Source organism: Monodelphis domestica, chromosome 6, assembly GCF_027887165.1.
Source record: "Monodelphis domestica isolate mMonDom1 chromosome 6, mMonDom1.pri, whole genome shotgun sequence".
In the NCBI taxonomy this organism is placed as follows: Eukaryota; Metazoa; Chordata; class Mammalia; order Didelphimorphia; family Didelphidae; genus Monodelphis; species Monodelphis domestica.
The window spans coordinates 300,113,877-300,387,980 of NC_077232.1; the positions used below are offsets into that span (position 1 = coordinate 300,113,877).

The 274,104-nt window shown below is 42.5% G+C and overlaps 2 protein-coding genes and 1 long non-coding RNA gene across 7 annotated transcripts in view; 2 read left to right on the forward strand and 1 right to left on the reverse strand.

Annotated features, from left to right (window-relative positions):
- Positions 1–21,549: 21,549 nt before the first annotated feature.
- SYNPO2 (synaptopodin 2) lies at positions 21,550–227,856 on the forward strand. The gene is given in 6 exon segments (XM_001371714.4): positions 21,550–21,799; positions 168,955–169,106; positions 180,999–181,367; positions 181,370–181,740; positions 187,735–189,914; positions 221,375–227,856. Coding segments are annotated over 6 exon segments (3,732 nt in total). The 5' UTR covers positions 21,550–21,694; the 3' UTR covers positions 221,930–227,856.
- On the reverse strand, positions 195,865–204,984 carry LOC103103231 (uncharacterized). The gene is made up of 3 exons (XR_468324.3): positions 204,736–204,984; positions 202,104–202,319; positions 195,865–198,430 (listed from the first exon to the last, which is right to left on the reverse strand). It is a non-coding gene; the product is annotated as an uncharacterized LOC103103231 (long non-coding RNA).
- Positions 227,857–271,572: 43,716 nt separating the features above from the next.
- The window catches only part of MYOZ2 (myozenin 2), a 50,142-nt gene continuing 47,610 nt past the window's right edge, over positions 271,573–274,104 (forward strand). The window contains exons 1-2 of one of the 5 annotated variants that reach the window (XM_007495551.3): positions 271,574–271,709; positions 272,468–272,561. In XM_007495551.3, coding sequence (XP_007495613.1) covers positions 272,540–272,561 — 22 coding nt within the window. In that variant the 5' untranslated portion in view covers positions 271,574–271,709; positions 272,468–272,539. Of the gene's footprint in view, positions 271,710–271,901; positions 272,041–272,467; positions 272,562–274,104 lie in introns of those variants that run through there. The other 4 variants (XM_007495552.3, XM_056803496.1, XM_016422919.2 and 1 more) reach the window with 4 other exon arrangements.

Here is a 274,104-nt window from a genome sequence, read left to right on the forward strand (position 1 = left end):
AACCAAGAAGCTGCCTCCTCTGACCAGTCATCATAGGTAGAGGCCAATAGGTAGAGGAAGCAGGCCCTCCATCATACTTGTCAATTCCAAATAGCTAAAAGGTATATATATATGGATTAGTGGAATTTCTGTGTCCCCTTTGGTTTCACTCCTCAAAACTTCACCTTGGGTCCCCATAGTAGTGACTGCTAATAATTTCAAAGTTCTATAAAAGGGAATTCTTTGTTCTCTTTGAGTTTACACTTGCGAAAGGGAATCTATTATTCCCTTTGTCCATTTTGAGTTAACACTTTAGTTAACAATAACTTACATACCCCTACTTAGTACCTCACCAGACTGTGAAGACAGGATTAATTGTACTTTGTCTATTTTTTAATTGAATCAACAAAAGCTTGAACACCCTACTTAACACTATGTCGAGGAGCTCTCCATCCTTTCAACTCAATCTGTGATTTTAAAATCTCCATCTTGCTTGGTCTGACCCCCAAAATTGTGCATACCCACACTACACGAGTATGTGCTAGTCGATGACAAATCAGAAATAACTGACTGCCCACCTGGGCTGTCCTAAGCCAAGCTTGAGCCACCATTGACACTTGTGAGGCACGGAAGTCAGGTAGAGAACAGCCTCTGGAGTTCACTCACTTCCTGTGGACAGAGCTAGGCGCCGGTTGGTGCTCGGCGCTCAAGCAGGGAGGAGGCCCACAGACAGCTTTCCTTCATATGGGTCATGTGAGTAAAGGACCGATTCTCTTCTCTACTTTGGCCTTCCAGGCCTGAACTCCCTCTGGCTCTGCCAGAAGGTTGAGTTAACCTTTTTCCTTTTCCCCTTCTTTCCTTCTCTCCCTCTCCTTCTTTCTTACTCCCATTGTAATTAAACCACAATAAAACTCCATACTGACTTTAGTGTTTATTTAGGAATTTCATAAGTGAATTCCTTGGTGATCTTAAATTAATGTAAACCAGTCTTAAAAGGTGATTTTACTATCACAGTTTGGCCGACCACAAAGGTTTATTGAGTTCCCTCAATAAATTTCCTGAATTTTCTTGCCTTTCACCCTACTTTCTCTTCACTCAGTTAGTCCTTTTTACCAGCTAACTCGGCTTAAAGACACAGCTGCCAGAAGAGGTGAGTCTAAAACACTTTTTCTCTCTTCTCTTTTCTCCTTAAGTTAAATTGAGGTCAGCAGGTTTTTTTTCTCCTCCTTTCAATCTTAAGGGGGCAGCTGGGTGGCTCAGTGGGATTGAGAGCCAGTTCTAGAGATGGAAGATCCTAGGTTAAGATCTGACCTCAGATACTTAGCTAGATAAATAGCTAAATCTAATTAGCTGACCCTTGTTGATTAGCAGCAAGGAAACTCTGGAGAATGGAGCCCTTGGTGACCTTAAATTAATGTAAACTAGTCTTAAAAGGTGATTTTACTATCACAAATCAGCCAGGAAATGAAAATTCACACCTCTCCAGAAGGTGAGAAATGGTTCCCACAAACACTGCCCCTTGGACAGTGCTGGGCAATTTGAAAGTTGTGATTAACACTTATGAAAAGGGGAAAGGACAAGAAGCCACTATTATAAAAGGCCCTGAATTTCTGGGGCAAGTGAAGTTGACACTAAGAAAGAAGTTGGCTTCAAGAAGGAAGTCCAGAAGTCCAGAAGAAGAAGGTTGACTCAAGGAAGAAAGAGGGCCTCAGGAATCACCTTCAGCTCAAGTCATTGTCTTCACCTGCCTTTTGGAGGAAACTTGGGTGAGTAGATAGATGGCTTTCCCTTCCTGTCTTTTGGAGAGTGTTAAATTCTGATTGAAGGTCAACAAGTCCTGGCTGAGTCAGCACTAGAGCAATATTTAGTTAGATAAGCTATTATCTTCTCTACCCTTTTGTATTTCTCTGCTTTCACTCTTTCTACCTCTTTTGTAAATAAAAGCTATTAAAGTCATTTAGACTATGAAGCAATAATACTTTGAATTGGTGACTACCTATTTATTTATTTTTATTTTATTTAGTCAATTTAGAACATTATTCCTTGGTTACAGGAATCATATTTTTTCCCTTCCCCCTTCCCATAGTGCAGTTCCACTTGCTATTACATGTGTCCTTGATCAGAACCTATTTCCATGTTTTTGATGGCACTAGGATGTTCATTTAGTCTGTATCCCCAACCATATCCCCTGGACCCATGTATTCAAGCAATTGTTTTTCTTCTGTGTTTCTCCTCCCACAGTTTTTCCTCTGAATGTTGATAGTGTACTTTCTCATAGATCCCTCCGGGTTGTTCAGGATCACTGCATTGCCACTAATGGAGAAGTCCATTACATTCTATTGTACCACAGTGTATCAGTCTCTGTGTACAATGTTCTCCTGGTTCTGCTCCTCTCACTCTGCATCACTTCCTGGAGGTTGTTCCAGTCCCCATGGAATTCCTCCACTTTATTATTTCTTTGAGCACAATAGTATTCCATAACCAACATATACCACAATTTGTTCAGCCATTCCCCAATTGAAGGGCATCCCCTCATTTTCCAAGTTTTTTGCCACCACAAAGAGCACAGCTATGAATATTCTTGTGCATGTCTTTTTCCTTATTATCTCTTTGGGGTACAAACCCAGTAGTGCTATGGCTGGATCAAAGGGCAGACAGTCTTTTAGCACCCTTTGGGCATTACCATATTATTTATAAATTTCATATATTTTAGTCAAACCATCAAAATTTAATTCTTATAGTTCTAGGGGTATCCATATGATTGTCTAGCCCCCCTAACAATAGTATGTGAAACCCCTATCAGTGTACTTCTCCTTTGTAATCAGCCAGTGAATTAATTCTTTAGCAAAGGCAATTACTCAAATAGAATAGCAAGAACAGCCTTATAAAGCATTCTACACCCCCCAGGATAAAAAGCAAATACTCACATGGGTATATCTAAAGTCCAGAAATGGGAAGAGCAGGCATGAACTTCAAGTAAAATGGTCGTAATACTTGTAGTGAACACATGTGGCCAAGAGAAGTCATAACTTGAATATCCTCATGACATTTTCTGCAAGATGCAATATTGACTATGGAAGAGTTGCTCTACTGCCTTGACTGGGCAGCCTCCTCTTAGGGCATGATATCTTGCTCAGCTGTACATGACACCTTTATATAAGTTGACCAGTTGCTAGGACATGAAAACCTCATAGAGAAAAGTAAAGATACTAAATACATCCTTGAGTGGATCATGGTCCAGGAAAATTATGATCAATAAGGGTAAATTGAAGAAAGGATTCAAACATAAATGGAGACTAAATAATAATAAAAACAATCTTATTAAAGAAAAGTATAACAATAAGATCACATGCCAAAACTTATAAAGCATAGCCAAATTAGTCCCAAGGGAATAATTTATTTCAATAAACACATTTACCAATAAAGGAGAGGAAGACTCAATCAACAAATGGATATCCAATTCAAAAATAAGGAAAGCAAAAACAATCTAAACTCTGCAATCAAACACAAAAATAGAACTTTTAAAAATTAAAGCAAAGGAATAAAGTTGAAAACAAAAACAAAATCTAATTAATATATAAAAATTAGGAGCTGGTTTTAAACAACATATACAAATCATCAATTAATTTGATTTTAAAATAGAAGGAAGTAAAACTTCCAGTATAAAAAAGGATAAAAAGAAAAATGCATAACAAAAGCAATTAGTTGCTACAAGAAAGAATTCTATTTCAGAGTGGAGGGAGTCAATGGGAAGTGACAGTGGTGTGCAACCACCCGATGTTGCAATCTGGCCCTACATCAATATAACTAGAGATACAGATGCTTTCCCAGGATTCAATTGGCCCCTAAGGTTATAAACCATGTAAAAGGCTCTTTGGATTATTTGTGGAAAGTTCTAGGAGAGAGACTTCTGAAGAAGACAGAGGAAATCAAAACCCGGGGGTGGAAAATCAGATCATCTCCATTTTGAGGCCATATGAACCTCTGGAAAAAAATTGCATCATACTCATTCTTCTCTGTCCTCCTTTCATCACACAGCATAGCTTCTCATTCACATATGACAGGAATAAGACTCTCCAAGCTTCCAGGTGTTGGTTTAAAACAAGCAGAGACTATTGCACATGCTCTGTATAACCCACCATGGAAGACATATTGTGTATGCTGTAAGATCCAGGAATCAATGCAGCATTCAAAAGGGAAGAGGCTAATCTATGTGATCACAGGGCATGATTCACATTTCTAAAAATGCCTAATTTTTTCCAATTATCTTGTCATATTTTCTTCCAGTTACTGAAGTGAATTCTAGACTATTTCAATCACTTAAATGAACAAATACATAATATAATCTAAAGACCGGGGGGGGGGGGGGAGGGGGGAGGTTAATCAATATCCTTGAACAACTTACTACAGAAATGGTAGAGAATTGAACCAATCCATTCACTCACTTGAATGAAAATAAATTGACTTTTTTTTGAAGATGACCAAACACAGAAGTGTTTTGCAGGTTTAATGTATTAGCTTTGGGAGTTTTGTCTATACTTGGGAAATACAGAAACCCTGAAGAGTACAGCTTGAAGAATAACAAATACCCTCTTCGGAGGACAGGTATATGTGTCAAACTCTTCTTACTCACTACTCTCCTGAACAAAGAATGTACATGTATCTAGAGAAGTAACAAAGGACTGGCATGAGGATGAAGACTAGTGGTTTGAGTTCCAGTAAGACCTCTGACACTTGCAATTTCTGTGACTCTGAATTAGTTACTTTGCCCTCCTCAGTTTCCTCCTCTGTGAAGTGGAGAGGAAAACAATACCTGAAGAATGCAGGTCCTCATAAAGTGACTTGCCAGTTTTAAGGTGCTATTATTATTATTGTGGTCAGAGAGCTGATTTTTGGAATTTGCCTTCTGAAAGATAGAGTAATTCCAGAGGATGATGATGATTATGTATTGCAGTGGAGAGAAGGCTGGATTTGGAATCAGAATGATTCATATCAACATTCATTTTTAGATACTTAGTCATGGAGACCCTGGTCAAGTCATTGAGTCTCTCTCAAGCTCAGTTTCCTCATCAGTAAAATAGGAATAATAAAAGCATCAAACTTGTAAAGGGTGAAATTATGGTTGAGACTGATAAAAATCTAAATTTAGGTGGTCGCCAAGGGAAATCCCAAATAATAAAATACCCAAGTCAGCTGCTAAATTTTATGGTGATTTAATTGATATAGTAGAGAAGATTTTTAAGAAGAAGGAGGAAGGAAGGGGCTAGTACTGGGCAGGAAGATAGGAGCTCTAGGAAGTAAGGTTTTGAGTGTGAAGGAGGAAAGAATCAGCCTGACCTCCAAAGAGGCTTAGCTAAGATGCCCAAACCTGAAATCAGCTCCAGGGCAAAACTCACCGCCCAACACTCCAAGATGTCAGAATGCTTATTATGTTGCCAGCCAGAGTCCAGGGAAAGAGGCAGAAACTGACGTGCCTTATATGGACGTTTTTACATCACTTTTCTGCATCTCATCTGTACCAATGAGGACTTAGCTTGACTTAGGACAGCCCAAAGGTCTCTCCTTTTTTTGCACATGTCTGTTGAAGGCCATCTTCTCAGATAATTAAATCTTGAGTTTGATGCAGACCTTTCAAAATCTTGTTAAATTGAGTAGGGTGGAGAATGTGGAGTTTCCAAGACCTGATTCTGTTATTCTAAGTATCTCCATTGTTATTGATCAGGAAATAGCTAAATCAGATCTTCTAAAGAATGGTCTGATTAGGGTGGAATAGTCTTAAAATTCACAAACTCTAAGGATTGTGGGGATCAAATGTATTGTGGAGTTGATATTCAAGAGGCATAAGTAAGGGAACACTAGATGATCTTGACAAATTAAAGTCATCTGGCCCAGATGAACTACACCCTTGGATGTCCCAAGAACTGTGCATATAATTATTGAGGTTTTCGGAGAGGGAGTGAGGGATACTGTGTCACTAGAGAAGGATAAATGTCTAGATATTCAAAAAAAGAGAATAAAATGTAGTTCACAAAGTACAGGTCAATGAACTTGACTGATTTCTCAGAAAAAAGGGAAGGGAAAAAACAAATAAGACAGATTTTTACACATAGCTAATGTGGGAACTTGTTTCTCTTGAATAAACATATTTATTATAATGTATTACATACTGATAACAAATCAAATGTATTATATGATTGTTATGTTACATATTAGATTGTTATACATTTAAAAAATAAATGTACTTTCAAAAAATGAAAAGAAAATTTGAAAAAAGAGGACAATTTTTAAACATCTATAAAAGAATGAGAGCTTACAAAGATCCAGCACAATTTCAACAAGTAGAAATCATTGCAGGTCAACCTGTATTTTTTTTTGACCAGGTTACTAGACAGGTAGGTCAAGAGAATGCTATATAGTTAGAGTTTACTGAGGTGGGTTTCTTTTGTTTGTTACCAAAGCAATTGATGGATTTGATCTTAATCTATTCATGAGCAAAAGTTGGGGAGATGTGGACTAGATGACAATGTAGTTAGATGGATCTAGACCTGTTTACATATCTGGGATCAAAGAATAGAAATTGATTCAATCTCCACTTGGAAGGAGGTGTCCAGTGGAGAGCCTTAGAGATCTGTGCTTGGCTCTGTGCCATTTAGCATTTTATATCACTAAATTCAATTAAAAACTAGTTGGCATCTTTAGTAAATTTGTGGATGATAGAAGACTAGGAGGAAATAACTAACATTGGGTGACAGAGTAGTAAACTAAGAGAAGTTTGACAGGCTAAAGCACTGGGCTAAATCTAGTTGATAAACTTCAATGGAGATGCATGTAGTCTTACCCTTTGGTTTTGAAAAAATTGAGTTTCATAAATAGTTAGATAACAATTGGGTAAAAAAAATCTAAAACTTTTAGGGGACTGCAAGCCTCCAAATCAGTCAATGGTATGATACTGTGGCCAAAAAATATTTAATGGGAACTTGGACTACATTAATTGTGAGTGGCATCATTTCTAGGAATAAGGAAATGATAGTCCTCCTCTGATCTGTTCAGACTTCCCTTGGAATATTGTGTTCATTTCTGGGCACTACATTTTGACATTGATCATTTGAAGAGCAGGCACAGGATCACAACTAGAATGATGTAGAGCTTTGAATCCAAGTCCGATGAGGAGTGATCAAAGGAACTGAAAGTGTTTGGCTTGGATAAGAAAAGACTCAGAGAACAGTTCTGTTGTTTTCTAGTATTTGAAACTCAGTCATGTGGATGAAAGATTGGCTTGTTCTGTTTGGTTCTTACAAGGTAAACCAGGAAAAATTGGGAGAAAATTGCATGGAGGTCAATTTTGTCTTGATGTTAGGAAAGACTTCCAAACAAAAATTACTGTTTAGTCACTTCAGTTGGATCTTATGCTTCATGACCCATATGGGATTTTCTTGGCAAATACCAGAGTGGTTTGCTATTTCCTTCTTCAACTCATTTTACAGATGAGGAAACTGAGACAAACAGGATTAAGCAACTTGCCAAGGGTTGCATAGCTAGGACATATCTGAGGCCAAATTTGAACTTAGGGAGAGGAGTCTTCCTGATTCTAAGCTCACTGCACCACCTAATTGCCCATCTTAACAATTAAAACTGTCCAAAACTGGAATGGGCTGCCTCAAGACCCAATAGCTTTCCAATCCTGGAAGATTACTCTGCCTTTGGGCCCCCTTGGTTAATTCCTTCTGGAACCTCCATTTTAATAAAAAGGTTCTGGCCATTCATGTTGACTTCTTTAGTCCTCTCTGCGTTCATATCTTGCTCTCCAGATTTCTTTCTTTAGCACGTTCTCCTCCCTGTTCTCCGTTTCCTTTTCAGCTTCCTTCGGTGTGTTGTCTTCCCCCTTTAAAATGTATACTTCTTTTTTTCTTGGTGGGGGGAATTAGTAATATTTTAGGGATGAGAGAAGAAATGCAAGCAAAAAGAAAAGCCATCACTGCCCTCAAGAAGCGTACATTCTATGCTTATCGATTGAATAATGGATTGTTGAATTGATTTGAATTGACTGACTGAATGAATGATAGCTAATTGTAGGTGCTTAATACTTGTGTGTTATCTTTCTTCTTACAATATTTTTCTTCATTGACTATTGTTGATAAGCAGAAAGTTCTTTTGGTGAGATCCTAGTGGGAGTTCCTAATAAACTATCTATCTTTAGCCTATTTCCTAACCACAGATGGCAGCTCCAAACTCCACCAGCAGTGGCACAGGGTCAGGTGTAGTCATTCTTCTTGAGGGATAGCAGATAATTTTTGCCAATGCGACATCTCTATGGTTGTTAACATTTCCTAGACCTTATGTAGAAGAAAAACAGATGGAACTCTAACTGGTTCTGCGATGATGTCGAGGCCTTTGAACCTTGGTAGTCCCTATGGGGTTAACTGTCAGGTCCTCAAGGATTTAAAAATGATAAAGATCAGGTTGAAGAAGGTAAGAAAATGACAACAGGCCCAGGTTATCCCACTGGCTTATGGGAATCAATGATGTAGATCAGAACTTGACCTTCCATCTTATTAGCCACTGGTTTTCTAGAGAGTTGATGCTTCCCTATTAGAATCAAAGGATTCCTAAGCTTAACTGGTCTTCATTGCCACCTTTTAACTGAATCAGGCAGGATTTTCTTAGTCCTGTTGAATTAATAATGTTCTCCCATATAAATGATGTAGTGGATAGAATGTTAGACTTAGAATCAGGAAGACCTGGATTCAAATCCTAGCTCAATTGTTTACAGTTCTATAACTAATGGCAAGTCACCTGGGCTCTCTGTGTCTCAATTTATTCATTTGTAAAATGAGGGAGATGATGACCTTCTCACATTTCATCCAGCTTTAGATTTATATCTATGTGCTAGTTAGTTTTTGGAATAGATGAGGATTTTTTTAAGCTTATCCCAATGCACTTTTATACTAAAGAATCCTTACCTCAACCTACTCCAACCCCAGCCCTTTCATACAAATTCTGAGCAAAGAAACTCATGAAATGTTTGTTTCTTTGATAATTGTTATTGAATCTCAGGGCATAGACTGGATTTTAATCTCTGTATGACTGACTTAATGCTTTTTCATTGTTTAGATCTCATTTTTTATCCCCCCCCCATGAAAACCAACTACAGCAACAACAAAAGCACCATCTTCTCTCTCTCCCTTTCCCAGGTCTAGAAGGACTATCCCCAAGATCAAGTATCCTACCCAGAATCCTTTTTGGCAAGTGATCTTAAGCTTAAACCAGAGTCCTGCTCATCATTCCCACATCTGGATTCCATTGATTTCTGGGGCAGGATCAAATAGATTCCAAAAGCAGTCAAGGAAAGTCAGGCTGGTAGGAGTGTTGTGTGGGGAATTGCCCTCCATGTTTTTGGGCAGCTCCTGCCTTGTTTGACTTGACTTTGGAAAAGGGCTAAATCTTCATCTGTTCTCCTTAGCACTATTTACATATTGGAAAAAATGCTAGTATGTTTCTTTGTTACACACACACACACACACACACACACACACACACACACACACACACACATATATATATATACACACACACACACATACCTTACTATAGGAGAAGTTGTTAGTGCCTATTGCAGAATATGACTCAGTGGAAAGATCTGGGTTCAAATCCCATCAGGAATAGTATTTGTGTGATCTCATGGAAGTCACTTAATGTTTCTGAGTCTTAGCTTTCTCATCTATAAATGCAGGGATTGGACTAGATGGCCACTAAAGTCCCTTTTCTAGCTTTAAATCTGTGATTGCTGTCTTTCCATTCAGATTTAGTGAGCAAAGGAGTAGAGTTAGTGCTATCAAAGGGCAAAAAGAGGTTGCTTTGTTCAGTTGTGTCCAACTTCATGACTCAATTTGGTTGGTTTTTATTTTTTTGGCATTTCCTTTTCTAATTCATTTTATAAATGTAGAAACGGAGGCAAACAGGGTTAAGTGACTTGCCCAGGGCCACATAGCTAGGAGGCTGGATTTGAACTCAGTTCTTCCTGACTCTAGGACTGGTGTTCTATCCACTGTACCACCTAGCTGCCCTTAAAATGAGGCTTGGCTAGGATTAAATATTTCCCCATCTGTTGCTTGCATTTGTAAAAACAAACACACAAACTAGAAAATGACCCTCCAGGGACTTGCAGGATCAGCTAATTTCCATAATTTTTAGATTTAGTACCTAAATGAATCACAATATTTCACAGTGAGTATTCACATACTATGTCACTTTCACTTTCACAACTGAGATGATTCCATTCTTTGACATCCTATCCTCAGGACCTAGGACAGTACCTGGCACATAGTAGGGTCTTAGTGATGTTGGATGATTGATAGAGAACTTAAAAGTTTCTGAAGGTCTTTACTCACGTGCTGCTCTTGAGATTCTATTCCCAAGTTTTATGTCTCCCATTTTATAGAAAAGGAAACTGAGATTCAGGTGAGAACTTGTCCAGCATCAAACCAAGGTCTCTTCACTTCAACTCTAGCATTCTTTACACGATACCAGGTTGCTTTTATTAACATTTTAAGAAATAAAATTTTATTAATGAGTTTAGTTTTATAAAACAACCATTTCTAGGAGTAAGTCCCTACTTCCCCATTGAAGCCTCCCTTGCAACAAAGAAAAACAGCTGAGCAAAAACAATTGCTTCTATAAGCACGTCTGCCCTTCTTCCCCTCTAGCAGCTCAGGTTTGGGCTTGTTTTTAGTGAATTTTTCACGTCATTTGCATTGATGTGGTCATAGTGTCCACTGTTCTGTTAATTGCCACTCTGAGTCACTTCGTACCAATCTTCCCAAAGTTCTTGGAATTGCTCTTATTTGTCTGGGCCATTTAAAAATGTTTCCAGAAGCAAACTGTTCCATGAAGAAAAACATGGAGCTTACAATTATGTGCACGGTTAATGAATGAAGATGGGATCTGAAAATACCTTATCCTGGCAGCTGCTCTGTCTCACATATAAAACTTTCCTTATGTTCCTATAAAAATTAGTGGAACTTGGCCAAGCAGCTGTATCTGCTGAATAAAATCACTTCCGGATCTTCTCACAAAAAAAATCCACTTATCAGTTTGAGAAGGAAAGCAAGATGGCTTTTTGAATGATTGCCCAGGGACTTGCCAGAGAGAGAGAAGAATCCCTCAGGCTCAGTGGTCTTTCTCATTTTCATCTTTCATCCAAAGGAGAGAAGAAGTAATGGAACCCCTGAGAAAGGGAGGGAGTAGGAAGAAAAAATCGGGAGAGATTTAGGAGCTATGTGCTATTAGAAAAACGTTTTTGGTGGTGAAATCAATGAACCATTGGCAGAATTACTTATGATAGAAAAAAGAAAGATGACAGGAAATTCCTCCCCTTGGGACATTTAAAACCAGATTAGGCAAGGTGAGAAGAAATGGAATGCATGGGAAAGGCCAAATGTGCTTCCAGAAAAATCATCTGGGTAAGCTCCATGTAACTTTTCCTGTATGCATAGCTAAGGTTAAGCGGACTCTGGAGTTCTTTCTGATGTCAAGCTCAGTGAGTTACCTGCCTATTTGCTTCCTCTTTAACTAGAATCTGACACTGTCATGAGGTTTAATGTTTGGGAAGCATGCCCATCAATTGTCACAGCTGCTGAACAGGGTATACACAAATCTGATCTACATGCTCCTGCCTGAGTTAGACAGAGGGGACTTAACATATTGAGATGAGAACCACTCCTTACTGGTTGTTAAACAGGAAATGCTGATGAGTTAGTGGATATTTAAAAAGATAATGTCCCCACCCATAGAGTTCTCTTTCCTTTTGGTATCAGTTCATGTCAAGACTATTTAATCACTTTCCCTAAGGTGGGGACAGGTGGCTTGCCTTATCTCCCACCTCAGCCACCATGTGGCCATGAGCAAATGGCCTCAAAAACGCATGTCTTGCCTTGGCAAAGCTAACCCTGGGTTTGGGCTGACTCTTTTGTATTTATTCTTTTCTGCTCTTAAGCTAACAAGAATTTTTGTTTGTTTGTTTGTTAGAATTGACTGGTAGAAAACGGAAGAATTTCTGTAAAGTATTTCAGATTTCTTAGAGAGGCAAGAAAAGGAATAGTTCTTAGTGGCAATGCAGTGATCCTGAACAACTTGGAGGAATCTACGAGAAAAAAACATTACCCACATTCAGAGGAAACACTGTGGGAGTAGAAACACAGAAGAAAAACAACTGCTTGAATACATGGGTCCAGGGGATATGGCTGGGGAAGTAGACTCTAAATGAACATCCTAATGCAAACACCAACACCATGGAAATAGGTTCTGATCAAAGATACATTTAATACCCAGTGGAATTGCGCATCAGCTATGGGAAGGGGGAAGGGAGGGGTGGGAGGGAAATAAAGTGATTCTTGTAACCAAGGAATAATGTTCTAAATTGATTAAATAAATTAATTCAAAAAAGAAAAAGAAAAGGAATAGTTCAAGGCCACTCTGTATCTCTAGAACACATACACTACAAGTTTTTTGGATAGTCTAGCGCCAAAGTGTAATGGGAAATACCTATTTGTTCTACAAAATACTTTATATACTCTGACAAGGTTTAAGTATCATCCTCCTGAGAGGGTCTTAACTATAGTTATAAGCAAAAGAAATGGAATCCTGTTGTAGGCATTTCTGTCAATATGTGTTCTGGATATTTAGAAGTGATTTTGAAATTGGAGATAAATACTTATCTCATTCATGATTCGTATTATACATTATTATATATTATACCCCATCAAAGTGAACTGCTACTTAAAGTAAAAATGAAATTTCCACAGGCACCTGGGTAGGAAACACAGTGAGCAAAGAATTGGACAGAAGGAAACCTCACCTATTGCTTTAGAAGTCAGATTCCCCAAGAACTAAACCTGATTCAGACAGAGTGGCTGGTCTAGAGCTGAGAGGCCTCTTACAGAGAAGGGAATGGATGTGGTGTCCCAGCCCCTTAGGGCCCAGCCACAGTTCCATAATGCTAGACAATAAATATTCATTAAGCACCCACTCTGTGGCAGGTACTTCTGACACAAAGACAAAAATGAGACAATCTGGCCCCAGAGAAGAGATGACCTGGTAGAAAAGGGAGCAGAGAAGAAGGGAGAGAAAGCTTCATGTGGAAGGTGTATTTGAGATGAACATTGAAGGAAATTAGGGATTTTAGAAGGTAGAGAAGAAGAGGGAAGTGATTCCAGCCTGTGCAAAGAAAAGAAAGTGAAAAAAATGACAGTAGCCAGCTGATGCTATAGGCAGACCTCTGGACTCTGGGCCTTCCTTGGACTGGAATTACCGAAATCATAGAAAAGGAAACCTTGGATAAGGGGGCCCTATTGTAGTGCCACTAGGTACTGATGCAATTTTTTTTGAGAAGTGTGCCTGGAAAAGGGTTATGAGATAAAGAAATAGTACCTAGTGGGGATGACAAGATCTAATGAATGGTTTTGAAGATTGATAGGGACAAGTGGGTTTGTAGACAGGAAGGAGTATCTTCAATCTATTATTCCCTTTCAGGCACTTTCCAAAACCAAACTGATCTATTTGCTATTCTCATTCAGAATGTATGCCTTGAAGGAAAGAAGAAAACCAAATTAATGGTATCAAAGATGAAGAGGAAATTAAGGTAATTATTAAAAACTATTTTGCCCAACTATATGGCAATAAACATGGCAATCTAGGTGATATGGATGAATATTTACAAAAATACAAATTACCTAGAATAACAGAAGAAGAAATAGAATTCTTAAATAATCCCATATCAGAAAAAGAAATTGAACAAGCGATCAAAGAACTCCCTAAGAAAAAATCCTCAGGGCCTGATGGATTCACAAGTGAATTCTATCAAACATTCAAAGAACAACTAATCCCAATACTATACAAATTATTTGACATAATAATCAAAGAAGGGGTTCTACCAAATTCCTTTTATGACACAAATATGGTACTGATTTCAAAGTCATAGAAGTCAAAAACAAAGAAAGAAAACTATAGAGCAACTTTCTTAATGAACAGATGCAAAAATCTTAAATAGAATACTAGCAAAAAGAATCCAGCAAGAGGTCACAAGAGTTATTCATTATGACCAGGTGGAATTTATACCAGGAATGCAAGGACGGTTCAAAATCAGAATGTGTGCCTTGGTATAGACATGCATATTCCCCAAGCTTGAAATATTCTTGCACTTCTCCCCACCACTAAAACCCCCCCAAAATCCCAACATATCCTTAGTTCCCTTCTAGGCTCAATCTAGAAGTCTCTTCCTCCATGAAGCTTTCTTCATCCCATTAGTGCTATCACTACATTCTCCAAATTATTCTGGATTTTCTTTGCATATATTGTCCATTTACTTGTGTCCACATTGTTTCCCACAATTAGAATATGCTTTTTGGTCTTTGAACCCCCAGAGCCTATCACAGCATCAGATACATTTTAGGTATTTGATATCATAGGTATTTAATAAATGATTGTCGAATTGAATAGCCAATTTATTCTGCTTGACTCTAGAGGATAGAACAAGAGTCTCAATGATAGAAGCAGTAGAGAGGACTTTTTCAGCTCAAAATAATGAAGCTTTTTTAGAAGTTGCTTACTGGCCATGCTGGCACATACCTGGAATCCCTGCTTCTAGGGAAGGTTGAGGCTAATGGATCTTTTGAATTCATTCTAAGCTGTAGTAGGACTAAACCCTACCACATGTGTCTAAGTACCAATATGGTAAGCCCCGGGAGTGAGCCTCACCTAAGCAGGGGTAAACAGTCCCAGCCTAGAAAGGGGACAATGCTTCTATGGCATCAGGCTCATGAGTGGCCACCAATAACACTTCCAGCCTGGGAGAGCTGGGGAGATCTAATTTTAAAAAATTAGAATTGTCCTCATATTTAAGGGATTCCCCATCACTAGAGTTATTTAGAGGCTGGATGATACTTGTTAGAAATGTTGTAAAGTAAGTATCTAGGGAAAGGCAGCAGCAGCAGCAGCCTGAGGGGCCCTACTTGGGAATCCATGGACTTGCCTTTTCTCTTCTTATCCTTCTCCCTCCCTATTATAGTCCAGGTCTCTAAAACTAAGGGTACAAAAGAGTGAGTGACTATGTAAGGAAGTGGGTGAGTACATGTATGTATGTATGTATGTGGAACCATAGATGCTCTATTTCCTCTTCTCCCAGAAATGGACCTAGTGACTGTTCACAGGTCTGGGATTTGTGGCCTGTGGGCTGCTAAGGAGACCTTCACTAAACTACTCTTAGTCACCTGCATTTCAACCCTTGGTTGGCCCTGGAAAATATGCCAAAGACTACGGGCTACCTCTAGGGACTATTGGACTGTCTCTGAGAAGGGAGTCAGAACCTGGAGGTTTTCCCTTGCCTTTTGCTTTAGAGGCCTTTAGGTTACTGAAGGAAGTAGAAGATAGCCTCTCTGGAATGCAATTAAGTTTTTCGGATGGACCCTGGGGGAAGGCGAGTCCACTTACTTCTACACTTTTGTGGTGCCCTCCAGGAAAAGCTCCAGGAGGCTAGGAGACATTGCCCCTGGCCCGACCCACTCTGTTTTCCAGAAATAGCTAGATTCCTGAAAGTATTTTTTTCTAGAGTTAATCAGGCCTGGATATAGAAATATACTGATGTCTGCTCAGCTGGTAAGAAAAGAGCTTTGACCCTGTGGATCCTCTCTTAAACATATATGCAATTAGTGCCTAAACACGAGCCCATTACAGGTATCAATTATCAATGGGTGTGATGGGTTGCTTCGCTGACTCATGGTTTTGGTGAGAAGGACACATATAGAGATAGTTTTGAAAGGCTGAGTATTCGATACCTGCCCAGGATTCTGGTTGCTTGGCTAGTGCCAGAGTTGCTCACTCTATCATCAGGAAGATGTCTTCTCCCAGGGAAGATGTTATGTCCATAGGTATTCCTACAACTCATAGCTGCCACCGTAATCTCATATTGTCCACAGGGGTTGATCACAGGACCAGAGTGGTGATGACAATGACAAAGATGAATCTTGGGTTTAGCTAAGATATGACATTCTCCTTGATTAAAGTTGTCATCTCAGTCATGGGTTATAGTCTTGTTCTCTTTTCCCCCTGCCCATTATCCAACTTTCTGATGGTCATGCTCCCTGGTGTTGGGTATGGTCTACTCTCTCATGACTCTAGTTTATTACTTCAGCCAATACCCACCTTTCACGGAGATTCTTGTAAAGGAATAAGTTCATTTATACTATTCCTTTTCTTTCCCTTAAATCTCTTAGACTCCTAATTTTATACTAACAGTTTCATTTTCCTTACGTTGCCTGATCTTTTGTTCTTCCCACCTGAACATCCCTTTGGAAGGGGTTAGTCCTGACGGGGAATGAATTTGTTGAAGCCATGGTGGTGGGAATGAGATTCTTAAATTGAGGGCATACTTGCCTGGCTTGTGGGGAAAGAGTTTCCCTCTGAGGGGCTGCTAGGGCCAGTCCAACTGTCCCCAAAATGGTAGCATCAGGAATGAAAAAAGAAAAGTAATTATTGGCACTATACCTGTGAGAAGAGTTCCCTCTCTCTTTCATTCTGGGAGTCACTCCTCAGAAATGTCTGCATAGGTGTACTATCATCATTGGAGAGTCATCAATGGGTTACCTGCCATTTTGGCTCTATGAGATTGTCAGCTGATTTGTAGAGTAGAGGAATACGTAGGCAAAATTGGTTTTTAAGGGGGAGAAAGAACAACTGATTTTTCCATTCCAAGAAGGCAAAGTCAAAATGATAGAATGTGAGGAAGCAGTATAGACAAGCTTACTCCACAAACTTCTCCAAACAAATCTAGGAAATGTACTAGATTGATTCCTGAAGCAGAGACACAGAAAAAGTCACAATGGGTAGTTTGGCCAACACAGGTTGGCATAGGTCAACATAAAGGAAAGTCTGGGGACACTGAGGACAAGTTGGGTGAAGAGCCCAGGATGCAGAAAACTCCAACTCCCAGGAAAAGGCTGTATATTAGAGCAAGAAGTGGTCCCAGATCTGAAAAGGGCTGCCTCCAAATACTACTGGGTCATTGGAATAGGGATAGATGTGGACTGGCAGTTTTGTTTGCCCCTATTCAGTTCCAGGTCATAGATCCAGTGGGAAATAAGAAGGAGACTTGGGAAGGGGGGTGGCATTCCTTGGAAGGAAGGCCCATGGGCCAAAGGAGGAGTTTCAGAATCCAGCAGCAGCAGCAGCAGCAGCAGAAAAAACAGGCATGATGGGACTTAAAATGAATAAGGGAGGGTCCTCAAGCCCCTAGCACAAAAGCGGTACCCTGCCCAAGGGGAGCTTTCTGAGTACCTCACTCATGGGAAGAAAGGATTTCCAGAAGTTAGAAATTCTGAATTACCCTTTACTCCCTGTGTTCTTTAAGCTTGAGCCTATTTTCACTGGAACTCATATATTTCTGGTAAAAAAAGTGTCACAGACTTTTAGGGGGAGTGGCTTTTAGCAACTGTTCTTACTGCACCACCTTAGGAATTCCTCCTTTCTAATAGCCAAGTATGTCCAACTGACTGATAAACTAATAAACTGATCATCAGAGCAGAAAGCCCACTGTGGGTGGTCCCCAACTCCTCAGGGCCATCCCTTGAACCTTAAGGGCAAACGCAGCAGCTTCCCTCTGGGGTCCAACCTGCCAGGGCCTGGGCCAGGGGAGGACAGAACAGCTCTTGGGCATGGGTTGCACTTTGATGGACCAATGGCAAAATTCCCCGAAGTGTGTTGCGATTTGGGGGTTAGCCTCAAACTGGCAGGTGTTCTGGGCCGCTCTTTCATTTGGCCTGTCATGGAATGCAGCTCAGCTATTCCCAGCTCTCCTTTATGAAGTTGGATTTTATGTGGATGAAGGATATGAAAAATCAAAGAGTTACTGGGGTATAAAACGTTCCATTTGCCCAGTCCATGGTCCATTATGTGTACACAGAGTGGAAACCCCACAGACCTTGGGCCATGTTTCAAATCTGCCCTCTGATGTTTGCCTATTCAGGAGTGTGCCTGATGATGCCTTTTATAAGGAATAAGGTGACTATAGGCAGTCTTCCAAAGATCAAAAGCAAGGAAGGAAAATGAAACACTTCTTTGAATTTCAAAAATCTGAAACCACATAGTGGTCATGGCTGCAAGATGATGTACAACCCCCTTCCAGACACATTTTCTCCACCTCCTCATAAATATATTTTAAGCTGGGGGTGAAGGGTGGGGTCTTTCCTTTCTGCCTGTGGGATTCTGCAGGCTCCACAGTAGTTGTAAATACAGACAAATGCTTCTTTCTCTACCTCTTCATATTATTTCATAATGTGTCACCTTGGTGTAGTAAGAAGAGGGACAAACTTGGAGACGATGCAATCTGACTCGTAACCCCTGCTCTAACCCTTAGCAGATGCTTGACCCTGGAAAAGTCACTTTTACCTCTCTGGGGCTCAGTTTATTCCTCCACAAAATAAGGAAAATACAGTTTTTACTAACTTCCTCATAGCTTGGAATATAAGTTGTTATTACTCTTAGTATTCTATCTGAGAGCCCTGTTCATAGGATTATAGACCTTGGAGGTCATGAGGAAGGTCTTAGCTAAAGCAGTGAGAGAGAGAGACAGAGACAGACAGACAGAGAGAGAGAGAGAGAGAGAGAGAGAGAGAGAGAGAGAGAGAGAGAGAGGAGAAGGAAATTAAATTAAATTAAATTAAAGGAAAGGGAGGGAAGAGAGGGGAGAGGAGACAGGGAGGGGGAAAGAGAAAGAGGAAGGGAGAGATGAGAAAGAATGACACAGAAGGAGGGAGGGAGGGAAGAAAAGAAAGAGAAAGAAGGGGGGAAATGGAGAGAGGGCAAAGGGCGAGAGGAAGAGGAGAGAGACAGAGAGAGGGTGGAGGAGGAGGAGGAGGAGAAGGAAATTAAATTAAAGGAAAGGGAGGGGAAGAGTGGGGAGAGGAGACAGGGGGAAGGAGAAAGAGGAAGGGAGAGATGAGGAAGAAAGACACAGAGAAGGAGGGAGGGAGGAAGGGAGGGAAGGAAAGAAAGAGAAAGAAAAGGGGGAGATGGAGATAGGGCAAAGGGAGAGAGGAAGAGGAGAGAGAGAGAGAGACAGAGAGACAGAGAGGGGGGAGGCAGCATATGTGCATGCAAGTCAACAACTCCCATCACACTTAGATGGAGAAAACCCAAAACCCTGAACCCAACAGTCTTGGGAAAAATCTGTGTCCTCCAAACCATCACACCTGCTTCCAACCCAGTGTCTTCAGCCACCAGTAAAGGGAGAAATTATTGTGGAGAAGAGGCCCACCTTCCTCATCAGTAGCAATGACTGCTGACCAACTTCTGGGAGTATCATCACCATCCAGACTACCTGTCCTTTTTCCAAAACAGTCCTAACTCCCATAGAGAAGGGGCCAGCCATCTCCATCAATTGACAATCAACTGCCACTTGCAGAGCAGCCAAGACAGCCTGGCTGAAGCAGCAAGGCACCCTTAAGGTCAGACAACAGGCTATTTCTTGAGATAAATCGAATCACTGCCACCTTGACCACTCTCTCCTCTCAGGCCTTGATGGACAGAGCCCAGGACCCTGAAGCCTAGAGATGTGGGAATAGCCAGGCTTCCAGTCCCATTCCCTGAGCCATCATCCTGGGAAGCAGCCCCCAAGGGACATTGCTCCTGCAAGAACTGTAGTCACAGCTACTGGAGATGCAGAAAAGAAGGTTCTTGTTGCCAAAGACCTTGGTACTGTCCAATGGTTCTACATCAGAAACTGCTCTGACTTTATCAGTGCAAATGACCTGAAAGAAGAGGCTTCAGCATCATCTTAGTCCTGCCCCTAAGGACCTGGGGACTCTCTGATTCACCTATTTGGAATGTGACCTCCTAAAGAGCAGGGACTTCCTAGGTTCAAGCTAAGCTCTGTCTTTTAATCGATGGCATTGCTGTGAGGAAGCAGGATTTTATTGTTTTCATTTTCCTGTTATTTCACTCCAAAAATGAGTCTTGTTCTATCTTTACCACTTACTGCACCAGGTAGACTCAAAGGATGTAAAGAATCCAAAGTCCTTTGGAAGTATAAAACCCAACGGCAAATGGCTTTGTTTGCTATTTGTATAGGACAGCTACTCCAAAAACAGGTTGCTGTCTTTCAAAAAAAAGTGTGGCCATCAGTTGGTATCTCATAGAAGTTGAAAAAAGTGGAAAAGAAAAGAGCAGGGACTGTCTGACTTTTCTGTTTGTAGCTCCAGCTTATAGTACAGTGCTTCCCACCTAGAAAACACTTAATGTTTTGCATTCACTCATTCCTCTCACCCTTCTTCCTTGTACAGAGGCAGTTTGGGAACTGCAGATGGGGAGTGACATGCCCAAGGTCACACTCAGAGTAACTAGTTAGAACCAAGATTTAAATCTAGGTCTCCTGACTCCCAACCTAATTCTTTTTGCCATGAACCAACTACATGTTTACAAGAAAGGTGCTTTGGGAATCCTGAAGTTGCTGGAGACATGAGCTATTCCTAGGACTAGTTGTTACCTCTTTAGGACCCTCCATCTAGAACTGGAAGTCACCTTAAAGCCTATCCCTTCATTCTACAGTTGAAGAAACTGAGGCCTAGTATTGAGGGAAGATTTGAACCGAGGACTTCTGAATCTAGAGTTAGAGTTCTTTCCATGGTCCCATGCTGTCTTCCTCTCCCAATACTCAGTGCTGTAGTTGAAGTACAAGTACAAACTCTTCCCGACTTGCCCAGCTTGTGCTCAGCATGTTTTAAGTAATAGAGAGTGGGGATTGGAATGTGCTGGTCCTTTCTATGCATGCATGTGCAATGAAAGCCTGAGATCTGGGCATTAGATGGACCACATGTCTCAGGGTTACAAAGTCTTTTCCCTTCCCCATCAAGTCAAGAGAGCCTAGGGACTCTGTTTCTGTCTGCCTCTTTCTCTATCTCCTCTCCCCTCCTCCCCAAGTTTCTCTCTCTCTCTCTCTCTCTCTCTCTCTCTCTCTCTCTCTCTCTCTCTCTCTCTCTCTCTCTCTCTCTCTGTCTCTGTCTCTCTGTCTCTGTCTCTCTCTCTCTGTCTCTCTCTCTCTCTGTCTCTCTCTGTCTCGCTCTGTCTCTCTCTGTCTCTCTCTGTCTCTGTCTCTGTCTCTGTCTCTCTCTCTCTCTCTGTCTCTGTCTCTCTCTCTCTCTCTCTCTCTCTCTGTTGGTATTTCGGTCTTCCCTCCTTCTAGGTTCCCCTCCTTTCTATGTCTCTGTCTTTCCTTACCTCTCTGTCTCTCTCATTGTTTCTCTGTGTCTCTAGCCACTTCTCCCTTCCTCTGTCTCTCTCACTCTCCTCTGTCTCTGTTTTTCTCTGCCTCAATCTCTGCCTTTCTCTGTCTCTGTCTCTGTCTCTCTGACTCTGATTCTGTCTCTCTGCTTCTCTTAGATTCTGCTTCTCTCTGTCTTTGTCTGTCTGTCTGTCTGTCTCTCTCATTAACATATTCATGAGCTTCAGCAGAGAGGGAGGCAGTCAAGGAGGGACTGAGAAAAAGAGGGAGGGAGAGAGAGGGAGGGAGGGAGGGAAAGGAGGGAGGGCGCTTTATGCCTGCCTGCGCAGCTGAGCCCTCTTTGGCAGCCGCCCCAAAGCCAAAGCCAGCGCACATCCAGCGGCACCCACCAGGACTGGTGGCTCTTGTTCCCTGCTCTTTGTGCCGGTCGGCCCCCCTGAGTGGAGCACCATGGGCACGGGGGACTTTTTCTGCATCTCCATGACCGGAGGGGCGCCCTGGGGCTTCCGCCTGCAAGGTGGCAAGGGGCACAACCAGCCTCTACAAGTGGCTAAGGTAGGCAGCACCCTGCCCTGTGATAGAGCAGGGGAGTGGGCAGGGGAGCTCTGGCCTGGGGCAGAGAAGGAGATGCTCGATGCTCGCTAGCCCAGCCGCTAGTCTTTCCAGGGTAGATTCCGAACTGGTGGTGCTGCTGGGCTGGGCTGGGCTGGGCTGCTCCAGTCCGGAATACCTATGATTGATTGAGGCAGCGGCAGCACGGGAGACAGATACAAGCCCTATGTCAAAAGATGCAACCATACATGGACGTTTGTTGAGGTTACAAGCCACATTGGGGGGGGGGGGCAGTGCTTTCCCCCAGCCTGAACTGGGAAAAGGCTGACTGGGGTCTTCCCCACCGAGCCCCTTGGGAGGGCTTGGAAGCCTGCGGTTAAGAAGCTCATTTCATCTGAGTCTTGGATCAGGACTACGACCATCTTGGTCCCGGAAGGGGGAAATACATTGCTGTTGGACTTTGGCGGGGTGACCTGGGCTCCCTGCGGGGATGCCTGTAGGGGCACCCATCCGTCAGCAGTCAGCCACAGACCAGTTTGGGGCAGGGGTATAAGGGCACTGAGGACGGGGTGTCCCAACGCTTATATCACGGTGGCCTTTTAAGGCGTATAGGCATTGAATGCACCAGCAAATAGCCTGCTTGTTCCATTAAACGGGGCAGAACTGCTCGGGTACTTTGGGATCGCTTTCTATATAGGCGAAGTCAAAGTGGTATTTGAAAGAACCTTTTGCAAGATGTCTTAAAGAGCCCAAAGTTTATTTGTTTAAGAGTCTCGTTTCCAGCCTTTCAAATTTGCAGGGCTTACTCCTTGGAATTAGGTAGCTCCCGAGAGTTTCTTCAGCCCAAGGGGATGTGACTTTGTCGTCGGATAAGCGCGCTTCAGCTCTAATGGCACGATTAAGCCGGAATTTCGGTTTACAGGATTTCCCGAGGGCTTACAGTGTAGGTGCTCCTTTGACTTTGGGGGAGAATAGCTTTCATTTTTCTCTCCTGGCCAGTTTTTTTGGGCCACCATCAGTATCGGATTCTAGAGCTTTATCAAGTGGAGAATCCATTCTGCTTGGTAGTCCTTTTCCCCACTTCCCTTCGCTTTCCCTTCTAAAAACTGGCCACTGAAGAAAGTAGAACTTTGGACAAAATACTTGCAACTTGAGAAAGATTCTTAAGAAACGATGGGGGATTCCTGCCACCTAGTGGACATTTTTGACCAATGTCTAACGTCAGCAAGTCTTCCGGGAAATGTATTGATCGATGTTTTACATTTTTTTTTTCTAAAATACCCTCATCGGTAGAAAGAAAGAAAGAAAGAAAGAAAGAAAGAAAGAAAGAAAGAAAGAAAGAAAGAAAGAAAGAAAGAAAGAAAGAAAGAAAGAAAGAAAGAAAGAAAGAAAGAAAGAAAGAAAGAAAGAAAGAAAGAAAGAAAGAAAGAAAGAAAGAAAGAAAGAAAGAAAGAAAAGTTTGATCCTGTACCTTTAATATATGTGTATTTGCTCATTTATAAACTATGCTAATAATTATGTTCATTATAGAATTATGTCTATACCATACATGCAAAACCAGATATTTTGTAAGGATAAGATAATGGAGAGCCAATGGAGTTTGTAGAGTTGGGAAGTAACTCCATTAGACATGTCCTTTTGTAGGATATGGATTCTCAAAAAGGAAGACTGGAAACAGGGAGAACAAGGAGGAGGGAATAATATATTGGCCAAGAGAAAGGCGATAACGCACTGTACTAAGATGGTGGCTGTGGGAGTGGAGAGAAGGGAGCCAATATGAGAAATCCCAAGGTCATAGAATGACAAGACTTGGCAAGATATTGGATTGTGGGGGCAGCAAAGTGGAGAATGACTTCAAGTTTGCCAGTTTGGGTGGTAAGAAGGATGGTGATGCCCTTGAACAGAAATTTGGAGGAGGTAAAGGCTTGGTGTGTGTGTGACAATGTAATGAGATCTGTGATGCAAAGTACCCACCCATGCCTGTTCATCCTATGTGACTTACTCTGTTCCACCAAAAATGAAAAATTTGGAGTGGGGGGATGGTCTTAATCTCTAGCAACTGCCTGTCAAGGACCTCCTGCCAGAGCCCTGGGGTGAGCTGGGAAGGAAGGTTATGGGTGATAGTAGAGAGATTTGAGATACTTGGCTGCTTGTACATCTCTTTTTGTTGTTATTATTCAGCCTCAACAGTGCCCTATGCCACCTAAAAGTTCTTTGAAGTCTGAGGCATTGATGACTAGAGCAGAGGCAGAGAAGCCAAGTTCTAGTGAAGGACAAGAGAGCTGCTTGGAGGGTGGGGGTGGGGGCAGCATTATTAGGGAAAGTTGGAAGATAATGTTCAGTAGCTGGGGCTGTGAAAGTGAGGTTGTACTGGAGATGAACCTCACTCCCCTCCACAAGTTCTTGTGGCAGGGTTGGAGTGTTACCCATTTTCCCACCTTCCATCTGATTACCCATTAGGTTATGTTGTAGTCCCTTGGACCATGCCATAGATGCTCAACTCTGTGTGTGTGTGTGTGTGTGTGTGTGTGTGTGTGTGTGTGTGTGAGGGATCCACTTTGGAGATCTAGACTTAAAATCTAGAGCTGGAAGGTCCCTTACAGACCAATGAGTCCAACTGTTTCATTTTACGAAAGGGGAACCCCAAGATATAAAGGGAATGAACCATAGTCACACAGGGTACTAGAAAGTCGTGAGCCAAGATTCAAATCCAAGAATTCTGACTAGGAATACAATATTTTATTCCCTTGATCATTCCAACTCTATCATTTATTTTCCTTTTTGAGTGACTAACTGGCACACAGTGATAAAAGATACATAGCAAAAGATTGTTAATACAGAATTGTTCTTTCAAGGCTCATAATAAAACCAAAGGTGGGGGTTTGGGTGCTCTACCTTGTCTCTGCCATTTGGGGTCACTAGTCACCCGAAGCTGCCAATATCCAGTGATTGATGGGGACATCAATGCATAGTTGTCCAAACATGGCATGATGGTTACTAGTTAAATGGAACAGAAATAGTAGATGGGGCTGTGGAGATGGGATCCTGATCAGTGTCTGTATGCTGTTGTAGTTATGGCTAGGTACTAGAAGGAAATAAAAAATCTATAATTATTCACATCATCCAAGCAAGACAGCTTTCCTTTTGCTCCAAGTATCCAAAACAAGTGACTGCTTGTTGGGATGATTTTGATGCTTGTCACCAACTTCCAATTATCCTATGTTATCAATATAGCCTATTCTTAATCAATAGATTGCAAGTTGAAGAAACTCAGGCCTTCAAATTATTGGGGAAGACCAATGTACATCTCTGCTTACCATCTCTTCTTATATTTCTAATTCATCATTCCATTAAACTTTTTAAACTCAACCATTACATTGTTTTCCCAAGTTTTATAAAATGTATCTTAGAAACTTGAACACTAAAAACAAAATAAAAAGAAAATGAGCTTTTTATATACAGAGCAGGAGAAAAAATAGATTGTGTATTAAATGATGAACCTTTCTTACATATGCTTGCTTTTTATTTTTAAAAGTAAATAATAAATTCACCATGTTATTTTCAAAAATGCTGTACTTATTTTTGCTTTTCCCCCTTGAACTTTTGTGTTTTCTCTATGGATTCCTTCTTCTTCTTCTTCTTCTTCTTCTTCTTCTTCTTCTTCTTCTTCTTCTTCTTCTTCTTCTTCTTCTTCTTCTTCTTCTTCTTCTTCTTCTTCTTCTTCTTCTTCTTCTTCTTCTTCTTCTTCTTCTTCTTCTTCTTCTTCTTCTTCTTCTTCTTCTTCTTCTTCTTCTTCTTCTTCTTCTTCTCCTTCTTCTTCTTCTTCTTCTTCTTCTTCTTCTTCTCCTTCTTCTTCTTCTTCTTCTTCTTCTTCTTCTTCTTCTTCTTCTTCTTCTTCTTCTTCTTCTTCTTCTTCTTCTTCTTCTTCTTCTTCTCCTTCTCCTTCTCCCTCTCCCTCTCCCTCTCCTTCTCCTTCTCCTTCTCCTTCTCCTTCTCCTTCTCCTTCTCCTTCTCCTTCTCCTTCTCCTTCTCCTTCTCCTTCTCCTTCTCCTTCTCCTTCTCCTTCTCCTTCTCCTCCTCCTCCCCCCTCCTCCTCCTCCTTCTCCTTCTTCTCCTTCCCCATGTTCTCCTTGTTCTTCTTCTCCTCCTTCTTTGCCATGTTCTCCTTGTTCTCCATGTTCTCCTTGTTCTCCATGTTCTCCTCCTTCTTCTCCTTGTTCTCCTTATTCTCTGTGTTCTCCTTGTTCTTCTCCTTCTCCATATTCTCTGTGTTCTCCTTATTATTCTTCTCCATGTTCTCCATGATCTCCATGTTCTCCTTGTTCTTCTTCTCCTTCTTCTTTTCCATGTTTTCCTTGTTCTCCTTCTCCTTCTTCTTCTCTATATTCGAAGAAGAAGAAGAAGAAGAAGAAGAAGAAGAAGAAGAAGAAGAAGAAGAAGAAGAAGAAGAAGAAGAAGAAGAAGAAGAAGAAGAAGAAGAAGAAGAAGAAGAAGAAGAAGAAGAAGAAGAAGAATGAGAACAAGAAGGAGAAGGAGAAGGAGAAGGAGAAGGAGAAGAAGGAGAATACGAACAAGGAGAAGAAGAAAAACAAGGAGGAGAAGAAGGAGGAGAACAAGAAGAAGAACAAGAACAAGAAGAAAAAGAACAAGAACAAGAAAAACAAGAAGAACAAGAACAGGAAGGAGAATGAGAATAACAACAAGAAGAAGAATGAGAATGAGAACAAGAAGAAGAAGGAGAAGAAGGAGAAGAAGAACAAGGAGAAGAAGAAAAACAAGGAGGAGAAGGAGAAGAACAAGGAGAACATGGAGAACAAGGAGAACATTTCTCCTTGTTCTTCTTGTTGTTGTTCTTCTCCTCCTCCTTCTCCTTCTTCTCCTTCTCCTTCTTCATCTCCTTCTCCTACTCCATGTTATCCTTGTTCTTCTTGTTCTCCATGTTCTCCTTCTTCTTGTTCTTGTTCTTGTTCTTGTTCTTCTCCTTTTTCTCCTTCTCCTCCTTCTTCTCCATGTTCTCCTTGTTCTCCATGTTCTCTTCATCCTCCTTGTTCTCCTCCTCCTCCTTTTCCTTCTTCTTCTCCTTCTTGTTCTTGTTGTTGTTCTTGTTATTCTTGTTCTTTCTTCTCCTTCTCCTCCTCTTCTTCATTTTTCTTTCCTTACATCTGCTCTCTGGCCTCAAATGTCCATTTTAGCCCCTAGGGTAAAGATTCTGATTTTAACTATGTTTTCCTTAGAAGGATGCAGACTGAGAATATTAGGAAGCCCCTTTCCCCCAGGCACCAAACTATTTCACCATCTTGTCCAAGGGTCCACCCTGTTCTTTGTCCTACTCTGCTTTAGCTATCTGGCAAAGCCTATGGAGCCTTTCTAAGATTCATGTTTTTAAATACCTAAAACTAAACAAAGAAGATTAGAAGGGAAGCCAATTACATTAAAATACAGTTATCAAAATATTATTTAAAGTTTATTTATTTGTTACATTAAAGTTCCCAGGTGTCTCCCTCCCTGCCCTCCTTACACTAGAGAAGGCATCATTTGAAAACAAAGTACGTATATATGCAAAATGTATGTTTCTATTTATTATCTATTTATTTTTCAATGAACATGTACCTAATATTTATTAATAAATCAGTATACTTGAAGGCATATTATTTTCCATATCAGTGTCTTACCACAACCACCACCGCTACCACTACTGCACTACTCTTTCCACATAAAAGTTCCTTCTATGGGTTTGAACGTAGATAAGTCATTCTTCAAACAATGTTTCCATTGCTGTATAGAATGTTCTCTTGCTTTTCTTAATTCCTTTTTTCATGATTTAATGTAGGCATTTCCATGTTTTTGAAAAAAATTTTTCTTATCATTGCTCATCATTTTTTACCTTACAATAGTAGTCCATCACAATAGTATGCCTTCACTTGTATAGCCATTCTCCAATTGAAAGGCAATCCTTCAGTTTTTAGTTCTTTGTTACCAGAAAAAGAGCTGCTGTAAATATTTTAGAATGTGGAGGCTTTTTCTTTTACCCTGATCACCTTGGGAAACAGACCTAAGAAAGATATTTCGGGGCCACAGGGTATACTCAGTTTTATAACTCTTTGGGCCTTGCTCGCCAAAATGGTTGGATTAGTTCACAGTTCTACCAACAGTACATTATTGTCTCCTATTTCCTAATATCCCTTCCAATATTTGTCATTTTTCCCTTTTACCATTTTAAGGTAATCTGATAGGTGTGAGATGATATCTCAGAGTTGTTTTGATTTGCATTTTTTAGTAATGATTTAGAGCATTTCTTCATATGGCTATATATAGCTTTAATTTCTTCACCTACAAGCCATCTGTTCATAACTTTTGACCATTTATCAATTGGGGAATGGCTCATTCTTATAAATTTGACAAAGTTCTCTATATATTTTAAATATGAGGCCTCTATCCAAGAAACTCTCTATAAAGCCCACCCCCTTCCCAGTGTTCTGCTTTCTTTCTTATTTTGGTTACCTTAGTTTTATTTGTACAATCCCTTTTTTAACTTAGTGTAATAAAAATTATCCATTTTACATCTCACAATGCTTTCTCTTGTTTATTCATAAATTCTTCTATCCAAAAATCTGATATATAACATGTTCCTTGTTTTTCTAACTTGCTTATGATGTCTCCCTTCATTTCTAGGTCATGTATCCATTTTGATCTTATCTTGGTAAATGGTGTTAAGAAATTGGGCTATAACTAGTTTCTCCCAATTGCTTTCCAGTTTTCCCAAGAATTTTTACCAAATAGTGAATTCTTATCCCCAAAGCTTAGATCTTTGCTTTTGTCAAACATGAGATTATTGTAATTTTTTAACAACTGTTTGTGATGTCTGTTCTGTTCCACTGATTGACCTTTCTATTTCATAGCTGGCACAAATTGATTTTGATAATTACTGCTTTATAATACAATTAAGAATCTGATGCTGCTGAGACCTCCTTTCTTTATATTATTTATTAATTTCTTTGATATTCTTCACTTTCTGCGCTTCCAAATGAATTTTGTTATTTTTCTAGCTCAAAAATGATTTTTGATCGTTTAATTGTGATCACATTGGATAAATAGATTAATTTAGATAGGAATATCATTTTATTATATTGTCTCTACCCATGAACAATTCATATTTCTCCAATAATTTAAATGACTTGCATTTTTTTAAAACAACAAGTCACTAGGCCCCATAAATAACTGGTTGTAGGATCACCCCTCTCTCCTGAATCCTGAGAATGACAGTTTTCAGAAAGTGAAACAGCAGATTAAGACTTGTCTTCTGCTCTTTAGTCTGGATTCCACCCACCCACAAGGCCCTGAAACCTCTCCATGAATTCTCTCCTGGCCCCATCTTGGAGCCCAGGCTTGTGGAGATGTCCCTAGGCAAACATCCCACTCATCTGGCAGCGTCTAGGAGCTGTTGTCAAATCCCCTCTTTTGAGGATCACCCGTCTCTGGTGTTAATATCCACAGAACTTCATGTCAGCCAGGAAGCTCAAGGTCTGTTTATGAAACCTTTTAGTTTTGTTTTTAAGAGTAAACTGAAAGAGGCCCAGCCCCACATCCAACAGGCTGTGTGTGGTTTCCAGGAATCCTGGTGCCTTTTAGGGTCTTTTCAGGCAGCTAATCTGATGGAAAACAGGATGAAGCATCATTGAGGCACAGAAGGACAGACCCAGGGTCATAAGATTGACAGGGTCATAGGATTACAGATGTAGGACCTTGGACCTTGAACCAAGGACAGGACCTTGGAAGCCATCAAGTGGAGTCAGTCTATGGGCCCTAGCAGCTTGAGCTTGAACTCCTGCAAGCTTGCTAAATAAGAGAAAGGCTGTTTTGCATCAAAGGCTACTTTCAGTCATTAGGTGGATTTCACCAGAATTTCACACTCACTAATCTAAGAATTCATCTTGTGGGTCCAAACATCTGTGTCAAGATCGGTCAGCATTTTTATTGGAAAACTCTTTTTAAGGCCTTACTAGAGGGGCTTTCTCTCAACAGAATCTTGATTTTATTTTAAATGCCTGGGAACATTCTGAATCTGAAGGGTTTGGGGGTCATTAGCAGCAGTGGGGTGGTATAGGCATTTTAGGAGCTCAAAAAAAGCATTTTCCCCTCCTCTCCCAATACCACATGTGGAGTTGGGATTTTTGAAAAGGTGAAAATGGAAAGTTTGCAGCCAGTTTGCCCATTTATATAGTGAATAAAATTCAAGCAGTCCCTCCCCACCCAACCCTCCAAACTACACAGGCATTTATTCTTAAACATAAAGGAGTTGGATCAGATAATCTCTGAAGTCTGTCTCAACTCAAGAGCTATGATCCAATCAATTATCCATTCCCTCCCCCTTTAAATATTTTGTTGGTGATGCCTCTGTTCACATAACAGTTGTTTCTTGTCATATGACCACAATTAAACTCTCCCTCAAAACAAACAAAAATCCTTAAGACTGATCAATGGGAAGACACTGGTCAGCAGCACATTTGATTAATTAAAATTGAATTGAAAAAATATTTTCAACCAATGTGTTGATACATCGACAATTCCATGACATAATTTCAATTTTATTTTTATGTCCAAGATACTATGTTGGTATAGCGACCGGCCTGCGGTCCCTATATATTTTTACCTGTGGGTGATAACCTGAGAAGGAGAAGGGAGACCGAAGGAAATAGGTGAATAATAAAGACTCAGAGACACCAAGTTAAAACACATGGGGAGTGGCACGAACTCCGTGAATATTTCCCACTAACAAGGGTGCCAGAGAATTAATGGGAAATATGAGGAATAAGAAAACACGTGGGGAGTAACAACTCCTGAATACCTCCTATGGACAAGAGTGTCCGAAGATTAATAGGAAGCATGGGGGTGACAGCATTGCGAGGAAAGAGAGATCAGGAGGAAAAGATAGGATAGAGCACTCCGAAGATCCAGGGAAGTAAGAGAGAGATTCACGCTAGTCCCACAGTATTTATTGGAGGTTTTAGGAATGTGGATTGGGAGGTGATCAATGAATATTTAACATGGCGTAGGTTATAACATTGGTTGAATTGACAATGATGAGATCAAAGAGGTGGAGATTAACCTGACATGCACCTTGTAATGTGGTCTGACAAGGTGTGATCTAGGACCTGTGGTCGCTCAGGAATTCTCTTGCCCTTTGGACTCTAACTTCTATACAATGATCAATAATTGATTTGAACGTGTGTCTGCTAAATGAATATATATGATTCAATATCAATACATCAGCCATACTTCTAAGATGCTAACATGCCTGGTATGCGACAGTTGGGTATAAATATAACAACAAAAACCTTTTCTCATTTATAGAGTGAGAGCATAGGACATGACACCACTAAGGACTCTTCCAAACGAGAATCTCAGTCTGATCCTGAGATGCTACCTTCCAGGCACTTAACTTCTCCTGGACTCAGGCAGCCATTAAATAATCACACACAAGTGTGTACAAAGTGATCTCAAGAGGGAGGGGGTGCTAAAAATAGCTGGAAGGATCAGGCAAACCTTGTTGAAGAAGGTGGCACTTGAGCTAGCTTTGAAGGTGGCCAGGAATTCTAAGAAGCAGATTGCATCCATTCCTCTCCAGTGGCTCAAAGAAGTCTAACTCATCACAGGATATGTCCTTAACATTCTGAATAAACCTATTACTTCCCCAAAGGGCCCAAGAGTTATTTGTCCCAAAGGATCTCAATTACTAGACTGAGTCAGACTTGGCATCACCCACCAGCAGCTAGATAAGGGATGTAGTGATTCCTCAGGGGAGAAAGAAAAACGAGACGGGCGATGCAGTTGGAAGTATTTTTAGGGAATGAGCCACCTTTTCTACCATCCCAAGGATGACATAAATTTCAGGGTAGAAGTGCTTTTGGGACAGAAATGCCTGATTGATTTTTTTTTTTGTGGCATTCATGTGAAACTATGAACTAGGTTTCTAGTTTAGAACTCTGACCACACTGGATATATGTATATATTCATGTATATATGCATGTCTTTTCAAATGTACTCTAAGGATGAGTGTGATATGCTGGAAAGAGAACACCAGTTCTAGGATTAGAGTATTTGGATTCAAATCTTGCCTCTGTCAGTTAGTCCTCAGGCCTCAATTTTCTCATCTGAATTAAGGAAGGTGGACCAACTGACCTCTGAGGTCCATTCTAGCTCTCCATAATCTACTAATTGAAACCTTTCACCCTTTAAAAAAATTCTTACCTTCTGTCTTAGAATCCATATTAAGTATTGGTTCCAAGGTAGGAGAGTAGTAAAGGCTAGGCAACTAAAGTTAAGTGACTTGTCTGAGGTCACACAGCTAGGAAGTAACTTTGGGGCCCTTTGGGAAAGTAATATATTTGTGCAGAATGTTAAGGACATATCCTGTGATGATTTCTTAGAATGATGTGAAAGGAATGTAATTAATTGTAATTAACCTCCTTTTTGCCTCTTAGAATTCTTGGTTGCCCATGGGTTCAAATCAAGAAAGCATGTAATGCCCAGTGGATTTACACGTCGGCTATGGGGGGTGGGGGGGAGGAAAAGAAAATGATCTATGTCTTTAACGAATAATGCTTGGAAATGATCAAATAAAATATATTAAAAAAAAAGAATTCTTGGTTGCCCTCAGAAATAGTTCAGGTGCCACCTCTACAGCATGGCTTGCCTGAGCCCTCCATGTCATGAACCCAGAACCTTCCATCTCCAGGTCTGGCTCTCTATCCACTGTCTATCTACTAGCTGACCCCAAATTCTCCACCTTTGGAAGAGATTCAGAGATGTCTTTGTTTACACAACAGTCATCTTCTAACCTCTGAGTACAATTTAACCCTTCCTCATAATGAAGCCAGTTCATCAAAACTGAACTAGCAGAATGTCCTACATCCCTATATCCTGAGCCACCCCATCATGCTTTCTCTGGGAATGAGCTTGAGATTCATCTGAGTTGGGGGACTTTGGAATGCTGTTTCCATTCACATTATTGTAGTCATTGGATGTGCCTGGTCATGCATCCTTCACTCTGCTTCAGTTCATATGAACCATCTCAAGTTTCTTGGAATTCTTTCTATTTCTTACTTCTTAAGAAGTGCTACTACCCCATCAAGTCATACACCAGGATTTCTTGCAGATAAATGTATTTGGAAATTTCGATACAGAGGTGGGGTGGAGGATGAGGAGGAAGGAGGAGAGTCAGAGAGAAGCACAGGCAGAGATACAGAGAGAGAAAGTGGGAAAGAGAGACACAGAGACAAGGATAGACACAGAGCTATGGGGAGAGAGGAAGGAGAGACACAGAGAGCATTAATGAAGTTCTTAGCATATATCAACTGCAGAGGCCCTTAGGGAAAACAGGCAAGGCAGAGCCTCTTTTTTGCTGTTCTGGGACCCAGTTGCCAGAAGTCCAGATGTCATTGGCTCCTTTTCTTTCCTTTGCTCGCTTTTTTAGGGAAGGACCAAGTTATGGGGAGTCAGAGCCTTGTCCTCCAATGCTGGGTTCATGTTCTCTGTGCTCATTTTTGCCCTCTTCCTCCTTTTTGGGGATGTTTCAGGCCCTGCTGCTGTAGACCTGAGCTGTTCCAAAAGCCATTGTTTCCTCTGATGGGAACCTTTCGTGAAGGGTCAGGGCTGTCTTTTTAGGAGAGGCACAGACCAGCTAGAGTACCTGAGAGGTTAATAACCAGCACAGTGGAGGGCCCCAGTCCCTGCCACCTGAGGATTGGTTGAAGGAACTGGGGATGTTTAGCTTGGTGAAAAGCAGCCTTGAAGGTGGGGATTGGTGTTGTGATCATTGTCTTCCATTATTTGACAGGCCTTCACATGGATGAGAAAGATTCATTCTACTTGTGACAAGATTACAGAAGTTGTAGGAAAGGGGGAAAGCTACAAAGACACTGGCTAAAAATTCATGCAAGCAAAGGTTTCCCACCAATTTGAGCTGTCTCAAAGGAGAATAAACTTCTTCAGGGGATGTGGGAGTGCCCCCTCCCTTGAAATCTTTCTTCTGGGGACTTCTGGGTTAAGATGGCCATAGTGTAGAATCAAGGATCTTCCTCTCCTCACTAGCCATTGATATAAAGTGCCTCAAAAGGACAAAAAACCAAAATCATATGAGTGTAGGATGCAACCTTGAAGGTAAGTGGGATTTGGGCATTTCCACACCATAAGGAAGTTAAATAACTGCCACCAAAGCAAGCTGATCACCCCTCCCCCACTCCACCTACAGCACCAGAGTCAGAGCCAGCGTGACAGAATCAGTGTGAGCATGGGGCAATCTCTAGGCTCTCAGGAACTGCCTGAGAATACTAGAGACCTACTCCTACCAGGTCCCTACTTGGGACCCCAGGAGGCTGAGGAATAGGAACCTTGGGCTCAGAGATAGAACAAAGAGGGGCAGCACACAGCAGACACCACAGAGACTCAAAAATAGCCTCAGGGCAAAAAACCACTCCATAGTGCTATACACAAAAAGTCTGCCCTCATCACTCAGACTTCTGACTGGGAAGGAAAGGGGAAAAAAACAGCATAGCAATGGCCAGCAACACCCAAGAAATATAATCTTCAACTACTGAAAAGAACAAGAGAAAGGCATTGACCCTGGATAATTTTTATGGAGGAAAAAAGTCAAGGCTACAGAGGAGACAGCAGAGGATGACAAACAAGTAAACACATCCAAACCTTCTTTAAAAAATGGAAATTGGTCACGAGCTCTTAAGAAGCTTAAATTTGAGATGATGAATCAAATGAGGAAGATAGAAGAAATTTGACAAGAAAAGTGGGAAATAGTTCAAAAAGAAAATAACAGTTTAAAATACAGAAACTCCCACTTGGAAAAAGAAGTCCAGAAATCAAATGAAATTATAAGTAATTGGGAGACCAGAATTAAATATTTGGAAGCCATTGAAAAGCAGGATAGACCAAACCAAAAAGGGAAAATCAAAAGATCATAGCTGAAAACAAGTCTTTAAAGACCAGAATTGGGCAAGTAGAAGCTAATGATCTCACAATTCAGCAAGAATTAATAAAGCAAAGTCAAAAGAATGACAAAATAGGATACATGAAATATCTCACTGAGAAAATGACTGACCAGGAAAACTGGTCTAGAAGAGACAATTTGAGAATCATTGTCTACCTGAAAACTCAGGACTGCACAGAAATCTTGACATCATACTACAAGAAATTATCCAAGAAAATTGCCCTGATGTTCTTCAACAAGAAAAGAAAATAGACATTGAAAGAATCCATAGATCACCCTCTACATTAAATCCTCAAAAGACAACACCCAGGAATGTAATTGCCAAATTCAAGAGCTTCCAAGATAAGGAAAAAAAATATTACAAGAAGCCAGAAAGAGACAATTCAGATATCAAGGAGCACCAATCAGGATTACACAAGATCTGGCAACATACATACTAAAGGACCACAAGGCTTGGAATATGAAGTCTTTCTTCTGGATCACTGGCCAGGTAGATTGCTCCTGGGCTAGGGATTTGACATTAAGTGACTTACCCAGAGTCACATAGCTAGGAAGTGTCTGAGGTCAAAGTTGAACCCAGGACCTCCCATCTCCAGGCCTGGCTCTTGAGCCATTGAGCTGTTTAACTGCCACTGGATCTTGTGTTATTTGAATCTGTTGCCATAAAAACTATAATCCCCAACAAAACTAGGATTCCCAGCACCCTACCCTCTTGTCATTATGTTCTGACATAGACAGGAGATAAATTCGGTGGAGTTCTGTCTTTTAGTTTCTTTTTCCTTCCTGTGGCGGCTTTGGTGGAGCAGGAATTTTTTTAGGAGGTAGAAAACTTAGTCAAGTGGTTCTAATTTTCAGATAATAAACTTTATGTATATAATACTTGAAGTATTGGATATTAATTTAAATACTACTGTCTTTTAATACTTAGTGAATGTCAGGCAAATAGTCTGATTGGCTGTTATCCTCATCGATTCTTTCAGCCCATGAATTTTCTGTTGATATTTGCCCCTACAGAAGATAAAAATGTATTATATGTATTTAGTATATACTTATATGAGAGACAGTATGATATAGAGAGCTCACATGGAAAACCAGACATACCTCCAAGTCTTCCCTTTGGTTGGGTGATCCTGTTACCTCTTAGTATCAGGAAACTCTTAAAGACAATAGCTGAAAGATTCTGGCCTGTCTTGGTAGAGGAAATGTACCAGGTACTGTGTTAAGTGCTGGGGATACAAAAACCAAGATAAAAGAGGCCTTGCCTTCAGGGAGCTCGTGTTCTACTGGACGGCCATGATATACTAAGAGAGAAGAAGAATACAAGGGAGGTTGTTGTTGTTGTTGTTAAGCTATTACAGTCACATCCAACCCTTTGTGACTCCATTTGAGGTTTTCTTGGCAAAGATACTGGAGTGGTTTGCCATTTCCTTCTCCAGCTTATTTTATAGATGAGGAAAACTGAGGCAAACATGGTGAAATAACTTACTTGCCCAGGGTTATACAACTAGTAAATGTCTGAGGTCAGATTTGAACTCACTTGAACTGATTTCAAGCCTGGAGCTCTATACATTCCACTCCCCAGGTACTCCTATAAAACTAGATACTTAATCCATAATTTCACTGGCAAAGGAAACTCCCAGATGAGGAAATACTCTCTATCCATGAACTGTTGCCATCTATGAATTTTCTTTCTTAAGTGACCTACCCAGAGGCATCTAGTCAGTATATGTCCGGGATGGGAAAGGAAGCTAGATCTGAGCTCCAAGATCAACTCTCTCTCCCCTCTGCCATATCCAGGATATGCAAGGTGTTTGATAAGTGCTCGTGGAGTTGACTTTTTAGCAGAATCGTGATTAGATGATTTCCAGGGATCTTAGCACTGCCCTCTTCAGTGACATCCTTGGTTCTTCCAAAAGAAAAGTGGTTTTTGTTATATGCTCTGGACTCTCTTTGTGTCTCTCTTTGTCTCCATCTGTCTGTCTGTCTCTCATTTGTTTATTACAATAAAATTCCCAGATATCTCCCTCCTTCCTGTGTCTACACTAGAGAGGTAAACACTGTATACAGAAACAGAAATATCATTGGAAGAATGTCTTGTGTATATTTACTTCCAGAGAAAGAACTGGTAAATAGAAACAAGCAAAACTCTCTCTCAAGGCAGGTGTCCTGAAATTAAAAATTTAAATTAAAAATTAATTAAAAAGAACTGAGTTTAAATCTGACCTCAGACATTTGCTAGCTCTATGACCCTCGACAAGTCACTTAGTCTCTGCATGTCTCAGTTTCACCAGCTAGAAATGGGAATAAGTATAGCCCCTACTTTCCAGAATTATTGTGAGGGGAGAAAATGAGATAATATTTGCAAAGTACAGTGCTTGGTGCATAGTAGGTGATTAATACATGTTGATTTCCTTCTTTGAGGGTTTAAATCCAGTATATTGCTAACCTGAGGAGAGCATATCCTCTTTACATTCCCTTCAGTGCTGGGTCTTAATTAATAGTTATCATAAGAATCATTTAATCATCTATTAGTCATATAGATATGGAAGTGGTCAGTCCAGTCTTGAAAATTAGGATGTTTTAGGATATGTTCTAGGCTCATAGATTTAGAAATGAAGGGAACTTAGAGTTTATTTAGCCTAAGTTCTTATTTGACAGAAAAGGAAACTGAGGCCCAAAGGAGAAAAATGATTACCTAAGTGATTACCTGGACCTAAATGATTGCATGAATAATTAATGACAGTGCCAAGACTCCAGGATCCTTTCCACTGTCCCACACTCCCTCCCCTTGCCTCATTGACAACATCAGGAGGAATCTGTCACAATGATATCCACTATGGCAGAGTTGGGGAGTCTTGGAATTGACTAGAACCTGGGTTTGAGCCATAGCTTAGATCCACTCATCCCTTCTTCTCACTGAGCTTTAGTTTTTTAATCTGTGGAAAATGGGGGTAAGCAAGCTTTGAGCAGTACCTGCAGGAGCAGAGCCACTGCAGTTTGTCTGAGGCATGATTATTACTATTAAAAATAAAGAAGAAAAGATGGGATGAGGGAAGATAATGGGCACAATAGATGAAGTGCTGGGCCAAAAGCCAGGAAGAACCATCTTCATGAATTCAAATCTAGCCACAGATACTTATTAGCTGTGTGTCCCTTGGTAAGGCACTTCATCCTGTTTGCCTCAGTTTTCTCATCTGTTAAACAAACCAGAGAAGAAAATGACAAAGCATTCCAATATTTTTGCCAAGAAAACCTCAAGTAGGGCCAAGAAGAGATGGACATGACTAACACACTGAACAACAAAATGGGGGTAATGATGCCAGTACTATCCACCACCCACATTGTGATGAAGATGAAATAAGACCATGTTTATAGTGACTATCAGTCTATCAGACTATCAAACAGATGTTTACCATGTGCCAGGCACATGGGAGATATAAGGAAAGGCAAAAAAAAAAGCCATGGTTCTCTCCTCAAGGAGTCCACATCCAAATGGGGAAGATGAAAAGGAAATAATTAGCCATAGACAAGATGCATAGAGTATAAGTGGAAGGTAGTTTCAGAGGGAAGGCTCTGGGGCAGCACTGGTGAACCTTTTAGAGATGTGTGCCTAAACTATACCTTCAAGCTGCCTGTGAGCCCCGCCTGCATTGCCCCAGACAGCAGAGGGAGGAAGTGCTCCCATTAAGTGGCTGGGCAGAGGGGCGGAGCATGTGAAAATTGTCCCAGGCACAGTGGAGAGGGGGAAGGGGACAGCCCCCTCCTGCATGCTTGCCACACCTTTGCCAGCATGGCTCTAGGGGATGGGGCAGGACTAATGGGGAATGATAGTGGGTCTGGCCAGGAAAGGCTTCCTGCAAAGGGTGAGATTGGATAATAACGGGGAAAGATTGGACTAGATGACCGAGAAGCAGCATGGGACAGTGGAGAGAACACTGGAGGCCAGGTCACACAGGTTCAAGTCCTGCCCTTTTCACTGACTGGCCAAGTGAATTGGGCAAGTTCCTGTAGGATGAGGGCATCGACTTAGGTGGCCCTTTAGGTCCTTTCCAGCAAGATCTATGATCCTCTGATTCCTACATCCTCCATAAAGGATGACTTCATGTGGGTCTCTTTTCTCCATGCCATCAGCTTCAATGGAATGCTCTGTCTTTAAAATCTCTACATATTGGAGCTGCAGAGAGAACTTACATGGTCTTCATGGTTTTTCTTCCAGCCCTAAAATTCTAGAATTGGAATTACTCTTTAAATGTTGCAAAACTTGTTCTTATTCATTATCTCATTGCAATTTTATCACAACCTTGGGAAATGGATAGGGCAAAAATCCTATCCCCACTTTACAGATGGGAAAACTGAGCAAACTCTAGTTAAGGAAATGAAATCTATTTTAAAATGGGACCTTTTCTTTGGAGCCTCCATGTCCTCACTCCCCTTTGTTACCTTGGATCCTTGGACTAAAACTCATGTATGCATCTTATCTCAGTACATCCTCCACAAAAGTTCTATCTGTTCCCTCCAGATGGCATGGAGATGTCCCTGGGTTCTCCCTTGGAGGCTATGGAGGCCAGAATCTGGTTACGTGGATGCCCATGGAACCATAACTGGAATGGCTCAGCCTCAGTCTTAGCTACTACCAGTTTAACCAGCTAAAGTATGGAAGGGTAGCTCAGAGGATAGAGGGCTGGGCCTGGAGTCAAGAAGACCTGAGTTCAAATCTACCTTAGACACCTACTAGCTATGTGACCGTGGACAAGTCACATAACCCAATTTGCCTCAGTTCCTCCTATAAAATGAGCTAGGGAAGGAAATTGCAAACCATTCCAGTATCTTTGCCAAATGGGGTCATGAAGACTCGGACACGATTGAAAAATGAGTGAACAACACACACAAAGTGTGGAAGGGGCAATGATCTGTGCCTGGTGGGCGGAGCTCCCAGAATATAAAATCTGGGACGCTGGATGGTCAAGAGGACCAGGTTTGCATCTTGCTCTGCTGCCAATCACCTGTGTGACCCTGCAGAAATTGTTTAACCTCTCAGTGTTCTGGGGAATTTTAAGTTGTGGAGAAGGTGCCGAGCAGAGTACGTAGAAGGAGTTAACTCAGCCGATGTGTTCATTAGAGCAGTGAAATCAAAGCTTTCATCTCCTTAGGACTTCGAATGTAAGACCGATTTTTGTTAATGTTGACGATTGCTAGGAAACAGCATCAGAGATGATTGTAAAGGACTGCGTGAAGTTAAAAACTGGTCTGAGAAACTCAAGGACGTGCTCTCTTTTGAGCACATTTCAATTAGACGTTCCCAGTGGAACATTTTTCAGAAGATTCTGTTTGTTACCTTCGGGCATTTTCTCATTCTGTATTATCTCTCGTTCTTTTCTTCTTAGGAAAATGCAGTTCTGGCCAAAGCCACAGCTAAAGAGGCTGCCTGGAAACTCCTTCTGCCATTCATCAGGGACTGTCAGATGGGGAGGGAGATAGGACCTTCTTCCTGTTGGGGTCCTTTTGGGTTAGACTTTGGCTTGCTGGGCTGAGATGGAAATCAGACGTTGTTTTAGATGGGCGTCCTCCAAGCCAAGTGGTGAGAGGGAAGATGCAGAAAGCTTCTCCCCGAAGAGTTTTCCAAGTGAGATAGTAGGTCTAGGTTATGTAGCAAAGCCTTGCTCTTCCTCTCTCTCTAGATCTCTCTGGTGGGTTCTCCTCCTCTATCTCCCATGATCCATTCCTACACTAGGATCCAGAACCAAGCAGGAATCTTCTTGGACCTGGAGGCATCAGGAGAATGGAGGTGGAACCTTAGCTCAGTCTAATAAACCAAGTCACTGGGGGGAGGTCAGAATTCCCTAACCTTGAGTCATCCTTATTTCTTCTTCTTCTCATATTATTAACTCCCAGAAATGAGCACACACACAATCACTGAGTTTCAGAGGTGGAAGGGACCTCGGGGGGCATCTAGGTCCAACCCATAACAGAAAACCTGCTATGGCCCAACATGTTGTGGCAAATAGACTGCTGGATTTGGAATCAAGAACCATCCCAATAATAACAGCAACAATACCTTGAATTTACATAGCTCTTTCTTTGCAAAATGCTTTAATAATAATAACTAGCATTTATATAAGGCCTACTATGTGCTAAACCCTTTAAACATATTATCTCATTTATTCCTTACAAAACTTTGGGAAGTAGGGGCTAGAATTATGAGGAACCTGAGGCAGATGCCTGGGGTCACCCAGCTAGCAGGTGTCTAAGGTGGATTTGAACTCGGGTCTTCTTGACTCCTGGCCCAGCATTCTGTGCCCTGCTGAGTCTCCCGGTTGCCAGAGTCCATATCTCCCTACTGGCTTGGCTTTGTGACGCTGGTTCACTTCGTCTGTCTTTGTTTTGGGTGCTACATTGGTGAGACTAGACTATTGGTCACAATGACCTCGAAAGGCCCTTTTGACCAATGCCCATACGATTGTCCAGTTGTTGGGATACTTCCTTTGGCAGCCTGGCTCAATTGTCTCCACTGACCTGAACCTCATCTTCTCTGTCTGTAGAATGAGGATCAAAATCCCTGTATTCCACCTATCTCCCAAGGTGTGTAAAGAGAGCGCCACATACCCCTTCATGCACTGTGGGAATAGTCATTATTAGAATTGTCAGATATTCTTCAAGCATTTATTAAATGCCCACTACATGCCAGCCAGGCAGTGAAGATACAGAGACAAGTGAAATAATTTCTAACCTCAAGGAGCTTACATTTCGCAGGAAATAGGGTAGGTGAGCCACTTAGAAGGGTAGGGCAGAGAGGCTGGAGTCAGGAGTTCATTGGTATAGGGCATTTCTGGGAAAGAAAAAAAAATCATCTACCAGTGCAGGGTCTTTGAAAGTTGTCTAGACTACTAAGAAAGCAAAGTGACTTGCCCAAGGTCATGCAGTCAAGATCTGCCCTAGGTGGGATTTGAACTTGCCTCTGCTCTCTCTTTATACATATAAGCAAATAGAGAATATTTGCAATGTTAATTCCTTTCCAGCTTAGAAATACAAATGCCATCCCATATAATAAAAATGCATTTTAAGAAAACTTCAATGAAAAAGCTTTATAAGAAGATTTTTTTTTTCTTTTTGAACTGGGATTTCATTGGCATAAGAACTCCCCCTACAGATACTGAATTGGACCTGCTATGCCTTATTCCTTAGAGACTTAGAGACTTGCTTAGGGTCACACATCCAGTATGTGTTACAAGGCAACTCTTAAGCCCACATTTTCCTGAAGCCACAATATCTCTCAAATACAAAATATAAAATGTTGGAGTTAGGTACTTCCCTTCAAGCAAGTGATGCTGTCAACTTCTTGCCCAGGGAGCTTCTAGGGAGTTATATATTTCTTATTCATTCCTTCCAACGTGACCCACTTAGGGAGTTATCAAGGGGAACTTGTGTCTAGAACGCCCACCCATCCTAACCTATACCAATACCAGCCATTGACCAACTGCCAGCATTTTATTTTTTATTTTTGTTTTTAAGTATTTTACCATGGTTACAAGATTCATGTTCTTTCCCTCCCCTTTTTCCTCCCTGCCAACAAGCAATTCCACTGGGTTACACATGTATTGTCACTCAATACCTACTTCCATTTTATTCATTTTTGCAATAGAGCAATCTTTTAAAAACGAAAATCCCAAATTCTATACTTACATAAATAAGTGATAAATATTTTCTTCTGGATTTCTGCTCCCACAGTTCTTCCTCTGGATGTAGATAGTGTTCTTTCTCATAAATCTCTCGGGATTGTCCTGGATCATTGCGTTGCTATTAGTAGTAAAGTAGATTACATTTGACTGTTACACAATGTTTCACCTTCTGTGTACAATGTTCTCTTGGTTCTGCTCATTTCACTCTGCATCAGTTCATGGAGGTCTTTCCAGTTCACATAGAAATCAAGCAGTTCATCATTCCTTATAGCACAATTGTATTCCATCGCTACCACATACCACAATTTGTTTAGTCATTCCCCAATTGAGGAATACCCATTTTTTTTTCAATTTTTTTGCCACCACAAAGAGCGCAGCAATGAATATTCTTGTACAAGTCTTTTTCCTTCTTATCTCTTTGGGGTACAAACCCAGCAGTGCTAAGAATGGATCAAAGGGCAGACAGTCTTTTAGTGCCCTTTGGGCATAGTTCCAAATTACCCTCCAGAATGGTTGGATCAATTCACAACACCACCAGCAAAGCATTAATGCCCCAGTTTTGCCACATCCCCTCCAGCATTCATTACTTTCCTTTGCTGTCATGTGAGCCAATCTGCTAGGTGTGAGGTGATACCTCAGAATTGTTTTGATATGAATTTCTCTAATCAGGAGCAGCCATCATTTTCAAATTGACTTTTTGGCCTCTTTGATGAAAGGGCTCACATCTGGATCCCAGATCCATCTATTTCAGGGTCAAGTTACCTCAAACTGCCCCAGATCTGCTCCAAAACATCTTCACTCACAGTAGCCTCAACTGGAGAAACTCAAATTTCCACAGGTCCACTGTGACCCCTGTAGAGAAGGAGCCTGCCATGCCCACCAACTACTACACTCGGGGCAGAAAGGCCAGCCAGCCTAACAGAAGGCACCGTGAAGAGAAAACCAGGGGTGGCATACTTCTACTAACAACTGCTTCCCCCTGGGTCCCAATATTGTTAGCCTGGGAGCCTGAACCACAGACCCTTGGTTATAACTTTCCTCCAACCCTCCTCACCCTTCAACTCACTGGACATTCAAAATTCTTGGGACTGCCAATGACTCATCATCAGAAACAGAGATGGTTTTATCAGTGGAAATAACATTAAAGAAGCTACATTACTATCCACTTTGCTGTGGTACCCGAAAGACCTGAGACGTTCCATTTTACTTGCCACTGGAGCCTTCTGTGTACATGGTTCCTTCTGCCAGAGTGTGAACAAAGCTAGAGCTCAAGAGCAAAGACCCCCTGGCCTTTCTGTCCCCAGCACTTGGCACAGTTCTTTGCCCATGGTAAATATATGGATCGTTTCATGCGTTCATTGTACCTCTCTATGTGTTGTGTTCCCCAGCCCACTCCCATGGGATTCCTTGAGGAGAGGGTTTATTTAGTAGTTCTATCCCTAGCCTAGTCTAGCACCGTGGATGCAGTACACACGTTATCACATTGGATTTTTCTTTGTCCCAGCTTCTTAAGATACTTATTATTTTGAATGTGTGTAGAGAATCACAAGGTCATATCAGAGACTTTAGAGTTAGAAGGGCCCTTGGAAATAATCTCATCTAACCCCTTCATTTTATAGGTGAGGAGCCTGAGTCCTAGCGATGAGAAGTGAGTGGTTCCCAGTCACTCACCTGGGGAGAGTCAGAACTGGGGGTTCTATGGCCACTCCTCCACACTGCTTTTTGTTGGCAAAGAACAAAATGACCCCCTTTTCTTGGAATAATTGTCAGAGTTCTGCACAAGAAGCAAGGGCTAAGACTCCATGCAATTCACATTTTCCCTCACTTTCCCTAGACGAAGGAGAGACTTCTATTCAAGTTTCAAGTCAATCTACCATGTAAAACATCTCAGGATTTTGCCTTTCCAAATAGTGGTAATTACCTTTTGTTAGGGATGACTGAACTACTTACTATGCAGCCTGACATCTGCACAGTGCTTAGGCCTGAGGCCCACACAGGGTTTCAGTAATCAAGTCCAAATGTCCACCTCAAAAATCAAAGGAAAGCCTAACATGGTCCATTGGATCATACTTCATATGAGTGAGAGGGCTTTGATTACGTTAGTAAACAGAGAGCAATGCTGGCTCGCTCCGTCGTTCTAGAGTGCTATTTGTCCTTCCTAACTTTATGGGTTCCTTTCACAGGGGATGTTGGTGACCAAGAACTCTTCAAGATGCCACTCTAAATAGGGTCGGGTAGACCAGGGAGGCAGAGGAAAACATGGTGGGTGGGCATGGTCTCAGAACCTGAAAGTCTTCCCAGAAGTGACCCTGCTGGTAGAGACTCTTAAAACTAGAAGATGAGGGGGTCAGAGGTGACCTCAGCAAGAAGGCTAGGACTGAGTGGAGGTAGATACCTAATTAAGAAACAAGGCCAGTCTTTCCTCTCCTGACTTCTAGTCAATGACTTCCCTCTTCTTTGGATTTTGCTCTTTGTCATCCATCCTGTTTTAATGACTCTGTTTTCTAATTTATGTTCCTCTTCCCTATTCTTAACTTCAGAGTATCATAGCTCTGGAGTGAGGGGGACCTCCAAAGCCATCTAGTCCAACTCATTCATTTTACAAATGAAGAAATTGAGACCCAAGGAGAAGTGATGGTCCCAGGGCCCAATAGTATGTTAGCTAGAAGAGATGCTGGAGGCTATTAGTCTACTCATTGCATCAAAGAAGAAATTGAGGCCCAGGATGGTTTAAAGACTTGCCTAAGGTCTCGGGCATCAGGGCCAGGATTTAACTCCAGGTGCTCTGGCTAGAATTAGAACTCTTTTCTACAAAACTTTTTCCATACTTCCCTTTTATGATAACCCTCTGACATTTTCAAAGCTCTTTCCTTACAGTGGCTGTGAGAGGCATGAAGCAGCATTGTGGTTGTTCCTCCTTCATTTTTGAAGAGGATCACTGACATCATAGGCTGATATTTTGACTCTTGGGTGAGTTAGATTGAAGTGAGGTGGAGCTGCACAAAGCTGTCAGCCTGACTCTCTCTTCCAGAGGCATCCAATCCCAGTGGTCAGACAAAAGTCAGACCGATTGGTGGCGGCCTGGATGCTGTGGGTGACCTTGGTGTCTTCCATATCTGACCAAGCTCTAAATACTTCCCAGTGCCTACTTCAGCTTCCTTCATGGCCATCGGAATAAATTATTTTCATCAGCCCGTCCCACCAGAAGATGTCTTTACATGCCATGGGGAATTAAACCACTGATGGGTTTGAGATCTGTCTGTCATCCTTTAGCCCATCCACTAAAATGTTTTACCAGGCCACTGTGCATAAGACACCTTCTTGGAGCCACAGGTGAGATCTGGAGGGCAGGTGGACACCAAGGATGGATGAGCAGCCTTCATACCAGAGGTACTAGGTCTCCTGGAACATCCAAAATTCAATTCAATTCAACAAAGGGCCTTTAACTGGTGGCAGTTAGGTGGCTTAGTGAATAGAGAGCTAGGCCTGAAGATGGGAGGCCCTGGGTTCAAATTTGGATTCAGACACTTCCTAGCTGCATGGCCCTGGGTAAGTCACATAACCCTTATTACTTAGCCCTTACTGCTGTCTGCCTTGGGCTTAATTCTAAGACAGAAGGTAAGGGTTTAAAAACAAGATGCATTTCATTATTCTAAACCGTCGGGATACTGTGGTACACAAGGAAATATTTCTGGCCTCAAGAAATTCAAATACTCCTGGGGGGAGAGTACCATATGCACACATAAAAGCAAATACACTTAAGTATATGTAAAGCAATTTCAGGGATGAGAAAATGGGAGTAATGTTTGGGAGAGGGTAAAAAAGAAGGGCTTCTCATAAGAGCTGGGACCTGAGTCATTCTTTGGGGGAATCCTGGGATTCTAGGTTGTGGTGGTGGTAGCAATGAGGAGAGAGCTCATTCTAGACATAGGAATGGGGAGGGAGAGGGCAACATATAGAAAAGTCTGGAGGTGGGAAATGATCAACTTGCACCATTTTGGCCGGAACAGAGGGCGTAAAGGGCAATGATATGGAATTAGGATCCAGTTAATTGTGTAGCAAACTCATAGAGCTAGTTCATCCATGTTATGGACAGAGCCTACTCATGAGTAATGAGTTGATTCCATGGCGAGGAGGGAGAACATAGGAAGGATTGCCTTTGAGAAATTCCACAAGACTTGGAAGATTCCTGCCCTTCTCTCTAGTAACCCCATTCACACCGGTATTATTCTACTGGTGCTCCATGCCTGACAAAACACATCCATGAAGAAGTCAAGTCAAGCAGCTTCAACACGTTGAGGGAATGAATAGGGTATGCCAGATTCCCAGGGAAGAAGGATCAGGCAGCAGAAATACCATCAAACCCACAAGACATTGCCTCTCTTTGGCTCTTATTTTCTTCCACTGGAAGAGAAAGGGGCTAGACCAAGTGAACTCTGACATTCTCTTCTGGCTTGATTTAAATCTAAATCCAGTGTCCTTGGCTGGAATCTGGGCTCTTCCTCTAGCTGGACGACCTTGAGGAAGGAAGGTCAACTCTGTAGACATTCATAAAAGAAGGAGGTGGTCCAGCTGATGCCTCAAGTCTCTTCCAAATGTTTTCCCCAATTTCTTAAAAATGTATTTCTATCAATCATGAACTTAACTAACATCAACAAATAGGGCTGTTTTTCAAAAATACAAAAAAGAGGGTCAGATAAGAAACTGAACTTTATCATATACAGTTTGTCTCTCCCCCTCCTCTGCCTAAATAGTTTTTTTGGGGGGAGGGAAAGCAGTATAATTCAAATTTTACATGATAATTCAACCATCCCCTCCTTATATGTATTCCCTATAACCTCCTTCTACTCTCTTCTATTTATTTTTAAATGATTCATTCACTCTTCTCTCTTTTCCTCCTTTTTTTTTACAAAAGTCACTATCCTTCCCTCTTCTCCCTCCCCCTCCTCCCATCCCAAAGTAAAAGATTCCTCCCTTGAAATAACTCCATATTGACTCTGTCTGAACATGTTTGGGACTGTCATTCATTTCTTCCTTGGCAAGAGCTGGGAAACATACTTGGCCGTCATTCTTCTGGAGGTCCCTTCCAAATCTGTCTAGGACCCAAGGATCTGTAAAGCCTGGGTCTGCCCCTTACTAACGTGGCCAACTCATTCACCTGTCTAATTCTCCATTGCTATGGTGGTGGTGATAGTGGTGATGGTAGTCTGTGTTTGTATAATATGGTGTAAGAGGAGAAGATGCTGGATTTGTAGTCAATATATATCTGAGTTAAAATTCTCCCTCAAATGCGTCATAGCTGTATTGGCTTGGTCAAGTTTTTAATTCTCTCTCTATGCCTCAGTTTCTTCATTTGGACGATCAGAAGGTAATGAACCCATCAAGCTCAGTGGTCCTCATTTAACGGAGAAATAAGACTGATCTCAAATGAGGGGATTGGACTCCTTTGGTTTAAAGTCTTTCTGTCTCTAAATCTATGATCATGTGGCCCTGCTGTACCTTCCTTGAGGTGAGGCTCAGACAGGCCAGTGTGTAGAAGACCCCTGAAAACCAACTGTAAGGTACTGTGAAAACAGAGGGACTTTTATAGAATCCCAGAGAAAGGCTGGGAAATTACAGAAGACAGGAGATGGCAGAGAAGCCAAGATGCCCAAAAAAGGCCTTGATTTAGGCTACTGCCAGATGGAGAATGGAGTACTTCCTGCTGAGGAGAATGAGGATCTGGCCTTGCTCTGGGGAGCTGCTGCTGCCTCTGCTCCTGTTATCATCTGTGAACTGGGTTCCAAAGAAAGTATTCAGTCAGATGAATAGACCCTTCCTTGCCTGGATGGACATCCCATTAGACTTTGAGCTTCCTGGGGGCAGTCAGTTTTTTGCCTTCACAGCCCAAGTCCTTAGCAGAGTGCCTGGCATGTAATAGGGCTCGATAAATATCTATTGGCTGACTGGCATCCTAAATGAAGATGTCAGGTCCAAACGGAGAACTTTCCCATTTCAGATCCAACAGTGTTTACCCCCATTTGGGATTTTGTTCTGAAATGTTGTATTTTGGCATGAGAAACCACAGGGAAGTAAGAGTTACAAGATCTAGACCTGGAAGAACATTAGAGATCATGAGACCTACTGTTTCTTTTCCAGATGAGGAAACTGAGTCAAACAGAAGGGAGGTGACTTGCCCAAGGTCACAACTAGTAAGTACCTGAGGCAGAATTCAAACCCAAATTTTCCTGTCTCTAAGTCCCTGATTCAATCTGTAATTGTACACTGCCTCTCAGTATTTTTTTAAACCCTTACGTTCCATTTTGGAGTCAATACTGTATATTGGCTCCAAGGCAGAAGAGTGGTAAGGGCTAGGCAATGGGGTCAAGTGATATGCCCAGGGTCACACAGCTGGGAAGTGTCTGAGACCAGATTTGAAACCAGGACCTCACATCTCTAGGCCTGACTCTAAATCCACTGAGCTACCCAGCTGCCCCCACTGCCTCCGAGTATTGCAGGATAGGGTTGTGAATACCTCTGGTTTCACTTCTTGCAATCCATCTGGCACGAGCAAAGGAGAAGGGGCCCTAAACTGACTTCTAAAGACAGATTTAGTAAAAATCCCTTCTAGCTCCAGATCTCTGATCATTCGCTAAACTAAAATATTTGGTGAGTTTGCTCTAGCCAGGTGTAGTTTTTCTGTGCCTATACACTGGGAATCTTTGGCTCTCCCCCCGCCCCCAAGGGGCATGTTGTTCTCTTTCTTCCTTTATGGTAGGCTGCTCCAGGCATAAAGCTTGATAGGAATCCCTCTCCCTTATTCCTTCCAAACCATGACCTTCCTAGCTGTTGGGCTATCTTTGTAATGATCCCTTCCTTCAGATTACATTTTCCTTCCCTAGAGGGAGGATGTGTGGGAGAAAGCAAAGAAGTTCAGCTTGTCCATTCTTTCTGTTCTGTCCTTTTTTCTCCTCCTTGAATTCACCTCTAACCTTGGCTTTGCACTATTTGCATCTCAAATCCAAAAGGCAAGCCTTGTTTGAGGGATTGCCATTGTTGTAATTTCCAGATCTGAAAGCATTGCTGGCCCAAGGACTTGCAGGTTAACTTGTGAATTCTCCCATATTAATACCCTTCCATCTTTCACCCTTTTAAAGACGGACACTTCTGAATGCTGGCCAGCTCAAGCACCAAGCTTGAGTCACTTTAGAGGCTCATCATGGGTGGTTGGAGCAGAGGACATCTGTGAATATTTCCAGGATTGTTTTAAAGTGGAGCAGACTTCACATAAAATAATCCTTTATGAACAGGGAGAAGGGTCGCTGCCCATGAGCAAAACAATTTATTTCCTGTAATACGCAGCCAACTCTTAATGATTCACAGATTGATCATATTCCTTTCCTGGCCCTTCCTTCAGGGCCCAGTTCAAACCCTCTTTCCTCCATGATCCATTCCTCAACTGCATTAGCCCACAATGACCTCCACTCTGGCCTCTGGACCTCTCCATGGCTCACTGGCACTTAATGATGTGTTATTCTGGATTATCAACTTTCCATATGACATCTTTAATTTTGATTTCATATGAAATTATGTGACAGCCCTGGAAGAAATTAAAAAAAATTTTTTATTTAGAATATTTTCCATGGTTATATGATGCATGATTTCTCCTACCTTTTCCCTCCCCCCTCCCAGAGCTGACAAGCAGTTCCTCTGGGTTATGCACGTATCATTGTTCAGAACCCATTTCCATGTTATTCATATTTGTAGTAGAGTGATCTTTTAAAGTCAAAATCCTAATCATATCCCCATCGAACCATGTGATCAAGCAGTTGTTTCCTTCTGTGTTTCTGCTCCCACAGTTCTTCCTCTGAACATGAATAATGTTCTTTCTCATACGTCCCTCCAAGTTGTTCATGATCACTGCATTGCCACTAATGGAGAAGTCCATTACGTTTGATTGTACCACAATGTATCAGTCTCAGTCTACAATGTTCTCCTGGTTCTGCTCCTCTCGCTCTGCATCACTTCCTGGAGGTCGTTCCAGTCTCCATGGAATTCCTCCACTTTATTATTCCTTTGAGTACAATAGTATTCCATCACCAACATATCCTACAATTTGTTCAGCCATTCCCCCATCAATGGAACCTGGAAGGAATCTTAAAGATTATCTATTCCAACTAGTTCATTTAATGGAAGGCAAAGCTATTTACTCCCATTGCTTAGTCCTTACTACTCTTCTGTCTTGGAATCAATACACAGAATTGATTCCAAAATGGAAGGGAAGTGTTTTTTTAAAAGGGTCCACATGTGCTAGATACCAGGTTTAGTAACTTTTAGAAGCCAGGCCTAAAGGAACTTGAGACTAACAGTGAATGAGAAAAGAAATATTTTCCAATAGTTCCAAACCTTGCCCAGATTTGACCTTCTTTGGCAGATTTTCACTAATAGGTCAGCAGAGGGTGGTCTCAGAGAGAAAAGTGACCTGCTCCAGTTTGCAATGATCTTGGCCCCTCCATTAGAAAGTTGGCAGAAGAAAGGTATAAACTTAGTCAGCTAGTGGCTCCAATAGGTCTGATAGGGCACGTTGGAGAGTGGAGCAAATGGAATAGCAAACATGGTCTGCAAACTCATCAAGCTTATCTTATCTCTAATGAGAACAGAACCCTAAAATTCTAGTATTTTAGAATTCGAGGGAACAAAATGATCTTCAGAACTAACTTCATTATACTGTAAGCTTTATTCTCTAAACCAAGTTTATTTTTTCCATAGGATGATCACATCTCTTCTTAACCTTCTCTGGGGCAAAGATAAGATTGTCTACTCTTTTACATTTCCTAGAATTAGGATATTCCATTCCTATATGGTAAATCAATTTCTTACCCATCTTTCCATCTTTTAGTCATTTTAATATTTCTTTGTTATTGTTATCAAGTTATTTCAGTCATGTCTGACTCTTCATGCCCCCATTTGTGGTTTTCTTGGAAGAGGTCCTCGAGTGTTTTGCCATTTCCTTCTCCAGCTCATTTTACAGATGAGGAGCCTGAAGGAAATGGGGTTAAACAATTTGCCCAGAGTCATACTGCTAGAAAATGTCTGAGACCAGATTTGAATTCATGAAGGTCAGTTTGCCTGGCTCCAGACCCAGCATTCTATCTACTTTCCCACTTAGCTGCCCCTTCAATACTTCTTCAAAGCATTCAATCATGAATCTAGAGATGGAAGAAACTTCAGAAACCATCTATTCCTGCCCCTTTGCCAGTGAAGAAACCGAGGCTGGGAGAGGTTAGGTGACTTGCCTAATGCCACAAAATCTTGCCACCATCATTAGAAAGTTATCAATTTGTCATTCAGTAAACATTTAGGCTTTGAGTATTCAAAGTAGTCCTTGACCTCAAGCAGTAGAAGACATGTGGAAGCTATATATTGAGAAAAAAGACAATTTCAGATGTTAGTTTTGTTCACTGTAGTGGCCCTAATAGAAAGTGGATCGGGGTAAGAGGTTTAAACTTTGAGTAAATTTAAGTCCTTGAAAAATAATCCAAGGACTTTGGGATTGCATTTATCTCTTCTATACTTATTATATACAAATATATTTCTATACTTCTATACAGCTGAGCAGTGGCTCAGCAGATAGAGCACTAGATCTGGATCCAGGAAGATGCATCTTTCTGAGTTCAAATTTGGCCTCTGACATTGACTCGCTGTGACCCAGAGCAAGTCACTTCACCCTGTTTGCCTCAGTTGCCACATCTGTAAAATTAACTGGAGAGGGAAATGGCAAACCACTGGAGTATCTTTGCCAAGAAAAGCCTCAAATGGGGTCAAGACTTTAAAGTGACTGAACAGCATTAATAAGTTTTATTCTATGATCTGAATGCAGTGGTTGGGGCTGGTAGTACAAAGAGAGAGAAATGCAAGCACTCCCAGTCCTCTAGGAGATCTATGACTCTCAATAATAAATTCCATCAGTCCATGTTTAAAAAACAGAGAGAGAGAGAGAGAGAGAGAGAGAGAGAGAGAGAGAGAGAGAGAGAGAGAGAGAGAGAGAGAGAGGGAGGGAGAGAGAGAGAGAGTCAGATACAACTGAAAAATGACTCAACTGAACTGAGACTTGTTTCATTTGCTGTGTATAATCCATTTAATTTACTAATTGGGCACCTACTTTGTTCAAGACACCACGGACCATACAAAGATGAGGAAGACCATACATAAGACAAGGAGATCAATAACTTGGATCCAAGATAGACTGTACTAATGGCCAGAAGAGAGGTTCACAGAAAGGGCTTGAGGGGGAAGAAGGGATCAGAGCAAGGAGACATCCCTTCCAATTGAGGGTATCCCAGAGGGTTTTGTAGAGAAGGTGGCACTGTAGGTTTTGAAGGAAGGTGGAATTTGAACATTTGAGGACTTGAGATGTTCACTGGTTTCCCCAGAGCTGCTAAAGAGCTGAGAGCAAAGCAATCTCTTATAATGGTGCAAACACAGTCTATGCGGAGAAGTATGAATGAACGAACCTCCCTGGTTGTTCTCAGAGTCCGACCAGGAACATGATGCTTCTCAGCCATTCTCCTAAAGGTCAGATGTAGGTCAGAGATAATGCTCTTTGCAGCATTTTTGCTTCTTCTTTTGTACCTCTGTTTAGGCTCATCACTGCTCAAGCAGCTACTGTATAAACATCGGGAGTCCCTGGGATTTTCCACTGGGGCGTCATCATTGCCAAGATTTTCTCCAGTTCTTCTTCTTGCCCACCTTCATAGATCCTCCAGGAGCCATTGTCCTGTTCTTGCTTTCAAAGACTGTAGGCATTTTCCTCCCTGGTTTGTACAATTTCTTTTGCAGAGAAAGTCCCTAAGAAGGAAGGCTCTGATACCGCCTAGTTCTTTAGTCATATATTAAATTGTGTGCAAAGGATTGCGATTCAGAGATGCATAAATAAAGGGCCTGCATTCCTGGGACCTTCAGACTAGAGGTATGGATCAGTCATGGACACAAAGATCCACAATACGGAGTTAAATGTGAGTCATTAGACATGTATAGGCAGAGTGTTCAGACCATCTCTTTCGTTATATCTCTTCATAAAGGTCAAGAGAATAATTCTGAAGTCATCTATAGCATTAGAAGTCAGTCATTCCATTGTCCAGCTCATTTCTGAATTTATTTGCTACCCCCCAAAAAGAAAGAAATTGTATTCTAGGGAATCACTAGTAAGATGAAGGAAAACCATTGAGCTCACAATCTGGAGGATCTTGGGCTGCTTTCACCCTCGAACCTCCAGCCTCCTCGACTCTTGGGGGCAGTACTTAAAGCCAAGTTTATATGTCTCGGAGACCAACTCTATCCACGGTGCCTTTCTACATCTCCCTCTAAAAGGTGGAAACATTTCTGGGAATGTGACGTTTGGAGGTGATTGATGGAGTCATGATCAGTCCCACACTTCACCCAGCTTTTTAAGCAGTCCCAAAGAAATGAAGGATACAGAAATAAGGGGCCTAGAGGAGAGACGGGCTCCACACACTATCCTTTTTATTATATTCTTCCCAGGTGGTCTTCCAGCCTCTGCTTGAACAGATGCCAACAATGCCTTCACTGCCTAATAAAGAAGTCCATTTGTCTGTCGAATAGCCTCCGACAGTTTGCACAGTTCTTCCTTCCAGTGAAGCACAATCTGCCTCTGTAACTTCAACTCAAGCCAGACAGAAGAAGTCCACTTTCTTCATAGAATGGGCCTCCAAATAGTTGACAATGATCACGTCTCATCTTTGCTGTCTTCTCTGTGCCTAATGTTCCTAGCTACTTCACCTGCTTCCCCACACCAAAAATCTGAGAATATTCACAGATTCTGTCCACGCTTCAATTTAGAAATGGCTTTCTCCACTTGGGGCCCCAGACTGTCATCTCCCTTATTCCAGGAGTCACGTAAATCTCTCTGGGTCTGTTTCCTCACTTTTGAGATGAGGAGGATCTCTGTGGTCACCTCGAGGGCTGGTTCTGGAATCCCAAGAAGGGTGGAACTGGCGGCACCCATTTGTTTAATGAGGTGGCTGATCTGTAATGTTCCTGCCTGTGATTCTCTGGTCCTTCTGCAGGGTCACATGGAGGTTTGGTCCAGGAAAAGTGGTGGATTTGCAGACAGGTCGGCAGGACGTGGCCTCAGTGTCACCGTTGAGGATGAGTTTTCTCAGCTCTTCTAGAGGAATATTCATTTCAGCGTGGGTGCTCTTGATTAGCTGGGGGATGTGAAAATCCAATTTACTAAACATTTAGTAAGTGACTGCTGTGGGCCAGGCACGGCACTAAGCCCAAGAAGAGGCCTTCCAAGAGGATCCCTGGGCTCACATGCCAGTGTGCTGTTTGCCAGGAGGAGCTGGTTCTTGTCAGGATTTCCTTCTTGGTTCTTTTCTTTTAAGTCAAGGCAGAATTGGGCAAAACAACATATCAAAGGAAGCTCGACTTTGGACTCCAGTGAGACATACCCAGAGAGTTTTTCCTCAGCCATGGAAGTGGGCAAATTAGTGTTTATAATGCCTTTCTGCTTTTTATTTTGAGGGTAAAATTGGGCAGAAACAGGTCCTTTATGAAGAAATGAAGTAGATGGATTTCTCTTCTGCTCACTGGATTTTTGTTGGCCTGCTTAGCAAGGTGAAGGCTGGAAGATGTTGGATTTGCAGTTTGGAAGGACGGGATTCAAACCCAGCCCCAGACCCTAGATGTGTAACCACAGGGGGATCATTCGATCCCTCTGAGTCTCTGATTCTTCATCTGAAAAATGCATAAATAATTATGTGAGAAATATCTCAAAGGTGGGATTGGAATGAGGTAGGGTTGGCAAACTTTGACGTTTTCTGTAAAAGTTGTTATTGTTCCAGGGGCCCTGCCTGGGGAGTATTCTTTTCTTTTTAACCCTTACCTTCAATCTTAGAATTAATTAGTTCCAAGGTAGAAGAGCAGTAAAGGCTAGGCAATGGGGGTTAAGTGACTTGCCCAGAATCACATGGCTAGGAAGTGTCTGAGGTCAAATTTGAACCCAGAACCTCCCATTCCTGGCCCTGGCTCTCTATTCACTGAACCATCCAGCTGCTTCCAACCTAGGATCTGAGATCTAGAATTGGAAGTGGCCTCAGAGGCTATCATCTTCCTCATTTTACAGAGGAGGAAACTGAGGCAATTACTAAGTACTTAGGAAAGGGGAAGGGAATAAATATTTTCATAGCACTTCTGTGTGTCAGAAATGGACTATGTGCTTTCACAAATTGTATTCATTTGATGCTCACAACAATCCTGTAAGGTACGTGCTGTTATTGTAGAAACTGAGGAGAAGAGGTTAAGTGACCTGCCCAAGATCACACAGCTAGCAGGCATCAAATCCTGGGTTTTTCCTAACTGCCAGCCCAGGGTACTTCTGGGGTGCCTCATGTTTAGTATATGTCAGATCTGGTGCTATTCACTGGAGATACCCAGAAAGGCCAAAACACAGTCCTCGCTCTCAAATAGTTCACATTCTACTCCCTTTAAAGTGCTAAGGATGTCCAGCAAGGGAAGGAGGATTATCTGTGGTCATGCAGACCTGGATGGCAAAGCTGGGCCTGGAGTCAGGAAAACCTGAGTTCCAATCTGGCCTCAGATGCTTACTAGCTTTGAGACCCTGGGCAAGTCTCTTAACCTTTTTGCCTCAGTTTCCTTATCTGAAAAATGAGGATAGCAATAGCACCTATCTCCCAGGGTTGTTGTGAGTCTCAAATGAGATCCTAATTGTAAAGTGCTTACCATGGTGCTTGGCACATAGTAGGTACTATTAAAATGCTAGCTACTATTATTAGTTGTTCAATAATAAATTATCACATACCTACTATGTGCCAGACACTGTGATATGTGCTGAGAAATCAAAGTCAAAATGAAAGAGACCTTCTCCGTAAGGACCTTCCATTTAATCAAGGGAGAAGATATATAAATGTGAGTGTATACAAGCAATAGTAACAGCCAGCATTTCCCTAGCACCATGCAGCTGTTATCTCATTTTGATCTTCGCTCAGACTGAGCCTGCCAGGTAGCTGCTCTTATTGTTTGCGTATTACAGGGGAGGAAACTAGGCTTAGGTTAAGGTTAAGTGACTTGCCCAGGATCACACAACTAGTAAATATCCAGGATAGGGTTCAAACTCTGAACTTCCTGACCTCAAGCACAATCATCTTTCCACTAAGCCAACTACCGGCCTGAGATCCAGAAGGGATTGACATGATTCTCCCAGGCTACCAGCTAGTGAGTGCAAAAGATAGATACAAAATTCATGAGACATTATCCAGTGCATGAGTCAGTAATTAAAAGGGGGCGTCATGGTTTGAGGGCTTGGGATCTCCAAAGTCTTCATGTGGTTTTAAGTTTTAATAGCCTAAAACTGCACAAAGACTTTGGGGGTGCCTATTTTTCATTTTTGGAAAGCCCAGCTCCAGTTTGATTATTCAAAAAGGAGAAACTGAGAAAATAAAATAAAATAAAATTTGTTTCTCTTTTTAAAAAAAGAAAGAAAAGCTGAGACATTATTGAATAAATATGCTTGCTAAACACATGTATATGTGTGAGTATGCACAAATATACACAGGCACACAAATCCAACCACCACCTAATTCCTAGTTTTAACTTCTGGGTAGCAAATATAATGTTATCACAATCTGAAAGAATAAGTACACATGATCAGGTTGGCAGAGCTGGATAGATAGATAGATAGATAGATAGATAGATAGATAGATAGATAGATAGATAGATAGATAGATGAATGAATGGGTGGATGGATGGATAGATAGACAGATGGATGGATAGATGAATAAATGGGTGGATGGATGGATAGACAAATGGACAAATAGATAGATAGATAGATAGATAGATAGACAGATGGATGGATAGATGAATAAATGGGTGGATAGACCAATGGATAGATAGATAGATAGATAGATAGATAGATAGATAGATAGATAGATAGATGGATAGATAGATGGATAGATAGATAGATAGATAGATAGATAGATAGATAGATAGATAGATGGATGGATGGATAGATAGATAGATAGATAGATAGATAGATAGATAGATAGATAGATGAATGAATGGGTGGATGGATGGATAGACAAATGGACAAATAGATAGATAGATAGACAGATGGATGGATAGGTGAATAAATGGGTGGATAGACCAATGGATAGATAGATAGATAGATAGATAGATAGATAGATAGATAGATAGATAGATAGATAGACAGATAGACAGATAGATGGATGGATGGACAGGTAGATAGATAGATAGATAGATAGATAGATAGATAGATAGATAGATAGATAGATAGATAAATGAATAAATGAATGCGTGGATGGATGGATGGATGGATAGGCAAATGGACAGAAAGAAAGATAGATAGAGAGATAGAGAGATAGATGGATAGATAGATATAAGTTTTAGATCAATATGCAGGTATATAGATGATAGGAGATAGAAATGATAGATTATATAGATAAATGATAGGCTACAGGGAGGGAAGTAGATGATAGATAGATAGATAGATAGATAGATAGATAGATAGATAGATGAATAAATGAATGCGTGGATGGATGGATGGATGGATAGGCAAATGGACAGAAAGAAAGAAAGATAGATAGAGAGATAGAGAGATAGATGGATAGATAGATATAGGTTTTAGATCAATATGCAGGTATATAGATGATAGGAGATAGAAATGATAGATGATATAGATAAATGATAGGCTACAGGGAGGGAAGTAGATGATAGATAGATAGATAGATAGATAGATAGATAGATAGATAGATAGATAGATAGATGGATAGATAAATGAATAAATGAATGCGTGGATGGATGGATGGATGGATGGATAGACAAATGGACAGAAAGAAAGAAAGATAGATAGAGAGATAGAGAGATAGATGGATAGATAGATATAGGTTTTAGATCAATATACAGGTATATAGATGATAGGAGATAGAAATGATAGATGATATAGATAAATGATAGGCTACAGGGAGGGAAGTAGATGATAGATAGATAGATAGATAGATAGATAGATAGATAGATAGATAGATGGATAGAAGATAGGAGAAAGGTAAATAGATAATAGGACATAGATACAGAGAGATGATAAGAGATAGGCAAGTAGATGACAGGAGGTAGAGAGAGGATTGATGATGGATAAGTGATAGGAGATAGACAGGGAGAGAAATGGGTGATAAAGGACAAATAGGTAGCTAGATGATAGAAAAATAGCTAAATAATAGGAAAAGAGAGATGGTAGTTTGCTCCTAGCATTGATTAAATACTTCCTCTATGCCAGACCCTGTGTTGAGCTAAAAAGCATGATTGCACGTCTGCAGAATCTCTACCCTGTCTCCCAGGCATTTTCTAACAGAGTGTGACAGGAGAGGGAGAAGTCTACTGTGAAAGCCACAGGGAGCTCAATCTCAGCAATTACTTTGTCAAAATCTAATGAGATATGGCATACAGTAGACAGCTCAGAGAATTCGAGGTTTAGAGTCATCTGATCCAACTGCCTCATTTCATAGATGAATTCACTGAGGCCCAGAGAGTTTCAGTGATTTGCCCAGGGGTGACTTAGCTAGCAGGTATCTAAGGGGGGATTTGAAACCAGGTCTTCCTGACTTTAAGTCCAGCCTTCTCTTTACTATACTACAATGCCGCAAAGATGCTGAGTTTCCTATAATCCAACTACTTAAATATAGCTCTAGCCAGCAAATCCTGGAGAGCAGCCTGCGATGGGTTGTGAGAGCATGCTGAACCCAAGGGGATATTTCTGCATCCAAATGTGGAGGCAGGTTCCAGGCTCATGACAGGGGAGGGGGAGGGAAGACTGGAGGCAGGGGCTTTCTACATGCTTTCCTAAACTCCCTAAAGATTGGAAGCTTTGGTTTTCAACACAGATTTTCTACATAGGACAGCAAGTATCCAAAGTGTATCCAGATGTAATGTGGATGCTTGCAACAATGGCATAAACGCACAGCGACTTCTCATTCCACTTGAGCGTGCTCTGCCCAGAATCTGTTCTGCTGGTGGGCAGTGGGCTCCCAGGTTGGGTGGCTCAGGGGCCAGGAGCACGGTTTATAGCACTCGACTCTGTGCTTATGGAGAATGTCTTCAAATAGACATGGAAGGAGGTTTATCACTAGAAACAGGTTTGATTCCCTTAAAAGGAAGTTGTTTCTTTTTTTCTCCGCTTCTCTGGAGAACTGGCTCCAAAGCGGGAATTGTTATCCCATGACTCACATTTGAGCGAGAGGCCACAAACTAGGCTCGGAGAGGATTGTAATGACACCAACTCCAACGAACCAGCTTCTAAAAAGGAAACACTCTAACGTGACTGATTGCCTTTTCACTTTCTTCGGTCAGAGATGAAAGTGAAAGATGATGATGGTTTTTTCTGTTTTTAAAAATAGCCGCCCATCCCTGGGTTTTTGCTCTGTGTACCTCATCTGGGCAGGATGCCAGCAGGCCAATGGGCAGTCGTTTGAGATAATGCAAACTTCGGCACCAAGGGGGTGGGAGAGTCCATGGGTGCCAGACACAAAGTTTGCAGCAAGAAAGTCCTGGACCTATTTTTAGCTTCGGAGAGCTGGCAGGTCCAACCATCATCAGGGTCCAGCTGCAATGCCTCTTCCAACCAGTCTCCACATCCTGTCGATGGCTCTACAGTAATGTTGCTCCCATCCACCCCCATCACTACACTCTCACTGCCCCCCAGTCTGCTTCAAGCTCTTGGAGCTCCCCCCCCCCACTATTTAAAGAGCCTCTGGACCATTTTCTCTACTGACTCCCTATATTTTCTCTACCTGCCCCCTATAGTATGTTTTGAATGTATGTTTCTAATAGCTGTGTGATCCTAGGCATGTTGCTAACCTCAGGGTACCTCAGTTTCTTCATCTATAAAAAAAGGAGATTGGACTTGATGCCCTTTCCAGCGCCAAAACTCTGATCCTTTGAAGATATCAATCCCTACTAAGGGGTATCTGGATAGTTCAGTGGATTGCAAGGCCTAGAGATGGGAGGTCCTAGGTTCCAAGCTGGTCTCAGATACTTCTAGCTGTGTGACCCTGGGCAAGTCACTTAACCTCCATTGCCTAGCCCATACCACTCTTCTGCCTTGGAATCTAAGGCGTAAGGTAAGGGTTCAAAAAAATACCTCCTTAACAATCCCCAGGGCCTACGTGAGGCCATGTTTCTTCACCTGGTAGTTAAGGTCATATTTAGTCATTCAAGCTCCAAGTATTTGACTAGTAAGACAATGGTTGTATTTCATACAAAGGGCATGCTATGGTCAAAAAATTACACTTGGTGTTCACCCATTAATTGATTTTGCATAAGTCATTTCTATCTTCTAGGCTTCCATTTTCTCCTCTTTAAAATCAGATGATCTTTAAGGTATTTTCTATTCCCTAAATCTGTGTTTCAGAGAAATAATTCTTGGCACAAATAATCTAGGGAATCACTAGGTACTTGTCTTGCCTTGGAGTGTGAGCTCAGAGAATTCTATGACACAACACTTTGGAAGAGAGGAAAGTAGCTCACTTCCAAAGGTCTGCTTAGATGCCAACATTATTGAGTCATTACCAACATCTCTTCCAGTTTTGTGAAATTTGAGAGAAGATACTGATCAAGAACTACATGACAAGTCTGGGATGGACTTTTCTGTGTTCATTAAAGCTGTAGACTGGTATGATTTTGCTGATCTGGAGTTAAGGTTTAGAAATTTTAATGATACACACAAATACAAATTGGAAGGTAGCATGATGCAGCAGCTACTATTTCTCTTTGTTTGGGAACAAGACAACTCTTTGTTCACTGAGGTGTTTCCTGGGTGATTTTGGCCTTGTTATTTTTTTTCACATCCATTAAACTTCTGGAGTCCACACTCATATCTTTTCCTTTATCCATTTCCCATATTTGAGTAGCAATAACTTGCTTGAATAGGTCAGGTTATAATTGTTGAAACTGAACATCATATCTTCTCTTCTTTATTCTGTCTTCTAAATTATGGTCAGTTTTTACCTTTGCTCAAATAAGTTAGTGGTCATAGACAACTGATTCTGAAATAGTTCTGATGGTGGTAACCAGCCCCTTTCTATCTATTATGATATAATCAATTTCTCTGAGGGAAGGGGTAGGCAGAGGTTCAGTTCTTGTTCTATTCATTGCTTGCTGATCTTTCCACAGAAAGTATTCATGACACATAGGCATGGGAAAGGCTTCTGTATAGTCTAAAAACCATTTCTTTCTTAATTCCAAATGGTTTGTTTTGACTTTTTTTGAGGGGTTCCATGTCTTCTATACTCACCTTTACCTTGATGTCATGGAGTATTGAGGTATATGTTGATGTACCTCATCATCCTCTATAATAGGTGTTTGTGCACAAGTAGAAATGATCATAACATGAACTGTTTTTGCTTATGTTTGTTCTAATGACTGTAAGTCGAGATGGCCCAAGGACCCATACATAGTCTTACTTGTATGTAGCCTTTGGGTCCACAATAAAACTGATTCAACAAAATCTCCATAGAATTTTGAAGCCATCCTTATATTTGGCTCTGGTTTCCTTATGAATGCCCATACCGATAAGGGCTCCATTCTTTTGGGAGTATATTAACTCATTGATTGTTGAATGATGACTTCCCATTTAGAATACCAGATCTTAAATTAATGTTGATAGATGGTCTAAAAAATTGATTGCTAGCCCTTCTATCTCTTTTCATTCACTCTTTCACAGTCACTATCAAAGCTGAAGTAGAACTGGATAACACTAAGAACCATTTTTATGTAAAGTAAATATTTTAGTCTAATGCCCTACTGTGGTTTAAATAGTTTCTTGAAAGCTATGGCTGAGAAGCATCTCTCAGACAGCTGACTCTATCTGCAGCAACGGAGCCTGTCTACTGCCTGAAGATGGTAGATGAGTACAGATAACTTCAGCCTTTGTTGTTTAGTTGTTTTTCAATAGTACCCAACTCTGATCTTTGTTTCCAATGAATAATGTTTGGAAATGACCAAATAAAAATTAAAAAAAAAATAAAACACACACACAAAAAATAAAAAATAAAAAAAATAGTATCCAACTCTTTGTGACCCTATTTGTGGTCTTCTTGGAGTGGTTTGCCATTTCCTTTTCTGGCTCATTTTACAAAATGGGAAACTGAGACAAACAGGACTAAGTGACTTTCCCAAGGCCATACAGCTAGTAAATGTCAGAAATCACCTTTAAACTTAAGAAAATGAGTCTTTCTGACTCTTGGCATAACACTTTCCCCCCGTGTCATCTAGTTGCCCATAACTATAGCCTAGATAAGTACAGAGAATACTTTATGAGTAGATACCAAGGTGAAAGGTGACAGAATCTCACAATGTGGCAACCCATCTCTTAGTTCTTCTTTCTCCCTTATTCACCCATATTAGCTATCAAGTCTTGTTGATTCTAGGATCTCTAAAAAACACCATCTTCTTTCTATTCACATAGCTACTGCTCTAATTCAAGTCCTTAGCACCCAATATATGGTTTTATCCTTTATCACTTGCCTCAATGTTCCCATTATTACTACTTCAGCAACTATTTCCTCCCTGTGGGTTAAAATCAATGAGATGCAGAATTTAAATTTCACAGGGTCATAAATTTGCAAACTAGAAGGGACTCTGGAGGAAGACCTTCAGGACTTTCATTTTACAGGTAAAGAAATTGAGGCTCAAGGAGGTTAAGTGACTTATCTGAAGTTGAACAGGTAGGAAGTGCTAGAGGCAGGATGCCCACTCCCCATCTGGTTCCCCTTCTATTGCTTCCTCCACCTTTTGAAGAATGAAATGCTCATGAAGGCCTGCCAATAATTTAGCAGCTGCCCTGCTTTGGGCAGATAGTTCTCAAAAACATATGCAAAGAGCTCCCCAATTAAGCAAGCAAGTAAACATATATTAAACCCTTACTCTGTCAGGTACTGTGCTATGTGCTGGGGATACAAAGACAACTAATCTGCTGCTTTCCTGTCATGTTTGTAATCAGTTGCCCAAACCATTCATCCATGTGATTACAATCATGTGCAAAGGATTACGAGAGAGCACATTTCCAGGGGTTCAGAGAGAGGCTAGACAAGAGCCAATGGCCTCATATTTTGCAGGGGAAATTGGTTCAAGAGGGATGAGAGGCTCCTAAGGAGGATGTTCTGAAGGCACAATGAAAAATGATTCTAATCTGCTTAAGTGGATCAATGTGCCTACAAAGGAAAGTGATGGACCAACTGTGATTTCAAAGAGTATGTGTCTAGGGGATGGAAGCAGGGGAAGGTAGCTGAGGAGGACTCAAAACCGGAATACGATCCTTTCAGAATAGTCAAAGGAGTCCTCAGGCTCAGGATGAGCAGAGGCTGGAGATGGATGCGAAGGACCAATGACAAGGATTTGTTTTGTTTTTAACTATGTAGGGGAAGGGAGCAATGTCAAAGACAGGATTAAAAAACAAACAGTTTATAGTGGAGGGGAGAATGATTATGGGAACAAAGGAGAGACTGAGATCTTAGATCCTGGAGATCTGGGTTCAAGTCTCACCTCAGACATATGCTGGCTATTTAGCCCAGGGTTGATCAGTTAATAATTATAGGGAATGTTTGTTTAGTATTTTCAGATTTGTGAACATTATCTCATTTTATGCCAATCCTGATAGCAGTGGTGTACTAGAGACAGCCCCTGCTGCCTCTAGAGAGTTGATAGTTAAATTGCCAGTATCATTTACACTTTGGAAACTGGAGAATCAAAGGCTTGATTTATGTTGTGTTTATGGTCCAGACTTTGGAAACAATGAAGAAAATATTGAAAGGGCAGATTATGGAGGCAGCTGGGTAATTTAAGTAGATTGAACCAAGCCTAGAGTTGGGAGGTCCTGGCTTCAAATCTAGCCTCAGACACTTGCTAGCTGTGTGACCCTGGGCAAGTCAATTAACTCTTACAACTCTTCTTCTTTGGAACCAATACACAATATTGATTCTCAGATGGAAGGAGAGACAGACAGACAGACAGACAGACAAACAGACAGACAGACAGACAGAGAGAAACAGAGAGAGACACACACAGAGAGGGAGAGAGACAGAGAGAGAGAGAGACAGAGAGAGGGAAAGAGACAGAGACACACACAGAGAGACAGAGAGAGAGAAACAGACACACACACACACACACACACACACACACACACACACAGAGAAGATTGCACTTAGAAGTGCATCATGCATATTTTTTGTCCTAGAAAGCCTTGATGAGGAATCTAAGACTGAAAAAGGAGAAATAACTTTCCCAGAGTCACACAGCTAGTAAGTGAGGCCAGATTTAAACTCAGGTCTTCCTAACCCCAGGCCTAGTGCTTTATCCATTGTACCACCTCTATGCTTGTTCCTAATATAACCTCTCAGGTCTGTGGACAATAATCTTAGATTCAATATTGCAGAGAACATGGTGTCCTGATTATTAGTAAAGGATATTTCTGATATCAAATGAAAGCTCAATTCCTGTCCCCATCCTATAGGAAACTCTATTCTGCTCAACTTGATTTTGTTTCTTAAAGAGATTGAAAAGAGGCACAATATTCCAGTGGTTCGAGCACCAAATTTGGAGTCAGAAGAACTGAATTCAAGACCTGCCTATTGTCCTTGGGACCATGGAACCATTCCTTCTGACTCTGAAGCTGTGGTCTCATGATGCCATAGACTTCAGATATGGAAGGCTAGAGAGCAGAAACCCAAGACCAGTGAGATCACCTAGAGATAAGTCTAGGAAGACAGGTATTAGGATGGTAATAATAGGGATTGGGAAGAGTTGCTAAGCAAGTTGGTTTGACTCCTGAACTTGGAGCCAGGACCACATGGGTTCGAGTTTTGCCTTAGATCCCTACTTAGCTATGCCATTCTGGGCAAATTGCTTGACCTTTCTGTGTGCTGCGTGTAAAATCAGGTGAATGGATTCAATGGCCTTAGAAAGTCCCTTCCAAATCAAAATCCATGGTCCTATGATGCTATAGGAAGGCTGCTTGGGAAGGGGTTAGAAGAAGAGTTAATAATAATTAATCTAGAAATTATTATAATAGAAAAACAAAAAGCACCAACAAAACTAAAAAACACAAATTACACATTTAATGGAATCATAAAGTGAATTCATAATCCCAGTGGCTGAACACCATCCAGAATTTGTAACTTCCAAAAGGCAGGGTCAAGTTAATTCCTCACTAGAACCATGCTGAGAGATCATCCTCTGGAAATTCTCCATCTCTGTGCTTGGAGAAACATGTGAAATCTTCCTTGAGGCATTGAGACTCCTGGAGGAAGGGTATGCTCATGACAGACAAGCTCAGTCTTTGTATACATGTCTCTGCACCCCTGCCACTGGGCTTTGCCTTTGGTGAGTGAGTGCCTCCCACACAAAGCCACTGGATACCGGCTCCTCCATTTTGATCTTTGACCTGCTGACAGATGGGTAGAATCCGATGACTCCATTGATTACGGCTATGCTGAGGCATACATCATGTGAAAGTTCAAGCTATTGCCCCTGAGATCAGCATTAATTGAATGCTTTAAAAAACCCAGCCAGGACCCCTTCTTGTTGCCACATGAGCTGAGTTTATTTTGTGTGCAACAACAGGGCTTTCAGGCGCTTTCTAGGGCATGAATTCCTTGAGGAGATACTGTACATGGAAAACCTAGATAAAAGGTCATATTGAATCCTGGATTCAGAGCTGGACGGGACCTTAGAGGTGATCTAGTTCCTAGCTGTCAAACCCTCTTGGAGTCCACAAAGCTCCCCAGTGTGCCCAGAACCAAATATAAGTGGGCAATGTCTAACAAAATACCTACAATATAATACGTGTTGTGTTATATGCAGTACAATAAAAATACAATGTTAATTTGTGGCTTTCTAGGTTGATATGTGGCCTCCAGGATCCATTTCTCTTTGAGTAACAGCCATCCTTTAGTCCAAACCTCTTATTTACAGTTGAGGAAACTGAGGTCCAAGGACTTGCCTGGCATTGATTCTAGTAAATAGCAGAGGAGAACTTCAAGCCCAGAACTTCAGGTCCTTAAGTCCCTGACTTTCTACAGAATAGCGAAAAGATAGCACCTGAATGATTTCCCCACATATCTGCAGGAAATGTGCAGAGACCTTCCTAGACCAACCACTTGGATTAGACAATGGCTTTCCCAGTCACCTACTAGATCTCCTTCTAAAATCTCATGTCCAATTGCCCTTTACCTCTCCTAAGCCTCTCATGTCCAATCAATTACCTCTTCTATCTCCAAACAACTTCCAAGTGTCTCTGCCTTTCCCAATGGCCACTGATACCATCCTAGAACAAGCCCCCAATTGTTTCCTGCCCTGATTAGGGCAATAGTCTCCTAACCTTCATGTGTTTTCAGAATAATCCTTGTTACGTTTCTCCTCAAGAACCTTCAGTGACTCCCTATTACAAATATGGATAGATTGGGCATTATGCTAAGCAACAGATAAAGCATCACCTTTGCTGCTTGACATGCCATTCATTTCAATCCAACAAGTGTTGGTTATGTTTAAATTATTGGTGAGTAAGCCCTACATCTAGGTGGACACGAGCAAACATTTATTAGATGTGTGCAAGGTTCCTACCAGACACCATGCTGGGTAATGGGGATATGAAGAAAAAATCAGGAGTTTGTGTTCTATAGGGGAAAGAATTGTGGTCCCATGATAGAAATATGAAATATAGAGAAAGTAAAGAAAAACTCATTTTCACAGGGAGGAGGATTGGCCCTTGGAGGCCACAAAAAAGGATCTTGAAAGATTGAATAGTTGCATGATGTTTGCAATTGAATATGCATGAAAATTCCAGCCAGGCTGTACAGACCAAAATTATTCTCACTGAAACCTGGACAAAGACCTTCCAGAATAAAATTGGTCTTTGTCTACAGCTAGGCAACATATTGGATAGGGTATAGGACATGGAGTCAAGAGAACTTGAGTTCAAATCTTGCCTCAGACACTTCCTAACTGTATGATCCTGGGCAAGTCACTTAACTTCTGTTTGCCTCAGTTTTCTTATCTGTAAAATGGGGATAATGATAGCACCTCCCCTCCTGCCTCCTGCTGCCTTCCCAGTGTTGTTGTGTGAGATCAACTGAGATTGTAAAATGTTATATAAATGCTGGCTGTTCTAGAATTGATGGAAGCAAAGATAATTGGGCAATGGGTTCACTTTCATTCCAAGACTCTTCTGGGCTGAGACCTTATGCCATTCCTGTAGCTGCTGGCAAGATAATTCAGGTTCTTTTTGAGGACTTACTATCATAGACAAAGGCTTTAAATTGTACACAAACAATTCTTTATTTTTTGTTTTGTCATTTTCTTGATAATTATTGTAGTTGGTGGAAGTGTGGTACATGAGCTGGCCTTGGGATCAGGAAGACTTGGGTTCAAGTCTTGCCCCTGACACACATTGGCAATGTGGCCCAGGGCAAGCAGAAAGGAAGGAAACATGCACTGAGTCCCTACTATGTGCCAGGCACTGATCAAATGCAAGATGAGTAAAGATCGTCCCTGCCATGGAGGAAGATAATACCTAAAAGAACCTGAAGAGCAGGGATGGGTAGGAATTAAGGTTCCCAGTTAAATGAAGGCAGCCTGCTGAGGCTTCAGGATGCAGGAAAAAGGGGAACTCCTCACAGAAGGACACTCCAGGGTGAAAGTGATAGATGTTCCCAGTGAATAAATCTGCAGGAACTAAGGAAAGAAAGAAAGAGCAGAGAGGCAGACAGACACAGAGAGAGACGGATGATTGGTTGAATGGATGAATGAATAGATAGATGACAGGATAGGCAAAAGAGATTGATACATGGATGGATAGCAGATAGATAGACATATGAATAAATGAATGAATGAACAAAGAAATAAGAGCAAGAAAGAAAAAAGCAAACAACAGTTTAGCCAAACTGAGCAACCCACCAAACCAAACCAGTCTGATTCTGTCTGTCTTCTTATCTCTTCTGTGTTTCTACCTTTCATATATGAACATTGAGTAGGACTGTTTGCCTGGAAAATTGTGTGTGTGTGTGTGTGTGTGTGTGTGTGTGTAGGGGGGGGGAGAGCAGGAAAGAGAGATAGACAGAGAGAGAGAGAGAGAGAGAGAGAGAGAGAGAGAGAGAGAGAGAGAGAGAGAGAAACAAAGAGGGAGAGGGAAAGAGAAAGGGAAGAGAGAGAGAGAGAGAGAGAGAGAGAGAGAGAGAGAGAGAGAGAGGGAGAGAGAGAGAAACAGAAACAGAAAGAGAGGGAGAGGGAAAGAGAGAAGAGAGAGAGAGAGAGAGAGAGAGAGAGAGAGAGAGAGAGAGAGAGAGAGAGAGAGAGAGAAACAGACAAAGAGGGAAAGAGAAAGGGAAAGAGAGAGAGAGAGAGAGGGAGAGAGAGAGAAACAGAAACAGAAAGAGAGGGAGAGGGAAAGAGAAAGGGAGAGAGAGAGAGAGAGAGAGAGAGAGAGAGAGAGAGAGAGAGAGATAGACAGAGATATAAAGACAGCAGGACAGAGGGAGACAGAAAGAGAATGCATGTAACTGTGTGGGGCCATGTATGTGCCATTGTGTGTGTGTGTGTGTGTGTGTAATGCAAAATCAGATTGCCAGCCTATCAGTCTCTAATTATGAACTGTGCTCTTCAGCAAGAGGTATCTTTGCTCATTTCCTAAGGGACTCTCTTCATTGTTTCAAATGTCTGAATAGGATTGACTCAGTTGTTTGGAGCCCTGTAGAAAACTAAGATCCTAGCTCCATGTTGATAAGCTTATTGTACTCAAACCCTCTCAAACACTCCCCTCGTGGGTGCCATCCGCATGCAGCCATCACTACCAAGAAATAATGGGTGGTAGTGCAAAGATCTCTAGGTTTGGAGTCAGAAGTCTGGACTTCTCTTGATAGCTTCTGTATAAAGCTTTATAGCCGTATGACCGTAGGCAAATTCTTTGACCTCTCTGAGCCTCCATTTCTTCAAATATAAAGTGAGGATAATGCTATTTCCATTACTCATTGCACAGAGTCATTTGAAAATTTTGATGAGGTATAACAGGGGTGAATGCCCTCAGCCACAAGGAGCCCTAACTTTGGCCTCAAATGGAATGGGCTCTGTCCTGAGGGAGCTTTTTCCTTCCTGCACTATCTGTATGCTTTCTGGATCATTGCTTTAGCCCTGGAGTCTTGGGGAAACCCTCTTAGATAAACTTTAGGAGTGGCTCATATCTAGGATCCCTTCTAGGAAAGGAACTGCTTTTCAGAACTCCTAGAATAACTTTTTTCCTCTTAAATTAATAAATGTATTCCTATCAAAGAGGGGCAGCACCCCACACATAGATAAATATAGTTGATAACTATGGTCATAAAACAGAGACATAAGACGGTTTAGTTGCCCTCCTTCTCTTAACTGGAAGTCATAGTTCATTTTAGTTAGGACTAATGATTCTGATCCAGGAAGAGGCAAAATGATAATGGGCTAAGTGTATTTCCATGACAAATGCCACATTTTATATATATCAAGTGTTCTTAACATTATTCTGTTCAGCCAGAGACCAACAGATATCGAATACTTTATCATTCTCCCTCAACTTGGGGCTGTTAAATATGTTTGTAGTATATGATGAATAAGTCACAAGTGGGTAAATGAATCAAAGTCTTTATGATAATCAATGAAGGCAATATAAATGGTGTGATGCCGTTAGGCTATTTCCCCCATAAATACTGAATCAATAAAAATAAAATAAGTAAAAAATATGAACTCTTGCCACCATATGACTGCTTGGAACTATTTGTTCCTCAACCAATACATTTTTCCTCTTTGTTTACAGAGGTTTGTCTAGTAACAGCCTATTTGTTCAACCAATATTTTCCCCCTTGTGTTTACAGAAGTTTTTCTAGTAAGATAAGCTGTGAATACTTTGTATAAACGATATAAACACAGTATTGGGCTGCACAGGACTGGGAGTAATCACTGGCATTTTCCTCGTTGGGTGGCTGATGTGTGATGCCTACTTTTAAGAAAGGTGGCATCAGGCTTGCGCTTGAGAGGAATCAGGGAAGATGCTTCTCTAGTCATTCATCCCATGCTGTGAAGCCATCGTTCCAACCAACAGTCTCTGCCATTTTGCAGGCAGCTATATTAACATATGACTTACCACCATTATATGAGCAGAGTACAAGCTTTCTGTTCTTAACTGACCCAACTATTGTTGTCCTGAGTTCAATGATGGAAATGATAAAATGAGATCATCTATGTCAAACTTAAAACACTGTTTAATGATCAGTTTTATTATGATGAGTATTGTTACTGTGACTACGGTGACCAGAAATTCTCTTCCTCTTCCTCTTCAGCGATTCTCTCACTTTCTATTCCTTTATTTCTCAAGCCTTTGTAGTAACATCTTTGACTCTTGTTAAATATTACATTTGCCATTTGAGCTGCTCTGACTCCTCGGATTACCTTGAAATTTTGACTTTTTCTTCCAATTGCTGATGAAAGGAATCTGGAATTTCTGATAGACTTTTTTTTCCCCTAGGTTCCTGTCTGTCTGTTTATTTCCATGTTGTTGTCATTAATTGAGTAATGTGGTATACACGTTTCCTGTTGTAGTTACTAGCTAGATTAGAGGCCTCAAGCACATGGCTTGCACCGGGCAGGCCCATGGGCTCCAGGACATTACTGAATGTGAGCCCAATCGAATTAAAATATAGTTTCTATCTGATTTGAACACATTGCTGTATTCATTAAAAAAACATTAACAGGTGTGATTTTTTAAGTTAATTTGTGGACCATAGGAATACTTAAAATTGTTTGTTTTTTAAACCCTTGCCTTCTGTCTTAGAATTGATATGAGGGAGGAATTCCAAGGCAGAAGAATGGTAAGGGCTAGGCAATGGGGGTTAAGTGACTTGCCCAGGGTCACCCAGCTAGGAAGTGTCTGAGACCAAAACTAAAACCCGGACCTCCTGTCTCCAGGCCTGGTTCTCTTTCCACTAAACCACCTTGCTTCTTCTCCCATAGAGATTCTTATGTATAGTCTGTTCAGTCTTTTTCAGTCATGTCTAATTCTTCATAACCCCATTTGGAGTTTTCTAGGCAAAGACACTAGAGGGATTTGCCATGTCCTTCTCCAGCTCATTTTACAGATGAGGAAATCAAAGCTAATAGGATTAAGCAATTTGCCCAGAGTCACACAAGTATTTGAGATCAAATATGGACTTGGGTCTTTCTGATTCCAAGCCTAGCACTCTATTCACTGCACCACCTTGCTGTCCAATCAGAAGCTCTTCAATATAGGCAAATCCCAATGAGTGAAATGAATCCGGTGATGTGTTTTTTGTAGTCAAATTGGCATTATTCAAAATAATAATTATGAAAAATATGGTCATTGGATGCTCCAGCTCAATGGAGATATACAGTGTGAATTCAAATAATGTGATCCCTTCATGTGATTGAGACTTTAATGGGGCTTTTTCCAGTTGCTTCTGCCATGATGGTGTTGAACACCTAGCTGTAGGGGTATTTCTGGATAGTTCCACCTTTCCTTTTATGGTTATTACTGTTGTGTATGTATGTATACATTTATATATATACACATATAGCCAGATGTACTGCTTGTGCAGGTTCTGGAATTTATTTTCAATTAAATCTGTAATGTTTTTACAAATCCAATACTGTAGGAGACTGTGCTCATTTATAAAACACCAGCTTGGGGTAATGACCGTGTTGGCATAACACAGTATAACTGATCTGCTATTCAAGTTCATGCCATCAAACTCCAGAAAGACTCTTTGGAATTCCAGTCTAAGAATACCCGTTTCCTTTTTGAAATGATCTGAAATACCAGCACTTTTTGGCTGCCTATTTCATTATAGGTATAATTTCTTCAAGTAGAGATTGTCTGTAATCTCCTTTTGTAGCAGAAGAAACAAAACTATCATTTTGCAGAAGATAGGAGGGTTATCTTAGACAACAAGTATCAAGACACAGAAAACCACAACAATCACATTTTAGGTATGTTACCAAGAGAACCTCAGAGAAAGTTAGAAAAAGAAATTGCCTTCAAAATAACCGGAATATGACCCAAATATCTGGAAGTATGTCTACAAAGAGAAACATAGCAATTATATGAAAACAACTGTAAAAGATTATTTACACATATAAAGACAAATAATTATAGGGAGACTTAATTGTTCCCAGTTGGGTCATAACAAAATAATAAGAAAGATAATATGACCTAAACTAATTGATCGATTCAGTGTCATACTTAACTCCCTTTTCTTTCCTGTAGTCCACCCACTTGTTTGATTAACCCTCACTTGTAATTGTCTACTTAAAAATGTTTATTGATATCTTTTGTATTTATGTCATCTATATTTCCTAATGTGTCATCTCACTCCTTTCTCTGCTAGATCATCTCTTAAGAAGGGAAAAATTGTTGAGCAAAATGAACCCTTTAAAAAATTAGAGCATTATATCTTTCCCAGGATAGAAAAGAAGAGGGGGAGGTGTCTTCTCTTATTCTTTTCTGGATCCAGGCTTGCTCATTGTAATCTCATTGCAGTTATTTGGTTATTCCTTTCTTCTCTGTATCTTTAGTCATTTAGTTAATCCTTTCTTTTTTTAGTGATCATTGTATTTTTCTTGGTCCTGCTTACTCCACTTTGCATTAGTTCATAAAAATCCTCCCATGTTTTTCTTTCTTGACCATAATCATTGTTTCTTACAGTACAATTATATTCCATTATCCTCATATATCCCAATTTGGTTAGCCGTTCCCAGCTGATGAGTTTCTACTGTTTCTAATTCTTGGCTCCTTCCCAAAGTGCTGCTACAAATATTCAAGTATGTAGGGAGCCTTTCTTTTTTTCTTTGGTGTCTTCGGGTTATAGAAATAACAATGGAACCCCTGGATTCAGCAGTATGAACATTCTTGTCACTTTTTTAGCATAATTTCAAATTGCTTTCAAGAAGGCTGGACTCACACACAGTTCCAAAAAGAATGTGGTAATGTGTACATCTTTCTGGGCCTTTAGTAATGACTATCCCCATCTTTCGTCATCTCTTTCGGCACATACATTAAAGAAATATCCTTTCTCTTTTCCTTTCCTCCTTCTCATCAGTGTCCCAGATGATCTAACTATCAATTTCTTTTTCAAGAGATTCTTCTCTCCAAACTCTACTTAAAAAAGGTAAACTCTATATTAAGTGTTAAAAGCTGTAATATAATAGATATAACACGTTTATATCATATGGCTATTGAGCTACTCTATACTCTTTCTTTGCATTTGGAAGAAGCCAGAATATTGCATTAGTAGTCTGGGTGCTCTCATCCCACCTTGTGACTTGCTCACTGTGACCTTGGACAAGCCACTTACCCCCTGAGGGTTTCACCATCTGGAAAATGAGCAGGGAGTTGGACTAGATGACATTTAGAGTCCCTTCTAGCTCTGAATCCATGACCTGCGTCATAAGAAAGGGAGAAAATGAGGAATTCAGAGAATTTTCCTGGGGCGATGTTTTAAAAAACTGGTGAAGAGTGAAAGGAGCCAAACCAAAGAACATTCTCAATGATGAGCTGAACAGTGTAAATGGAAAGGCCAAAGAGAGGAAGCCAAAGTCTGCATAACTGCATAGCCAATGATCATCCTGGAGAACTGAGAGTGCCATGGGCCTCACTTCTCATGACAGAGAGGGCAGGGCAGAATGTTGGATACACGATCAGGCCAGGCCATCCCATAGAATGTGCTTACTTGTCTTCTCCTTCATTTTAAGCATTGGCTAAATGACAGAGGTTGGGGGAAGAGGAACATAGCTTATTTCCAAAATGACAGTTATGGAAAAACAGAAACTATCAAGAGTCCTTATGGAAACAAACACAAAAAGGAATATTACCAAGAGGCAGATAGGGTGCTTAGTAGATAGAGAGCCAGACCTCTAGATGGGAGGTCCTAGGTTCAGATCTAACCTCAGACACTTCGTAGCTGTGTGACCCTGAGCAAGTCATTTAACAACCATTGCTTAGCTCTTACTGGTTTTCTTATTTGGGATTAATATAGAGATTGATTCTTAGAAGGAAGGTAAGGTTAAAAAAAAAGAAGAATGCCTAGAACCATTCTATACAAGGGTAGAGGAGGCAGACATGGCAAGACCAAGCATTTATTTTCAGCTGTATAAAAATAGAAATGTTGTGTAAAATTATCATCAGGTGAGGGTGTGCAATAGCACACATTACTAGGAGCATATGACTGGAAGGGAAAGCCATTCATCAGGGTGCCCCCCTCACCCACTCCCCAGGCACTAGAGGCAGCCCGTGACATATCATGTCCTACTCCTTGACCTCCTTTTTGGCCCAAGGAGTCCTGCCCAAGAGAGAGCAGGGAGCTGAGGCCCCCGGGGTCCACAGCTCTCTCTCTGTCCCACCAACTCACTGTTTTATTTTTAAACTTGAATAAACTGAAAGCCTTTTTTGTAAGAGGAACCCTGGGTAACAGCAGAGCCCGTAGAACAATCTTCAGGGCAGGTCAAGGAGCCCATTGAAAATGGATTGGCTCAAATTCTGGAAACGAAAATCAAATTGGAATTGGACCCAGCTTCTTGTTTTCATGTAATCTCAGAGTCTTTGAGCTGGGATTATCACTATAGAGCTGGAAGGGATTCCAAAGGTCAGCACATCCAGCATCTTCATTTTACAAATGAGGAAACTGAGACCTGGAGAAAAACTTGCCTTAGGTCACACAGGTAGAAAGTGGAGGAGGTGAGGTCATCGTTTAGACCTAGAAAGGCCCTTAAGGGAAGTGAAAGCCCCAAAGACTTGAGCAACTTGCCCCAGCATCTTCTGACTTGTGGTCAGAAACAGAGACAGGATCCAAGGTCAGAGCTCCCTGAAAGCAAATCTCTGTACCTTGCGCTATACGAAGCTTATGGGTTTGGTATGTGTTGCCTCTGTATTGCATTTGTGTGTGCACCCATGTGTATGTGTGTTGAGAATACTCAACAAAGCACAAGGAAAGGTTATTAAGATGTGTTGAGAGTAGCCTTCCCCATCAACACAAACCCAGCCAAGGGGTACTCTCTGCTCAAAGGTAGTACAGTTTCAGAGAGACAGAGAGAGAGAGAGAGAGAGAGAGAGAGAGAGAGAGAGAGAGAGAGAGAGAGAGAGAGAGAGTTTTGCTTTCTTCATTTTCTTTCTCTCCCAAAGCACTACAGATAATTGTTAATAACAGATACTTGATGCATGCTAGGTGAATTGAATTGAGTTGAACCAACATAAGTTTGAGAGAAAGATTGGGTTGAGTTACTCCATAAAGAAGAGCCAGGCTTCACTGCAGATTCTTTCGGAATTGTTGTCTAGAGGGAACCTGATTTAGACAGTAGGATCCACATTCAAACCATTCTGTTTTCTGATGTGGGGGAAGAGATGGGAAGGCAGCATTCAATTCAACTCAGAAAGTCCATCTGAAGCACTCACTATGTGTTAGGCACAGAGGTGGGCAGTGGGGATACTCGGTAAAAAAACCTAAACAATCCCTGACCTCCTGGAGCTTACCTTCTATTTGGAGCATACAACATTCTCAGACAAATTTAATACAAAATTAGGGATGAAAGGAGGCACAAGAGAGATCAGACAGAGGAATATTTGATGAAGGAGAGAGTGTCAATATCTTTGGGAAGGTGATAGTAATTGAGCCTTGAAGGAATCTCAGGATTCAGAAAGGTAAAGATGAGGAAGGGATTAAGTTTTATAACACAGTGGATAGAGCTCTGGTTCTAGAATCATGAAGAGCTCAGTTCTAATGTGATCAGATACCTACTAGCTTTGTAATCCTAAGCAAATGACTTCATCTGTCTGCCTCAGTTTCCTCAGTTGTGAAATGGAAATAATAATGGTACCTATCTCCCAGGGTTGTTGTGAAGATCAAATGAAAGAATATTTGTAAAGTGCTTAGCACAGTGCTTGGCACTGTAAGAGGGAAAATTATGAGACTGATCATAAATTAATAATTTTATTAATCAAAAGTTAGTAGGGAGAAAAGATGGAAATATATGCATATATATATGTATATATATAAAGATTACTTTCCTTATTGCTCCATTTAGTTTGCTATTCTGTGGTCACCATTAGGGCCCCCTAGGCATGCTCACAGGGAAGCCAGTCAGCAACAAACACAGAAGAGAAGAGAGCAAAATCTACTCTTACCTCAGTTTATCAAACCTTTTCTCCGCTCACTCTCAAACATCACATCTTCGGAGCCAACTATGGCTTTTTATTTTGCCTGGGCCACTGGAAAGGGGGTGCAGTCCAGGTGGCAGTGCAAGGGACATCACCCTGCCTCTTATTTCCTGCTCTCTTGGCTCTATTGTTGCCTTTTTCTGGCTGCCATACTATCCTCGTGACTCAATTCACCCAATGATTTCCTTCACACAATCAAGTTCAGGCTCATTGCAGGTAGTTGACAGGAGTTGAGGTCACCTGCACTTCCCCAGAAAGGGGAGGTGAGTAAATCTCCTTTGCACAGCACAGAGTGGAGACTGTGCAAATGCTTATTCTTTTCCCCCATTACAAGCCTTGTAATGGCTTGTGTGATCAGTAGTGGGGAGAAAAAGGCAATGTTTGGCTGAAGAAGAAAATTAGTTTTTCTTTCATTCTGGCCACCATCTTGGTTTGGGAAAAATCACTATGTTTCAAATGCCTGCTTACAGTATCACTTTCTCTCCTTTCCACACCCTGGGTCTCATCTTGTACAAGTAGGGAGTCCCTTGAACCTGCTGGAGGATACAACAAGGAGGAGGGGGAAAGTTGCCCCAGGCCATTGCTCCCTTCTTTTTCTTTTCACCAATATCTCCTTTCATTAGAACTCTGCTGATTCATTTGTGTCCAAATCCATTTAATCTTTTCCCTGCTTTGGGGGAGCTATAATAATGTCTGTTGATAAAATTTCTTTGATTTAACTAGAGTTCCCAGTTGAAGATAATCCAGAGATTAGAAATAGAATCTCATTCTCTCTGGATGACCATAGCCTCCTACACAGCTGCTTTTACTCCCCAAGGACAGACCAACACAAAGAATTATCATTCCTTGTCTCTAAGTATCATTAGAGAAACTGTTTTCTTTTGACAATGCCTGGCAAACCCAGAAAGGGAGCACTCTCAAAGAAATGAGGAAGAGTCAGTCTGAGAGCCCGAGGCAGGAAAGGAATAGAGAGGGAGGCAATGCATCAGATTCATTCACAGCATCACAGGCAGCCAGTACTGACTTGATGCTTTCCTAGTCACTCCCTCTCCTCCCAACCTCTAAATCAGGGCAGCAGTAGCAGGAACATCAGTGATAGTGGTGGTCCTGATCACCCACCCATTGCATTCACTGGTTTCCCACCCCCTCTTTTTTCTCCCTCTGGTTGTAGCATCTCTGCTTCCAAGAGTTCTATAGTCTCCCTTTCCATTTGCTTGGAGAGCAGCCCATCTTTGGAGAGCTACCCATGTTTCATTACTCAGATGAGAGGAGGATGATAGTAAATTTTCAGACACCATCATAGGCTTGGGTCCTTGGAGCAGAATACATTGACAATTTCTGTCCTGTCTTGCAGCCATCTATCTCCCCTACATGTCAATTTCTTGGGTAAGAGGGTGCTCCATATGAATTCAGAGAACTGAGAGTGGGGTAGAATTGTGATGGTGTATAATGTGAAATCTGGAGAGAGTTTGGAACTCGACTGTGGAGGGGTTAAAATGTCAGGCTAAGAGTTTGTGCTTTATTCCAGCAATTGGCAAGATCTTTGAGCCCTTTGACCTATAACTTTAGTGCAGAGAGGGAACCATGGTGGTCATCGCCTATGTGGAGCTTGTTAGAAAATGACCAAAGCTCTTTGATGGCATCTTGGTCCCCTATGAACTTAGGTGTGGTATTGGAAACAAATGAGACACTCATTCGTCATTCAACAGTCAACAAAAGGTCATTTACTTAGCTATCACATAGAAAGGATGCCACAACACTTAGCTTGGGCAGACCAACTCCCCTAGCTTCCATGTGGGGGTCATGTGTCTGGTTAGTAGTACAGATTGTGGAGACCTTTCGAATCTTGGGACAGCAGCCAGGTCTGAAGGGCCCCAACTCTAGGGTGATGAACATTTTTCTGCCCTTAAGTAGCCTGAAAGTCGCCTCAACACAGGCAGTGGCCACCAGGAACTTGGGTTGAGAGGTCCCATTTGGACCACTAGGTCCTGAGTTGGTCAGATTTCTGGGATACCTTTGTCACCTCCCAGGTGACAAAACCCAACCTAACCTATGACAGGATGGGTGGGAAGGGGAATCTGGCAGATAGCCATCCCCTCTTAAATCCACAACATCAGAGAAGGAGGACCACGTAGCCCATGATCTCTTAATGCCCTCAAATCCTGTTTCTCAACGATTATTATTGTCAGTCATAGTCATTATTCTTCTAGCCAATGATATGTCAGAAGTACAGAACACTACCTGCCTCCCATTCAGCCACTGGCCAACTGATGGGAGAGAATTAGCGGCATCCCCAGGCTAACGCTGATTTTGATTTGAGTTTAGTTTTGTAAAATATCTTCTTGTCGTAGGAGACAGTTTTAGCACACTTCATCGGTTTCTTTCAGCCCAAGGCTGACAAGGCTGTTGGTGAGAAATAGGCACAGTACTTCTAGTGTCAGAAATGTGAGTGTTTCTAAAGCAAGTTCAGCCTTGCCCGGATCAAGATGTTTTCTGGTGGCTGTAATTTCTGGCTGGGTCCCTTGGAGTCAAGGGATGCAGCTCTGCTCCTTGCCAGTGGTGTGGCAAGTGGCATCTTGCCTTTTTTGTCAGCTTCAGTTTATTCATCTGGGAAGTGGGGGAACACAGGGAACAATATTTGCATCAAGTGTCTCCTAGAGTCCTTGTGAGAATCAAAAGAGATCATGTCACTTGAGACTTGCCAGTCCTTTCATGTATGAATGACAGCTGTCCTAGGGATTGTACCCAGACCTTGTAGCTTGAAGTGAGAAGGGAAGCTCCCTGAGAGTGGTGGCTTCTTCCACCTTTGTCTTCATGTCTCCATTGCCTTGCACAGTGTCTGCATAGTGGGGTGTAATAAATACTTACTGGACTGAATTCACGTAGTCCTGGGTTGACTGGGGTTGGCTGTGCCAGTCTAGTTTACCTTGATTCCCCTTGAATGGCTCCTGTTCCTGCTTGAGTGGTGGCCCCACTGTGCCCACTATCAATACCGTGAAAGCTTTGATAGCCACCCACTGAACTTTAGCTGTAGCTTCTCATTGCCTCTACTTCAGGTCTTGTCAAGAGTCTCCTCCCTTCTAAAACATTTACTGGCTCCCTACTCTCTATAGAGACAAGTTCAAATTCCTTTCCCTGGCATGTCACCTCCCTACCCCCACTCCTTTCCACCTTAGCCTTATCTACCCAATCTTTTCAGTCTCATCAGTCTCATATCAACATGCTTTTGTCAAATGGGAATGCTCTTTGAACACACCCTGTATTCTCCCACCTCCATGCTTTTGTTTACACTACCCTTGATGTTCAGAACACTCTCCCTTTCTCTTTTCTCTTGGTGAATTCCTTGGTGAAAACCCATACTTTATAACCTAAATGCCACTTCCTCCAAAAAGCCCTCCATGATGGTTCCAGTAAGGAAGACTTTTCCCCCTTGGACTTTGTAGAGTTTCCCCTATTACTAGTCTAATATTTCCAGGCAGCTAGGTGGTAGTGTGGATAGAGCTCTGGTCTAAAAAGGCAAGTCCAACTCTGACACTTACTAGCTATGTGGCCCTGGACAAGCCATTTAATCATGTTTGCTTCATTTTCCTCATCTGCAAAATGAATTGGAGATAGAAATGGCAGTATCTTCACTAAGAAAACCCCAAAGAGGGTGGTAAAGAGTCAACCATGACCGAAACAATTGAACAACAACAACAAAGGTTGCCCAGAGATAGAGTGCTGCACCTGGGGTTAGAGAGACCTGTGTTCAAATCTGGCCTCATATGTTTACTAGCTATGTGACTCTGGGCAAGTTATAACCTCTATCTACTTCAATTTCCTCATCTGTAAAATGGGGATAAGAATAGAATCAATAAGGATACTGTGAGGGTCAAAAATGGGATAATATTTGCAAATTGCTTTGTAGGCCTTGAAGTTCTCTACAAGTTCTAGAGATAATTCATGCATTAATCTGGATTGACAGAGGTTTCCCTACCAAGAGTTCCACAGAGCAGTGAAATTACAGTTTTGGATTGCAAAGGGAATTCACTGATCACAAAATGCTTTTACATTATGGTGATCTTTGTTGGTATCTCATCCCTTTGCTAGACTGTCAGCTGCATGAGGGCAAGAACTGTGTCTTATTCTAAATTCTAGCTCTATTTAACCTAGCAAACTCTAAACCATGTTGACTAACCACACATGTCTCTCCCCCACACCCAGTACCCAGCACTAGAGTCTGTACATACAAGATTCCCTTTTTTTTTTTTTAACAGGTGATTGAATTCAAATTCTGGCAGATTCTGTGGGTTCTGTGGATGGTCTCAGGATTTAAATTAATGTCCAATACTTCAAGGATTATATGTTATAAAGTTTATTATCTAACAAAATAGAACCACATAATTAAATTTTTCTACCTGCTCAAAAATTCTGTTCCACCAAAGCCATGAGAGGAAGGCAAGAGAGCATGAAACGGAACTCCACAGAATTTAGATTCTATCTACATCAGCACGTAACAACAGGAAGAGAGTGGGATGCTGGGAATTGTAGGGTTTTTTAGGGTAACAGATGCTAATTATACAATGGTCAGCTAGGTTAAGACTGGGGAAGCTCATTGCTCTAAGTTGGTCCTCCAAATGATGAAATTCTTCTATAGGCACTCATCAAACCATTTACTGAAGGACAGAGGGGTCAAGATTGGTACTGGTGAAAGGAGCATGCACATCCATGAAATCACAGAGCCACTGAAATGTTGTTCTCCATCATGCTATTAGAGTATCATGGACTTCATAAATGCAAGAGACTTTGGGGACTGTTTAAGCTGACATCTTCATTTTACGAATAGCCCAGAGACTAACCTGCCTCAAACTCAGATCCTCTGACCCAAGTTCAGAGTCGTTTAACATCAGCTTTCTCCCTTTCTTCTTTGATGGTGGTCCATTGAATGGTGGCTTGTCCCTATCCAGGATGATCCAGATCCTTGGCATCAGGCTGTCTTCAGTTTGAATGAGCTGAAAAGGCAGAGGCAATTTCAGGGTATGTTCAGGGCTTTAGAGTATCTTCAAGACCTATTTAAACCAGATTCTTTAGCCTCTCAGTGAGGGCACTGAAAGCTCTAAGCAGCCCTGAGAGAGTCACATTTCTGTTGTCTTTTAAGGGTTCCAAATTTTTTTTTCCCTACAAAAATTCTTTCAGGAGGCTTTGGGCCACTCATGTTGGCTGAGGCTTGGCTAATAGACCATAATGTAGATTTGGATCCTGGTCAAAAAATGGAATGAATCTCAGGAAAAGGCAGCAGTGGCATGGAGCATGGCATTTGGTGGTGAATGATTAGTGCGTCGACTCATAGATTTAGAGCTCAAATATCCCTTGGAGTCCAACACTTTAATTTCATAGATAGGCAAGGAAATAGCAGAGCTGGGATGTGAACCCAGGTCCAGGGATTCCAAGTCCATTGGTCTTTGAACAGAGAAGTACTGTATAGATAAGGCATTTAATGTAGAGATTCCTGCCATGGCTCAGGATCTTGCTCGATTCCTTTTTTAAGAATAGCAATCCTCAATTTGAAGTCGCACATTTCCATGATTTTCAACTTCTTCTTCCACCTCGCTTTTAGAAGACTAAGGTAATTTTCTACTTCCTAGCTATGTGATTTCTTGACCATCACTGGGCCTCTCTGGGACTTATTTCCTACTCTATAAAATATTCAGGGTGAGATAGTGACAGAGGAAAGGGCTTGCAGGTAGAGAATCTTCTTTTGAATCCTGGCTCTGCTATTCACTCCTTTTTTGGCCTTGGACAAGTCACCTCTTCTTTCTTGGCCTCAGTTTTCTTATCTGTGAAATGAGGGGTTTGAACTAGTTGAGGTCCTTTCTATTTCTGTGATCCTCTAAAAATGAAGAAGTTACATTCCATCAAGAGTTCCTGCTCCCCCTGGCATCCTATATCCCCTATTAAGGAAGGAAGGAAGAAAAGAATGGAAGAAAATAAGGAAGGAATGGAGGAAAAGAAAGAAGGAAGGAAGGGAGGGAAGAAAAGATGGAAAAGAGGAAGGAAAAGGAAAGAAGGGAGAAAGGAAGGAAGGAGTGAGTACTTACTGTGTGCTGGGCACCATGCTAAGTACTGGGTATACAAAGTCAAGTAGGAAGAAAGTTCTTGGCCTCAAGGAGCTTACATTTTTAACTGGGGAGGACAACACACACAAGAGAGTTAAAATGGTAGAGGAAGATGATGGTACCCAGTGTGGAGTAGGACTTGAAGTCCAGAAAGCCTGGAGAAGGACTGAGAAAGAAATAAAGACAGGCTGATGTGAGCCCCTCCAGGAAGAACTCATCAATGTGAGGAGGAGGATGGTCCTGGTGGAGGAATAGTCCCAGGTGAGCAGGTTCCTGGGGTATAAGGCCATTCCAAGGTGAGAAAGCCCAGAGGCTGAGAGAAGTTTCCAGGACAAGACAACAGTAGGGTTGGGCAGGGTTGCCAAGACTAGAATATCGGGAACAAGACTGAGGGGGAAGATTTCAATAGGAAAGTATATAAACTCTAGAGTAGAAAATGCTTCTGAACATAAGCTACGAAAGAGTACTGTTTCATCAAGAATAATGTATTTGGCACAAGGCAGCATTTTAACTTTATAATCGTTAAATGTTTATCAGAATGCAGTCAAGTAAATTGGTGAGACCCTCGGTTCTGTTTCTGCCAAGCTTTAGTTTTATCCTTGGTCTAGTTTTTGAAAGAGAACCCCATGTCCCTTTCGGCCTCCTGATCGCTTCTGGCTTTGGATTTGCCTGAGAAGGCCACAGCCGGAGATTTTCAGACATGAGTTGTTCAACAGGAGTGTGTGTTGGAGGCAGCTCATTCAAGCTCCCGAGCTCATTGCTCAGTTTTCAGGGTGAGCAGTTTCCTTGGAAATGGGCAAAGTGATACAAATCAGGGCTGGATTCATTGTTTTGTTGGTTGTCTGGACTTTAAAAGATGATGGGCAGCTGGGTGGCTCAGTGAACAGAAAGCCAGGCTTAGAGATAGGAAGCCCTGGGTTCAAAACTGACCTCAAACACTTCCTAGCTGTGTGACCCTGGGCAAGTCACTTAACCCCCACTGCCTAGCCCTTCCTGCCCTTCTGTCTTAGAACCAATCAATTCTAAGATGGAAGGTAAAGGTTGTTTTCTTTTTTAAAGAAGAAAATGATGGAGGAAATATTAATCATGCAGATGAAACTGGAAAGTGTAGTCTCTGTACATTGCCCCCCTAGAGAGCGAGTTGTTAAAAGTTACTGGCATACGCTGCCTTACACACATCTATCTCCTTACTCCCCCCACCCCAACTAAAACTATTGCTCAAGGAATATTTCAATAGGATAATATCATTTTCTGCCAGATAATTCCCCCTTGACAAGCTCTCATACACCCCCTAAGGGCCCTCACTGAGCTGACATTTTGCCATTGTCATGTGCTCAGAAAAGGGGCACCTCAGTCACTTAGTAATTCTCTATGCCCTCGGCCAGGCACACTGAGTGACTCCGACCTTCTTAAGGGGATCCCTTTGTCATCGTTCTTGAAAGGTAACCTAGGAGAATGTGTTTCTGATTGAACTCGCTGAGCTGTTTATTCTAAACACATGGAAAATGGCTTGACTTCCAGTCAAAGAGATGGGAATGAATTCAGAGGGAACCCAACATCTTATTTCCTTTAATTTCCAACTTTGATGGAATGATTTGATCTTTCCTCTCTCTGTCTCTCTCTGTCTCTGTCTCTGTCTTTCTGTCTCTCTGTCTCTGTCTCTCTTTGTCTCTGTCTTTCTGTCTCTCTGTCTGTCTCTGTCTCTGTCTCTCTCTATCTTTGTCTCTCTCTCTCTGTCTGTCTCTGTCTTTCTGTCTCTCTGTCTCTGTCTCTCTCTGTCTCTGTCTTTCTGTCTCTCTGTCTCTGTCTCTCTCTCTCTGGGTCTCTCTCTCTGTCTCTCTGTCTCTCTGTCTCTCTGTCTCTCTCTCTCTCTCTCTCTCTCTCTCTCTCTCTCTCTCTGTCTCTCTCTCTCTCTCTCTCTCTCTCTCTCTCTCCTCTTTCTTTAATGGTAACTTATCAAACAAAGTCCTAGTTTCCATGGGAGGTGGGCATGGGGATAGTGTTAATTCTCCCTTAGTATTATGACTTTAAACAACTAATGTCTTGGTACAGTAAAAGAATACTCACTCTGGAGTCAGAGGAATGGGGTTCAAATCCTGACTTTGACATTTTATCAGTCTCCTTGGGCAAACTATTTAAGTTCCCTGAACCTCAGGCTCTTCATCTGTAAAATGAGGTTATTGAACTAGAGGGTCCTTGAGGTCTCTTCCCACTTTAGGGTCAGAATTCTACTTGCCTTCTGGTGAATGTTTCTACAATTGGGGGACAGAATTAAACTTAGCCCCCTTGGATGGAAACTACATTCTGTCCTTGAGACACATGTTTGACTTAGTTTAGAAGAGAGAAAACAAAAATATTCTTTGGCCTTGGAATATTTGTCGCTATGGCCCATGGAAACTTCTTGCCTTATTTAGGAATTTTTTTTCCAGTGAGTTTGGTTTGTTGGAAAGATAACTGTCATCAGCTGACCTTAAACTTGGCACAGAAACCCTTGGCAGGAAGGCTGACACTGGCTGGACCTGGGCACAAGATGCCATCATGTCCCTCCACTGAGAGCCCAGAGCCTGCCCTGCTCTGTGTGTGTGTGTGTGTGTGTGTGTGTGTGTGTGTGTGTGTGTGTGTGTGTGTGTGTGTGGTGTATAGACAGCTGAACTGTTTTATTTAGATTTGAGTCATCCAGGAAAGAAAGGGAGGAATAAGTTCAGGGTCTTTGAACTATCAATTCCAGATCTGGAAGATGTCAGAGGTGGTGAGGTAGCAGCTTGTAAAAGGCTTTTTCCAATCCATACTCTCATAAGAAACCTTATAAGTCTTTGGGTGTAAGGCTAGTTAGGGAAAGGCAGTGGCTTCCATGATAGGATCATCAGCCTAGAGCTGGAAGGGACCTCAGCAGCCCTCTGGTTCAATCTATTCTTTTTACAGATGAGGAAACTGAGGCCCTGGAAAGTGAAGTGACTTACCTAAGATCATATGATAGTTGCAGTTTGTTATTTAGTCATTTCAGTCATGTCCAACTCTTTGTGATCCCATTTGAGGTTTTCTCAGCAAAGATACTGGAGTGGTTTTCCATTTCCTTCTCCAGCTCATTTTATAGATGAGGATACTGGGGCAGCAGGGTGAAGAGATTTGTATCTGAGGCTGGATTTGAACTCAGGAAGGGGAGTCATCTTCTGACTCCAGGTCTGGTACTCTGTGCACTTGGTGCCACCTAGCTGCCCATAGGGTAGTTGCTGGTAAATAATTTTAGGACTTCCCTACTGACACTTGTTGGGCAGTCAGTACTCCCCTATTTTCAGATGCCTGGGATTTCTGTGCCAGGGAGAGTTTGGGTTCCCACCTTGGGTCTCCTCAGGCCCAGTGGGCCCTTATCCAGAAGCTGCTTCTAGTCAGCTGTGGACCAGAAAACAAGATAACCAGTTTGTTAGAATTGTGTTCCAACCAGGCTTAAAGAGGCTAGAAGTGACTTAAAGGAGAGAGATAAAATTGGGCTACTCTCTAGAGTTCTTGATCTACATTGGTAGTCTTCATTCTTCTCTACCTCAGCTCTAGTCACGCCTTTCCAGATGCAGGGAGGCAGGGGAGAGACTGGAATCAGGAGACCTTCCTGGGTTCAAATCCTGACTTGCTATTATATATAGCTACTTGCTATTCTCTATGACTTTGCTGAGTCACTTAAAGTCCCAGGGGCCTCTGTACCTCCAGCTCTAAAATGAGAGTTCTGGAGCTTCCATCTCTGAAGCTGTGATGCCCCCAGGAGCTGAGCTTCCACCTTATTAGGCTGTATATATTTTGTTTTAATTTATGGATGCAAGAATGGAAGGGACTATTTCCTTGTTTTGTTTTTTATTTCTTAATTTCTTTGTCCTCATCACTGAAGATGGAGACAGCCCTTGATAGATGTTCATTAAGCCAACCTATTCCAGAGGCGAGCAAGCCAGGGCCAAGAACTTGTCATTCCTTCCATGTTACAGTCATAAACTAAGTCTCCTCAAGACTTTGGGGTCAGTTCTTTTGTCTACTTTGACCAGCAGCAATTTCCCTGGAGCAATTTAGACTCAGCCAAAAAACTACAAACCAAACATCCATTCCCATTCATTGGCATTTGGGGATTTGATTGTGGCATAGCATGTCAAGTTAGATTTTTAAAGCTTCCCAACAGGTTAAATGAACATCTTCCTTGCCTTCGTTTTTGCCTGTTGTCTATCAGAAAGATTAAATTACAGCCAAAGGCATGTTTCCTGGGTTAATTTTTTCTGTCAACTCTCCATCATCTCTGGTAGGTCCAGATGGGAAAATGGATTACATCAGGCATAAGGTGTCTTCAAAGAATAAGATCAGACTGATTCTCTCAGGGCATGATGCAAAAAGGCTGTTGCTTTCAATCCCAGGGTCTACATCTCCATTTCCAGGAAGTATACCTTCATTTCTAAGGTCTACCCCTTTATTTCTAGAGTCTACACCTTCATTTCTACAGTCTACACCTCTGTTTTTAGTGTCTACACCTTCATTTCTGAGCCTATGCCTCTATTTCTAGAGTCTACACTTCATTTCCAGAATCTGCCTATATTTCTAAGGTCTACCCCTTTATTTCTAGAGTCTACACCTTCATTTCTACAGTCTACACCTCTGTTTTTAGTGTCTACACCTTCATTTCTGAGCCTATGCCTCTATTTCTAGAGTCTACACTTCATTTCCAGAATCTGCCTATATTTCTAGGGTCTACACCTTCATTTCTAGGCTCCATGCTTCCTTTTCTGAAGCCTACTATTCTCAGCTGTTGCCTAATCTTTGCTGCCTGCTTTCCTTGTTTTAAAAGCCCATTAATGTCAATAGCGTTGGGGCAACATTTTCTTTCAGGTTGCCCATCATCCTAAAGGCCTTCCATTCCAAAGCTCTTACCTCATTCAAGCCAGCGGAGGTAGGGGAGGGCTTCTTGCTCTAAAGACCACCCACCCTTCATCTTCTTTAGTTTTCTTTTTCTCTAAAAATTTCAGCGTATGGATGGGGAGTTTCTGCCTCCATCCCAGTGAATATAATCATAGAAGGCATCAGTGAATTGAATTAATCAATCAAGTGATCTGGGAATCAAGACATTTTCCTATAATCTCATCATGACATGTGTCCTTATTCAGTGGAAAGGATCGATCAAAATGAGGCAAATGCATATTGGAAATATCTTGTGATTGCTGAAAAAGTCAAATCACCCTTTTCCTTCTTATTGTTCAGTGGTTTTCAGTTGTGCCTGATTCTTTGTGATGCCGTGAAGTTTTCTGGACAAAAATACTGGAGTCTTTTGCCACATCCTTCTCATGCTCATTTTACAGATGAGGAAATGGAGGCAAACAGGAGTAAGTGACTTGCTCTGGGTTGACACATGGATCTAGTCAGTATCTCCTGGCCCAACATGCCTTCTAGCTGCCCTGTCACACTTTTCCAGCTACATATGCCAATAATAAGTCAAGGGGAACCTAATTAATGTGTAGAGGACTCCCAATTTGGTAGCTGAGGATTCCAGTATCATGGAAGGGCATTTCTCCTTTGGGGAGAAAAGGGGTCCTCTTCCTTCTCCACTGACTGTGGTATCATAGAGATGAGGCCAGTAAGGCAATGCATTCGGATTGGAATAAAAATAGACATGTAGAGAAAAGCACAGACAAACATGGAGCCCTCGCTATGGAGCCAGGCCAGCACTTGAAGGAAGAAACAGCTGCAAGGAGAATGACCACACAGGGCCGCAAACAGGGTCTGCCACAAACTCTGCTTTTCCACTAGGGTAGGTATGGATTATTTTCTTATTGCCCTTTTCAAACCATTAAAGATGTTTCGATAAAGGCTCAAAATCTCTCCCAGGCGTCGCATTCCACATATAACTTGGGCTTTACAAAACTGGCTAACGGCTCATTGAAAACGTTGCACAACTCATGAAAGAGTCGACTTTTCTTCATTTTCTTAACTGAGAAAAGGTATTAATAGGGGAAATCCCAGAATTTGAGCCAGAGGAAGACAATCTTTCACACAAAGCCTGTTTTTGTCTGGGTTCATCATTACCCATTAGGCAAATCTGCCCAGACAGAAAACCCAAATGGGCCTTTCTGCTCTAGAACCAGCCACAACCAAAATAAATGGGCAGATCTTCTCTGGGTGCTGGAAATTGCATCCCATGTGGACTAGCGGCAGAAGAGCTGTGCTAGAGAGAAAACCTCCTATTTGTGAGAGGCAGCAAACCTAGGTGCAGGGGGGCAGGTAGAGATCTTCTCTTTGTCCTGAAATAGTTCAGATGGTGTTTTTCTAAAATCCAGGCCCATTCACCATGGTCTGAAATGTCCTTGTGGTAATTGAACTCTTGTCCGGACTCCCTTTTGTGGCACCTCAAAATCTTTGGATTTTAAAGGTAAAAAAGTTTAACCTTAAGACGGAAGCTATGACAGACTTCTTCCCCCAGCCCCTTGCTGAATAAAAGTAGAATCAAGGCAAAGCTTTTTGTTTATTGGTAAATAAGCCTCTTAAGATAGTGGAATAGAGAAAAGGGGACTTAGGGTAAGGTGCAGCCATTCTAAAGGTCTGGAAGACCCTTTTGTTCAGGATGAGGTTGGAGTACTCCAATAGGAGGGACTTGGGAAAGAGCATAAAGGGGAACACCAGGAGGAAGTGGGGGCTTTTTTCCTTGGAATTGGAGAGAATAGATGTGCATTGGGGTGACTCTGAAGGGTAGGTGGCTGACCACATATGGCTGGTGTCATCTTTTTCTCTGGCTCACTTTTTATCATTTAATAAATAATTTTAAATTAAGATGCAGTCTTTAGAAAATTTTCATTATAATATCCTCAACTACTCTGAAATGAGCACTCATTCACTTTCGAATCAGTTTCAATTCCTGGTAATATGACGGTGGGAGGTGCAAAGAATTCTCCATTGATGTGGTCTTTGTCATAGAATCAATTGTGCGTAAATAGGGGAGACATGAAAAGTTCAATAATAATAGAAGAATGAAATAATGATATAAGAAATCATAGCTTTGGAGCTGGGAAGGACTTTACAAGTAATTTAATCCAACTGCTCTTTTTATAAATGAAGAAACTGAGACCCAAAAAGGTTCAGCAATTTACCTAATGTCCCCCAAACTAGCATGCCATACAGGTGGGATGACATCTCAATTCTCTGACTCCAAGTTTAGCACTTTCTCCATATTATTAGGAAGCCTGAACAACAGAGACTATATGTTCAGAACTGGGAAAGGCCCCATTGGGATTGGGTAGAAAATCCTAGGAAATGATTCTCTTCTCTAGGGATGGATCCTGTCCTTCGTGGAAGAAGGAGAAAAGAGTTGTGTTCAAAAAGAAATAGACATTCGATGTGTCTGCATGTGTTATATACATGTATAAGATCTAGGATAGTGGAAAATTCAGCACCCTGTGCATGAAACCCCTCCTGATCTTTCCTGCCCCATTGTCAGAGTCCAGCTCTGGAAACAGCTTCGCAGGTTGCCCAAACTGGGGTGAGGAAGATGATATCTGGGACTACAGGAGGGTCATTACCAACAAAGAGCCACACAGACAGTCTCTTGGAGCAGTGACAAAGCTTAATGAATTGGGGTACACACTTCATAGGGAAAATGATATAGGCTAATGGATTAGGTAAGCCTTTTGTAGGGACAGTGGTTAGTAATGATTAACAAGATGGAGACAATGGATAGAGATCACTTCAGTGATTCTGAACAGAGTTTTCTATAGGATAATAAATCACAGGTAAATATATAACCATTTGGTCCAGATTCTCAGGGAAATGTTTACTTCAGTGAGTTTGTATAGTCATTTACCATCTGGGGGCTCATGTGAGGAGTGATTCTGGTTAGACCATGGCTCTGGTTTTGCTGGGGCCTATTTGAACTACTGGGGGCTACACCCCATAATTTCTAGCATCTTCCTTCTCAAATGGCCTGACATGTAACTAGTTTTTACATATTTGTATTTGTTACTTTATGTCTGTGGTGCATCTTGAAAAAATATATACACTGGCATCTCATACTAGAAAGAAAACTCTCTTTAAGTAGAGATTGTTTCATTTTGGCAGGTATTTATATTGTTCTCGGTGCCCAGGAAAGTGCCTGGCACATAGTAAGTGCCTACCAAATCCTTGTTGATTAATTAATTGGTGGATAGAGCTGCAGCTGCTCTGGGGTTGGGATACTTTAAGCAACAAAGGAACACATTAAACAAATCTCTTTTCTCGAGTCAGCAGCTTTCCTTGGCCATATGAGGTTGCAGAGAGGAGGTGAACATCATCCATCTTTGGGGAGAGGCTTCATCTCTGTCTCTTTTACTCTCTGGGCCAATCAGAGCTGTTGGGTTCCTAAATTTAACTTGGAAATTTGCTGCCTCTTCCAAAGAATTTCCTCCATATAAGTTTCAAATGTTTCCCTTTGGTAGGCTTAGGGGAAGAGGGTGAGTCTTACTGCCATCATTCATCATGAAATAAGAGCCCCAGTTTTCCTCTCCTACCTTCTCAGCTACCTACAGCACAGACACATGGGAGGTCATTGCTAATTTCCAACACTCCCAGGGCAACAAGTGGTCTGGACAGTGTGCTTGCTCTCAGAAATACTGGGCCAACTTTCAACTCATTTCAGATTTGCAGGGTACAGAGCTGGGGTCAAACCTTTGCTAGGAGTTGTGGAGGATAAAAAGCAGAAGGCCAGGTCTTTGCTCTGCTGTCAAGGAGTTTGGAATCTTTTTAGAAAGAAAAGATAGAAGCCTCGTGAGCAACAGAGGACAAGTTTCTGAAAGTCTGGCCTGTGGAAGAGATCCAGATCTCCTGAAGGGGAGAATACTGACCCAGGGAGGATGTGTGGGAGCTGAGGAGAAACAGATGAATATCCTTATAAATGGAGCTGTCCAAAAGCCAAACTGCTTCTCTGGATACAAAGTTCCTTCCTCTGCTTGAAGGACTTCAAGGACAGGCTAGATGAAGCCTTAAGGTCTGGAGGTCATAGTGGAACTTCTTGTGCAGAGTTGGACTCAGTGCACCCTCAGGTTTCTTCCAGGTTTGAGTCTGTGGTTCTGTGGACATAAGTAAGGGTAATGAGGGCAAATATGGGATACCAGAATGATGACTTGCAGACACAGCATGCTAGAGCCTGGAAGATCTGGGTTCAAACCTTACCTCCAAACTAAAGAGTTGTGTGATTATGGCCAAGTCACTTAGCCTCTCTATGCCTCAGTTTCCTGATCTCTAAAATGATTGAGTTGGATTCAAAAGCCTATAAGATCTCGTTGAACTCTTAATCTATCATTCTATTGCTTGGGGGACAGCAAGAATCACAAAGGAAGAGATTGGAGTGGCGTAGAGTTTTCAGCGAAGGCTTCAGGGAGAAAAAAATGTTTTCTTTAATTTGGGCACATATTTAAAGACCTCAGTTTCTTTATCTGTAGTATGAAAGTCCTTTCCAGCTGTCAACCCTAAGTGTGATCTTAGAATAACTGCCCCAAATGGTCATACTGGAAAGGCAGTGTGGTATAAGGGAAAGAACAGTGGCACTAGGGACAAGACTTCATATTCCATCTTGGATGCTGACCAGCTGTGTGATTCTGGGCTTATGTCATCACCCCTCTGAGCCTTGGCTATGAAATGATGAGGGAAATGTCTGCACTGGGGGAAAGAGCTTTATAAACCTGAGACTGCTAGAGATAAGTGAACTCTTCCAAGTGAAGCATCATCCATTTCAGCCAGCATGATCCTGGATCTCGGCAGTATTTCTCTAGGTCTCCCTCGAGTAGCTTCTCCAAATTTGGCAATCAGCTTCCACACTTGACCCTGAGACAGTACAGGGATCAAAGTATCCCCTGTGAAGGTAGAGAAATAAAAAAAAATAACGTGCGTGCGTGTGTGTGTGTGTGTGTGTGTGTGTGTGTGTGTGTGATGTTGTTGCTCAGTCGGGGCTGACTCTACATGATCCCATGGACAAAAGTTTTCGTGGCAAAGATACTGGAGTAGTTTGCCATTTCCTTTTCCATTTGTGCCCCTCTTTTATAGATGAGAAACTGAAGAAAATAGTTGATTGATTTGCCCAGGCTCACATAACCAGTAAGGCTAGATTTGAACTCAAATCTCCCTGACTGCAAGTCCAGTGCTCTATCCATTGCCCTACACATGCACAAATATATGTGTACATACAAGTATGCATAAATATGTGCAAGATATAGGTGACATCCCTCTCTTTCTCACCGGTTATATTTCATTTTCCTGCACCAATGATCTCATAATTCCATCTATCTACTTGCTGTCTATTTGTCTATCTGTCTGACTATGTATCATCTCTCTGTTCTATCTAGAGCTATCACCTATCTCTATGAAGAAACAGAGACAGACAGAGGGAGAGATGGAAAGAGTCAGAGAGATGGGAGAAGGGAGGAGGCAGGAGCCTCAGAGTTAGACAGCCCTGTGTTCAAGTCCTGCTTCTTACACGTGCTGAGTGTGTGAGCCAGAGCCAGTCAATTCACTTCTCTATGCTCTAGACAACCTTCTACAACTCTAAGTGCTGAGAAGGTGCTGCTGACCAGTATAGAGAGGGAAGATTCCCATCCAGAAGTTTGCTGTACGTAAGAACTCAAAGGGTCAGCCCCCATCCTCTTACAGACTCTCTTTCTCCATCTCTGTCTCTTTCCTTCTCTCTGCCTGTCTCTGTTTCTACCTCCGTGCCTCCCTCTGCTCTCTCCCTTTCTCTTTCTCTCTCATCCTCCCTCTCTTCCTCTTCCTCTCTCTTTCATCCTTCTCCCCTCTCCAGAGGGGCACCTTTGAAGAGCAAGGTAAACGGCAGCCTCCAGTATTTCTCCATTTCTTGGAATCACCTTTATCGCATGCTGTGCTGAGCACAGAGGAGTAAAAGACATCGGGCCTGGCCTCAGGGAGCTTACCCTTTAGATGAAGCCCGACAGTATCGGGGCATCTGGAATAGAGCAATTAGAACAGTCTCTTTTCCACCCTGATCAGTTCCAGCCCTGTCCATACTGTACCAGAAGCAAAATATTCAGAGAACAGTTTTCCATGAGGCTGGACTCTAGGACAATGACTTCACTTTGAAAGAGCTATAGAGGCAAGCTCAGGGGTCCTGTGTTAGCTGCCTCGTAGTCATAGACAGTCACTTTGGGAACGGGAGGGAACAGTAAGTTGAGAGGAAAATCAGTAATGCGCTGGCCTGTGAATTTAAAAGCTGCACTTCCTAGGCACCATGTTAGGTGCCTTACAGTTATTGTCTCATTTGGTCCTTGCAGAACAATTCTCCGAGGAAGGTGTTGACCCCATTTTACAGGTGAGGAAACTGAGGCAAACAGAAGTTAAGTGACTTGTGTAGGATCTCACAGCTAGTGCCTATCTGAGGCTGGATTTGAACTTGGGTCTTCCTAACTCCAGACCTAGTGCTCTCTCTGTTGGACTACTGAGCAGTGACAGCAACAGCACTAATAGCAGCAGGGAAAATAGTAGCTTGCTGGCATTGATCACCCTGGCAGTGGTGAGGTTATAGCCTTGGCAGTGCCTTACATGGAGGGATAGAGATTGTGTGGGTCTCTAAATTCATCAGTATAGGGAACTCCCTGGTGAGGAAAGTGCCCTCTCTGGTAACACAGACCAGCATTCTTTTGCAATTTACCATCTTAGGGAGTTGCCTAGAATGTTGACAAGTTAAGAGACTTGCCCAGGGTCACACAGTCAGTATGTGCCAGAGGTGGGACTTGAGCTTGGGTATTTTTGGTTTTGAGGCTATCTTTGTACTCACTGGGATTTATCCAGTTGTTATTTCATCAGAGTAGATGCCCAGTGTGCTCAGTGAGTCTTTGGCTTCTTTGGGCCCTGACATTGTGATTCACACTTTGAAATGAGAAGTCCTCTCAGTGTCCTGACATCACCAGGCTGGCAACTGCAAGAACATCCATGGAGACGGGCAAAATAAGTAAGCGGCAGCAAAAGCCTTCCTCTCCCCAAACTGGGCCGGCTTTGTTTCCATGTTTGGGAATTAGGGTGATTCAAGCTCCTCCAAACTCCTTTAAACACATTCCTTTGGCAGGTCAGACTCTTGGAGAACAAACAAGACTGCCCTTCTCATCTGCCTCACCTTGGAGAAGGTTGACCTGTAATGTGTAACGTCAATGATGTCTCCAGTGGATACGCTTAGAAAGCCCTTCAGATGCCCCAACTAAACAGCAATGAGCCAACTTCATGGTTTTCATTTCATTAATAGAAAAGAAATCATCAAGGACTTGTTTGCCTGGAAAAGGAAGTGAGCTAGTCATATTGCAAGAGTCCCGGAGACTAGATGGACTTCCTGAGTGCTGCACTCAGGAAAAGATAAAAGTAATGGATTTTATTTTGTTTTTGCTTTTTAAATTAAATTTCATCTTATTTTTAGAATCATGTTTTCTCTTTCCCAACTTCCTTTTGGAAAAAAAAAAACCCTTACCTTCTGTCTTAGAATCAGTACTAGTTATTGGCTCCAAGGCAGAAGAGTGGTAAGGGGTAGGTAGTAGAGGTCAAGTGATTTGGCCAGGGTCACACCGCTGGGAAGTGTCTGAGGTCAGATTGGAACCCAGGTCCTCTCACCTCTGGGCCTGGCTCTCAATCCACGGAATCACCCAGCTGCCCCCTCCCAAATTCCTCTTTCCTCTACGTGAGAAAGGAGAAACCCCCCAAATCTTATTTCAAATGAGTAAAGACATAGAAAACAATTTCTCTCATTGGCCATGTCACTCTAGATCTATAGCTATCAAGATACATTAATAAGCATGCACATTATATGTATATGTTTATTTATATATACAAGTAGACACATATATGCATATACATACCTCAGCCTACACTTTCTGTCAGGAGATGGGTAAGCCATGACATCATGAATCCCCTAAAACTGAGTTTGGTCATTGTGTTGAGAATTCACAAACTTTGAGGCTCAGAAAAAGGTCCCTCGGCTTTGGGTAGCTCTTCTTTGAAAGGCTGATGAGAAACTTTGGCCCCAATTCACATAGACTGAGAAGATAGGGAAGGGCTGTGATCAGACCTGCTGGAAGGATTATCAGAGAGAGGATCATCTCTGAAAGACCATCAGAGAATGAGAGCTATACATTGATCCCAAGTGAAGGAAAAGAAGAAGCTTTTCTATACCAGCCTTACTCAGCCACATGCACACACATTGGATGGTTCACAGCTACTGCCTAGTCATAGACAACTTCAACCAAATCTATCCAAATATTTCCTAGATACTTGACCCTCAGGGAGAGTTTCCTATGCCAGCAGAGCAGTGCTTTTCCTCTATCCCTGCTTGGGAGTTCTGTAAAAATTAAAATTCGATCTCAAATAATGAAATATTATATTTTAGGAGGTTTATTAATGATCATTAGAAATCAAGGAATAAAGATACAAAATAAAGACCACGTGCCCATGACTGATCAGCTAGTTCACCACCAAGCTTGGGACAGGAAGTAAAGAGTGAGGAGGACTCCTGTTCACTCAATTTATTCCCTGACTATAGGAAGTACACACTGATAGGAAGTCGGTGGGCTCCCGGGAAATGTAGTTCTTTTTTAGGGTAACAGATTTTCAATTATCCAGTTCTAAGAATGCAGGTTTCTTCCTCTGCCCCAAAATCTTGCCCCAGCCCCTTGTCCAAGTTCTTTCTCTCTGAGAATACCATTGTGCAATTTGTTATCAATGCAGTGAAGAAAAGAATTGCACACCCACCCAATTTCTACTGCCATGTTTTTAGTATTATTTTCCATAGTCTTCAGGTGATACTAAACAGCCTAAAGTATTCTAGGAATTTTTTTAAGTATAATGGTGTACAAACATACCCAATAAATTCATTTTCTTTGACATCTATATTGTCACACACAATGTGTGACTTCAGCTGATACACTGGAAATTGTACCATGGACCTATAGATATAGAGCTGGAAGGGACCTCAGAAGCCATTTTGTCCAACCCTCTAATTTTATAAACAAAGTTGTGACTTGCCCAAAGTCACACATAAGTGATAAGTGCCAGAGGCAAGATTTGAGTCAGGCCATTTTGAACTCCCAAGTCAATGCTCCTAGAAATCATACACATGACTATATATATTTTATTTTAAAGATTTTTTCCAGATTTTATGTCAGTAAAATTTTCAATAATCATTTTCTGACATTTTTCAATTGACGTTCTTTCCTTCTCTTCCACTCTTCCCCCTTTCCCAAGATGGCATGTAATATGATATAGGTTATACATGTATACAATGCATATTTCCATGTTTGTCATGGACATATCACTCACACTAGAGAAAAGGAGGAAATAAAATGAAGAATTCTTGGTAATAATTTCAATATTCAATCTGCATTCAGATTTCATCAGTTTCTCTGTAGCAGTGGATAACTTTTTTTTTTGTCATATCCTGGATCCCTGCATTGCTGATACTAGTTAAGCCCTTCAGAGCTGATCAGCATGTTTTATCACTGTTACTACACACAATGTTCTCCTGGTTCTGCTCACTCACTTTGCATCACTTCATATGTGTCCTTCCAGATTATTTTTGTGATAACCTTGTTTGTCATTTATTATGATGCAATAGTATTCCATTATAATCAGTCTAAGATCATAATTGCTACTCCTGTTTTTTTTTAGTTCAGCTGAAACATAATAGATTCTATTTCTGTCCCTTACCTTTATTCAGTGTCTGCCTCCCTCTTTTATACATGTTTCTTGTAGACTCTATATTATAAGATTCTGTCTTTTAACCTAATCTGCTATCCTCTTCTGTTTTGTGGGTGAGTTCATCCTGTTTACATTCAGTTATAATTACTAACTGTGTTTCCCTCCATCTTATTTTTCCATTGTTTATTCTTTTCTTCTCTTCTCCTTTTGGCCTTTTTCTTATTCACAAATATTTTTGTTTCTATCACTTTCTTAAGTTCACCCCTTTTTGTATATCCCCTTTTTCTTTGTTCTTCCTCCCCTTCTTATTTTCCTATAGGGTAAGATAGGTTTCTATAACTCAATATGTGCAAATGTTTTTCCTGCTTTGTGCCAGTTCTAATGAGAGTAAAGTTCAAACATTGCCTGCCATAGCCTATCCCCATCTTCCCACCACTGTGCTGATTCTTAGTATGCCTCTTCATTTGTGACAATTTACGCCCAATTTTCTCTCTTTTTCTCTTTTCTCAATGTATCCCTCTTTCTTAGCACTTGATTTTGTAATACTTTGTTAGGTTTTTTTTTGGGGGGGGTGGATGTGACTGAAAATTTGACTTTTAGCATTAGTAACTAGACATATTCAATAACTTCTGACAGATAAAAAATCTAGTGAATATAGGTTTGTCTGGGCAAAGGACAGGTAGAAGAAATTGGGGTCTGCATACTGTAAGTTTTTTTTTAAAAACTATAACACTTTTAGTTGTACAATATGAATGTATAATTGAGTAAAATTAGGAGTTTATAAAGACATTTCAATCCAATTCTCTCTAAGAAACTTTTATTAAATACCTATTATTTAATGGGCATTCTGTTGGGCCCTAGGGATACCACACAAATCCTATTCTTGAGGATTTCTCAATCTATTAGGGATAAGATAAGGCTGGTATGAATAACCAGTGATACAAGGGACAGGGAGATAAAGGCAAAGGAGAGGCTCAGGCAAAGTTCTATGAGACTTTTGAGGAGAAAGAGGCCACTTCAGGTGTATACTAATAAATATTTAACAACTGGCTCTCTAGAGCCAGTTTTTTAAAATTAAAACTTTTAAAATTTACTCTGCATTATTTAAAATTTCTCTCTCACTTTCTTAAGTCATCATAATCAGTATAATGTCAAACCATGATTTGTGGCATTTGCCAATTACTGAGACAGAAGTGCTCATACTGAAAAATTAACAATCATCTTTTGAGAGAGCTGAGTTTAGCACACCCCTGGACCACTTTCACTGGGGTAGAGGGGATTTCCTGCCTTGAATCCCTCCTCACCCTTCAGGCAGCTAAGGGAAACTTGAGTTCAAGTTTAATCACAAACATTCACTTTCTGTGTGATAAGTCACCTAACCTCTGTTGGATTCAATCTCCTCAACTATAACATGGGGATGATAACAGCATCTCTACCTCACAGGGTCATTGTGAGGATCAAATGGGGTAATGTTTGTAAAATGTTTAGTACAGTTTCTGGCACACAATGGGCACCATATAAATGCCTATTCTCTTCACCTGGTTGTCAGAGCTATCTTTCTGCAAAGTTCTTTTTTTAAATTTTATTTATTAAATTAATTAATTTAGAATATTTTTCCATGGTTACATGATTCATGTTCTTACCCTCCACCCCTTCCTCCCCCCTCCTGTAGCTAACAAACAATTCCACTGGGTTTTACATGTATCATTGATCAAGACCTATTTCTGTGTGATTAATATTTGCATTAGAGTGATCATTTAGTGTCTACATCCCCAATCATGTCCCCATGGAACCATGTGATCAAGGAAATGTTTTTTTCTTCTGTGTTTCTACTCCCACAGTTCTTCCTATATATTATTAACTAAGTACAGTTTTATACTCTTCCCTGGTCTTTCTAATGTCTGAGCCAAATTGCTACCTTGACAGCTGAGGCCAGTCCCTTTGTCTGATGAGCCTCTGCAGTGATTCCCAAGGGATTTACTCTTATTGCAGACCTCAGGGCCATAGAATACTAGATTTAGAGCTGGAAGAGATCTTAGAGACCACCTAGTCCAACTCTCTCATTTCATATTGACTGAGGGCATGTTAACTCTTCCCTTTCAGGTCTAGAGCAGAACTGCTTTCCCCCAAAACAATTGGGGAGGGGACAGTTTCTCTTGAACTTCCAAAAGAATCATGATCCTAAATGTCAAATGTCTCTTTAAATAAGGCAAAAAGCATTTGTTATGTGTGCTATGTAATAAGTAGATATGGGAAGGTCCCATCTCACATCTTGGGGAGACTGGAGTCCTATCTTTGTGAGGAGGGGGACAGCAGTGGCCAAGAAGTGACTATCAGTTTTCCTTTCCCCCAAGAGCAGAGTTGGACTTGGAATTAGAAGATGAAGGAGAGGCTTTAGTAAATGGAACATTGCCTGGGAATAGCTGCAGATCAGCACTGTGAAGGTACAAGAGTTAGGGATTTGTCTGATTGCAGAGAGTAGGAAAAGCCTCTTGCATGAGATAACAGAGAAGCCAGTTCATTGGTCCCTTCTCCACTGAGTTGTATTTGAAGGATGGAAGGGGGAGAACACTCTATTACACTGCCATTAGGACTCTGAGGCCCTTGGTTGTCATAGTCCCTCTGGATGTGAGTACTTGGAGAGGAAGCAAGTCACTGCATACATTTCTCTTCCTCGAGATGTAGAAAGACTCTTCCATCTTCTTCCCCACCACCCCCTATACATCCAAGCACACCCCATGTTTGGAGCTTCCATTTCTATGTATTCTGGGACAGAATGTCTCATTACACAGATGAAGAAACAGCACCTCTCTTAATTGCAGTGAATGGCTGAGGTCATTCACATGATAAATATCAAAGGGAGGATTTGCATCCAGATTCTTGGACTCCAGGATTGAAGAGGGCATTCTTCTCCAGGCACAGTTGATTCTCTGGTATCTGCGACCTCTTCTAGCTTGGGGTTTAAGCCCTTCTGTGCTTCATGAGCAGGATTTCATCCTTCCCACATGGTCTGCTTGTGCAGGCTTTTAAGAAACGATGCTGCCTTTATTTTTAGGTAGGTAACACCTCCTAAATGAAAAGCTCTCCCAAAGTCACTGGGGACTGCAACACAATGAAGCCACTCAGCTAATTCCAACTCTGTGTGAGCATCCAGTAAGAGGAGCTGGCGTTTGGGGCGATGGGTCTCTAAAGACCAGGCAAGCATTTCCTTGTTTGGCATTGGGAAAGATCACTGTGGCATTTCAGCCTGCCCTTTGACTTGCTGAAAGCTGCTAGACTGTGGACAAAACAAACTGGCTATGGAAACCAAGCAGAGAAAATAAAAGCAAGAGGAAGCTGTCACATTTAGAAAACACAGCTGGGTCAGGCAGGAGATGTGCCCCACTGGCTCTCATTTTCCCAGAAAAAAATGAGGCCCAAAGTTAATATTTCAGGACTGTTCCCTTTAGCCTTAATGTCCCAGAGATGTTCTTTTCTTGGGGCAGCCAGCCATGTGGTGCAGTGGGTCTGGAGTCAGAAAGACCCCAAGACACTAGCTGTCGAACCCTGGCAAATCTCTTAGCCTTTGCCTGACTCAGCTTCTTCGATTGGAAAATGGAGACAATAATGGTCAGGATTGTTGTGAAGATCATATGAGATAATATTTGTACAGTCTGGCACATAGTAAGTACATTATAAATGTCTGTTTCCTTCCTGCCTTCTCTCTGTACCAATTTACCCTCCAGGGATACTGTATGAAATAAATACCTCAGACCCACCACAAACTGTGACATCCCACCTAGACCAGGTGTGGTCCAGTGCTGTCACTGATGATCGCCCAGCCTCTGGCCCCAGTTGGTTGGAACAATAAATGTGATTTAGTTGATAAATTTGGAGCGGCAAATGAGTACAACATTGGACTTGGAGTCCAGAAGACCTGAATCTGACCTGCTTTAGATTTCCTCCTAGCTGTATTATTCCGGGTAAATCACTTAGCTGCTCTTTGCCTCAGTTTCTTCATCTGTAAAATTGATCAAAGATCCCTTCCAGCTCCAAATCTATGATCCCAAGCAAACAAGTGGTGGGCCTTTCATCAAAGATAGACTCGGGCTGTTTCCGCTTTCCTCTGGGTTCTAGGAAATCTCAATTATGAAGTAGTGAAAAAGAATTCTGAAGCAATAGTGGGGGGGGAGCAAAGACTATAGGTCAGTTTCTGTGAGGATGGATGGAGTGAGGAAATAAGGGAGCGAGGTTGACAGAGAAATAGAAAAGAAAAAGGGGGGAGGAAAAGAGAAAAAAGGGAGAAGAGGGAGCAAAGAAGGGATGAAGGAGAGAGAGAGAGAAAGAGAGAGAGGAGGAGTGGCAGCAATTTTATTATCTTGATTTATTTATGAAAGTCTTAATGTAAACATAGGGCAATAGTCCAGCTTTCCAATGGGAAGGAAAATTAAGACCCTATAAAATGTATGCCTTATTGTGTTCACTATCCCCTCACTCAAGGAGGTTTCACATCTAAAGCAATGATGAAATCCCCAGCTTGAAGACCCAAACTCCCAAAGACTAGATCAGATTTATTTTGAGCACTCCTCTGTAGACTAGGTGAGCCTAGACTTACAGGAGGTGTTTTTAGGAAAGAAATTGATACCTAGAGGAAGGTTATGGGTAAAAGAAACATTCAATTCTTAATGAAGATTGGCTAAAGAAAGTACAGGCGGGAGACTTCATTGTCTTCCCAAACCTGAAGGTCTATCTTCTGGAAGTGGCATTAAAACTCATAGCAACCATTTTTAAAGCGCTTTAAAGTTTACCAAACACTTTATATTCATCATGCTTTTGATCCTCATTACAAGCTTGGGGAATAGGGAAATAGCTAAAGAAACTGGAGGAGGGGGTAAGAGTCATTAAGTGACTTATCCAGAATCACACAGCTAGTAAGGCAGGAGAATACACACTCAGATCTCCCTGACCCCAAGTTCAGCACTCTATCCCCTGGGCTACCAAGCTCCCCAGGATGAGGTTTTTTGTGCTTGTAACCAGAGGGAAGGACTAGAACAAATGTAGGCAAAAGCAAAGGGGCAAATTTAGGCCCTTGGTGTGGGATGGGGAGGCAACCTGACAATTTGACCTATTGCCAGTTGGAAAGGGCTCTTCTGGAAATAACGGAGGTCTTGATTATATTGTAGAGACGATTTGCGTTCAGAAATGAGTTCTACAAGTTGATCTCTGGGGTTCTTTTCAACTCTGAGAATCTGATGATCCTGATATGCCCTGATAATATAATCTGAAACTGTGAAACTGAACTGTGAAAAGTCCTACAAAGCACACATCAGAATTCTCTTTAATACAAAGAAGTTGAAATGGAATCAGGGACTTTTAACCTTGGTTAGTGGTATGGACCCCCTTGGGAGTCTTTGAAACCTATGGATCCCCTTCTCAGAATTATGCTTTTATTTTATTTTTAAAAATTCTTATTACTAAGTATTGGTTCCAAGGTAGAAGAGAAGAGGGGTAAGGACTAGGCAAACTGCCCACCATCATACAGCTAGGAAGTATCTGAGACCAAATTTAAACCCAGGACTTCCTTTCTTCAGACCTGACTATCCAGTGAGCCACCTATCTGCCTGGAATTATGTTTTTAAATGGGTAAAAAACAAAACATAGGATTACAAAAGAAATCAATTACAGTAGGGTCCAATTATTTGTGTGATAAGTGATTTCATTTTCCTTGGTTTCAGTTATCTCTAGTTAACCAATGCCAGTAGTCTGCCCTGAGGAACCAAAAATTTAGTCAAAGAAACTTCTCTTCTTCTTCCACTTCCACTATTTTAGGGGTGGGGAGGATGCAGAGTACAAAACTGCAGGACAGGAGCAGAGAGGGGTTAGCAAGTGTTAGCTTATATCCATGTTTTCCGCCATCCCAATGTAACCTCCAAGGATATGGGGGCCTGGAATATCCATCCATCCATCTATCTATCTATCTATCTATCTATCTATCTATCTATCTATCTATCTATCCATCCATCCATCTATCTATCTATCTATCTATCTATCTATCTATCTATCCATCCATCCATCCATCCATCCATCCATCCATCTATCTATCTATCTATCTATCTATCCATCCATCCATCCATCCATCTCTGTCTCTCTCATCTATATCATTATATATGTGTATATATCTATATATACATATAGATATAGTGATCAGAATATTAAAAAACAACTGTTCATAGACCCAGATTAAGAACCTCGGAAGCCCTCTCCAAGTCTATATCCAATGATGCTATGGTCCTAACTAACTTCCCTAGAGTTCAATCACCTTATCTTCAAAAGAATGAAATTGGGCTGGGCGATTGTGATGGGCTTTTTGTTTCCAGTTCTGGTTGTACTGCAGTACAAACACAGAAGAATGTCTTTCTGGCTTGTCGCCATCATTTATGGTCTCCAGATCCAAGAGGTAATTACTAACGATCTCTAGCAATGGACCCCTATAACACGCTTCTCTCTGACAAGTCCAAATTCACAGTCCCCAAAGGAATTTCTTTCTCTAGGACATCCAGTGCACTTGGTAAAAGTTCAGGACGGACTTTAGGGACCACATCTGGGCCTGCTTTTCTATTGTGTTTCTTCCCCCTCCACCCCCAAACCATTTATAATATAATATAATATAATATAATGTAGACTTTAAATAGAAAAAGAGAGGAAACCAACAGTGATGAAATCCCCTCCTTCTTGATATATGGTGCATTGACTGCTCTCTGCTGCCCTCCCAGAGCTTTGGCCAAGGAGAGTCCGCCATCCATTGACTGCCAGCCAGGAATGCTGGAGTTTATTGTTATGCTTCTGGCAGGTTGCAAGCAAAGTGACATCTGATTGGGCGCTGTGCCCAAGATGAAGTAGACACCAGGACTGAAATCCACTTAGTGACAGCTCTTGGCCAACTTCTTCCTCCTCTGGGTCCTCCTGACATGCCTCTGGTCCTCTGCTCATAACTCTCCTTTTCCTAGAGCCAGTATTTTTAAAATAACAGTCTTATTACTTGATCCACAAACCCAAACTTTGTATACCTATGAGAAATGGAATGCCGGGATACTTGGACACGTAACAATGCTGAGGCAAAAACAGCAATAAACATCAGTTGGGTACAGATTCCAGTTAGGTAGTAGCAAAGCTTAAGCCAATCCAGAAGGAGAACTCTTTCCCTTTCCATAATAATTTTATTCTCAAGTAAGTTTATGGTATGCTCTTCAGGGAAACGCATGTGACCGTATCAATGAAATTTAGAACAACTCAAGCCTGTCTATCATGAACCGATGGGAACCAGTCCATGAACATCATACAACTTTCCAATCACCTACTAGTTGCGCCATCCGCCAGCCCCTGAAAAGCCCAAAGCAGAGCATCACCGTAGATGTATCGCAAACCATTTTTATTTTCAACTATTAAATTGTACTCTACAAAAGCTGGATTGTACTACAGTAGGCATCCCATGCAACCATTTTATTTACTCACTTTCTAGTGCTACCATGTAGAATTCATCCAACTGCACAAAGCCATCTTATTTTTGTGAATCAGCCCCGCTCTCCCTAGAGCCAGTGTTAACTGAGATTTTGCTTAGGGGTGGTTGCAAATGTTACTAGTAGAAATGTCAGTTATTTTTAAAAATCACTAAAGTGAGGCAGAGTGGAAGATGAAGAAAACAATAAGCCACAAGGTCACACATTTAATGAACACCTACTGTGTGCAGAGCCTTGGGTTTGAGGGAGGTAAAGAGCTTGTGCAAGATGTTTTAAGTCTTAGTGCAGTTTGAAAGTGATAAAGTCCTTCCTTTCAGGGGCTCATTGGCTACTATTATTAGCAAATCTTTTAATTGAAAAAAAAATTAACCCCTGCTAGCCTGTGCTAGCAGAGAAGTCCTGGGGTGTGGCATAGGGCACAGAGAGGTGACGTAATGTACCTTATGGGAGGCAGCAAGCATCAGAGGCAGAATTTGAACTAAGCTCTTCGCAATTCCAAACTCCACTGCCTCTTGTCTTAGACTAAGGCCCTAATGCTAGAAGGAAAAGTGACTGAGCGCCTTAGAGAAAATACGCACATCGGCTGTGTCTCACTCTAGAAACACTCCCCTAATCGTTTTTCCAGGGGTAGGCGACAGCATGTAAAGTATACATGTAAATGCTACCATCTAGTGGCAGTGTCAGGCACCAGAGAGAGGCTGGCTCTGGAGTAAAAGGACCTAGGTTCACATTTTGCTTGTGAGACTGACTCCCTAAGTGACCACAGGGAAGTCACTTCAATTTCTTGGCCCTCAGTTTTGTCATCTGTAAAAGAGGGCGATAGGACCAGATAGCCTCTCAGATCCCTGCCAGCTTCTCCCCAGAGATCTCACCCAGCACTTGGTTTTGTTCTCCCCAGTGCCCTCTCAGGTCCCTTCTAGCTACAGATCTGTGATTCGTCCATTTGTCTACAAAATCAGCCTTTACTGAAGAAAAATATTTTATCCGGGTATACGAGAAATTTCTAGACAAAGATTGAACCCAGAATCTGAGAAAATGTAAATCCCCCTCCTTGGATCAGGTTCATCTTTCTCTGACTTTGACCCCATGTGGCATCTTTTCTCCTCTCCCCTTGGTGACCTTCGGTCTGATCAGCAATCCCATGATCCTTGGCTGGCAGTCTAGGGCTACACCTTGGTGAGCCCGAGGACTGGTGAAGATTTCGGGTCACCTTTCTCTTTTCCTCCATCCCTCCTTGGCTTCTGGTGGCATGCTGCCCCCTGATGTATATAGATTCTTAGCTTGAGCGATGGATAGAATCAGAGCCTCCACAGCTCTGACAGACACATCAGCTGGTTTTTGGAGCCCTCTGTTCAAACAACAGAGAATAGTATCCCAGGTTTGGGGCAGAAAGGGACCTTGGAGATCATTCGGGTTGATCAGAACCAGTCCAATGCCTTCATTTTATGATGAGGAACAGAAAGCCAGTAGCGGTTAGATGATGTGCTCAAGGTCATACAAGCATTCTCTGGCAGACTCAGGATTTGAACCTAGGTCTTTGGGCTGGAAATTTAGCATTCTGCATGGCACCACTTCCTAATGTATACTAAGGAAGCAGTGTAGTTCAGTGGAATTAGTGATGAGTTTAAAATCAGATCTGGGTCCAAGTTCAGCCTTTTCCATTCACTACTTTTGTCAACCCTGGGCCAGTGTCTTAAATGGTCTGAGCCTCAGTTTCCTTTCCTGTGAAATGAGAGGGATGGATTGAATGAACTCTAAGGTCTGTTTCATCTCTAACCTGGAATGGCAACATAATCCCTGAGCCAAGTGGACTGGGTTTTGTCTTTCATTCTCCAGAAGAGCAGGGTTTTGTTTGTTGAATTCCGATTATGGAATTTCATAGGCAGCTAGGAAACTGGATCTCAGGGGCCATCTCCACAGCCCACCAAGACTCTCCTCTGCAATATCTGTCCCTGAGGAGCCATTATCTGGCCTTCCTTCCATAAAGGTTCTGATTGGGCCAAGAGGGGAAGAAAATTCCCCAAGGGCAGGTTCAGTCTGGAGAGTCTCCCAATTTGAACCCCAGGAAATAAAATCTTCAATGAAGGAATCAAAGAGAAACAATGGGAGAAGTAAAGAAGATGGAAATTTCAAAATGTTGATTTAGGAATTCCCATGGCCACAGGGACATTTAACACCTTATTTTCAAATTAATTCAACAAATCTGTTTTCAGCTTAGTTAGAGAGACAGCTGAAGTCTAGGGTCCAGCTGGAACATGGAGGACATGAAGGGGAATAATGCGAAATGGGCTGCAAAGAGCATGAAGGGCCTGGGACTCCAGACTAGTTTTAACAGAAAGTTTCATTTCCAGTAGTTCTACCTAGCTGTCTCCTACACTTCCCAGGCATTACTCCACATATTGCACATACATAAATCAGTTTTATCTTCTCTCTGAGTTCGTTTTTATATATTTTAGTTTAATTGTATCGTTTTTCCGTAACTTTATGGACTTGAGCTGTAAAATTGTTGCTCAGTAAATGTGTCATTTTTGCAAGTCTCCCTCAAAGTGTTCTCCCAGTTGTTTTTCTCTACAGTGAAATGGATTCATCAGTTGTACATAGAATTACATTCTTTCTCAGGATGCTCCCAAAGCAAATGCAGCACTTCTAGGCCCAAAGTCGGGCACAGAATGTAAGTGATTGGTGGGTAGACCTGGACTTGAAACTGTGCGATTGGATCAATCAGTCAAGACTTGTGTGACTATTTGGTAGGACTCCAAAAAGATGGGACTATTTAAGAATTCTATTTCCTCTTCTCTTAACCTGAGCAATTTATATTTTGGTAAATATTCATCCATTTCACCTAGATTGACATATTTATTGTCATATAATTGGGTAAAATAGTTCTTAATAATTACCTTAGGAGAGCAGCTGGGTAGCTCAGTGGATGGAGAGCCAGGCCTAGAGATGGGAGGTCCTAGGTTCAAATATGACCTCAGACACTTCCCAGCTGTGTGACCCTGGGCAAGTCACTTAACCCCCATTGCCTAGCCCTTACCACTCTTCTGCCTTGGAGCCAATACACAGTATTGACTCCAAGATGGAAGGTGAGGGTTTTAAAAAAAATAATTACCTTAATTTTCTCTTCATTAGAAGTGAGATCACTCTTTTCATTTATGATACTGTTAATTTGGTTTTCTTCTTTCTTTTTCCTAATTAGATAAGCAATACTTTATTTTATTTTTTTAAATACCAACTCCTAGTCTTATTTATTAATTCTATAGTTCATTTACTTTCAATTTTATTAATTTCTCCTTTGACTTTTAGGATTTCCAATTTGGTCTTTATCTGAGGGTTTTTAATTTGTTCTTTTTCTAGTTTTTTAGTTGTCTGCCTAATTTGTTAATCTTTTTCTCATTTTTGTCAATATAATATTTTTATTTTTAATATATTAATATAAAATTTCCCCTGAGTACTGCTTTTGCAGTAATGGCTTGCATCACAAATGTGGGCAATCATAATAACCCTTTTACCAAAGGATCCCTTCATGCATGAAAGGCCCAGGTACACTTTGGCAGCTTCTCATTTCCCTGCTATTCCAACTTCTACCCATGTGGAACTTGGATCTGTCTGCTATGAGCTCCTCTTACAAGCTTCCAAGTTCACAAGGTTCAAAACCTAGTGCAGTTTTATTACAACTGAAGAGATACAGAAAATATTTGCATTCAAATCCTTAAAAGGAGAAGAGTGTCTTTCTTTTCCCAAAGACCAGTCTCTGTGATGTACAGAATTGCCCTGAATAGGCTTCAAGTGGGAAAAGCCAGGGATATCCCTTCCAATCTTTTTTCTGTTCTCTCCCAACTGTGCTGCCCCTCAAATCTAAGTAGATGATAGACATTCATTTTTCGTCCTTTCTCTTTCCATACTTTCTCTTTCTTCAGAGAAGTTCAGTGAGTTTTTGCAAACTATCCCTTCCCCCAGATGCTTTCAGATCACTGAAAGTAAACAAGGAGAGGAACTAAATGCTCTTGTTGACAAGATGAAGATGGATATGTGGATAACAGGTAAACTAATGACTTCAGAACAATGAAGACCCAAATTCAAGTCCTGCCTCTGACATACTTTGATTGTGTGACCCAGGGGTACTGGTTCCTTCCAATCTCCAAAATCTGTGATACTCTTCAAAATTTCTCTTAAGGATTCTAAATTACAGAGAGAATGCTAACCTGCAAAGTAGAAAATGTTTCCTCTCCTGGGAGTTCCTCATATCAATGAAATAATAGGTCTAATCTCCATCCCTATTTTTATAAGGCTATGTATAAGCCTGAGTATAGAGATTCTCAAATTAGTCTAGAAGGGTCTTAGAGATGATTCTGCCCAACCCTATCATCTTACAGATAAGGTTACTGAGGCACAAAGAGGTTAATACACTTGGCCAAGGTTACATTACAAGGGGCAAAACTGGGATTTGAACTGAGGTCTTCAGAATCCAAACCCAGTGCTTTTTCTGATATTTCAGGTTGGGGAGAATTGGGTAGAGTAGATGGAGGAAAAGTTGGGTCAAATTTCAGGGAATAAGAAAGGTTGGCGTCAGACTTCTTCGGGCCTTGAATACCAAACAGATTATTAAATACAAAATACCAGTTTTGCTTGATGGTATGAATAGCATTATGTAGTATTACACTAGTATTATGAATAGCTAACAATATGAAGAAATGAAATATAAATTCAATAAAAGAAAAAAGAAAGAATTAAATATAAAATATCAATTTAAGTTTGTAAGCTATAAAAAGCCACTGCAGGTGTATGAGCATATAAAACAGGCTATGAAAAATGAGAGGAGATGAGAGTATAGGTGAGAAGACCTCTAAGGAAGCTCCTCACAAATATTATCATCAAAACATATTTTGACATGTATAAAAAAGAAAATAAACATGTTTTTGTAGCCTTTTCCTAACGTCATCCAGGAACCCTTCTAGGAGGGATTCAAGATGTCATGATGTCAGAAGGGTTTTCAGAGGATCATAGATATAGATCTGGAAGACAACTTAGAGGCCATGTAGTCAAACCTCCTCATTTTACAGATGAAGAGGCTCAGGTCCATGCAGTTTCAATGGTTTGTCTAACACCACACATGTAAATAAGTAACTATCAAACTGGGTTTTGAACCCAATACTTTGGCTCCAAGGTCAAGGCTGAACTGAAATGACTCCTTCCATTTTCTTCATCTCATTTGAGCATGGTGAGGCACATAAAATAAACATGGACATGCATGTGATGTGCACATACATGCAAAGCTTCATTAAAAACTGTCCATTGATAAGATCAAATCACAGCAGGATAGAGATGATAGTCAGCTTCTATTCAGAACTCAACTAAAGTAATATTATTCCTTCTCAGATCTGGTCAAGTTTCCCAAATATTCCTCTGGGCCAAGGGTCGGGATAACACTTGCCAAGTACTTCCCATTTCATTTAGAAAGTTTCATGCATTTTATGGGAAATGCAAACCATGAAGCCAAGATTATTTATTTAAACTCATCACAGTGTTGAGGGGTAAACGCTGCTTCTTAGCCATTTCCTCCTCCCTTTTGATAACCATATATGGTTTGGTTCAATGACGGATGGCTGGGTTTGGAAGCAGAGGACCTATGACCAAATTCCAGTTCTGTCACTTATTATTTATATGACCTTCTGGGCCTCAGTTTCCTCATCTGCAAAATGAAAGGATTAGAATAGGTGTCCTTTGCATTCCTTCCAGATCTAAATAGATGATCCCAAGTCGCTGGGCCTCAGTTTTCTCATCTGTCAAATGAGAGGATTGGAATAGGTGACTTATGTAGGTCTTAGAATTCCTTCCAGGTCCATGTGTTAAGATCCTATTTTTACCAGAATGATGGCTTTTGGTTCAAGTCACTGTTGAGTGTGGTTCTAAAATCCTGCCCACTGAGCAATACAATCATACAAGACAATTCTGGGGGACTTATGAGAAAGAACACCATCTACATTCAGAGGAAGAACTGTGGGAGTAGAAACACAGAAGAAAAACAACTGCTTGATGGGGATATGACTGGGGATGTAAACTCTGATCACTCTAGTGCAAATATTAATCATATGGGAAAAGGTCTTGATAAATGACACAAGTAAAACCCATTGGAATTATGCATTGGCCATGGGAGGGGGGTGAGAAGAGGGGAAGGAAAGAACATGAATCATGTAACCATGGGAAAATATTCTAAAATAATTAATTAAATAAAATTTTCTAAATTAAATGTAAAATAAAGTAAAATAAAAATCCTGCCCATTGGAGTTGATGATGGCAGCCCACAGCATCTGTTTTAGCCATGTGGGTGACAGCTTGGATCTTTTTCATCTTCTCTGATTACTCTCTAGGAAATATGGACAAAATGTTGACAATTGTGAAAAACTTCTCTAATATAGAATCCCATGGAGGGTAACAGGATGCAAGAAAGGGTCCTGTGTTTCTCCTTCTTTCTCTTGCTTGTCCATAGCCATGCCCCACCTTCATGCACATGTCTTCCCCACAGAGATCTGAGAAGACCACACATACATAGAAGCCATTGCTAGGAATGAAGGCACATGAGCCTTTAAGAGCAGCGGGGCAGAGAATGGATTCAGAGTGTTTTGAAGGTCATGGGGGAAATAGCACGTCTCTTTTCTCTCCTCCACCAGCCAATCAATCAATAAACACTCTGCTAAGAGCCAGGGTTACAAAAAGTGGCCAATAGAGTTCTCTCCCAGGTTGTGAGCTGAAGGACTGGGACGGTGTTGCTCTTGACAGTACTGGAAGGTGGGAGTTGGAGAGGATTTAGGGGGAAAGATAATGAGTTCGAGTCTAAGTTGTCTCCTGGACATCCAATTCTAGATGTCTACTAGGCAGTTGGAGTGGCAAGACAAAGTCAACAGAGATGATGCCAGAATGGGTAGATGTGAGAATCATCAGAATAGAGATGGGAATGAAGTCCCTGGGAGCTAGCTGATGGGGTCACCAAGTGAAGCAGAATAGAGAGAAAAGAGAAACGGGCTGAGGACAGAGCTCTACGGGATACCCATGGTTAGTCGGTATGACCTGGATGCAGACCTAGCAAAGGAGACTGAGCAGTCCAATAGGAGGAAAGGGAAATATCTTGAAAACGTAGAGAGAAGAGAGGGAAAGAAGGCAATAGATGGTGCCAAAAGCTGCAAAGAGGTCATGGATAATGACTGAGAAAAGGTCATTGAACTGGGCAAGTAAGAGATCATGGGAACTTTGTAGGGAGAGTTGTGGCTCAATACTATAGTTGGAAACCAGATCGCAGAAAGTTAAGGAGAGAGACAAGACAGGAAGCAGAGGTGCTGACACCAGTCCAACCTGGTACTGGAGGAATGGCTCCCTCACTCTAATCTATATACTAGAAAACAGACCTCCATCCTTTGAGGAATGTGCCTGCCGTTGGCACATTTACTTGGCAGAGAAAGAGGATGTTTTGTTGTTGTGAGACTCGGGGAAGTCGATTTCCCCTTTCTGGACCTTGGTTTCTCCTTCTCCTCAAAAGCCGGATTAGCTGATCACTAAGGCTCCTCTATTGGTGATCTTATGGTCCTGCCCAAGATCTCAAAAGAGGGAAGCATCTCGGGAGCTGTCCTAGGGTTTAATAGCACTAGAGGGCAGCACAGCCTCACTCTTGGATAATCTTCGGCCCCATTCTTGTCCCTGGGCAGAGGCACCTTCTGCAAAGCGAAGAGGGAGACCAACCCTGCAGATCCCTCATCAAGGTTGGCCCCCAAAGATTAAGTAGCTAGTTCAGTTGGGTGTCTCCAGGCTAGGCTGGGCCAGTGGGGGGTTCTGCCCAGAGGGGATCCAGGCTCCTGCCCAGGCTCTGGACCACCTGGTAGTTGGTAGCCCCATTGCCTTTAAAGCTGCAATGCCCTCTACAAGACGTTACTCCAGGAGAAACTATGAACAGGCTGCCCAGAGTCAAAGGGCAGCCTGGAACCCAGGACTTCCTGACACCAGATCCACGGCTACTCACTCTGCCAGGCCATCTTTCAAAAGCACGAGGCAAACAAGGAGGGACAAGGACTGTGAAGGCTGCAGACATGGATCCTGGCCACCACCTGCTCTGCCTGCTGTGTCTCTGGCTGTCACGTCGTAGCCTCAGAGTCATCGATCATAGATTTAAGCAGGAAGAGACCTTAGAAGCATCTCATTTTTACAGACGTAGAAACCAAGGCCCAAACTGGTCCACTGGCTTGCCCAGGGTCCCCCAGCTAGTAAGGATCTGAGGCAAAATTTGAACTCAGATCTTCCTGACTCCAAAATTGACATTCTGCCATAGGACAACTGTCATGTGTAGACCCCTTTTCCACAATGTAACTGGCCTGGGATTTCCTGGCTTCTGGCCCATTCTCCAGTCCATTTGGGTGTAAAACTAAGTGGCCAGGAGAAAACATAGCACTTGGGAAGTGGAGAGTCCTCAGCTCCTTCCCCTTCTTAAAAGAGATCTCTCCATAGACAAAGTAACTGAGCCCCGTCCAAAGGAAAGCAAATTCTAAATCACTGGAAGAGAGGCTTTCGCAAACCCCTCTTCCTTCTCTAGCAGTCTACACCTACTCTCAGAGTCTCTCAAAGATGTCAGGGATAGATTGCCTTGGTCTGAGGGGTCTATTTTTCCAGATGACTTAATAATAGACCCTACCAGGACATTTCTGGGGCCCAGATATAGGTTTTCTTTCCTCCCTGCCCCCCAACCCTTTTTAGAATCATTACTACATATTGATTCCAAGGCAGAAGAGACATAAGGGCTAGGCAAAGGGGGTTAAGGGATTTGCCCAGGATCATGTAGCTAGGAAATATCTGAGGCTAGATTTGAACTCAGGACTTCCCCTCTCTAGGTCTGGCTCTCAATCCACTGAGCCACATAGCTATCCCCTAGGCTTTGTTTCTAAAGAGATCTGAAGAATACCCCCTGCTTCCTGTCCCTCTGCTGGTCACAATGGGAAAATGGCAGCCCTCATAGACCAATGGAAAATGATAGCACTTGTACATGTAATCCAAACCGAGCATGACTGAATTTGCAGAAGAGCTGGCCAGCACCAGGAACCCAGCTCTTTAAACTCCACTGGGGACAAACAGGAATATTTCTCAATACAAAGAAAAGAGGATTGCATATGACGTCTGTTAGGTATGGCTTATTACAAATAATCCAACTGCCACCATTTTGATTAAATTTAACTTGGTAGTTCACACACAGCCCTGTTTGCCTATGTCCCCTTTTGAACTCTGTTCCATTTCATCGAAGACCTTTTCTTCCTTTTTTTTTTTGATGGGAAGAAGTCAGGATCATTTATTGTATCCTCAGCCAAATGTAAGCTTTTCCTTGTAAAAAAATAAATATAGTCAAGGAAATAAAATCCATTCATTGGTCACAGCTTACAAATGTATACATCTGGGATGGCTAGGTAGCATGACAGATAGAGTACCAGGGCTAAAGTCTAGAGGACCTGGGTTCAAATCTAGCCTCAGACACAGCCTAATTGTGTGCCCCTGGACAAGTCACCTGGCCCCTATTGTCTAGCCTTTACCACTCTTCTGTCTTGGAATGGATACTTAGAATTGATTCTAAGACAAGTTGTAGGATTTTTAAAATGCTTGCATCATTCTTCATCTCTGGCCCATCACTTTTCTGCCAGGAAGGGGCTAGAGTGATTATTCATCAATCTTCCAGAGGGCTAATTGGTCAGTGTATTGATCAGGTACATGAACTGAGTCAGGTGGATTTCAAATTATTTTCCTTTATATCATTGTAATTCTTGAATAAAATTATTCTCCTGGAGCTGCCTAGGCATCAGTGCCTCTAAGCCTCCCCGAGTTTTGCTGTCCCTTTTTGCCATTTTTTATGGCACAATAATATCCCAACATACCCTGTGACTTACCCAGCCATTCCCTAGTAGATGGGCAGCCCTTCTATTTCCAGTTCTTTCTCTAATAAAAAGTGATGCTTTTAGAAATACTTTTGTGCAGATGAGTGTTTCCCCTTCTTTCCCTGATCTCTTTGGAGTACAAACTGAGCATTGGTATTTTTGAGTCAATGCCAGTGACTTTTGGAGAATTGTTTCAACAACTCTCTTCTCCATATTTGAGAAAAGCATCTCCTTTCTATCTCTTCTAAGACGGTTATGATAGAATTTTTTTTAATTGAAGCCGTACATCTAGTTGGGGCTTATGGTATATGGTGTGACTATGAAGTCTAAATCTAGTTTCTGCCAGAATGTTTTCCAGTTTTTCCAACAGGTTTTTATGAAATAGTGAGTGCCTACTACTACCACTATCCTACTATGCACACATATTACAATTGTATATTCATTTGTTTTATTCTGTTTTGTACCTAGGCTGTTCCATAGCCAGCCTTTCTATCTTTTAACAAATACCAAATGATTTTGATGATTGGTGATTTGTAGTATTTTCTGAGATCTAGAGCTGCGAGGCTTCCCTTGCTTTTTTTTTCCAAATCATTTCCCCTAAGACTCTCAATTTTGGTGGGGCAGCTAGGTGACTCAGTGGATAGAGAGTCAGGCCTGGAAGTCAGGAGGCCCTGGGTTCAAATCTGATCTCAGATACTTCCTAGGTGTCCAATCCTGGGCAAGTTACTTAACTCCAATTGCATAATCCTTACCCCTCTTCTGCCTTGGAACTGATACTTGGTATTGATTCTAAAACAAAAAGCAAAAGTTTTTTCTAAAGATAATTTTTGTTCCTCAGAATGAATTTTGTTATTATTTTGTCTAGTTCTATGAAATAACCCTTTGGGAGTTTGATGTGTATCTCATTGATTGTGTGACTTAATTCAGGGAATATTGACATTTTTACTGCTGTGGGATGGCCCAACCATGTACAATTACTATCTCATTAACTATTTAGGTCTACATTTATTTAAATAATATTGATTAATTTTTATTTATCAGTTATTATTTAAAAATAATGTATATAGTGCCTGTTGTGCTTCAGGCTCTGAGCTAAGTCCTTCCTAAGTATTAGTCCATTTTATTATTGTGATAATTCTAGGAGGTAGGTATTATGATTCACTCCATTTTACAGGTGAAGAAACTGAAGTTAAGAAACACAGCTAGAAAGTGTCTGGGATGGCTTTTGAACGCAGGTCTTCAAAAGCCCAGTGCTCTAGTTGCCTTATTTCTATAAAGAATGCTTTTGGTTGTATTTGTATAATTCTTAAATATGTCTTGATAGACACAGAGATGGACAGTTTCTGCCCGAGTTTGAAAGGCTCTGTTCTGAGCGTCAGCTGGGAGTAAGTCAGAAGCTAATGACTTAGAAAGAAATCAATAACTTGACCCTTCCCAGACTTTCTCGTGTTCTTCTGCTTTGGTCCCCTGGTTCTCTACCTTCCAGTGTCTCTGGCCTACTTGCAGGCCTTGCACATGACTCTGGATTCCGGGCTGGGTTGCTCTCCCTCCTCCCCTGCCTCCTGGATTCCCAGGCTCACTATTATCCTTGGTAATCCCTAACGGGAAAAGGGACAAGACAAGCCTTCCCCTCTGCAAGCCCCACTCCCAGATGCCTTTGCAGTCCTTCAGCATAAGAGCTTTACCCCCAAAAGCACCCTCCCTGCCTTCACCTACTGAAAACCTCTCATGGTCAGCAGTTAGCTCTTTTCACCGAGTCTGGCTGACCCTATCCGTGTAACTCACAGTACCAGTGAAGGCCAGGTGAGGTTTTGTTGGTCCACACAGTATGAGTTCTGCCCTCTTGTAGCATCTCCATCCAGGCTTCAGCTTCCTCTCTCCTACTGCTGCCTCATGTTCTTGCAACAGCCGGCAGGGTCCAGGAACTCCTCCTTACCTAGCCACCGACCCTACCTGTGTGACCCCAGGGTCCAGCACTGCTTCATTCCTGCTTAGGTCATTGAAAAGCAAAAGGTAAAGGAAATCTGGAATATGAATGAATCCTTGGACTTGTTTCTTCTGAAGTCTTTGCCAAATCCATAAATTAAATTCAACAGATGCCTCCTTTCCATCATTTCAGTCAAACAAATGCAGAAAGGGACGTCGTTCCTAATGGGCCATACAGGGTATCAGTACCCCAGATTTAAGCATCATGGAGGCTCAGAGAGAAGCAGGGTTGGCCCAATACCTTGAGCCTACCAAATAGTAGGATCATAGATGTACAGCAGAAAGGGATGCCAACTCTAGAATCACCATTTTATAGATGGGGAAATGGAGGCAGGCATATGTGAAATAACTTACTCAGGGTCACATTACTAGGAAGGATTGGAACCCAGATTTTCTTGACTTCAACTCCAGTGGGATGGACAGGAATCTAACCACCTTTTTTTCCTCTGGAGCTATATTGGCCTCATTCTGTATTGGCATAGGCTTCCTGTGGGCTGTTGAGTGTGTCACTGATGTGTGTGCCTGCCCTCCTAACTTGAGCCACAGATGCTCCAAATAGGTCACAATTTATAGGTTTTAGAACCAGAAGGAAGTCTAGAAATTACCTAAACAAACCCCTCAGTTTGTATATAGGGAAACTAAGATCAAGAGAGGGCAAGTATAGGGGCAGTTAGATGACTCAGTGGATTGAGAGCCCAGGCTAAAAATGGGAGGTACTTGAGTTCAAATCTAGTCTCAGATATTTCCTCTCTATATGACCCTGGGCAAGTCACCTAACCCCCATTGCCTCACCCTTACCACTCTTCTGCCTTGGAATCAATACATAGTATTGATTATAAGATACAAGGTAAGGGTTAAAAAAAAGAGGATAAGTGACCCACCCAAGGTCACACAGGCAGTAAGAAGCAGCAGTATGATTTAAAATCAGACCTCCTATTAGCAAACACAGTGAAATGCTCTACAGGAGCTGGCAATGAAATACGGAGTTGAGAGAAGAGAAAGGAGGCTCTTGGCACTCTGGGTTTGATGTTTTAGTCATCTCTGACTCTTTGTGACCCCATTTGGGGATTTTTCAGCAAAGATACTGAAGTGGTGGCTTAGTGGATTGAGAGCCTAGCCTAAAGATGGGAAGCCCGTCACTAAGTGATCTTAGTTTTCCCTTTTCCTTTTTAAGGCAAATAGGGTTAAGTGACTTGTCCAGGGCCACACCATTAGTAAATGTCTGAAGCCAGATTTGACCTCAGAAAGATGAGTCTTCCTGACCCAAGTGACACCTAAGCCACCTAGCTCTGGGTTACCTAACTGGTAACCCTCTGAACTATTGACTAAGGGTCAGGTAGTGCCATGGATAACCTACTTCTTTCCTGAACTGTAGTTCCACATTACTAGGAATAATTCTGACTGGATGTCCCAGAGACATCTTAAATTCAACATGTGTGACCCTGTCCCCTGAACTTCCATTTGCCTCAGTTTCTTCAACTGTAAAATGGAGGCAGCATTCATACCCATCTCCCAACATTTGTGAGGGGAAAATGAGATAACACTGGTAAAATGACTAGTACATGGCAGACAGTTAATAAATCCATATTTCTTTCACATCTTTGTCATTCTTGTTGTAGGCACCACCATCTGTCCTGTCATCCAGACAGGTTTCCAATCTGGGCATCATCACTGAAACTTTTCTGTCCAATTGTTGCTAAATCTAGTCGTTTCCATCACCATCTCTTTTTTTCTCTATCTCCTTTTTTCCACTTTTACATTCCCCACCACAGTCCAGGCTCTTATCAACTCTCAGGTAAACTATTGTTAACAGCCTCCTAACTGGACTCCCTGGTTTCTATTTCTCTCCTCTCTTTCCTCTCATCCTCCACAGAATAGCTTCTTTTGTTAACTCATTTAAAAAAAAATTCCAATTTGTTCATTGTGAAAAGAGAATTACATAAAACAAAAACCAAAAATCCCCAACAACAAGCACAAAACCCACACCAAAAATAAGTAAATAAACAAAGTGAAAAATAATAAGCTTCCATCAGCATTTGAACCCCATCAACTCTTTCTCTGTCACCATTTTCCATAATGGGCCCTTAAAGAATTGTCTCGGAACATTGTATTGCTGAGAATAGCTCAGCCTTTCTCACAATATTGCTATTACTGGATACAATGTTCTCCTGGTTCTGCTCCTCTCTCTCTGCATCACTTCCTGGAGGTTGTTCCAGTCTCCATGGAACTTCTCCACTTTATTATTCCTTTTAGCACAATAGTATTCCATCACCAACAGATACCACAGTTTGCTCAGCCATTCCCCAATTGAAGGGCATCCCCTCACTTTCCAGTTCTTTGCCACCACAAAAAGAGCTGCTATCAACGCTTTTGTACAAAGAGCTCCTTTCCCCTTTTTTGGATCTGTTTCAGATACAGACTCAGTAGTGGTATTAACAAATCACCCTTTGGACGTACTCCAAAGCGTTCTCCAGAATGGTAGATCTGAGACAACGCCACCACCAACAGATTATTCTGACCCGTTTTATACCTTGGTAAAGCTGATTCTGTTTCCATGTCCCATCTATACCTTAGTGAGAGTCATATATAAAGCAATTGGAAACTTCTTGTTATTGCTGTGATTTCCGGAGGCGTGCTCCTTATCCCGAGGCTGATGAAAGCCATGGGAGGAATCACCTGTTTCTGTGCCATGCAGGCATATAAATATGTGGAAACTGAGGAATTGGGAGCTTCAATGACTTGCCCCAAATCACACAGGGAGCATGTGTCACAGTTAACGTTTGAATCCAAGTCCGCTGACTCCAAAGCCAGTCGTGGGCTGTAGAACGAGGGGTCCTTCGTGATCACCCATACTTCTAATTTGTCAGAGGAGACCCAGAGGAAAGGACTGGCTGGCTCAGACTCCCAGAGTACCGCCCGGTTCCTCCATGGACTCTGACCATCCCAGTGTTGTGGCCAATTTACAAATAAATAAAATGTGTCCTCATCCCTCGACCGATGAGAAAATAAACCGGGGAGAGGCACGTGGTGTGAGCCAAATCCCCGCGTCAGCTGGGAAAGGGATGGGAATGGAGAGCAGAGGCCAGAAGGTTCCAGAGCTTGGGCCTCTCTCTGATGTCACCCAATAAAGTGACTTTTTATATCGGGACACACAATGTCCTATCCAGCGGGCACAAGAATAAATTAGAGAGTGCCCTTTGAGGGCCTCCGCACTTCCCTTTGATCCTGTGATAGAGGAAATGCCTTTTCCACTCCACCATGATCCCTTCCCACCTTCCCAGGCTTCTTACATTCTACTCTCCTCTGTGCAATCTGGAATCCGTGGGCACCTGTCTGATCTCCCAACGCCACATCCGTGCTCAGCTTGTCCCCCTGTCTGGAATGAGCCTTATAAAAGTGCCTTAGCATGAGTTCTGTCCTGTGTCTGGGGTTTAGTTTCTTCTTCCCAGAAAAAGGCTGGTGTGCGTGTGCGTGTGTGTGCGTGTGTGTGTGCGTGTGTGTGCGTGCGTGTGTGCGTGCGTGTGTGTGCGTGTGTGTGCGTGTGTGTGCGTGTGCATGTGTGTGTGCGTGTGTGTGTGTGAGGTTAACCTTTTCTTTGATTCTGGACCCTTTTGAAAAACTGGTCTGGGCTTTTGTCAGGAAAAAAAGTTTTCCAGTACCCAAAATAAAATACAGAGAATAGAAAAGGAACAAGCCTTGTTGAAATATAGTTATTAAAATGTTATTTTAAAATGCATGGACCCCTGAGCTCTTACATTTCCTCCTAACTCTAAATTGAAGATGTTAGGATTTTATATTCAATACTATGTTATGTTAAACGTGATTCATCTTATATCAGACATTATTAAATGTCTTTCTGTTAAACATTTAAATTGTATCTTAAATATTACATAGAAGATGTTAGACACGAACCTATAAATCCTACTCCTCATTTGCATTTCTAGAATACTATAAAGGACTCGGGTTTGAGGTCTTGGATTCAAATCCCACCTCTTTGGCAGCTCCGTGAGCACAGACACATCCCCAGCTGTCTCTGGCCTCCCTTTCTTCCTCTCTACAGGGACAGGGTTGGCCTTAGTCCTCCCTCCAGATTCCAGCCCATGAGCTGAGGCTCTCAGGCTTGGCGCCTCTGATTCCGAGGGCTCTCCACTTTGCAAGCCCAGGTCCCTGCCCTTGGGAAGGACGGGGCGGCTGCTGCCCTCTCTGACTGCTAGGACTCCCTGCTCTGCCCAGCCGGGGCGCTTGGAGCATGTTGGGTGAAACCTCACTCTAAAAATAGAGAGCCCTTTAGCAAGACAGCGACGGCCATTAAAAGCCCTTGCGTGTCTCCCGGAGAGGTGGAGGGGCAGCCTGAACGAGGGCCCCAGGAGCAGTGTTTGAAGGTGGTGAGAAATAAAAGATCCCCTCCAAAGAAACAGAAACAAATCCACAACAAACACCCCAGTTCTCAGGGGCTCCCTATTGCCCACAGGCAAACTTCTCGCTGGCAGCCCTTCTGGCTCTCCCCCATACTGGTCCCACCTATCTTTTGGTCTTGCTTCCTCACTGCCCTGTCCTGGGTCCCCGTCTGGTCAAACAGCCCCCTGCCTCTGACGCTCTGGTCCCGCATGCCTAGAATGCCCTCCCTTGTCCTGCTAGGCTTCCAGCCTCTCCTGGACACCTCTCAGAACATCTGCATGAACCCTCCGTCTCCCTGAGGCCAGGTCCTCTAGTCACCGAGGCTCTCCTCTTTTTACTTTGTATGTGCTTGGACTCCCCGGGAGAATGGAGTCTTCTCGGAGACAGAGGTTGGGTTTTGCTGGCAATCCTTGTCTCTTGGGGCACAAATACCTGCTAAAATGCCCTATTTATGGCCTGGATCACAATAAATGCTTGTCGAGTTGAATGAGACTGCCCTTGGGAAGAGGAAGGGGGCTGTGGTATTACTTCCGGAAGGGTGGCAGACCAGTCCATTAAAGTCAGTGATGGCAAATCCTTTAGAAACCACATGCCCTGCCCCCTGCCTCCCCAGAGACTGTGTGCCATGCCCTGGCCCACCCCCAGACCAAGTGCCACATGTGGTCCCCCCCCCCCTTACCCCACACAGGGGAAGGAGAAAGCCTTCCCTTTGGGCTGCTGGGCAGAGGGGCGGGTGAAGTGAAGAATGTCTTCTGGGGGGGTGGATAGGGAGAGGGGAATGGCCAAAGAGCTCTGCTCCCCTCCAGCTTTGCCACCTGTGAGCTACCCACCTTACCTCCTGTGTGCTCCCATTTGGCTGCTGGGTAGAGGGGTGGGGGATGTGAAAAAATGTCATTAGGCACAGTGGAGAGGGTGAGAGGAGCAGCTCTGCCTGAGTCCTTCTGCCTTTATAGTAACAAACTTTTGGGGGACAACAGCGAGTGTGCCCACAGATACTCTGTGTGCCATCTTTGGCATGTGTGCCATAGGTTCACCACCACGCATCTAACCCATTCTGGTCAGGGTATAGCTGAGAAATGGCCCTGGAGCTGCTCCTTGTCCTCAGCTCTGCCCACATAACTGGGAACTGTCTCTTGACATCTCAGTGGCTAAGAGACTTGAAGAGGGGAGCAGAAATGGTGCCCAACCATCCAAAGGCAACTTTTCCAAAACTGGGTGAGAACCAGAAGCAACTGCTTACACTCAAGATTTCTTTTCTCAGAAGAAAGTGGAATTGTTGTTTGCAGGGGGATGACATGCCAGCCCCTGGTCCCTGTGCGAAGAAAGAAGACAAGCAGAGAAGCCAGAGGAACGCAGGGCAGAAGAAGAATCAGAATTTTGGAGCTGGAAGGGCACATCCCTTTAGATGCCATTTAGGCCAACTCGTATCTGGAAACAAAAATCCCCTCTGGTACTCCCACATGGAGCCAGCTGGCCCCAGCTTTCCTGCCCATCCCTTCCAGTATAGACCCCAGCCCTCTGCCCTTCTTGGGCTCCTTTCTAATCTGTGACTCTAGTCTTTGCCCACTTTGTGCCCCATGTCTGGAATGCTGTCCCTCCCTACCTCTCCCTCCTGGCTTCTTTGGCTTCCCCAGGCTCCTCTTTTACCCAAGGCCTTCCATCTGAGGTTACCTTCCATTCCTCTGCACATGGTGTGTTCAGAGTAAATTGCACATTGTCTCCTCATTAGAGGAGACCTTCTAGAAGGCAGTGATGGTGACTTTAGCTTTCTTTGTAGCCTCAGTCTGGTGCCTGGCACTTAGGAAGTGTAACTAGTCTTCTGCGCCATTGGCCTGTTCTCCTCCTTTGTGCCCTCGCCTCCTCCCTTCTCTGGCCTCTAGACTCACTACAGCAGAGGTGGGAGCCCCAGAGAACAGAATGCTTCAGAGATTTCCCTTGGGTGATCACTCAGTCCTGTCCCAGAGAGATGCCACCTGCCCCTCTCCCTCTGTGTCCAAAGCGGGAACTTGGGGGCATGGGCACTGCCTATGGGACCATTTCAAAGCACAAGACTGATGACAACAACCAGCCCTGCTCCCTTTTCTGTGATTCTTTCTAGGGTATGCAAAGAGGAGGTTGTGGGGCTGAGTGGAGAAGGCACTGAGTTAAAGCCAGTAAGACCTGGGTTTGAATGCCATTTCTACACTTATTGTAGGACTTGGGCACATCCCCTGCTATCTCTGGTCCTCTGTTTCCCCATCTGTAGAACAAGGAGGCCTCATGGCCCTAGAAGGCCTTTTTTATCTCTGAATCCTATGGTCCCATGAAACCTGTGAGGTAGCAGGTAATGCAGAGATTATTGTCCCCTTTTTACAGACTGCAAAACTGAGGCTCTGAGCAATTCAAACTCTAGGAATTTGAGAGATTTCATTTTTGCCCAGGCATTGACCTGCCCCCTCCTCTATACACATCCTTGAATAGCTTGGTGGATAGACGTGTAAGGGCCCTGACCTGGGCCACAGCAACGTTCCAGGCTGTTTTTAGCCACTGGCTCATGCCAGGAAACTCTGACTGCTGGGGAAAGTGTCAGAACCCCCTAGACGAGGCTGGCAGCCAGAATGAGGCCATGGCACTACCAGGAAGGAGAGGGGCAGTTCCTGTGGAAACCCAGGTCCAATTATGGGGAATGAGAGCAGCAGACAAACCAGGTTGGGTCACAATGTCATCAGTGAGGCTCTGAAGAGTCCCCTGAACCCAGGTCTTGGGGTCACAGCCTCTGGCATTTAGCTCTGATTATAGAGACTTTGATTTCTCTAGACCTGCCATCCAATAAGACCTCAGATGCCTTGAAGAGGGGAAACATCCATCTGTGTCCCCAGAAATTCATGTCAGATCAATCACCTCATTTATTAAGCACCTACTATGTGCCTCTCCCTCCTCCCCCAACCAAGATGAGACAGGGTGGTATATAGCAGAGAGAGCACTAGCTTCAGGGTTCAAAGTCTACCTTCATCCCTGAATAACTGTGTGATCTTGAACAAGTCACTTAATCTTGACAAGTCTCCATTTCCCCAGCTGTAAAGCTGTAAGATAAGGATGTCTATCATCAAAGGTCCCCTCATAAGGGGGAAATCATTTATAAGCACTTACTATGTGCCCTCAAGATGGCACAGCCCTCACCTACAGTCTCATAGTAAGCTGGGAGGCAGAAGAATTCCAGATTGGAGGAAGGGGAAGCAGTTCTTAGAAAGCAGGGTGGGCTTCCTTGGGAAGGAAACAAGCATTTATTAAGCTTCTACTGTGTGCTCTACAAATATCATCTCATTGGATACTCACAGCCACCCTGAGAATAAGGTGATGCCAGAGCCAGTGGTTTCCTTCTTTGCCTGTGATGTGGAGGAAAGCGGAGAGACCCATTGAGGAAGCGCTTAGAGCAGTATGGAAGGGAGGGCATGAGTGCCTGACTTTGGGGGACCATGATGGGAGGGGGAGAGGAGATGTCCCAGAAGACGCTGGGACGAGTAGACTTGGCAAGGCTTGATGGCCCATGGAAGGCGCCTGGCAGAGAGGGGTCGAGGGTGACTCTTCATGCTGGCATCCTCAGTGAACACTGGTGCCCAATGGATGCCTGTTGATGGATGGATTGACTTTGTTAATGGGGGCAGCAGCTGTGGAAGACGGCATGACCTTGGGATCAGGAGAGCCAGAGTCAGCAGGGACCCTTGGAGTCAGCTCATCCAAGACAGCTAGGAAAGAGAAGGTTCTTGCTCAAGGTTTGGTCCCAGTGTGAGATGGGGATTTTGTCAGGCTCTCCAGTGACAGTCTCTTCATGAGGAAGATAAAGCTCTGCTGCCTGGAATTTCCTTATCAGGTGTTAGAATAATTAGAATTCCTACCATTTTTCTGGCATTTTCTTCCCTCTGAGGTAGCTGCTATTTTCACCCCCATTCTACAGATGAAGAAACTGAGGTGGACAGAGGTAAAGTGACTTGTCCAGGGTCACATAGCTGGACAGTATCTGAGGCAGGATTTGAATTTAGGTTTTACTGTCTTGAGGTCCTGAGCTCTATTCACTGCTCTGGGTTGCTCCCAGGCACAAGGACAAAAAGGTAAATAAGCCTATTGGTTAGCATGCCAGCCTCAAAATCAGGCTAAGATCTGGGTTCAGATCTCACCCTTGTCACTGTGATAGTGGGCCAATAGCTGACCTTTTCTCTTATCTCCAGCATCTCCCTGAGAGTGATCTGCTCAGTTCCCTAGTTACCTAAGAGATCTGTTTTGGTGGAGAGTCTCCCCATACTGATAATGCACAGGCATAACACACACAAGGAATGTAGAGGAAAGGGGACGACAGCCCAGAAAAGGCTTTAAATATTAGGTTTGTGGATGTTGTTCACTCATTTCAGGTGAGTCCAAATCTTCAGGACCCCATTTGGAAGATACTGGAGGGGTTTGCCATGTCCTTCTCTGGGTTATTTTACAGAGGAGGAAACTGAGGCAAATAGAGTTCCATGACTTAATTAGTGTTGTAAGAGATAAGGGTAGATTGGAAGCTCCTTGAAGGTAGAGAATGCCTTTTGCCTCTTGTATCCTCCAAGCTTAGCCAGTGCCTGAAACATGGTAGATGCTTCATAAATGTTTATTGATTGATAAAGAGACCCAGACTTTGTCAATCCTGCAGCTCTCAGTTCCTTTCCACACCTCCCTCCTGCCATCATGGACTAGTCAGTCTCATTGATTGACTCAACAAAAGAGTCAGACTTGGACTCAGGAAGCCTCAGCTTCAAGTCCTGCTGCTGGAGGACTCTGGGAAAATCTCTGAACTTTTCAGTACTCTGGGTAACTTTCTAAGACTATTAGCTACAGAGAAAAATGCTGTTCTGCATCAGAAACAGACATGGGATTCCCCAATTCTCCTGGAATCCTGGGATTGGTCCTAATCCCTAATACATGAATATCTGGCTTGATTTTTTAAAAACCCTTACCTTCCATCTTGGAATCAATACTGTATATTGGTTCCAAGGCAGAAGAGTGGTAAGGGCTAGGCAGCAGCAGTTGAGTGACTTGCTCAGGGTCACCCAGCTAGTCAGTGTCTGAGGCTAAATTCAAAACCAGAACCTCCAGTATCCGGGCCTGGCTCTCAATCCACTGATCCACCCAGCTGCCCTGGTTTGATTTTTAGAAGTCCACCTATCTTACAGCCCCCAGTCTCCACATCCTCACCTGCTTGCTACTGCTCAAAGAATCTTAACAAGAAGCAAAACCCTGCCCTCTAAAATTAGTGATGAAATGCACAGTGAAACATATACTCAAGTGTGACCAAACAATTGATAAATGCAAAGGACTTTGATCTTTAGTAAGAGAGTGGCAGTAAGAAGATGGCTCCCCATGGAGAATGGATTTGGAGAATAGATGTGGAGAACAGAAAGACCTGAGCCACAGAGACTAAAGACAAGAACTAGGGTGATGGCCACATGAATGGAGACAAAGGGAGAGATTTTGAGAGCTATTTCAGAGGTAGAATCAACAAGATATAGCAATTGACTGAATAAGAGGGGAAGAAGGGAGGATTCCAAAGTGCCTGGAATGCTATTGGCAGCCTCAGTAGGCACAAAGTTCAGAAATTGGGAATGGGCATTGGACATCATGAATTTGAATTTGACTTCTTGGCCTGGAGACATCTACAAAATAGCCAGTGCAAAGTGTTTAACTGGCAAGATGGTCATTCAATCAATCCATAGTCACCAATGAGGTTAATACATTTATGGGGACAAAAAGCAGACCATTTGGAGAACATCTGGAAAATGGCTGGAAGTCTTAAGGGTGTATATTAATGGGGGTAAGGGTGTCAGGGAAGGGAAATGAGCTATAGGAAAGAACTTCTGTACAAAAAGAGCTTCTGTAAATTAATCTTTTTAACAAGTCAATGTGCAAGATGATTGTGGAAACATTTGATAATAAATGAGAGTTAAGTTGTATGGGATCACACATATTCAGAGAAGGAAGAGAGGATAGGTCCCAGTATCCTGGAGCAATCAGGGAAGGCTTCTTGGAAAAGTAGGTTCTGGGCTCAGTCCCCATAGATCCTTTGGCTTTTTGGTGGTCAGAATGGGAGGGGGATCAGACTTGTGAATTTCTTAATATAGGGATATAAGGATATGCCCTCCACTAGTGTGTCACCTTCTCTGCAACTTCTGGTTTTAGCAAGTTTCCTAAAACAATTAAGGATTAAGTAACTTGCCCAGTCAAGTTCACACAGGCAGTTTGTCAAAGGCAGTTGAGGTGAATAAATAAGTAGAGGGGAGCATAACTGACTTTCTTAGCATGGGACACAGCAGGAGCTAGGAGATGAGTTTGTGGGTGAACATGGGGTATTCAAGGGGGAGGGACATTGTGAAGACAATGGCAAAACTGCGGGGGGGGGGGGGGAGGAATACTGGGAAGTGACACAATGCCTGGCACATATTGAGCACACAGTGAATGCTTACTGAATGACTTTTATAGACTCTTGTTGCCTTATGAAGTCATTTGCTTCTAGTTGTTCGATTCTAACTTTTAAATTGAATTTCATCCCTGGCTTTTTGGTCATCCTTTTCCTTTTGGTCTGTTTTTCTTTGTAGGTCATCTTTCACTTCCTTTGCCTCGTTTTCAAGCTGGTAAATTCTGGCTTTTAAAACACTATTTTCCTGTTTTAGTTCATGTGCCTCTGTTTCCAGATGATATATTTTGCTTTTTAAGTTCTTTTCATGAGTTTCCTCAGCCTGTCTTAATTATTTTGTGAATTGTGTTTTGAGTTCTTCCAAAGCCTATGTCCAATTAACTGGAGTTCCTGAGTTTTTTCTTGGTGTTCCTTGGTCCTCCTCTGTTCCATTTGTTCTTTGTTCATTATCTGGATAGAAGCTGTTGATTGTAATTTATTTTTTTCTTTTTCTGTTGTTTACTCATATTTTTTCCTTCTTTATCCCCTTCCCCCATTGGCTATGATCTTGCTTCTCTGTTTATTTGCTGGATCTGTGGGTTTGGGCTATTCTGTCCTGAAGGGGCTTCTTCTCTGAAATTCTGATCAACTGGATTAGGCTGAGAGAGCTGACCTGTTGTATTAATGTGCCCTGAGGTCAGATCTTCCCCAGCTGCCAAAGAAGCTAAAGGTGAAAGTGAAGGTATGGAGGCTGAAGGTAGTTACCCTCTTCCTCTTCTCCACTTCTTTCTGCCAGCCACCTCCCTACCAGTTACCTGGTCAGAGCCCTGAGCTTCCCATGGTGGTACTAAGGTACTCCTTTGTGATTGCAGCCTTTGCCTTGGGATCCCAGTCAGCCAGATTCTTACCCCAGGTCTCAGTGTGGGATGGGTGTTGGAGATTGAGATTCCCTGCTCCCTGGAGGCTTCTTTTCTGCACTATTGATAGATGGGATTAAGCCTAGCTGTGCTGATCTGCAGAGCTGGATGTGCCCTGAGGCCAAAACCTCAAGAGGTGGAGGCCCAAAATGGAGAATTGTGACTGAAGGCAGCAACCAGGCTGCCCTCCTCTCTGCCCCTCTCCTCCAACTTCCTCTCTGCCAGCAGTGGTCAGAGCCCTGAGCCTCAAGAAGCTGTAGTAGCAAGGCATTTCCTCTGGTCTTGAGCCCTCGCCTTGAGATCCCAGCAAGCCCCCAGAGTCTTAGCACAATAGGTGGGGGAAGGATCCTGGGACCTTCCTCCTTTCTTTTCCTTAAACTGGAGAATTCAATCTTCTTGGTGTATCTTTTAAGTTGAATCCAGCAGGAGGGTCACCTGACTCTGTCCTGTTGTTGGATTTGGTTTTCTGTCCCCCTTGAAGCTCTTTGTTTTTGATTGGTGTGGAAGGGTTTTCACAGAGGATTTGAACTTCTGCTTCTTCTAAACTTGTGCCATCTTCCTGACTGACTGATGGAAATAAGTAGAGAGGTAGGATGCAGTCAAGATCTAAGTCCACCATATGAGATTGGTTTTGATGTGGGAGGCAATGGGAAGCCATTATGGATTTGGGGGGCTCTTGTTTATAGAAATAATGGCCCAGAGACTAAGTGTCTTAATGTCATGCTGCAAAGCAGAACCTACCCACTTCATGGTGTGGTTGCAAGAAAAGTGCTTTGTAATCCTGAAGTACAAATCTGTGAAAGATTTCCAATTTTGTCAGTGAGAATTTCTGGTATGGGAACTCCTTCTACTAATGTAGATCATGGCCTATCCTGATATGTGCAATCATTGTTATTGTTATTTTTATTAGGAGCAGAGGCAATTAAACCCAGACCTGCTGATGCCTCCTAATTCTATGCCCAATACATCGGAGCATCCTTTCCTTCAATCGTGTTGGACTCATTCTTTTGAGGAGAATAGGTGTCAGCTTCTACATCAGCTCCAAACTCAATGATCTCATGATCCATTTTAGGCCATTGGCTGACAAGGAGCTCTCTTCCTCTAGGGAATGAAAATGCCTTCTTTGTGTGGTCCAGTTGGATCTTTGGGCCATTTGAGTGTTTCCTGAACTGTCCAGGTAGTGAGAAGTGTAGCCCAAAATATATCCCATGGTTGTATGAACGGCTGATATCACTGAGAGCAAGAGCAGGCCTTCCCAGACACAACACAACCTATAAACACCCTTGTTACTCAGGCCGGTTCCAGCCTGAGGGCCGGGCATGTGGCCCATGTAAATATCTAGAAGAGGTTATGTATCTAGCACATGCAGGAAGTTTAAATAAGAGGATTCTGCACTGACAGCCCTGAATGTTGGACCATTAAGTCTACTGGAAATGGGAGCCAGTCACACCAGTGGAATGCACCTTGATGAGGAATGCTGGGAAATTTGGATTAGAGAGGCTAGCATAATGTAGATGGTCAATGGGAGCCTAGAAGAAAGGCCCTTAAAAATACCCCCTAGGTGAGCCAACCAGCATTTATTTATTTTTTTTAAAATATATTTTATTTGATCATTTCCAAGCATTATTCGTTAAAGACATAGATCATTTTCTTTTCCTACCCCCCACCCCCCCCATAGCCGATGCGTAAGTCCACTGGGCATTAGATGTTTTCTTGATTTGAACCCATTGCTTTGTTGATAATATTTGCATTAGAGTGTTCATTTAGAGTCTCTCCTCTGTCATGTCCCCTCAACCTCGGTGTTTCTACTCCCATAGTTTATCCTTTGCTTATGAATAGTGTTTTTTTCTCCTGGATCTCTGCAGATTGTGCAGGGACATTACACCGCCACTAATGGAGAAGTCCATTACGTTCGATTATACCACAGTGTATTAGTCTCTGTGTACAATGTTCTCCTGGTTCTGCTCCTCTCGCTCTGCATCACTTCCTGGAGGTTGTTCCAGTCTCCATGGAACTCCTCCACTTTATTATTCCTTTTAGCACAATAGTGTTCCATCACCAACAGATACCACACTTGGTTCAGCCATTCCCCAATTGATGGACACTCCCTCATTTTCCAGTTTTTGGCCACCACAAAGAGCGCAGCTATGAATATTTCCAACCAGCATTTATTAAATGCTTGCTGTGCACCAGGCATTGTGCTAAGTGCTGGGGGATATAAAGAGAGAGGAAAACAATTCCTGTCCTCAAGGAGCTTGTATTCTAATGGGGGAGAAAACATGATGACAGTTATGAACAAACAAGATACAGAGGAAGTAAGTTGGGAGTCATCTTAAGGGGAAGGCACTAGCATCAAGAACTGGGAAAGGGAGATAATGTTTACATTTTTAAAAAATTTTCCAAAGCATAGCTAATTCTCACAAAAATCCTCTGATATGATAGATTTTGCAAATGAGAAAACAAATTCAGAGAAAGGGAGGAACTGTTTGTCCAAGGAGGCCCAGTATCCATACTGCCATAAATCAATCAATGAGCAACTATTAAACATCTACAATATCCCATACATTGTACTAGGTGTCAGGGACATGAAGACAAAAAAAAAAAAGGAATAGTCCCTGCCCTCAAGGAGCTGATATTCTTTTAGAGAAGAGGAAATGGAGCCCAAGATGGTATGGTGGAGGGAGCTCTGGACCTGGAGTCAGAAAGACCTGAGTTCAAATCCAACCTCAGATGCTTATTAGCTTGTGACCCTGGGTGAATCACTTAATCTCTGTCTCAGTTTCTTCATCTGTAAAATGGGTCTGAAAATAGATGTAAGGATCAGATGAGATAATTTTTGAATTGCAAGCCTTAAAGTGCTCCATAAATACTAGCTGTTATGCATTTATGTTAATATATTTAGAATAAAAACATGGTTTCTACGGTAGGGGAGGAGGAGTATCCTATAATCCAGGAGATCAAGAAAACCTTTATATAGTGCTTGGACTAGTTTGGAAGAAAAGTCAGGATTTTAATCTCTTCTATTTCTAATAGAATATTTCTATAATTTATTATTCTAGAAATCTATTCTAGAATCAGGATGACTTGAGTTCAAATCCAGCCTCAGATGAGATATGTGATCCTGGGTAAGTCACTTATCTTGGTTTGCCTCAGTTTCCTCATCAATAAAATGAGCTAGAAAAGGAAAGGGCAAACCACATTAGTATCTTTGCCAAGAAAATCCCAAACAGGATCAGAAAGAGGCAGACTCAGTGGAAACGACTGAACAACAAACTTCTTCCATAGTATTCATGGCAATGAGTGGGCTGTAGGGTGCCCTGCTTCTGTTGCCTGACTACCAAGTGTACTGGTTTTTTAGCTCATCCTTCAATTCTGGTGGTTCCCTGATCTTTTCCCTTAGTGAGGTGGCAGAGTAGATCCTCCCTAAGTGGTCTGAGGTTCCTTCCAACCTGGAGATTCTGTAATCTGGGATTCCAAGACAGCTCTCCTAACTTTAGGAAGCTTTCCACCACATTCTTCCCCCTTCCTACCAAAGTGGTTAAATTTGATGGCATCCCGTCAGCTAAAAAAGGCAAAGTATTTGTCCCACCCAATGTGAGTGGAACGAAGGGACAACTATAGTTTACCTGGTCATGTACTTGATGAGGCGAGGTCCATCAGCACAAAGGCATTTTGGGAAGACCAAAGTGAGAGCTGCAGGGAGGATGAGCCAGTGGCTCAAATGCCTTTCCCATGAGCCAGTGCATCTATTTGAATAAAAAGGATGACTTCTCCAGGTTCTATAATTACAACTCTTGGTCACTCTCCATAGATGGGTGAACAGGCAGCTGTTCAGTTTGGTCATCTGTATTCATCAGTTGTGTATGTCCATAGGCATCCACACCCACCTCCAGGGGCCACTCTGGCGCCCTCCCCTCCCTCTCCCCCACCCCCACCCCAGCTTAGACCTGGGGATGGTATCTGACTCTGCCTAGCCAGCCCCTCCTAGATTGGGAGGCTTTGCAACATTCTCTCTAGCCTTTGCTGACTGAGCCATTGCTAATACTCTGTCATAGTTTCTTTCTTTAAACTTCTTGAACTGAGATGTCCTTGCCAGAGTCCAGGTCTCTGAGGAATCATGACCATGTCAGCACATCCCAACAATCTTCTTTTGATGACATACATTAGTTAATTCCGGGGGCTCTGAGCCCTGGCTGGATATATAGTTTATGAATCACGCCTCATTCATCTCTTGCTCGAACTCTTAGTTGCACTTCATGCCAGTTGACATTTCTCTAGCATGTCAGGGACAAGCAGCATCTCATGCAAATATTAATAAAGAGTGTCATACAATGCACACAGGAATTCACATAAGAGAAGATGAAGAAAGGGATTTCAGCGGATCTAACTCAAGAGTCAAAGCGGTTTAAAGTGCTTTTAATTCAAAGATTGCTTCTACTGAAATGCTAACTGTACTCTCTTTTTTTACCAAGGAAGGGGACTGTAGGTATGGAATATTACATACACTGTTAAATGTACTGCTTAGTTTTGCTGAACTGCTTTCTTCCCTTTGTTTTCCTTTTTAAAATGAAGTGTGGCTCTCTGCAGAGGAAGGGGGGGCATGTAAAACAATACTGAAAAGAAAAGATCATTTTAATAAACTGGATTTGGAGTCAGAGGGATCGGGGTCAAATTCTGGTTCTGCTGTTCTCTGCAAATGTAGGCTAGCAGAGGCCCCAAGTGTTCGTGGTTCAACCCCTGGAATGCTTGGCTGCCTGGAATCTATGTGATAGAGTCAGAGGGTTTTGGTCAGCAGAAGTTCAGTGTTGAAGAGGTTTGGCATTAACATGTGGGTCCTGCCCCTACCTTGCTAAATCTGGGCACTTGGGAATCTGCCTTATACTTCATGTACTTCAGTCAATTCACCTCTCAGTGGCCTAAGCTAACCACCAGTAAGAATTTTGAACATGAACATCGGCATCCCCTCTCTCTTCCTTCTGCTTGGTCAAGAAGTGCCTCTGAGGCTTTCCTTCTCACCAGCTCCTGAGCAAGAGCTGGTGGAGACTTGATGAGTTATCATGTAGTCCAACTTTTTCATTTTACAGATGGGGAAACTGAGGCTTACAGGTTGAAGTAACTTACACACATAAGTATCTGAGGTAGAATTGGAACCCAGGTCCTCTGACTATATAGCCAGTGCTCTTTCCTATGTACCAAGCTCCCACCCCTATGAAGTAAGATCCCAGATAGAAAGTTGGGAGGGATCTCATAGATCATCTATTCTACTTTCATTTTACATTTAAGAATATTGATGCATAGAGAAATAAAGTTCCCTCAGGCAGTGCCAGGAGCAGGGCTGGATTCCAAGCCCTTTGAATCCAGAATCCAGATTTCCATTGTGCCACACTGCCTTCCCTAAAACAGAGGCCAGTCTAAGAATGATACTATTTCCCCCAAATTGGTGGGAGGTATGACTAGGGCTGTGTTGATGAACCTAAGGCACACATGCCAAAGGTGGATGCTTCCCTCCCCATCTCTACATGTGACTGAGGACATTTCTCTCATCACCTGACCCTCTACCCAGTAGCCCAATAGGAGCACTTCCTCCCTCCCCTGTCTGGGGTAAGGTGAGGGGTTTACATGCAGTGTGAGGGTTGCAGTTTGGGCACTCAGTCTCTAAAAGTTTCGCTATCACTGTACTAAGGCATCAATTTAACTAACCAGAATTAAGTAAATACTACATACAAAGCACCCTGCTAAGGGCTAGGAACAGTAGTCAGGGTGACAAGTCTAATGCAGCAGGGTCTTCAGTCTGACCATTTATTGGTAAGTCTCTCCAGGGACCTAGAACTATTTTGGACAATTTATTTCTCATTAATTATCTTATAATTTCTTCTCAAGCCTCTGTCCCTATTTATTAAATGAAATCTCTAGAGGGGCAGCAAGGCTGCTCAGTGGTTTGAGACCCAGACCTAGAGATGAAAGGTCCTGAGTTCAAATCTGGCCTTAGATCCTTCCTAGCCATGTAACCCTGTGCAAGTCACTTAACCCCCATTTCCAAGCCCTCACCACTCTTCTGCCTTGGAACAAATACACAGTATTGATTCTAAAACAGAAGGTAAGGGTTTTTTTTTTTAATGGAACCTCCTTTCTCATTAGTAATTACTCTTATTTATTTACATTTAAATAAATATTAACATTACTAAACATATTTATGGATAAATGAATTATAATTGAAAATATTGATAAATCTCCTTACTAGTAATTATTTATTTACAGATAATTCTAACATTACTAAAGATATATAATCGATAAAATGAATAAAAATAGCAAACACATGCACATTTTACATATATGTATATACATGCGAACCCATATGTATGTGTGTATGTAACATACATATTCACATTCACATACATAGTACAAGCATACAAATAGTGGGTACAACATATTTATACACACACATGCACACATGCACACACACACACACACACCTTACAATAGTTTGACTAGGACCAATGTGGTCACCAAAGTTATCTCAAACCCTCAGACATCAGAAGTCGATTCTTCTTCCTTTATTTGAAACTCTGTCCCAAATTATTCCAATCCATCTGGATAGTGTTTACAGTTTCTTGAACATTTCAACCTTCCTCCTCAAGATCGGTCCATTTACTAGACTTCCTCCCAAGTTCTGTCCTTTTGCTGGTTCTCACCAGAAATGCATCCCTTTCTCTTGCTGATGCCCACAGACCCTTGCTGCCTGTCTCCACAATGAGAGGTACACATATTATTGCATCTTGTTTGAAGTCCTCCAGACACAATTAAATGCCAACCCATGTTCTCTCTCCTTCCTTCCATCAAGCAGGTGCTGCACTCAAGTGTCCCTTTCCATCCACTCTGTAAACATCGTGTATAAACCTAGTTAAGTTACATGTTTCCCATTAGAATGGAAGCACACCAGGAGCAGGATTGTCTTTTCCTTTTTTGCTCCTGTTGTTCATATTCCAAGTACAGGGTCTGGCACGTAGGAAGAGCTAAATAAATGTTTTTGACTGTCACCAACTGGCAGCACAAACTAATTTTCCTTTCAGGATTTCACCTAAGCTCAAAGACACAGTAACAATATTCAAGGTCTTAAAATGTCAGTAAGAGTTTCCAAAAGATACACAATTGATAGAGGAATTACATTTATCCCCACAGTCAAAAGTTTTCATCCCCCTGAAAATAATTTAGGTGTAGATACAATTCAAAATAGCATTCAATTATTGTCACTTTCCCACACATATCTTAATGCAAAGCACTACTTGAGAGCACCATTTCCTTTACCTATTATAGACTGCACTTTACAGAAGCGTTAATAAGTCATTATTATAATAGTCATTAGAATAATAATAATATTCAGACAGCACCAACTATCGTAATTCCATGCTGAATTACATGTTGCAGAGTGTGTAAAACACTATATAAGCATTGATGCTTCCCAGTTGACCTATTTTAACATACCACCAGTAAAATACAATGCTTCTTGTACTTGACATTCACTATGTACCTTGCTCTGGACCACAATAATAAGAGCACATGACAAAGAAGCATGTTGCATTATGAATATTCATATCAACATTGTGTTGAAAGAAAAAGGAAAACCAAACCATAGTTCAGTAAAATGGTGCATGATATAGTCGGGCTCTATCTGAGTAGCTATTTCTCCTCCTGGCTTTCCTGGGGCACCGTAGGGGAGGCTGGTCCCTAACCTTAGAGCCCTAACTCGTCTACTCTGACCTTCTAATCTCCTAGGGAGTTGATGATCATATGTTCTAGTCGCAGATTTGAGTGGATGGCTGAGGCTGGCTTTCACAATCTCCTCAGGGTCACACTGCGCCCTAACGCTCTCTCTGATCAGGGTAACAGGGTAAAATGCTACTGCCGATGGGTTTAGTTCTCTCTCATCGTCTGAACTGAAATTCCCCTGTAACTGTGGTATATTTAATTGGATACTTTATTCTCTAGAGGTTACCAATACATAACACTTCCATTGGAATCATAATTTTCCACATTGTTGTAGCTCTCTCAGTCTTTCTACGAGAGGCAGATGGGCACTTTTCCTTTGAGTTTGCTTAGCTGACCATCCACCATTACGTTTCCAGAGATGGTCTCCCCAAAAGTGAATAGATGGTTCTGTTGTATGGTCTCTGTAGGAATCTGACCCAATCAGGGTCTATTTTGTAACCTGGCAAATTTTCCAGGCTCTCTGCAACTCTGTTGGGTATATTAGTTGGCTCTCTTGGCACTTAACTGCGAAGAGTTCTATCTTCAAATCCAAAGCAAAATTCACATTGGAGAAATACAAGGTTTTGTTTTTTTTTTCTCAAGCATGAGCAAGTAGATCCTGTGGCAGGGAACATCCCATGCATTCACCAGAACTGCCACATGCCAACACTATTTGGATTTCTTCCCAGATTTTAAGGTTCCTAGCATTTTTATTAGGTTATGGCTGAAGTACCCACTCGAGCTATGGGTCTTTCTGAGGTTAGCATCATATATATGGTTCTAGATTTCCTGATTCTTGCCAAGGTCAATGTCTGGTGGAATTATTCACTCAGCAGAGTGAACTTTGACAGAGAAGCCACAAGTTCATTATTTTTCTTTTGATCCCTCATTGATCAGGCCTGTGTATATGGGATAGAAAGGTCTCATTGCCCCATTTCCTTCTGAAAATAGGATCCAGTGGGTTGTAGGTGCTTCTCCAGGGTGTCCCAAGAGTCTTGGTGCTTTCAAACTGAATTGCTTTTGAGATGCCCTGTATTCTCAAAGATGCTGCTTATGTGGGCACAACTCTCCTTTAGACGTCTCCAACAAAAACATGGTTCTCATGCACATTTACTATTTGGGGCTGGTCAAATTGGTGATTTCTCAACAACGCCAAGAATTCTCCCTCAAGTCATCTTGCAAAGCCTTCATCGCCATAGTACCAAGTACATGGGGCACCACCAACTGCTTCCTGATATGTGCAAAATTAGTTCCAATCCAGCACCAAACCCCATTGCATAGCTCTAGTTTCTGCCATCTTCTTAGCAGCAAAGTCTATCATAAGGATTGAAACATGAGTCTTTGAGGACTAGTCCCCGACTTTGTTGCTCGTGTTGTATTTCATATTCCTTTATCATGGAGGACAAACACTTATTTCAGACATCCAGGACAATTGAGGCAAAGAAGATTAGCCTGCTGCAATATTCTTCATATGCACAGGTGCTAAGCTTTTGAGTGCTGAGCTCTTGACTATAATTATGCTTTTTTGCAAACCCAATCCCTGAGGATCACAGGTTGCCTTCACCCCTTCCTTAGGTGCCCATAGAATTTCCATTTCATGTGGCCTATGAGTTAGGGCATTTGTGCCTCCAAACCGGTTTTTCCTGTACAATGCTGAATAATAGTAATAAATGAAGGCTGCCACATATCTCTGGCAGATGGCATCAAAATGTCAGTGAGTTGTTGGGCCTCCATATATGAAACTTCGATCTGTTCTTATGCTCTGAACTTCTCAGTGAAAATCCACTTCAAAGCTAAGAATTCCAGCTTGTAAAGGGTCTACTGACTCCTACTGCCAGTAAATCCTCTCCTGGTTAATGGACTAAGGGTTTGGGTGAGCCTCATGTTCTTGATAATGGTCCTGCTCCCAAAACTTGTCTCCCATAACCCCAACATAAAAGGTTTGGGTTTGCATATGCCAACAGTGGTGTGTGTGCAAGAGGCCTGGAAAGGCTAAGAAGCCTGCTTCAGAGGAGTGGCGATTTATGTGGAATGGACGTACCTTAGAGAGACTACGGAGTATGTGTAGACATTCTGTAACTGGTTCTGGTCTGCTAGCCATGTCATTAGGAGGATCCTAGCTAGAACTGAGGGCATGACTCAGGGAAGATTCATCAAAAAACCGAGTCTGTTCCAGTCTGCTCTCTTGGCCTCAGTGCTCTCGAGGTATCTCAGTGACTTAATCTGACACGGCATTTTTTTGGAAAATAGTACCTTAAAGGAGTGGTCTGTGGGCTTTCTCCCAACTGAGACCAAGCAGTCATGAGAAACTGGCCCAGTGGCCTTCTGTCCCTTTCCATTCTAGACAAAAGGATTTGGAGACTCTTATGATATGTTTCAAAAGCTTCAGGGGGTACCTCAATGTCCTGGCATTCCCGAGTCTCAGTTTGGAGCCAATGTAACATAGATACCCCAAGGAACAAAGGTTAACTTTTGGGAGCGATCCTCTTGGTCCAGACAAAGACAAGCTCTGAAGTCAGGCTAGATTTGGACATAGGACCTTAGGACATAGGAACTTAACTAAGAGTATATCTCTGAGGTCCTTGGCAGGAGCCATTGTATTTTTATTGTCTTTTCATCCATTTTCGAAGAGGACCAATGACATCATGTGGTGATGTCTCAACTCGGGCACAAATTGGATTTAAGTGATGCAGACTTCTCTCTTCCAGAGTCATTGAAGTCCAGTGGCAAGACAAAAGTCAGGCTCACTGGCGATGGCCTGGGATGCAGGCATGATGATGGCATCTTTGATATCTGACCAAGATCTAAGTACTCCACAGCTCCTGCTTCAGCTGCTTTTGTGGCCATTGGAACATTGGAACATTGGAACAAATTGGTCTCATCCACCCATTTCTCCAGGGAAAGTTTTCACATGCTTGAGGTAGACATCCCGCCCCTAATTTACTAATGGATTTGGGACCTTTCAGTTATTCTCAACCTTTAGCCTATATGCTGAGATGGTTTTATGAGGGTGTGGCCACTGCCCATGCTATAGCTTCTTGAAGTCACAGGTGAGAGTTTGGCTGGAATAAGCAGCCCTGCAAAGGGCTAGCCCTCCCATCAGAGGTGTAGTCCTCCCTGAAGACCTTCTACTTCCTTTGTTACTCTTACTGAAACTTTGAAGTAAATATCACTTTGTAAAAGGTAATTGATGGTAAGTGGTTAAATGAATCGAGGCACTGGTCACTTGTACCAACCAGTGGGAGGTACAGAGCTGGTGAAAGTTTAAGCCCATAGCAGTTGAGATCCTTAATGAGGTAGCATCTAAATCACCTACACAGATTTGAGATAGGACCTAATCAATCCCATAAAAATCCTTAATTCCTACAGGTTCTCTGGGGCCAGTGGAGAAGTGTTTCTGTCTTCTCTGGATCAGCACTCATTCCTTTTGAAATGCTATGGAATCTCCACACTTGGCAGAGGATCAACAAAACTGGCATTGGTCAATGGATCCTTTCAAACCAACTTTTTAAGGCTAGCCTGCCATTTTCTCTTCTCACCTTGTTCTAGGATCTTTTCAAAGATCTCAAGATCAGCCAGCTCCAATCAGCCATACACTTCTTTGTAGTTGAGTTCATCCATAATCTGGAAATTCTTGAAAAGTGGCAGGTGCTCCTGAGATACCCTGAGGTATACACTCAAACTGATAAAAATCCTGCTGGGCAGCTGAAGACTGTCTTCCTTTTTGTCCTCTGCCAAAAGAATCTAGAAATACCCACTGAGAAAACTAGAGATGAGAACTACACAGTGTGTAGCAAGCAGTTCAAGGCATGTTGAACTCTTAGTAGGATGTACTTGTCTGTTTTAGTCCTCTTGCTTAAAAGTCCAGCTCTGGATTTTCCCATTGTGTGTGTGTGTGTGTGTGTGTGTGTGTGTGTGTGTGTGTGTGTGTGTGTATGTGTGTCTTTGTTGCTGGTGATGCACATAGATTGTTGAATTCGATTATGATACTGGCAGAAGGTTTTCAAGATTTTTTATCACAGATAGGACAATCTGCTGTGGCCACTCCCCCTAAGGTCTAAGACTCTATGAAATATATTATAGGACTTGTTCTTCAAGGACATCACTAGCTTCATTCTTCCAATGAGAACACCTTTGTCCTTCTTTTGTACCGTTCACTCAACCAGTCCTCCCATTCTTCAGGCACCAGATAATCTCCAAGCTCAACTTTTGCTGGATCTGTCCTCCCTTGGTTAAAGGAAATTAAGAGCCTTGATGGTGTTCTCTGCCACTATTTCCTTTTGTCTCTTTATACTTTCGCATGAGCTAAAGGGATGGCCAAAATATTCAGTTACTGAATCCCAGCTTGCTGCTTGCAATATGTGAGAAGTATCTTATGGAATCTGGAGTTTGTCACAACTATGGTTGATACAGCAGAGATGTCCTTTGGGTCTGGGCAAATCAAAGCCAAGATGCTGCCTTTTTTTCCAACATCTGCAACTTATTTAGCAAACTTCATTCTTACTTGACTTTAACCCAAAGATAGATATTTGTTGTCACTCATTTCCTTGATTCCTAACCCTGTCGTTGGTTGCCTTGGAGTGCTCTCTAGGTGACTCTCAGCATAAGAGATTGTAACAGTGGATGCACTTCATGTTTCTAATTTTTACTAACACTTTGTTGTGGAATCCTGAGAGTCTACGTAGAGGTCAACCTTGACTCTCCTCACTTGGGGATGTGGTGGCTTCCATCGCTGGCCCTCCTGGCTGTTTGAATTCAACCTTTTACATAACAACACTGCATTCCCCTTTCTGGCACGCGTTAGCAAGATGTTCATTCAAGCCACAGATATGACAAAAGATGTGTCTGCCACTCATTTTTGATGGTGGGCTTGTTGAAGACACTTGTCATCTCTTATCTGTTGTGCCCAGGCTCCTCCAAGTGGAATTGTTTGGTTGACTGGTTCCATCTCTTATCAGGTCTTCTCTAGATTCTTGTCTTTGAGCTTGAGCAGTCAAAGGTCATCATCTCCTGCTTGATTTCTGTAGTCCATGTATGGAAAAATTATAAGTCCTTTGTTGCATTGAAAGACCATTCATGCCAGCTTGCTATTTCTAGCAACTGACCCAAATGGACATCTTTTGTTTATTATCTAGACCAGTTAGCTACATTTTTAGTTCTCAGAGATGTACCTTTATCTGTTCCCTCAGATTTTATTCGTTCTCTTTCTCTTCAGGCTCTGTAGCTCTTTAGCTGTGTTGCAAACTTGCAAGGTCTTTCCCTTTTTCACTGAGTCATAGACTGAATGCACTAAGATCTTTCTCTCTCTGCAAACATCCTTGCTAGGAAACTTCAGCCATGACAACAAGCCTGTGGATTCTATATGTATAACTCCACCAGTGGGGGAACACTCTCCAGCAGGCTACCTCTTTTTTCCTACTTCAGGTGTCTTCCCATGCTGCACTGCATCAACTACATTTCTGACCCATCTTATCCAGGGGAGAATCTGCTGTACTGACTCAAGAACCGATTGTTTATTTTTCAGTATGAAATACTATGACTCAGAAGTCAGCAAGTACTACAAATCAGGGCCCAATTTATTGTTTTGTTGATTGTCTAGATTTAAGAAAGTGCTGGAAGAAATAGTAATAATGCAGATCAAATTGAAAAATCTGTTACATACTTTTGTCTCTTCTGCTGGAGAGCTGGTTCTTTAACATTCTCCAGTTCACTCCTGCATTTATCCCGTGTTTCTTCTCCTGGGGGTGGGGGTGGGGGGGGGACATAAGTCCTTTCTTGAGCAAAGTCTTACCCCAGATTTATGATTAGATTATGTTCTAATACCATGTGCACTCTATGAAGTATGGTATTCTATCAACATCTTTAACTACTACGGATTTCTCAGATTTGTTTGTTCCTTCCAGGTCAGTTCTAATAATCTGCTTCCAGACACATGCTTGTTAATTAACATAGTTTTACCCTTGACCATGCCCTTTCATCTTCTGAGAGGCAAGGTAACCAGGCTCTAAGTATTTTCTGAAAAATACATCTTTTAGAATGGTCCCTTTTCTTAGGAAACTTACAGAAAATATACAAGGATTTTCTTTTCTTCATATATTGCTTACTGTTTTGAACATCCCCAAATTTCATCAATATTTCACAAAATGCTCTCAATGTCTTTGTCTCCAAAGTCACATGCCAACTTGACCTTGAGCCCTTTGGGTGGCTATGCCTATGTGATAAAACACTCTAGACCCAAGAGAGGCAACATTTGTGTTGTTTCATCTGGCCACAGCTGTTTGTCATCTTTTCTCTTCGGATCTGCATTCTGACTGCATTTCTTGTTAGGTTTTGTGAGTCTGTCTGTGACAAGAGGTGTTTGCCTAATCAGCAATGAGTCTCCCTCTATGGATCCTTCTTTGCCAATCCTACCCTCAGTTTCTCCCACACGTGTTCTTATTGTGTCTAACTTTGGAGAGCTGATTCCATCCTCTTCAATAGATAACAATCTCTTCCTACTGATGAGGCAAACCTAGTTCTGACTTTTAGCTGCCCCTGTTAGTGTGGGAGGCCCAGTTTCTCTCCTACTCAGAAGTGATCTGCTCTTTTCAGACTCAGATATTCTTGTTAACCCTCCTTACTGTCAGGCTCACTTTTGCCTCTACTCCCTTACCCATCTCCACCTTTTTCAGGAGGGAAGGGGGAAATCAGTTTCTTTTGTTTTTTAAAAATTCCATTTTCTTTTCTTTTTCAAATCTGCTATCAATCAGTTTCTAATTATTTCTTGTTATGTTCTAGGTAGTCTAGTAACTAATCCCAATTATTTTCATTATTATGCTGTTGAAGTACTTGGCATTTTTGTATGAGATGATCATTTGGACAACTCACAAAATACTGGGTGGATATTCCACGACTGATTTTACTCTGAATGATCTCACAATATGCCAAGTCTTTAACCTTTGTTTCCAGGGTTCTTAGACCTTCATTTTTACATTCTAGGTCTATTCCTGAAGGGAGGAGAGCTTCACTTTTTCTGTTTCACAAATATAATAATATGTAATAAACATAGTAGTAGTCATTTTTTAAACCCTTACCTTCTGTCTTAGAATTGATACTTGGTGTTGGTTCCAAGGCAGAAGAGTTGTGAGGGCTAGGCAATGGGGGTCAAGTGACTTGCCCAGGGCCATGCAGCTAGGAAATATCTGAGGTCAGATTTGAACCTGACTAGCTCTCAATTCACTGAGCCACCCCACTGCTCCATAGTCATTTTTAAAAGAGACAAAAGGCAATATAAATGGAACAAACCAACAAGGTTAAACTAATCATTAAAACCAACAAGCTACAGTTATCAGTTGTCAGCACCATCAAACACTTTGATTTAGCTTGTATGTGAGAAATAACTGCATTTCTCAGAATGATGTGGAGTATGGGGTCTGTAGCCTGGTGCTGTTCATGATAGGTCACTCAACCTCAACCTGCCACTTGATTCAATGTCATGTGTTTAATTTATCAGTCCCAAACTTTCTAATGGTCCATGGGGAAATCAGAGAATTGATTCCTCAATTATAAGTTTATAATCTCTTCTCAATAGCTATAATTATAAAGCACTTAGCACAGTGCTTGGCACATAGTAAGCACTATGTCAATGTCAGCTATTCATAGCAGTATTAAGGGATGAATTAGTTTGGGCCCCTAATTCAATGACCTAAATCTTAATTTTTTAGTGAGCTAGAAAGCTTTCCTTCTCACTGCTAATCAGTCTAATTGATCTATAGTTAAATAAACAAAAACCTCCTTATATAATTTGTTTAAAATGAGCATTAAGAAACATGTATATGTAACTATTTACAGAATTTTGGCTGGCTGGTTGGTTGTTGTCCATCATCCTTGGGGACGACCAAAATGTCGTCACTAGGTTGGCCCACCTGTGACTGAGCAGAACAATATGAGCTCAGAAGGTTCTTCCCCAGGTTGGACTTGAATAGCCTCTCTGAACATTTGGGATGGACACACCTCACATTTCTGTTGAGCTACTGCACTTCTGCTTTGCTCATGGAGAGAGCACCATCTTTGATGTGGCCGTGCCGTACAGGATGGTCTTGTGCTAGCGTCTCCCATGTCTCCCATTTGATACAAAGTTCTTCAGAGATACCTTGAGAGTGTCCTTGGATTATTGCTTCTTCTGACCTCTGTGCGAGCACTTGCTTTGTAGGAGCTCTCCATAAAATGGTCTTTTAGGCAAACATGTTTGACATTCGACCAATGTGGAATTGCACTCTGCAGTAGACTGCATGAACATTCTTGAGCAGGTTCAGCTCAAGAAAGGACCCCAGTGTCTGGAGCCTTGTTTTTCCAGCTGACCTTCGGAATCTTCTTAAGACAATTCAAATGGAAGAGAGTCAGTTTCCTGGAATGGTGCTGGTAACGTGTCCAGGATTCAATGAGGGCAGCACAGTGGCTCCATATACCTTCAGTTTGGTAGGCAGCCCAATACCTCTTCTCTGCCCAACAGTGAGCCAGCTTTGGCAATGTGGGTCAGCCTCATCATCTATGTGTACATCCCTGGGAAATAGACGGCCAAGTTAAGGGAACTCAACCACGGCGTTCAAAACATCTCCACTTGCCATAACCAGTGCTGGCTAGTGCTCTACTGGCTGGTGGAGAACCTCCATTTTCTCTGTGTTCACTGTCGGGCCAGTGTCATCACCTGGGCCATCGCTAACTCTCACAACCCCAGGAGCTGACTCTTCTTCATTATCTGGACGTTCTGTCCCCAAACAGTCAACTCACTCCAGGGAATGTTTAAAGAGTCTCTAGCATCTTTCTCATATTTCTCCTCTGGATTAGTTCCTTCTCTCTTTGTCTTTCTCTGCACTGATGACCACACAGTCTTTCAGCCTTTCTCAAGCTCTTTTTATAAACTTCTATCCATGCGGTTTCCTTAAATGTAGCACATAAGATAATGCTCAGAAATCAATCCATGTTCTCTCTTCTCTGTGTGTCTCTCTCTGTCTCTGCCTCTGTCTATCTCTCCATCTCTCTGCCTCTCTCTCCCTCTCTGTCTGTCTGTCTGTCTGTCTCTCTGCCTCTCTCTATCACTCTGTCTCTCTGTCTCTCTCTCTGTCTCTCTCTCTGTCTCTCTCTCTGTCTCTCTGCCTCTCTCTCTCCCTCTCTCTCTCTCATCATTTCTTGATAAGTCTTCATGGATTAGAGTGAAAATGTTCACTTTCTCCCCGACTCTGTAGGGAAAGGAATTATTTAGAAATGCCCAGGAATCAAGCGTGAGCGCACGCGCACACGCACACGCACACACACCCCTTCTCCTTGCCTCCATAGGGAGAGATGCTTCACATCCAACCCCTCCTCCAAGCTCCTCCAACTGTCAACACAAAACTGTCTGCCGGGCATTCTACCCAAGTTCTGGGAGATAGCCTACCGATATCTGCCTTCTTAAAGCTACAGCGCCGTGTCCTTGAGAGCCAGGGCCAGACCCACAGCTGGAGCAGCAGGACGTGTCCAGGAAGCTGGGTGACACCTTCGTCTCGGCTGGGGTGGCTGGGTGGCTGAAAGGTCCAGTGACTTGCTCAGGGTCATAGGGCTGATGTGCCTTCGCCTCCGGAGCTGCCCTCAAACCCAAGCACTGCGGTGGGCAAGGCTGGCTCTTCGCTCTCTAAATCAATCAAAGCAAAGTACACATTTTCAACCAGGCTTTTTCCTCAAGCCATTCACCTTCTATTGGCAGGGGCTGAGGGCACACAGGGCACCTATAACAGATAAGCAGATGAGGGAGGTGGAGAACGTACTGGGGGTATTAGGAGAGGCTTCCTGGAGGAGATGGCCCTAGAGCCAGCCAGTAAACACCCAAGGGGCCCCTCCTTTGCTGTCCCTGGGGCATTCTTTGGATTTATAAAAGAGGGAAATAAAGCTGAAGGCAAGGAAACGATGTGCCCTCAGTCACATACCTAGGAAGCCCCAGAGAGGTAGGATTTGAACCCAGGTCTCTGATTTCAAGATGGTTGCTTTTTCTATTGGAACTGCAATTCACCCTCTTGATTCCGTGTCCAGACCCTGGCCAAGCCAATTCCCTTTCTCTATGAGGGCACCACTTTGTTTCTGATCTTGCAACACACTCTTACCTTGGACGCGTGGCATTTCTACCTCTGAATCAAGTGTCGCCAGGCTTGCACCTTCCCTCCCCGACTCCCTCTTCTTCATTACAGCTGAGAAAGTGGGAAGCCTTCCCTCCTGCCCCTACCTCAAGCTATGCTCATGGAAAATGGGCCGAGCCACGGCGGCCTTCTTGATCCCTAGTGGGGGACACCAGCCTGCACTGCAGGGAGACGGAGGAAGGAACCATCCCTGCTCACATGCCATGACCACATTTGGAAACCTGAGCTCGGGGCTTTCCTTCCATCAGGCCTGGAGGCCTGGGCTGGGGGAGGGAGGATGAGGAAGCCAAGAGGAAGAACCAGAAGGAGCACCTCGAACTTGCTTCCCTGTCCGTCTCCGAGAGCCGAAAGATCTGGGCTTGGTTGGAATTGACTCGTCCCTAGCCGGGGCCCTCTGTCCAGTGGAGGGCAAGGACCCTGCGAGCCCGGGGCCCTTCTAGCCCCAGACTGAGGCTCCGGAGTACCACGACTCCTTTTCTCTCCTCGGTCCCACGATTAGAGATACAAGGACGGGAGAGACCTCAGAGGGCCATGATCCACTCTCCTCAAAGACGTCGCCAGGCTCTCGGAGCAAGGGGACATTCTGCCTGGAAGCCCCGTGCTCTATCCCACTGGAGCTCAGGCCAACGGAGACATTCAGAAACCCCCAAATCGCTCCCTGCTGTTCAAGCTGCACGTTGGAGCCCAGAAGGGGATACTAGGAGGAATGGGGTCAAATGGCGTCCCAATTCTCCTTTGAAGGACTCGGATTTCATCCTGTTGCTTCCTGGGGAGTGGAGCAACAGGTGCAGCCCTTGCACCAAGCCCCTCCTTGATTTAGTCTTGCCTTTCTTACCCGATCTTTTTTCCCTCTGTGTAGACAGAGAAAAGGGGGCAAGCATTTAATAAGCACCCACTGTGTGCCATGCATTGTGCTGAGCACTTAAAAATGATCTCTGTTGATTCTTATAATCCTGGGAAGCAGGTGTTATTCCCATCCCCATTTTAAACCAGTGGATTCTGAAGTAGAGGGGTTAAATGACTTACCCAGGGTCATACAGTTTGTAAGTATCCAAAGCTAGATGTCACTCAGGTCTTCTTGACCATCAATGGAGAAAGAAGAGCTGGCAAGGGAGAGCAGAGGGAGTGGAAAAAGGAGAACATTTGGCTTGTTCCTTTTTCTTCATTCTAAGTTCCATAAGAAAGCATCTCACATACATTCCCACATATCCACATTCATATATACATGTTGTGCTTAAGTCATTGTGGTTGAGTCTTCAGGATTCCATCTGAGGTTTTCTTGGTAAAGACACTAGAGTGATTTGCCACTTCCTTCTCCAGCTGTTTTTATAGGAAACTGAGGCAAACAGGGTAAAGTGACTTGCCCAGGGTCACATAGCTAGTAAGTGTCTGAGCCTGAATCTGAACTTAGACCTTCCTGATTCCAGGCCTGGCTCTCCATCCAAAGCAGCCCTTAACTGCTCTTCCAGCAAACATGCATATGTACAAACACAGGCTCATGAAGAGCAGCCCATAAGTATTTCTACATTTCCGCCTTAGAGCTAACAAAAATAAAGTCAAGGTAATAGCCATTTATTAAAAGAAACAAAGACAGACCCTGCCCCTGGGGTGCTTATATTCTAATGGGCAAGACAGCATGTTGAATGGGACTGGGGTAGGGTAGATAAAGATAGGAGAATCAGGTATAAAACAAGAAGAGGAATGAAGATATGCTTGGGGTGGGTACTCTCCTTAAAAGGAAGGTCCTAGGAAGAGCCAGACATCACCCCATAGCATCATTAGTCCTCTATGAAAACAAAGGGCCAGGGTAACTAGGAAGCACATTGGATGATGAGCCAGGCCTGGAGTAGAGGAAGACCTGGGTTCAGATCAGACACTTCTTAGCTGTGCGATCTTGGGCAAGTCACTTAACCTTGATTACCTAGCCCTTGCCACTTTTCTGTCTTAGAATTGATACTAAGAGAGAAGGTAAGGTCATTTTAAAAAAAGAAAAGGAAGGAAGGGAGAAGGGAGGGAGAAAGGGAAAGATAAAGAGAGAGGGGGAGGGGAAGGAAGGAAGGAAGGAAGGAAGGAAGGAAGGAAGGAAGGAAGGAAGGAAGGAAGGAAGGAAGGAAGGAAGGAAGGAAGGAAGGAAGGAAGGAAGGAAGGAAGGAAATCAAGAGAAACAACTGTAATATCAACAGCCCTTCAGATGGTGAGGCAGGAGCAGAGGATCCTTTCAATGTAAGCCAAGTCTCGGCTATCTGGACAGAGAGACATTGGGTGAATGACTTAGTCTTCATGAAGTGTTTACTGTGAGCAAAGTACTAAGAGTATACTACTCTTAACAAGCATACTACTAATAAAGCAAAAGTCTCTAACTCTCAAAAAGCTTCCATTCTAATTGAGAAGCCAACTGGTGATTTGAGCTGCAACCCAGCTAGAAAGGACCCATGGTCTGTACTGGACAGCAGCAAAGCAGAGGGTGATGCCTACCAGACTGGTGTTAAAACTGGAAGGGTCCTGTCCCTAGAGATCATCCCCTTTTACATATAAAGAAACTGAGGCCAGCACTGATGAGTGACTTGCCCAGGGGCACATAGGTAATAAGCTCGAGGGCAGGTCCTCTAAAGCCATTACTCTTTCCACTTTACCTAGCTTCCTCCCCACTGGAATTCTAGCTCAGTGTCATAGCCACTGAGGCCTTCTAGAACATTTTGCACTCAGATACTGAATCCCAATAGCCTTTATTTTTATATTTGTTCACTCTCATCAGGCTGGGCCCCAGACACCATTGTTAACAATAGCCAGAAGGGAGGGATGCCTCGCAGGTTATTTGGAGCTATGACTTTCCATCAAGCAAAATCAAGTGTCTCTCAATATTGCTCTCAGTGGATAATTGGGCATTTGCAGGAGGAGTTGGGGAGGGGGCGATTTGTATTATTTTTTCAATTAGTAGAGTTCTTAAGGAACTTTCTGAGTGGCCAAGCATGCTGGGAATTGGACCACTATGATTCCTCCTGAGCTTTAATACTAAGATACTCTTTTTTAAAAGTGCCAAATTCCTGTCTATAGGAAAAAAAAAAATATATATATATATATATATTTGTAAAGGCCTCCTCCAAGAACAGGCAGAGTGATACAATTGAAAGAGAAAAATTAGGGGGCAGCTGGGTAGCTCAGTAGATTGAGAACCAGGCCTAGAGAGGGGAGGTCCTGGGTTCAAATATGGCCTTAGATACTTCCTAGCTGTGTGACCCTGGGCAAGTCACTTAATCCCCATTGCCCAGCCTTTACTGATCTTCTGCCTTGGAGCCAATACACAGTATTGATTCCAAGATGGAAGGTAAGGGTTTAAAAAAAAAGAAAGAGAAAAATTTTGGAGGCAGCTCTGGGTTTGAATCCTGATATTTAATATCTGGGAGTTAGCCACTTTGCCTCTGAGAAGGTCACTTTGCTAATTTGTAAAATGGTGCGTTTGGACTTCTAGTAGTAAATCTATCATTGTGTGACCAGATTATTGCTAATAGAACTCATCAGGGCTGGGGAATTGAACAACTGACTCTAACGTGACCTACTTTGAAGCTTAATCTGCCTTCATACATTTCCTCCCTCCCTTCCTTAAGTCTAGACAATCAACAAAAGGATAAATCTAAGCATCGTTTATGGTGGTTGCTGATGCTCACAGCGAAAATGTAATGCTAATTCTCCTGAGCAAGTTGGAGCTGGCCCCTGAACTCCTCCACTTGGAGACCTGATCTTATTTGGTCTGCAGAGTAGTCCGGCAAATTTGAGATTTTTTTTTTTACTGTCAGGATCTGTGATTTCATGATGTAGCGATAAATGAAGGCTTTTCCCTTGATTACTAGGTAGCTCCCTGCATTTTTTTATACCAGTACAGATCAGAAATGCTAATATTTCAGCTCCTGGAACCATAGATTTGAATCTTGAAGAAATCTTAAAGGGTCCAACTCCTTTATTTTATGGGTGAGGAAACTGAGTCCTGGAGAAATCATGACTTGCTCAAGGTTGTCCAGTTATTGAATGGTTGGGCTGGGGTTTGAATGCAGGTCTTCTGAGTCTGTTTTTCAAGCTGCCTTTGTCACCTGGAGCCTTAGAGATTTGACTGAGTCACTAACTAGAGGTTAAATGATTTTCCTAGAGTCTCACAACTATTAAGGATCAGAGGCAAGATTTGTACCCCTGACTTCAAGGCCAGTTCTTTGTCTTTATGCATGCTTGATCCACTAGTTATTTTCCCCATTTTCCTCTCAGAGGAAAAATGACTTGCCCAAGGTCACATAATCAGTGAAAGTTAGAGGTATGATTTCAGCACAGATCAGCCCCAGAAGTCTAGCCACTGGACCACACTGCCTTTGAAAAACAGTGGGGCCCCAAGATTGTCTCAGATAGCCATAAATCAGATGGGAACATTCAGCAAATATTCTGTTACATCCTACAAGGCGATTATATTGCACAGAGACCCATTGCTTCACCAGTAGTTCAGCTGGTGGTGACGTAAATGCATCATCTTGTGTCCAGGACAAAGTGGGTGGTGGCCAGGGGATAGCATGACCATTAGTACCCGGAGCCCAACCCCCAGGTTGGCTCTTTGGTGGGGAACCGCCTTCCAACTCCTTATTGTTTTGGAATTTTTCCTTTTCCTTTTTTATTCTTTTAATAACTGCCTTGGATCTCACGCTGGATTGTGCCTTCAGTAGAAGACTTCTTCCCATTTGGGGCCCCTCGGAGCCCTTTGGTCGTCAGGTAAAGTTCGGGAAGCCCTTTTCGGAAGCCTGTTTTGTGGGCATAAAGAAGACACGGGATTTCAAGGCCAACCAATTCTATTGAAAGAGGGACGATCTTTTTAAAAATCCCCTCAGATACAATAGCTCCCTGGCTTAGGACTTCTGGCTGATGATTAACCTACTACATCTAAAAACTAGAATGGACTGCAACCCGGCCCCACCAAGGGACAGAGAACCTCTCCCCCAAGTCAGTTTTTGTTGTTTTTCAGTCACATCTGAGTCTTCAAGACCCCATTTAGGGTTCTCTTGGCAATGATCCTGGAGTTTTCCATATCCCTTTACAGATAAGAAGCTGAGGTGTAGACGGTGAAGTGACTTTCCCAGAGTCACACAGCTAGGAAGTCTCTGAGGCTGGATTTGAACTCAGGTCTTCCTCTATCTCCTGAGTCACTTAGCTAACAAACAGGGGCAGATATGCATAACTCTCATGCTTTGGAAATGATTGCTATCTAATTGACATACGTACTTTTTTTACATTTATATTTTTGCAAATCTACCTCGATATTCATTTGTATTTTGAACCAGGTCAGGGGAGAAGCAGGATGATTTAGCAGAAAGGGAGGGAAGGGAAGAGAGGTTCATTCGGTCCATACTGTGTGTAAGGCTCTGTGCTAAGTGCTCATTAGAAACCGGAGTCGTAGAAATCCTGGATCGCGCTATCTCACACTGGTTCTGTACCCTTTCGGCAAACCCTAGAACCTACCTGAACCTCAGCTTTCCCGGCTGGAAAATGGGGATGAAAGTCCTGGCGTTATCTATGGGAGTAATTAACAAACGTGTGTTGGCACTTCCTGTAGGTAAGCCACCAGGCGAGCCGTCCTCGTCTTTGACGAGGTCACACGATTTCAGGAAATCTAATTAGCGTACCTGGAAGGGAGTGCAAAATTCAAAGCGATGTGGGGAATGCTGGTGGAGGTTGGGGTCCCTGAGGCTGCGGGAGCTGCCTTGGAAGCTGAACTTTGGAGAGAGCTGGGAGGCATGTGAGCAGGCAGAGAGGAGGAAGGAATGCATTTTCGGAACAAGGAACAGTCAGTCCGCAGGCTCAGAGATGAAATACGGACTAGGGTACGTGAGGAGAGGCAAGTAAGCCAGTTTGGCCGGGGCTGGGCTGCAGGAAGGGAAGTAATGCATAATGAGGAGCCTGGAGAGAGGCGTTGGGGGCACACGGGCTTTTGAGTTTGAGCCTCGGGTCAGTAGAGGGCCACACTGGGCCTTTGGGGGTGATACCAGTCTTACTCAGACTTACTTCATTGTCTATGTCTACTGGGCTACAGATCTGCTCCTGTCTCTCCCAACCTCAAAAAACCCTGGTGGGATTGATCCACACACTCATTCCCATTGATCATCCCATCCCTTCTCCTGCCTTTTCTGACCCAACTCCTTAAAAGGGCTCTTCTCCTGGGACTCTTTTCTTAACTCTCTGCAGTCTACTTCTGGCCCATCATTCCACCCCAACTGTTCTCCCAGAGTTGTCAGCGATCTCTTCATTACCAAATCCAGTGGCCTTTCCTGAGCCTTCATCCTTCTTGACCTTTCTGCAATCTTGGGCCCTTCTGATCACCCTCTCCTCCCTGATATTCTCTTCTTTCTAGGTTTCATTGTTCTTTCCCTCTTCTGCTCCCCATCTAGTTGACTTCTCCTTCTCAGGTCTGTTATTGGTCCTCACCCACTAGCCATGGGGAGCCCTCTGTCCTCAGCCCTCTTCTCTCTACATTATTTTACCTGGTGAAGCTCATCAGCTCCCATGGGTGAAATGATCACCTCTCTGCTGATGATTCTTAAGTCTTCTCATCCAGCCCTAATATTTCTTCTGACTTACAGTCTTCTCCAACTCCATGCCACTCTAAATGCTGATTCAATATCTTGAATTGAATGTTTTGTGTACATCCAAAGATGATCCCATAATGCAAAGCTCTCTTCCAAGCCCACCACTCCTTCCCAACTTCTCTATTACTCTTAAAGGCACTATGAGGCCTCGCCACTTGCATCACCTTATTTTAATATCATAACTAAGAGAGGCTGTGACTGCAAGAAGCTATAGAGCATGTATAGCAGCCACCCCAGTAAAACCATCTCACAGTGGGACTAAATCACATTGTGGTTAACCAACAGACCTCAAACCCAGCAGTGAGTTGGGGAAGGGGCTTGCCTACTTCAAGCATAGGAAGACTTCTTCTCAACAGAATGGGTGGAGGAGAGTGATTCATTCTAGTAGCCATGAAGGTGGCTGAAGCAGGTGCAATGGAGTGCTTGAAACCTGGTTACACATAAAAAATATTAAGTTCATCCACTAGATCCCGGGCCCTCACCAGTTGTCTTGACATTTGTCTGGACCTGAAGGACTGTGGAAGAGAGAATGAGGTTGTTGACTTTGTGGAAATCTATGTCACTTAAAATCCAATTCAGATACAAGTCAAGTCATCACCCCGTGGCGGCATTGGTCCTCTTCCAAAAAACAAAGGATCAGCAAAGATGACAACAACGACAATAAGGAAGGCCATAATGGGGCTAACAATACCTTGTTCTATAGCACCATAGAGCCAATGAGTAAGGGTGTGCCCACTTGACACAAACACATGCTAAGTGACCTTATGGTTCAGCTGAGAACATCTTTCCCATAAAATAGTTTGTGGTCTACATGTCAAGCAACCAGTCTGTATGTGGAATGTTTGGGGTCAAATAATGTCACACCATCCCATGCTATTCTGGCAAACATCTGAGATGTCTTTAAATATGAGACTGGTAGTATCAGTCTCTGATTCTGGGGATTTATGGGCCAGACTCAGGAGATCTAGGGATGGGCAAGCAGTTTTTGAAAGCTCATCAAAGAGATTCTATGATGGCTCTTCAGATACCCCAAGGCTACTTGTTATCATAGAAGATATATTTGAGGAACAGTTTCCTGGGTTCAATTGCTTGTCCTTTCCTCCACCCTAGGACACTAAATATTTCTCAGAATATACATATCTTCCACTAAATAACCCTAGATCATCCAAATGTCAGACATGATAAGGACACAAGAGCATGAGAAATGTTGTCCTAGGTCAGACCCATGTATAGTTGTCCTCCATGATGTCAGCTTCAAAAAATTTGAAGACATGTTTCCAAATCTCTAAATCCCTTTGATTACCCAATGGAGATTTCTGTTCCATCCCATTGATTCGATTCTTCTTGAACCCCTTTGCAGTTTCAACCCATGATACTCACAGAAACATAGATTTAGACTGGGAAGAGACCTTGGCAGGCATCACAGACATTTTACAAATAAAGACACTGAAGCTCAAAGCAAGGAAAGACTTGCCCAAGGCTCATAAGTAGAAAATGACAGAGCAAGGATTTGAACCCAAGTTCTCTGATTCCCAGGACTAGAGATGATGAGTTTTATAACTTGACTTCTCATTAATACGGCAATGTCACCCAACTTTGGGCCTAAAATGGCCTCTTTTCAGTGTCAAAGAAATGCCCTTTGTTCCGTTACTCCAGGACTGAGAGTCTTAGCCTGTGTTCCCTCTCTCCCCAGTCTTCCTGATTTTTTTTATCTTAGTAGTTAGGAGGATGATGAAGTTTATGTTTATTAAGTCTCTCCTAGAATATGGCAATGGCCGGATTTCAACGTAGGAATTCTCCTTATTGAGAACAGCCTTCACTGTACTTGCCTGGCCCCCACTCAAGAACATTGTTAAATCTGAAATAAGAAAGAGAATAGAGCAAGGACTAGGGCAAGGCCTCCACAAGCCCCTTATATGGACACAAAGGGGACTTGATCTAGGGCCTGGCTTTTATTACTGGAGCTTCCTCCAATAACCCAGACCTGTAGGAATTGTCCTGCCAAGTTACCCAGGGCAGGTCTGAATTAAAAACAAGTGAAGAATTGCAGGGCTTGTGGTGGGCCTGAGCCAAGCTGATGGCTGGAGAGAGTCAGCTGCTGACATGTCTGCACAGATTAGAAGTTAGCCTGTCCTTGTGGGGTGTGGGGTTTGGGTTTTTTTTTTAAGTTTGCTGAACGTGTTGGGATATTAACTTCCATGGGGCCAGAGGCCTTGTGGGGTGAGGAGCTGAGTGACAGGTACAGCTGCTGCCTCCTTGACCCAATGAGTGTGCAGTCCTCTTTGGGGAGCACACCTCGGGGCCTGGGGACAGCCGGCATGCCATGGAAACAAATAATCTGTTGCACATCATCCAAGAATCCTTCACCTACCTCACATGACCCTACAATTATTCCAGAGTCACAAAGACTCTGGGGAAGAGCTCTCAAGGGGAAGAGATACAGGGATGAGCAGCAGAAAGAACACTGAATTTGGAGTCAAGAGACCTGGGTTCAAATCGTGCATCTTCCACTCCCTCTGTCATCTTGAACAAGTCAAATCTCTTGAGGCCCCACTAACTCTTTTGTAAAATGACAGGGTTGGACCAGATGACCTCCAAGATGACCCCTTCCAGCTTTAAATCTCTGATCTGTCAACTTTTGTATCTATAAGAAAATTTGACCTAGGTAGGAAGAGGGCCTAGAAATGGTTCAAAGGGGCTTTGGATCGGATATGTATCATCAGAGTTAGAAGGGACTTAGAGATTATTAGTAAGAACACCTTCTGGGGGAGAAGCTGTGTGGCTCAGTGGATTGAGAGCCAAGCCTAGAGACAGGAGGTCTTGGGTTCAAATCTGGCCTCAGATACTTCCCAGTTGGGTGACCCTGGGCAAGTCACTGAACCCTCATTGCCTAGCCCTTACCACTTTTCTGCCTTGAACCAATACACAGTATTGATTCTAAGGCAGAAAGTAAGGGTTTAAAAAAATAAAAAAAATAATAAAAAATAACAACAGCTTCCTTCCTAGTCCTGACCTATTTTATAGAGGTAGAAGCTGACCCAGAGTGAGGGTTACTTTCTCAAAGTCAGCTAGCAAGTTAGGGGCTTGGAGATTAGAACCTTCCACTATGCCATGCCAGAGTTGATTCCATTTATCCATTGTCATCTTTTATTCAGCTAACATTTACAGAATGTCTGTTACATATAAAACACTAGAAGATGTATAAGATAGACCTTAGGAAGACTCAATGCATTGGAAATAGATTTATGTAGTATTTGGGGTCAATATTTGATATTTTATTATTTTTTTCAGAGTTGGAAAAATGTCACCATGAAGCTTTCCCAAATATCTTCTTCTTCCTTTCTATCCATTATCACCAACTTCCATGATCACTTTAGATCTCCAAAATGGCCCTGGCATTTATTGCCTATCAGATGCCTCCTTCTAGTTCATCAGAGCTATTCTTATATTGGTCCAAACTATCTCAGACTTGCTTTCTTACTTACTTTGGTTCTCTAGATCTCAGGAATGATTCCAGGTATGGAGGCAAGGGTGGGATGACCAGAGATTTGGCATGTTGAGAGACTAGAAGTTTTCCATTGTTCTAAAGAGGATAATCACCACAATCCTTGGAGGGCATTGGAATTTTAAGTAGCCATTTTAGTAGTATTTGGAGTGATTACATTAAGCTCGGTGCATCCAGAAATCTCATTTAAGTCTGAAGTCTATATACACGTCACCCATATTCCTGTAGAGAGAAAGGATTCCCCAGACGAAGGAATGATAAAAGATTTTCACTTTAAGTACTGGGATACGAACTCAAAAGTTAAAACAGCCCCTACCTGTAAGGAGTGTATATTCTCAACATATGCAGGGCACTGGTGGCAGGGAGGGATACTTTGATCCTGAAAGATTCCGAAAGGGTGAGTGGAGCCCCAGCTAGTGGAGCCTGACACAGCCTTTGTCATTCTAAATGTTCAGAGCATGTTCCCGTCTGTATGATGAGTTGTTGTCTAATTTCGATAAAGATATTCTAGGCAAGTTTGAGACATTATCCCGTTAGGAGTTCAACTGGATGAAGTCCTGTGGCTGAGCATGAAATAACGGCAGCTGGTCTCATTGCCAATTGTCTCCAAAATTCTTGGGGTGTAGGGCACCCCCAGAGTCAACACCAATTTTCAGTCCTGAACTAATGGCTGACCAGGTGCCATGTTGAAAGGAGGATTAAGGTTTCTGAGGACAAATTTCTTATGGCTAACTGAGATAAATGTAGAATCATCCAGACAATTAATATGCATTTCTTTAGCACCTACTGTGTACCAGACACTGTGCTTGGTGCTGGGGAACACAAGATCAAGGAATAAAACAGTCCCCCTCATGGAGCTTACATTCTAATCTGGGCAGGATATGCGGAACACAATAAGAATAAAGATGTGCATACAGAAGAAAAAATAGAGAGAACAAGTGGAGATGGGCTTTAAAGAGCAGAGAAGACCCGTTTCATTGGATCACCAGGTCTGGACTGGAAAGACAGATGGAGTTCAGCTTTGAAGGACCTCAAATCATTTTATCCCAGAAACAATAGAGAGCCACTAGTGTTTACTGAGTAGGGAGTGGCAAGGTCAGCTCTGGATTAAAGGAATATCTGATTAGCAGGAGTGTGGAAGAAACACCAAAGCCGTGGGGAGAAACTTGAGGCAGGGAGCTCAATTTGGAGGCAGTTGCTAAAATCCAGTCCTGGGGCAACGAAGGCCTGAACTAAGATAGAGACTGTGAGTGTAGAGAGAAGTAGATATAGAAATAGAAGGAACTGCTGGGTGGTGGTGTAGATAGAGCACTGGCCTTCAAATTGGACTCATCTTTAAGTTCAAATCTAGCCTCATACACTCCCTAGTTGCAAGTCACTTAGCCCTTTTTGCCTCAGTTTCCTTATCCATAAAATGAGCTGGAGAAGGAAATGGCAAACTACCACAGTATCTTTGCCAACAAAAATCCCGAATGGAATCATGAAGAGTTGTACATGACTGAAAAATGACTGAACAAGTGGAGGGAGAAATGGCAAAATAATGGACGATATGGTGGGGTGAGGAACAGTGAGGAGGAGGCAAGGAAAACACTGAGATGAAAACCTTGAGAGACTAGAGGAAAGGACAAAGGTCATCCAAGAAGTTCTGAAAAGAAGGGAATTGGGGAGGGAATAATGGGCTCTGTTTTGTATGTGTCAGCTTTGAGATAGTCCCCAGATATCTGGTGTTATTATCCAACAGGTAGTGAATGACGTGTCAGAGAAGAGGCTGGGGCTCTGCCTATGTGTCTAAGTCATCTCATAGAGATAATTAAATCCATTGCATTACCAAAAGAGAGAATGCAGGGAGAGATGAACAGGGCTTCTGGGGTAGAGCTTTGGGGGATGCCCATGATTTGGCAATGTGATACAGATGATATGGGCAGGGCATATTCATGGAGGGGCACACATAACCAAGGCACCCAGAGAGAAGAGCCCATGTGTAGGAAATATGTATGTCCAAGGCACACAACCAGAGGAAGTGAAGGCTTAATTCATCCCTCTGGTCCTAGAGAGCTACAATATCCACATTCTACTAGCTTGCCAGTCTCCCAGTCTCGACTGTATACTTGCTCCGCTAGGACACAGAGCCCCTGCCAGATGCTGCTGTGATGGCTATGTGGTTCAGCTGAGACTAGTTTTTAGCCATTCAGAGAAAGGGTAGGGGCTGGTTCAACTCAATCAAATCTATCTCTTCCCACCGCGTCCCCCCTTTTCTAGCTCTTTTCAAAAAGAACTACAACCTGGTCTGGCGGCCAGAAAAAAGACTTTCTTAGGTTCTCTTCTCTTCTGCCCCAGAGCCTTGTCCATGGAATGCTTTGATCTCCATAGCAGGAGAGGCTCAGCTTCTCATGGCATGCTGCCTTCAGGTAGAATCCTTTCTTTTGGTTCCTGCTCTCGGCACAGGCACTCACCTCCTTCTGGGAGTGACCTCATCCCTGCTTATGGTAACCATTCCATAGACTTCCTCATCTGAATCTCTGAAGCCTACATGATGAGTCCTGAAATGACCATTTTTCTGATAACTATCAATTTTCTCTGAGGGCTGGGATTCCAGAGTTTTTGAATCCTGAATCCCCTTTCTTCTGTATGGAGATGATTTAATGGGGAAAAGGCATAGAGACAAGCTAAACCCAAGGGACCAAGTTTCTTGTCTATGCTACCAACCCAACCATGTTTCTGATCATTTGAACATAGATGTAACCAACACTCTTCTCCTCTAGTCACCCTTCTCCTCTAGAATCAATGATGGCTTGCTTCACCTTAAGGGACCCAGCCTATACCTTCAATGACGAGACCTTGAAGCTCAATGCCATCTTGAAAAAGAGTACATTGTGGCCACCACAACTCAGAGAGTGGGCCATGTGAAAAACCAAACCAAACCTTGGGTTCTAGGAATTATTCATTGCTACTCTTTGACATGCCACAGCCAGGGAGCTGTCCATCTGGTACTCATTTATGAAAAATATTGCAGTGTCTTAAAATTCAAAATCACCTTTGTCAAGTGACATGATGAATGGTCATGGAAGGTTCTGAGTTTCTTTTTAGTCTGAGAAAATTGCTTACTCTCTCCATGGCCCATCCATTCTTATTCATAAAAGTTGAGAACAGTTGGTTTAAATAAAGACCTAATACTGGCTCTGAAGTCAGAAGGCCTGGGTTCAAATCTTGTCTTGTAAAATCATCTTTGGGCAAGCTTCTCAATTTCTGAGTCTCAGTGGCTTTATCTGTAATGGGGAAGGGGTATTAGACTATAAGACCTCTGAAGTCCATTTCACTGGATCCTATCATCCTTCATTTTCATGATCAGTATAGTCATTCCTAGAAATCTACAATAGAAAATATTTCAAACAAGAAATGCTCTGATGGAGAGACTAAAAACAGGATGAAAGAGGGGCCAGTCTTGTAGTGAGTGCAAGGGGTTGCCAATGGATAGTTTGCATGTTTCCTTGGTATCCCTGTGATGTCGTCAGAATGAAAGGAAGGCCTCCAGCATGATGAATATAGCCCCTCTGGTGATCATACAGAAGCACAGGAAGGAGGATTGCAATCTACATTCTGAAGGGAAAGCCCATGTGAATGAGTTCATAGATTGAGTATTGGCATGAGTTGCTCTTGAAAAGTGATTAAGAAATACCCAATTCAACAGATGGTTATGCCCTTTGCAACCAGAGTCCTCAATTTCCTTTGGCCTTGTTTCAGAGAAAATAACCATCTCTCATGTTCTCCAATGGAACTATGTGCCATTTAGCTACATTTTGCTTATGCTTTTATGAGCTTGAAAGAAGACATTTACATTTTCTCCCATTGTTCTGGCCCCTCAATTCTGCTTCTTAGTTTCCTTGGGTGCTTTCAAAACTCAGCTCAGAGCTCACCTTCTAGAGGTTGTCTTTTGAGGTCTTCTCAGCTGCTAAAGTTTCCCTGCTCAATTCCAATTCATCTTCATCTACTCTCTCTCTCTCTCTATCTCTCTCTCTGTCTCTCTCTCTCCCCCTCCTTGGAGGTTTACATTCTTAGGAAGGAAAGATTAGCAGAGCAACATACCAGTCCATATTTGTCAATGTTTCCCTCCAACAGAACAGTGGAAGAAGCTGCTAGCATGATTTTCATGCCCTTATTATGACAGTATCATCTGTGCTTGTGGAAACACATTTTCAACTCTAAGATCAGACTAAAGGAATGAATCACAGCTCTTTGGGGGAAATCAGGCATCTAAGTCCATTTTAATTATAGATATTTTCTTCTGGGACTCTTAGAAATTATTTCTCTAATTGTCACTTGCCTTACAAGAGTAAAATCAATCCTATGGGGGGCATCAAATTTTGTGCTCCATGTTTAGATCTGATGGTTGTTAGACCCTTTGGCCAGAACCTAGCATAAAAATGGGCCACTTAGCATAAATTTAGCTGATGGTCTTTAACAGCCAGTATAGACTACCAATAGACAGTATCCCCCATGTCAAAGCTTTGAAAGACAATGACAAATTTAAATACAAGGTCTAGAAATTCCAGTTCTGCTCAAGCTCATTTATATCTAAGATTCAGGCTTGCATTTGATGGTAGAAGGCAGAAAGAGGAGAAAGAAGATTATCTGGATGGGCAGAATGGAATCTGTCTTCTGTTTAGGATGGTCTAAAATCATTTGCCGACAAGACTTCTTTAATCTCTCTGGATCTTGGGATTTGTTATTTGGTTTCTTTTTTCCATTCATAAGATCATAGATTTAGTTCTGAAAGGAACTTCAGAGGCCACCTATGTTAAACTCTTTCCTTTTTTTTTGTTTTGTTTTAAGCCCTCACCTTCCATCTTAGAATCAATACTGAGTACCAGTTCCAAGGCAGAAGAGCAGCAAGGGCTAGGTAATTGGGGTTAAGTGACCTTGCCCAGGGTCACACAGCTAGGAAATGTCTGAGGTCATATTTGAAACCAGAACCTCCCAACTCAAGGCCTGGTGTTCAATCTACTTTGCTACCTAGCTGCCTCTAATCCTTTCCTGTCAGAGATGAAGCTCAGGGAAATCAAGAGACTTGCTTAAAGTCACACAGATAGTGACAGTGACACCATTGCACAAAAAAAAACTCTAGAGCTAGTGTTTTTGCCATGGTGCCAATCCAATCTAACTAGCATTTATTAAACTCCTACTATGTGCCAGTTGCTATGCTAAGTGCTGGTGATAGAAAGACATGAGGGAAAACACCCACTGCCACCAAGAAGCTTTTATTCTATTGGGAGCATGTGGCATATAATCAGATAAATATACACATGATCATCTGAGGAAGGGAAAGACATCTTAAATACCATCTAGTCTAACTTCCTATTTTCACAGATGAGGAAACTGAGGTCAGAGAGGTGAATTCCTTACTCTAAGTCTAATCAATCTACCAACTGACATTCCCTAGGTCCATGATGGCAAACCTATGGCATGTATGCCAAAGAGGGCACACAGAGTGCTCTCTGTGGATATGCCATGCTATTGCCTGCCAGAGTTTGTTACTAGAAAGGCAGGGGGACTTTGGTAGAGCTGCTCCCCTCTCCCTCTCTTCCTGGGATAAAGACATTCCTCACTTCACCCACCCCTCAGCCTAATAGCCCAATGGAAGCACTTTCTCCCTCTCATGTGTGGGGTTGGGGGTGTGTGTACATGTGTCACTCAATGGGGGGAATACTTGCTCTCAGAGGGAAGAGGGTGGGTTCTAAAAGGTTCACCATCACCACCCTAGATGATTGTATTCCAGGTACCATGCTGGGCACTGGAAATATCAATTCAAAGAATGAGTTAAAATTTGGACCCAGGTCCTCTGATACCAAATCCTAGTCCTACTTGAGTAACTACTATGTACAAGACACACAAAAAAATAATATTCCAACACAATCAAATATGTTTCTCCTCACAACCAAAAGAAGTCAGTATTATCCCCATTTTACAGATTTTATAATCATTTATCTTCCGAGAGCTTCCATGACTAGCTTCCATTTACATAACTAAGCCACTAGCCAGACCCAAGTTTTATGTTTGGGGCTCCATGGTCTTATACATTATATCATATTCCAATCTTTGCTCCCATAGTTCATCCTTCAAATACTCCATGACAGCCGCATTGCTTATTCCCTGTCTCTTAGACATAGTTTCCATTTTCCTGCCTTCTCTTTCAGTATTCCTTCTGCCTAAAATTGATTCCACTTCTATCCAGGCAACATTTCTAAGTATGTACTCTTAGGAGGAAGTGAGGTGGGGCTTGGAGTCAGCAAAACCCGAGTCCAAATCCAGCCTCTGGCACTTACTATCTGTATGGCTCTGTGCTTATCACTTAACCTGCTTCAGTTTCTTCTATAAAATGGAGATAATAACGGCACCTGCCTTGGTCCTTTCTATCTCCATGTCCAGCAATCAGTTCCATCTTATAGTGGACAAAATTCTGGGACTGGAGAATAGAATGCTGGGCTTGGATACCAGAAAATCTGAGTTCTAATTCTGCCATTGAGGATGGAGAAATCAATATTAGCCCCTACCTCCCAGTGTCCTTGGGACTCTCAAATGGGATAACACATGTAAAGCACTTTTGCAAAGCTGCAAGTGCCATAAGAATGCTACATTGTCATCTGTTGGTTTGGTTTTGAAGTCCCTGGTTGAGAAAAGGCCACCGAGGTGTGAATTGGTAAAACCTCAGATTGTATGACTGTTAATTGTCCAGTCGCTGATGGAAAAGTCTTCCTTGCTCTAAAGGATGAAAAAAAAAAAAAAAGAACTAATTCACCGAAATAGGAACTATATCTTTTAGGCATGTAATCTCCATATTTATACTCAGGCTGGGAAAACAGAGGGTTTATGAGGCTGAACTCGTGTCATCCCAAGATGGTATGCCGCCACTGTCCAAAAGAGCTAGGTAATAGCTGAGCACCTCAGCCAAAAAGTTAACTCTTCAGAGGCTTTAATGCCTTCTGAAAAAACCTCTGCATTTAAAAATAATCTCGAAAGCATTCATTTTTGTTCAGTGTCATGGAGACCCACCTTTACATAAAAGGGGTTGGTTCGCTCTCACTACCATAAGATACGACGTCTAACTTGTTGTTTTATAAATACTTTGTGCCTATGTAAGGGACTAACCCAGGGTGCTCCATTTCAGAAAACATTATGGTCATTAAATGGAGTTGTTGGGTTCATAGTATCATAGATTAAGAACTGGAGGGCACCTTAGAGGTCATGAAGTCCAATACCCTAATTTTACAGATGAGTAAACTGAGGCACAGATGGATCAAATAACTTGCTCATGGTCACATAGCTAATAAAGGTCAGAGGCAGAATTCAAACCCAGGTTGAATTGAGACCCCTCTCAGAATCTTCTAACCTATTAAAAAGTAAAATGTTGCAGTGAGTTTTGAGTCTATCCCCCTGGTTTGCAAGAACAACTGCTTGACATCTGGGAAGATAGGAATTTACTCACTGAGTTTCAGCAAAAAAAAAAAAACCTTTGAATGATTTGTACATCCGCTTGAAAGTTGAGAATCATGATTTAGAAAGAGCAGCCAAAGATGCATCTGCATGTTTTGGCAATGGTTGTCCCCTCAGGCTAGGAATGTCTGCCCACCTAGAATCTGCTTCTTTCTTCAAGCATCTCCTAATCCATGAAGACTTTCTGACCCTGCAACTGCTAGCTCGTTCTTCTTCTTGGGCAGGATTATTTTGTATTTATTTTATAAATCCTTTATGTGCAGCTAGTGGGCCTGGAGTTGATCCTTTCCTAAGAAACTAGCTGGGTGACCTTGGGCAAGTCACTTGCTCTCTGCCTCAATTTCCTCATCTGTAAAATGGGGATATGGCAGTACTAGCATCTACCTCCCAAGGCTGTTATGAGGATCAAATAAGATAATATTTGTAATGCTTTCTGCAAAATGTAAAGTGCTGTATAAAAGCCATTACTGAGTTTCAGCAAAAAAAAAAAAAAACCTTTGAATGATTTGTACATCCGCTTGAAAGTTGAGAATCATGATTTAGAAAGAGCAGCCAAAGATGCATCTGCATGTTTTGGCAATGATCACACTACTACTACTACTACTACTACTACTACTACACAACTACTACTGCTACTAATATTATTTCTACTCCTACAACTATACAGTCCTACTACTCCATATACCTGTCTTCCCCATATCCCCCTGTGAGTAAGGATTATTCTATTTATTGCTAGTCTGTCACCATCAGTCCGCCTGGGAGCTGAGCACACAGTAGGTGCTGCATAAATGGATACATACTTATTTATTCATAGGTCAATTTTTTGCCTGATAGACAATGATTTAAAAAAAACTGAACTCAGAAGCCAACCTTGGAATTGCTCCATCACAAAAGGTTAAACCCAGATTTTCAAAAGAATGAAGCCTTCTCAGTAGCATTGCTGCTCTCACCAAACATATTGTGAGCAATAATACAAACATTAACCACTTCCTCTTCTGCCCCGTTGACCATTGATTCCATTCCAACTGGGACTCCTCGCCATCTCACCCAGACCGACTCAGTTCCCAAAGATATTATTCTTATTGCACTTTCTGTATTTTCCTTTCCTTTCCTCTCCTTTTCCCATTTACTCACTATTCTGGCTCAAGGAGGGCATTCTATATTAGACTAGTTCTCAAAGAACATCAGGATTCACCACGAGATCCCTGGGGCCTTTTCAAGGGGAACCATGATGTCAAAACTATTTTCACCATCATGTCGGTTAATATTAATATAGCACCTACTTGGTGCCAGGAACTGTGCTAAGCATTTTGCAAATGTGATTTCATTTGATCCTCATAACAACTCTGGGAGGTAGGTACTGTTATTATCCCCATTTAACAGATAAAGAAACTGAGGCAAACAGGGATCAAGTGGCCAAATTTGAACTCAGATCTCCCTGACTCCAGCCCCTCCAGAACCACTGAACTGCTTAGTTGGCCCTGTTCTTGGTCATTTAGTCTTGTTGGTTCTGGATCCTGAGGATCAGATCTCTTTCTGGGGTTTTCTTGGAAAGAACACCGGAGTGCTCTGTCATTTCCTTCTCTAATGGATCCAGTGGATCCTTTTGTCTGATCATACTGATTGTTAAAAAACATCACGAGAATACATTTTTTGGCAATGTTAGAAACCTAAAAGTTATTTTCAAACATTGCTAACTTCATCTTTATCTCATCTGTGTATGTTTTATAACTTACACAATCATCATACCATAGGACATGAATATAATTTTATGTAAAATTTTTAACAGGGTACCTTGATAAAAGAAAAGTTCTGCCTTTGAATAAAATTCATGAAGAAAGATAAGCAAAGGCTTCCTGGAGCCCGGGGGCGTGCGTCCAGAATGAAGGAAGAGCACCTCCCAAGACTCCCCAGACCTGTCAGGCCTGATGGCTCTTCTCCAGTTCCAGTGAATCACTTAGGGTCAAACAATGTGGCCAGACAAAAGCTGAAAAGCATTCCTAAATCCTGGGTGAAAAATGGAAATTCTTAGACATGAAACTGGTGTTTTCGTCTCCATGGCCAAGCAGAGACAAGAATTTTCAAAGAGTGAAGTGGACGTGGGCTAAAAGGAAGTCTGGGAGATAGGGCTTCGGAGGAAGCCCAATGAAAATACAGCCAGGACAGGCCAGGCTCTTGGGCAGGGGCGGGAGGAAGGCTGACAAAACCAGGAATTATACCAATCTCTATGGAAGGGTCTTGAGCTAAAAAGAAGGGAGGAAGAGAAGCACCTCTGTCCATTAGGAAATACACTCAGTACTTCAGAGGAGACAAAGCCTACTCAAAGGAAGAGCAATAAAGCCCATGGCATCAAGTATTTACAGGCAACAGCTAAGGGAGCAAATGCATGGAGGCATACTTTGACACATCGGGGTCGATAGGGCTTGTGATCCATGGCTAGAATATGGCTAATTGCAAAGGGACGGACAAGATAAGGGAAGCCTGGAGTCATATGTTAACATTATATGAGGGAAGCTTGAAGCAGTGTTAGAAGGGAAAACAGAAGTATGAGGGTACCATGAAAGACCACTAAGACTGGAGAGCCAGTGAGGCAAACAAGGAAGCACGGCATGCTAATGGGTCTGGAGAGATGGGGTGTTTGGGGGGCCTCAGCTAACCAGCAGACACTGGAGCTCCCTAGGCTGAAAACAGAGCAGGTGATCAGTTAGTGTATTGCTGAGATGAACATCTCCTCCTTCAAGAGGCCAAAGAGATGATGGCAACTTGGGATCGAGCCTGATTCCCTCCCAAAGGAATGCATTGCAGATGCAGAACCATTAGAGCCTTCTGTGAAGCAACTGTGCCATCCTTGAACTCATGAACCTGGATTATGGGAGAGAAGATTTCAAAGGGTTAAGAGAATGGATGGTGAGATCTCATGGCCCAATGTCTACAGGGGAAGTGGGCTAAGGATGCATGGGGTGCTTCTGAGGATAGACTCCAGCAGGCACAATTTACACAAAGAAAAAAGGGGGGGTGTATGATGTAGAGAGACCGAAGTGAGTACATGGGAAATGACTGAGAGTTCACAAAGACACGTCCACAAGTTGGAAACGAGGGTAGGTGGCAGAGTTTGAATACCAAACTGGGGCATGGTCCTTTATAAAGAGGGTCAGGCATGTTCAATCTGAAAAGGAGAAGAGTCTAGTGAGGAATACCAGGGACCCTGGAAGGATTTTGGGAACCATATTGGGGAAAAGAGAGCAGGCAAAGAAAGTGGTTGTATGACTTGGGAGAGTGAATGGATACTAGACAAAGGAAAGAAGGCAGAATGGTCAAATTTAAAATTCTATCTGTTAATGCAAATACTATCAACAAAGCAATGGGTTCAAATCAAGAAAACATCTAATGCCCAGTGGACTTACGCATCAGCTATAGGGGGTGGGGGGGAGGAAAAGAAAATGATCTATGTCTTTAACGAATAATGCTTGGAAATGATCAAATAAAATATATTTTAAAAAACAACAAAAAAAAATTCTATCTGTTTTCTCTGTTAAGAAAAGGCTCTTCAGACTATCTAGGGGCACTGAGGTAGCCCAGTGGATAATGCCAGGTCTGGAGATGGGAGGTCTTGGGTTCAAATCTGGCCTCAGACACTTCCTAGCTATGTGACCCATGACAAGTCACCTAACCTCCATTGCCTAGCCCTTACTATTCTGCTGCCATAATTCAGTGCCAATTCAAGGACATAGTTAAAAATAATTGTGACCAAAATAAAAAGAAGCTTTTCATGACTTGATGCTGAGTTTAGAGGGTGGTGTCCAGTGAAATGCCTCAGGGTTTGCTCTAGAGATGAAAAGGCTTTAGGGAACATCGCATCCAGCCCTCCAAGGAGAAGAAATGTCTTGTCCAAGAGCACGTAGGAGAAAATAGCCACTCTGGGACCCAAACTCTTGCATCAACTCAGACTGTATATGTCATAAGCATCTCAAGCCCAACAGGTCCATAATTATCTCTCCTCTGAAACTCTGCCTTTCCTTAAACATCCATATTAGTATCAAGGGCATCACTGCCTACCCAGTCACTCTGAGCCACAAATTTGGGGATATCCTTCACTCCTCATTCTTGCCCATCCCACACATCCAATCCACTGCTGAATCGTGTCATTTCTCCATTCCAAACATCTCTTGGATATGTTACCTCTCCTCTTAGCCAGCCCCTCGCCCCAGGTCATACCGTCACCATCTCTGACCAGGATAAATGCAACAACTTCCTTTCCGTGGAGGTCCCACTCCTAAATGGCCAAGGTGATCTTTCTGAAGCATACATAACCTTGCCTCATCAATGAGCACCACTGGCTTCCCGTTTTGTTACCCTCCTGATCAACATCAAAATCTCTAACATTTCAAGCTCTTCCTCACCTGTCCCTTCCCACCTTTCCAGTTTTCTACTTTCCTCCCTTTCTCATGCTCTGTGTTGCAGCTACACAGATCCACTTGCTGTTCTTGGACAAGCATCCCAACTCTCACCTCGGTGTCTTGTTTCTGGAATATTCCAGCCCCTGCCTTAGTTTTTTTGGCTTCCTTAAGACTAATCACAAGCCTCACCTTATGCAGGGGCCTTTCTCAGCCCCCTAGCTGCCAATGCTCTCCCCCAGTCAAACTGCCTTCCATCTGCTCTGTATGCATCTTATATCTACCTCATTGTTTGCATGCTGTCATCCCCAATGGAAGGTAAGTTACAGGAGGGGTGGGATTGCTTTCTTTATACCCCGGCACTTAGTATAGTGCCTGCTCTACAGTAAGCCCTTCACACCTGGGTCTTTCTAGTCTTCCACACTATTCTGTATACCTGACCTCTGTATTTCTTCCACTCAGATTCGTGGCAAGAGCAAAGCTTCCCAGTCTGGTCTACGTGAAGGGGATGAGGTGGTCTCTATCAATGGCACCCCGTGTGCAGATCTCACCTACACAGAAGTCATCAAACTCATGGAAAGCATCACTGATTCTATCCAAATATTTATCAAAAGGTAAGGAGGTCTTCTCTTGATTGTTGCTAAAGTAGGCAAAGGAGAGAGTCACCTACTTATCTGAGCATAGACAGGCATATTGAATTCCAGGAGCAGCTAGCTGGCCAGTTTAGCTGAAATGTCACCTGTGGGAAGGGGAAATTGCACAACATCTGGCAACTTAGATTACCACGGCCATTCACAGTGGTTTTACTGGGCTGATTTTGCATGTCTCTTCAGTTCTAAATCACTAACCCACCTCCAGCTTCTAAATGATCTGTTGCTCTTCCCAATGCCTCTTAGAAGCTTATATTCCCTCAAACCCATGCCAGAGGGCTCCTCTTCCATGAAGGCCTTTCTTGACCCTCGCCTTCTCCATCTAGTGTCATGGCACTTCATAAACCTTAGAGTGCCTTGGCAATGCTGGCGACTATTGTTATGGTTATTACACTGGTCCATGCACGTGGTGTGTTCCCTTAGTCCAGGGTTCTCAATGTTTGTGTGTCATGGGCCCCTTTTTGCCTTCTCCTGAAGCCTGGAAACCCCTTCTCAAAGTTATTTACATACATACACACATGATTGAAGGGAATGTTGGCTTTCAGTTAGAAGTTAGTGAAAATTAAAATGTGATTTCCCCCCATACCAGTTGGCACTTGACGTCTATGAATTTCTTGGTGGGGAGTGGTGGTTCATGAACCCCGCTTGTGAATGCAACCCCCTTGACTACAGAAGCTCCTTTAGTTTTACATTTGTATCCTTGGCACTTAACCTAGCATCTAGCACGTCATAAGTCCATAAAAAATGCTTCTTGGATAGGATTGAATTGTAATGGATTGGATGTTCTGGTTAATCGAGAGGCTCACTCTCCTTCTCTGGTCTTCGTGGTCTTCTTATGGATATCACCTCCCACTCTTTCCTTCTTCTCTCCAATTTGGGATAATGATGTCCTTCTCCACACCCAAACAAAGGATCTTCATTTGTCCTTGATTCCATCACCACTAATTTTCATCCTCTCCCTCTCAATGAGTTCTTTCACTACTATCTTCAAATATGTCCGTGTCTTCTAACTATATAAAAAACCACAACTTTCACCAGCTATTCCTCTCCCCTCAAGCTCTCATTTTTCATCTCCCCTTCCTTACTCAGCCAAACTCCTAGAAAAAGCTGGCTCGCCCAGTCACCTTGAAGTCTTCTCCTCTGACTCACTCTTCCACCTCTAGAGTCTAGCTTCTTTTCTCATCATTCACCTCAAACTGCTCTCTCCAGTTACCAACGATCTCCAAATAGCCTTCGAACAGTTCTATAGATCCAGTTCTACGCTCTTCCTTAAACTTCAGTTCTGCCCATCCCTCCATCCTGCCTCCTCCCATCCTTTTGTACATTCCTTTTGGGGACATTTTTTAAAAGTTTTATTAATGTGTTTTCTTTTTACATCATAAACATTTAAAGGTCCCGTCCACTTCCTGAGAGGTCTCTTGTAACAAAGTAAACAAGTGCTGGGTCTGGAGTCAGGAAAACTCATCTTTCTGAGTTCAAATCCAGCTTCTGACACTTACCAGCTGTATGACCCTGAACTAGTCACTTAGTCTTCTTTGTCTCATTTACCTCACCTATAAAATGAACTGGAGAAGGACATGGCAAACCACTTCAGTTCTTTGCCAGGAAAACCCCAAATGGGGTCAGGAAGAGTCGAACATGATTGAGATGCCTGAACGACAGTGCCCTTAACTGGTCTTTCCATCTCGTGTCTTTTGCCCTCTTCCATTCACCTGCTGCCAGGTGATTTCCCATAAACACAGATGTAAGCATGCTACTCCTCAAACCAACAAACTCTAGTAGCTCCCTAATGCTGCTAAGAGAAAAATAAATTCCTGCATTTGCCTTTTGAAGACCTTCATAAAATATGTAAAATGAACACAAGCAACGTCATCAGACTATCATTAGATTATTATTCAGTCAGAGCCAAGAAAACAATGTTCACCCTCAGTATGAATGGAAAGGATGACAGTAACAAAACAATCAAAATTTCATGCTGGGAAATTATAATGACCCAAATTGGCCCCAGAGAAGACCTATGACAAGAGAGGTGCCCCAGCTCCTTTCAGAGTTGGGGGTCATGTAGGAGAATGGCATTGAATGGCGTCTTTTATAGGTCTAGGTATTGTTTTGCTGAAGATTTTTCTCTTTCCCTTTTTTCTTCCTTTTTTATAGAGGAATCACTCTCTGGAGAGTTGTAGGGGGAGGGAAACAGTGGGAAATGCAGGTAATATAAAGTAATTTTTTAAACCCTTACCTTCTGTCTTATTATCAATACTGTGTATTGGTCCCAAGGCAGAAGAGCAGGAAGGGATAGGCAATGGGAGTTAAATGACTTGCCCAGGGTCACACAGCTGGGAAGTGTCTGAGGCCAGATTTGAACCCTGGACTCTTATCTCTCTAGATCTGATCCTCAATCCACTGAGCCACCTGAAGTCATTTTTTTAAAGATTTTACCCTTAACCTCTTCTTCCAGCCTTATTGCATATTAATCCACTCTTCACTGGTGAAGGCAAACACTCCATCTCTAAGTGCTTCTGTGCTAGTCGTTCTCCATTCCTAGAAGACCCTTCCTCCTTATCTCCCCTTCAGAGAGCCCCTTTCCTTTTTCATGATGCATCTTCTCTGGCTGAAGCCTTTCCTAATCCTCTGACTTCTAAGGCTCTCTCTCCCTGACTACTTGGTCTCTAACTACCCTGGATTAATTCCTAGAGTTTATATATGTATGCGTTGTCTTTCCCGTGCCTGGATTGCCCTCAAAACCATAAGCTTCATGAGAACAGATTATTTCTTTTTGGCCTTTGGTTCTCCATTGCCTTACACAGACCTGGGTGTACAGAGGCACTTAGGTGGGCATCTTAGATAAGGGATCAGGAAGTTGCTCTTGTTCTGTCACTTCAGTCTTGTCTGACTCTTCGTGACCCCATTTGGGATTTTCTCAGCAAAGATCCTGGAGTGGCTTGCCATTTCCTTCTCCAGCTCATTTTACAGATGAGGAAACTGAGGCAAACTGGGTTAAGTGACTTACCCAGGGTTGACAGAGCTAGTAAAGGTCTGAGACTAGATTTGATCTCAGAAAGATGAGTCTTCCTGATTCCAAGTCCAGTGCTCTATCCACTGTCCCAAATGGCCAGGAAGACCTGAGTTCAAATCCAACCTCAGACATCTAAAGCTGTGACCCTGGGTGAATCACCTCACTACTCTCTGCCTCTAATTCCTCACCTGTTTATTGAAGACACTAATTAATACCCACTTTCTAGGGTTCTTGTGAAAATAGATGAGATTAAGTTTTGTTGCAAGTGTTAAAGCATTATATAAATGCTAGTTATATGTATATAGATACATGTTGTTGTCGAGTCATTTTTCAGTTGTGCCTATCTCTTTTTGAACTCGATTTGGGGTTTTCTTGGCAAAGATATTAGAATAGTTTGCATTTCCTTCTCCAGCTTATTTTACAGATGAGGAACTGAAGCAAAGAGGGTTCAGTGCCTTGACTAGGGTCACACAGCTAATAAGCATCAGGTCAGATTTGGACTCTGGGCTATGAATCTTCGTGTCTCTAGGCCCCCCACTCTATCCACTGCACCACCTAGCTGCCCTTTCTAATGTTAAAGAGAATCTTTTCCCTGCTGCCTCATGCCTCTACCCTCTGCAAACCCTACCAAACTTATGTCTTCCTTATAACACTAAGCACATAGTAGGTGCTGTGATTGACTGAATGGATTGGCTACCCTAAGATCCATCAGCCTGAAAACCATCCGTGCCCACTGGCCTTGAGAAGCTTTTTCCAATCCGTTTGTCTGCTTCTTGAGTAAGTCCAGTCTGCTCAGTATATCATCTTCCTTGTCCTGGAGAAACCCCAGGTTTGCAGTATCTCTGGACCTTTATTCCGAACATTAATTCTCTTTGTGCATAGGATTATAAATGTCAGAGCTGTTGGCCTTTGGGAAAGATCCCTTGTGACGCCAAACTTCGGCTGGAAGTCATGTGTTTTCATTTATTTGTTTGTCCAGTGAATTCCTTAGAACAGCTCTCTGCAGGGAGGAAAGAGAAGATGATATGGGTCATCAGCTTCTTTTTAGCAAAAGGGGAATGGGGTGATAAAAACATGACAACCAAAACAACAGCCAATCCTTTGATCCAAGATTCATTTGTGGGATGATAGATTTGAGGCTAGAGACCACTGGATCCCATCACTTCATTTTTACAGATAAGAAAACTGAGGCCCAGAGAGATTGAATAATTTGTCCATGTCACACAGCCAATGGATTTTCTGAGGCCCAATTGAAATTTAAATTGAAGTAATTTTAAATTTCAATAAAGAATTTCAACCTAGGTCTTCTGAATTGGAGCCCATTGTCCAACCCACCATAACATCATAATTTTTTTTATTTTTTTTTATTATGATTCCACTTAATCTTTGCTTGCCCACCCTGTTTTTCATTATTTGGGCTCCTTTTCTTTTCTTTTTTTTTAAACCCTTACCTTCTGTCTTGGAGTCAATACTGTGTAATGGCTCCAAGGCAGAAGAGTGGTAAGGGCTAGGCAATGGGGGTCAAGTGACTTGCCCAGGGTCACACAGCTAGGAAGTGGCTGAGGCCAGATTTGAACCTAGGACCTCCCATCTCTAGGCCTGGTTCTCAATCCACTGAACTACCCAGCTGCCCCCTGGGCTCCTTTTCTTTGGGGCTTTACTGTCCATTTGAGGGAGACTATATCTTCTTTTCTTTTCAAAGGCAGCTTGAATAACCCTGATGGTTTTCTCATCAAGCCAGATTGAGGCTGAAAAACTTTAGGACTGGAAGGTTGGGACCTGGTCCCTGCATAACTGGACTAACCAGCTGGTAACTGGTTGTCCATTTTGACTAAGGTCTATAAAAAGGAAAACCCCATTCTGTCCTCCAAACAATTGTTGACTTTGGGGCATTTGAGTCAGCTCCTCCTCCTCAGTGGAGAGCTGATGGCATTCAACCCTCTGAGTGACAGTATGTTGAGAGCTCTCTGCAAAAGATGTCATCACAGCTCTTTCTTCTCTAGCCATTGCCTTCTCTAGCCATGTCATCACTCCTTAACTTTTTAAAAAAGAAGGTTTCAATGATATGTTCTGTTTCTTACATCATCATAGTTATCTCATGCATCCCTCCCCACCTCCCCTGCCAGAGAGCCATCCCGTAAAAGAACAAATAATATTTTTTTGAGAAGAAAACAAATCAAAACAATTGATGAACACTTTGGGGAAAGTCCCCAAACTTGTAAAATCTCTAACACCTGTGGACCTCCCATGTCCACGAAGGAAGCTCTCCTCATTTGAGTCCTGCCGGATCTTTGTAATACATTACATTCCCTTTTGTTTTAGGTGTGCCATCAGTCTTCCCATTTATGTCATTGTAGTTCCTGTGCCTAGTGTTTCCTTAGCTCTACTGACTTCCTTCTACATCAGTTCATGGGCATCTTCCCATGCTTTTCTGTATTCATCACATACATCATTTCTTACAGCACAGGAATATTCCATGGCATTCGTGTACCATAATTTGTTTAGCCATCTCCCCCCCCCAAAAAAGATGGGCAGCTACTTTGTTTCCAGTTCTTGGCTATTGGGAAAGTGCTACGATAAATACTGTGGGGACTTTCTTCTTATTGATGGCTTCTTTGGGAAATAACCTATTGAGTCTGGTTCAAAGAGCATCAGTATTTTGGTCATTTTATTTGCAGAATTCCAAGTTGCTTTCTAAAATGGTTGTACCATTTCAGAGCTCCACCAACGATGCATTAGTGTCCGTCTTTCTACAACCTTCTAACACTGACTGTTGCCATCGTTGGTCATTTGTATGATTTGCCAGGTGTGAGGAGAAACCTCCGAATTGTTTGGATTTGCATTTCCCCATGATTTGGAGCATTCTTTATGTGTCATGAATACTTTACAGCTCTTTCGAGAAGGATTTGTTTGTAATCTTTAGCATGTATATCATGGAGAATGACTGTTAGTCACATGCATACTTATACATATACACATGAGCCTACATGTGCATATATGTGCATACATGTACATATTTTATATATCTTAAATGCCAAACCCTTCCTAGAGAAATCTGATACTGTTTTTAGTATTTCGCAATGAAAATGACTGCAGGAAGAAAGGGAATAGAAGAGTCAGTCAATGAACAAATAATTATTAAGCACTTACTTACTCTATGCCTGCATCGTGCTAGTGACACAAAGAAAGGCAAAGCAGTCCCTCCTCTCCGGGAGTTCACATTCTTTTGTTTGTTTGTTTAAACATCCTTACCTTTCAGTCTTAGAATCAGTACTATACATTGATTCTAAGGGAAAAGCGCAGTAAGGTCTAGGCAGTGGGAGTTAAGTGACTTGGCCAAGGTCACATAGTTAGGTAGTGTCTGAATCCAGATTTGAACCCAGGACCTCCCATCTCCAGTCCTGGCTCTCTATCCACTTAGCCACCCTGCTGCCCCAAGGAGTTCACATTCTAAGAGGGTAGCCAACATGTAAATAACTTATTATTGTTCAATCATGTCTGACTCTTTGTGACTCCATTTGGGGTTTTCTTGGTGAAGATAGTCAAGTACTTTGTCATTTCCTTCTCCAGCTCATCACTACAGATGAAAAAACTGAAACAAATTGAGTTGAGTGAGTGGTAAAGCATCATTTCATTTGATAAGAGCTAATAGTAACTTTTTCTAATTATAAACACTCTGCAAGCTCCTAACATGTTTTCCACATGTCTGCCATCTTGGAAGATATAACCCTCCCCGCTTTCACTACTCCCAAGCTGGGGGTTAGTTTCCTGGAGAATGTCAAGAATATCTGGTCAGTCTCCCAACCAGACAAGACTCCAAGCTGTCCATCACCAAAGGCTCATAGGATACCAGAATCACACAATCAAAGAGAAAGAGTTATAAGGGAACTTAGAGGCCAAGTCCAACTGATCTTACTGATGAGGAAACTCAGGTCCAAAGAGGTGACTTATTCTAGGTCACCGAGCCAGCGTCAGGAATGGAACTCAAACCTAGGCTGTCCTTCCTCCAAGGCCAGCATTATGTCCACAGTCCTCTACACACTTGTGAGTTTTACTTCTCTCTCAGCACGTGCCCTATCTGGCTCAGACTACATATCCCAGAGGTATATGAAGATCAGATATTTTTAGAGGTATCGAGACTCCCAAGATCCTCACTTTGATCCCTTTGAGATCCCTGCCACCATCACAGATCATGGCCCTTCTGTGGCTATAAACTTTCTCAGCCTATAGCCAATCAGGTGATCAGCCAGTCTTTGGATGACAGCACCATAAGCATATTCCCACAGCCTTTCACTGTGGCAATGAGGCAGAGTAGAAAGAGAAAGGAAACAGTTCTAGAGGCAGAGAGCCTGGATTAAAATCCTACCTCTTCTATTTACTACCCATATGACCTTGGGAAACTTGCCTCACTTCCCTGTGCCTCAATTTCCTCACTTGTAAAATGTGGGGGTCTAGAAAACCTCTCAGTTCCCTTCTAGCTCCCTATCTCTGGGCCTCAGTTTTATCATCTGAAAAGTGAGGAAATTGGCCTAGATGGTCTCAGAATTCCCTTGTAGCTCTTCCTCTATGCTATCATAATACCATGATGCTCTCCAGCTTGGCAGTACCTGCCAGAGCCAGTGTTCCACTGGCCCATCTTTTGAGAATGCACTCATCCACATCACAATGAGGCATCACAAGAGGATTTTCAACAATATTCCATTTAAACTTGGCTCATCTAGCCAGATGCTTTCAAAGCTCCCAAGTGCCATGGGTGCTTGATGGGTGGAAGGGATTTAGTAGATGTTACTGCCTCTGATTCCTGCTTGAAATTACCAGGGCCATCTTTGGGCACTTTGTTTTCCCCTGAAGAAGAGAAGCTCTCTCTTCTTGTTTCTCTCCTTTTTAGGCTGTTGGAGGGCTAATTCCCTCACTGATTTAGTGAGTTAAATTCCACTGTTAATGCATTTGTAATCTGGGACACCGTCTTCTTGTCTTGTTCTGATCACAATGAGTTCTTCTTCCTGAAACTTTCAGACAAACACTGACTTAGATTTTCCAACGAGTGAATGTTGGAGGGTTGAATCTCTGAATGGACCCCAATAATTCAACCTTCCTTTTATCATTTTGAATTTTTAAATATTATTCTTAATTCTACTTAATAGTTTGGGTTTTGTTTTTAAAGGAAACCACTAATTGGGTAGTTATATCTTAGTATGTAAAAATAAAATGGGCAGAAATTAATATTTTATTAAATTAAATAGTCCTCTCTCCCTCACCCCCTTGTCATCTCTCACCTGAAGCTAAAGCCTGAATCTGTGATTTCATTGGTATAGATTTCTTCTTGATGGAGTAAATTCCTTCAATCAATGCAGATCAGCACCTTCTTTGCAAATCAGTCAGAAAGTATTATTTAGAAAATTGAAAGTTTACTTGACTTGGCCAGGGTCACACATCCTGAATGTGTCAGAGGCAGGTCTTGAACTCAGGTCTTCTTGACTCCATGACCAGCATGCTATCCACTACATCAAAGTGGTTCTTTTCAGAAGACAGGATTCTTTTTTTCTAGAGAAATTCCCCCCCCCCCCAAGGCTTCAAAGATGGTCAGTCGGTCAATAAGACTAACTTATCTTTACATCTATTTTAAATTTCCAGACCTAAAAGCATGAAAGATTATGGGTAAAGTGTGTGTATTGATGGAAGGTAAAATAATCTTCTAATATGATTTTCTCTTCTCTCAATGTCTTTTTTAAGAGTTTTTTTTTGGGGGGGGGGAATTATGCATAGATGCTGTACAGTCGGCCTCAGTTACCAATAAAGGCTAACATTTCTCTGGCTTGTCCCCAAGTATTCTAGCCTACAAGGAAATGTTTATGAACTTGGGCTACTTCATTTTGTATGTATTCAGTTGAGAGCTCCCATAATTCAGAAAGATGCAATCCAGAAGCAATTCTGAGCCCAGCTAAATTACAAACCCCCTGACATTGCAGAAGCCTCCACTGGAATAGAATGAATGCAGCACATGGCTTCTTAGTCCACGGAGATCCAATTTGATGTCATGAGCTATAATCAGAAAGCAGGAAATTGAGGTGTTTTCATCTCTCTGACTGACTTCACTTTTATCCTTTCTTGGTATCGCCTCTGGCCTTAGTAGGCTTGGAGACCTAACACTGGGCAGCTAGGTGGCTATGGAGAGAGTGTAGGGATTGATGTCAAGGAAACTCATCTCCCTATCTTCAAATATGGCCTCCAATACTTCCTAGCTGGATGACCCTGGGCAAGTCACTGAATGCCCATTGCCTAGCCCTTACTTACTGCTCTTCTGCTTTAGAACCAATACATAGTTCTGTCCATAATACCTAGTACATAAAAATTATATTATTCTTATTTTTTCAACATTATTTAATTTTTTAAAAACCTTTTTTTCCATGGTTACAGGATTCATATTCTCTTCTTCTCCTCTTCCCTTCCTGCTCCCAGAGCTGACAAGCAATTCCACTGGGTTATACATGTCTGATTACTCAAAACCTATTTCCATATTATTCATTTTTATAATAGAGCAATCTTTTAAAAACCAAAAGCCCAATATACTCATATAAACAAGTGATAAATCCTATGTTTTCTGATGGACTTCTCCTCCCACACTTCTTTCTCTAGATATGGATAGCATTCTTTCTCATAAGTTCCTCAGAATTGTCCTGAATCAATGCATGTTATTAGTAGCAAAGTTAATTACATTTGATCATCCCACAATGTTTCAGTTACTGTGTACAATGTTCTCCTGGTTCTGCTTATTTCACTGCACATCCTTTCATGTAGGTCTTTCCAGTTCTTATAGAAGTCCACCAAGTCATCATTCCTTATAGCACAATAGTATTCCATCCCCATCATATATCACATTTTGTTCAGCCATTCCCCAATCAAGGGACACCCCCTCATTTTCTAATCATAATAATAGTATTATAATATTTCAGCATACTTGGTTTTCTTTATAATCCTAAATAGATTATTTTATGCATTTAAAGGGAGTTTATAGGCTTTATCAGCCTGCCAATGAAGCACAAAATGTTGAGAACTCCTCTATAGAGAAGCAGTGCAACATGTCAGATAAAAAGCTGGTCTTTGAGCCAGGTTCTGGGACCTGGGTTCAAGAACTCCTCTCACACATGCTTGTTGGGTGACTGGGGAACAAGTCTTAGGATGTCTCAGGGCTTGAGGCAGCTCTAAGAAGTGAAGACTGCCAGGGAAGGTGCCAACCTGCTTTGCTAGTTTATTTAACCAGTCTCTGTTTCAGCTTCCAATAAATTGAGGATAATAACAGTACTTGTTTTCTCCCAGGGTTGTTGTGAAAGTTAAAAAAAATTAATAACAAAAATAGTATTATAATTACTTAAATCAATTATATATTAATCAATGTATTATATTACTTATATTATAAATTATAATGGCTAATTATTAGTCATAATAATAGCTATCATTTCTATAATGCTGTTCTTAGTCTCACAATATTGGAATAAATTTCCTTAAACACTCCTTTGTATCTCTGACTAGGGTAGGAAAGGGCCAGCGCAGACCATTCTTTTTTTAACCCTTACCTACTGTCTTAGAGTCAATACTGTGTATTGGCTCCAAGGCAGAAGAGTGATAAGGACTAGGCAATGGGGGTCAAGTGACTTGCCCAGGGTCACACAGCTGGGAAGTATCTGAGGCCAGATTTGAACCTAGACCTCCCGTCTCTAGGTCTGGCTCTCAATCCACTGAGCTAACCAGCTGCCCCCTAGCGCAGACCATTCTTGGAAATCAAGTTCATACAGTTCCTTTTTTTTAACTTTTAAAACTTGAGAAAGAAGGGTTTTGTTCATTTGTTTGTCTGAAACTATTTTCAGTCTACACTTCCTCCTCTAGTCAGAAGCAAAGGCATAGAAATCCAAACAGGAGAAAAAGAGCTAAGTTCAGAGGCGAAGGGCCTGGGGTAAGAAACTAGACCACTTTAGCATGGCCTGTCAAAATGACTCAACTTCTAGGGAATACCCAAAAGAGAAAAGATCAAAACTGAGTTGGTCAACTACCTTCAGTGGGAGAGGCAACAAAATTCCAATTCTAAATATCCCATGACCTCACAAATCACAACGAATGAAAAGGGGACCTCATTACCAAGACCAAATATTCCCTGTGGTCAGAGATATGGCCTTCGTTTTCATTCCATCTCCAAATATAATCTCCAGAAAGACCATTGGATCTCTTTTTTTCTGGGAGCTCACAGCCCTGTCTGGGAAGAGCCGACCTTTGTTTATGTGACATCAAACATCTGGTTGGAAACTAAAAAACTCTGTTAATCATCCAGATGGTGGCCTCATGCCAAGGATATGGATCTGAGATGTGATTTGTGGGAGACAAACTCAAGATGGAGATTAGAAATCCACATGATAAGGAATTTTCTCTTTTCCTTTAGGGCTAAACTCAGAGAGAGATCAAAAGATCATCCATCTAGAGCTGGAAGGGAGGGATTTTCGAGGTCATGTGCCCAACCCACTCATTTTACAGATGAGAAAACTGAGTCTGGGAGAGTTTAAGCAACTTGCCCAGGGGTCGCTCTGATAGTGTCTGAGACAGGACTTGAACCCAAGTCGTCCTGACTTTTTGGCCAGTGCCTTGACAACTCTGTTCAAGTCTGCTTCTCAAAGGGGCGGGAGGAAAAGGGATCTCCCACCAACCTCATTTGTCCCAGTCGCTGCTCTAGGCAGAAACAGACTGTCCTTGTACCCCATTTATCAGACCTCATAAAAGCGTCCGAGATTCCTTGGCTAGCCCCTCACACAAACCCCCGTCAACTGATCTGTCTGGCCTTTTTTTTTTGTGCGCAGACCATCCACTGGAATAAATGAGACCTACATCCCTGAGGCTGAAAACAAAGAGCAGCCCCTCCTGATACAAGAGGAGCACGTGGAGAGGACCAGCCTGCAAATTTGGCCCCACTGCAGCCAGGACGACAGGGCACTTCCTGACCCGAAGGATGAAAGGAGCCCTGGGGACTGCTCTGGAGAAAGCAATCTGTACTTCCCGAGAAGAGCCCTGAAGACGGAAGAGTGCAGGCCAGGGACTGTGGTCGAGCTGCAGTTGTCCCTGTCGCATGACAGACACCAGGACCCTGGAGCTTCGGTGGGGACTGGCCCGGGAGGAGCTAAAAACCACACCTCTCCTGACCCCCACCCAGACCAGCTGCAGGGAGGGCTGGAGGGCTAGATCAAGGAACGGCTGTGTTCTCTGAGGAGAAGGAGGATTCTGGCGAGGGGCCCCTCCGCAAGGTAACTCAGCTCTCTAGTGGCCCGGAGCTGCAAGTGACCCAAGGCAGAGAGGCAGGGGCCCCCCACCCCTCCAGGGCTAAAGTGATCGTCAACTACTCCTCCGATCGAGAGAAGGCAGAAGGGTCCAACTGGACAGGAAGAAAGGGGTGTGGTGATTTTCAAGTGGAAGGAGGGCGGGCCGAAGCACCTCCTTCTGTGGTCTCCTTTCCCATCTCCTCGGAAGGCACTGAGCAGGGAGAGGATCAGCAGATCTCCGAGAGGGATCACCGGAGGCCCCACAAGCACCGAGCTCGGCACGCCCGTAAGTACCTCCTGCACCCTGCTCGGGCCCCTCTCGAGGGACTGTTGAACCTGGCCCATCACCTTCCTCCCCTCCTTTCCCTCTCCCACGCCGTTCTGTTTTTTTTTTTCCCCCCCCCTCAGGAGGATTTCTAATTCTGCCCATTGGCGACCTTCATTCTCCCCGCAGGCTGCCAGCCCCTTGGAACGGAGATCGGAGTCAATTAGCAGCGCGGAAAGAGTCTCACTTGCTTCTCTCTCCCCTTACCAGGCACGGGCACCTCCAAAGAGAAGTATGCTCCAGCCGGGTTTGGGGTTAATTCTTTCCAAAGGAAGCGTGTCACTGTTGAGACAACCCAGCAACACTTTGGAAGTGGGCAAACTTTGGAGTCGAAATGGCCAGCCCACTGAGTCTGCTGCAGCTGATACTGTGCAGAGGGGTCTTTAAGGGTCAGGCTGCACTAAACATATTAACAACAGTCTAAATGTAAAGAAGAAAGGGAGAGGCAGAGGCCGAGACAGAGAGAAAGAGACATGTCTGCAGGCAGCTTGATGATGCTTGCAGAAGTCCGTTTGACAGACACTAGCATGTGGGACACCTGATCCCTGCAGCTCGGTCAGTCCATATGAGTGTGCACAGTGCCCTGGCCGGCTGGTCTACCCCCTTGACTCAGAGGTCAGACTCTCAGCCCAGGAGGTGGGGGTGCCAAAGGGGGAATATGATGACATCTCAGGCTGTTTGGTAGCAGAAGGGAAGGGTTTCTGGGTAGGGAAGGTCCTGAAGACAAGTCTCAGTGCTGTCCCTGGGAAAGGTTAGTGGGGAGGAGACAGTCAATCTGTAACTATTGTTGAGGTTCCCTTTAAGGATTCTGTCAAGAATCCTGGTGAGGAATTTGGGGGCTGTCTTCAAAGGGCTTGGAATCACGGATGCCGGGAGCAGCAGCACCCAATTCTAATGCCTTCCATGGCATATTTTTAGCAGAGCCACCTGTGTCCTCAATGGCATGTGGAGCCAGCCGGCTGTGGTGTGTGCTGTAAGCATCTATATGTAAGCAGCCCATTTAGAATGCATTAAAGGGGCATCAGAGAGGAGTTCACATGCTTTAAATGTTGGCACCCAAGGCAGCAACAACTGGGCAACTGGGGCTTCAGTTTCCAGAGGACTGGAGACAGGAATCCTGCATGAGCTCAGCCTTCCCAGCCCTTCTCTCCCTCCATAAAATGGGAACACTCAAGAATCTCAGCTACTTGATTTCGTAAAATCATTGTGTCATGATGACAGAATTATTTCTGGTAAGCTCTTGGGTCTGTCTGATGTGTCCCTTCCAGTGCCTGGGAGAGCTACATTTTTTTGTGAAATTCAAAGCCACTTGAATTTGTGTCTAATTTGTGACAAGTGTTTGACTAGATCCTAAAATGGAACTAACTTAATGTAGTTGTAAATCAAAGTCTTGCCAAACCATTTTTTTCAAAATCAGTCACTAATGTCTAATAAAAGAAACTCTAAAAAACCAGATTATGTTTTTTAAATATTGAGACCTAGGAGAAATTAGATGATCTGTTCTCCCCAAGTCGCAACAGAATTTAAAAATCATAATCCTCTATATGTCTCGTAAACTTTCTTATAGCTAATATTTATCTTTGTAAGAGTTGAAGGCACATGTGAAATCTGTTAGTTAAAATTTTTGTAGATACCTGATCTATTAACTTTTGCATCAGAAGACCTGTTGGCATGCAGGATAGAGGGCTGGCATCACAGTCAGAAAGGTGTGAGATCAACTGTTACCTCTACCACATATATGAACTATGAGAAAGAATAAGTTGCCCAAATATTTGGTGCCTTGAGCCACTCTCCCACATTTTTTAAAACTCTTACCTTGCATCTTAGAGCCAATACTATGTATTGGTTCCAAGGCAGAAGAGTGGTAAGGGCTAGGCAATGGGGGTCAAATCTCCCAGACTTTATAATTTACAGAGCAGAGTAGCTGTCTTCATAGCCTTCATAGCCAGATTCAGTGAAATCCCAAATCTGGTCATTATTTTTTAAAATCATCATTAGCTTGTTTTACAACCATTTGGGGCCAAGGTTTCTGAAAACAAATTAGTGCTCTAGTCTTCTTAGATATTGTGTTAGTAATCACAGCAAAATGAAATTTTGGCATAACCTATATTTCTAACTTTGGAGGTGGAAAGGAATGGAAGGTTATGGGGTCAGAGTCTTGGAGCTGGCAAACTCTTTAGACATTGTCTAGTTCTTAACTTGGTGTCCATGACCTGTCTTTCTTTCTTTCTTTCTTTCTTTCTTTCTTTCTTTCTTTCTTTCTTTCTTTCTTTCTTTCTTTCTTTCTTTCTTTCTTTCTTTCTTTCTTTCTTTCTTTCTTTCTTTCTTTCTTTCTTTCTTTCTTTCTTTCTTTCTTTCTTTCTTTCTTTCTTTCTTTCTTTCTTTCTTTCTTTCTTTCTTTCTTCCTTCCTTCCTTCTTTCTTCTTTCTTTCTTTCTTTCTTTCTTTCTTTCTTTCTTTCTTTCTTTCTTTCTTTCTTTCTTTCTTTCTTTCTTTCTTTCTAACACTTTGATTACTGTATTTTACTAGAATTTACTTCCTTTGAAATCTTGTGCATTTCATTTTATGGATTTAAAAGCATTATTCTGAGAAGAGGCCCCTAGGCTTCACCATATGACCAAAGGGATCTTTGACAGCTGAAAGTGGAGAACACTGATCTGCTCCATTTTGCTGTTGAGAAAATGAAGGTTGGAAATGTTAGGCTACATGCCCAGGGTCACACAGGTAAAAAATAGCCAGGCTGGGATTGAAATTCAGGTCCTCGAGGCTTTTTTTTTTTTTAATGAGTTACAGAAGAATAGTTATAATGCTAGAAGCTACATGAGAACCTTCCTTTTGAAAAACATTTAGGAAGAGTACTGTGAGTAAATTTCAATATTTGAAAGGATGGTACTAGACTTGGAATCAGGAAGATCTGGGTTCAAATCTTACCTTTGGCTCTTACTAGCTTTGTAGCCTTTGGGAAGTCACTTAACTCTTCAGTTCCCCCCAGCTGTAAAATTGGCATGATACCTCTAGAACCTACCTCATGGGGTTGTTGTGAGGTTCAAATGAGAAAATACATGTTAGACATTACCTGGATTCACATCCTGACTCTATATGGCCTTAAGCAGATCCTTTCTTGCTCTGGCTTTCTATTTCCTCATTAGCTTAAGGAAGGTGCTGAGATTGGATGACTTTTAGGATTCCCTGTAGCTTCAGATTTGTGATGCCTCCTATGGAAGGATCTGAGGTTACAGCACGCTTGCTGAGAGAGATTGCAACCAGCCTCAACTTGGGAAATAACAACAATACGGACTTTAGGCATCATGTTAAGGATTTCAAGGCATTTTACTTGTGATTGTCAACTCCTTGGTCCAGATATATGAACAATAGATAAGTCTGGCTGGCTGCTATCTGAGGCTCAGAATAGATTTTCTCAGAGTTACACAATTATGATCATCGCCATCACCATCATTTTAAATTTTATTATTAATAATAAATAAATAAATAAATAAATAAAGCGGAAGCCCTTGGATTCAGTCCTCTCCCTTCCCCGTCCCTCTCATTAGGCTGCCATTTTCTTTTGATGCAAAAAACACAATTTAGGTAAATAAAGTGACCTAAAGCAGTCAGAAACTTCACAAGCATTTATTCCGTTCCAGTGCTAGCACTGGCGGGAGGCATGAGTAGGACAGAAGGTCTCTCTCTGCCTGTCTCTCTCTTGGCAGCTCTGGTCGAATCCACACATTTCTAAGAGGGAATTTCTACTGTGATTTTACTGACATGTGGAACTCCAGAATAAAGACTCTCCTAATAGGCAAATTGGCAAGTTCCCTGCACCTTCTAGGGGCAGCCAGGGACCATCAGCCTGGAGACAGGAGGACCTGAATTTGAATCTAATCTCAGACACTTATTACCTTTGTGACCCTGGACCAGCCTTTTAACCCCAATTGCCAAGCCCTTGCTACTTTTCTGTCTTGGAACAGAAGGTAAAAGTTTTTCGAAAACAATAATAGTTTTTTAAAAAAAGATTTGTTAATTGGTAGATCTGGCCAACAAGGCCTTTCTGGGAGGTGCTACCTTTTAGGACCATTTTACAGATGGAAGCTTAAGGTAAAATGACTCGTCCTATGGGACTTAGTGAGTATCTGAGGAAGGATTGAAATAAGTCAATAAAGATTTGTCAATTTATGAATGTTTGTTAAGCTCCTACTATGTGTTGGGTATTATACTGAGTACTGAGATTCAGGCCTTCCTGAACCCAAGGCCAGCCCTGTATCCCCTATGCCATTTATGATGTCTCTTTGTGGAAGAATCTGAGATTTCAGTACTCCAGCTGAGACTGTATACAACTTAGTAACTAACACAAATAATAACAATAGTTAGCTCTTAGACATCATTTTAAGAGCATGGAGGTAGTACAATAGATAGAATTCATCTTCTTGAGTTCAAATCTTGCCTGAGACACTCAGTACCTTTGTGATCCAGGGCAAGTGACTTAGCACTGTTTGCCTCAGTTTCCTCATCTGTAAACGAACTGGAGAAGGAAATGGCAAACCATTCCAGGATCTCTGTCAAGAAAACCCCAGATAGAGTCAGGAAGAGTTGGACACAACTGAAGTGACTGAAGAAATACATCACTTTAAGATTTCTAAAGCTGCCTCTTGTCCTTGTAAAATATGAAGCTAAACTATGTAACGAACCCCAATATTTAGTGTATTTCTGTTGCTCCCCACCTTCTTTTTCTTTTGTTTTGATTTTAACAATGATCAAAACTATGAAAAGAATTCAGCTGAAAGAACTGTTTTGGCTGCTTAAACAAGGCGTCCCACAAGACTCAATGCACTTATTTGTGTTGGTATTGCTGGGAGTGCAGTGGGCCTAGAGTAGCTACCATTCAGAATACCTGGAGCCCATCGAAATGAACATGTGCAGAACTGATTTTCTCCTCTGGCACAAGACAGGACCAAATCTAGAGAGCCAGCGCGCTGGGTGACAGATCATCATTTATCATTTCTGTAACTCCTTTTGGTTTTGCTGTCTTAAAAATAGACTGACGATGTTCAGAATGGCAGTCTCCATCTAGACAATCCATTCAGGGCTGTGTGAAAGCTAGACTAGGCTGTGGTGACTGCCTTAAGAGAGAAGATATTGGATTTTAGGGTCTTGTGCTCCCTGTGGGTCAACCTAGATCATCAGCCTTAGTAAAAGAAATTGGACAATCTTAAATTTGCACTCAATTCTGCCACACGCATGGCGATCCAGCTTCCTGTCTCTTTCCGCATCTTATGGCTGGGGCACCGTGATGGGACCAAAGCTGCTTGCCCCCCCAACTTTGTCATATCACTCAGCAATAGAGCTCTCTATAGGTATACGTACATATATTGTACCCACGCAAGTATATAGAACTTTCTTGGCCCAGCTATTGCTAATGTGCTGGTTGTGGTGCTTGTGTGGCTCAGGTCCCTGTTATTCAGTGGATTGCCTGGTTTTTCCTCCAACGTTGAGCCCAAGGACTTTCAATACAATCATGCTGCCAGTTGCTCCTTTCAGCCGGTGTCCATCAAAATCTGCGCAGGGACGACATTTCCGAACAAGAGCCTTGGATGTGGGAGCAGAGACCGCCGCCATTCCCTGGTTTGTGCTGTCAGCTTGGCGGCATGCTCATTAACGTTGGGTTTCCTTCTCAGTGTGCTTGGCCAATGTTTTGTTCTTTTCCTCTGTCGAGCCTCCATTAGCCTCCCCAGCACGAGCCTTTCTTTTTTTTTCCTTTTGTAAGGAAGAACTCAGCGGAACCTCCTAGGCTCTCGGCTTCTTACCTTCTTCTGGGACTAGGGGCGGTTTCCGGGGGAGGAGAAGCATTGTCCCACCCCTGAGGGGGACCTCAGGTGGGCCTGCGGGGTCAGTCAAGTCTCCCTTGATTCCTTTGCCCCGACCTGGTTCGTTTCCATAACGGTCTCTGTCTTCCTCCCAGGGTTCCGGAGGAGCGAAAGCTTGTCGGAGAAGCAGGTGAAGGAAGCCAAGTCCAAGTGTAAGAGCATCGCCCTCCTCCTCACGAATGCCCTCAACCCCAACTCCAAGGGGGTTTTGATGTTCAAGAAACGCCGCCGGAGGGCGAAGAAGTACACCTTGGTCAGCTACGGCACTGGCGAGCTCGGGCGCGAAGCCGACACCGAAGAAGAAAGCGAAAGGGACGGCCTTGTGGAAGTCAAGTTCACCAGCGAGTCGGAGGTCGATGAAGAGGTCTTCTCCGACGCTGACGACGACAACCCAGAGACCCTGGTGGGGACCCGTGACTGGGATCGATCTGGCCCTGTAGACGAGGACAAGAAGCTCAGAAGCGGAGACAAGATGCAGATGCTGCCAGACAGCTCGGGGAAGGGCGTGCTCATGTTTGCCAAGAGGAGGGAAAGGATGGACCAGATCACCGCAGAACAAGAGGAGAAGGCGGAGGGAGTGCTGGGCCGGGGGGAATTCGAGGATGGCCATGCAGACGGTCTGCAAACAGTCACTTCCTACCAGAGGAGGGAGGAAGAGAGCATGCGAGTGCAGAGCTCCAGCTCCGTGAGCAAGAGTTACGTGGAAGGAAGCCACACGGTGCAGCACAATGGTTTCAGCGGAGCCCCAGAAATGCCCGAGGCCCAGAGATTGGCCGCCTCCAACAGGACTGCCAAGCCCTTCCCCGGATCCATGAATCAGACGGCCATGCCATTTTCCCCTACCAGAAACCTAGCGAGCCCCCTGTATGATTTTCCTGCACCGCCCCCCTACTCTGCAGTCAGCCCTCCTCCGGAAGTCTTGTCCAGAGGGATGTCTAGCCCCTTAGCCAGCCCAGCGCAGCCACCCCCATGGCCCCAGCCAGCCCCGTGGTATGAGCAACCCGAGCAGATCGCTTCCCGAGACGAGAGGATTTCAGTGCCAGCCAAAAGAACGGGCATACTGCAGGAGGCCAGGAGGAGAGGTGCCTCAAAGCCCATGTTTACCTTCAAAGAGGCACCCAAGGTCAGCCCTAACCCTGAACTGTTGTCACTGGTACAGAATGCAGAGGGCAAGCGGGGGGCCGGGGCCGGGTTCGAATCCGGCCCCGAAGAAGACTACCTCAGCCTTGGAGCAGAGGCTTGCAATTTCATGCAGGGCCACTCTTCGAAGCAGAAGACCCCACCTCCCGTCGCCCCCAAACCCTCTGCCAAACCCTCCTCCTCTCAACCAACCACTCCCATCTCCCCAGTCTGGTGTCCACCTAGCCAGTCGCCTCCATTCACCGTTTCCAACCAGTCCCAGGGGATCGTTGCCTCCGCCATCAAAATAGCTCGGCCTGCTTCCACTCCTTACCAGCCTCCTCCTCCTCCTCCAAACGTGGCTGGGCCCTTTAAAGGACCCCAAGCAGCAGTAGCCAGCATGAACTACACACCCAAGGTGACGCCCATGGGAAACGCTGCGGTGACACCAGCCTCTGGGCCGGGACCATCCAACGAATTGCCAAAAATGAGCGGCAAAGGAGCAGAGCTCTTTGCTAAGAGGCAGTCACGGATGGAGAAATATGTGGTAGACTCAGAGAAAGTGCAGGCCCACATGGCCCGGCCTCAGTCTCCCACTCCGTCTTTACCAGCTTCCTGGAAATACTCCTCTAATGTTCGAGCCCCTCCGCCGGTCGCTTACAATCCCATCCACTCTCCTGCCTACCCTCCGGCGGCCATGAAGTCTCAGACTGCGGCATCGGCTTCAGCCACCTCCAAGCCGAGCAAGAAAAAGGGCAAGAAGCCCCTCAATGCTTTAGACGTGATGAAGCACCAACCGTACCAGCTCAATGCATCTCTCTTCACTTTCCAACCTCCAGATGCCAAGGAGATCCCGATCCCAAAGCCAGCTGCCAAGCTTGGGCCAGTCCCAGTCTTGAAGTCAGCTGTTCCTTCCGCTCAGCCACTGGTCAATGCGAGCTCGCCCAGCACCTTCCGAGCTTCCTCCGTGTGCTCGATGCCATCCTACCCTTCTCAGCCCACCTTCTACTCCGAGGCTGCGGCCACTCCAGTCAGCCCATCCCCCGTGCCGCCGCCAAGCCTGCCCACCTCTCCCAAGCTGGAGTCGAGCCCCCCGACTTACTTTGTGGCTCCGAGGCCCAAGTTCTCGGCCAAGAAAAGCGGTGTCACTGTTCAGGTGTGGAAACCGACTAGTAGAAACCTTATTGTGGAAAAGTAATCCAAGAGCGGCCACTCGGTCTGCCGGGTTCGTTTGCAGTGTGCTTGGGCGCCCCAGCGGTGCCCCGCAGAGTCCTTAGCATAGTTAATCGCACCAGATGGGTCAGTGCACAGCCGGGTCCAAAGAGTTTACCATTTGCCAATGAATCCAAGATGGCCACCACATTGATCTGAGACCCAGCTCTCCTCTTACACACCTCCAGTCCCCAGAGGCCCCCGAAGCGGGGAGTCCTTGTGCTATGAAAGCAGGACTCACTGGGAGGGTCTTTGATTTAGCCCAGAGAAAGAGAGTGTTATCTTATTCAGAATTAGGATGCTGCCTTTCTTTAACACAACGACTCTGCCCTCCTGGGGAATGGGTTGGAATACAAGGAAAATCCAGTCTATGGTTTTTTCTTTTTAATATGGGCTTTACCTCTAATGCTATGTAGTAAGGGAATGCTGAAGTCCACTGGACAAGCAGCTCCATTCTAATTGGGCCTCTCGGTCTGGTCTCCAGGTTGATGGAGTTAAAGAAGACCTGGGTTCAAATTTTGCCTCTAGCACTTACTTGCCCTGTGATCTCAGCCACGTGGCTTAACCTCTTGGGGTCTCAGTTTCCTCATCTGAAAAATGAGGGGGGGGATTGGCCTGGGTCAAATGTCCAGTTCGAAATCTGTGATCCTATAAATGTGGCTGGAGGGATGTGGGCTGTGTGATGCCCTTGGGGTGAGCCACATAAACTGTTTCCTCCTACTAACTACTTTCAGCCAAATTCATTTGAGGTAAGAGGGCAGGGCAGGGCTGGGTCTGGCTGAGGAGGAGCTCACCTGGGGTGGGGTTGAAACTTTCCTTTACTTAGTGCTCTCAGTAGCTTCCTATTTGAACTACATATTTTTGTGATGCAAGTGCAAGGGGTCAATTCTGTGTGTTCTTGCTAAGCTCTGGAGGGGCAATGCTTCACAATGTCTGCTCTCTGGAAACCTCCAAGCCCCAGGGCAGAGCCCCAGCTGCCCTGTCCCACCTGCCCTTCTCAGGGCTCTGGCTGGTGGGGAATGCAGAGACTTGGCACCGTGGGAGTAGCCAGGAAAGGGCTAGGAGTTTAAAAGCAGGGACTTGGAGGGAGTTCAAGGTCAAGTGTGAAAGAGAAATCCCAAGACCACCAGGGCTCACTTTTCCCTCTTTCCCTTTTATTGTCTTCTTTTGCTTACATGATGTACTCCACTAGTGCCCCTGGCCGTGGGCACATCCAGCCAAAGCAGGGATGGATCCCTGCAAGAAGGTTGAGCTAAGTAAGCATAGGTCTGGCCATGGTCGGGGGAGCCAAAGGCAACATGAGTAGGGTTGGAGGAGTGGGCTGTATCACATGAGGGATCCTGGTATCCATAGGGATGCATGTGTGCATGGAGGCTATGCCAGGAAAGGATGGAATGAGCATGGCCACTTGTGGACAACCACCCGGACTTCTTTTCCTTTCTTCCACTGTTCTCTCCTCTTGTGTTCTTGTAAAGCCTCTCTCTTTCTCCTCTTGGATGGACCAGAAGGAGCTAGGCAAGTTGACTGCTTCAGCTTGGGGTTGGCCACGTGCCATGCCATCTTCCCCCTGACTCTGGGGCAGCAAATGGGCTACCAACAGACCTGAAGACCTTCCTCATACTGATTTTAAGCCTCCAAATTCTTTAACCAGCAGCTCATCTGGTCCAGAGTAGCAATGGAAAGCAGTTCACTGGAACTAAGGTAGAAAATGGCAAAGGGTTTCCGAAAAAACTGGAGAAAACCCAGCCATTCTGCCCAGGAGAATCTTCTAGAAACCTCACCAGAAACTTGCCTGGTCCCATTCTACTTCTTTAGCCCTCTGTCTCCTTCTCCTTTCCCCCCAAAGACACAGGCAACCGGCTGTATTCTTCACTTGACCATTAAAAAGATTCCTTCCCTCTACCTGTTTGCTAGAGACACCTAGCTCATTTTGCTTTATTTTGCATGAGCTTTCTCTGTCTTTGGTCATTTCTGTGGTGTTTTCCTTCCAGCTTGGGAAGGCTGTCCTTCCATTTTGCTCACTTATTTGCCTTTTTACCTAGAGGCACAGCAGATACTGCCACTGCTATCCAAAGAATGTAACCAATAAACCAGACATCTGAATTTGCTACAAGACAATGGGTTTGATTCTTTTGCCTTTCCCCTGGCAACTCTGCCTGCTGTTTTCAAGGCACATCTGGAGGAATAGCCATAGGGCAGTGGCCCCATCCAATAACCCATCTTTTTTAGTGAGTCAGGGATGGAGACACACAAATTAAACTCACACTCCCTTTGATGATTCCCTAGAAGAAGTAGGGCTCTGGGGATAGTTCAGAAAAGAAAGCCAAGGAAGATTTCCTTGAGACCAGCCAGCCAATCAGTCTGTTAATGCTGTTGACTGAGATGCAGCAAGAACAGGGCCCAGCCTCATCCTTTTACCACAGTTTCAAAAGGAAGAACCAAAGAACTTGGGCAGGAGTAGGTATGGCATCTCCAAACCAGTTCCTTGGAGAGCGTCAGGTCTGCTGCTGCTCAAGGTTCTCCAGTGATTCAGGGCTGAGCACTGCTCAAGGGGAAGGAGACTGTCTGGTCATGGACTTCTCTGGCAGAGGGAAGGAAGGCCTAACAGAGAGCCTTGATTTAGAGCTAATGATGACAGACTGCTACCAGTATTCCTCTGGGTCCAAGTCACCTAGACTAGGGTGGGTACTTTTCCCAATGATCATGGAATGTCAGAGCTAGGAGGCCCACACTTTTCAAACTCTTCTGTAAAAGAAGAGGAGACTCTTTGACACTCTATGCTGCTTTTCTACTAAATGAAACCAGCTTGTATAGCAATGAGATAAAGAAGTTTTGAAACATTATTAATGGCAAAAGAAGGAATTGCACCCCCCCGATAAAGCATAGATGACTCTGGACCACCATATTAAGACATATTAAGACCACATATTAAGATCTCTGTGTTGCAGAGATCTCTGACACAGTCTTTGTGAACTTGGGAGGGTCATACCTAGACCTCAGTTTCCCCATCAGTCAAATGGTAGCTGTAGACGTGGGAGTAGGGATTTGATTCTCAAGGGTCCTTTATATGCCTCAGTTTCCAGAATTCTAAAAAAACCATCAGTGTTGGGTTTGGGTTTTTTTTCTTCTGTTGTTAAAAAGCCTTTGAAGTTGTCGACTAGTGTACTAGCTCTGGCTCTGTCTTTCCAGGAGGCTGACTCAATAATATAGCCGGGTTTGGCTGTGCTTCAGAGTCTGGTAATGCTATCATTTACGTTGGAGGTGTCAGGGGAGCAAATGGGCAATATTCAAAGAGGGTGAATGATCTTACTAGGAAACATAAGTATTTTGCAGCTGAAAAAAATGACAACGCATTCCAGCAGAGGTCCTACTTTCCCAGGGCAATTTCCTGAGTTCACTAAGTGTGATGTGGCTGAGAAAGGCTGATGGACTTCTCAGCCAAAGGCCCTTTCTTTTTGTCCTCTCTGGTTCATCCGTCAAGCAGAAAGCGGATAGATCAGAATTCTGCCACACGATCCCTGAATGCTACCTCTTACTTAGAAATGTTCCTAACCAACATGATAGGGAGAGACACGAGAAAACAATGGGCTTGTTTCTGGGAAAGCCAAATAGTACTGGGAGAAAGAGGATTGAATGCCTTCTTCTCTCTCTGCTACAGGGTCCCTGGCTGTTTTTTTGTCAGTTAAAAGCTTCCAAGATCCTAAAGGGACAGGTAATGTAGCACAGTGGCTATAGAGCAATCCTTTGAGCCAAGAAGACCCGAGTTTAAGTTCTGACACATAGTAGCTGTGTGACCCTCGGCTCTAATCTCTAAATAACCCTTTAAGACCAAGGAGACTTACTTAGAATGTGATATTCCAGAAGGCAAGGGAACTGGGCTTACAACCGAGAATCACCTACCCATCAAAACTGACTATATTCTTTCAGGGGAAAGTATGGCCACTTAATAAACTAGACGATTTCTAAATAACCCTTTAAGACTTTACATCACAGAGAGGTGCTTCCTTGCATTGTCCAAGGACTTTCCTCATCCGGGAATACTTTATGCCAACAAAGGTACATTTCTCTCTCTGTGTGTCCCTGAGTTCAGCCAGGAATTGAGCTACTATCTCCCAGGGACTAATCTTGCTTAAAACATTCCCTTGCCTTTTCACCTTCTGCCTATGGAAAGGAAGCTGAAATCAGAGGCTTCTGGGACGTTTTTGTTAGTGGAGGAAAGTGAAAGGAGGAAAGTAGGAGAGGGATGTTGAGCTCATCTAGTCCAGATCCTCAGATTTTGAACCCAAACAAGTTCCAAGAAACTTGCCCAAGGTCCAAAGTCAGGAACTGGCCAAGCCTGGAATTCAAACCCAAGGCTTCCAAACTCAAGTGCAGCACCTTTTTACTCAATGGCATTTGCCCCAGCTGGGAAAGAAGCCCATCCCACAGACTTCCTTTCCAGGAGGGTTGGGTGATTTCCATGAAACAAGTTTAGGAGATACCCAAATAGGGAAATAGGTGGCACTAATTCTAGTCCCCCCAGCCACCCCCTGAGGAAAGCCTCCTATTTCCAAGGCTCCCCACTTTGGCAGCCTAAAGTCTGTTCTCAAAAGAATGCTTTTCAATTCATCCAATAAAATGCAGGATTATAAAGGAAAGCAATTCTGTTGAAATGCAGGTGCAAATGTTTTATTTTTCAAAAGATCACAGCCTTATTGTTATAAACCCTTGGTTCAGAGCGTAACAACAAAAGGTCTAAATGTCCTCTGGAATAAACCAGGTAGCTTTTAATCTCACCAACACGGGCAAAGCGGTCTTTTTAAAAAGTCCTTCTGTTTCTCTCAAACCTGTCCAGGAACCCCATTTCCTCCCTTGAGAGAACCCAGAACTTTGAACGACCTGGGGCCAACTAAATGCAGAGAAATAGAAGTAAATGCCATCTTTAGCTGCCATTTTTCAGCTCACTGAACCCGCAGCAATTCTATTAGTAAGATTTGCAGGGAAATGCTATCTTCTTTGAGGCTAGATGCAGTCTGGCAAGATAGGTAGGTATTTAATACACTCTCCCTCTTCCTGTAATGCCATTGGTTGGGGAAGCTGCCAGTGAGAATGGGGTTAGAGGTTAGCTGACTCCTTGGGGTTCACTTGCCATGACACTGATGGATGGATGGCCAACGTGACATGTGAGGCCGTGGCCCCTTTCTTGTCTTCATTCCAGACCCATACAAAAAAGACAAGAACAGGCTTGGGATCGATTCAACTGCATCTTGGGAGCATAAGGGGACATTCAGCTCATCAAGTCATGGCAGCCTAGCTCTAGGGCCTGACAGGTCCTTTGAGGTCATCTAGTCCTACCCTCTCATTTTACAGAGGAGGAAACTAGAGGGCCTAGAGAAGTCTATCCATCTGCTAAAGGTCACACAGCTAGGGAGTCTCTGATTCAGGATATGAACTCGGGTCTTCCTGAATCCAAGTCCAGCATAGGGTCTTCCTAGTGCTTAGCAGCACCTTGCTGCCTTAATTTTGATCCAGCCCCTCCCCTCCTTTTAGATAAAAGGAAACAGATGCTTAGAAAGGGAAAATGATTGCATGGCCAGGGCAGGATAGGAACATCACTATGTCCCACCCTTATGGTTTTTTTTGGGGGGGGGGATAAGAGAGACTCGATGTGGGGAGGAGGCTTGCAATCCGCCAGTGGGACAGGAAGCATGAAAATAAGGCCAGCCGCAGCCTAAGCTGCCCGATCTTTTTACTTTGACGTAGACTCACATGCAGGTTTAGTGAAAAGAAAACTACCTACCTTCCAGCCTTTAATTTCAAAGGTATCTTCTTAGAAGTGATGCATAAGTTCTAGATCTTCAGACAAATTTCTGCAAAGGTTTTCCCTGATAGATTACCCCAGAATCCCCCCCACCCCACCCAGCCCACTCCCAGGTGGCCATCTTTCCAAAATTTCCAGTGGGAAGAGCATTGACCTTAGAGCTGGGGGATATGAAGCTCAAAAACTGCCTTGGTTCAGTTTTCCTACACATGTGACCCTAGGAAAAGTCGTTTTCTCTGTTTTCTGATCAGTATGATGAGATTAGACTAGCTAACCTTCTAATACTAGCTCCACCTTCCCATGACCCTAAGGGCAGATGTGCCTCTGGAAACTACCGTGTTTTAATAATAAAAAGAAGAGTAATATCCTTTACCCTTTACCATATCATTTATCTTTAAGGTTTGTAAACACCCTACAAATATTATCTCATTTTATCCTCATGCCAACCCTCTGGAAGGTAGGCACTATTATTATACCCATTTATAGGGAAATTAAGACTGAGAGAAGTTAGTTAATTTGCTTAGAGTCACAAATCCAGTAAGCATCTGAGGTTGGATTTGGTTTTAGGTCTTCTTGACCCTAGTGCTCTAACCACTAGCATCACCTAGCTGCCTCTAATGTATCCATCTAGCTAACAAGAGTAACAAGATGATTGGTGTGTTCCCAGAATTTAAGAGATTCTAGGTGGATGAGGGAAACATTTTCTTCCTAGAAACAGAAAATACCAGGAAGCAAGCTGCTTCAGATAGCTTGTAGAAAGTAGAAGTTTCCCCCATAGATCAGGTGACCACTCTTGGCCATTGACCTAGGCCAGTGATGGTGAACCTTTCAGAGAGGTGGGTGGTGTGAGAAATGTCCTCAGGTGCCCATGAAGATGGGGAAGGGAGTATCCTGACCCTGCATCCCTCTGGCTTTCTAGTAACAAACTCTGGCAAACTCTATGCCGGGGGTATGGCATGCATGCCCGCAGAGAGGTCTCTGAGTGCCCTCTAAGGCACACATGCCATAGGTTCACCACCATGGATTTAGGCCATTGGTTATTCAGACTACCCAATATTCATGAAAGTCTGAAAGATATCAATGACAGCTGTATTTACCCCCATGGGTACCATGTGGCCCCAATTTCAATGATGTCCTAATAATTTGGATAGGGATAAAAACAGTGCCAGACATCCAAACAGCCACTGAAATACCAAGTAGGGAGTGGGTCATACTGGGAGTTAAATCTTGAACGCCATGGTAATGACCTTGGTTCAAATCAAGCTCATCTACCTACAAGGATTTGGAGATATCATTTCCACTGTTCTGGGTCTCCAGAGAGGACATGGACTAGATGATCTCAAGGGTTCCTTCCAAACTTGAACCCTCGGGAGTCACTGATTCTGAGATCTATTGATTCCATCGTGGAGTTATTGCCAAACATTCTGTCCAATAAGTAGCATGTCCATACTAGTTTACTCCCTGAAAAGCAACCTCAGGCAATTAAGCCTTTCTATAAAGGGTGCCAAAGATGGGCACGTTACCCAAGATGCAGACAGACAGACATCCACCATGATATATAGAAGGAATAAAGGGCTCCTTCTTTAAGAGAGCCTCTTGTATCTTTTACAATTGCAAAAGATACAATTACAAAGAGGATTTGTGTGGGTTCTTTCTTTTGGTCCAGGCCACTGTGATAAAGAGGCTAGAGTCCTAAACTTCTGAGAGGCCTCTATGTTCAAATTCACCTCAGACACCTACTGACTGTGTGACCATGGACAAGTCACTGAAGCTCACTTGGCCTCAGTTTCCTCATCCATAAAATGAAGAGCTTAGATTCCATGGCTTCTATGTTTCCTTCCCAACTCCAAATCCATGATTCTTGACATACAAGCTCCCTCAACCAACACAGATCAGGAACCCATCTGTAACCTGTGTTTTAGACATTTGCCCCAAGCACGAAAAGGATTGATGACTTGCTAGTCAGCATCAGAGATCTTTCTTTCTGACTCGAAGGTGGTTGGTCCTCAGCCCACTAAATCCTGCTGCCTCACTGGCTTCTCCATATGGCTGCATTTTCCCTGTTTCAGATGAAAGAGGCTGTTTGATGGCATGCTCATCTTGACAGTGGAGAAAGCAGAAACTCCACATAAAAGGGTGCTTGCTCAGTGAGCACCTGACAACATGTCAGAATGAGAGTTAATGCCCTGGCTTTGCATTCTACTTAAAAAGCAAGACCAGTCTTTTTGGACAGAGAGCAACCTTGGAGGGAGGAAAACCTGTGGGTTCAAATTCTGCGTCCGGCACCTGGTGGCTATGTGACCCTGGGCAAGTTACTTAACTTCCCAGCAATCTAGGTAATTCTCTACAACTGTAAATTGTAGGAAAGGTGGCAATCAGTATCAGTGGAGGGAGTTCCCTCACTAGGAATTCTCTATTCGTGCCAATGAAATCACAGGAAGTCTAAACTAATAGCAATTATGGTGGTGATGATGATGATGGCAATGATGATGATGATGATGATAGCAGAGACTGAGCAGGATTAATCAAAGCCATATGGGAAAAAATCCAGGCACTTGGCATCATGCCTGCCATGAAAGTTGCCTCGAATTCAGAGTTTCAGAGAGCAGGAGTCCTTCATTTGGAGTCTGTCTTTGGAGTGATTTCAGGGGGCCTCTGAGCTGGAAGGAAGAGGAAATGACACACTTATTTTCACTAATCTAATCTCTATCTGACATTCCTCTAGTTATGAAGGGAGAGAACGAGGCATTATTCTGAGAAGGGGTCCACGGTCTTCATCAAACTGCCAAAGTCTGATATACATATATACACATGTATAATATATATTATAATATATATTTTTATATAATATATACTTATACATTATAGATGTATATATATATATATATGTACAAGCACACACACACACACACACACACACACATACACCTTTAAACTTCTGCTCTAGGGGCAGCTCAGTGGATAGAGAACCAGGCTTGGAGACAGGAGGTCCTATGTCCAAATCAAGCCTCAGACACTTTCCAGCTGTGTGACCCTAGGCAAGTCACTTAATCCCTATAGCTTAGTCCTTACTGCTCTTCTGCCTTGGAAAGTATGCTTAGTATCTATTCTAAGACAGAAGATAAGGGTTCAAAAAATCTCCTCTGCTCTAGAAAGTCAATTTATACCCCAAATACTTTAATTCAATTTGAAAAGTGTTATTTTATCCCTTCGTGCAAACGTTCCCAGAATATTAAACCAAAAGGAATAATACCAGGATAGGCACTTATCCTAGAGCTGTTCCTAGCTGGACTCAAAATACAATGAAAATAATAGTAATAATAATTATTATTATTATACTCTAGCAAAGTGAGTCCATTCATTATCTCGCTGATTTAGATAATCCCATGCTGGCTCCTTTTTTCTATCCGTGACATATAATACGTTAAGTATTAGTGCTCTGCTCAGTTTAGCCGTTCCCTTCCCTGTTACAGAATGTTTGCCTTTCATAATAACTCAGTAGATAGCCTTCGAGCATTTCTGTAGCTGAAACCTTTGGCCAACCTGGTACCGAGCTTCTGGGTCTTGGCTGAGTTGGTCCCAGAACAGAGAGTACAGAAATTCTAGTCACTTTCCTCTGATGAGCCCTCTGAAGAAGGCAGCTCAGTGCCTAAAGTTGCCACATGCCAGCCTTGCCAGATCAGGAGCTCAGCCAGCAGCAGCAGACCAACTTCTGCAGAGAACAGCAAACAGAGAAATGTCCTCCCCTCTCTGCTCAGCGTCATCCTGGCCCAGGGCTTCAGTGTCCTTTTTAAAGCCCCTGATTCCTTGGGACTAGAGTCAGTTGCTAAATGTTAGCTGTGGAGAGTCTGAGCGAGTGGCTGTTCTTGGGATGAGGGATGACAAATGACTCTCAGATGGCTCTGAACTCGGGCTCCAGAAAGTACTGATGACTTCAGATGTTCCTCAAGCCCAGGGATTTTCTGTTTGTGTTGGTGACAGGGGAAGGTGGAGGGAGATTCTGAGATTTAGGAAATCCTACTAAGCTCAGAGTGGAGACTGGCCTTACCCTTAATATCCTAGGATCATCTAATCCAAACTCCTCATTTTACAGAGGGGGAAACAAAGACCCAAAAGGGAAAGGTCTTAGCCACAGCCATTTGCTAGTGAGTGATGAAAAGAAGATTTGACCCCAGCTCCTCTAAATGAAGTCAATGCTTCTCTCACAACTTCATGTAGCATCTTCAAACCAGGCTGACTACCTCAAGCAATGGTTTCCAAACTTTCTGTAACAATGCCTCACTTTCCCCACCATGTTCTATTCAGTGTGCTTTACTTTTTAATCAAAGTTTATTTTTTTAATTAACAAATTGATTTTTTTTCTCTCTTACTCTCCCTCTCCCACTATTGAAAAAAAAGAAGAAACTTATTTAGGAACTAAGCTTACCTTATCCTAACACTTTTATTCAATTACAAAACATGCTTTCATAATACATTCAAATAGTCAAGCAAAGAAAATTCCCAACAATACCTCACTTTGGTTTAAAAGAAAATGATGGCCCCTCCTCTACTTTTTATAAAACAATCCATAAAAATAATTTCTTTAGCTTACTTTTGATTAACGTAAAATTGAGAAAGTTAAAAATTTTATAGTGAACTCAGGGGAAGTAACATGTTAAATTACACAAATAAGCCTTGTCCATTTGTGGTCATGGGGACCTAGATTTAGAGCTGGGGGCAGAGGGTAGAGGATCTTTAATGAGAACTTAGTTCAACTCTCTCGTATTACTCATGAGGAATGGAGACCCTTGGGAGGTAAAGTGATTTCCTTGCCCAAGGTCACACAGCTAGTCTGTAGCACATGTCAAGTCTGAATATATGTCCAAATGGCCTCAAGGCCAAAGCCCTTTCCATGTACTGCTGCCTCCAAGAAGTGCAAGAGAAAATAAAAGGCAAATGGGCAATCTTCCAAACCTTTAACACTCTTCACAGGATGAGACCCAGGTAGGTGGAGCCAAGCTCAGAGAAAAGGCCTTGGAGTTGTCACCACACCCTTCAAGCAGTCTTGGGCTTAGCAGGACCTTCCTTGTTTTGTGGACTATCTTCATTCCTAGGGAAGGCTTGGGAAACCTTGTACTAGGGCAGTGATGGTGAACCTTTTAGAAACTGAGTGCCCAAACTGCAACCCTCACACTGCATGTGAGCTGTCCCCTTACCTTAGACAGGGGAGGGAGGAAGCACTCCCATTGAGCTATTGGACAGAGAGGAGAATGATGTGAAAAATGTCTTCAGGCATGCATGGAGAGGTGGAGGGGAAAAACCCCCTTTGGCACCCTCTGGCATGCATGCCATAGATTTGCCATCATGGGACTAGAGCACTAAGTCTCTGGCACTACAGAGTCTTGTGGAGCAGTGTCATCCCTGTGTCTGACCTCCAGTCATTCTATGTGGCACCCTTGTCCATAGGAGGTGACCAGAGCTCCTCTTCCCCTCCCCTACTGCAGGTCATTACTGGAATACGTGTGGGAGAGAGGGGTAGAATAAAAAGGTGATCATCTAACAAAGTAAGACCATATGAGCAAAACATTCTGCCTCTCACCTCACATCCCCTCCACAAAAATGGAATCACAGGAAGAGAGGTCAAGAAGAGAGGCCCCACAAAACTTATATCCTTCCTACGTCAGTGCCTAATGTGAGAAAGAATATGGGATGCTGGGAATTGTAATTCTAGGGTTCAAATGGTAATTATACACTGTATGACCTTAGTCAAGTCACTTTATTTTTCTATGCGTCATTTTCCTTCTCTGTAAAATGGATGGGTGACCTCGAAAATCCCTTCCAACTCTTAACACTAGGAGGAAACTAGACCCTAGAAGGAGGAAGGGACTTGAACAAGGAAGCAAAATATATACAGGTTTTTCAGATCTCTTTACCTGAATTTTTTTCAGAACTCTTACTTTCCATCTTAGAATGAATATTATACATTGGTTCTAAGTCAGAAGAGTGGCAAAGACTAGACAGTTAGGGTTATATGACTTGCCCAGGGTAACACAGCCAGAAAATGTCAGAGGCCAAATTTGAACCCAGAACCTTCTGTGTCTAGACTTGGATGTCTGTCCACTGAGACACTTAACTGCCTCTTATTTTTTTAACCTTTCAAAGTTTCCTCTCACCCTTTAGATCATCAAGGGATAAAGGAGGTTTCCCTCCACATAGTACTGTCTACCTGAGGCTAAGCCTTGTCTTCATTGCATCTTGGATCCAGAAGCCCTCTCGCCAGCTTTGCTCCCTTATAAGGCTGTAGCTGGGCTGGCAGGCCACCTTACCTACGCTTAGTTGGGTTTATCATCTCACCTGCTTCCAAATGGTCGGTCCAGTGATTCCTTCCCAAGGGCCCGTTGTGGCTGAAGGAAGGAGTCCTTTTTGGTCCAAGCCTCTGCAGGCTGCTCGTTGCAACAGAAGGCCCAGCAGATGGCAGCAAGTCCTCTTTGCACAATGCCATCCCCACTGCCATCCTCTCGAGGTGCTTCAGGTGGCTTGTTTGGGTTTCAAAGGCTTTGTTTTTAAGAACTGCGGGGTTAAAGAGAATGTTGAGAGGGCCAGCTTAATTAGAGCAAGAATACACTTGAAAATACACGGAAAATATTCTAGAAGGAAAGTAGTTAGCTCTCTTCTGAGATATTCCAGGGGGAAAGCTTCATTGACTAATGGCTTCTGCCTTCAGATACAGTACATTTTTTTCCAAAAAATAAGGGACTCAAGTTGCCATGGCCCTTTAAAGTTTCTTCCCCGCAATAACTCTGGGATGGAGAAACTGGGCATAGATGGAGAAATCTGGGATGCTCAATGGGCAAAAGCCCAATTCATACATCAGAGATGGGATGGATATTAGCACAGGTCTCCTGACTTCTAGGTCTCCTGGCTGATATGGTGGATAGACAGCTGGTCTCCAAGTCAGGAACACTACATTCAAGTCCCACCTCGGAAACATACTAGCTGCATGATCTTGGGGAGATCATTAAAGCTCTCAGAGCTCAGAGCATCACTCTAAAACTCAAAGTTGCAGGAGGGTACCAACCTGCCTCAGTTGAGAGAATTTCCTTATCTGTGAGTCCCCTATACCAATAAATCCAACAGGGCTTGACCCTATCCTCCCAAGTCCAAAATATTAGATCATTTTTCTTGGAATCAAACTTGAACCTTTTTTGTTATAATCAAAAGCCAACTAGGTTCAATATGGAAACTCTCAGGTCCCTTTAATTAGATCAGAAAAACACAAATGAATTCAACCCATTAAAGGTTTTAAAGGAGAAGCTGTGTAGGCTAGTGAGGTCAGTCTTGGAGGTAGGAAAACTGCTTTTCACATCCTGCCTCTGGCACATACCTGCTGGGGAACCAAGGGCAAAGTGTTCAATCCCTTGGTGCCCCCAACAGATGTGGGAAAAACACTCCCAAGTTGAAGCAGGGTCTCACCCCAAGAATGGAAGATCAAACTCTGTTCAATCCAGAAGTAAGAAAGGATTATTTGAAGAAGAGGTGATTTATGGTGGTATAATAGCAGTTGGAATAGTCTGGGGGCTAATCAGGTAGCTGTTGGGCTGATGGATAAGCCCAGGGGCTAGTAGAGTAGCCCCTCTGGAGCTGATAGTGTGAAGCAGCAGCTCAGCAACAGGATGGCAGCCTCCTCCAAGGAGTGAGGCTACAATATCCTATAGATTAGGGTTGGCATATTTATTAGGGTCTGGTCACTTAGCATCTCCCTTCTCAAACTCGGGTGAAGGTATGTTTTGCTGTTTGTTGTCATAGGGAATAAGGAACATGTGCAAGATTAGGGGATTCTTCTGGACTGCCAGAGTCTCCAGTGTGCAGGTTCAACGTCCCTCCATTGTCCACCTTGTCATCATTTGTCCATATGGGAGAGGTCTTGCTGCCCTTCCAGAGTGGAATCATGGGGAGGTGATGCGGTACGTTGGAGGACCACAATAGGCAATAATTTCTAAGAACAATAATGACTAAAACAGAGAAGGTATAAAGCTGGTGCCCAGTACAGACTGTTACAGATCTAGTACAGAGTGGATAATTGAACAATCTACAATTTATGCCTGACTACTGCTGAAACTACAGGTTTGGGAGTTGATGTTTGACCAGTGCCAACCATTGAGAAATGCAAGCTTTCAGAGTATGAGGGTCCCATTCCTGTTACTACCCTTCACTGCCCACTGGCAGCCCACATCACAAGCCTTTCTCTAAGTCTGTTAAGTTACAGAAGAGTCATTGGTCTGCCCTGGAGGAGGGAGTTTCCTCTCCGGAAATCACAAGTCAGCCAACTTATCATATACACCATGGAGGGGTTTGGATCACTCCAGAAACAATGATTTCTGTCTGAGTCTATCCTAAGTTAGATGGAGGACTGAGAACTACATGTCTCTGGCCTTTCTTTCTTTACCTGTAAAATGGATGACTTCAGTGGCACTTTCTGGCCCTGAGCCTATGATTGTTGATATTACTTGGAGAGTTCAGAGTGTGGCTCATCTCTTTTTGACAGGGCTAACATGACAAGAAAGCTGCTCCCAAAATTACATTTTCTATGCAAAGTTCTCACACAGAACTCCCATGAGGCCAAGTTTTCTCTCCCTGGGTTGGCTAATAGCAAAAGAGTGAGGTGTACTGTACCAGTGTGAGAACCTCTTGGACAGGAAGAGAATCTGAAGACAGGAGGGAGGCTTTACATTTTTATGGAAATTAAAACGAGACAAGTGGTTATTCCTTCCACCATGAGGAAACCTATAGCCAAAGAGACCATAAAATTCATTCAGTCCTTAAAGAGACAAGAGGATATTGTAGGAGCTCCCTTCCAGCTCTAGATCCATTATCCTATCACAATTAACCCTGTGTCTAAGGCTTGTTTGTGACTCAAAGCCACACTAAGGATGTCCTTATGGTTGAATCGGAGACAGACTTAAGGATAGTACCGATTTCCTCCTACCTGGACTTCATAGGCTGAAAGGGTCCTTTGAACCCAGATGGCATCCCTTGCATCTTACAGATAAGGAAATGAAGGCTCAGGAGGGTTAGGTGGCTTGTCCAAAGTCAAACAGGTGGCTTCAAAAGTAATATATGAACCTAAGTCCTCTTCAGAGACAGTAATCTTCTTTTCAGCCAGTGCTCTGGGCATATTACTGATGTTGGCAAGTGTGTCTGTCAATTGACATTTATTAAGCACCTACTATTTGCCAGGCACTGTGCTAATACTACAGATACTTGTTGTTGTTCAGTCATTTAGTCATGTCTGACTCTTTATGACCTCATGGATCGTAGCTATCCATGGGGTTTTTCTAGCAAGATTACTGAAATGCTTTGCCATTTCCTTCTCCAATGAATCCAGGGAATCCTTTTTTCAGGCAATGAGAAGTTAAGTGACTCACCCAGGGTCACATGGCTAGGAAGGGTATGAAACTGGATTTTTAACTCAGGTCTTCCTGACTCAGGGTCCAACCCTGTCCACTGAGCCACCAAGCTGCTTCCCACTAGAAATACAAAGGAAAGCAAAAATGTGTGTGTGTCTGTCTGTGTGTGTGTGTGTGTGTGTGTGTGTGTGTGCCTATACACCCATGCCACACATTGCAGCTGGGAAGGATGTACCTTTGATGGATATAATGAGCTGAGGACATAGCAAGTCTATAACAATCAGTTATGGGTGAGTACCAGTGAAAGTTTGTAGAAGGAGAGGTTGGCCTTCCCATATACTTAGTCTATCAATGCCCTGACTTTAGAAAGAAATGCTGATTATCAAAGGAGTGCAAGAAATGGCATTGATTCCCTCATGCTTTTCTCAGTCTGTCTGGAATCTGTTTATAGATCAGACACATATCTCTGAGAGATGATTAGCTGAGCAGCATCATGAAAAGGGACTCCATTAGTGGGTAGAGAGCCAGGCCTGGATTTGGAATGACCTGGGTTCAAATCTGGGCCTCAGACACTTCCTAGCTGTGTGACCCTGGGCAAGTCACTTAACCCCCATTGCCTAGCCCTTACCACTCTTCAGCTTGGACCCAACACACAGTATTGATTCTAAGATGGAAGGTAAGAGTTTTGTTGTTTGCTTGTTTTTTCAAGACAGAATGAGAAAGAGATGGAAAGAAATAATCATTTCCAGTTGGAGGGCCATGTGTTCTTTACTGTGCTGGCAGGTAGCAAGTGCTCATTCTATAAAAGGGAGAGCATTTTGAATAAGTTTCAACACTGATTTTACTTGCGCCCTAGGACTATTTCCAGACTTCCTCTGAAGTTGAATTTTCTATTCTAAGTCTCCCTGAAGGGCCTTTTGTTTGTCCAATTTCTTTCTGAGAAAATGTGAGAGGGGTCAGTTTAATCCAGGATACAAGTGCTTGAGAAGTGATTGCAACAAGAAATCAGGCAATCAGAGCATCTGAGAATTAGAAAGAGTCTTAACTGCCACCCAGGGAAGGATCAGTCTTGTCAACACCATCCCTGCCAAGACTTCTAATGGAGCAGCCTAGTGCAGAAGACAGTGTTTCACTGGGAATTAGTAGGCTTGGGTTTGAATCTGTGCTCTGCCACTGAAAATGACCCATGGCCTTGGGAATGGTCTTTACTTCTCTGTGCCTCAGGTTCTTCAATTGTTAAATGAGAGGGGCTGGATTAGATGGTATTCCATTTAAAGAGGAACTCATTGATACTATCCATGGCTTTGGGGAGAAACTCTAATGGTTAGGAAATTCATTCACATGTGCTGCCTCTCCATTCCTTTATTTTCCTACCAAGAAGAAGAATACGCTAGTTGGGAAGTATAACACTTACACACAAGAAGTAGCTAACTGGGAATTAAGGCCCAAGATAAATGAAGAGCTAGTGAGAGAATACCAATAGTCCTCACTGAGCTCAGTTCACCATGCTTGGATGGGTTCCTTCCCAAGATGCTGAAGTCACTTACAGATGAGCTCACCAAGTTGTTGCTATCAGGGATCTGAGGAAAATCCTGGACACTAAGCATATTCAATGTCATTTTAATTTTGGAGATTAGGTCGCTTTCTCCCAGTCTCAAAATTACTAGAGTAATCAGTCTATAGTTGGTTCCCTTCTGAAGTCTTGTGTTTAGTTTGAGGTGCCCAGAAGAGGGTAACCAGGATGATTCTATAATCAGAACAAATCTGGGATGTTTTGTTCCACTCTGAGCACTGTGTATTTAAGTAAGGTAAATTATAAACTCAAGATTGGTCAGAGCAGGATAAATAGCAGGGGGAAATAGTCACAAGTCCAAGTCACATGAAGACTGGTTGAAGTAATGACAGAAATGGCCATTACAATTCTTGGCCTGGGGAAGATAAGACTCAGAAGTTCTCCAAGTATTGTTTTCAAGGGCTGTCATTTGGAAGACAGAATTGCTTTGGTTTCCTTGGTCCCAGAATGAAGACCTAGGATAAAAGAGAGGTAGAGGTAGATGGAGAGATGTAGGGGGAAAAATCCCAAGAATTAGAGTTATCCCAAAATGGGATGGACTGGCTCAGAAGGAATTGGGTTCCTCCTCATTATAAATCTTCAAAGACTAGATGCCTGGTCAGGTATGTTGTAGGAAACTTTGCATGCTATAGGGTATGTTATAGGGAATTCTTCTTTGGACATGAGTTGAATTAGGTAACTACTTAGGTCCCTCCCAAATCTGAAATGTGATTCTTTGATTCTGTAAAGTCTGGAATATTTAACCTGAAGAAGAGAGGGCTCAGAAGGATAATCCATGAAGGACTGTGATATGGAAGAAAGATTAGTCATGTTTGGAATCAGAGATCAAGACTGGGGTGCACATGATAGAAAATAAAAATTTGGCTCAGTGTAAGGATAAACATTCTTTATAAATTAGAGCTATCCCAAAGTGGAATAGGACATCTTGTTAATATTGTAGAGGGAATTCTGGCCTCAACATCAGGGACCTCTAATGTCTCTGAGAATTCTGAGATTCTACAATTCCATCATTCTATGAACCCTGACTTTCAAAACACTTAGCCACTGATCCAGTGCTGCCCTCTTGGGACTAGTAGATCAAGTAAAATCCCTCTTCCAAATGATAGCCCTTCAAATAACAGAAGACTGAATCACTTCCCTCTCAGCCTCTGGGGTTCTTTTCTCCATGATTCCCCTTCCCCCATATTTTTCACTCTGCTCTGGATATTCTCTATCTTTCAACATCTTCCTTCAAATGAATGGCAAAGACTAAACACAACACTCCACTTATGTTCTGATCAAATACCTACCTCTAAATGTCATGACCAGACTAATGAAATAACTGGCCAGAAAGACATACTATGTGTTTTCTGATGATTTCATTTCTAAAAACAAAAATTCTTCCATACATTCCCCCCCCCCACCTTCTCCAAAGTTCCACCAAAAATGGTGAAAAATTGAAGGGGAAACAATGTATGAAATGGAAAGTTTGGGGAGCATCCGTGGAAATGCTTTGTTTAGTGTAAAAGGAAATAAAAGCATGGTCTCCTCTAAAACATTATTGAAAGGCCAAAATATAGGAAATTGACATAGAGGAACCAGTCCAGCAGGGAAGAATTTCTGAAGTTAGAGACTAAAGCCCTAGATTTGAAATCTAAATCTGCCTCCTACCATCTGTGTGACCTTGGACAGCTCCCATCACCTCAGTTTTCTCCTCCATCAAACTAGCAGGTAGAATGAGATGATTTCTCATGTTCCTTTCAGCTTGAGGTTCTCTGAGCCCTTGAAACATGACAGTTGTTTCCTCTGACCAATTCTCCATGGTTGAGCATGTCTCAAGGTCAGGAAATGACCCCAAGTTGCTTAGCCCTCTAGGAGAAGTAAATAGAATGACAAGAAGCTCCAGCCAGGGGAAACCTTCACATTATTTCCTGGCACTGGACAAGTGGCTATGGGCAGGATTATTTGGGAGCCAAGGCTGAGCTCATCACACTTTAGTAGTGATCTGCTTTAAATATAGAGAGACTCAATGTTCCCCATATGGCATTCAGACACCCCAGGTCATTTGCCAGCTGTGGCTGCCCCTCAAGCCAAGCCCTGGGCCTTTTCCTATCAGCTCAGGGACAGCCCATTAATAGACAGGCTCTTCCCTTCTTATTTATGGAGAGAAATGTGAAGTGTGCAGATTTCTCTACTACATAAGTACATATAAGTATCCAGAGCTTAAGGCAACACTTAAGAAGCCAGAATAAGCAAATGGATGATAACAGTACTCTTTTGCTCTGGTTTGAAGCACTTGGACATTTTTATCTTTTAATTTGAAAAAACAACTTTTAGACACAGTGTTGACATTTTTTTTATTTGAAGGTGACATAAGAATTCAATTCAAAAGTGTTGTCTCCCGTATTAGAGTGCAAGTTCCTCGAGATCAGGGACCATCATTTCCAATACATAGCACCTTTCCTGGCACATAGCAACTGCTTAATATATTTCTTCTCCCCAACTCAATCTAACAAGGATTTATTAAGTACATTCTATATTCAAGTCACAGTACTCAGCACTGGGTATACAAAGACAAAAATAACAATAATAATTATAGTAGTGACCATTTAGCTTTAAGGTTTCCAAAGTGCTTACATATAAAATAATGATGATAATAATAATAACAAACAAAATATATGAAATGCGTTAAGGTTTCTAAAAAGCTTACGTATATTATTTCATTGTATCTTCATGGCAACACTGTAAAGTAGGTCCTATTGTTATATACAATTTATAGATAAGGAAACTCAGGCTGAGAGAAGTTGACTGATTTCCTCATGGACTCACAGCTTTCAAATGTCTCAGTCAGGATTCAAACTCAAGACTTCCTGACTCCAAGTCCATTGGTCTCTCCATTGTAATACCTACCGGCCTCAGAAATAGAAATGAGCCCTTCCCTCAAGAAGCTTTTATTGGTGAGACATGGCAGGAATGCAAAGAAGTTGAAGGAAAATTGAGAGAGCACCAGTAATCAGAATCTGCTGGACGGGGAGGGAGAATCAGGGAAGCTTTCTGTAAGATGTGGCACCTGGAGTGACCCATGAAAGATTTCAAGATGGGAGATCAAATTTATCAAATGTTGGGAGGAGAGAATAGGTCAGTGGCTGTAACAGAGACTGTATGAAAGCAAGTGATGTGAGGGGGGTGGATTCTGGGAGGGGGACAGACTGGCATGAGATGGTAAAGGATTTTAAATACTAGCCTATGGGATTTGTATTTCATCCCTGAGGAAATAGAGAGCTACTGAGGAGTTTTGATCGGAGTGAGGACATGGTCAAGCTTATCTAGCTGTGGCCTAGAGGGACATAGCTATCCAGTCCAAGTTTCTATCTTGAGCTTCAATTCCACAGCCCCAGTTGATAGCTGGACACTCAACCCAGAGTTTTCATCTTCAATAGGCCCCAAACACTGTCTTTTCTAAACACTCTTCTCTTCTAAGCTCTCCTATTGGCTACAAGAACTTGACCATTCCAGTGATCCAGATTCAAATTCTGTAAGACATTTTAGACTCTCCTCTCTCTCAACCTTTCCCCTACCCTCACATTCAGTCAATTGCCAAGACTCCCTTCATCCCTTTCTTTCTTCTCCCAAGACCACTTCTCCATCTCTAGCTCTTACTACCTTTACCTTACCTAGACTATTTTAATAGCCTCCAAATTCTTCTCCCTACTTTCAGACTCTCCTCTTTCCAATTCATCCCCCATATAGCTTCCCCATTAATCTCCCTTGGCCATCCAGGCCACAACTAGAGCTTGATCATGTCTCCACTCTGATCAAAAACCCTTGGTGGCTCCCTATTGCTTCAAATCAGGGAACTAAAGCCTAGGCTAAATGACTTGTCTAAAGTCTCATAGGCAAGTGGTAGGACTAGGATTCAGACTCAGACCCTTTGACTCCAAACCCTGAACTCTGACATTTCCACTTCTTGACTTCCTCATTTTGTGATATATATTTGCTGCTTTGTTCAGAGGCTGCTGACTGCAGGGCTTAGAGTCAGGGAGCTGGGATCAAATTCAATTTCCAGAAGTGATTTCTTGTGTTACCACAGATATCTTTAAGTCTTTCTTTCCTCATTTCTAAGATGAGGGTGACCGTATCTATCTCACAGAGTTGTTCAGAGAATCAAATGTAAAGTATGTTATTTATTTTAAAGTATTTTCCAAATTTGTCAATTATTTTTTGTCCTATGTCAGAGTACTGATGAGTTGTTTGTTTGGGGCAAGGGTCTAGAAGCACAATCGTATTCTTTCATTGGCTAGAAAGACTCCTAGTGTGAAAGTTTCCCTGATTTGTTCTGTGACTTTTTGTCTTAGAAAGTCACTTAGGATGCTAAGATATGATGTAACTTTCCCAAGATCTCACAGTCAGTGTATGTCAAAGGTCAAACAAGAACTCAGGTCTTCCTGTCTCCTGGTTTGACCCTTTATCCACTATTTCATGATGTGACACATTGCTCCCTGGGGGAGATTTTCCCAAGTTGTGGTTTAGGTCAATCTATACCAGATGTTGCCACACTTTTCCAGAGGCCAGGGGTATGGACCATTGGACAGTTGGCAGCCTAAGAAAGGGCCATGGAATTAGAGGTGTAGAGTTGAAGGGAACTTGGTAACTCTAGTTCAACCTCCTCATTTTACAAATAAGGGAATTGGTGTATTGAAGTTACTTGCCCAAAGTGAGAAAGCAATGGGAACAATTCCAATATAATCATGATGCAGAAATACCCTTATCATCCTTACAAGACTTTTATTCATCCCACTCAAGAAGAAATAAGACCACTAATATTTGTGGTCATTCCACAGCAAGAGAAGGAAGGAAGGAAGGAAGGAAGGAAGGAAGGAAGGAAGGAAGGAAGGAAGGAAGGAAGGAAGGAAGGAAGGAAGGAAGGAAGGAAGGAAGGAAGGAAGGAAACAAGCATTTATTGATATCTACACTGTGACAGGCACTGTAAAGTTCTTAACAAATATAACCTCATTTGTTCTTCTGAACAACCATGAAAGGTAGGTGCTCTTATTGTCCTTATTTTATAGATTGAGAAACCAACGTAGAGAGGAAGAATGGTTAAATGTACTTTGCACTATGGTGCCCATAGCTGCTTCTCTGTGCATAATCACTTCAGTACAGTCAGATGAATGAAATCAATATATTTGTTATTAAATGTATTGAGTCCAAGTTAAATAGATTCCTTTGAAGCTTAGAGAAAGTTGGTGGTACTTTTAGAGCATATGTGGAATTGGAGGATGTTGAATTCAACCCTTTCCTTTTACACAGGATTAAGACCCAAATCCTTTGCTGACAAGCTGCTCCTTTCAGGAGGCCAAGAGTAATTTGTATATATCCCAAGGCTATAATAGTATACAGAGATGTTGTGACAGTAGATTGTGGATTTAGGTTTGGATTTGTTGGGAACCAATCTGTGTTCTTCATGGATCTGTGCTTAGTGATTGAAATGTCCTCATTGGTCTTTTAGGCGCAGATTCAGCTTTCACTAAGTTTTCTGATTCCAGTGTGATCTTTCATAACAATAATTCCTAATCCAAAGAGTTCAACATCCCTATGTGCCCTCTTCCCCCGCCCCCTTCTCTCTCTCTTCAGCCCTGGCTCTCAATCTATTGTGTCACCTAGTTGTGTCCTCATTCCTATGCTCTCCCCTTTGCCTATAAGGAAATGAAGAGGCTGAAGAAAGAAGCAGACAGAGGTATGTAGGAGAAGGAAAATACTTCAATTGAGCCTCAGGGACTAACAAAAGAGTCAGTCAATCACCAAGCATTTACAATCCTCAGAAAGATGAGTAAAAGGATACTCCCAGCGGAGGCCAATTAAGCATTTTCATTAGTTTTTGTCTTGCCATCTTTTGTTTAATTAGCTCTTTTAAAAACTGCTTCGATATTTTATTTTATTTTTCACTTAGTAAACATTTGTTTTTTTCTCTTCCACCATCCTTGCCCCAATCCCAAGAGTTTGAAAGAAGAAAAAAAAAGAAAAAAGAAAACCCCTCCCAGCTTTTTGTAAACCCTTACATTTTGACTTGGAATCAATACTAAATATTGGTTCCAAGACAGAAGAGCAGTAAGGATTAGGTAAAGGGGCTAAGTGACTTGACCAACATCACAAAACTAGGAAGTTTTTGAGGCCAAATTTAAATCCAGAATTTCCCATCTTTAGGCCTGACTCTCAATCCACTGAGCCATCTAACTGCTCCCAAATCCTTTATAAAGGCATATAGAATCAAAAGAAATTCCCAAAGTGGCCATGCCAATTCTATACCTTGACCATCATCCCTAGATCAGGAGGTGGGTAGCACAAATCTCCGTGGGCCCTTTGGAATCATGACTAGTCATTGCTTTGACCAGAATTCTTTAGTCCTTCCAAGTTTATCATTTGTTTTATTGCAAAAATTATTCCCCCAATTTATTTTGCATCAGTTCATACATGTTTTGTCAGGTTTCTCTGAAAGTTTTCCTTTTGTTATTTCTTATGAAGGTCATCCCATTAGTTTCCTTGTGACCTCAAAAAGAGTCACTATAAAATTTTTTTTTACACTTGGTCTTTTTCTTCTTTCTCTTATCTCCTTGGAGCACAGGTCTAGTGGTAATATAGGTTGGTCAAAGGGTATACACAATTTAGTAACTTTCATTCTTGGTGTGATATAATCAATATTATTCAGGGAACAAGTGACAAAACTGGGATTTGAACCTTCTGACTTCAAAGCTAATATTTTTAGTTTTTAAATATATTTTATTTTTTTTAAATATTTCCCCATTACATGTAAAAATTTTTTAAAACTCATTTTAAAAATATTTTATTTTCCCCAATTATATGTAAAAATAATTTAAATATTTTTAAATGTCTAAGTAAACATGTTTTTCCATATTAGCCCTTTGGTGGAGGAAACTCAAACAAACCAAACTAAAACAAAAAAGGAAGAAAGAAGTGAAATATAGTATTCTTTGATCTAAATTGAGACTCCTTCAGTTCTTTCCCCAGAGGCAAATGACATTTTTCATCATGAGCCCTTTGGGACTAGATCATTGTATTGCTGAAACTAGCTAAGTCCTTTATGGTCATTCAATGTATAATATTGCTTTTTCTGTGTCCAATGTTCTCCTGATTCAGTTCACTTTACTATGTATGCATCAGTTCATGTAAATCTTTCCAGGTTTTTCTGAAATTATTCAACTTGTCATTTTTATGGCACAATTGTATTCCATTACAATCAATACCATAACATATTCGGTCATTCTCCAGTGGATGGCTATCCTCTCACTTTCTAATCTTTGCCACCACAAAAAGAGCTTCTATAAATATTTCCATACATATAGGTCCTTTTCCATTTTTATCTCTTTGAGACAAGCCTAGAAGTGGTATTGCTAGGTCAAAGGTATTCATAGCTTTATAGCCCTTTGGGCATAGATCAAAATTGCTCTTCAGAATGGTTGAATCAGTTCACAACTCACCCAATAGTATATATATATATATATATATATATATATATATATATATATATATATATATATATATATATAATTTAAAAATATCTCATATATATGACATATTTTTAAATTTTATTTAGTCAATATAGAGCATCATTAAGAATCATATTCTTTCCCTCCCTCCCCTCCCCCCACCCTTCCCAAAGCCAACATGCAATTCTACTGGGTGTTACATGTGTCCTTGATCAGAACCTATTTCTATGTTGTTGGTGTTTGCACTAGGATGATCATTTAGAGTCTACATCCCCAATCCTGTCCCCTCGACCCATGTAATCAAGCAGTTGTTATTCTTCGGTGTTTCTACTCCCACAGTTTTTCCTCTGAATGTGGATTGTGTTCTTTCTCATAGATCCCTCCAGGTTGTTCAGGATCACTGCATTGCCACTAATGGAGAAGTCCATTACATTTGATTGTACCACAGTGTTCCGGTCTCTGTGTACAATGTTCTCCTGGTTCTGCTCCTCTCAAAATCTGCATCAATTCCTGGAGGTCATTCCAGTCCACATGGAATTCCTCCAGACTATTATTCTTTTGAGCATTTTTATGGCACAATTGTATTCCATCACCAACATATACCACAATTTGTTCAGACATTCTCCAATTGAAGGGCATCCCCTCATTTTCCAGTTTTTTGCCACCACAAAGAGCGCAGCTATGAATATTCTTGTACATGTATTTTTCCTTATTATTTCTTTGGGGTACAAACCCAGCAATGCTATGGCTGGATCAAAGGGCAGACAGTCTTTTAGCACACTTTGGGCAGAGTTCCAAATTGCCCTCCAGAATGGTTGGATCAATTCACAACTCCACCAGCAATGAATTAGTGTCCCAACTTTGCCACATCCCCTCCAGCATGCATTACTTTCCATAGCTGTCATGTTAGCCAATCTGCTAGGTGTGAGGTGGTACCTCAGAGTTGTTTTGATTTGCATCTCTCTGATTATAAGAGATTTAGAGCACTTTTTCATGTGTTTAATAATAGTTTTGATTTCTTTAACTGAAAACTGCCTATTCATGTCCCTTGTCCATTTATCAATTGGAGAATGACTTGATTTTTTGGTACAACTGGTTTAGCTCTTTGTAAATTTGAGTAATTACACATTTATCAGAGGTTTTTGTTATGAAGATTGTTTCCCAATTTGTTGTTTCTCTTCTGATTTTAGTTACATTGGGTTTTTTTAGTCAAAGTTATTGATTTTGCATTTTGTGACTCTTTCTAAGTCTTGCTTGGTTTTAAAATCTTTCCCGTCCCACAGGTCTGACATGTATACTATTCTGTGTTCATATAATTTACTTATTGTTTCCTTCTTTACATTCAAGTCATTCACCCATTCTGAGTTTATCTTGGTGTAGGGTGTGAGGTGTTGATCCAAACCTAATCTCTCCCACACTGTCTTCCAATTTTCCCAGCAGTTTTTATCAAATAGCAGGTTTTGGTCCCCAAAGCTGGGATCTTTGGATTTATCATAGACTGTCTTGCTGAGGTCACTTACCCCAAGTCCATTCCACTGATCCTCCTTTCTGTCTCTTAGCCAGTACCAAATTGTTTTGATGACCACTGCTTTGTAATATAGTTTGTGATTTGGTGCTGCAAGACCACCTTCCTTTTTATTTTTCTTCATGATTTCCCTGGATATCCTTGATCATTTGTTCTTCCAAATGAACTTTGTTATGTTTTTTTCTAATTCAGTAAAAAAGTTTTTTGGAAGTTCAATGGGTATGGCACTAAATAGATAGATAAGTTTGGGTAGGATGGTAATTTTTATTATATTAGCTCATCCTACCCATGAGCAGTTAGTGTTTTTCCAATTGCTCAAATCTAGTTTTAGTTGGGTGGAAAGTATTTTGTAGTTGTGCTCATATAGTTCCTGTGTTGTTCTCAGCAGATAGATTCCTATTTTTTTATATTGTCTAGGGTGATTTTGAATGGGATTTCTCTTTCTAATTCCTGCTGCTGGGATGTGTTGGAGCTATATAGAAATGCTGATGACTTATGTGGCTTTATTTTGTATCCTGCAACTTTGCTAAAGTTATTGATTATTTCCTTTTTAGTTTAAAAAAAAGTTTTAGCTTTTTAGTTGATTCTCTATGATTCTTTAAGTAGACCATGATGTCATCCACAAAGAATGATAGCTTGGTCTCCTTATTGCCAATTTTAATACCCTCAATTTCTTTTTCTTCTCTAATTGATACTGCTAGTGTTTCTAGTACAGTGTTGAATAGTAGAGGTAATAATGGGCATCCTTGTTTCACTCCTGATCTTATTGGGAATGCATCTAGTTTATCCCCATTGCAGATGGTGTTGGCTGATGGTTTTAGAGAAATACTGTTTATTATTTTTAGGAAAGATTCTTCTGTTCCTATACTCTCTAGTGTTTTCAATAGGAATGGGTGTTGAATGTTGTCAAAGGCTTTTTCTGCATCTATTGAGATAATCATGTGGTTTTTGTTGGTTTGCCTGATGACATGGTCAATTATGTGAATGGTTTTCCTGATATTGAACCATCCTTTCATTCCTGGTATAAATCCCACCTGATCACAGTGAATAACCCTCATGATGAGTTGCTGGAGTCTTTTTACTAGTATCCTGTTTAAGATTTTTGCATCTGTGTTCATTAAGGAATTTGGTCTGTAGTTTTCTTTCTCTGTTTTTGGCCTGCCTGGCTTTGGGATCAGTACCATATTTGTATCATAAAATGAATTTGGTAGAACCCCCTCTTTGCTTATTATGTCAAATAGTTTGTATAGTATTGGGATTAGCTGTTCTTTGAATGTTTGATAGAATTCACTTGTGAATCCATCAGGCCCTGGTGATTTTTTCTTAGGGAGTTCCTTGATGGCTTGTTCAATTTCTTTTTCTGATATGGGATTATTTATGAATTCTATTTATTCTTCTGTTAATCTAGGAAATTTATATTTTTGTTAATATTCATCCATATCACCTAGATTGGCATATTTATTGCCATATAATTGCACAAAATAGTTTTTAATGATTGCCTTAATTTCCTCTTCATTGGAGGTGAGTTCTCCCTTTCCATCCCTGATAGTATTAATTTGATTTCCTTTCCTCTTTTTTATTAGATTGACCATATTTTGTCTATATTGTTTGTTTTTGAAAAAGTACCAGCTTCTAGTCTTATTTATTATTTCAATAGTTCTATCATTTTCAATTTTATTAATTTCTCCCTTAATTTTTAGGATTTCTAATTTGGTTTTCTTCTGGGGGGTTTTAATTTGTTCACTTTCAATTTTTTTGATTTGCATGTCCAATTCATTGACCTCTGCCCTCCCGAATTTGTTAATATATTAACTCAAGGATATAAATTTTGCCCTGAGTACTGATTTGGCTGCATCCCATAGAGTTTGAAAGGATGTCTCATCATTGTCATTTTCTTCAATGAAATTATTAATTGTTTCTATGATTTGTTCTCTGACTAGTCGGTTTTGGAGAATCATATTATTTAATTTCCAATTAAGTTTTGATTTGGCTCTCCATGTACCCTTACTGGTCATTATTTTTATTGCCTTAAGATCTGAAAAGGTTGCATTCATTATTTCTGCTTTTATGCATTTGTATGCCATGTTTTTATGACCTAGTATATGGTCAATCTTTGTGAATGTGCCATGTGCTGCTATGTATTCCTTTTTGTCCCTATTTATTTTTCTCCATATATCTACTAACTCTAATTTTTCTAAGATTTCATTCACCTCTTTTATCTCTTTCTTATTTATTTTTTTATTTGATTTATCTCAATTTAATAGTGATAGGTTCAGGTCTCCCACTAGTATAGTTTTACTATTTCCTCCTTCAATTCTATTAGTTTCTCCATTAGAAATTTGGGTGCTATACCATTTCGTGCATACATGTTGATTAGTGATATTTCCTCATTATCTATGCTCCCTTTTATCAGGATATATTTACCTTCTCTATCCCTTTTAATCAGGTCTCTTTTTACTTTGGCTTTGTCAGATATCATGGTTGCAACTCCTGCCTTCTTTCTGTCAGTTGAGGCCCAATAGGTTTTGTTCCACCCTTTAATTCTGACCTTGTGAGTATCTACTCACCTCATGTGTGTTTCTTGTAGACAACATATGGTGGGATTCTGTATTCTAATCCACTCTCCAATTCATCTACGTTTTATGGGTGAGTTAATCCCATTCACGTTCAAAGTTATGATTGTCACTTTTGAATTCCCTAGCATTTTGATAACCTCTCCTAGCTCTGACCTCTCTTCTTTTGCTATATCCTTTTAAACCAGTGGTTTACTTTTAGTCAATCCCCCTACTCCTCTCCCTTGATATGCTTCCCTTTCTGGGCCCTCCCTTTTCGTTCTCTTCTTGTTTTTTTAGGGTCTGTTAAGTTCCCTCCCCTCTCTCCTTCCCTCCCTTTTTTAACTCCCTTCCCCCTCCCCCTTAGTTTTCCCTTCTGCCTTAACCTGTAGGATAAGATAGACTTCAAGATCCCAATTGATCTAGATGCTCTTAACTCTCAGAATTGATTTCACTGAGAGTAATATTCAAGTATTACCTATTAGCACTCCCTTCCTCTCCCTCTTATAAGAGTATTCTTCCCCTCCCCTTCCCATGTGTATCTTTGTGTGACAAAGATTATTCTATTTATTTTATTTCTTCAATAATCTCTTAGTACCATCATCGATTCCCCCACCCCTTTTTTGCATATCATTTTATAGCCTTTAATGCCCCAATCTTTTCCTATGAATGATTCTTCTATTTACTATAATAATGAAAACCTTTTTGAGAGTTACAAATAACATTTTCCCCACATATTAATATATATAATTTGATCTAATTGTAGCCCTTAAAGAAGAGAGCTTGAATAAAAAAAATTTTTTCCTCCTTTTCCCTCTCTTTCATATTTACCTTTTCATTTTTCTCTTGATCATTGTGTTTGGATATCAAATGTTCCACTTAGTTCTCATCTTTTCCTTGCAAATACTTGGAAAGGTTCTATTTTGTTGAATGCCCATACTTTCCCCTAGAAGTATATAGTCAGTTTTGATGAATAGGTGATTCTTGGTTGAAGACCCAGTTCTCTTGCCTTTCTGAATATTGTGTTCCAGGCCTTGCAGTCCTTTAGTGTGGAAGCTGCCAGGTCTTGTGTGATCCTGATTGGTGCTCCTTTGTATCTGAATTGTTTCTTTTTGGCTTCTTGTAGGATTTTCTCCTTAGCTTGAAAACTCTGGAATTTGGCAATTACATTTCTGGGAGTTGTTTTTGGGGGGTTTAGTGTAGAGGGTGTTCTATTAACTCTTTCAATGTCTATTTTGCCCCCTTGTTCAAGAACTTCAGGGCAGTTTTCTTGGATGATCTCTTGTAGTATGGTGTCAAGATTTCTGTTTATTTCTGGCTTTTCAGGTAGACCAATGATTCTCAAATTGTCTCTCCTTCCTCTGTTTTCCTGATCTGTCACCTCATCAATGAGATATTTCATGTTTTCTTCTATTTTGTCAGTCTTTTGACTTTGCTTTATTAATTCTTGCTATTTTGCGAGATCATTGGTTTCCAGTTGCTCAATTCTGGTCCTTAAGGCCTGGTTTTCTGTTATAATAATTTTGGTTTTCTGCTTTAACCTTTTGGTATTCAGCTATGATTTCTTCATTTTTTTAACCATTTCTCACTTCCCTTTCCAGAAGGCTTCCATCTTTTTGATAAGCTCCAACTGAGATTCTTCCAGGGCTTGTGGACACTTTCCGGGTTTTTTTGTTGTTGTTGTTGTTTGTTTGTTTGTTTGTTTTGCCTTTGTTTGATTTCATCAAGTATTTCCTCTGTAGCCTCGGTTTTTCCTCCATAAAAATTCTCGAGGGTCACAGCCTTCTTTTTGGTTTTTTTGGAAGGATTTTGAGTCTTCTGTGAACAATTAGCCATTTTCCTGGATGTTTTCCCTTCCCTCTTTAGTCAGAAAACTGAGTCAGCTGGACAGGTTCTCCATGTTTGGAGTTAAGGAGTAAGTATTTTGCCTGAAGCAAGCTCTGGAATCTCTGCAGTCCTTTGCAGCTCTTCTTGATGCTGTCTTCCATGAGGCTCTCAAGGTCTGCGCTCTCATGCCCGCCTGGGTTTCCAGACTAGCTGCTTTCAGGGGTAAGTCCCCAGAGGTCCTAGTCAGCTCCCAAGGACCTAGAAGTGTTCCTTGCTCACTGTAGAAGTACTCCTTGCCCACTCTCTGGTTCTGGTGGGCACGCTGCACCCAAGGTCTGCACTCTCTCGCATGCTGGGGTTTCCCACCTAGCTGCTTTCAGGAGTGGGTCCCCTGTTGTCCCAAGGACCCAGAGGTGCCCCCTGCTCACTCCAGAGGTGTCTCTTGCTCACTCATCTTGGCATGCACTGGCTCTGGCTCTGGCTCTGTAGGTGGGGGTGGGAGAGGGTGAATCGGCTCGCATTTGGGTGGAAGCCCTTTCACCCTCTTATAGACTGGAAAAGCCCCAATCCCATGCACCTTCAATTCTGCATCCTATTATACAACTTCTCCGCTCCTCTGAAAATGATTCTTAAGGTCTTTTGGGGTAGTCTTTGTCAGTGTATGCTAGGGAGAGGAAGTGGCCCATGTTTAGATTGCCGCCATGCTTACCCAGAAGTCTGGAAAACACCAATACTATATTAATGTCTTAATTTCCCTATATCCTCTCCAACATTTGTTATTTTCCTTTCTCTTATAATAGTCATTCTGATAGATGTGAGGTGATTCCTCAGAGTTCTTTTAATTGGTATTTTTCTAGTCAGTAGTTATTAAGGGCATTTTTTCATGTGATCATCAATATTCTTTTTAAAAGAAACACCATACTGCTTTTCAAGGGAGAGAATAGCATTGAGATGTGGACAGGACTACTTTCAGAACCAAGTTTTGAGACTGCCCTACCTAACCCAATGCTATTCCTGAAGAGACAATGAGCAGAGTTGATGTGCCAGTGTAAGATTGAAATGAGAGTGAGGGAAGGAGGAAGAGAAGGAGGAGGAGGAAGAGGAGGAAGCTTTAAGTTAAAGCACCAAGGCTGGGGTGCTAAAAAGAATGGACTCCCATATATGTTGGTGGTGGAAGCAGATATTAGCCCCTCATGCAAGGGGTGCCTTCCCACTGATTATTTTTGACACTAATATTAACAATTTTCTTATTTTTAGGATGATGGACAGTCACTACTTTTTAGAAGACCAGTTACACCCACTCTATCTCCCACTTCTCCTCTGATGTTCCAACCTTCCGCCAGTTACCCTGGAAAACCAGCTGGTGAGCCTGCAAAAAAACCTAACAAGAGATTCACACCTTGGGAAGCAGCTGCTAGGTCTCCTCTTGGCCTTGTGGATGATGCCTTTGACCCCAGAAACATCCAAGATTCCATTGTGGCCCATGTTGTCTCTGCTGCCCAGAGGAAAAGCTTGCCAGAGCCACTTGAGTACTGGAAACTGGGAGTTTCCTATGCACCTCAGTTTCAGAAGACAAATCTGGGCCCATTCAACAGGAGGGAGAATGGCATCACTAGCCTGCCAAAGAGCACCAGAAAAACCATTTATGCCAACAACCAGGATGATGCCCCATTGCCATATTCTACCTATTACAGGAAACCCTCTAGGACTGGGTTTGAAAGAATGACCATGGAGACCAAGTCTGAGTATGGCTTCTCCTTCAGTGATGGCAACTATAATCCACACCCAAGAGGATGGAAGCGTGAGACCTGAGACTCCCCCAAGGCAGAGAAACCCTTCCATTTCATGCTCACCATCCACCAGCTGTAATAGTTATGCCATGGGACACAGCAAGTGATCTTTTCTGGAACCAACCCATTCTGCAGGACATGACAACCTCAGGTGTGGATCCCATGGCTCTGAGATTCTTCTGTGTGAGAGATTTGTTTAATTATTTTTGATCCTTAGTTCCCTAAGTCACATCTGTATATTTAACATGTGAGGATGTCCACACCTGTTCATTCAAACCTTAATATTAGTGCTTAATACCTACTCTTTATATAAGTGAGCAATGGGGTGAAAGAGATATTTGTGGAAGGAAAATGTAATTGCCTGAGTTGATTTCTAGAGTTCTTAGCCTCATTTTCTTTATGCCACACAACACATTTCCCAGTAGTAGTAGTCTCTCGGTAACTGAGGATGACTATTGTCTTTGTGTGTTTTTGTGCACAAAGACACTTGTGCATGAAGATTTAAGTGGAAAAGTCGATGCACAGAGACAGTCCCACTCTCTCAGCGTTGGAAGCCTGGGTCTAGTGGCACAAAGTCGTTACACCTGGAGACTTCCTCAGCTGCATTGGATGGCCGTGTTGTCTTTTGTGCTCCAACACACCCTTAGCACTCCACATTGCCTTGCTGCATCGCCATCTCAGCCGTTGAACCTTCTTATTGGTTTTTTCCATCTGTTCAGCTGAAGCAGTCTTCACATGCTGGGTGAGCAAAGCCCTAGTTCACCAGGGGTCCACGACGACCCGATGGCTACCCTCACAAGGTTTAGCCGGCCTGTCGAAGCCGTTGCCCGGGGTGTGGCCACTGCCGCCTGCTAGCAGCTACTGGGAGCCACAAGTGAGAGCTGAGTGTCAGGTGAGGGTCAGAGGCTGGAGAGCTGCCCTAGAAGGGCACGACAAGCCCTCCATACCAGAGATACTACCCCTCCCTGAGCACCCAATTCATCTCTGTGTGATCTAGATGGGACAGGGTCTCCTGTCTGACCTTTGTGCCACTGTGAATTACAGAAAAGAAGGAATAGCCTGGCATTTCTGGATCTGGCATCAGACATCCACAATGAGGACCCTAGTTCAGGGAACGCTCTCAAAGACAATAGATTAGTCTGTGTGGAAAGGGATTCCCTGAGGGTTTGGGTTTTGTTACTTTTAAGTACATCCCTGAATAGTTTAATGTCTAATTAAATTCCATTTTCTTTGAGAACCAGAAGGTAGTTCTAGACAGCCTGTGAAAGATTAATGAATGGTAAGATCGCCATGAGTCCATAATCATAACCGAGTTGTACACCTGCAGTAGGGAATTGTCTTAATTCTAATCAATTTGGAATTGGCTTCTAAGAATGAAATAGCGATGGGGAGAGAGACTGATTTCATTGATATAAGGAACTTTCTAGTGAGGAAACTCCCTCTACCAGTGCTGGTCAGTATCTTTTTTGCAACTTAGGATCTTAGAGAATTGCCTGAAGCAATGAGAAATGATGACTTGCTCAGGGTCACACAGCCAACATCTGCCAGAAAGTCTTCTCATCACCGAGGCTGATTCTGTCCACTACCCCATGCTGCCTCTAAAGAATGAAGTTGCTAACAAAAGAGCTGTTATGGGTTTCTCATGTCTTTTACTCATGATTATAGGTAGCAGATTCGATCTCAAGGTTAGTGAGGCCATAAACGTTATGACATGCCTCTTTCTTGTTGCCAAAAGAATTGTTGAAAGGCAGGTTTTCTGTTATGTGTTACAAGGTATGAGTGCCGATGTGAAGGAAAGAAAAGAGCCCTAGAGGGTTGGTCACATATTTATTTTAATGAAGTAGCCAATTATAACTGCTTGTCACTGTCCTAGGTAGCCATTCACTGAGTCGGAGAGAAAGTTGTTGGCCACAACAAATGAACCAACCACAATTATTGCTCCTAATAGATAGAACAGTTGATTGATTGATAGATAGATAGATAGATAGATAGATAGATAGATAGATAGGTAGAAAGAGAGAGAGAGCATTTATAAAGTGCCAAGGATGCAAATAAGACAGAGGCAGCTAAGTGGCCCAGTGGATGGAGTGAAGAGGGGAGGTCCTGGGTTCAAATAGGGCCTCAGATGCTTCCTAGCTATGTGACCCTGGACAAGTCACTTAACCCCAATTGTCTAGAGCTTACCTCTTTTCTGCCCTGGAAGTAATACTTGTGTAGATTCTATGACAGAAAGGAAGGGTTGGGGAGAAAAAAGCAAATAAAACAGTCTGAACTTGCAAGATCAGAGATTTCAAGATGGAGGGGATCTTTTACTGGGAGGTCAATTACTCCAACCCTCTCATCTGATATAGGATAAACCAAAGATTAGAGAAGTGAAGAGATTTACCTGCTTGTGGCCAAACAGGCAGGACTAGGTGTCCAAGTCATGATTCAGTTTGGGATCCCCCTGACTGCCAATGTGGTTACTACCTTTTCTACCACACCAAAAAAACTGAAGCTGTGCTTCGTCAACTGAAAAGTAATCAGCATCACTCTGGAATTGGTCACTGGATATTGAAGAGCAACAGCATCACTGGGGGATTCCTGAGAAGAGCTGGCGGGGCTCAAGGTCCCTGTTTGAATCCCTGTTAGCCTGAGTAGAAGAAAACAAGGTCCAGCTCTGACCCAGTGTCTCAGTTTGAATTCTGTTCATTGTGAATTTAAGAAGCATTCAGATGACTCTCAAGACGAGAAGGGTTGAGAATTTTATTTTGCTTTATGAAAGTGCTTAGGAACCTAAGTCACGGTAGAGAACTTTTCTTCTAGGAAAGGTCATTTTCATTCATCTCCTCCACTGAAGGTAGAGGGTTTTTTAATAGCATTTTATTTTCTCCAAATTACATGTAAAAATAATTTTTGACAGTCATTTTTTTTAAATCTTGAGTTTCAAATTTTCTCCCTTCCTTTCTCCTTTCCCCTCCCTGAGAAGGCAAGTAATCTGATACAGATTCATTGAATTTAAGTTCTAAGGAGAAAAGGAGAAGGCGACTCTGTTGCTTGACTTGTGGAAATGTAGCAGTATTGACCAAATGACACAAGGATCTTCTTTGCTCCAATCACCCAAAAACTCAGTGATGAACCAGGAAAAATAAAAGTGCTGAGTGTTGTTTTTAAAGGGATGTTGCAAAAAGGGGGGGGGGCAGCTGGGTAGGTCAGTGGATTGAGGGCCAGGTGTAGAGATGGGAGGTCCTGGGTTCAAATCTGGCCTCAGACACTTCCCAGCTGGGCAAGTCACTTAACCCCCATTGCCTAGTCCTTACCACTCTTCTGCCTTGGAATCAATATCCAAGGTGGAAGGTAAGGGTTTAAGTAAATAAATAAATAAATGGATGGATGGATGGATGTTGATTACTGAGAAAAAAAGATGATAGAGCACAGATTCTCCCAAATGTGAGAGCCCAGAATGACCAAGGGGAATGCCTGAGAAATTTGAGGCATGATGCTTGCTGGTCCCACTCGACTGTCCTTCTCCTACCGGCAGTGCTCTCCTCACAATATCTCTATGCTGCCCATTGCTCAGTCTGGTGTGGAGATAGGAAGAGTCAGCAGAAAAGACTTTGTTCCCCAACCCTACTGAGCTCATAAACAAATGCTACTTACCACTTATGTCCTTTAATCATGGATAGCAGTTACTCAGTCACTGGAGCCAATACCACCCATGTGATGTACTAGAGAAAGACGTGGCCATTTACAATATCACAGGGTTTTTGCTCCTCAGTTTCCAGAATGCAGTAGACTCTTTAAAAAAAAGCTTCATTAATGTCTTTTCCCCAATTCAACAAGCCTTTTTAAAAATACCAATTATGTACAAGTCTTAGAGTTGGGCATTAAGCATACAAGGATATAAGTAAAATAATTACTACCCTCCAAGATCTTCTATTCTATGGGAGGAGGGGGGAGCAACATGTAAACATTAGTAAATATAAGATCAAGACAAAGTCATTAAAGTTATTTCAAAAATAATGGAGTGTTGCAAATCTGGCCTCAGACACAGGCTATGTTACCTTGGGCAAGTCACTTAACCCCATTTATGTTACCTTGGGCAAGTCACTTAACCCCATTTATGTTACCTTGGGCAAGTCACTTAACCCCATTTGCCTGAATAAAAGAAAAGGGAGTGCTGAGGGAATTAGAAAAGGACTCATTGAAGAGAATCCTCAAGGATCATGCTTTGAAGGATGGAAGGGATTCTAAGAGGAAGAGGTAAGGAAGGAATGCATTTTAGGCAAGGAGGATCTTTTATTCATTTCCCCTTAATACTCTCCCCACTGAAACCTTCTTTGTTAGGAAGAAAAACATTTAACCAGAGTCTGATGGTATATTCCACTCTATAACCACAGTCCCTGCCACCCTACTGAGGAGCAAAGTGTCTTTTACTTTTTAAAGAATGATTATAGAACTCTGCTTTCCTTGTCACAGTTAGTTGAAGAAGATAATTAAAAATATTTATCTGTGTATCAATCTTCAAGCTTTAAGTAAATTAAGAAAAGAGTAATACTTGAGAAGCAAAGAATTCAGTCTTCACTGGAGATGATAGACACACCTACTGGCTTTCTGTTGAAAGGCGCCCTTCCAGGAAGTCATATATACTTGGTGGAGATGACCCCCAAATGGAAAATGGTTCAAATAAATAGCACTGGACCCCACTGAGAGTTAGAGCCCTGAATGATGAGCAAGAAATTCATTCTACCTATCTGTTCCATTGTTAGAATAATTGAATCACAACTGAGAAATGGAAGAGATCTTACAACTTACAGGTTACAACCCCCTGACATTATGAAAGGGACAATTAAGAGTCAGACAGGAACATAGCTTGTGAGCTGGAGGGAGCCTTAGAAGATGGTCATCTAGTACAGACCCCTTCTTTTAGAGAGAAGGAATTTGCGACTACCCCAGAGCAAAGAAGTGATTTAACAAGGTCACCCAGAAAGTAAGCGGCAGAGCTGGGTTTTGAACCGTGATCTTCAGAGTCCTGTCCAATATTCTTCTGACTCCAGAAAGTGGAAGAATTATTTTAATGAAGAATAAAGAATGATCTTAATGAAAAAGTAATATACTTTCCCTGGAGCTGTATCTTTGTAAGGACAGTGCCCCCAAGTGGTAGGACTAGCTTTCCGGGAAGTCCTCCCAGAGATAAAGAAAATTGCAGTGCCTTTCCATCTTCCTCAACTTTAAATAATCAAATGGAATCCCAGATGGCTACTTTGGAAGTCCATTATTAATGACTGCATCTCGAACTTTTTCTTCACCTTGTGTGTTACATGAATGCACAAATCTATTGATAGGTTCACAGGTCACATAGTGGAAGGGATCATAGAGGTCACCTAGTCCAACTCCCTCATTTTATAGAGGAGTCATAGAGAAGGGATGGGATTGCCAACATCCTCGGATTACAGGTGGCAGAGCTGGGATTTGAACCCCCTTCTTCTGATGTCAGCTTCAGTGCTCTTTGAACTCCACTCCACTTTCTTTCTTCCTTTCTTAGTTACTTCCACAAAGCCTGAGAAACACACACACACACACACACACACACACACACACACACGCACACACGTATGCATACATGCACACAAGTATAGATATACATAGCTTGCACAAATATGGACTTGCGCACAGATCAATGGCACAAAACGGGATCAGAAGCCTGACCTGACCAGCAGCTCTAATTAGAGGAGAGGGAACTGTGTGAAGGCTTGGTTTTCTAGAAGAGCTCACAGTCCAAGTTTCACTTTTGAACAATACTCATCACTGGTTTCCATCGTAAAAGACTCTTTGCCATCTGAATGTCTGAATCTTATCTAAACTGAATTGCGGTGTCCATTTATATTGATTCATCACCAATGACTGGGTTTGAAAAGTGCATGTTGAAGATGAAAGTTGCATTAATAAACATTAGCTTGCCAAATCAAATGAAAGTCTTTTGTTTTTCCTTATCTAAGTCCGTAGGATTCAGGGTTGGATGGGACTTTAGAGGCCATGCAGTCCAATCCTGCCTTTTATAGATGTGGAAACTGAAGCCCAGAGGGAAGAAACATGACCAAAATCATTTGGCTAGAAAGTAGCAAGGTGGCACCATAGATAGAGTGCCAGGCCTCAACTTAGGAAGAATCTTCTTCCCAAGTCCAAATCTGTCCTCCGACACCTACTAGCTAGATGACCCTGGACAAATCATTTTAACCTGTTTGCCCCAGATTCCTCCTCTGTAAAATGAGCTGGAAAAGGAAATTGCAAACCACTCCAGGATCTTGGCCAAGAAAACACCAAATGAGGTCATGAAGAGTCCGATGTGACTAAAATGACTAAACAACCAGGAGGTAGCAAACCTTGAGTTTAAACCCAGATCTGAATCTAAATTTTAATCTAAAACCAGACGTCTGGTAACCACACCCCAGATTCCATCTTTGGTCACCTAACCTGTTCCCAGAAGAAAAAAAAGAAAGTGAATATTTTAGCCCTTCCAAAAATCTGCTCTATTTCTTTCCTCCCTACTTTTGTGATGCCAAATTCCAGAAATATTGAAAATATCACTTCATATGGCAAATTTTTACATTGTAATATTTACCCCAAAGTTTTTGCTAAATAATATCCATGATGAATGTAAAAAGGAAGCAGGGTGTCTCACACTGAATGGTTCTTTTCTTCTTGATATTGGATAAAATTGAAGTTGGGTCATTGAGCATCTCTTCATACTTTTTTGCCACCATTATTCCACTATCACTAGAGGGTTGCCCAAAAGTTTAGCCAAAGAGAAAAAATTATCCATTATGTTACAAGATATCATTTCAAATTTGGAAGTCCCCATGGTCCTCACTCTGCCACTGCTGAACTGGTAGTTGTCAATCAACAAATATTTTTCAACTCTTTCAATTAACTTTTTGTTTTGAATTTTTTCCAGATCAATGTTGATACAATTTTTAATATTTGTTTTCTGATGTTTTGCAATCCATGTTTCCTCCCTCCCTTTCTTCCTTTCTCCAAGAAGGCAGGTAATATGATATTGATTGTGCATATATTATCATATGATACATATTTCCCTATTGGACATGTTGTGAAACAAGATATATAGTGCTTGCAGGGGAGAAATATTCATGGAGGAAATAAAGTGAGGAATAGTATATTTCAACGTTACTTTATATCAAGCACTGGATATGAAAAAAGAACAACAACAAAATAGTCTCAATAGTCAAAGGATGTGCATTCTACTGGGGAGGGATCACGCAATTTTAAAAAGATACCCTATATGTTAGATAGATGAGAACGTATATACTATATGTGTATTTCTCTATATTCCATTTAACTATGTTTCTTTATCTATATTACTAGACAGATGGATAGATGGATGGACAGATGGACGGACAGGTGGGGACTGATGGACAGAGGCAGGCAGACAGGTGGAAGGACAGATAGAGACAGAGAGAGAGGGATAGACAGATTGATAGATTGACAGAGAGAGAGACAGAGACAGACAGACAGACAGACAGACAGACAGACAGACAGACAGAGAATAGATGAAGATGAATTGAGCAGGGAAACTTTAGCAGCTGAGAAGACCTCAAAAGACAGCCTCTAGAAGGTGAGCTCTGAGCTGAGTTTTGAAAGCACCCAAGGAAACTAAGAAGCAGAATTGAGGGGGCAGAACATTTCAGAATGAGGATGAGCCCCTACAGATGGGCACTGGGAAATCAAACATCATATATGAAGAACAGCTTGTAGGCCAGTGTCTTTGGATCATGGAAGGGAGAAGGGTATGAGAAGAGGGTGTGTGTGAGAAATGTGAAGGATAGCAGAGAATTGACTATATATGTCAAGTGAGGATAACCAGAAGGGATGATGGGATCAAGTGAAGATTATGAAAGGATGGGGAGATATGAAGGTGATTGAGATGGCAGGGAAAGTACCAGTATAGAAAAAGAGATTGAAAAGAGGAAATAAAGGGGAAATTTGCTGAGAAGACTGGAAGAGGTGGAATCAAGGATGCTTGTAGATGAATTTTCCTTAACAAGAAGGGCCATCTTTTCACATCAGACAGGAAAGGGAAGGTGAGGAGGGAGATACCTGAGGAGTAGTCAGTCAATGAGCATTTATTAAGCACCTTTTGTGTGCCAAGAACCATGTTAAGCATTGAGAATACAAAGAAAAGAAAATACCAATCAAACGAAAGACAAAACAAACAGAAGCACAGTCTTTGCTCTCAATATTGGGAAATAATATGAGGAGAATTACCCTTGGTTCTTTACTGCCTGAGCCATCTTCAAGGTCCAGATCTTCTGAACTATTGGAGTAACCCTTCAGATCCCTCAGGTTCAGGCTGATCCTATCTATCAATGGGTTCCCACTTTCTCTGATGAGTACCTTGTCCCCGGCAGCTTACAACAATTCAGGACCTACCTTGCTCTTGCATCCATAAGGTTACACCAAGGTGAAAGCATCTACTTCTCAGGATCATTGTTCTGTGACTAGACTTAGAAGGAGAAAGACAAATCAAGAGTAGAAAGGGTCTTGAGGTCCAGCCTCGCTCACCTAAGCAAGCACATGCTCTATCTCCTTTACTGGAAATCTGAGAGAGGACTCCCTCAAATGAGAAGGTGGAGGAACTTCTCCATAGCTATGTGGAGCAATGTAGGAGGAAAGTCTTCTGGACTCAGTTGCAAATCTTCACAACTCCTGAGCAGAGGGGCACACAAGCATCAATCAAGAATTGCTGCATCCTCTCAGCAAAGTGAAATGCTCTTAGCAACAGATTCATATGTAGGACCATGCCCACAGGGGCAGAGCCCATGCTCCATGACCCCCTTCCCCTGCCATTCATAATAATTTCTGGGCATCACTAGCACCAGGAGGGAATGGGGATTCAGGGAAAGTTTCCTGACTTTTCCACTACTGTTAGATTATGAGATGCTGTTTTTATTGTTATTCAGTCATTTTCAATCCGTCTGACTCAGCTTTCATGACCCCATTTGGGGTTTTCTTGACAAAGATACTGGAGGGATTTGCCATTTCTTTCTTCCTCCCCTTTTTACAGATGAGGAAACCAAGTCAAACAGTTAAGTGACTTCTCCAGGGTTACACAGCTATCAAGTGTCTGGGACTAGATTTAAACCTTGAAAGATAAATCTTCCTGACTCAAGGCCTGGAACTCTATCCACTGGGTTCATCTAACTGCCTCCAGACCATGAGACCCTTGAAAGCAAAGTCTGGTTTTTTTGTTGTTCATGGCATATGAGTTGGGCTTTGAAGGAAGTTTGGGATTCTTAGTGGAAGAGGCAAGGAAGGATGGCAGTCTTTGCAAAGGCAAGACAGAAAGAATTTCATGTATAAATGAAAGCAAGGAGGCTAGTCTTATTGAACTGTGGTATGCACAAGAGAAAGTAAGGCTGGAAAAGCCTGGAAAGGTAGACTAATTGCAAAGGGGGTTAAAATGCCAAATGGAGGAGTTCATATGTTTCCTAGAAGCAAGAAGTAGTCACTGAATCTTCTTGACAGGGGATGGGAGAGTCGAGGTTTCTCTAAAACATGAACTATGCTTTAGAAACAACAGCTTGACAATTAGGTAGAGGACTCTTGTTATTCTTCCTTTGGCTTCAAAGGAAATCACAGGGTGGTGTCTTGACTTTCTCATGAACTGGATTTAAGGGCAGCAGAGTTGCAAACCGTCATCAGTCTCTCTCTTCTCCAGCAGCAAGGTGAAAGTCAGGATAACTGGCGATAGACCAGTGTGCAGGGGATGTACTTGGTGGCTTTGATATCCAAGTTCTAAGTGCTCCACAGACCTGCTTCAACCTCCTTCATGCCCATTGGAACAAATTGTTCACTTCTGCCTATTATGCCACAGTAGGTCTTCAGGTGCCTGTTAGTTACCCTGAGTTTGTTTCAGCCCATCTGCCAACTCTACAGAAACTGGAGACAGGAAGACCAGTTGGGAGGCTCTTCTGATTGATTGTCCAGGTAAAAGATGGTGGATGTGGGTGTGGATAGAGAGAAGAGAACCTAGGGCAAAGTCTTGCAATGTACCCACCTCTTCTCTCTACACTATCTTACTTGACCACATCGCTTCTCATGGATTTAATTATCCTTCTGCAGAGACAACTCTGAGATCTACATATTCATCACCAGTCTCTTCCCTGAACCAGCTTTCCACTGGATGTCTCTAATTGAACAGTTCCAAATGAGTGATGAGTTTTGGAAACCAGACTTCAAGAGGCTGGAAGAAGAGTATGAGAGAGAGACTAGAGTAAATAACTACTGCTAGAAATTTGGCTGTGAAAGGGAGTGGGGAGATCTGGGATCTAACCCCCATGAGCTTCATTTCCATTTTCCCTCAGCCATCCACAGAGTGCAAGAAAGAATAAAAAAGGTCTACTCCTTCTTTTAGCAGTAAGACTTCCTCAAGATTAAACCCAGGATAGATCTGGATTTCTCGGTGAGGAGGGCAATCCCCTGCTTCCTCAGTGGCGGGTCCTATCTCCAGCCCACAGTCCCACTTCTGGTTTTAAAAATATCTATCGAATTGTATTATTATTGGCATCCTCTGGGGAATTTAGCATCAACACAACCCATACTCTGAGGCAACTTCTAAGGTATGTTGAAACAGAATCAGCTGACTTGATTTTTTTTCCTTTGACCTGAGCAATGCCTCTTGTTGTAAGCTAGAAGGCAATGACATGTCCAAAGTTTTACAAGGTTCCAGAGAACCTTCAGTTAGTTCTTTATCTGTTAGGACTAACTTCGTTTTGAGAGTCAAGGATTATAGCTTTTCCTGTTGGCCCATATATCAGAAATGCTAGAAATTCTTGTTAGGCAGGTAATAAAAGTCAGAAGATGAGAGACATAAAGCCGGAAGGCCCCTGGAGATCATGTAGTCCAGTGTCTTCATTTTATACATGAGAAAGCAAGTCCTAGGGTCACACAGCTAGTAAGATCAATCCCTTCTCAGTGACTAAAACTAGTTCTTCTTAACTCCAAGCTCTAGCCACCACACTGTGCTGAGATTTTGAAGAAAAACAAGCTTAAACCTTCAAACTTCAAACTCAACTGTCTTTTTATTTATAAAAATTTGTTCCCATTCATGGGTTCCAAAGATCTTGACCCACAAGCCGATCCTTCTCTCTAGAGTAGCAGGTATACCAGGAAGCCTACTGAGGAGTACTTGAAAAGCCTAATACCAGACACCCAGATTGTCTGGAAATGGCTGCAGGAACCACTCATATGGTCACCAAACAGGAAAAAAATCATTCATCCTGTGACCCAAGGCCAGTCTGTCTCCAAGTCAGCTTCCAGCTTTTGAGATTAAATACCTCAAAGATGAAAGATGAGTCAAGGATTGGTGGCATTTGAATGTCCTTCTCCTCAGACATAAGTGATCCTTCCAAATGAAGCAAGGCTAGACTGACAAAGAGCTATTATTAAGATTAATATTATTTTAACTTTCATTCACTTAACAAGCACTTATTTCATTCAAGGATTTTGTTTTACTAGTCGGGAATGCTATATCCTTCTTCTCTGGATTTAGCTGTAATTACTTTACAACTGATGCATAATTCCTTTCTGAGGTGGTGAGAGAAGACATCAGAGAGTTGAACTTGCTTAAAGGAAGTGGCCAAACCACCATCTACTTTGTCCACAGGACAACAAAGTCCCTGCCCTCAAGGAGCTTATTTTTTGCTGGAAATGAAAACTTTGAAATCCCTAAGAACAAAATAAAAATTAATACAATAATGGGATGTATAGCTCCCTCATTTTGTAGAGGAGGAAGAGGAAGCTCAGAGTTATTAAGTGATTTGTCCATGGTCACACAGCTCGTGTATTTGGATGGATATATGTGTGTGTGTGTGTGTGTGTGTGTGTGTGTGTGTGTGTGTGTGTGTGTGTGTGTGTAGGTGGGTAGGAATTGAAGCCAGGTCTATCCTGACTCTAAAGCTGGTTCCCTATCCCTGATACCATAAATTTGTAAATCGTAAACATCCATGTAAGTGCCTGGTGTTATTATCCAGTCTAACCCCCTCACTTTGCTAATGAGGAAGCTGAGGTCCATCCAATGACCGACTTGTCCAGAGCCTCACAGTGGCAGCAGAATCAGCCTTGGAAGCCAGGTTTCTTGACCCCCAAGCCAGTGCACAGACATTATCACATTGTTACTTGGCAATCCAGATATTTCGTCCAAACAGACAGAGACTCCTCAATTTGTATAAATAGTGCAGGTTTCAAAAACAGAACAAAGCATCATGGCTGATTAGCTGGGCCTTTCAATGAGCATCCTAATATACACAAAGATATTGATCAGCTTTACTCCCTGGGCTCTGAAGGAATGGATGTTGTTGAAGGCAGAAATACTGGAGTGTAAAACTCATCCAACTTTCCCCTGGAGAAGGAGATTCATGGGCCACATGAGAGTGGTGTTTGAGTATTTATAGAACTGTCCTAGGGATAAGAGAGGAGACTTTTTCTGCTTGGTCTCAGGAAGCAGAAACAAACGCAATGGGTGGAAATGGAAGAGGTATATTTTGGCTTGATGCTAGGAACAATTCCCCAACAATTAGAGCTTTCCAAAAATGGAATGAGCTGCCCGAGAGGTAATGATCAAAATAGTAGGAGTTTGTAGAGCACTTATAAATTTGCAAAGTACTTTCCATTCATGATCACATCAGATCCCCACTGCAATTCTGTGAGGTGGATACTCCTCTAATAATTATTATTATAATGATGATCTCCATTTTACATATGAGGCAACTGAGGGTCAGCAAGATTCAATGACTTGCCAACTGTCTCCAACAGGCAAATGTCCAATCAGGAGCTGACTAAAGTCTTGGTACTGTTTCCACTTCACCAAAGGAGAGATTTCCCTCTTTGGAGATCCCCAAGCAAAATCCCCAAGAAAATAATAGAAGAAGAGGAACCAAATATATTTACAAAAGGCAAAAAATATCTAAGAGTCAATCTGCAAGAGCATTCTCAATGCCTGTATAGTGACAAATACAAAAATCCATTAAAGAAATGGAGAGTAACTTAAATAATTGGAGGGCAATTCATTACTCATGGCAGGGCTCTACCAATATAATGAAAATAAAGGTAAAATCTGAATTAATTTAGAGATTTAATCTGATGCCCATCAAACTAGCAATGGAATACACTATGGAACTAGACATTAAAAAATCATTTGGTGGAACAAAAGATCTGTAATGTTCAGGGAAACAATAGAAAAGAAAGTAGAAAAGGATGAGGCATAAGAAATAATCACATATAAAAGAAATATAAATATATCAGATATGGCCTATTGAATGCTTTTGTTATTTTTTAAAATAGTTTTTATATTTTATTTATTTTTATTATATTTATATTTTATATATTCTCTGGGAGGGAGGAGGAGGAGGAGGAAGAATACATGGATATAGGAAAAATGGGAAAATGATATCAATAAACTTTTTAAGGAAAGATATAAAGGGACAATGATATAAATTTTGGACTTCAAATAACTATAAAGTAGAAAGCATTTAAACTATTTGGTAAGTGCAACTAAGTGGTGCAGAAAGCCAGGCCTGGAGTCAGGAGGACCTGATTTTAAATCTGGCCTTAGATACTTAGATATTACGTGACCCTGGGCAAGTCACTTAACCCCAGTTGCCTAACTCTTACCTCTCTTCTGCCTTGAAACTGATACAGAAGGTAAGGGTTATTCTTTTATAAACAGTTTGGTACTGATTAACAAATAGAAAAGTTGATGAATGCGATAGTCTGCCTAGGGATGAGCCAAAACCAAAAGAACTCAATAACCCAACATTCCATAAACCAAAGAAGATAATTTATTTGGGCAAGATCTGCATATTTGACTTCAAGTACAAGGAAAAGGAGAAAGAACAGCTCGGCAGAAACTAGGTTTAGACCAGCATCTTATGTAACACAACAGCTAAATATCATCACTATATAACTAACATTTGGAGTGGATATGTGAAATGAATAATAAAGGGCATAACATAAGATCATAGAGGAGAACCAGGTCAGGTCCTTTTCTCCCCCCAGAGCTAGGGAAAAGTTTATAATCATCCAAGAGACAGACTTGGTCACAAAGGCTATACTAGACAATTTTCAATTAATTTCCCTGGGCTAAGAAAGGAAAATTGTCAATTGAACAACAACAACAAATCTCAGAATCAAATCTCTTTGATAAGGAATATATAAATATATGTATATGTGTATATATAATATATGTATGTATGTAGGTATGTATATGTGTGTGTGTTCAGCTAGGTGGATAGAAGACCAGAAGCCAGGAAGACTCATCTGAGTTCAAATCTAGCCTCAAATCTAACCTATTTAGCTGTGTGACTCTTGCCAAGTCACTTAACCCTGTTGGCCTCAGTTTCCTCATCTGTCAAATGAGCTGGAGAAAGTAATGACAAATCACTCCAGTACCTTTGCCAAGAAAACTTCAAATGGGGTCACCCTGAGTTGGACAGAACTGAACAACAAATATATGTGTGTATTCACAGATATGCATAATAAAAATGACTATAATATATAGTGTATATGTAGTATATATTCTATATGACTATACTGTATTGTGTAGGTGATTATATGATTGTTACGCTTTGATGGGTTGTGCTGAATTGCTTTGTTGGATTTTTAAAATTCTTCATTGCAAAGTATAAATGTTTGCCAGAAGGAGAGCTCATAGGATGGGAAGACAGATGTCAAAACAAATTGCCTGCTGAAGTGTAAAATGGTAGAAGAGATACCGAATAATCTTCTTGGATTCTGGGGGATCCTGGGAAAGAAATGCTGTCGCCTGGAAAGATGGGGTGTCCTTCAGCAGGAGTGTGCCATACCAAGAGCAGCAAGGAAGAAAGAGGCAGCAGGTGGGCTAGAAGCTGAATGAGAGACTTTGCTTCCGAAGCAGAAGAATGGAGTTCTCTTGGGTTCGCTCTGGTGTCATTGATAAAAGTGGTAAAAAGAAAAAGGAACGAGTCCCCAGGAAATGTGGGTGGCTGCAGCCTCCTCCCCAAACCAGGCCTCTTCCTATCTCAACAACCACCCAAGGTGCTGGGAATTACCCAACTTGGAAATTTCCCACGTTATCAAGCAGAAACCCAGCCAAGTTGGCCTGGAGCCCTCCTTTAAAGTTGTTAACAGCAAAATTGGCATTTAATGGGGAAAAACCCAAGCTTCTGAGAAATGGCCATCAAAACTGAAAAAGGCAGAAGGCCATCATGGTTTTGGCCCTGAGTGGGTTTTTCCTAGAGGAGCATACGAATCCATCAGCAGAAGACATCTGGAAGCGCAGGGATGCAGCAGCCTCCATCAATGGATTCTTTTTCCAACAATGAACAATTATTGCTGAGCCTACGTGGGTTTGGGGATTTTGCTTCAACCTTTTCCATGAAAGAAATGCAGGTCTGCAACCGGGATTAGATTCAGTCTTAGGGGTGGTGGTCATCTCAGATGATGAGAGTTTGGCTCCTTGGCAGCTAGGCAGCACAGTGAATAAAGCTCCAGGACTAGAGTCAAGAAGACTCAATTTTGTGAATCAGACACTCATTAGCTGTGTGACTCTGTCCAAGTCACTTGACCCTGTTTGCCTCCATTTCCTCATCTGCAAAAAGGAAATGAGAAACTGTTCCAGTATCTTTGCCAAGAAAACCTGAATGACAATATAGACCACAGAGTCACAAAAATTGAGATGTGTCGGAATAATTAAGCAACAAAAATGTGCCAAATACTGTACTAAGTTCTATAATAATAATAGAATATCATTAACTATGTGTCAAGCACTATGCCAAGTGATTTTCAATAATTATTTCACGTGATCCTCAGAACAACCATGAGATATCCTATTATCCCCATTTTACAAATGAGGAAACTGAGACAAACAGAGTTGAAGTGACTTGCCCAGGTACACAGCTAGTAAGTGTCCGAGTCTGGATATAAACTCAGGACATCATGACTCCAGATCCGGAATTCTATGCTTTGTGGTATTACTTGTTGACACCACTGAATATGTTCTCAGTGCCAACATAGATAAGGAGAGGGAGAGAGGCTGCACCTGTGATTTCACTGCCACAGAGAACTCCCAGAACCCTCTTCACCAATGCAAGCTGGTACCTTATAGATATGGAGAGTTGCTCAGACCTCTGAAAGGTTAAATGACTTGACCAGGGTCACATAGTCAGCACATGCCAGAGGCAAGACAAACTGAGATTTATACGTATGATGTTGGAAGCTGGCCTCCCTGGTTCTGAGGTCAGCCACCAACATCATATATATATATATATATATATATATATATATATATATATATATATATATGATCAATCAATCATACACATTTATATCAATCAGTCCACATTCAGGCACTTATTACATGTGAGGCACTGTGCTAGATTCTAGAGATACAAACTCAAAAGCAACATGGACCCTGCCTTCAAAGGAGGTTGGACTATCCTGGGATTTAGCTCCCAAAGGCATCTTAAAAATCATCTCATCTTACTAGAGGAATTCCATGTGAACTGTAACGACCTCCAGGAAGTGATGCAGAGTGAAAGGAGCAGAACCAGGAAAACATTGTACACAGAGACTGATACATTGTAGCACAATTAAATGTAATGGACTTCTCTACTAGCAGCAATGCAGTGACCCAGGACAATTCTGAGGGACTTCTGAGAAAGAACTGTGGGAGCAGAAACACAGAAGAAAAACAACTGCTTGATCACATGGGTTGGTGGGGATATGATTGGGGAATTTGACATTAAAAGATCACTCTACTGCATATATGAATAACATGGAAATAGGTTCTGAACAATGATACACATACAACCCAGTGGAATTGCTTCTCAGCTCCAGGAGGGTAGAGGGTAGAGGGGAGGGAAAGAACATGAATTATGTAACCTTGAGAAAATATTCTTAATTAATTCATTAATTTCTTTTTAAAAAAGAAATCATCTCATCTTAATCCCCCATTTTACAGAGGAGAAAACTGAGACCCAGCCTTTGTTACCCATTACTGTCATGACTACACACTAGCTTCCTCTTTCCAAGGTTATAGACAGACACATTGAAGTATTGTGCTGATGAAGTAATCCAGAGACTGGACTTTCCAGGGAAGGGTTTGGCATGAACATTTCATTGAGTCTTGGAAAACCAAAATTGAATGGGAATATAAAGATGATTTAGTCCAGTTCCTCATCTTATAGGGGAAACTGAGTTCCAAGTGAAGGGTCAGAAGATATTTGTTTAGAACTGGCAGGGACCCTAGTCCAATTCCCTCATTTTGAAACTGATGTTTCAAAGCAGTGACTTTCCCAGGATCACACCGATTTTAGTCAGTGGCAGAGCCAGACAGACAGCAAACCCAGGTCCCCTGACTCTAATGCCTGTACCATTAGGCCCTCCTGCTCTGATTTGCCCAAAGTCACACAGATGGCATGTGGCTGGGGTGGTGGAGGGGAGCGGGGGAAACATTTCTTTTAACTCAGAGTCTTTGAGCTCCATCTTATTGGGCAGCCAAGTGGCCTTGACCCTTCTCTGAGTTCTGCTTGCTTTCTGCTTCACACATGTACTTCTGGGCTTTTGAGCCACTTTTTCAAGGGCAATAGGAAGTCCAGTACTATTATTACTGTTCCCATTTGGCAGAAGAGGAAGCACGGCCTCAGAGAAGTCCACTGATTAGCTTACATTTCCGGAGTGACTCAGAGACTCTTGCCCTCTAATCCCATGCCTTAGTCTAGTGTCTCCCAGAGTAATTCAGGCACAGAACATTAAGAGGCTTGGAATATGCAAACAGAACCCAGGTCCAAAGGGTAAAGGGCTTCTAGGGAAGGATGACCTCCCAACAAGATTTAACCATCATGGTGGAGTGAGGAACAGAAAAGTTTTAGGGACAAAATGCCTGGGTGTGGGTGACCTAGTGCAGTCACTTGGTCTCGAAGCCTCTGTTTTCCACTCTGTATATGAGCCCACTGGTTAGATGGCCGTTAGAACATGCTGGAGCCAGCTTGACCCAGCTCAGGACATTCATTTTCAGGGTGAGCACTTAGACCCTGGAAATCAGCAAAAGCTGCAAATTAGGGCTTGATTTTTTATTCTGTTGATCATCTTGACTTAGAAAGTGATGGAGAAAATATTAGAAATGGAGCTTACTTTAAAGTACACACATATACACATATGTATATGGGTAGGTATATGTGTGGGCATCTAGATAGTTCTGGGAGCTGGTAGTTAAAATTTACCTGTGTGCCCATGCTCTGGTCCCTTCTTCCTCCACATACTATGATCTTAGTCCTTTTGTCGTTCATTTTTAGAGTCTAGGCTTTAGACTCAGCTCACATTGGAATTATGGGAAGGTGGTGGCCAAGATCTCCCACAAAGACTGCAGTCATATTTTTAAATGTTTCTTTTTCCATTTTCTGTTTCTTACATCATCTCCATTATCTCTAATATACTTCCCCGGCTCCTCCTAGAGAACTAGCCCATAAAATAAATAATATTTTTTAAAGAAGAAAATCCCTGCATCACTGATAGCTCCATCTCACTTCCCAGAAGGGACTTCTCATATTTCTTCATTTGAGTCACATTTGGTCTTTAGAATTCTGTTACACTTCCTAGCTGTGTGACCCTGGGCAAGTCACTTGACCCCCATTGCCTAGCCCTTACCATTCTTCTGCCTTGGAGCCAATACACAGTATTGACTCCAAGACGGCAGGTGAGGGATTTAAAAAAAAAAAAAGAATTCTGTTACAAAAACTTTGATTTTCTGAAGGAAGGAGGGAGGGAATGAGAGAGAGGCGGGAGAGAGAAAAGGAGGGAGGGAAGGTAGAAGGAAGGGAGGGAGAAGTAAAGTACACCACTTTAAAAAGCTTCTTGAATTGGGGTGGGGCAGAGGTGGACAACCTAAACTCAAAATAAATACAAAATGGATTCAAAACAAATCGCCAGTAGTTTCTGGAGGTGGGAGAGGTGCTGCCTACTCAGAAGCAGGAAAGGCCTTTCGTAGGAGATGGCGCTTGATCTGAGCCTTGAAAAGACTATAGCATCAGAGAAGTCTGAAAGCAAGGAGGGAGGGCATTCCCAGCCTCTGCAAAGAGAACTAGTGGGAGATGGAATGTTCTGTAGGCAAGCAGGAGGGAGGTCAGGTTGACTGGCACCAGAATGGGCAAGGCAAGTCAGTGTGGAAAGAGAGGCCTGAGTCACACTGCCCAAGGCCATAAATTCCAAACAGAGGAACATGTATTTTATCCTCACAGCAATAAGAAGTCATGGGAGAGGGGGACAGGCAGAAGGTGAGGGTCGGCTGCTGAGATCCAGACAGACAGATTAACAGATGGACAGAGCAACGAAGGATGGCAAAGCCTAAAATTGAGTCTAAATGAAACCTCCTGGGAGAAAGCAGTCCTTTATCTTTGTTCTCTCTCTGAGGAGTCAGAGGATATTGATTGTACATAACAAGAAAGAGTCAATAAATAGGATAAGCCTGCTGACAGTAGTTAAGCAGCTCAGTGGATAAAGAACTGAGTCTGGAGTCAGGAAAACTCATCTTCCTGAGTTCAAATCTAGCCTCAGATACTTATTAGCTGTTTGATCCTAGACAAGTCATTTAATCCCTTTGGCCTCGGTCTCCTTATCTGTAAAATGATCTGGAGAAGGAGACAGCAAACCATTCCAATATCTTTGCCAAGAAAACCTCAAATGGGGTCAGAGTTGGACACAATTAAAATGATTGGATGACAACTGCTGGAGGGGAGCAGAGAGGATGAGACCAAAGATATCTGTGAGGGATTATTGGCCTTACCCATAAGAGCCACCTCTAATTCAGGGACTAGAATTCTCTGTAGTTCAGAAAGGCAATCCTGTTCCTGAAATAAGATCACAGGGGGCTCATAGGATGAGAGAAATAGAGCATTTCTCCTCACATTGTCTGACTCAGTTAGTTGGGCTTGTGTAGGATGATGCCATTGACTTCTATGACTGGTCTCTAGGCAAATACTCCCCTTCTACCCAGATATATGGGTGAGCCAGGCCAGGGGTCAGGAAGACTCATCTTCTTGAGTTCTCTGATGTTTGTCCTTACCAGATGAGAATTGGGAGCACAAGCTCACCTGGGACAACACAACCTGGGAATGAACCAGTGACTGATGCCAGTTTTATCACAACCTACTCACTGGGATGAACTTGGGGTGGGGTGGGGTTGGTAATACAGCTGTGTTACAGTTGTGACCAACCTCAGCCCCTATGAGCCCTTCCACATACCACACATGCCAAAGGCACTAAGGGTCCATACCTCCAGGCTCTGGACTTCTGCCTGAACATCCACCCCTGCTCCAACCTGGACCAAGCACTCTAGGTGGCCTTAAGGCAAGTTCCTTCCTCTTTCTGGGCTTCTCTACTCACTAGAGGGATTGTTCTATGGGATCTCTAACGCCTCTTTCAGCCCCCAAATAGCACCTATTCTACTCATCCACTGCACCCTAGATAAAAATCTTTCCCCACTACTGCTTTATCCTCACCTTCTCCATTCCATTCTTCCACTAAATGCCCCTCCTAAGACCCACAGTGCCAATAAATAGACCGATTTTCATTGCCCAAGACTTGAAGGTAGTCATAGGGGATATATAGTATCTCAGTGTTTGTAGTCGGGAGGTTTTCTTAGAGACCATTGAGACTGGTAACTCTCATTTTACAGGTGAAGAAACTGAGGCCCAGATATGTTAAGACACTTGGCCAAGGGCACTCTGGTTTTAAGAGGGAGAGTCACTGTCAAAATTAAGACCACAGATGATAAGGACTAGACCCCTGGTTTCATTGGTGTAGTACAACATTTCTCAAACTTTTTTGGTCTCAGGACCCTTTTACACTCTTAAAAATTATTGAGGACAGGGGAGGCTAGGCAGCACAGTACATAGAAGACCAGACCTGGAATCAAGAGTGCTTAGGTTCAAATCTAACCTCAGACACTTCCTAACTGTGTGATCCTAGGCAAGTCATTTAACTCCAATTGCCTAGTCCTTACTGCTCTTCTGCCTTAGAATAGATGCAGATAGAAAGTGAGTTAACTTTTTTTTTAATTCCTGAGGACCCCAAAGATGTGGTGGGTTTTTTTTTAATATGCCATTACTAAAGATGTGCTGAAAAGTGAAGTCCAAGTCTGAAGCAGGACCTGAAACCAGGTCTTCCTGGATTTTTTCATCTTCAGAGCTAAAAGAGCATTTAGAGTTTGTCTGTTCTGATTTGTTTTATAGACAAGGAAATGGACCTATAAAGTGACTTACCCAAGATCCCCTAAATCTACGGCAACACAAGTAAATCCCATACCCTCTGACTTCATACCCAGCCTACTTGTCAGCCTGAAAGGTCAGACTGGATGAGAAGAATAATAGTGTCAGCCAAGCAGAAGCAAGGAGCCCTGGTGAATGGGTCTGCAAAGGGCTTCCAGGAAACATCAGTATTTACCCCAAACAAGAAAGACCCTTCCAGAACATCTGAAAAAGACCCTACCATTCCTGCAGCGAAGCTGAGGGAGTCAGAAATTTTATTTTGATAAAAAGTGAACAGCAAATGTCAATTATAGCTCAATAAGGAGGAGAGGGGACAGAGGTTGCAACAACACAATGTAGTAGAAAGAACCCTAGATCTGAATTCAGAAAACTTGAGTTCAAATCCCAGATTTTCCACTTCGACCCTATGTGACCTTGGGCCAGTCCAGTCCCCTCTCTAGCCCCTCAGTATCCTGTTCCATAAGATACGTCGAGTGCTTCAGGTTACTCAAAAATCTCTTCTAGCTCTTGATACCGTGACCCGATGCTCATACGTGGTTTGGCACAGGCTCATGGCCCTAGCTTCATGGAGACCAAGAGAGACAGAGTGGGAGTAGGAAAATACCACGCCTCTCCATGGGCTCTCCGTGAGGAAAGCTGAGCCAGGCTCCAAGGAGATGTTGTGCAAATTTTCGACGCTGACTCCACTCTGTGTTCACCACCTCCAGCCACTAATAATAGACATGGACCTTTCTGGGTGTAGGAAGACCAAGTCATTCACAGAGAATTGGAGACATGCAATAGGAACCCCAAGTTTCAACTATAGCATGACTCTTGCTATGTTTTTTGACATCTTACCAGAAAACACACTCCACTGGCCAAGTCTGTGTCATCATCATTCTAAACATGAATTTCCAGTTCAGGCTAAAGTATGTTTAGGGCAAGGCAGGATGAGAGGAGGGAGAGCTAGAGACAGTCACAGAAACAGCCACAGCCACAGACACAGACACAGACACAGACACAGACACAGACACAGACACAGACAAAGAGAGAGCCATGAGGGGAAGAGAAGGGGGCTATATGACAAATACAATGGACATGACCTTCCCAAGTGAGAGATGATAAATATCAGGAAAGAGTCCAGTCACCCACCTGAGTCCTCCTCTGGCTTGGTACCTCTATAGGCCTGGGTGTGGCTGAAGAGCAGATAAGAGCATTCTAGAATTTCACCACTCAGGGAAGGGACCAAGGGACCTCAGGGTTTGCACCTGAGCAGGAAGCTTCTGACAAGTGGTCATCTAATCTATGCTTGAATACCTTTAGGAAGGTGATCTCACCACCTTCCAAGGCATCCTACTCCAATTTGGGACAGCTCTAAATATTAAGAGGTTTATCTGGATATCAAGTCAAAATTATCTCCTTGTGTGTTCTGAGTCACATATATTTTCTAGAGGTGTGACTCCTGGGCTTATTTTCCCTTTTCATTTGGATTCTCTGCTTGCCTGTCTTCCCTCACTGATAGTGCAGTAATCTGTGGAAAAGTGGACCCCATATTTGTAGAGGATGATGCTTCTTATAACTTAACTTTTTCACTGTAAATATTTTTCCAGTCCATGTAAAAATGTTTAACATTCCTTTTTTAAAAATTTGAGTTCCAAATTCTCTCCTTCCCTGTATCCCTTCTTCCTTCATTTAGAAGGTGAGCAATTCAATATAGGTTATACATGTCATCCCTTAATTTTTCATGCTGTTTGATTAAACACTTTTTGCTCTCAACTGATATGTCCTTCTTCACTGGCTTAGTAAAAATAAGCATACTGATAGAGGCTTGTAAGCTATGTTTTTAAATGGGTTCTGATCTACTTCTACCTGATGCCTTGCATCAAGGGTGGTTTTAAAGAGCATTCGTTTGTGTATTCCAAGGTAAACTCTCCACATTTCTTTAACTGATCTTTGTGTAACACTGTTTTAATCTTTGTTGGATCTATTTTCATTGATTAGCCCCCACTGAAGGGAGACCATTTGTGAATGTCTTCCCTAGGCTAAACTTTCCAAGTTCCTTTCGTTGATCTTGTATGACATTATTTGCTCTAATTTTATTTCTTTAGGCAACTGTCAGTGTAAAGACTGTTTTTACCAAAAATTTGGCCAACTTTTCTGCAAATATAGTCTTATAAAGTAACTTGGAAGACTGAGAAGTTAAGGAGCTTATCCTCAGTCACATAATGACAGCTTTATGTGTCCAAATGGAATCACACAGATAATATGTATCACCAGTAGGATTGAAATTTCCAAGTGTGAATAACCCAGATTCCCTTTCTGTTTTAACATTAAGCAGTTACATGTAACCACAGAAGAGAAAAAGGCAGGGATAAAAGAAAGATTATTACCAAAGACTAGAATTTCCTTCTTCTTATTGCCCTGAAGCCTAAAGGTACTGCTTTGTGGGGCATAGGACAACTCTATGGTCTCCTTCAACTGTCCCTGTTAAGAATATATTAAGCTCTGTCTTAGTGTCTTTTTTGGTAGAGTTGATTCCTCTCTAATACTTGACTCTGTCTTCAATGATAAGTGGGTTTTTAGGATTCTCAAAGATAAAGCATTTGTCCCTTTTCAGAAAAATAGCAAAAGGAGCATTCAAGTCAACAATGACAGAGTTAAGAACACACATCTGTTTTACATACTTTTTGGAGAAATGCCATAACTTACTGTTATGCTGCTTGGTTAGTAGTGCTTTATGTTCAAAAGGGACCCAAATGACATCACTGGTAATGTCTTTTGACTCAAGCATAAATTGGATATAAATAAGGCTGAGTTGCACAAAGTCGTTGGCCTCACTCTTACTTCCAGAGTCATTGAAGTCCAGTAACAAAAGTCAATATGCTTGGTGATGGCCCATGATGTGGTGAATGACCTTGGTTTCTTTGAAGTGTGACCGAGCACTGAGAACTCCATAGTGCCTGCCTCTTCTGCCTTCATAGCCACTGGAACAAAATATTCTCATCTGTTTATTTCATCAGGGGAAGTCTTTATATGACTGTGGTAGACACCTTGCTAACTCACTTATAGGTTTGAGGACTGTTGCTCACCCTGATGTTGGTTACTGTTATATAAAGGCACTTTACAAGGCACCCAGAGGAAGAGACTTTGGACAATACAATTATCTGGTCTGATGCCCTCATTCTAGGGGTATGGAAACTGAACCCCATAGAGGGAATGGGATTAATTCAATGTCATACAACCAAGGAGTTGCATAAACAGGACTGTAACCCAGATCACCAGTTCTCTTTCTATTTTACCATGTGGATCTGTTATATATAACTGCTACTTATTTTCAATCATAAATCCAATGGCAGACCAAGAGCCTCACAGTGGCAGCAGAATCAGCCTTGGAAGCCAGGTTTCTTGACCCCCAAGCCAGTGCACAGACATTATCACATTGTTACTTGGCAATCCAGATATTTCATCCAAACAGACAGAGACTCTTCAATTTGTATAAATAGTGCAGGTTTCAAAAACAGAACAAAGCATCATGGCTGATTAGCTGAGCCTTTCAATGAGCATCCTAATATACACAAAGATATTGATCAGCTTTACTCCCTGGGCTCTGAAGGAATGGATGTTGTTGAAGGCAGAAATACTGGAGTGTAAAACTCATCCAACTTTCCCCTGGAGAAGGAGATTCATGGGCCACATGAGAGTGGTGTTTGAGTATTTATAGAACTGTCCTAGGGATAAGAGAGGAGACTTTTTCTGCTTGGCCCCAGTGAGCCAAGGTAACCCAGAGCACCAATTCTCTTTCTACTTTACAATGTGGATCTGTTATATATCACTGCTTCAATCATAAAGTCAGAAAACAAACATGAAAGCCACACTCCATCGTGCATTAAATGGAAGTCAGAAGAATGCAGTGGTAAAATCACTTGGGTTTGAGTTCTAGCTTTGCCAATTACTAGCTAGTTAGGAAAATAGCTTAATCCTCCTTCCCCCAGGGCCTCAGTTTCTAATATTCTGATGGAACTAGAATCTCAATGTGGGTGCTGCCTCTTTTGATGCATGTCAGAACTCACTGGTGTTTTCTTGTCCTATACATTGTAATATTTATAGAGAAAAATGAGTGGATATGAAGAACAGGGGATATGGAAGGTTTGTAGCAGGGAACTGAGGAGTTTAAGAGAAAGAGGGAATATGGCTACCAATGAGGCAAAAGGAGAGAGATGTCCCCTGCTGAGAGGCTATTTTGAACAAAATGGGGTGTCCAAGAAATCAGTCACTTATGATAGCCTGCAGAGATGTCTTCTCTATGGATTGATGCTGAAGATGCCCCAGAGCAGGTAAACACAGACCCTCCTGAGGGACAAGCCTTTCCCCAGACTTTGGTCACCCAGAAGGGGTCCAATAAGGATCATTTGCAGTTGAATGACTGAACTGAGGTTCAGCTCCTTCTATGCCCCTGAAAAGATAGTCCACTTATCTGACTGAGATATTCAAATAAAATAAAATTTAATAACCAGTTCTCATTAGAGAGGTATCAGGAAGAGGGAAGAGGGATCTCCCTAGATAAGGTTTGAGTCTCTCTCAGCTTTGGAGCCGAGGTCAGTCCTCACAGGCTGGTGGAGGGTTTCTCTTATTCCTATCTATGCTATATCTGTACTAGTTTTCTTAATTTCAAAATCTTAGCAGTAGACAGCAAGCAACAAGAAAGTTCTGACTTTCAGAGCTGGTTGGGCCTGTCTTTTCGGACTGAAGAAAATAGAGGCACTTCTATCCAGAGACTGGGAAGGAAAGCTCCTCACATTTCCAATCTAGGAAGGAAGTGCTAGTCACAAGACTAACTGCCACTCCCAGTTGCCCCTCCCCCCACTAACTGTCAGTCTTGTCAATTTCTTCTCGCCTTAATATTCCCACTGTTGTCAACAAAGTGGCAGAAAGTCCAGAACTTGTTTTAGTTTCCTTTCCACAATTGTCCCCTTTTGTTTTGTTGTGATCTTCCCAAGGTCACTTATTTTTATTATCATTGCCAATTTACTAAATCTAATTTCTAACTACTTCCCCAAAAATAATAAAGTTCCCTCAATTACTCTATCATTATTCTATGCTAATTTTATCTACTCTAAGGAATTCTTTGCAGGAAAGTTTGGGTAAGGGTAGTCGTAGGGTTTTGCAATAAATTCAGTACAATAAATGTTTGAACAAAACCATTACAAGAAATTTGAATTTTAGTGCTAATACTACTTACTCTTGCTAAGTTAACTAAAACAAATAGTTTTTCTATTTTATAGATTATTATTTGCAGACTATCTTATCTACATATATTTCCATTAAACACAATTTCAGCATCAGCTTACAATAAACAATTAAAAGTTTACTAATTATCTGCAAATGCAGCTTAAGTCTATCCCTATGTATAACTAATTGTCTATGCTATGTTTAACTTAACTTACTCCTAATCTATTCCCTACTTATCACTATTATCTAAGTCTCTAGTCTAATCTATAACCTAATCTTATGTACCACATATATACATGCTATGCTAAATATTTACAGATTCAATCACTATGTTACTAACCTAATTAAAGTATATACATTATTTATAGAGATTATTTGCATATAATACAATAATATACATTGTTCCACATGCTGACATCAAATAGAAATATCTATTGATCTTTCTATTTGCCTAAGACCTTGTGGAACTAACAATATACATATTTACATTTTGCATAAATACAATTTTAGACATTTGTTTATTTAAACAAGGTCTCCCAACATGTCAGTTTGTGATTTTGTGTTTTGTGTCTAATAGTGTTGTGTTGAATTAATACTTATCAAGTTTCTTCAGATTTCCACTTCTCATGTTGACTTATGGATCTCTTCTTTCTTCCAAGTTATGTAGTGATGCATGCTATTTCCCTATTATGTGAAATTACTTTTGTTTTATTATTTCAACACATTCAGTCTTGCATATGTCTCATTTTCCATCTGTCCTCTTCTTATATAAACAAATTTACAAAGTTCAAAGTCTTAGTTGTCCATTTCAGCTTTTTCTCTTTGTTTCTTCTCTCTAGCAGATTTTCTTGATGCGTTTCCTCTGGGCTGTTTTAAAATCTTTTCCTCTGGGATGCTTTTCCTCTGGAATGCTTTTCCTCTAGGATGCTTTTCCTCTGGGCTGGAAAGTTGTCTTCTCGCTGTGGCATGCTTGACTATTGGGATCTTGTTTTCTTGAACATTATGTGTCACTATTATTTCTTTGTGGTGTACTTTTTGATGTTAATCAGTTTTTGTGTTCATTTCTCAGCCCTATCTTTTGTCTAATTATCTTCTATGTCTGTTATAGTGATGTTGAATTTTTCTGGTTTTATGTGGGAACAGTGGAACCATGAGTCTTTCCCTGTGATTTTTATAGCTGTTGGGGTAGTAAGCAATACTTCATGTGGTCTAGTCTATTTTATGTCTGTAGCCAATTTTCTATTGAAATTTTTAAAGTATACTATGTCTCCTGGTTTGATGTTGTGAAAATTTTAATCCAGGGGTACTGTTTGTTGTATCAAGCCCATTTCATGCAACTCTGCTATTCTTGTCTGTAAAGCTTGTATATATTTTGTTAATTGACAGTCTCCACCTATCATTGCAATGTAAGCTGGTTTACAAGTCCTTCCTTGCCAAATTTTGTGAGAGCATCTCAAATGGAGAGATGTGCAAATCTCCATGGGGTCATGTTCTAAGATGGAACAGAACTAATGGCAGAATGTCTGTCCATTTTTGGTGTGTTTCTGCACAAAATGTTCCTATCAATGTTTTGATGTCTTTATTTAATCTCTCCACTTGCCCTGAACTTTGGGGGTGATACAGGGTATGGTATGTTGCTTGTATTCCTAGATTTTTATAAATTTCATTTAATATTGATTTAGTAAAGTGACTTCCACAGTCTGAGTCCAATTTTGTGGGAATCCCAAATCTAGGTATGATTTCTTTTAATAGGATTTTGACCACAAATGCCACATTGTTCTTTTTTGGCAGGAAAAAACTTCTGGCCATCTAGTCAGTCTGTCTATGATGACAAGCAATACTTAAACCCTTTGTCTTTTGACATATTGATAAAATCTATCTGTATGCATTCAAATGGAGTATATGCAAAGGGATGACCTCCTAACCCTTTGGTTTTATAAACTCCCTGATTGAACTGCATACAAATTTTACATTTTTGACAAACTCTTATGGCATATGAGGATATTCCTGGTGCAGTCCAAAATCGTCTCACTGAATCGATCACAGCTTGGGTTCCACAGTGTCCTTGTGCATGTATTGCATTGCACATGTGATAAAAATAATGTTCTAGGCAGGATGGGCTTGCCTAGTTATGAAAACCATATACCTCTTATTTGTTTCGCCCCTAAGTTCTTTATCCATGATTGAATTTCCTGTTCATTGTAGGCATTAGCTAGATTGTCCTGTTCAACTATTGAGAAATTCAATACATGTAGAGGTCCTTCTCTAGCTCCAAATTTCCCCATAATGTCAGCTCTATGGTTTCCTAAGGATACATGATCATTAGCCCCTGTATGTGATCTACAGTGGATTATTGCCACTTCCTTGGGCAATTGTTCCATTTCAGACATATTGAGTTTGAGTTGCCTATAGGATGTTCAGTTAAGTATGGCCAGTAAGCAACTGGGAATGTAGCACTGAAGGCCATGATAATTATGAGAGGTCATACCCAGGAGAGTTGATGAGATCACTGAAAAGGTGAAACCTGAAAAACTCACTCACAAAGGAGGTAAAAGAAGAACAGTAATCCTTCATGGCAACCTGTAACTGAGGAGGAACAACTATGTAGATGGGAGGAAAAGCAGAAAAGAGCAGGGTCATGTGAGTCCAGGATGGGTGGGGAGGGGCAGTCAATACTATTGGAGCAATGGCGATAGAGGGAATGGGGACAAGGCCAGATTGGCTGTACGGGATAGTGTGTAAAAGGAATCCTCCTTCTTTGAGAATTTCACATTCTATACCCCATGTGCACAAATAAGTAAATCTAATGAAGGTCAAAATGTAGGCACCTAGAATTAAATGCACTTGAGTATGTATACTTTTTATGAAAGTCATTTCAAGAGGTAGAGGATGCTTAGAAATTGTGGGCTCAGGAAAAGTTTCAGGGAGAAGGGAGCACCGTACTCTGAAGGAAGAGCAGGATTATATGGTGAGTTAGCTAGTTCATGCTAGAAAGGATACTCAGAAGTGAATAGAGTTGGACTATGGCATAACCCAGGACCTAAATATCACAACAGTTAGCATTTCTGTTGGGGCTAGTGATATCAAAATAAGATATTTGTAAAGCACTTTGCAAACCTTAAAGCACTACATAAATGCTATTATTAATCTCTATTTTACCGAGAAGGAAACAGAAGCAGACAGAGGCTAACTGATTTGTCCAAGGGTCACTCAGCTATTAAGTGTCTGAGGCAGATTGGAACTCAAGTCTTCTCCATCCCAGGTCCTGTATGTTATCCACTGTACCATCCAGCCTGCAATAATATCTGCCTGAGGCAGAGGGTATAAACAGAGCTTTAAAGAGAATGCCAGTCTAGGTGGATAGCTAATGGTTTTGAACTTGCATGACAGAACAAAATAGTTAAATGGATGGTGAGGTTATCACTTTCTCAAATCCCCACAGATTACCTAAAAGCCTTCTTTGGGGAAAGCATTATCTCTCTAAGACTTCTGGAATGTCCAGGCATGTTTTTCTAGAGATACCTCCTAAGGTAGCATCTGGTTCCCCTTCTGGACTTTGAGACTCACTATGACAGGGATTCACTCTTGGTCAAGCATCCTGGGCTCGTTAAGTTCCTCTTTGACCTCTGGGCCTCAGTTTCCTAAGTTATAAACTTGGGGGGTAGAATTATCTAAAGATCTAAACTTAAAAAAATTAGATCTCTATCTAAGGATCTAAAATTCCATCATCTTATTTGTCTTTGGGATGGGACCTAGTCACCAAGTGAACTTTCGATTGGAGTAACAGCCAATGAAAAGCAAAAGAGTCAAATCTTTTCTGGTTTCTGCTTCTAAGAAGAGGACAGACACTGATCTAGAAAAGTCTTAATCCTGAACAATGCTAGAAAGATACAACAATATCAAATTCAAACCATGTAGAATCAGGTGATGTAGTAGATGGAACATAGGCTATGAAGCCGGGAAGACCTGACTTCGAATTCTGCCCTAGATATGTTCTGTGTAACTCTAAGCAAGTCACTCAAACTCTCCTGTTTCAGGTTTCTCATCTGTAAAATGGAGAAATATTTAACAGTCAACTATTTGGAGGTGAGAGCAATTCAAAGAAAGGGATAGCTGCCTCTCATTCACACATTAAGAGTGGAGATCATGACAAAGAAAAACATATGTCTCCACAAACATTTATAAAATACCCCCAAAACTCAAGGCATAAAGATGGCCCTGGGACATAAGAATGAAAAGCTTTATACCATCCTGTGTGAGGATCTAACGTAAACCTACACTCTTCTTTCTTTTTTAAAAGAAAATTTCCTTTTGAATTTGAAAAAATCCATTTTGGACTCACGCTTACTCACTGACACATACGCTTCCCAGAAAAGGCAGAGAAGGGGGAGGAAGGGAGGGATCTTGATGAGTCACCAGCCTGGACCTCAGTAGTTCAATAATTTCAGCAAACCAGGCATCTACTACATAATTCCTGGACAGCCATTGGTAGAAATTGGGGACCACCCCAATTTACCCTGCCCGGGGCCGCCCTCACTCTTGCCATCTGATGGCAGGAATGTGCTCCTCTCAAGTGGCTTCTACCCTTTCCTCTGGACTGATCCCAATAAAGGAGTTAGGGCAGCTCTCCAGGAGATCAAGTCACGGGGTGACCCTTCACATTTCAGCCTATCACCAGCCATCATCTGCAACATGTTGTTCCACTGATACTAGCCCCTAGAGCCCCTAGAGCTAGGGGGAGAAGGAAAGGCCTTTCCATTCAGCCACAGCTTAGCCAGTGTTCATTGGAGAAGTCTGCTGGTAAGTGATTGTTCTCCTCCTCAGAGGCTACCCATGAACTATTCCAACCACGATGAAAGGACAGCTAATTCCAGAAAGCTGACTCAAGCCCATGATCCTTGACTGGCAGCTGAAGCTGGACTCTTTTCTGATGCATGACACACATTTGTTCCTCTCATTGTTTTATGTCATCCTGAATGCATGTGGCCTTAGGTCCTGCCCTGCTGCCTCACCTGCCCCTCAAACATGACCTCTCCAATATACTTAGCATGCTTGATTGTATTATTATATAGAGATGCCCTCTATTATATAGAGGCATCTGCTTCCCCTTTTAGATTTTGAAACCCACCAATGATTAAATCTTGACCAAATATCCTGGTATTAAGTGCAGGGCTCTTTAAATTCCTATTGGACCTCAGAGCCTCAGTTATAAAATGTGGGAGACTTGGATTTAGATTACCTCGAAGGCTCTAAAATTCCATCATTCCCTTAGCCTCTGGGATGTGACAGTCTCCGAGGGAGCTGCCCTTTAAGACAACAGTCAATGAAGAACCAAAGAGTCAAATCCTTTCTAGTCCTGTTTCCAGCACAGGACAAAGGCTGATTTCAAGAGCCCTAATCCTATGGGGCTAGAAAAGGTAACACCTTACCAAATCTAGACCATGTAGAGTCAGGTGGTATAGTGGATGGAGTATTCATTGGAGTCTGACAGAACTGCATTCAAGTTCTGCCTTATTCTTTGCAACCCTGAGCAAGTCATTTGAATTTTCTCTGAATTATTTTCTTCATTTGTGAAATATAGACAATAACAGTACCTGCCTCAAGTAGCTGTACAGATCAAATGAACAAGATATGTAAAGAGCTTTACAAATCTTACAGTGACTTATAAGTGCTAGCTATTATCATTATCAAGGAATATATTGTCTTTAAAGGTTCACATAGGTAAGACTTTCTAGAAGAGACTCCCAAAATGTTGAACCTGACACCTTTTGTGGGAACCAGTGGGTGACAAAGTAATGACAATTCCATCTTCCCTACCACCCACACCACTGCAAACACTAAGCATTGACCAATGGCCATTAACAGGCAGGAAACTCAAGAACAGGGAGAATAGTAATGGTCCCCACCAACCAGCATCCTCCTTTGAGTCCAGCCCATGAAAACATCATCCAGGGAATTAGTTCCCTCCCCCTCCAAATGTTGCCTGACAACTGTCTCTGCAGATGCTGCAGCCTCTACCTCCTTAGCAACCTCTGCTACTGAAGCCCTACAAAAGGAACATTCTTGTCGCCAAAGTGCATGGCCAGCAAATGGCCCAACATCAAACTCATGATTTTATCAGTGGAAAAGGCATTGAAAAAGCATTACTATTTGCTCCTATCCCCTAAAGGATCTTGGGGCCTTTCCATAGGACTTACTATGCATTGTCTCCCCCATTAGAAAGTGAGTTCCTTATGCCCAAAGGGTGACAAAAGAATATCTACCCTTCGATCCAGCCATAGCACTGCTGGGTCTGTACCCCAAAGAGATAATGGACACAAAGACTTGTACAAAAATATTCATAGCTGCACTCTTTGTGGTGGTCCAAAACTGGAAAACGAGGGGATGCCCATCAATTGGGGAATGGCTGAACAAACTGTGGTATATGTTGGTGATGGAATACTATTGTGCTAAAAGGAATAATAAAGTGGAGAAGTTCCATGGAGACTGGAACAACCTCCAGGAAGTGATGCAGAGCGAGAGGAGCAGAACCAGGAGAACACTGTACACAGAGACTGATACACTGTGGTATAATCGAACGTAATGGACTTCTCCATTAGTGGTGGTGTAATGTCCCTGAACAACTTGCAGGGATCCAGGAGAAAAAAACACTATCCATAAGCAGAGGATAAACTGTGGGAATGGAAACACCGAGGAAAAGCAACTGCCTGACTACAGCAGTTGAGGGGACATGACGAAACTCTAATGCAAATATTAACAACATGGCAATGGGTTCAAATCAAGAACACATGTGATACCCAGTGGAATCATGCGTCGGCTATGGGGGGTGGGGGGAAGGAAAAGAAAATTATCTTTGTCTTTAATGAATAATGCATGGAAATGATCAAATAAAATATAATTAAAAAAAAAAAGAAAAGAAAGTGAGTTCCTTGAGAACAGGGAGCATCTAATGTTTCCATTATTTCCCCAATTCTGTATGCAGTAAATGCCTAATAAATGCTTTTTTGCTTGTTTGCCCACTATCTACTCTATCCATTCACTCCTCTAGCCCCCATGGAGTCACCCTAACAGAAGGTCTAGATTTGGTCTGGTGACAAAGGGGGGTTGGCAGAAGAAATCAACCAGTTAAGGCAATGCTAAAAGCTACTGATCCTTATTTTAACGCTTTTACTCCCAAGGAAAGGCTGTGTGGGTTAACTAGAGACATCCAGAGACACAAAGCATAAAAAGCAGGGGAGGGACCAGAACTTGGAAAAGATGGAGCGCGCACACCAGGGCTAGCCCAGGACAAAGGTAAGGGATAAACATACAACTGGAATGTGGAAGGAGCAAGGAAGACAGGACTGGGCACAGCCACCAGAACCTGGAAGAGGGCATGAGGTGGGAGTCCACTATCGTCGTGCCCCCAGGATATGGCGTATGAAATGATCACCTTGACCGGGAGGGGCCCCAGGAGTGGAGTCCTGAGGAGCCATCAAGGCTTGATAAATGTTTATCAGTTGATTGGCGTATCCAGAGCCTTTGATGGGGTTGGGACTCTCTGGAAAGGAATTATAACCGCCCCATCAAATACAGTTTGCTTCCTTGGGCCATTTTATTGTTTGAAAATTTCATATTTTATTTTTCCCAATGGCATGTAAAGATAATTTTTCTAACATGGTGAGTTCCAAATGCTCTCCCTCTCTCTTCCCTCCTCCCTCTCTGAGAAGGCAGCCGTTTGATATACGTTAGACGCGTGATAATCGTGCAAAAGCTCTTTGCGTATTTGTCGCCTATAAAAAGTTCAAAGAACATATAGTGAAGCGCTGGACTGGTTTTGACTCAGAAAAATGGCCTAGAACCGAGCAATTTGCAAGTGTGGGCGGGTCCTGGGGGAAGCAGCCCACTGGCAATAAGGACACTGAGGCCCCCAGGGCTGAGTACGCTGTCCAAGGTCACAGCAGCAGGGCTGAGCCGGGCGGCATGATCCAAGTCCCTATCCCCGCCCAGTTCTCCAGGAGGGCTCTGTTGTTCCCAACAACAAATCCCCCATCGCGCATCCAGGAGCTGGGGAGCCCTGTTCTGCCAACATCTGGGGCCGGTACAAAAGAGAGGCTCCACATCTGGAAACAAACAGAAGAGGGGCAAAGCAGGAACAAGGAAATGCAGGGCAAACCCACAGAGCCTTGCCTCTGCCAGTCCCACAGAATAAATAATCCGGTGCAGTCTATTAGTCAGCCTTCAGTACTTTTTATAGTCAATGTAAAACAAAGGGCATGGAGTGGAAGGGACAGAGCTCCACTCATTAAGCAGGCAGCGTGGCTCTCAGCCAGAAAACTGAGCTGACGCTTGGAAAGTCAGGTGACTTGGCAAAGAAAAGTCAATAAAAATAGACACCTGCAGGGTCCAGGAGCTGGAAGGACTGAGTAGTTCCTTATAAACTATGCAAATTCTCCAGCTGTCTATAGGAAAGAATGTTTCTTTTAATGTAGAAGCCAGAGCTCACAGCTGGCCATGTCACTCCACTGCTCAAAAACCTGCTATGGCTCACTATTGCCTCTTGAATATAATTCATACTCTTCTATCTGGCATTCAGGGCCTTTGATAGTCAGGCAACACTTTTCCTTTCTAGCCTGATCTCACATAAGTCCTCCCTTTCCATCAACTCTGTGCTCCAACCGAACTTCTCTGCTCTGTTCTCCAAATAGACCCTGTTTGGTTCAACGTCCCCATCCTTTCAAAGCTGAATCCATGCAGCTTTCCCTGATATTCTTATTTGATAATGACCTTCCTGCCCTCCCCACCCTGTACTTTATCCAGTGCCAACTGTATTCCTTGGAGGCAGGTAGGTGGCAGCAGTGGATAGAGTGCTAGGTCTAGAGCCAGGAAGACCTGAGTTCGTCCCTGGACAAATCACTTAACCCTGTTTGCCTCAGTTTATTCATCTGTAAAATGACTCAGAGAAGGAAATGCAAACTATTCTAGTACCTTTGCTGAGAAAATCCCCAAAGGGAGTCACAGAGTCAGACATGAGTGAAAATGACCAAATATTTTTTTTAACTACATTTATGAGTCATTCTTTCAAACAAAGGCTGAATGACCACCTGTAGAGAGTGCTAGTGTGGAATATTGGTTCAAGTGTGAATTGATCTGGATTCTTAACCACTGTTGTGTCCTGAACCATTCTCTCCATCCAGAGACACAGTGGGTCCCTTCTCAGAATAATATCCTTAAATGGAGGAAATAAAATCCCCAGTCATTTTTATTGAAATAATTGGGGTTTTCCCATCCACGTTCACAGACTTCCTGAAATTTCTTCATGGACCACTTAGGGATCTGTGGAACTCAGATCAAGAGCATCTCAATTAGGAAACCAGCAAAGTTCTTCCTTTCCAAGTCAGAAATTCTGTAATCTTGTAACCCATTACCAATCATATGTCTTTTCCATTCCTAACACATAGAGTTCCATGAGAGCAAGGATTTGGTCTTCTATAAAATTGTCTTTCCCAATACCCAGTGCACACTGTAAGTTCTTGTTGCAAAAATCATCTGTTTTTTCTTTCTTTTTCTAGTCTCTCCCTTCTATGGCCCTTCCTACATACCACTGACATATAAATAGTCCTAGTATAAGTCTGGCCATGTCTTGCCCCAGCTCAAGAATCATCAGTGGCTCCAAATTACCTCTGGAATAAAACTTGGATCTCTTTTGTTTGGCATTCAAAGCTCTTTATAATCTGGCTCTTCCTTTCCAGACTTATTTCACATTATTCTATTTCAAACACAATCTTTCAGTCAGACTGGCTTATTTGCTACTCCCTGTATACATCTCCTGCCTCCTCATCTTTGTCCTAGCGGTCCCAGAAGTTTGAAATGGTCTCCCTCCTCACTTCCACTTCATGGAATCCCTACCTTCTCTCCAAACTCAGACCACAAGTGCAAACTCCTACACAATTCTTTCTTGACCATTCAGGTTGCTAGTGCCTTTCTCCTAAAATTATTTCATATTTACTTTGTCTCTATTTTGTATTTACTTACCTATTTTCTTTTTCCTACTTATCCCTGACACCCACACCCACATCCAATTGAATGTAAGTGTCTCAAGGTCAAAGTCTGTTTCATGTTTGGATTTATACGTCCAGCATAGTGCTTGGTGCTTAAAAACGCTTGTTAAATAAATGAAATATGGTCAATCTGACAAATGGGACGTGTTTCTGGAGTTATAGATCTCCTAAAATCCCCAGAAATCAACTCTTTTCCTGGGGGCGTGGGGAAGAGAATTTGAATGAGAGCAGCAAAGGAGTGCCTTGGGACACCAGCCCAGTTCTGCCATCTACCAAATACCAAAGCCTATGTCCTCCAGCAGCATCTGCCAGGCATGAACAATCCACTTCAGCTCTGAACCATCGTGCATTCTGTGGCTCCTGTTTGAAGGCTTAGCTGATCCTGCCAGAAATGTCAGGCCAGCACACCAAAGAGACGTGTGTGAGAGTCCTGAGGGCGAAGTCAATGACTTCCACCTGGCAGAACACATCTCGCCGGGTTAGTCCGAGTGGCCCCACACGCAGGATCCCAGAAGCCTTCAGAGGAGGCTCTGTTTAGCAATGTGGGAAATAGATCGCCCTGCAAATAAACAGCCCCTCCCCATCCCCTATGGACACAGAGAACAGGGGAATTTGGCTGTGGGGTCATTGAGCCTGGGAGGCACCACAGGGGCCCAGCTTCCATGGAGGAGCCCCAATCGACACTTGAGAAGGACCCTTCTTTGCCCCACAACCAGTTTTCAGTTTCTTATTCTTCATGGGGAGAATGCAGATCCCCTCTGGCCAGATCGTAGCAACCATAAGAGAGAGCTTGCAAAGGGAAAAGCAATGAGGAAGAGGGCCAGCCGTTAGCAACATCCATCCAGCCCATGGTGTTGAAGACAGAGTGCTGGACTTGGAGTCAGTGACTCTTGGGTTCAAATTCTGTTTCAGACACTTAGTAGCGATGTAGGACTTAAGGACCTCTGGGCACCCTTCCAGCTCTAAATCCATGATGCCATGATCTCCTGGGGACTCAGTTTCCTCACCTAAAAAATGAGAGGGCTGGCTTCCACGGCTTCTAAGGTGCCTTCTAGTTCTATGCTCCTACATCTCTTGCTCTACTTCACGGCAACATCCCCACCTTTGAACCTCAGTTTTCCCATCTGTGAAATGGGAAGGTTGGATTCAAGAGCTTACAAGAACCCTTTTAGCTATAGATAACGTGTAACATGTATCATTATAAGACAATGGTTTAGAGCAACACAGGTGAAGGAGAGGGGAGGAGAACAAGCATCCATTAAGCATCTGCTGTGTGCCGGATAGTGTGCACACATTATCCCTCTCATTGGATTTTCACAACAATCCAGTAAGGTAGGGATTGTGATTATTCCCATTTTACAGTTGAGACAGCTGAGGCAGATAGAGGTTAAGTTATATAGTTAATAAGTGCCCGAGGCTAGACTTGAACTCAAGTTTTCCTGACTCCAGGTCCAGCCCTCTATTCATTGTGCCACAGAACTTGGTAATGCTTACCAAGAACAGGAAAACACCTTCTCCTTATGACTAGTCAAGAGGCAGCCCTGCCTCTCAGGCCACAATCAGTGAGGCAGAGAAAGCCGGAGCGTGATCTTGGGCCTTCCAGCTTCAAGCCCAGCCTTCTTTCTACTCCGCCTTGGACCTGCTTTACGATGCCTATTTATAACTCAGAGGAAGGTGTATCCTTCTGCCTTCATGAGCTGGGAGAAATTCTAGGTCTCTGGGATAAAAAGTTTGCATTCGACAGCTTCAGAAACCTTGGTCTAAATCCGTGCCGCCGTCAACCTGTCTGGGGCTCAGGTTCCCCTCAGTAAAACTAGGAGCGTGAATGAAACGGATTCCCAGATTCCTTCCAGTTCTAAGTCTCCGATCCTCTGGCCTGTAGAAAAGGGAGCTACTCTAGAGGTCTCGTAGCAGAGGAAGCAACTGAGATCCCGTCTTCACACACACACAAATATTATTTGTTAGTGTCACCATCGGAACTCGTGATCTCTGATTCCAAATCACGTGCTCTTTCCTCTACATCACACACAAACTAAGGTAGAAAGACCAAGCATTTCTCTGGGCTTCTCCCCTGGAGTACCTCCAGCCCCCTTCTTCCTTTCTACCTACCGCTCTATCTACTTTTTGTTGTCCCTTGCATTAAATGGGGTGACTCCTCATGGCTTCCGGGCCTCCCTCTCTTCCGTTGGCCTTTCGTGGCGAGCTCACTGGTACTCCAAGTGGGCCTCTCGTGGAGTGTCCTTGATGGCCATCTTAGCTTTGTAGATTCAGGGACGGTAGAGATCCAGGCCGGAGACCTGCTTTGTGGGAGGGCCGGTTTCTGTCTCCCAGAGGCGGCTCCATCCACTTCACTGTCCTCTCCCAGGCAGAAGGCACCCCGCTAGCCTCATCCCTAAATATTCTCCCCAGCCTGGGTCAGCTCTGCGGACTAGCCAGAAAGGAGCCATCAAAGAAAGAGACCATTTCCAGCTAATCGGACTGTCGCCAAAGAGGACAATTCCTGTTAAAGTTCGAACCGTGCTCTATTTTGCAAACCTCCGTGACCGAAGTACTAATTCTAACAGCTACGATTATTTAGTCGTTTGATGCTCACCCCACCTTGGGAGGCGGGCGCTGTTACTGTTCCCCTTTTACACGTGAGGACATGAAAGCTGTGACTTGCCTAGAGTCACAGAGTTGGGAAGTGTCTGAGACTGGATTTGAACTCATCTTCCTGATTTCAGTCCCCCTCTCCCAACTAGCTGTCTCTTAAAGGAGAACAAGGATCATTCGTGCTGTTTCAGCTCAGCAAGCAAGGTGAACTGACTTGCCACAGGTCGTAGATAAGTGCAAGACCTTGAACTCAGATCATCAGATCATGTTGTAGCTGTTGTTGAGTCATATCTGACTCTTCATGACCCCATTTGGGATTTTCTGGACCAGATACCAGAGTGGTTTGCCTTTTTTTTTTCTCCAGCTCATTTGAAAGATGAGGAAATGGAGTCAAAGAAAGTAAAGTGACTTGCCCAGGGTCACACAGTTAAGAAGAACTTGAACTCAGAAAGATAAGTCTAGGCCTGGCACTCTGTCCACTTCACCACTAACTGTCCCCTCCTTTGACTAACTTATGGTCTAATAATAATAATAATAATAATAATAAAAATAAAAGAGCTAATACTTATATAGTGCTTACTATGTGTAGGGAGCTGTGCTCAGCTCTAGGGAAACCAAGAAAGGTAAAAAATGGGCAGGGGAAGATGTCAGCGTTCCAGGGAGCCCAGAGCAGCCATGCCACAAAGATACTAAGGCCATCCTGACTTTTGTCTTGCTACTGGACTTCAATGACTCTGTAAGAGAGAGTGAGACTTGCGAATGGCTGAACTCATTGTGGTATCTGTTGGTGATGGAATACTATTGTGCTCAAAGGAATAATAAAGTGGAGGAGTTCCATGGAGACTGGAACAACCTCCAGGAAGTGATGCAGAGTGAGAGGAGCAGAACCAGAAGAACATTGTACACAGAGACTGATACGCTGTGGCACAATTGAATGTAATGGACTTCCCTAGCAGTAATGCAATGATCCAGGACATTACTGAGGGATCTACAAGAAAGAACATTATCCACATCCAGAGAAAAACTGTGGGAGCAGAAACACAGAAGAAAACAACTGCTTGATCACATGGGTCGATGGGGATATAACTGGGGATGTAGACTCTAAACAATCACTCTATTGTATTGCAAATATTAATGTTATGGAAATGGATCTTGATCTAGGACACAAGTAAAACCCAGTGGAACTTCTCATTGGCTGTGGGAGGGGGTTGGGGGGAGGGGTGAGAAAGAACATGAATCATGTAACCATGGAGAAATATTCTAAATCAATTAAATTTTGTCAATTGAAAAAATAATAATAAAATGAAAAAAAGAGAGGTGGCAGGGCTGATGACTTTGTGCAGCTCTGACTCCCTGAAATCCAATTCATGAGAAATTCAAGACATCACTAGTGATGTCCCTGGGCTTCTTTGAAAACAAAGGATGAGGTCTTTTCTAAGTGCCAAGCCCGGTGCTAAAATACAAAAAATATAAAAAGGATATAAAAAGGGACGAAGATAACGCCTGCCCTCAAGTAGCTCACATTCTAATGAGAGAGGCAACAAGTAAACAAATATGCCTAAACAGAGCATATATAAGATAAATAGGGAATAACAGAGTGAAGGTGATAGAATTAAGATGCTGCCTGCCTAATATAGGATCAGCATGGACATGCTCTGACCTGAAAAAAAAAAAGGACACAACCAGAGATGACTTAATTTTGTCTATGATGCCATAGGGACCGTACCGCTGAGTTGTCCATAGTAGGTGCTTAATAAATGCTTATTTATTTGCTTGTTGGTTTGAATTGAACCGTTGGGAGACTTTCCATTCTGTTGGCCCACTTTTGGCCACTCAGGGCTCTGAGTACTTTCTTCTGGGTAGAAATACAATGACAACTGGAATTCCTCATCCCCAAGGAAGCCTTTCCAATGACAGGAGAGCCTGGAAGTCTCTCCTCCTGAAGCATGAGCAGAGAGATAGTCAATAGGTTCTCTCGCCAAACCACCGATGCTTCCTCCTTTGCAGATCTGATGGTTTCTTTCCTCAGCTTTGTTGAATTTGCCTCACCTTGTGCAGTTGATTTTTCCTGTAGGTGAGATACCTGGAAAAGGAAGGGCTTCGGGAGAGGAGAGGAAAAATACCGATTGGCTTCAAGTCAGAGAGGAAATGAGGGCAAGTTCCTGTATGAATGCTCGTTTTCTGGGAGCAAATCAGGGCAAGGGATTTACTAGTTTGCTTTGGCCACACACTCTGGAACACTTTGGTTTCTCTCGAAGCTTCCTTCTCCATCCAGCTCACTTCTTTTACTGTCATGGCCCAAGAGTAGGTGGTCAAGGTTGGGCCAACTCCACCCCTTCGCCCCAAGAGCGAGTAAAATAGCAGCAATCCAGAAAGGAGACAGAGAAGTGGAGAAAACAGCAGGGCTAGTGAAGATGGGCCACAGAGAGGCCTTCCTTAGAAACTGGAAAGAGAAGGGCAAGTCCTAGAGCCAGAACTCCAGGTCACCAAGTGTCCTAGAGGATGTGGCCAGCTTGGGGTGTTTGCATAAGGAAAGGGAGGAGCCGTCTGGAACCCAAGTCACACATGTCACCCCTTGTTGATGCCTTGTGGACCTCAGTACCTCGCGTATTTGTACAGCTGAGGCAGAGCTCGGGGAAAACATAGGCCCTTTAGAAAACACTCTCGACCAGAAAAACATGTAATGGGAAAAGTTTATGGAGAAAAAGGGCTGATGCCAAAAGGAGTGGCTCCACCTCCCACAATGCTGGCCACCAGGGAGAAAAGTGGGAAAAGAAAGACAGCCAGGCGGGGCCTGGAAACACTTGGTTCCTTCCCACTACCCCAAAGGAAGAAAGAGAGCCTGAATTAAGCTCAGTGTTCTACTCCTCTGCCCTTCCTACTCCACTGAGGGACTAGAAGGCCTGGGAGAAACAGCTAAGAAAGTGATGAAGAGGAAAGCTAGGTGGCAGGTCCAGTGGGTAAAGTGTTAGACTTAGCGTTGGGAAGTTCTGAGTTCAAATGCTGTCTCAGATACTCAGATGTGCAACCTTGAGCACTCAGCCTTTTCTCTGGCCCAGTTTCCATATCTATAAAATGGGAGTAATGATAGCGCCAACTTCACAAGGTCATTATGAGGATCAAAAGAGCTAAAATGTGTAAAGTGCTTTATAAAGTATAATTAATTAATTAATTATAGTTATAATTAATACTACTACTAATATCATTGATAAGTTATTCACTGTGGCCATTATTAGCCAGAAAAAAATGTGATTTCTAATACAAATCAGGTCATCTACGTGGCAAACTGGATAAAGCAATGGGTCTATTGGAAGCCAGGAAGACGAGTTCAAATCCATCCTCATACACTTACTAGTTGAGTCACTTGACATCTACCTGCTTCAATTTCCTCAACTGTAAAATGAGCCTCAGAATAGGGTTATTGTAAGATTAAATTAAATAATAAAGGCTTACTACAGTGACTATAGCAGGTGCTATATACTAGCTTCCTTACCCCCAAACAAGGATGGGCTGAACTAGCAGAGCATGTTCTGTGTGCAGAAGAGAACACTCAGGTGGATGCAATGATGGCTTTCAAGGTTTTTTTTAAATTTTATTTTATTAGTTAATTTAGAATATTTTTTCATGATTACAAGATTCATGTTCTTTCCCCCCCTCCCCCATAGCCAACACGTAATTCACTGGGTTTTACATGTGTCATTGATCAAGACCTATTTTCATATTATTAGTATTTGCATTAGGGTGTTCATTTTGAGGCTATATCCCCAGCCATAGCCCCCTCAACCCATGTGATCAAGCAGTTGCTTTCCTTCTGTGTTTCTACTCCCACGGTTCTTCCTCTGGATGTGGATTGTGCTCTTTCTCATATGTCCCTCAGAATTGTCCTGCATCATTGCATTGCTGCTAGTAGAGAAGTCCATTACATTCAATTGTGCCACAGTGTATCCTTCTCTGTGTACAATGTTCTCCTGGTTCTGCTCCTCTCACTCTGCATCAATTCCAGGAGGTTGTTCCAGTCCCCATGGAATTCCTCCAGTTCATTATTCCTTTGGGCACAATAGTATTCCATCACCAGCATATGCCACAATTTGTTCAGCCATTCCCCAATCAGAGGGCATCCCCTCATTTTCCAATTTGGGGGCTTTCAAGTTTTTGAAGGGTCATCATGTAGAAAAGTGATTGCTCAAATCTGACCTCAGACACTTCTTAGCTGATCGACCCTGGGTAAGTCACTTAACTCCATTGCCTACCCTTACTGCTCTTCTGCCTTGGAATTGATACACAGTGTGGATTCAAAGTCAGGAGGTGAGGATGAAAAAAGGAAAAGTGATCAGATTTGCTTTTCATCCTCAAGAAGGGATCCGAGTTCAGTTGGTTTTAAGTCATGTCTAATTCATGCTGGCCCCACGTGGGTTTTCTTGGAAAAGTTCCTGGAGTGGTCTCCCATTTCCTTCTCCTGCTCATTTTACAGATGAGAAAATGGAGGGAAATAAGGCTAAATTACTTGCCTAGGGTTACCCACCTAGGAAGTGTCTGAGGCCAGATTTGAACTCAGGAAGATGAGCCTTCTTGACTCCAGAGACAGTGATTCTATCCACTATACCACTTACCTGCCCAGAGACCAGAGTACTAGACTTGGAATTAAGGAACAATCTGAGTTCAAATCTTGCCTCTGACACTTAGCATCTACATGACCATAGACAAGACATTTTACCTTTCCTCATTTGTGAAATGGAAATAATAATACCTCCCATTTCCTTCACAGACTTGTTTTTGAGGGTACAACAAGATTACATATGTAAGGTGCTTGGCAACCTGGGAAAGGTCAGGTTTTATTATTCCAAATTCAGCTTCCCCATCTGTGAAATTTTCACTGCCTCAGTTTCTCCAGTCTTTTAAGAGCCTTTTCTCCTCAGTCAGGATTTCTTTCTGATAGACTGAGTTCCACATTTGAAGTCCTGGAGAGAGGTAGGGAAATGGCCAGCCACTCGTTCGTGTCCCTGGACGGTGGTCAGCAGCTGTCCTGCTGGATTTGGGCCTGAGCTCACCCACAAGTCCGAACAAAGAACAGCATGTTGTCTGTCCACCAAACAGCCAGCTCCCACCTCCAGAGTCTCTCCGGATCTGTCCTTAATCCATTTGCTGCCCACAAGCCCCTAAGATAGACAGTAAACACAGCTAAGCAAACACCGAACCAAAAACACCACAGAGTCTTATTTGGTTGTTGTTTTTTTCCAGCAGGCAACATCTTTCCACATCACCATGAATTCCAAAATGCCACCCTTTCATGGACCTTTGGTAGCCTCTTCTCATGTGGGCTGTCCTTTAATGACCCAGAGGAGTTTGTCCCATTATTCCTTAAGAAAAGGGCAAACTGGGTGCTGGGACTAGCTGAAAGTGTAGCATTTCAAACCACCATGGCCTAATGTACCCCAAAGGGTCATTAAAGCATTCGAAACCAGCTTTGCAAAGACCCTATTACAAAGAACCCATTAGTCACAATAAACTGGAAACAAGGTTAGTGTCTATCAGTTGAAAAATAATTAAGCAAACTCTGGTATATGGACTAATGGAATATTCTTATGCCATAAAGCAAATATGAAGAATTCAGAGAAACCTGGACCAACTTGTGAACGGATGCAGAGTGAATGAGAAGAACCAAGACAATCATTAAAAGAATTTCAGTGAAAACTACACTAAAAGAAAATCCGTGAATTAGTAAATATGAGCTAGTCAGTCAATCAACATTTATTAAGCACCTACTATGTGCCAGGCACTGTGCTAAGAGCTGGGGATTTAAAAAGAGGCCTCTTCTCAAGGAGCTCACAATTTAACAGGGGAGACAACAAGTAAACAAATATGTTCAAAAGGCTATCTGCAGCATAAATGGGAAATAATTCACAGAGGAGGGCACCAGAATCACTGATGGGATTTTAGTTGAGACTCAAAGGAAGCCAGGGAAGTCAGTAAGCAGAGTTGAGAAGGGCGGGCATTCCAGGCATGGGCGGCAGCTAAAGAAAATGCCCAGAGCTGAGAGATGAGGGTGTCTTGTTCTTTGAAGAGTAAGGTCAATGAAGAGTTGGAGGGGACTATGTGAGGAAAGGCTTTGAATGCCAAACAACATATTCTATATTTGCTCCTGGAAGCAATAAGGAGCCACTGAAGTTTATTGAGTAAAGGGATGACATGCTCAGATCTCCACTTTAGGGAAATCACTTTGGTGGCTCAACAGGGGATGGATTAGAGAATGGAGGATGGGGAGAGACAAGGCCTCTCAGAAGTTATTGCAATAGTCCAAGTAACAAGAGTCGGTGTGAGGATAGTGGAGATGCCAAAGGAGAGAAGGTGGTGTATTTGAAAGAACCTGGAGAGAAGTAGACAGGCCTTAGCAACAGCTTGGATATGGGGCACAGGATGAGACAGTGAGGAAACCAGGATGACTTCTGGGTTGGGAGAGATGGTGATGCCCTTGAGGGTAATAGGGAAGGTCTATGTGGGTGAATAGGAGTTAGGGCAAAAGAAAATGAGATCCGTTTTGGACATGTTGAGTTTAAAATGTTTACTGGACACCCAGATGGAGATGTCTGAAAGGCAGTTGGAGACAGAAATTTGGAGGTTAGCAGATGGGTTAGGGCATGAGTAGCCATAATGATCAGCTTTAGTCCTGGAGACTATAAGAGACATAGTCTCTCTCCTCTCAGTAGAAAAGTAGGGGACTCCATCTGGGGAAATACTGAAGAACCACTGGTCAGATCTGGCCATCTGTGATTTGCTGAACTGTCTGTCTTTGTTAGAAAAGAACGCAGTGAGTATAAATGGAGGAGGTTAGAACAAAAATGATGAACTATAATAATAAAGCTCTAAAATAAAGTGAATCAATAAAACATTTTAAATTAAATGAAATCTTTATTATTATTATTAATATATTTTAAAAATTTTATTCAATTAGATGATTTAGAATATTTTTCCATGGTTACGAGACTCATGTTCTTTCCCTCCCCATTTCCCACCCCTTTCCCATATCTGATGCGCAATTCCACTGGATTTAACACGTGTCATTGATCAAGACCCATTTTCCTATTATTAATATTTGCACTAGGGTGATCTTTTAGAGTCTATTTTCCCAGTCATAGCCCCACCGACCCATGTGATCAAGTGGTTGTTTTTCTTCTGTGTTTCTGTTCCCACAGTTCTTTCTCTGGGTGTGGATAGTGTTCTTTCTCATACGTCCCTCCAAATAGTTCTGGGTCACTGCATTGCTACTAGTAGAGAAGTCCATTACATTTGATTGTACCACAGTGTATCAGTCTCTGTGTACAATGTTCTCCTGGCTCTGCTCCTCTCACTCTGCATCACTTCCTGGAGGTTGTTCCAGTTTCCATGGAATTCCTCCACTTTATTATTCCTTTTTGCACAATAGTGTTCCATCACCAACATATACCACAATTTGTTCAGCCATTCCCCAATGGAAGGGTATCCCCTCATTTTCCAATTTTTGGCCACCACAAAGAGCTCAGCTATGAATATTCTTGTACAAGTCTTTTTCCTTATTATCTCTATGGGTTACAATCCCAGCAGTGCTATGGCTGGATCAAAGGGCAGACAGTCTTTTATCGCCCTTTGGGCATAGTTCCAAATTGCCCTCCAGAATGGTTGGATCAATTCACAACTCCACCAGCAATGCATAAATTAAATTAAATCTTAAATGAAATGAACTATTCCTATTAATTAGTGACATTTAGAGAGTCCTTCAATATTTGCAAATAGTTCACTTAAAGATTTGCTTAGCTCTTAATTACTGTAGTAGTCTCTCGGTAACCAAGGATGACGATTGTCTTTGTGTGTTTTTGTGCACAAAGACACTTGTGCATGAAAATTTAAGTGGAAAAGTTGATGCACAGAGACAGTCCCACTCTCTCCGCGTTGGAAGCCTGGGTCCAGTGGCACGAAAAGTCGTTACACCTGGAGACTTCCTCAGCTGCATTGGATGGCTGTGTTGTCTTTTGTGCTCCAACAAGCCCTAAGCACTCCACAGTGCTTTGCTGCGTCGCCCTCTCAGCCGTTGAACCTTCTTGTTGGTTTCTTCTGCCTGTTCAGCCAAAGCAGTCTTCACATGCTGGGTGAGCAAAGCCCTGGTTCACCAGGGGTCGACGACCCAATGGCTACCCTCACAAGGTTTAGCCGGCCTGTCAAAGCCTTTGCCGGGGGTGTGTTCACTGCCGCATGCTACTACACAGGCTACTGAGAGCCACAAGTGAGAGCTGGGTGTCAGGTGAGGGTCAGTGGCTGGAGAGCTGCCCTAGAAGGGCACGACAAGCCCTCCGTACCAAATATATTACTCCTCCCTGAACACCCCATACACCCCAGCTCTTAATAGATATGTAATAAATACTAGCTGGTATATATTTATAAAGGTATAATATAGAGTGATGTCAATATTAATATCTTCATCTATCACACATAAAAATAAATACATGTATAATCTCACCTATTCTCATAACAAACTTACAAGGTAAATATTAATTATTACAATAATCTCCATTTTACAAATGAGAAGACTGAGGGACCTTTCCATGTGGTGCCACAGTTAGTAAGTGCCAGAGGTCCATGTCGGGCTGGGCGGTCCCAGCTCTCTAATCACTGTGCTATGGTGCCTTTTATTTGGAAGGAATTCAAATCCTTTAGTACAAATCTGTTCATAGAATTCGAAAATTGACCTTAGAAGAGAACAATGTATAAATGGAGAGGAAGGTGAGGGTGGTAAAGGTAGATAAGGAGCAGGAAGGGTGCTGAAAGGGGAAAAGGGAGGCGGTTACTCTAAATGGAAGAGGTGAAGGAAGACATCCTTCGGTCTATGTTATCATCTTCCCTAAGGTCATCCATGGGTGCCCATGCAGTTGTATTATTCATTTTAATTCCACTTGCCAGAGGAAAAAGCAACAAGGTTCTTGTTTGGATCATCTGAAAGCAATGTGTCTCAGGGAAAATAGTCATAGATTTGGAGTCAGAAGACCTGGGCCCTGGTGTTGATTACCTGTGTGATTTGGGGCAAGTTCCTTAAGTTCTCTGGTCTTCAGTTTCCTCCTCTGTAAATTAAGCACGGGACTGGATGATGAATAAGCTCAGACTCTGTGGTGATAAATCGGTGTAATATGGGACCCCAGAAGCCTTTGGGTTGATCTTTCCAGTGAAATGCCCTCTCCCCTTTCTGCTCCATCCCTTCTCTCACCACCCTGCTCTACCCTGTCCTGCTAAACTCTTCTGCCCTGCATTTTATCCTCTCCTGAGTCAATGTGTCAACTCTCCACACTAACAAATGAATCTGTGCTCAAGGGGGAAGGTGCCTTCTGACAAAGACTGGACACAGTGTCTGACTGTACAGGCCATCGGCTATTGGGTTCCGTCCTTTTCTTTTTCAGGATAAACGATACATCTGAAACCTGAGAAATAACAAGGAATGGGACACAGTGAGCTAAAAACAAAAACAAACAAGCAAAAATGCAACCTAAAAGAATCAAAAATAACTCCTGTCAAAGCGACCAACCAACAAATAAGACATTGGTTGGTATAAGATGTATTATTTCCTATTTACTTGGATTTACATCTTGGTCATGTCTAAGGAGAATAATCCACTGAGGACATTAAGAATAACTGGGAAGGGACAAATTATATGAAGGTGCCATTGTTTAAAGCTGACCAAACCAGAAAGTTCAAACTGTTCTGTTCATGTTTTCTCCAGAATCCGAGCTGAATACCACATCGTTTTAAATCACTTCAGGTTTCTGGAATGTGACGCTTTCAGAAAACGATGAGAGGAACACCTTTGCCTCAGGTTAGGTCTATCTGATTTTAAAAATCCTGTCTATGAGTACCTCCCACGGTCAAAGCCCGTGTCCTCTGCAATGATCCGTACAGAGGCAAAGGATATGGAGCTCCCTGCCCTCTAGGAGCTTACAGTCTACTTACAGTGGCTGATTGGATGGATGTGTTCTCTTTGAGGCTTCAGCCATGTCATGGGAGTGAAGCTTTGCTTGGAAGACAACTCAGCAGGTGAACTGAGATCTGTCATGCAAATCTCCGTCCATTTACATCCATCTCCCTGGAATTAGAAGGTCAAGGCCTTTCAGTCAACAGCATCACAATAAAGTCGAAAAATGGCTTTTCTTTCTATTGGAGGACCCTTAACTCTCACAGGGGATTCCCAGAACAGCTTCAAGGTGCCCTGGGTGAGTCCAGATCAAAACCATTTCCCTGGCTATCGATTGTTATAAATTCTCAGAGCCTGACGCACGTCTTGGACTTTTGCGTCATTGTCCTTGGTGCCTCTTGCTTTGCACACAGTAGGTACTAAGCCCTAGGTGGAACATCAAGAACTATGAATCCAGAGACACAATAGGGGCGATGGAATCTTCTCTGTTCTCCTCTTTCAACAGGCTAAGAGGAGGGGCTCAAGTGTGTGGTTCTATATTTAGCTCCTTGATGTCAGCTGGATGTCAGTCTCTTCAGAGGCTCAGTCCTCACTTCGTGTTGGTGCTAGGTACCATGCAGACCCAGGCACAAGGATAGAAGCTGTCTGGGCCCAGCTCTCCATCCATACCCCTCAGACTCGGGAACCTCCACCCCAGCCAAGCTTCCTCTCTGCTGCCAAACAAGGTCGGACAACGTGGTGAGTAGAACGCTTCTCCAACCCTTGGTTCCAGTCTTCCAGGGAGGGAGTCACCCCCCTGTGACTCCAAAATGGGCACTCTCCTCTCTTTTAATGGCAGGCTGCTGGTACCCAGATGTAAAACCCAGCACCGAAGTGGCCTCTGGTTCACTGGTACCTTCCTCCTCCTCCAGGCGCCACCCATCCTAGAATCTGTGCATGTGAAGTTGATGCTAGGAGAGAACTAACAAGGAGGCAGGCAGATTATAATGAGTCATGGATTCCAAACAAAGAAAAAGCCATGGGAGAGTGGGAGAAGGAGGCCGATTCTTGAATACTTCCCAGTGGCCTGGTGCGTGCCATACCTGTGTGCAAATGGCCTTTGCTCCATAAGCCATCATCAGATGGTGCCTGTCCTCAGTCAAGGATGCAGATCGAGGACTGCTGCTTGTCTCTGTGTCCTCCAGCTCAGCCCCGATCCATGTCCACCTCCCCGCTGAGATGACCTCCTTTCTCCCCCTCCACTATCTGCATGTAGCATGTACAATTTGGGGCATGTTGTGTCCTCCATCAGAATGACCGCTTGCTCTGTGGGATCCGGGCTGCTCCAATGTCTTTGCATATCCTCAATGCTTAGCACAGTACCTGGCACTCAGTAAGTGATTAACAAGTGTCGATGGGCTGATGCTCAGAGATGGTGGCTAAGGAATGCCACCATAGATTGAGCCTTTCTCTGGGGCTCAATCTTTCCTTGTTGTGTGCATTTCTTTCTCTTTCAGCAGGGAAGCAGCTGTGGAATATTAACACCCAACACCTTGGAAAAGCAGAGGAAGCAGAAAGTGTCAGCAATCATGAAGGAAATTCATGGAAACGGTAGAAAGCCATTAGGGGGGCACCTAACACTGTCTCGATCCTTTCTAACATGCCTGACTCTGTTTCCCTCCTCCCGTTGCGTCTGGTTGTGCTATCATAAATAACCCCAGTGCTGGAGACAGGGGGCATGAGAGCCCAAGACCAAGTCAGCCTTTTGTAGTTGTCCTTTTTCATGGGAAAGTTATTTCCAGATGAACAACTGTTCCAAAGGCATGGAGCCACGGGACAGCTGAGGGACATTCTGCCTGCTTTGTCGTTCACAATTTAATCTGAAGTTCTCATCCCTCCTAATTGCGTTTGGTTGGGTGAGGTCCTAGAAAAACTTGTCTTCATTGGCTCTCCAAAGTGGCCCCATCTAGGGGCTTGGTTGGTTGGTTTTCTTCTCTTTCTGTCCTTCGGGGCATCTCAGACTGTCTCTGGTTTCCCATTTCTCCCATTTCGTGTGTCCTGCTCCCCCTTCTCTTCTCGACTCTTGCCGTTGCTGATAAGTTGGTCCATTGGGGAAGGCAGTTTTTGTCTCTGTGTGCTCTTCTCATGAAAATAGGGAGACATTCGTCACATGAGTATGGCATGGCGGACAGGATTTTGGCTTGGAGGTATCGAGACCTGGATTCAAAATCCCATCTCCAGTCCTTCCTACCTGATGATCTCGGGCAAATTGTCTGAGCCTCGGGGTTGCCATCTGTAAAATGAGATGGATGTTCTCGATGTCATTTAAGATCTATTCCAGCTCTAACATCCATGATATCCAAGAGGGTGACTCAAACCAATTAACTCTTTTAGGGAAATGCTGTGGTTTTCCAGATTTACCTCCTCACTCTTTAAACTCTCCCTTCCTCCGGCTACCTTCTAGATCCTCTAATGACGGTGCGACCGCTAAGTCTATTGGCTTGTCTGCTGCTCAAACAGTCATCCTCAGAGCTTACTTGAGGGTTGGCCCATGGTGGGGGTCAGAGAGAGGGATCGGACATGTCCAGTGTCTTCCTGACGACTTTCAGGAAACCTAAGTAGCCTCACTGTGTGAGCATTAATTTACGTGTCTCCAGGAAAACTAATGCCATCATGTCATCATGATTTCACTTTGCAAGCTGAATAAGGCAAGTAGACATTTTTTAGATGTGGCAACGTCAGGGTGATGCTTAGAGAGCTGGACATGGAATCAAGAAGCCCTGGGTTTGAATCCTGCCTCCAGCACTTCCTAGCTGGGTTATCTTGGGCAAGTCACTTACCTCTCTCTCCTTGCCTCTGTAAAATGAACAAGTTCCTTAACCTCTGTGCCTCAGGTTTCTCATAAGTAAAATGGGGATAGTGCCTTCGACTGAGTTGTCAGCAAGATCCAATTGAGATCATGTATGTAGAGAGTTGGGGAATCCTTAAAGCATTATGGACATTTTAGCTGTTGACATGAGCACGTAGGTTTTTATTTCCCTGCAAGTATCATTTTCATATATTCATTTATCATACAATGACTACGTTTGGTCCTACGTCCATCCTTTGTCTAAGCATGTCTCTATTCCAACCTGATTTCCAACCTGCCGGAGGC